Source organism: Lithobates pipiens, unplaced genomic scaffold (genome assembly GCF_037356315.1).
Source record: "Lithobates pipiens isolate NorthernLeopardFrog02 unplaced genomic scaffold, aLitPip1_a1.2 Scaffold_13, whole genome shotgun sequence".
Lineage (NCBI taxonomy): Eukaryota > Metazoa > Chordata > Amphibia > Anura > Ranidae > Lithobates > Lithobates pipiens.
Window position 1 is genome coordinate 103686841 of NW_027507718.1, and position 288358 is coordinate 103975198.

The 288358-nt window shown below is 43.0% G+C and overlaps 5 protein-coding genes across 7 annotated transcripts; 2 read left to right on the forward strand and 3 right to left on the reverse strand.

The window, feature by feature from the left end:
* Window positions 1-14231: 14231 nt before the first annotated feature.
* ZBTB5 (zinc finger and BTB domain containing 5) lies at window positions 14232-35297 on the forward strand. Of its 2 annotated transcripts, none has more exons than XM_077475361.1 (2): window positions 14232-14417; window positions 32838-35297. In XM_077475361.1, the coding sequence occupies exon 2, from the start codon at window positions 32842-32844 to the stop codon at window positions 34873-34875; it is 2034 nt and encodes a 677-aa protein (XP_077331487.1). In that variant the 5' UTR covers window positions 14232-14417; window positions 32838-32841; the 3' UTR covers window positions 34876-35297. The 2 variants fall into 2 exon arrangements, with proteins under 2 accessions (XP_077331487.1, XP_077331486.1); XM_077475360.1 differs by having other exon boundaries at window positions 14233-14485.
* An 8099-nt stretch (window positions 35298-43396) lies between these two features.
* Window positions 43397-125077, reverse strand: GRHPR (glyoxylate and hydroxypyruvate reductase). Of its 2 annotated transcripts, XM_077475363.1 has the most exons (9): window positions 124918-125077; window positions 103632-103762; window positions 94767-94839; window positions 94559-94675; window positions 90650-90738; window positions 65531-65635; window positions 65291-65426; window positions 55889-56019; window positions 43397-43631 (listed from the first exon to the last, which is right to left on the reverse strand). In XM_077475363.1, the coding sequence occupies exons 1-9, from the start codon at window positions 125001-125003 to the stop codon at window positions 43510-43512; spliced, it is 990 nt and encodes a 329-aa protein (XP_077331489.1). In that variant the 5' UTR covers window positions 125004-125077; the 3' UTR covers window positions 43397-43509. The 2 variants fall into 2 exon arrangements, with proteins under 2 accessions (XP_077331489.1, XP_077331490.1); XM_077475364.1 differs by lacking the exon at window positions 65531-65635.
* Window positions 125078-127724: 2647 nt separating this feature from the next.
* LOC143974208 (glyoxylate reductase/hydroxypyruvate reductase-like) lies at window positions 127725-168559 on the reverse strand. Its single transcript, XM_077475362.1, has 9 exons — window positions 168357-168559; window positions 157598-157728; window positions 155271-155343; window positions 153784-153900; window positions 140576-140664; window positions 140311-140415; window positions 135770-135905; window positions 131457-131587; window positions 127725-129970 (listed from the first exon to the last, which is right to left on the reverse strand). Exons 1-9 carry the CDS (start codon window positions 168521-168523, stop codon window positions 129846-129848), a joined length of 1074 nt encoding a protein of 357 aa, XP_077331488.1. The 5' UTR covers window positions 168524-168559; the 3' UTR covers window positions 127725-129845.
* A 17193-nt stretch (window positions 168560-185752) lies between these two features.
* LOC143974210 (THAP domain-containing protein 2-like) lies at window positions 185753-207356 on the reverse strand. The gene is made up of 4 exons (XM_077475365.1): window positions 207207-207356; window positions 202436-202525; window positions 194816-195011; window positions 185753-194296 (listed from the first exon to the last, which is right to left on the reverse strand). The coding sequence occupies exons 2-4, from the start codon at window positions 202501-202503 to the stop codon at window positions 194006-194008; spliced, it is 555 nt and encodes a 184-aa protein (XP_077331491.1). The 5' UTR covers window positions 202504-202525; window positions 207207-207356; the 3' UTR covers window positions 185753-194005.
* A 100-nt stretch (window positions 207357-207456) lies between these two features.
* On the forward strand, window positions 207457-276923 carry LOC143974212 (uncharacterized). Its single transcript, XM_077475366.1, has 6 exons — window positions 207457-207539; window positions 231549-232679; window positions 254900-255069; window positions 262312-262438; window positions 269870-269978; window positions 273844-276923. Exons 2-6 carry the CDS (start codon window positions 231616-231618, stop codon window positions 274183-274185), a joined length of 1812 nt encoding a protein of 603 aa, XP_077331492.1. The 5' UTR covers window positions 207457-207539; window positions 231549-231615; the 3' UTR covers window positions 274186-276923.
* Window positions 276924-288358: the final 11435 nt, after the last annotated feature.

Sequence of the window (288358 nt, forward strand, 5' to 3'; positions counted from 1 at the left end):
ATCTCATGAAAAAATCTCACACATGTGGTATCCCCATGTAGCACTGACCCCTGAAAGAGCACCTGGTTTTATTGGGCTTACCGTTACCTTCTTGACCTCGCGTGAGTCTAGGGGTTTCCCGAGGTAGATGACCCAAAGAATTGCAGAAACTGACACTGGATCCACTTTTGGGATATTTATTTGAAAACAAGTAGACAAAACAGTCTCTCAAATAGGATAGAGGGTCAGGTAGGAAGCTCAGGTACTTTTGGAACTGCAAAAACACAGGAAGTCTCTCACTATAGAAATCCAGAGAATTACCGCTCACAACTGGATTCTCACAGCTACCAGATAGACCTCCTCTCACTAGGCCTAGCAGCCGATAGAGTGTTTAAATAAAGTAAAGTCTCTGCCACAGACTTGGATGTAGAACACTTGAACAAAAGTCTCTGCCACAGACTTGGATGTAACTGAGGGACGTAGGTAAATTTAGAGAGCTTTCATACGGTACCAGTATCTTGCAGCCAGTCCGGTGATACCGTATGAGTGTAGATTCATTTAGTGTCCTTCAACTGAGCCTCCAGGCTCCTTCTGAGAAGCCAGCCTTATGCATGGCCTTCTCCCGAAGAGTGCTCCCCTGGTTGCTTCTCCAGTTTGTGGGCCTCTCCCCAGATGAGACGGCACCGGACCACTTTTGAATCCTCCTCCCAGTTACTTTGCCTCGGGCTAGCCAGCCCAGAGACTTGAAATTGGATGGATCAGCACCCCAGGCCATGAGGATCATGAGGGCTGGTCAGGAGCAGAAAAATCTTCTGGACCGGAACCCAGAAGCATCCCAGTACCTTAAGTACCCTCTCCCAGAATGCAAAGCAAGATGACACTCCCACTGGGCTTGCTCCGAGAAAGAATGGCACTCAATACGCCCAGCTAGACTGCGTTCTCACACTTGCCATCGGTGACAGCGACACCCGTGGCCAAGCAGAACCCAGTGCAATCCAGCTAGACTGGCACTGAAACCATAATTTGGTATAATTAACCCAAAAACCCAACTATGGCTTTAGAAACTCTAAATAGAAAAAAACACATAGCGCATGCTCTTCAGGAGCCGGCGCTACACCCATATTCAGGAGAAGTAGCAGAATGTGTTTTGGGGACAGAATGTATATACCCATGATAACGTATTTGTGATAAATATGTATATAAATATCTTAGTAAAGTGACAACTTTGTGTAAAAACTAAAAAAATTTAATTTTCCAAAAACTTGTGGCAAAAAATACAATTATCCATGGACTCAACATGCCTCTTAGAAAATACCTTGTGGTGTCTACTTTCCAAAAAGGGGTCATATATGTCCGTGCAATTCAGTGCCTCAAAAAATGTGATAGGCAGTAAGAAAGTCAGAGAGAAAGTCAGAGCTGCTTAAAAGCTGCACACATTTCAGTAAATATACCATAGTTTGTGGATGCTTTAACTTCACCCAAACCGATTAATATACACTTATTGAGATTTTTTTTTTTACCAAAGACATCACATGCCTTGAGCACAAGTATATCTTATTCCTATTGACCAAACCCAAACCTGTAGCTCTCCTGCCAGGATAAGACAGTACAGCCAGCCCTCTGTACTAGGCCCAGGACTCATCAGTTCAAAAGTGGGGGCCTTGGCACCTACCAAGCAGGAGGGCCAGCAGTACTGCCTTATTGTTGGCACGTGTGACTCTTGTGCAGTGCTGCCAGCTTCTACTTTTCTTTCTCTGGCTGTACTGCAGCAAGATCAGTTCTAGGATCTGTGCCTTCTTCTCCCTACAGTGCGGGAAACCTTGTTCGACGGGGGTATCATTTCTGCCATGACTGCAAAGCATATCATTGCGGGCATTGCATTTTAACAAAAATATCATTTGATATTTTCGGAGGATGGGGGCTCTGTTAGGTAGGTTGTAGGGGCCCCCATGATTTCTATCAGCAGCTCTGTCTCCTGCAACCAATGCCAGTACCAGCATAAGGCTGCTTAGCTAGCTGCATTAGGGCGCCAGGATGGGAGGGGCAGTAAAAACCCATGCTGGGATTCTGATTTTTAATCGTGCTGGCTGAGCACATGTGTTTTTTAACACTATACCAACCAGAAGTGTGTGTACTTTTGTAAACCTGACTGTCAGCTTTCAATGTGCAAGTGATACAAACACAGAATCACTGAGTTGGAAAAAGGATCACTCCCTTGTGTCAGTATTTTGTTGAACCACCTTTTGCTTTAACTACAGCCTTGAGTTTGTTGGGATATGTCTCTACTAACTTTACACATCTAGACTTTACAATGTCTGCCCACCCTTCTTTGCAGAACTGTTCAAATTCAGTTAAGTATGATGGTGACTGTTTGTGGACTGCAGTCTTCAAGTCATTCCACAGATTTTCAATGGGGTTTAAGTCTGGGCTCTGACTAGGCCATGCAAGGATATTCACCCTTTTCTCCTTCAACCACTGTGTGGTCATTTTTGCTGTGTGCTTTGGGTCGTTGTCAAGTTAGAAGGTAAATCTTCTTCCCATTGACAACTTTCTGGCAGAAGGCAGCAGACCTTTCTCAAGAATCTGATGGTATTTTGCCCCATCCATTTTTCCTTCTATCCTAACAAGTGCTCCAGTCCCTGCTGCTGAGAAACATCCCCATACCAGGATATTACCACCTCCATACTTTACTGTAGGAATGATGTTATTTGAATGGTGAGCTGCATTGTAATTCTCAACAGACATATGGGTTGCTGTTGAGGTCAAATAAGTTATTTTTAGCCTCATCTGACCTTTTTCCATGTGACCTTAGAACCTTCAAGTTGAGTTTAAGGTGGTCAGAGGAGACTAAAATTGAATTATTTGGCATGAACATTATTTTTTTGCATGGATTTTTGTTTACAAATACATAGAACTCTGTGTGCATAGGAACAGTGATCTGACTGTTTCTTCTCCCTGAAAAGCAGAGATTTTGTTTACAAATACATAGAACTCTGTGTGCATAGGAACAGTGATCTGACTGTTTCTTCTCCCTGAAAAGCAGGGAGGAAAAACAGCCAGATCAGAAAGTAAAAGCCGCACACATTACACATTGTTGGGCACATGGTTATCCCCTTGATTGAACCTAGACGTTAACCCCTTCCCAGCCAATATCATTAGAACAGTGTCAATGTAGAGTATAATCACTGATCACTAGGGATGAGCCGATCACCCCCCCAGTTTGGTTAGCAGCAGAACATGTGAACATGCAAAAAGTTTGTTCGAACACGCGAACACCATAAGGCTAAGTTTCCACTAGTGCGACTTTTCATGCGCCTTGGGACTGAAAAGTCGCATGACAAGTCGTACCCCATGATTTCCAATGAGTACCGGTCATATCTGTGCGACTTCAATACGCAGCGACTTCAAAGTAGTCCCTGTCCCACTTTGATGCGACTTGAGGTCCATAGACCTCAAGAATACACAGGCATTGCTTCAAGTCACGGCAAAAAATAGCAGTAAAAAATTGTGGCAAAAAATGAAATATTCCTTTAAATATCGTGCCTGGGGGGTGTCTATAGTATGCCTGTAAAGTGGCGGAGTTTTCCTGTGTTTAGAACAATACCACAGCAAAATGATATTTCTAAAGGAAAAAAAGTCATTTAACACTGCTTGCGGCTGTAATGTATTGTCAGGTCCCAGCAATATAGATGCAAATCATTGAAAAAAACGGCATCGCCCCCCCCCCCCCCATTACCAAGCTCTTTGGGTCTGGTATGGATATTAAGGGAAACCCCGCACCCAAATTTAAAAAAAAATGGTGTGGGGGTCCCTAGCCATTATATACTCTGAACAGAAGTATATATACTGTATGGCCTGCCCTATATAATCTGCAGAAAATTGAACCTTAGGTGTCGGTGTGCCACAACACTGTAACCCCTCACAGTTACTCTTGTTGGGCACAGGAACAGGCCCTGCTGTTAAATAGTATTTCAAAAATTGTGCCTTTGGTGGTGGTGCCACAACATTGTAAGCCCTCATAGTTACTCTTGGTGGGCGCAGGAATGGGCCCTGCTGTGAAATATTTGAACAAAAATTGTAATTACATGCCCCTGTTAAACAGGGGCAGGCAAATTGGCCCTTTGGTGGTGGTGGTGTCACAACACTGTAACCCCTCACAGTTACTCCTGGTGGGCGCAGAAATGGGCCCTGCTGTGAAATATTAGATCAATAATTGTAATTGCATGCCCCTCTTGAACAGGGGCAGAAAAATTAGGCCTTTGGTGGTGGTGCCATAACACTGTAACCCAGGGTAGGGAACCTTGGCTCTCCAGCTGTTTTGAAACTGCAACTTCCATGAGACATTGCAAGACCCTAACAATCACAGGCATGACTCCTAGAGGCAGAGGCATGATGGGATTTGTAGTTTCAAAACAGCTGGAGAGCCGAGGCTCCCTACCCCTGCTGTAACCCCTCACAGTTACTCTTGCTGGGCGCAGGAACGGGCCCTGCATCAGGTGCTTGATAACTGCTGATCCAAGACTGATTCATTTTTATGAATGTGAGCCTAACCACGGAGTCTGTGGACAGGCACACTCTATGATCCGTTACAAACCCTCCAGCAGCACTGAATGTGCCTTCAGAAAGAATGCTGGATGCAGGACAGGGCAGTAGCTCAATTGCATATTGAGCAGGTTCTGGTCAGTGGTCCATCCTCAAGACCCAGTAACCCAGTAGATGGTCTGTTGGAAAGGTCTCCAAGTCTGCTCTTGCCCCTAGATATTCCTGCACCATGTAATGCAGACGCTGGCGATGGTTGCTTGAACCAATCAGACCTTGGCACTGAGGACTGAAAAATTGTCTAACGGCATCGGTCAGCCAGCCACCTTCTCCCCTGCTCCTCCGCTGACTGAACGAAGCAACCCGTTGTCCAGCACCAGCAAATTATAACTTCCAAAGGTCTGGAAATTCATTGCACAAACCTTTCTTCAAGGCCTCCTGAAGATATTTCATCCTCTGCTCCCTCTGTCAAGGCAGGATGAGTTCTGCAACCTTACCCTTATAACGTGGATCAAGAAGGGTTGCCAGCCAGTAATGATCCCTCTCCTTGATACCATAAATCCTAGGGTCCTTTTGCAGGCTTTGGAGAATCAGGGAGGCCATGCAGCGTAAGTTTTCTGAGGCATTTGATTCTGAGTCCTCTGGATCACTAAGGATCACATGATCCATAACAACCTCCTCCCAGCCACGTACAACTGGGTTTCTGGGGACTAAAAACCATCCTTGGAAGGACGGCTGCTGAGTGTTATCCTACACGTCCATGCTGACACAATCCTGCTCCTCCTCTTCCTGTGTGTTTGGCAGGCCCGCAAGAATACTATCTGGATAAAGGGGGCCTTGAGAAGTAAGGAAGTCCTCCTCTTCCTCCTGCTGTTCTGCCTCAAGTGCTCTGTCCATTAGTATCATTGATGCATGCATTGTTGCTGTTCACCATCCTCGTGGCCTCCTCAAATAGTGACAGGACAGTGCATGCATCCTTGATCAGTAGCCACTGGCGTGGCAAAAAGAAGCCAAGATCCCATGACCCTGTCCTGGTGCCATACTCACACAGGTACTCATTCCTGGCCCTCTGCTGCATGTGCAGCCACTGCAGCATTGCCAACGTTGAGTTACACTTGGTGGGCATATCACAAATGCGGCAGTTGGTGGGCAGGTTGCATTCCCTTTGAATTTCAGCCAGCCGAGCACTGGCATTGTATGACTGGCAGAAATGACCACAGACTTTTCTGGCCTGCCTCAGGAGATCCTGTAAGCCTGGGTACCTACTCGAGAACTGTTGCATCACCAAATTCAGGATGTGTGCCAGACATGGGTCAAGTGTCACTATCACAGGGCGGAGAGAAGGTTGGTACCATTGTCGCATACAACCATTCCTGGCTGAAGCTGGCATGGCGTCAACCCCCTCTGAGCCTGCCCCTGCAGAACTGACAGAATCTCTGCCCCAGTGTGGCTCCTGTCTCCTAAGCAGACCAACTCAAGCACTGCATGGCATCTTTATGCCTGAGTGCTTGCGTAGGCCCTTGAAGGTTTTCGGAGCACCGCTGGTTCAGAGGACAAATCTGCAGAAGAAGCCATAGAGGAACAAGAAGAGAAGGGGTGGAGGAGAGAGCTGTGGCAGAATCCCCGCTAGCATTTTGGAGGTGTGGTGGCGGAACAAGCTACAAAAACACTGAACCCTGTCCTGCATCCTTCCCAGCTGCCAGCAGAGTTACCCAGTGCACCGTGAAGGAAAGGTAACGTCCCTGCCAATACCTCCTAGACCATGAGTCAGTGGTAATATGCACCTTACTGCTGACTGCCTGTCCAACGAGGCCAAAACGTTGCCTTCCACATGCCAGTAGAGAGCCGGAATGTCAGGGAATTAGTAGACCAGACTGTGTGGACTGCACAGAGGAAACCAGAAACACATGTAAGTGAATAATAATGATATTTATTTACATAGGTGATATGTAAGTCCTGGAACACAAGTCCAATGTATCTGGCTATAGGAACCCCCAAGAACTAGACGACACCAGTCTTAGGAGGACATCAGGAATCCATTATTTGAGATCTCACACAAAATATATATACAGCGGGGTGACTAAAACCTAACCTAATTAGCATGAGCTAATTATCTAATCAACACTCAGACTAGTTTGACTGAAGAGATAAGACTTTTCGACTCCTAGCTCACAATTCAATAAACGTTACTATAAACATAAACAGAGGGTTAGTTAGCACAAACAACAACGTTTGGAATGTCCTTACAAGCCAGACTAGACTCATTTACACAACAGACAGGTGGCTAGAGTTCATGACATTAGCATCTGACAGTGTGTGTCCCAATAGCATGAGACAACACACATCATATATACATATATACAGCATTGAATCTGACTAGCACAGATTATAGTGGGGTTCTCATTCATCCTGTGCCCCTTAAAATCCAGGGCCCGTAAGCTCAATGGGGGTCTTGGTGTTCCCAATTTTCTCCGTTACTTTCATGCAGCTCAACTTGCTCAGTTGACCCTTTACCACGCGAAAACGGAGATCCCTCTCTGGGTAGCTCTGGAGGCAATAGATCTACACCCCATACATATCACTAATCTTTTATGGCTCCCCCCCACAGCCCGGGGTCCTATTTCTAATCCTATAACCCTACATTCTATGAAAATCTGGGACAAATTACGCAGACCTTTTAAACTGACTTCCCCACACCTACCCCTACTATCTCTTCTTGGCCACCCACTATTCCCTCCCGCATTTTCTCAGCCTGCCTCTTTCCTGGCCTGGTCTCGTGCCGGACTGGAACGCGTGAAGGACTTCCTCTCGAATGGTGTCCTGAAACCCTTTCCGTCTATACAGGCCCATTCACACCTCCCCTCCCGGGAGTGCTTTAGGTACCTCCAAATTTCCCACTTTATCCAAACCCTCTTGGGCTCCCAAAGGGTGATGAACAAATTGTCTCTCTTTGAGAGTATATGTGACTCAGATCCCCATGCCCCGGGCATAATCTCCAGTCTCTACGCGTATCTCACGTCCCCCTCACCCCTGCCTCCCTCGTATGTTTCTGCTTGGTCCAAGGACCTATCCTTGGACCTGGATGATAGCGATTGGTCAATGATATGGGCAACTACTAAGCTTTCCTCACAGAATGTTGTTGCGCTAGAGGCCAGTTATAAAGTCCTCATGAGATGGTACCTGGTTCCTACCAGGATAGCTAAATATCTACCATCGTACTCCCCCAATTGCTTTCGTGGTTGCGACACAGGTGGCACCCACTTGCATATTTGGTGGACATGTCCTGTGGTGCAACGCTTCTGGGCGACGATATTCCATATGGTTTCAACTTTATTTGATGTGACCCTCCCTCCCGACCCGTCTTTGGCCCTACTTAATCTTCCACCCCGAGACTTTACTAAATCACAACTGCGTCTCTTTCTGCAACTCACTACAGCTGGCAAACAGATAATTGCGAAGGCATGGAAGTCCCCATTTCTGCATATTGCGGAAGTTAGGAATAGGGTCACCCAGGCTATGATACACAGCAAAATAGAGGCCACAATAGTGGACAGGATCCCGCAACATCTTAGGGTCTGGCGCCCTTGGCTAGACCATTTTCTTCCCCCTGGATTTGATAGTCAACTTTTGAAACCCTAAGCTTGGCTCATAAGGAGCCGGGGAGGCCCACACCCCTTTGTGACATCCTTGAGCCACCTGGTCAGTGCCACCTTCCCTCTCAACCCCCCTCTTTCCTTAGTTCCTTTTCTTCTTCTGTGTTGTATCCCTAGTTCTGGTTCTTCCCCTTCCTTTCTCTCTTATCTCTTGCTCTGTCTTACCTTTCTCCATTTCCCGATATCCTCTTTTGGTAATGATGCTCAACCTGCATAATATGTGTATGCTCACTGTTGTCACAGTAATCTGGGCAGAGCTCCGCCCTCCTACTTTTTCTAACGTTAATTGGACTCTGTCCTTGTGATACTATTGGTGATGTGAGTTGTAGGCCCAACTTCTAATCCGCGCTTTAGCATGGAGTACATTTCGTATACCTGAATGTAGCCTGACTCTGTATCTATGCTTGATACTTTGATGTAATGTGTTATTTTTTCTCTGGAACATATGCTTGTAACAGTGACTGTTTGTTCTTTAAGCTTGTTATCAATAAACTATTTGAAAGTAAAAAAAATCCAGGGCCCATAATCGATCGGCAAGAGGCTCGCACTCCGTCCCCTCAAAAAGCCTGTGCCCCCCGGCTAGGTCTGTCACAATATGTAAGTGAATATAACAGTGCACAACCAACCCAAACCCACAAACAACAATGGTATATACAAATAATGGGAAATACCGGAATGGTAACAAAAGCCAGGCTGAGGTCATACACAGGGGGGTCAACAGATGGGTAAGGATGGGGAACCAACAGGACATGGCGAGGACGGATGGATGAGCTGCAGAGCAGGGATCCAAGGCAAACAGGAGGGACAGGTGCAGGATGGGGTCAGATGCAGGCTCAAGGTCAGGATAGCAGGCTCAAGGTCAGGGCCCAGGGAGAGAGATACCAAGGCAAGCAGGTGTGGGCTTGCCGGGTATTTATAAGACTGCAGTAATTGTCCTCAAGTAACACCTGAGCGCAGGAAATGTTGCCTGCTCCATACTGCCAGGATCCATCTGCTGGTTGACACCAGTACTGCGGCCCAATGATGACATAACACCAGCAGGGAAAGTACAGCACATTTCACAAATTCATGAAAGAGGGCTATTTTTGAAGCATTTTGGAAGTGTTTCTGAAAAGGTAGATTTCAAGGTCGATATTTTTTCATTTTGAAAATTCTTTTTTCAAATGGCTTTTTTATAGTTGAGATTTTTTGTTTTTTTATCTTATTGAACATTTATTGATTTTGTATACATATACCTTCTGACCTAGATGGATTATTAGATCTTCCCAAACATGATATCCCTCTCTATGATGCTGTCAAATGGTCCTGCCTTGCTTTTCCACAGTTTTGAATGATCATTGATCTTTTTAAGGTTGGTACCAGATCAGAACATGCATTTGGTTTGTTTGTACAGTCCTATATTAAACTATGTATTCAATTTGTTTTTTTGTTGTTTTTTACATGTATTTAATTTGTATAATTGTTTGTTTTGATAGACATCTTTTTTTTTTTATTGTAGTGATAACTCCACACCTACAGTGTTCATTGTAAAAGAAATTCCTGAGGAAGCCTTAACAGGCGACACATGTAGAGATAACAATTTACACGTATAGTGGTATCTGTTACCTGTTAGTGGTATCTATAGTGGCATCTTTGACTGATCAATTTTCCTTATTTATGGATTTTTTCATTGAATAAAATTTATATTTTTATATATATATTTCTCCTTTTGTATATGTATGCACTTAAAAAGTCCCCAAAAAATGTTTTTTCTACTTTAAGAGGGATGTGGCTCTTTCAAATTGAGTTTTTCCTTTAGACTTGCTCTATAACTACATTTCTCCTTTGGGAGCATATGCCATAATTTGTAGACAGGTATTTTCACCTATGTAGACAAAGATCCCTGCCTAGGTCCAGGTTATCTATGACTAGAGTAGAGATGTGCTTGGTTGTCCTCCTAACTCATCTCTAGCTGAGCAAAGAACTCTTGGCTCAATTTTGTATTTCAACGAGCCTGAATCTTTGTTTACATGAGTTTGAATGACCCATCCTACAGCTCATTGGATTAACCACTTGCTGACTGCGCTATAGATAGCTACAGCGTGGCTGTCCAGTTCTGAGAGGGCTTCTATTGATGTCCTCCCAGAACCCTGCCCCCCTGCGTGCCCCTGGGGTATGCATCGGGTGGGCTCTGTAATCGCTGTGTCCTTTAACAACAGCTAATCACAGATTGAGGTAAAGCGCCAATTACAGCCTTCCTTGACCATGTGATCAGCTGTGTCTAATCACAACTGATCCCACGTAAGCAAATGCTGTTTATCGGCATTTCCTTTCCTCAGAGCTTTCACTGTGTGAGGAAAGAAAGGCAGATAACTGGCAATCCTGTGACAGCACACATTTACACCACTGATAATCAGGGTACTGATTATCATTGCCCTGCTAATTAGTGCAGTATATCAGTGTCCATCAGTACCGCCTATCAGTGCCCATCAGTACCACCTTATCAGTGCAACCTCATCAGTGCCCATCAGTGCAGCTTATCAGTGCCTGTCAGTGCAGCCTATCTGTGCCCATTAGTGCAGCCTCATCGGCGCACATCAGTGAGGAAGAAAAATTACTTATTTGCTAAATTTTATAACAGAAATGAAGAAAAATACTTTTCGGTCTTTTTTTGTTTGTTTAACAAAAAAATGTAAAAAAACATTAGTGATTAAATACCACCAAAAGAAAGCTCTATTTGTGCGATAAAAATTATAGAAATTTTATTTGGGTACAGTTTTGCATGAACACGCAATTGTCCTTCAAAATGTGAGAGTGCTGAAAGCTAAACATTGGCCTGGGCATGAAGGGGTGAAAGTGCCCGGTATTGAAGTGGTTAAAAAAGAGTGAGAATTCTTTGCTTGGCTAGAGATAAGTATGGAGTAGGCGCATCACTTAAAACAAAACCAAAGAAAATTCCCAGCTCAACCTACCGACCAGTCTGCAACCAATTTAATTATCCTAAGCCCCCGTACACACGGTCGGAAATTTCGATGGAAAAGGTCCGATCAGATTATATTGTCAGAAAATCCAATCGTGTGTGGGCTCTATCGGACTTTTTTCGTCGGAATTTCCGATGGAAAAAATTTGAGAGCAGGACCTCAAATTTTCCGACAACAAAATCCGGTCAGACTTTTTCCGATCGTTTATAGAGAATTCCGATTGGACAAAATGCCACACATGCTCAGATAAAATTAAGAGACCAAAGCTATTGACTACTAGCCACAACTTAGTCCCGTCATACGCAACGAACGTCACCACGTTCCGAACGATCAGATTTTTGCGACAACTTTGTCCGACCATGTGTATGCAACACCAGTTTCCAACGGATTTTGTTGTCGGAATGTCCGACTGTGTGTATGGGGGCTAACAGTATGCAACCAACCAAGTGAAGTTTTCACACATTTTCAAATACATATGTAAGCTGCAGAGCCACTTCACATCACCACGGTATTACCTGAAGTCCTAACACTATACATTTTCAAGAGCCTCCACAGTGGAAGCACATGCATTCTAATGGATAGGCAGAGGGCAGGTGAGTCTGGAGGGAGACCACTCCCCCCCTTAAAGGCACAGGGGTGCACTGGACACCCAGCATACCAGGACTGCAGATAATACTTGGGTGACGTGAAGTTGCTCTGTAGCTTATGCATGTACTTCCAAATGTGTGCAAACTTAAATCCTGTTTTTAAAGCATACTGTTAGACAGGATAGTTTGGTTGGTTGCAGGTTGGTCGGTAAATTGAGCTGGGAATTTTCTCTGGTTTTGTTTGACATGTGTCACACTTCCATGTGCTCCTCGCTGCAAAGGCCAGTTATAGATGAAAGCAAATCACCTTTGTTTGTACTGTCTGTGTATGCTCATCACTAGCTGTGATCATAGGATTTTACAGAACAGGGTGGCTTGACATACACTTGCAGTGTACAGGTTGGGAGAACGTGGAGTAGGTTCAGTCCTCCTCTGAACTTACTCCTTTTTGAATATCAAAGTTGTGATGCGGATCATTTACTACCTTGTAGCCAGGAGCGGCCGGTCAATAAGGGGGTGCCGTCCCCCTTGGTTTGCATGATGGGTTGCCAGATTCATAGGTTTCTATGAGTTTTTTTTTTCAAGCCACATGATTAGAGCCTGAGGCTCTAATTGGTTTGAAAAAGTTTGGGTTCGGGGGTGCAGAGCACTGCACCCCGAACCCACCCACTTGTGATGCTAGCAAATCAATATTTGCTATCATCTTCCACTTGTGATGCTAGTGAATCAATATTATTATTATTATTATTAACGATTTATATAGTGCCAACAGTTTACGCAGTGCTTTACAATGTATAGGGGAGACAACACAATTACAGTACAATACAAAAGGTATAGGAGGGCCCTGCTCATAGAGCTTACATTCTAAAGGGAGGGGGTGGTGGTACAAAAGGTAATAGCTGCAGAGAATGATTTGATGGTGGTGTCTCAGGGACAGTTAGGTGGGTGTGGGATAGGCTTCCCTGAATAAATGAGTTTTCCAGGAACTCTTAAAGGTGGACAGGGTAGGGGCTGAGCGGACAGACTGGGGCAGGGAGTTCCAGAAGATGGGAGAGGCTCTGGAGAAGTCTTGAAGGCGAGCATGAGAGGAGGTAACAAGGGAGCTAGAAAGCAGGAGGTCGTCGGATAAGCGGAGTAGACGATTTGGGCGATATCTGCAGATGAGGTTGGTGATGTAGATGGGGGCGAGGTTGTGGATTGCTTTGTATGTTATGGTTAGCATTTTGAATTTTACACGGTGGGGTAGGGGAAGCCAGTGAAGGGATTGGCAGAGAGGGGCAGCAGTCATGGAACGATTAGTGAGGTGTATTAGTCTAGCAGCAGCATTCATAATAGACTGAAGGGGGGATAGCCTGCTTAAGGGTAGGCCATTAAGGAGAGAGTTGCAGTAGTCAAGGCGGGAAATAATCAAGGAGTGAACGAGTTGCTTTGTGGTGTCATTAATCAGGAAGGCTATGATCTTACTACTCCTCCTCCTGCCTAATCAGGACAGGAGGTGGATTGGGTTGGCCTGGAGGAGAAGCTGAGGAAGACCATGGAGGGGTGAGTGCAGACCTTTGGGGTTTTTTGCTGCCCCCCGCAAAAACAAAAAAGTCTACCACCAGCAGCCACTGCTTGTAGTACATGTAAACAAAGGCGTGGGTGCTGATGATGTCACTGCCCTTATAATGACACATACTCAATGACTTTGATGTTGGATAGAGGTGAGATTGGAGGACACCTAAGATCATCTCAAATTTGGAATATCCCTGGTCTTCTAATGGTACATTTATTACTATTATACACAATTTATTGATTGATTGCAGGCATTTGTGGATTCCACATAAGCTTACAATTGCAATGAATGGAAAATGCTATATTATTATTATACAGGATTTATATAGCGAAAACAGTTAGCACAGCGCTTTACAATGTAAAAGGGAGACAATACAGTTATATATAATACCATAAAATACAAGAGGATAAAGAGGCTATTGGAAGCATGGCTCCTTATCCTGGTGAAGAAAAACTCCATTGTTCTAGATGAAGCTAGATAAAAATCTCCAGCAGCTCTCCTGCTCCTCTGCAGTGTAGATCAATACCCCTGCCAGCACAGACTAGGATGAGGAGCTCTGTTTTGCTCTGCAGCATGTACAACTAGCCTATGTGACAGGAGTGGGCGGGATCAGCAGACGAAGAGGCGGGGCTAACAGCAGACAAAGAGGCGGGGCATGCCTCTCGGTTTACTCACAATCCCTCCATTGAATGGGGAAGCTCGTGCGTGTGTCATTGCTGCGCGGGCACGAGACTAGAACTTGGGCGGAGAAAGACATTTCTGAGAAGTGAATGGAGGGCCGTGTGTGTGTGTGTGTGTTATTCGCACACACGACTTGTTATCGTCTCACTGGCACAAATAACACGCCACATAAATACGACCGCAGGCAGCCACAGAAAACGACCAATCACAGAACCGGAAGGGGGGGGGGGGGACTGGCCAATCGTAGCGCGGCGCTGGTAGTCAGCGCGGGGACTGTGAGAGGAGGTGACAGCCGTCTGCCAGTGTTCACTCCTCCCCCGCCCCCTCTGTCTGCTGTCTCCTCATCCGCCCCCCGGTCTGCTCGTCACGTCCGGTAGCCGGAGGAGGAGGCCAAGAGCACCAGCACCCCGGGGGAGCCGTCAGACACAAAGAGGCCGCTGTGTGACCGAGGCCTGGGGGCCAGGTGAGGGGAGAAGAGGCCGAGTGACAGCTCCCCCCTGCTCCGTGTGTTTCCAGTACCCCTATGTACATGTATGTAGTGCATGCCTGTTTATGTCTGGGGTATCTTGGCACTGGGAAGGCCCTGAATAGTAAGGGGAGCCTGGGTATCACCACATCTCATTCCAGGAGGCCTGTGTGTGGTGGCAGAGGGTCACGTGTCATCCTGGATGGATGGGATACAATGGACTTCTCCTATCTCTACTTTATATCTGTGGAGAGGAAGAAATGTCCCCCATATGAAAGCATTCTACATAGAAGTTTTCCTACACAGCAGGGGCTCTGGGTTAGCTGGTGGGTAAGCTGTTGCAGAACTACAAGTCCCATCATGCCTCTGCGAGTCATGCTTGTGGCTAGTAACCTTGCAATGCATCATGGGACATGTAGTTCCACAACAGCTAGAGGGCTGCACTTTGCTCACCCCTGTACTAGGTTATGCTTATCCCTGTTCAGAATACTCCTCGCAACCTTTGATGCACTTAAAGCGGAGTTCCACCCTAAAGTGGATCTTCCACTCATTGGCTTCCCCCCTCCGGTGCCACAATTGGAACCTTTCAGGGGGGTGCAGATACTCGTATAATCCAGGTATTTGCACCCACTTCCAGGAATAGCTGCAGATAACCACCCCCCTCCCCGTTGTGTTCTGGGAAACACACAGTTCCCAAAACACAACAGGGACCAGCAAAGACGCGCAGTGCGACTTGCACATGTGAAGTAGGGAGCCGGAATCACTTCCCGATTCCCTGACTGAGGATGGTGGCGGGGACAGCCGAGATACGAGCGATTGCTCATCATCTGCTGCCGACATCGCGGGCACCCTGGACAGGTAAGTGTCCATTTATTAAAAGTCAGCAGCTGCAGTATTTGTAGCTGCTGACTTTTTTAAATTTTTTTTTTTTAAGGTGGCCCTCCTCTTTAACAACTTTAAGGATCCATTTATGGAAATGTGTTTCTTTTTAGGTGCGTTGTTGTGTCAACATACATTTCCAATGTTTTTTAATTTGATAATGTTAAAAGACCTTGCCTGTGGCTTGTTACTAATACCTGTTGGGCTTCAATCACATGGGGGATACTAATGTGAAGGGCTGTGTTTACCCTCTCGGGGATGTACAGGCAGTCCTGCTTGTGGCAGGGCCATAGAACCACACAGATGTCCGATTGGGAGCTGCGTCTGTGCTGCTGTTGAGTCCCAGTCGACATTAAAAAGTTACTAAACCCACAACCGTAAAAACATGCTTGTTATACTCACTGTGGGTTAATCCTCTGCATTGTGTAAAAAGGCTGTTCAATCCTGTCTCTCTGATGCTCCCCTCCTTCCACTTTGCCCTAATAATGTCCTGATAAAACGGGATGTTAGGCTGCACATACCCGGTTTGGTGTGTATTGCTACAGAGGTTGTTTATTTACTTTTATTTTGCGTTGGGAGGATGCCTGTAACCAGCATAGGGCCAATCAGCACTGTCCTGACAGAGGGTCAGGGGTGTTGCAGTCTCATAGGACAGTCAGAAAACTCCTCCTACAAGCTTTAACCAGTGCTTGGCTAGACACTGATAGAAGTCGCAAGACTGCAACATACTGCTGATGAGAAAAGGTCACAAGTAGTTTATATTTACTAAAATAATTAGGTTTCTATGTACTGTGGGAGATAAGATATGGTAAATGCAGGGTCCTGGGTTTAGTATCACTTTGACAGGGGATTGTCTGTATTCATCACGCATGTTCCCAGAACAGGCTCTTGAAGTAATGGGTGCTGCAGCAACAACCAGCTTGGAATATGTGTAGAATAGCATAAATATTTTCCAGCGCGTTTTGGATCTTTAAAGTTCAAAGGTGTGTGGGATTTTTTTATTTTTTTTCTTGAATAAAGATCACATTACAGCAAGGAAGTGTAACATTTCAGAACCGCACAGGACCCCTTTGTGATCACGTGCCTAACAAAGGGGTCCTACACAGCTCAGAAATGTTGCACTTCTTTGCTGTGATGTGATCTTCCTAGCTATGATGTGACCCCCCCCCTCTATCTATCTATATATATATATATATATATATATATATATATATATATATATATATATATATATATATATATATATATATATATATATATATATATATATATATATATATATATGTGTAAAAAAAGTTTTTAGACTTTGTCACATATCTGTGGTGTGCTGACAAGATATTTGCACTGCCTGGATGAAGATGCATGGAACACCTGTACATGCCCCTGTGGGTAATAACAGGTGTACGCGTCATTACCTCCCATGTGAAGGAGGCCTTAGCAATGCATCAAAAAAACCTTTTGATACACTGCCTTTGACCTCCAAGGGCCTATGCACTAAAAGGCACAGTTGTATATTTTTTCAAAACGCACCTGAAATGCAAACAAATGCTGTTCTGACAAACCACAACACAAGTGTTTTAGCATGTCTGAATATGTGTGTTGATATGCAACAGTGTAAATGGGCTAGGGCCAAAACAACTAATCGACAACTAATGGATTATTACAGTAGTTGACATCTATTTTTTATTTATTTTTGTTAATCGGCCAGCCGATTAGTTGGCCTGCATGCAGAATGCATTATTTGTTTACATATCAGGTAAATACAGTGCAGCACACAAACAGCGCAGTACATACTCCATACATGTCTGTCAATAAGTGCCTAAGAACTTGTGAATGTGTGAGGAGCAATGCCTCATGGGACATGTATTCCTGGCCAGGAAGTGAGTGGTTCCAAGGCCCCTTTCACGGTGGGGAGGTGGGTGCGTCGGCGGTAAAGCGGCGCTTTACCGTCAATTTTGCATGAACTATTTGGCCGTTAGCTGGGTGCTTTTACCCCCTGCTAGTGGCCAATATAGGGTTAAAAAACCAGCCGCGAAAGGGTTAAAACCACCGCAAAGCGTTGCTACAGCAGCGCTATGCCAGCAGTATAGCCTTGCTGCCCCATTGATTTCAAAGATGCTGCTAGCAGGACTTTTTTTTTTGCGTCCTGCCAACGCACCGCTCCAGTGTGAAAGCCCTCGGGGCTTTCACATTGTAGAAACAGAGGCTCTTTCAGGGCACTTTGCAGTCATTATTTTTAGCGCTGTAGTGCCTGCAAAGCGTCCCAGTGTGAAAGGGGTCTCGAGGTAGAAGGGTTTTTTTTTTTGTTTTGTTTTTTTAACCTTGCTATTGGGGCACGCTACTATGCAGCTTGCTATAAGGGTACTTTGAAGGCAGGAGGAGCCAGAAGCATTGGTGGGGGACCCCAGAAGAGGGGGATCGGGGCTGCTCTGTGCAAAATCATTACACAGAGCAGGTAAGTATAACATGTTTGTTTAAAAAAAAAAAAAATCGCTTTAACCAGTTTGGGACTGCCCACCACATGGTTTTTGGGTACGTGCGAGTGCCAGTGATTGGACACAGTGGGAGCCAATCAGCAATATACATTTTCTAATATCCATGAAAACTTTATATAAAAGAGGTATATCTCCGCCCTTCATGTCTCACTCCTAGTTAGTGAAGGTGAAAAAAAAAAAAAAATAAATAATATATATATATATATATATATATATATATATATATATATATATATATATATATATATATATATATATATATATATATATATATATTATTACTTCTTTCAGCGTTTCACAGTGGAAATGAACACCTTTTTATAGTAACGATTTATCTGCTCTTTTTGTACTATAAAGGGCTAATTTTCATTTTTTTTTACTTCATGGTGACAGGTGATCCAAAAAATAAAGCATGCTGCTGCTACTAAACTACTTAGGCCTGGTTTGCGTCTGTATTTTTCTGGTGCTTTTTGCAGAAACGCACTACAATTAATTTGCGTGGTTTCATATGGGACATGTTATCTATGCTTTCTTTTCAGCCGTTGTGTATTTGGAAAGGGTCGAGTGCTTTTTTTGTTCAATAGACTCCAATGGAGAAGTTGCAGAAAAGCATGTGGTGTGTTTTTGCCACAATTTGCATTTTTAATCTGCCCAACAACAAATTGGCCAAAAAAAGCATAAAAAAAGCAAATCCCAGAAAAATCGCATGTGCAAATACGTACAGCAAAAAGCACAGCAGAAACGGATCAAAAGCAAAAACCGAGCCTTATGCTTTCCATTCATGTTTCGATTTTCAGACGAGAATATTCATAGGAAAAATCTTTGTACATTCACGGAATGAAAGAATGTCGTTTGAAAATGTCACTTTTAATATTCAGTTTTAAAATGAATGTAATTTCTGTATGAATTCCTGTGACCAAGAAGTTTTCTATTCTGCTCCTTAGAATTTGCCAGTCATTGTGGAGTAAAACGAACATCGATTTGATGCCACTAATGATTAGAAAATCGAACAAATGTTCTTAACATTAACTTTTTTTTTTTTTTAATGAAGGAAGACATTAGGGCTGCACCTAACGATTATTTTCATAATCGATTTGTTGGCCGATTATTGTTTCGATTAATCGGATAATAACCTTAAATTAAAAGTGGGTCAAATTGACGTTCATTTTCAACCACAGTGATAGGAAAATTTGGAAATAATAGAAAACTTCTCGGTCAAAGGATTTTTCAGACAGTGTATGTGGTTTTTGTTCAGAAATTAAGTGAAAATTTCAAACAAAATTCTTTCATTCAGCAAATGTACAAAGATTTTTCATCTGAATATTCTCACCTGAAAATTGATCCGTGTGGCCAGCTAAGGCTCGGTACACACCTATGGAGTTTTAGCTTTTGATCTGTTTCTGCAGTGCTTTTTGCTGTGCATTTTGATTTTTGCGCACATGATTTTACTGCAATTTGCGTTTTTTGGGCAGATTAAAAAACACAAATTGCTGCAAAAACGTATTACATTCTTTTCTGCAGCTTCTCCATTGAAGTATATTGAACCAAAAAAAGTACAGTTTTGCGTTAAAAGTCCCTGACCCTTTCCAAATATGCAGCGGCTGAAAAAAAGCACAGATGTGAACGTGTCCCATAGGAAACCATGTAAACGAACTGTAGGGCGTTTCTGCAAATAGCACCAATAAACCTATAGATGTGAACCAGGCCTAAGACGTGTAGCAACATAATGGAGTTAAAAAGACTAAAATTAGCCCTTTATAGTACAAAAAAAGCAGATAATCACTACTGGAAGGGGTTCAATTTTTCACTGTAGAACAGTGAAAGTAATATTTACAGTAGTGATTATATTTTTGTACTATAAAGGGCTCATTTTAGTTTCTTTTTTTTTTTTAACCCCATTATGTTACTGGCCGATTAATCGATTATGAAAATAGTAATCGATTAATTGTCGATTAATCGATTAGTTGTTTCATCCCTAGAAGACATTGTTATTGTATGACCAGCATAAGTGACAGCAGGCACAGGTAGCTTTTTCTCAAGCCACCTGCCTATGACAAGGGAGTCTGTCATACATAATATATTACAGCTCTGTCTGAAAATCAGTCTTTTAATTTTTATTAAAACCATATAGTTGGCTATTTATATTTACCACTGCATAGATAGAGATATTTTTATTCATAAATATCTCTATCTTAAACTTTACATATTAACTTAATTATACACCACGTTTTTTAAGGTTCTTATCTGATCTAATCGATTAGGAAAATAATCGTTAGTTGCAGCCCTAAAATGGGCACTCAAGGTGTGTGTGTGTGTGTGTGTGTTTTTTTTATTTTTTATAAATGGGTGGGAAGTATCAATGTTTTAGTAACCTATTGTGTAGACGAGACATTTTCAACCAGGTTTCTTCCAGAGATTGCCAAGTAAGGGTTCCTTGAGCTGTGATGGACCTTCTATTTGATGGTGGCTGCATCATTCCAGTATCAGTTGGCAAAGAAGCCCGCATCATGGTCCCATTTTATTTTTTTATTTTTTTATTTTTTTTTTTTTTTTTTTAAAGCTGTCTGTAAGGATGGCACTGTGAACATCACCACAAAAGATTGCTTTATTGGTGCCAATGTAAGAGGCATTTTTACAGTTGACACAGATTCATTGGTTTTTGATGCGCTCAACAACTTTATGGGCCCATTTAGATCTGTGTGCATAGAGGTGCATTTCTCAATAGCTGTTGCACTGATGTACTGTTGTATTCAGAATTTTGAGTGTATAGGGCAGAGCTAGCAGACATTGGCCAAGACTTCATACCTGTTACTAGCGCATCAAAGCATTCTGATGCACTCTCCGTGACCTCAAAGGGCTTCCCAGTGCACTAAAAGGCATGGACATGTATTTTTAAAAATTGTGCTGAGGTGTGAACAAGCACGATTTTGATGAACCACGACACGTGTGTGTTTAGATGCAACATTAAATGGGCCCTTAAGGTGTTTTTTTTTTTTTTTTGTTAACTATAAGGGACACCGTATTTGTCATATTGTGCCTTGCTGGCGCACCATGGGTTTACAGTGATGCACAATCTGACATCTACGGAAGCAGCATGATTTCAAACCAGGGCTAAGTTTCATGATAGGATAGCTGTAATTCTACTTGAAGATAAACCATCACTTTGAGTAGTTTTCTTGGCCAATCTGTCCCAAACTATTTCCATTATGGAAAGATGTGGTTGCTGGGTGTGCTGTAATGGATTGTAATGTCATTAGTTACATAGAGTAAGTGGTGCTGTGTTCCAGCAGGAAACGGACAACTTCCCTTCTGGTCCTAGTTATAAAGATAGTCAGACTTAAGCCCCATTCATACTATCAGATTTTCTGTGGTTTTTATTTCCTTCAGATTTTCCAAAACTATATAATATGAGGTCAAACCTTAGGAGTTTCAATTTGTATGCAATCAGGCAGGCCCTTCTACTACATGGTTTTTCCCTGACTGAGGTGGAGAGGGGGCAGTTGACGGCATTATTTCCACCTCAGCCAATCAGAAGAAGCCTTGTATTCATTGATACAAATACAAGCCATCTTCTTAATGGTGGAGAAGCCAGTACATGTGTCGAAAGTGTTAGTCGGTTACAGACTACCGAGCCATGTATGGGCATGCTGATTGTACCCAAGTTGATCCATCGATTGACTTGAGTACAACCAGCCTGTTGGATTTTTGCCATGCGATTACTGCCAGAATCTATAGCTATAGGCTCCCTGCGCCTTTCCAGCTGGAAGTAGACATGAAGTGGCTTGTGCTGCTGCTGGAAAAACAGGACCATTTGTAGCTACAGCCACAACAATATATTCCAGTGCATGCAGCAGTCACGTCACTGGCCTAAACAAACTTTTTAAAGAGATATTAAAGCTAAATTGAAATTGTATTAAAGGATAAGTTCACCTTTTGTAATGTCCGCTATCCAGGGTGTAACATGTTACTAAATGAGCAGCCCCCTCAACTCCAGTCCCCGTCGGGACAGCAGGCCAGGAATCCTCTCCTCGCACCTGATGTCACAAAAACACGCAACTGTGCGGGGCTCTGCTCACCTGGCCACATCCTTCATTCACAGAGTTCTGTGAGTGCGAGAACTACAACTACCATCAGCCTTTGCGGCTCTCAGTTTGTAGTTCTCAATGAACTACCAGGGAGCTGATGAGCAATCTAGTTGTTCGATTCTTCCTGTTATTCAGCAACTGCCTGCCTGTACAAGGCACGTGCAGACAGCTACACTGACAGTCTGCAGGAGCCTGAGATTGCACCCGTGATCTGCTTATCCTGGGTGCAATGCTTTACAGGCTCATAGTAAAAAAATAAATGCATTTTTTCTTCACCTGTAAAAAGATATGCATTTATTACTTTTTTAGAAGGGCGAACTTAACTTAGAACCTTCAATCAGGCAAAGGCAATGATCCAACAGCACCCCCCTAATTATCAGGTGGATAATTAGGGGGTGCTGGGGGGCTGCTACACACAGGTTTTATCTTAATGCATAGAATGCATTAACCTAAAAAACCCGGCTGCCTTTACAACTCCTTTAAATAACTGCCAATATGGTTCTATTTATAAACCTTATTAAAGGTGATTCTTGAGTCTAAGATCATAATTGGATCCTATGAATAATCATGTTTGCTGTCTTTTGTTAAATTTATTTAGTAGTTTTGTCATACAGCTTTAAAGCGGAGTTCCACCCATATAAAAGTCAGCAGCTACAAAAAGTGTAGCTGCTGACTTTTAATAATCGGACACACACCTGTCCCACGATGCGGCGAACGAAGCCCGCTCCTCTTCCCCCTCCTCGGCGCTGGAATTGTGACTGTGCGCCCGGCTGTGGCTTCACAGCCGGGCACGCGCTGTGATTAGCCGGGCAATCTTCTGGGACCTGTCCCAAAAGATTGCAAGGAGGAAGGGGGGAGAGGTGAACTTCCTTCCAGCTCCGCGGAGCCCCCGGAGGAAGTGGAAGCTGGATGCCCCTAAAGTGGGTATCCACGCCCCCCAAAAAAAAATGATATGCCAAATGTGGCATGTCAGGGGGTAACCTTCACTTAAAGCGGAAGATCCATTTTTGAGTGGAACTCCACTTTAATTGCTTGGCATTTGGATGAGTTAACACAATTGCTTTGTTGAAAAATTTGCATTTTACGACATGTTACTACAACACGTTAATGCACAGCTCGCTTTGTGTTGTGGTGCACTGTGTGTGAGTTGTGGTGGCACCTCAATGGACAGATGTGAAGCCTTCTTCACAATTGCAGTGGCAATGTTTTTTATGTTATTCAGTTCATTTTCATGGCAAAGAAGGACATTGCAATTCATCTGATCACTCTTAATAACATTCTGGAGTATATATATGCAAATTACCATCATAAAAACTGAGGAAGCAGACTTTGTGAAATAGTAATATTTGTGTCCATTCGCAAAATGTTTGGCCATGGCTGCATGTTGGGGATTTCTGTTGGATTAAATGCTAATCCTTTGGTTGATGTGGGATCAGTCATGTTATATTACCTGTTGGAACTCTTAAAGTGGTTGTAAACCCACGGGGGGAAGAGAAACCTGCAAGACAGTCATAATGAGCTAGTATGCATAGCAAAGATTGTCAGTTTTTTTTTTTTTTTTTTTATAGCGCAAAAAATAAAAACCTCAGAGATTATCAAGTACCACCAAAAGAAAGCTTTGTGTGGGGGGGGGAAAAAAGAATGTCAATTTTGTTTGGATACATCGTCGTACGACCGCGCAATTGCCAGTTAAAACAACGCAGTGTCGTATTGAAAAAAAAATGGCCTGGTCATTGAGCAGCCAAATCTTCCAGGGCTGAAGTGGTTAATAATGCTTGAAGTGAAACAATAAAATTAAATGTCTGTAAAGTAGCGCATCTTTCCCGTGTTTATAACCGTGCCACAGCAAAATTACATTTCTAAAGGAAAAAATGTAATTCAAAACTGCTCGTGGCTGTAATGAATTGTCGGATCCAGGCAATATAGATGAAAAAATAAAAAGAATCTTTGGGTCTGGTATGGATATTAAGGGGAACCCCGCACCAAAATAAAAAAATTAAAAATTGCGTAGGCCCCCCCAAAAAAAAAATCGGCCTGATAGGGATTTTAAGGGGAACCCAGAACCAAAATTAACAAAAAAATTACATAGGAGTCCCCCCAAAATCCATACTAGACCCTTATCCGAGCATGCAACCTGCCAGCCTACAGGAAAAGGGTGGGAGGGGAACAAGAGAGCATAACAATGACAGTAGACAGTCCCGCGTTGTCCATTCCTCTTCGATCACAGCATCCAACAACCAGAAGAAAAGAAAAAACTGCCTCCATGGGAGGCTCCCGCTGACTGCAGGCTTGAGGGTGGGGCCACCCGATGATGTAAACTGGTGACCCTGCCCCCTTCTGACATCATGCGACCTCACGTAACATCAGAGGGGGGCGGGTGACCTGTTTACGGCACTCATCAGATGCTGTGATCGAAGATGAATGGTCATCGTGGGGCACTTTTTTTTTTTTTTTTATATATATATATATATATTTTTTTTTTTTTTTGTGAATGGGTGTAGGGGTACAATGTACCCGATACCCATCCACATACAGGATCCTGAATATCTAATCACTGCCTTCAGGACTCCTCACTACCAATCAGTTTCGCAGGCCATGAAATGCCAAGCTGGCACCCCCCCATTTTGGAAAGTAGACACCCCAATCTATTTGCTGAGAGGCATGTTGAGTATTTTGCAGATCTCCCTTTTTGTCACAAAGTTTTGATTAAAAAATTTTTTTTTTTTCTTTCTTAATTTTTCAAAACAAATACCCACATTGTGGCAAAATACCCACAATGGCTCTTAGCAAATACTTTGGGGTGTTTACTTCCTGAAAAGGGGTAATTTTGGGGGGTGTCTTGGCATTTCAGGGCCTCCTAAACTGTGATGGGGAGTGAGGAGTAAAATCAACATTTTACGCCCTTAGAAAGCCTGAAGGCGATGATTGGTTTTTGGAGTCCTGTACGCGGCTAGGCTCCCAAAAAGTCTCAGATGTGGTATCCTTGTACTCGGGAGAAGCGGTAGAATGTATTTTGGGGTGCAATTTCACATATACCTGTGCCATGTGTGAGCAATATATCATTTGGTGACAAATTTGTGTAAAACAATTAATTAAATTTCCCAAAACTTCTGGCAAAATATAAAATATTCAATGGACTCAACATGCCTTTCAGCAAATAGCTTGGGGTGTCTAATTTCCAAAAAGGGGGGGCCTTTGGGGGGGGGGGTTTGAAGAGTTCTGTCATTTCATGCCCAACATTAGAAGCTTTTGCCACACACCACCCTCTCTTCTAACCACTTGAAGACCAAGCCCTTTCTGACACTTTTTGTTACATGAAACATAATTTTTTCTTTGCTAGAAAATTACTTTGAAACCCCCCAAACATGTATATTTTTTTGAAAGCAGGGGCTCTACAGATTAAAATGGTGGCATTTTTTTTTTTTCGCAACATATTTGCGGAGCGATTTTTTTCAAAGGCAATTCTTTGGGGAAATTTTGAATTTGCACAAAAAACACACTTTTTTAAATAATATATTTTGATTATTTTAATTTTTTTCAATCCCAGGCAGTGCAAATATCCCCTATGATAGCAAGAGGTAGTGACAGGTACTCCTTTTTTATTTTTTGAAAATTTTGGGGTCTATTCGACTCTAGATCTTGCCTCTGGCCTTTAACCACCTGCCGCTATCATATAGCAGAATGACGGCGGTAAAGTGGTTTCAATATCCTGACTGGGCATCATATGACATCCTCAGGATATTAAGCTGCTCACAAAAGTGAATACACCCCTCACATATTTTTATTTATATTATTATATTTACAAAAAACACTGAAGAAATGACACTTTGCTAAAGTAGCGAGTGTACAGCTTGTATATCAGTGTAAATTTGCTGTCCCCTCAAAATAACTCAATATACAGCCATTAATGTCTAAACCGCTGGGAACAAAAGTCAATACACCCCGAAGCATTGGGTGCAATTAGCCCATTTCCCTTCCAGTGTCTTGTTTGTGACTTGTTTAGTGTTACAAGGTCTCAGGTGTAAATGTGAAGCCATCGCTCTCATACTGGTCGCTGGAAGTTCGGAAGTTCAACATGTCTTCTTATGGCAAAGAACTCTCTGGATCTGAAAAAAAAAAAAGATTGCTTTACGTAAAAATGGCATAGGCTATAAGAAGATTGCCAAGACCCTGAAACTGAGCTGCAGTACGGTAGCCAAGATCATACAGTCGTTTAACAGGACAGGTTCCGCTCACAACAGGCCTCACCAGGGTCGACCAAAGAAGTTGAGTGCACGTGCTCAGCGTCATATCCAGAGGTTGTCTTTGGGAAATACATATTTGATTGCTGCAGAGGTGTGTGTGTGTGTGTGTGTGTGTGTGTGTGTGGGGGGGGGGGTCAGCCTGTCGGTGCTCAGACCATACACTGCAACCTGCATCAAATGGGTCTGCATGATTGTCATCCCAGAAGGGAGTCTCTTCTAAAGATGATGCACAAGACAGCCCGCAAACTGTTTGCTGAAGACAAGAAGACTTAAGGTCATGGATTGCTGGAACTATAAAGATAAACTTATTTGGTTCAGATGGTGTCACGCTTGTGCGCCGACAACCAGCTGAGGAGTACAAAGACAAATGTGTCTTGCCTACAGTCAAGCATGGTGGTGGGCGTGTCATGGTCTGGGGTGGCATGAGTTCTGCCGGCAATGGGGAGCTACAGTTCATTGAGGGAACCATGAATGCCAACATGTACGGTGACATACTAGAGCAGAGCATGATCCCCTCCCTTCGGAGACTGGGCCGCAGGGAAGTATTTTACCAGATTGACACCAAACACACCTCCAAGAATACCACTGCCTTACTATAGAAGCTAAGGGTAAAAGTAATGGACTGGCCAAGCAAGTCTCCAGACCTAAATCATATTGCGCATCTGTGGGGCATCCTCAAATGGAAGGTGGAGGGGCGCAAGGTCTCTAACCCACCAGCTCATCATGGAGGAGTCAAAGAACTCCAGTGGCAACCTGTGAAGCGTTGGTGAACTCTATGTCCAAGAGGGTTAAGGCAGTGCTGGAAAATGGTGGCCACACAAAATATTGACACTTTAGGCCCAATTTGGACATTTTTACTCTGGGTTGTACTCTTTTGTTGCCAGCAGTTTAGACCTTAATGGCTGCGTGTTGAGTTATTTTGCGGGGACAGCAAATTTACACTTTTATATATAAAAAAAAAAAAAGCAAACAAAGGTTAATTAATCACAGTAAGTAAAACAGTAAGACATACCGGCAAAGTAACAGTAAAACATTACAGTATAGAATAACATACAGTAAAATAGAATAAAACTACTATTCTTGGATTTTTTATTATAATAATTGTGTGTGTGTGTATGTGTATATATGTATGTGTATGTGTATATATATATATATATATATATATATATATATATATATATATATATATATGGGAGATTGCATCACTTCCTGTGCCTATGTTTACATTACACAGGCATAGGAAGTTGGTTCCGACCAATGGACAAATCAACAGGTCCAGGCAATAAATTATTGGTCTGGACCTGATGAGTGATCAGTTTACATGTGCTTCTTAATGTTTTTCCTACATTTCTAAGGAAAAAGATAAACCGCGCTTGGGTGAAAACAGTAAAAAGCAAACTAACAATGTGTAATATAGCAGCAATAAATGTGATACAAACACCCAACAATAATGCAAAAATACAAAAAGCTGCTCCAACCCTCTAACCAATACTAAGAAAGGAATAAAAAAAAAAAAATATAAATAATTAATATGTAAATAATTGATACAATCAAAAACACCTCAAGTGCATAAAAATCAGAAAATGCATAAAAAATAACAATTAAAAAAAATCCGTTCATAGAAAGTTCATGAATGAGTCCATATGATCAGCAATTGTATTCTTAAATGGAGACACCACAGTGATTGAACACACTCAAATGCGCACAAGTGCCCGTCACCATATAGTGAGTGCGCTTACCAGAGGGTATATGAGTTGGAGCGTTATAATTAGATCGTAGATCACACCAAAATAATCCTCCTTATAATGGGTCAGCTCTCCGCATTACAACAGCATTCTTACGAGAATATTCTATTCCATGATCCCAAAAATGGTACTCAGTGGCTCCAAGAGAAAAGAAGGAACCAACATAGCGTAATATTGTTGAGACAATTTATTGTAGATAAAAAGTAGCGCACTTACATGTAAGTCGAATGTATACAACATGTATAAAAAGAGCATAAAAAGCCGGCCGGCAAACAGGAGCCCGTCCTCCTCTCCTACAACGTGGTGGCGTCACTGCGTACCCTTCCCAGACGCGTTTCGTCATACCTGACGTTGTCAATGGGGAACCATATATAACCATAATGGGTTCCCCATTGACAACGTCAGGTATGACGAAACGCGTCTGGGAAGGCACGCAGTGACGCCACCACGTTGTAGGAGAGGAGGACGGGCTCCTGTTTGCCGGCCGGCTTTTTATGCTCTTTTTATACATGCTGTATACATTCGACTTACATGTAAGTGCGCTACTTTTTATCTACAATAAATTTTCCTACATTTCTGCTTGCCAATGTCCTGGTTGATCCTGCCTGTGTCTCCTCCTCCTTATAGTAAACTGACCATGCTAAGCATGGCTGCCAGTCCATGCTACTGTGGTCCGTTTACATCTTGTGTCCTTCCGTTAAAGATAGAGGTGCTCTGCTAGAGTGCAGCATGCCGGTATCTTCCATAGTCAGATGAAAGCCACGCCCCCTCCAGCTGCTCTTCTCAACCACCCACTGCTCTGGGCTGGAGAAAGAGAGGGAAGTTACGTAATGCTGCCAGGACTGATTTCCTTCCATTGCTATGGAAACGCAGAAATGTTGCTTCCGGTTATGGCGTAGGTGCTCCCAACACTGGACATGCACACCAACAGGTCCGTGCACCACTGTGGAAGCTACAGTGATGCACGGACCTTCACTAATGAAGCCGGAGATGGCAGAAAAGAAAGTGAAGAAAGGAAGTTTAAGACCCCTTTCACACCACACCGCCCATAGTGTGGGCGGTAAAACGCCGCTATTTTTAGCAGCGTTTTACCGCCGGATTTGCGGCGCATTTCGACCGCTAGCGGGGTGCTTTTACCCCCCGCTAGTGGCCGAGAAAGGGTTAACACCACCGGCAATATGCCGCAATAGCGGCGTTTTGCCAGCGGTATTACAGCGCTGTCCCTTTGATTTCAATGGGGAGCAGTGGTGGAGGAGCGGTAAACACACCGCTCCAAAGAAGCTGCTGGCAGGACTTTTCCCTGACGTGCTGCCAGCGCACCGCTGTAGTGTGAAAGCCCTCGGGCTTTTACACTACAGACAATGGTGCAGCTTTTTTAGGGTGGATTGCAGGCGCTATTTCTAACGCTATAGCGCCTGCAAAACGCCCTGGTGTGAAAGGGGTCTAAAGACAAAAAAGAAAGCATGTAGTAAATACAAAATCAAAAATGATTTGTAATTAGTAAAGGTTACAACCACTTTTAAGTGATCCTAAACACACACGCTTGTTAATATACGTTATCCAATCTCTTTCTGCATGTGGATGATGGTACTGTAATTATTTTAATAAAAAAAATCATCTAAGTAAGTTTTTCCCTAATCGATACACAGCTGTCATATTTCCCAGCCTGAGTGCAGGGAAACATAAGAAGGAGAAGCTTTTAGTCCTCTACTGCTTCTCAAATGGTCAAAAAACAGCATATATTTATATTATATACACACACACACACACTATTTGAAATTAAATCTTTAATATTTTTTTGGCAATAACATGGTTACAGGCTGTGTCTTAATGAGAGGGAGATGAAGCCTCCATCAATCTACATGTAATCCCCCCTTCCATCCCCATTGTGTTTAACTGTCATTTACCACTGTGGATACGCCTACATGTGTGAGTCATATAGTCGCATGGGCTGCTCAAATGTGATAGGGAGGAAATGCTCGGGGTAGAAAATACACTGAAAACTGGATATGTGTAGAACTGCCAACACTGCTCTGCAATGGGGACTTGGACAGAAAGTGGAAATAGAGAGCAGCAGGATCAACCAGGTTTTTTGCAGAAAATTAATCTCATAGTGACTGAGTATGAACTGCATGTACTACACCATTTATTGATAGTTTTTATTGATGGGGGTTTAATGCACTACCACTTCCCTACCGCACATAGTCAAATGACGTGTGGGGATATCTGAATGATGCCCGCAGCTAGAGGCATCATTCAGATATCATTCTTTCCAGCTGGCGATTCTGTGCACCATAAGAACGCTCATATCGTCCATTCCGCTGCTTGATCGTTCTTATAGGCGACCTCCTCAAACCACACATGTGAGGTATAGCCGAGCGCGTGCAACAATTCTAGCACTATACCTCCTCTGTAACTCTAAACTAATAACCTGTAAAAAAAAAATTCAAAGCGTCGCCTATGGACATTTTTAAGTACCGAAGTTTTGGCGCCATTCCATGAGTGTGCGCAATTTTAAAGCGTGACATGTTAGGGATCTATTTACTCGGCGCAACATCATCTTTCACATTATACAAACAAAAATTGGGCTAACTTTACTGTTTTTGTTATTTAATTCATGAAACCGTTTTTTGTTTTTTTTTTCCCCCAAAAAAGGGCATTTGAAAAATTATTGCGCAAATACTGTGCGAGATAAAAAGTTGTAATGACCACCATTTCATTCCCCAGGGTGTCTGCTCAAAAACATATATAATGTTTGGGGGTTCTGAGTAATTTTCTAGCAAAAAAATTATGATTTTTACATGTAGGAGAGAAGTGCCAGAATAGGCCCGGTGTTGAAGTGGTTAAAGTTCACGCTGCCTGAGTTCTGTATTATCACTTTCTGAACAAGGTAAAATGCATTAAATTATATACAGGATCAGTAGGAGAGCAGCAGAGATGTGTTTCCTGAACCCTGTGTTGTGTAACTTGGCCATATTATGATTTTAATAGAGCTTCAGATTCAAAATATTTGGTGACACCCTAAAATCTGAAATTAAGTTCTGCTCATATAATTTAATGGTCCAATGCAAGCAAATTTATTGGCCACTTGGGATCTTGCGTTGGACTGTTGAGTGTGCTTAGTTCTTAGGGTAAACCAAAGTTGAGGCCTTTGTATAGTGTGCGCCAGGGCTCGACAAAACCCGCGCGCCAGGTCGCATTTGCGACCAGAATTAGCAACCTGGCACCTGGGGCAGCACAGCTGGGGGTATGCTGTCTCCGCGGACCCCCCCCGTCGCGATCACGTCGGGCCGCGCCGCCGGCGGCCGGTAATTGAGCCCCCGGCTTTGAGGCCTTCTACGATCCTATGGTTCCTTCTGGAATCTGGCGCCCTCTTGTGGTGGCCGTTGGAATTACAACCAGCAATGCTAATGGATGCAATGCTAATTCCCCTGCCTGCCAGCCTATCTTCCTCCCCTTTACTCAGAACCCCTAAAAATTATATATATATTTTATTCTAACACCCTAGAGAATAAAATGGTGGTCGTTGCAATACTGTCTGTCACACCGTATTTGCACAGCGGACTTACAAGCGCACTTGTTTGGGGAAAATGTATTTAATAAAAAAAAAAATAAGACAACAGTAAAGTTAGCCCAATTTTTTTTTATATTGTGAAAGATAATGTTACGTCGAGTAAATCGATACCCAACATGTCATGCTTCAAAATTGCACCCGCTCATGGAATGGCGACAAACTTTTACCCTTTAAAATCTCCATAGGCGACGTTTAAAAAATTCTACAGGTTGCACTTTTTAAGTTACAGAGGAGGTCTGGGGCTAGAATTATTGCTCTCACTCTACCGATCGCAGCGATACCTCACATGTGTGGTTTGAACACCACTTTCATATATGCGTTCGCTTCTGCACGCAAGCTTGGCGGGACAGGGCGCGTTTAAAATATTTTTTTTTTATTATTTTAACTTTTATTTTTATTTTTTTCACTGTTCTTTTAAAAAAAAATAAAAAAATTTGTGTCACTTTTATTCCTATTACAAGGAATGTAAAAATCCCTTGTAATAGAAAAAAGCATGACAGGTCCTCTTTTATATATGAGATCTGGGGTCAGAGAGACCTCACATCTCATATTTACACTAAAATGCAATTTAAAAAAAATGTGTCATTTGAAAAAAATAAAGTGTCCCTCTAAGAGCTATGGGCAATGACTTGGAGACAGGTGAGGGGCTTGGGGCTATCTTCCCCTCACTCGTCTCCATGTCAGGCCAGGGACAGGTCCAGATCGCCGTCACGGACCTGGCTCCTAACTTTTTTTAGCTGGCTCCTAGATTCCAAGCAAATTTGTCAACCCCTGGTGTGCGCTTCAGATACTGCTATCATTGGTTTGAATTTTTATGACTAAACAACTCTCCAAGTGTAGCCATGTATTTATCATTCATTTTGGTGATCTTGTTAATAGTTTAACTGAGCTTTTCAAGGTTTTCTGGATTGTCATGTACACTGCTGCTGGTAAGGGGACGTTTAGGAACAGTTGGGCATTTTTTTCAGCTGCCCTTGAACTCTCCTCTGTTATCCTATCTGACCCTGTATACATAGACATTCTAGGCAGTTGAGTTTAGAAGCATTTTTTGGAATGCAAAAAAAGGGTTCAGACGGATGTTCAGATGCATTTGAAATGCCAAATGCCTGTAACAGATTGGAAACTCTGCTAAACGCGTTAACTTGTGTTTAGCAGCGTTTCATTTACAGACGTATTTCATTTTAACAAAACCGCTTCTAGACGCAAACGCAGCTAAACAGCCATTTTTTAGACGCCGGTTTCTAGCTGTCAAGTTAAATCATTCAGGGGAGGTTGAACAATGTCCCATGTACATGAAGCCTAAAATGCATATTATATTTAAAATTACATAAACCTTTTTTATTGTGCTCAGACTGTATATTTACTTTGGTATTTGCCTTTTTATCTTTCTCTTAGGAACATGGATTTCCCTGGGCACTTTGAGCAGACCTTTCAACAGTTAAATTACCAGCGCCTCCAAGGCCAGCTCTGTGACTGTGTCATAGTTGTTGGGAGTCGGCATTTTAAAGCTCACCGCTCTGTACTAGCAGCATGCAGTACTCATTTCCGAGCTCTGTTTACTGTAGCAGAGAGTGACCAGAGCATGAACATGATCCAGCTGGACAGTGAAGTGGTAACATCTGAAGCCTTTGCTGCTCTTATTGACATGATGTATACATCCACTCTTATGCTTGGAGAAAGCAACGTGATGGATGTGCTACTGGCAGCATCTCACCTCCATTTGAATTCTGTTGTGAAAGCGTGTAAGCACTATCTGACTACAAGGACATTGCCTGTGTCTTCCCCCAATGACCGAGTTCAGGAGCAAAGCGCACGAATGCAAAGGTCTTTCATGCTTCAGCAGCTGGGATTAAGCATTGTAAGTTCGGCTTTGAATTCAAGTCAGAGCAATGAAGAACAGGCCCAGCAGCAACAGACTTCAATGGGTTCCTCTGTAAGAAATAGCATAGTGGAGCAAAGGGCCGCATTTCCTATAAGACGACTGCACAAAAGAAAGCAGTCTTCTGAAGAAAGGGCTAGGCAGCGCATGAGGGCCTCTATTGATGAGTGTCTCATTACCGATGTCACCAATGAAAGTGTACAATCCATGGGTAATTCTCGTGAAGAATATTTTTCCCCTGATTCCCTTAAAATTACGGACGCTATGAAAGCTGACTCTGCCCCAGACAACCAAGAGGATAGCACACTTATGTTTGATCAGTCATATGGTAACCAAGAAGACACACAAGTGCCAAGCCAGTCTGACAACAGCGGAGAAAACATTATCTCAATGGCAACTCAGACAACTCGAGTTGAAACGAGTTACAATCAGGAATCTGCTTGTGAGAAAACAGTTTATGCATCAGAGACTCATGATCTTACAGTGGATGAAAAAGATCACATGAGAGTCATTGTAAAATCTGAGCCACTGAGCTCGCCTGAGCCTCAGGATGAGGTGAGTGATGTCACATCCCAAGCAGAAGGAAGTGAGCCAGTTGAAGTTGAAGGTACTGCAGGTGCAGAAAAAATTGAACTGAGTCCAGAAAGCAGTGATCGCAGTTTCTCTGATCCCCAGTCTAGTACAGACAGGGTTGGAGATATTCACATTTTAGATGTGACTCCCAACTTAGAGCACAAATCCTCTTTTAGCATTTCAAATTTTTTAAACAAGAACAGAAACAGCAACCTCAGCCTAAATCAAAACTGTGATGATAACATTCCAAATACAACCAGTGACTGTAGAATGGATGGAGAAGTGTCCTACCTCGTCAGTCCAGAAGTAGGTCCCAGTGGTCATTCTAACAATGTTATGTCTCACTTGGATAATCCTTTCGGTGATGGCCCAGATTCTCATTTTGCTCGTCCTATGCAGGACCATATGGGTATTCCTTGTGTTCAGTCCTCCAATTACCGTGGAAATGACCCGTTTGGAATGGACTACCCAAGGTCTGGATTAGGGCTTCACTCTATGTCCAGGTCTATCATGGGAAGTGCAAGGGGTCGTGCTTTTAACTTTCCAAATTATCGGCGTATTGCCCCCAAAATGCCAATTGTTACGTCTGTACGAAGTACTCAGCTACAGGATAACGCCTCCAGTTCTCAAATGATGATGAATGGGGGAAACTCCTCTTATGACAATGGGAATGCTTCTCAGCAAGGTCCACCACAGTTGACTAGGGCATCTGCAGATGTCCTTTCCAAATGTAAGAAAGCTCTCTCTGAGCATAATGTGCTGGTGGTGGAGGGTGCCCGTAAATATGCCTGTAAAATATGCTGTAAGACTTTCTTGACTTTGACAGACTGTAAAAAGCACATCCGGGTTCATACAGGTGAAAAACCTTATGCCTGTCTGAAATGTGGAAAGCGGTTTAGCCAATCCAGTCACTTATATAAACATTCCAAAACTACTTGCCTTAGGTGGCAAAACAGCAATCTTCCTACGACGTTGCTTTAACTTTATCTCCTCCTCACCAAGACCAGTTACCATCATGTGTGACGTAGCAACATTTCCTTGTACTTAATGAAGTAGGATGATCCAGTGTATTGTGAATGAACAGGCAAATGACTTTTGAAAAACAAAAAAACTGTATGGTCTTGGAGGGGAAACATATCTTCATCAAAATATTTAACCTCTCTCTGTTTTGAGGTGCAAGTACTTCATTTGTTTATGTATGTTTATGTAAAATGAAAAAAACATTACTAACACGCAAGGTTTTAACCAGACATTTCTGTACAATTGTGTAAACATTAATGCAACAAATGCATTTTTATCCATTTTTGGTAAGTATTGTCCCCTTCCTTTGAGTAAATTATTGAAAACTGTACAAGCTTTTCAATTAAAAAAATTAAATCTTGCCAATAAAAGATCTACATTTACATTTTTCTTATCTCTCTTGGGAATTCTGCTGATCTGGTTCCAGGGCTGCCAACATTGTTAGTAAATCTATTGAGAAAAATTAAGCTGCACCCACCGAAAACAAATAATAAAACTGCTGCCTTTTTCTCCCCATATATGTCATATAAATTTAAATATTAGGCATGCAGCAGCACCTAATACCTACCTGAGCCCCATCTCTGTTCACGAGTGTCTTGGCCGTCTGCGACTCTCCCTCCTAATTGGCTGAGACACAGCAGCTGTACCATTGACTCCCGCTGCTGTCAAAGCCAGCCAGCCAATTGGGAGAGGGAGGGAGCGAGGTTGGGCAGCAGCTCCATGTCTGAATGGACACAGTGAGCTGTGTCTGGGCTCGGGTGACCCCATAGCAAGCCGCTTGCTGTGGGGGCACTCAACAGGAGGGAGGGGCCAGGAGCACCAAAGAGGGACCCAAGGAGGAGGATGCAGGCTGCTCTGTGCAAATCCACTGCAACAAAGCAGGTAAGCATAACACATTTTTATTTAAAAAAAAGACATTACAATCACTTTAACCACTTACAGCCGCCATCGTTATACGTTGGTACTTTGAAGAGGGATATCGTTATGGCAGCAGCTAGTTCCCATAACTCCGGTATCCTCTTCAGCAGGTCAGCTTTCTAATAGTGGTATCTGCATTGGATTTTCTGCAAAATCACTCTTATTGACGGCGGGAGAGGAGCTCCCACCACGCCCCAGAGCCCTCTGCCGCTTACCGGAGCCGCCTCCAGCAGCGGAGGTATTCGGGTCCTTCTCCCTGTTAGGCATGGAGACGAGTGAGGGGAAGATGGGCCCCCACCTGTCTCCATACCATTGCAGGGAGGAAGCGACATCAAAATGTCACTTCCGCCCATAGCTCTTAAGGATATATTTTATTTTATTTATTTATTGTTTTTTTTTTAAACAACTTTTTCTTAATTTTTTTTTTATTATTGTGTTTTAGTGTAAATATGAAATCTGAGGTCTTTTTGACCCCAGATCTCATATTCAAGAGGTCCTTTCATGATTTTTTTTTTTTTATTACAAGGTAAAATAAGAAAATGCATATTTATTTTTTTAAACGCTTTCTGTAACCCCCCCACCCCCCCAAGCTCGCGTGCAGAAGCAAACGCATACGTGAGCAGCACCCGCATATGAAAACCGTGTTCAAACCACACATGTGAGGTATCACCGCGATCGTTAGAGCAAAAGTAATAATTTAAGCCCTAGATCTACTCTGTAACTTAAAACATGCAACCTGTAGATTTTTTTTTTTTTTTAAACATTGCGTATGGAGATTTTTAAGGGTAAAAGTTTGTCGCTATTCAACGAGCAGGCGCAATTTTGAAGCATGACATGTTGGGTATCAATTTACTCTGCGTAACATTTATCTTTCACAATATAAAAAAAAACAATTGGGCTAACTTTACTGTTACTGTCTTATTTTTTTAAAGTAGCGTTCCCCCCAAAAGTGGAACTCCCGCTCATTGTACTCCTCTCTTCGGGGGGGGGACAGGATACCTGTCTTTCACAGGTATCCTGTTTCCACTTCTGGGAGCATCAGCCGTGGGTATTGACGTCACCACCGAGGCTCCCTCCTCCTTCCCCGGGCCAGTAGGAGAGAGGAGTAGAGCCTCGTACATGCGCAGTAGGGTTCCCGGGGTGAAGCCGTAAGGCTACACTGCCGGATTCCCTTAAACGCAATGGAGATGGAAAGCACTCGACAGCTGATGGAAACAACAGCTTCGATGCTGACATCGCTGGACTCCAGGATAGGTAAGTGTCCGATTTATTAAAAGCCAGATATTATAATTTTTTTTCTCTCTAAGTAATTTTCGAGCCAAAAACGTTTTTTTTTTTTTTTTTTTTTTTTTTTTTGCATAATGCTTTTATTGAGGAAAAACAAGGAAAAATTAACAATGAACAGATTTGTCCGAGCAAAACAGTAATTACATGTAACCAATGGTGTGATGAGTTTAGATAAGAATGGATCTTAATGGTATTATCCCTGGCTTCTCAGCCAGGGATGAAACCGACTTGGTCTGTTGAGATAAGTTGTGGGATAAGTCGGTTAGATATGATTTTGGCCAGGATTTTGGTATCTAAATTGAGCAGGGAGATTGGACGATAGTTAGCTACTGTGGTGTGGTCTTTTCCTTCTTTTGGTAGAACAGTTATGTGAGCTTCTAAGAGGCGATGTGGAGGGTTCTCCATGAGATAATAGAGTTGAGGAGCGGTTAAAAGAGGGTTATTGAGAGTGTTTTATAGTATACCGTGGTGAAGCCGTCTGGGCCTGGGGTCTTTCCTGTCTTCATTTGTTTGATTGCTTGCGTGAGTTCTTCCCCTGAGATGGGGTTTTCAAGAGTAAGAGCTATGTCTTGAGATATTGGTTTAGGGGCGTCTTGTTTCAGGAAGTCTCTGATGGCGTTCTGGCGTGTTTTGGAGTGAGAAATGTTGTATAATTTGTAGTAGTATTGCTCAAAGCTGGAGGTTATGTCTATGTTACTTGTAGCAATGGAGCCGTAAGCACAGTTTTTAACTTGTAAACAAATCTCAGACAGGGGCTTGGTCCTTAAGTGGTTAATATAATGTGAACACATACAATTCATATATCTACATGAGATATATATATATAACGGAGACAACCCCCTGTGAAAGGGTCCTTAGGTGTATGCAGGATTTCCATCAGGGAGGTTTGATGATTGGGGTGCAGGGTTTATGATGGATCAAAACCTGTGTGTGTAAATATATATATTTAACAAATCTTGAGCCACTGTCTGAAAGTGATTCAAAATATCTAATCCATTTAAGCATTGTCATGCTTGAAATTGTACAGTTGTGTGTTTTGATTTGCATGAAGATGGGAATTTAAAGTAAAATAATTGCATAATATGGCGATCTCATATATATATCTATCTATCTATCAAGGATGAGATCTCCATATTATGCAATTATTTTACTTTAAATTTCCATCTTCATACAAAACAAGCAACTGTACAGTTTCAAAGGATGACAATGCATAAAAGGATTAGTTATTCTGAATCACTTTCAGACAGTGTCTCTCTCTCTCTCTATCATCATCATCAAACCTCCCAGATGGAAATCCTGCATACACCTAAGGACCCTTTCACAGGGGGAGGTCTCCATCGTGCGCACTGAGCAGGCAGATGGCAGTCTGATGGAAACTGACTGCAGTCAAGCCATCGGAAGGATGGGGAATGGATCCCCATCTGTCTGTTTTTGGCAGACAGAATCGGAGTGAGTCTCAGCGGATGCAAGTCTGCTGACCTCCACCGCTCTATAGAGAATAAGCTGGTCTGATCAGGTCCGCCTGAAAAACTGACAGTTGGACCTGATCAAACTGCCCGTGTGAAACCAGCCTAAGGAAATAAGGCAAACGCACAACAGTGAAAGTAGCACTTATAAGGTATATCAAAGGATGCACTTGGCAGACACTTTTGTGTACAAGAATGCCAACAGGCATACAACAAAATAGGTTGTTCATTGTCCACAGATATGGTGACATCATTAAAACTCAAACACCTGTGTGTTTAGCCACTATGTTCAGGAGGTGGTTGGGCAGGGTCTTAGTGATGTCACCATGTCCATGCACATGGAGGGACCCATCTCGCTGTATGCCCATTGACGTTCATGTACACGGAAGTGTCTAATAAGTGCATGTTTTTTTTTAAATCCTCTAATAAACCTTTTAAAACAAAACTTTCACCAGTGTGTCTTATTCCCTTGGGTATATACATGATGGATATCCACCTGGATGAGGAGGGTTTCAGGTAAGGGTAGAACAAGTCTCTTAAACTGGACTATCCTAAAACACAGTCAGACAAGAGGGTGAGCTGCTTTCCTATAGGTGGTTGCACGTTTGGCAGTGTCTTCTTTTTCCTTAACAACTGATTTAGCTGCTCAATGACCAGAGCACTTTTTGCGATACAGCACTGCGTCGCTCTAACTGACAATTGCGCGGTCATGCAATGCTGTACCCAAACAAAATTTATGTCCGTTTTTCCCCACAAATAGAGCTTTCTTTTGGTGGTATTTGATCATCTCTGCAGTTTTTATTTTTTGTACTATAAACAAAAATATATTTTGTACTTTTTGCTATAATAAATAATCGCCAATTTATTTATTTATTTATTTTTTTAAAAAAAAGCAAATTTCTTAGTTTAGGCCGATATGTATTCTTCATATTTTTGATAATAAAAATTGCAATAAACATTGATTGGTTTGCGCAAAAGTTATAGTGTTACAAAATAGGGGATAGATTTATGGCTTTTTTTTTTTTTTTTTTTTACTAGTAATGGTGATTTTTATTTATTTTTTATCGTGACTGCAACATTACGGTGTACACATTTTTGGGACGATTGACAATTATACAGCAATCAGTGCTATAAAAATGCACGGATTACTGTATAAGTGTCACTGGCAGGGAAGGGGGGGGGGTTAACACCCTGGGGTGATAAAGGGTTAACTGTGTTCCCTGTGTGTGCTAATTGTAGGGGGAGGGGATTGGACTATAGGAGATGACAGATTGTGGTTCCTAACTATTAGGAACTCACGATCTGCATCTCTCAGAACAGGACCGGGATTGGTGTGTATATACACATACGTCCCTGTGATCGCTCGTGGTCATCGCGACCACTGGTCGCAAGCATCGGCACCCTGCAGCGCAGCATGCCTGTGCCTGCTATCCCTCTTAAAAGGAGCCGACATACAGCTATGATGGCTTGTGTGATCTTGCCAACCTGTTGCAGTATAATGACAGCGGCTGGTCGGTAAGTGGTTAATACATTTGGATGGTGGATCAAGATCTTTGTATATATGCTGATTGTTTATTTTGAATCACTTTCGGATGATGGATAAAGATTTGTTGTGTATATGGAATATTGTTTTATGTATGAATTCTTTATATTCAGCATAAACAGATGTCAGAAAACCTTTACTTTGCTTTCAGAATAAACATTTTCTGTGGAAGGCTATACTAAAAAATACTGCTATAAATGCAGGCAATTGATTGCAAACAAGATTTGTTAATTTGCACAAACAAAAAGTATTTGTCCTAAAAAATTCAGTCAGGATCATGTCGCAAAAAAATGAATACACTCCAATGAAAGTCTTAGGAGCAAAGCTAAATTTTAGACGACAAAATCCTAATTAACAAGAATTCAACTACAAGCGAGTCTAATTATTCATTAAACAGATGTCCAGCAGACAGCTGATTATAAAAGAGTGTTACTTAAAGAAAACCCTTACCATTTCATGCGGGCAGCAATGGCACCACATGGAAGAGAAATATCACAAGGCCTGAGAAAGAAAAGGCCGTATTTATCGGCGTATAACACACACTTTTTTCCCCCTTAAATTAGGCGGGGAAATCGTGTGTGCACGTTATGCTGTGATATAGGCTGTCACCAAGGGGAAGGAGTGGATGAGCGCTGCCAAAATAGAGCCGGATTTCCTGTGTGCTCGGCTACCAGTTATGCTCGATCCTGCATCCTGGACATTTGGCATTGACGTCCCAGCATTATGTCCATTATAGGATCCGTGCCAAAGAGCGGGACTGGGCATGATGCCGAGTACACAGGAAATCCGGCTCTATTTCAGCAGCGTTAGTCTCCTCCTTCTCCTCGGCAAGGCTGCAGCTGGGCACCAATCAGGCTGCATTGATGCTCACTGACCATTATTTTGCTTCAAATTGGTTTCTTTAAAAAAAAAAAAAAAAAAAAAGTGTTTTTCCTGAACCTTCCCTCTTAAATGGGGGTGTGTGTCAATGCCAATAATTAGGGTAATTTCTTTGCACAAGAAAGGTGAAGGCTAGAGGAAGATCAGCAAATCTTTACTTCTCAGTCGGAATACTGTAGCAAAAGAGATAGTCCAGGCTATCCACACCACACCTGTCAACAGCTTAACAGGAGCATCTTCTGATGAGATTGGTTGAAGAAAATTGCTATGCAAGTTTACTGCAGTTGTCTAAAGAAGTAGAAAGCCAAACTAGGGTGATTGGTTCCTGTGACACAATACGGTGTACACTGGAGAGTAATGGTATGGTCCACACAGGAAGCCTCTCCTAAATCCCACGCACAAAAAAAGCTCGCCTAGAACTTGCCAGGGCCCATGCTGAAAAAGAAGATGATTACTGGGACTCTGGAGTGATGAGACCAAGCTAAATGTTTTTGGAACTGATTGCTTCAAAACTGTATGGCATTGCAAAAGTAGGGAATACAAAGAAAAAAAAAAAAAATGCACGGTGCCTATAGTGAATGGTAGTGGCAGTGTTCTTCTGTGGGGCTGCATTTCATTGATGGCATCATGAATTCACAGATGTGCTACTCTATCTTGAAAGGGAAGATGCTACCATCACTCTGTGCCTTTGGTCATATTGCACTTTTCCAACAGGACGATCCAAAACACACATCTAAGGCCCCTGTTGCATTTTTGAAGAAGGGCGATGAAAGTGAATCAGTGGCCAAGTAGGTCTCCTGATCTGAACCCAATCGAACAGCTATGGGGAATTCTAAAGAGACAAGTTGAGCATCACTCTCCATCCAGCATCCAGGCTCTACAAGAGGTCAATCTTGAAGAATGGAAAAAGATAGCTGTTGCAATATGGCGCTAACTTGTTCATTCCATGCCTAGAAGTCTTTACAAATCACAAAGGTCATACAAAGTAATAGATGTAGCCGTTTTTGCATTAACTAATTTTAGTAAAACTGAAGATTTTGTAATTTAATGTGGATGTAAACATTTTATATACCCAGTGAAGTGAACAGGCTCAGATGATAGACAGGAATGAAACAAATCTCCCTATATAAGTTTTACATGTATATCTGCTGTCTTCATCTGTATATATCCTGTTAAAGTTTTTCTCTTTCTGGTTAACACTGGGAGTGGATTATTGGCATACAGCCAAGAAAGTTGATTAGAGAGGCACGTGCACACACACCCTCCTCATAGGCAAAGGAATGTGCACAGCTCAGCTCTTACAGGGCAAGCTGACTGCTAATTTATTTATAGCGACATACTTCTATCCGCTGTCTTGGAGAATGTGTGAGAAGTTATCAGGCTGATAGAACTACAAAGTGAGAGACAGCCATGGGACAGTGCTTTGGAGAATAAGAAACACTGAAGATATATATGCCCAGCTCAAATTTCATGACTCTGGTTTAGATCCACTTTAAGTTTTATATTATTAACCCTACTTTCATGTATTGAGCTAAAACAAATGTTCAAATTTTCTTTGTTGCTGGCAACTTGAATCTTTCACCTTCTTTTTAAGTGGTGAATTAATAGTTCCCACCTATGGGTGTTCCTAGTCCAGTGATACTGTCCTTAGGTCTCAATAAATTCTGTATTGTTTAACTGCTTGCCGACCAGCCGCTGCTGCCGGCAGCGATAACAGTGATCTCGTGGAGAATTCGCCACAGAGATCACCATTATCTTAAACAGAACCGCTGGCTCTAAAGATGGATACCTCGGTTGCTGTTACCGAGATATCCATCTTCAAAATGCCGACATATATGTACATGAGCTGGTCGGTAAGTGGTTAAGTAAAATGTTATATGTACTGCATTATAGTTGTGCAGTTTGGTCTGGTATTTTTTTTTTTTTTTTGATGAATGCACTAAGTTTACCCAGAACAATTACTGTGCCTTTCACTTTGTTTACAGGCCACTAAAACCTTTAGAAAGGCGATCTCATCACGTGCACACATGATTGTGATCAAGCTGGCATGTTCAGACTGGGTACACAGTCCACTGAAAACAGAGCAATGACAATGTAAGATGCCTATCTATATGGAGTTTCTATGACTTATTATCATAACGAATACATATTTTAATCAAACGTTTAAAGATGTACAAAAGGTGGAGGATTTTCCGAACGTCTGTTAAATCTAATCACACTAAAGAGCCAGTAATGTTATTGAACCCGCAGTGACATAGGCCACAAGTAAAGTTTTGGGGGGGGGGGGGGGGGGGTGTAGCAGGTGGTGTCTAGGTTTCAAATTTAAAATGTAGGTTTTCCTTTTTACTGCACTTATTGTGTATATACCATTTTGGCCAGACAACTGTAGTCGTTTTTTGTTTTTATTATTCAGAACTATAAAACAATAGTTTAACCAAACAATATAACTATGAATTATCTAGCACAAAGTACAGGCATGATGTTCGTATCCAGCTCACGTCTTCAGATCTGAAGTTCACTTGGCATCTCCTGCCCAGCCAAGCCTCTCAGGAGATTATTTACTGCCAGCACAGACATGGTGTTCCTTGTACTATATGTGGCACTTCCAATGTGTGGTAAGATAACTGCAGGAACAAAAACACTGAATGAATTATATAACAAAGAAAATGATATATTTTCAGATGGTTAACCTTGTACACAAAACGATTAATTTACAGACTACACGCATAAACGTGCAAGTGTTTTGTACGCAGCTAAAGTTACTTCCTCTTAAAATGTTACTAAACCCACAACAGTAAAATCAGTGTGTATATGCAGTAAAGCAGGTTTATTATACTCACTGTGGAACCTAAGGGATTAAGCCTCTGCATTGTGTAAAAAGGTTGTTTGATCATGTCTTCTCATCTCCTCCTTCCTCGTCTCATAATCTGAGCATACGCTGCCTGTTCCCTGGCTCTGTAAATATCAGTTTGGTGTGTATAGTTTATGTATTGTTAGAGAGTTTTTTTTTCCTGGGAGAGTGCATGTAATCAGCACAGGGCCAGGGGTTCTGCATTCTCATTGGACAATCATGGGAAAATTAAAACTCCTACAAGCTTTTACCAGAAACTCATAGAAGTCACAAGTTTGCTCTAACTGCTGATGAAAAAAAGGTATTTTACACTTATTCCCCTGTTCTACCTTTAGATGTAAATCTATTAAACACAATTTCATTTTTGAGTGAATTATAAGGGGCACACTCAAACTTTGGGGGCATATGAGGACCCCATTTTCCACACCTGAGATCTGGACAGCTTCCTTTAAAGTAAGTTCAGCCAAGCCATTGATGCAGTAGTCAAGGTTGAAAGCAAAATTTCCAGCAGACTATGGGCAGGGGATGTGTAAGGTTGGAGATGCTCAGTCCAGACAGCAATGAACTGGACCAATATCTGGCCTTGAGCAACATTAAGGGACAAATCTCTGCCTTGGTCATTCTGTTTCAGGGACCTTTGGGCCTCTCACTCTCTAGACAAGGCCTTTGTTTAGGGAGTGCACACATCTCTCTTGCCCCGTTTGCTCCCCCTTTTCCCCTTGAGATCTCAATCTAGTTATTTGACTCTTCAGTAGCTGCCCTCTGAGCCTTTCAGGGATATTGCATTGTTTGACCTCATCTGTAAGGTGGTCTTTCCTGTGGTCATCACCTCTGCAAGGAGAATCTGAGTTGGCAGCCTTATCTGGTAAGGAGCTCTTAAGCCTCGTATACACAATACGAATATTAGGATAATTATCGTCCTTTTGTTTTTGGTGGGTTTTTTTCGCATGAGAGTCTCATGTGGAAAAACAATAGGTTACCAAAGTTACAAAAATTGTCTAACAGACTACAACTTCAGAAGCGATGTAATATGTTGTGTCATTTCCAAGCATGCATGTCTTGGTCACGCAATTTTTTTTGTACAAATAATACAGGCATTACCCAGGGTTACAAACAAGATAGATTCCAAGTAGGTTTTTCTTGGAACGGGTAATTTTCTTAAATGCAACTTGGATAGCATAGGGTAGGGTTAACACCCCTGTAATGTTTGTTTTGCTGTTTGTGCCCCTGTTCGGGAAAGATTTCACCTCACTTTCTCTCCATGTGACAATTGGATTTTGAAAATTTTGGGTTATTGTGTTAACAAGGATTGGTGGTAAAGCTTCAGTGCAGACCCTTTTAACCATGAGATCTCTAATGCCACGTACACACGATCGGAATTTCTGCCAGCAAAAGTCCGATGAGACCTTTTCAGCGGAAAATGTGACCGCATGTATGCTACAGCGGAATTTAGCTGGCCGAATTCCTGCCAGCAAAAAATTTGAGAGCATGTTATCAATTTTCCCGACAGAAAAACGTTCTATCGGAAATTCCAATATATGCAATTCCGACATGCAAAAACTCACGCATGCTCAGATTCAACTACAAGATGGAAGCTATTGGCTACTGGGTATTGAACAGGGATGAGCCGAACACCCCCCGGTTCGGTTTGCACCAGAACTTTCGAACGGACTCCAAATTCGTACAAACGTTAGAACCCCATTGAAGTCTATGGGACTCGAACGTTCGAAATTAAAAGTGCTAATTTTAACGGCTAATATGCAAGATACTATCCTAAAAAGGGTTTGGGGACCTGGCTCCTGCCCCAGGGGACATGGGTCAATGCAAAAAAAAGTTTTAAAAACGGCCGTTTTGGCGGGAGCACTGATTTTAACCACTTCCCACCCGGCCAATGCATATATACGGCCGGGTGGGAGCCGTCTACTCCTGATAGGACGTTCAGGAACGTCATTCAGGAGTAGCGGGATCGCGCGAGCGTGCCCGCGCAGCGGCGCGATCCCGATGTGCTCGTGTCGCCCGGACACGGCACATCTCAGATCGGCAGGAGGGCTCTGTGATTGGCCCTCCTGATCACATGCCAATCACGGCCGTCATGTGATGTAAACAAACAGCCGGTTGCTAGGCAATCGGCTCTCCTCTCCTCACACGGAAGTCACCGCTGAGGAGAGGAGAGCAGAACGCTGCAGCTGGCTGATGATCAGTGAGTATGGGCTGCTTTTTACAGCTTTTTACTCACTGATCATCAGTGTAGTGTAAACACACAACACACCACACAGTACAAACACAGTCCCCACATATGTCCCCAAAACACACATGTCCCCAAAACATACATGTCCCCAAATAATAAAAACACATGTCCCTAATAATAAAAACATGTCCCCCACATATGTCCCACTAAAATCACATGTCCCAATGATTATCTGCACACATATGTACGTGATCACCTGCACACATATGTACATGATCATTTGCGTACATATGTCCGTGATCACACAAACCAATTATTATACACTTAACGGAATTTTTTTTACCAAAAACATGTAGCAGAATACATTTTGGCTTAAATTTATGACAAAATTTGATTTTATTGGATTTCTTTTCAAATAGAAAAAAGAAAATATTGTTTTTTTTCCAAATTTCCGCTTTTTTTTCGCTTATATCGCAAAAAAAAAAAAAACGGAGTCGTGAATAAATACCACCAAAATAAAGCTCTATTTGTGCGAACAAAATGATAACAATTTCATTTGGGTACAGTGTAGCATGACTGCGCAATTGTCACTGAAAGCGCTAGAGCGCTGAAAGCTGAAAATTGGGCTGGGAAGGAAGGGGGTGAAAGTGCCCTGTATTGTAGTGGTTAATGACGATTAAAGTGGGAAAAAAAAAGTGAAATATTCCTTTAAATATGGTGCCTGGGGGGTGTCTGTAGTATGCCTGTGAAGTGCCACGTGTTTCCCGTGTTTAGAACAGTCCCTGCACAAAATGACATTTAACGGAAATAATGTCATTGAAAGCTGCTTGCGGTTTTAATGTTATATCTGGTTCCTGCAATATGGTTGAAAATCATTGAGAAAAATGGCATGGGTAGCCCTCCCTGCCCATTACCAGCCCCTTTGGGTCTTGTACGCATATTAAGGGGAACCCGTACCCATATTAAAAAAAGGAAATGCGTGTGGCCCCCAGGCCCTATATACTCAGAACAGCAGTATACAGGCGGTGCAAACAAGACAGGGACTGTGTAGGTTTGTTGTGTTAAGTTGAATCTGTTTGTAATTTTCAACTGGTACATTTTTAAAGTGTAGATCCAGTCAAAAAAAATTTTTTTAAGCTTTTTGGAAAACATAGGGAAGGGTTATCACCCCAGTATAATTTGTTTTGTCGTCCATCTTTTTTCATCTCACTTGCTGTTGTCTCCTTCCGTTTGCAAGTAGGAGATGTTTGTAAGTTGGATGTTTGAAAGTAGGGGCCTGCCCTATATGCTCTGCAGAAATGGCAGAACAAGGTGTTGGTTTTGCCACAACATTGTAAGCCCTCAAAGTGACTCTTGGTGGGCGCTGGAGCGCCCTGCTGTGAACGATTATATCAAGAATTGTAATTACATGCCATTGTTGAACAGTGGTAGAAAAATTTACCTTTGGTGGTTGTGGTGCTGGTGCCACAACACTATAAGTCCTCACAGTTACTCTGGGTGGGCACAGGAACGGGCCCTCCTGTGAAATATTATATCAAGAATTGTAATTACATGTCCCTGTTAAACAGGGGCAGAAAAATTGGGCTTTAGGCACTGGTGCTGGTGCCACGACCCTGCAACCTCTCCCATATACTCTAGTTTTATTGCAGGAATTAGCCCTGCTGCAAAGCATTGCATCAAAAATTGTAATTAAACGCCCCTGTTAAACAGGGGCAGAAAAATTGGGCTGATGGCATCACCCAGAAACAGAAATGTTCTTCCAACATATCATCGGAGGAGGAAGAGGATAGACAATCAACATAACAGGACCGTCACTCAGCATCAGCATAGGCAGTCTTGAAGGGATGTGATATTTCAAAAAAAAATTATTCGGTTACATCAGCTTCAGGTGCTTGGTAGCTGTGGGTGATCCAAGACTGATTCATCTTGATGAAGGTCAGTCAGTCAATCAACTGATTCGGTAGACAGCCGCACCCTGTGATCGGTAACAAAGCCACCAGCAGCACTGAAGGTGCGTTCCGAAAGAACGCTGGATGCAGGACAGGCCAGTAGCTCAATTGCATACTGTGCAAGCTCTGGCCAGTGATCCATCCTCAAGACCCAGTAAGCCAGAGGATTTTCGGTGGGAAAGGTGTCCAAGTCTGACCTTGCCCCTAGGTATTCCTGCACCATGTAAATCAGATGCTGGCGATGGTTGCTGGAACCGATCATACCTTGGGGCTGCGGGCTAAAAAATTGTCTGAAAGCATCAGTCAGACGGCCACCTTCTCCACCGCTCCTTCTAACCGATGCTTCAGCAACACGTTGTCCAGGACCAGGAGTTTGTAACCTCCCAGTCTCTGGGAACGCGTTGCACAGACCTTTCTGCAAGGCCTCCCGGAGATGTCTCATCCTCTGCTCCCTCTGCGATGGCAAGATAAGGTCGGCAACCTTACCCTTGTACCGTGGATCAAGGAGAGTGGCCAGCCAGTAATGGTCCCTCTCCTTGATCCGAAGAATACGAGGGTCCTTCCGCAGGCTTTGCAGGATCAGGGAGGCCATGCAGCGTAGGTTAGCTGAGGCATTCAGACCGGAGTTCTCTGGGTCACTAAGGACAACATGATCCGCAGCTACCTCCTCCCAGCCACGTACAAGTCCACGTGATTCTTGGGACTGTAAAGCCAGCCTCCACCTCCATGCTGACACAATCATCATCCTCCTCCTCCTCCTCCTCTTCCTCCTCATCCTCCTCATCCTCTTCCTGTGTGATGGGTGGCACAGCAGGAACACTGTCTGGATAAAGGGGGCCTTGAGAGGCAAGGAAGTCCTCCTCTTCCTGCTTCTGTTCTGCCTCAAGTGCCCTGTCCATTATTCCATGCAGCGTATGCTCCAAGAGGTGGACAAGAGGTACAGTGTCACTGATGCATGCACTGTCACTGCTCACCATCCTTGTGGCCTCCTCAAATGGTGACAGGACAGTGCATGCATCCCTGATCATGCCCCACTGGCGTGGTGAGAAAAATCCGAGCTCCCCTGACCCTATCCTGGTGCCGTAGTCGCACAGGTACTCATTGATGGCCCTCTGCTGCGTGTGCAGCCGCTGCAGCATGGCCAACGTTGAGTTCCACCTGGTGGGCATGTCACATATAAGGCGGTTCTTGGGCAGGTTCAACTCCTTTTGGAGCTCAGCCAGCCGAGCACAGGCATTAAATGATCGGCAGAAATGCACACAGACTTTCCTGGCCTGCTTCAGGACATCCTGTAAGCCGGGGGGCCTGCCCAAGAACCGCTGCACCACCAGGTTAAGGACGTGAGCTACACAGGGCACATGGGTCAGTTGTCCCTGTCGGAGGGCGGAGAGGAGGTTGGTGCCATTGTCGCAAACCACCATTCCTGGCTTAAGCTGGCGTGGCGTCAACCACCTCTCGGCCTGCCCCTGCAGAGCTGACAAAACATCCGCCCCAGTGTGGCTCCTGTCCCCCAAACAAACCAGCGCAAGAACGGCATGGCATCGTTTTGCCTGCGTACTTGCGTAGCCCCTGGAACGCCTACGGAGCACCGCTGGTTCTGAGGACAGAGCACTGGAAGAGGCCATGGAGGAAGAAGAAGAGGAGGGGGTGGAGGAGAGAGGTGTGTCACAACCAATAGTAGCATTTTGGAGGCGTGGTGGCGGAACAACCTCCAACACTACTGCACCTTGTCCTGCATCCTTCCCAGCTGCCAGAAGAGTGACCCAATGGGCCGTGAAAGACAGGTAACGTCCCTGTCCATGCCTGCTGGACCATGAGTCAGCGGTAACATGCACCTTACCGCCCTGTCCAGCGAGGCAAGGACATTGCCTTCCACATGCCGGTAGAGAGCTGGAATCGCCTTCCGTGAGAAAAAGTGGCGTTTGGGGACCTGCCACTGAGGAACCGCACATTGTACAAACTCACGGAAGGGGGCCGAGTCTACCAACTGAAAAGGCAGCAGTTGAAGTGCTAGCAATTTAGCCAAGCTAGCATTCAACCGCTGGGCATGTGGATGGCTGGGAGTGAACTTCTTTCGCCGGTCCAGCAGCTGGGGCAGGGACATTTGCCTGCTATAATCGGACGTAGGTGTACTGCTAGCAGAGTGCCCGGAAGCACTTGGCTGTGACACACCTAATTCTACACCTTCATTCCTCTCAGAGCAGGTTTCAGAGAGGACTGAAGGTCTAGTGGGGTTGGAGATGCCAGCTGATGAGGAGCAAGGAGAGGGCCGCTTTGTTCTTTGGTGTGGGTCTTTGAGGTACGCTTGCCAACGAGCTGCATGGCAGGTCAACATATGTCTGGTCAAGCATGTGGTGCCCAAGCAGCTGATGTTTTGGCCACGCGAGATACGCTTGAGACATATGTTGCAAATAGCAGCGGTGCGATCTGATGCACTCGTCTCAAAAAAAGGCCCACACCAAAGAACTTTTAGCATAACGCGCAGAGGCAGCGCCCTGCACAGGCGGAGCTCTGCGGTGCGATTCAGTCAGTGTGCTGCCCCTAAGCTGGCCCCCGGAGGGCATCCCGCCTCGTTGGACATGTGCCTCCTCCTCCTCTCTCCTACCAGGCACCCACGTGGAGTCAGTGCCCTCATCATCCCCTCCCTCTTCATCGCTGTAGCAAACCTGGCAGTATGCTGCAGCTTGTGGAACATGACTGCCAGATTGCTGTCCTTCTTGAGCATCCCCTCTCTCTGCATTCACGCTACTGCCTTCCTCTAGCTGAGTGTCATCAGAGGCTACAAAACACTGGGCATCCTCCTGGAGCATGTACCCAACACTGTGCTCAAAGAGTTCAGGAGACTCCTCAGGAGGACGTGGTGGGTCTAGGGAAGGAGTCACTGATGATGACATTGAGAGGAGGGAAGACGATGCGTTGGCAGCTGCTTTGCTAGTACCCTGAGACTGGGTGAGAGGATGAGGAGGATGAAGAGGGCTTGGTCATCCACTCTACCAAGTCGTTGGCATGTTGCGGCTCAACATGTCCAGCTGCCGAAAAGAAGGACAAGCGTGTCCCATGGCCACGTGCTAATGACAATGCACCGCGTCCACAACCAGCACTGTTGTCTCTAGACACAGAGCCTGCTTGCCCTCTTTTATCGGCTCGCGCCTGTCTGCCTCTCCTTGCTGGCCTTCCAGACATGGTAATGGCCTGAAGGGAGTTGGGTAAAAAAGCAGTTGGGTAGTGTATATTGTGCTAGAGGCACACAACACCCACTAACTCCTGCAGATGCCTTTATTATAGAACACCAGAGATAAAGGGGTATATACAGATGTATACTGTGCTGTGCTGGAGGCACACACAACTTCCAATAACTCCTGCAGATGGCAAGTGGGCTCAAATAGAGAAGAGCTATGTAGGTGGATATAGCGGTATGTACTGAGTACAGAGCACGCAGACAGCACGCACAAGCTCCTAACACTACTGACTGCAAGCTCTATTATAAAAGATAGATCACTAGCTATATAGGTGAGGTGAATATAGCGGTGTATACTGCGGTCAGGGCACACAGACAACAACCACTACACAACAGCAAGATCGAAAATCGTCCGAAAACGATTGGTGTGTACTGAGTTGAAGGTACACAGAACACCCACTGCTTCAGACGCCAACACACTACACAAGGCCGCCGCGCTGGCGGCCTTGTATAGTGTGGAGCGTGCACTACACAGCCTGAGCTACGATTGGCCACAGGCATCCTGCCTGTGGCCAATCATGGCTCTCCTCGCTGCTGGCGCTGCGATTGGCCAAGCATGCGGGGTCACAGTGCATGCTTGGCCAATCATGAGCCAGCAATGCACTGCGTCATCGCAGTGCATTGTGGGCCGTGAGCGCCACACGAATTTGGCCCGAACGGACCAAAACGTTCGGACTTCGCCGAACGGGTGAACAGCCGATGTTCGAGTCGAACGTATGTTTGACTCGAACACGAAGCTCATCCCTAGTATTGAGCTTCCTTTTTCTAATCCCGTCATATGTGTTGTACGTCACCGCGTTCTTGACGGTCAGAATTTGGTGCGACAGTGTGTATGCAAGACAGCTTGAGCGAAATCCTGTCGGAAAAACCATCAGAGCTTTTTCCAAGCAAAAATTCCAATCGTGTGTATGCGGCGTTAGAGGAGTGAATTTCCCTTCCTAGGGGTAGATTTCCTCTCACTTCTTGTTGTCTCCCTCTGCAAGTATGAGTTGGGTGTACAGTGCCTTACAAAAAGTATTCATCCCCCTTGGCATTTTTTGTGTTTTGCTGCTTCACAACCTGGAATATGGATTGTTTGAGGCTTTGCATTATTTAATTTACAGAACATAACGTTGACTTTTTTTTATTATTGTGAAGCAAATAACAAATAGGACAAAATAACAGAAAAAGTCAATGTGCATAACTACTCACCCCCCAAAGTTAATACTTTGTAGAGCCACCTTTTGCGGCTATCACAGCTCAAAGTCACTTTGGATAAGTCTCTATGAGCTTGCCATATCTTACCACTGAGATTTTTGCCCATTCCTCCTTGCAAAACTGCTCCAGCTGCTTCAAGTTGGATGGTTTGTGCTTGTGAACAGCAATCTTTAAGTCTGACCACAGATTTTCGATTGGATTGAGGTCTAGGCTTTGACTAGGTCATTCCAACACATTTACATGTTTCCCCTTAAACCACTCAAGTGTTGCTTTAGCAGTGTGTTTGGGGTCATTGTCCTGTTGGAAGGTGAATCTCTGTCCTAGCCTCAAATCACACACAGACTGGTACAGGTTTTGCTCAAGAATATCCCAGTATTTAGCACCATCCATCTTTCCCTCAACTATAACCAGTTTTCCAGTCTCGACTGCTGAAAAACATCCCCACAGCATGATGCTGCCACCACCATGTTTCACTGTGGGGATGGTGTTCTTTGCGTGATGTGATGTGTTGGGTTTGCTCCAGCCATAGCGTTTTCTTTGTCCAAAAAGTTACATTTTAGTCTCATCAGACCAGAGTACCTTCCTCCATACATTTTGGGAGTCTCCCACATGCCTTTTCGCAAACTCAAAATGTGCCATTTTGTTTTTGTTTTCTATGGAGCGTATGGCTTATTGTCATCCTATATGTACAGAGATACTCCAGTCGCTGCAGCTCCTCCAGGGTTACCTTAGGTCTCTATGCTGCCTCTCTGATTAATCCCCTCCTTGCCCAGTCCATGAGTTTTGGTGTGCGGCCGTCTCTTGGCAGGTTTGCTGTTGTGCAATGTTCTTTCCATTTGGTTATGATAGATTTGATGGTGCTCCTAGGGATCATCAAAAATGTGGATTTTTTTTTTTATAACCTAACCCTGACTTGTACTTAACAATATTGTCCCTTACTTGTTTGGAGCGTTCCTTGGTCTTCATGGCAGTGTTTGGTTAGTGGTGCCTCTTGCTTAGGCGTTGCAGCCTCTGGGGCCTTTCAAAAAGGTGTGTATATGTAATGGCAGATCATATGACACTTAGATTGCACACAGGTGGAAATAATTTCACTAATGATGTGACTTCTGAAGGTAATTGGTTGCACCAGAGCTTTTTATGGGCTTCATAACAAAAGGGGGTGAATATATACGCACATGCCAATTATCAGTTTTTTTATGTTGAAAAATAGTTTTATGTATTTATTTTTCTAATTTTACTTCACTTTACTTCACCAACTTAGACTATTGTGTTCTGATCCATCACATATAATTCAGATTAAAAAAAACATTGAACTAAAGGCTGTAATGTAACAAAATAGGTAAAAAGCCAAGGGGTGAAGACTTTTGCAAGGCACTGTGTGCGTATAATTATATATTACACGCGCACACACCACAGAGATTTGGACAGTGGCACAATTTTGGCTCTGTAATGCCACTAGAATAAAATTAAAACAAAACAATTCAAATGCCTTTGAAGTGCAGACTTTCAGCTTAAATTCACGGGGTTGAACAAATTTTAGAAACTGCATCCATTTTTATACACAGTCACACCACCCCCCCCCCCCCCCATTTTCAGGGGCTCAAATGTAATTGGAGAAATGAATATAATCATAAATAAAATGTTAATTTTTGTTGGGAATCCTTTACTGGCAATGACTGCCTGAAGTCTGGAACCCATGGACTTTACCAAAGACTGGGTTTACTTCTTTCTGATGCTTTGCCAGGCTCTAACTGTCTTCAGTTATTCTTTGTGGGCCTTTCTGCCTTTAGTTTTGTCTTCAGCAAGTGAAATGCATGCTCAATTGGGTTGAAATCAGGCGATTGACTCAGCCAGTGCAGAATATTCCACTTATTTTACTTCAAAGGCTCCTAGGTTGCTTTTGCAGTGTGTTTAGGATCATTGCCCATCTGTACTGTGAAGCGCCGTCCAATCAACTTTGCTGCATTTGGCTGAATCTGGGCTGACAGTATCTTAACACTGCAGAATTCATCCGGCAGCCTCTCTTCTGTTGCATCATCAATAAACATCAATAACCCAGTGCCACTGGAAGCCATGCATGCTCATGCCATCACAGTCTCCAAGTTTTACAGATGACGTTGTGTGCTTTGGATCATGAGCTGTTTCAAGCCTTCTCCGCACTTTTTTCTTCCCATCATTCTGGTACAGATTATTCTTAGTTTAATCCGTCCAAAGAATGCTTTTCCAGAACTGGTCTGGCTTTTTCAGATGTTTTTTGGCAAAGTCTAATCTGGCTTTTCTATTATTCAGGCTTATGAATGGTTTGCACCTTGTGGTGAACCCTCTGTATTCTCTCCTGTGAAGTCTTCTATTGATTGTAGACTTTGACAATGATACGCCCACCTCCTGGAGAGTGTCCTTCACTTGTCTGGATGGTGTGAATGGGTTTTTCTTTACCATAGAGAGGATTCTGAGATCATCCACCACTGTTTTTCATGGACGTCCAGGCCTTTTTATCTGAGCTCACTAGTGCGATCTTCTTTCCTCAGAATGTACCAAACTGTTGATTTGACCACTCCTAATGTTGCTGCTCTCTCTGATGGATTTGTTTTGAAGCCTTACAATGGCCTGTTTCACTTGGACAGCTCCTTTTGAATGCATAATTTAGGTTCACAGCAATAGATTCCAAATGCAAATACCACACTTTGAATTAACTCCAGACCTTTTACCTGCTTAATTGAAGAAATAAAGCAGTACTCCAGACCTGGCCATGAAACAGCTTTTGATTTTTTTCCCAATTACTTTTGGCCCCTTGAAAAAAAGGGGGGCTGGCTATTCTTAAGAGCTGTAATTCTTAAACCCCTGCTTGAATATGTTTTGTAATACCTGAAAAAAATAAAAATTGTGCCTCTGTCCAAATATATATGGCCCCAACTGTACACGTGTATGTATATATATTTAATGTTTGAATTCCAAGTAATTTTTGTAGCAAAAATTACTGAGTGACCAAAAAAGTCAGAGTCTGAGTCTGGAAATGGAAACACAATGCATAAAATACATTACATAATCTTATGGAAATCATTTTGTTCAAATTTAATGGTCTGGCGACAGTTTTTTTTTTTTGCGGGATTAGGGAATCAATCTGCAAATTAGGCATAATTTAATTTGTTTTCATTTTGCCTAAACAATATAGTATTCAGGGAGTATCATAGTTTATTAATCAAGACCATCTGTATTCCTGTTCTCTGCCCATCAGAGAGATCTACATGGATATATTCAGTCATTAGCATTTTGAGGATTTTCCCATATTATTTTCACTATTAGCACATTTTAAAATTAGACTGGCTGTAAGGATTATATATATATATATATATATATATATATATATTATATATTTATATATTTTTTTTACATTTTCAGAGTGAAAATTCAATACATAAATCTCTTTAAAATAATTGGTCGAAGGTTTAAAACAGTACCGCAATTCTTCAGACTCAGCAACGGGTGAGTTGTTGGCAGGGGTTCAGGAGTAGTAACATCTAATCCAGCAGCTGCAATCTGTCCACTGACCAGTGCCTGGTACAAGTCTTCCTGGTTCACTGCAGAGCCTCTGAAAATAACAGATTAGCATATACATCTAGAACTCTATGTAATCTGGAAACTCAAGCAAATTCGCAAACTGTCATTACATTTTTGTAGTTGTAATTTGGCACACATTCATAAATGTAAAATAAATCTACAGATTTAAAAGCGGGACAGGGAAGCTGAAGGCAGCTGACACATATTTCACGTCTGCTGGTGCTATTTTAAAACTGGCACTGCTCATTGATCAATGTCATGCCCTTTGCCATGTCTTTCAAGAACCTGTGATACTGGCTTGCATGAATATATTGTATACTGTATTACCGTCTTTGCAGCAGGCTTTTCTACACTGGTCACAGTTATCTTACAGAATTGCTATGAAAATACTAGGAGCAGATATCTGTAAGTGCCTGTACAGCATTTACCCATTAGGGAACCAGCAGGCTAAAAGCCCACTATGCTGTATCACGTAAATGGTGGCTAGCTCCTATGGTCAAAAGCTATGGCCAACCCCATCTGTACTGTGTATAGGACCTGCTGCAGCAAAACCAACATATGTAAAGGAAAAAAAAAAAAAGAAAAAAAACACATTTAAATTGATTTTCCCTGCAAGCTTTCTTTATTTTGTAAACAACGGCTTGGGGAGTCAGTCTGTATGATGGGGCCACAATTTAGTGCACTCGGAACAAGATTAGAGATTTTTTGTATAAATTCTGGTGTCTCTTTGGCAGCCTTTGGATGGAAAACACATTTTTGCACCACAGTGAGCCAGCCTTATGTGAAGAAGCCAAATTATTAGTACACTCAGGCCAAGATTAACATTTTTTTTTTTTTAGATAAAGTCAGTGACCTCGGCAATAAGCTGTGGCTGGGGGAACAGGACTGCCAATTTGTTGATCATCAGTCTTCTCCCCTCTCTGTAGGCTCATGTTACTCCCTTCCTCAACCTCAGAACCAACATCAGAATCAAGTAATGTCTGCATTGTCAAGGAGAAAGTCGCTAACGCAGTGTTCAAATAATTCAGCTGACTCCTCCATGCACGATAGCTATGGACAAGGAGGCAGACTAAGCCACTTTGGCAGCTGCGGTGGACTGCGCACTAGTCTCAGTTTGGGTGATGGAGGATGAGGATGGTTTAGTAAGCCAGTCCACCACCTCCTCTGCATGCTGTGGCTGGATAGCAAAGGCAACATCACTAAACAGAGACAAATGTGCCCTGCTTGAGGACAGACCATGTCCACCTTTGCCTGTGAACACATACACTGCTGGTCCCCCTCATAGTGGCCTGGGAACTCTCCTTGTTGGCCTCCCAGACATGATGGGGGGCTCATCACCCAACTTTAATAGAAACTGGGAAATGTGCGATTGGATGCCCTTTATTGAATGAAAAGTGGTGTTTGGCGTGCTTTAAATTGAGGACTGACGCTGAAAAACATAAAAGCTATTTAAAAAAAAAAAAAAGGGGGGGGAACACCAGTGTCGCAGTCAAAAACTGTGGCTGGCAATTTAAAAAAAGGGGGCAGCCAGGGACGGACAAAAAAAAAAAAAAAAAAAAAAAAAAAAAAAAAGGGGGGGGGGGGGGGGGTCTACAGCACTAAATGTTATGTAATGCTGTGTTAAACACTGCACTACCCTAACACTTCAATGACACTACACCATACTGACACACTATACTCACACTGTACACACAGAGTCACAATAAGCGAATACACTAACTCGCTAGTAGCATACTGAATCCTACTCTATCTCCACTCCAACAACACTGCAAAAGATTCCTATGGGAAGGAACCTTTTATAGTGTGGGGTGGGGCTATGAGCACTGAGCCTTGATTGGTCAGACATTACTTTGTCCAATAAGGGCTCTGTGCCCTAATTGGCAAAGCCTTGCACCTGCCCAGCGGTCAACTGCAAGGCTTCATCCATTTAGGCAGTTCACCCTTTAAAGGCTGTAAGGACCTCCTCATGCAATATAATTGTGAAAAAATAGGATTTTTTTTGTACGCACCGTAAAATCCTTTTCTCTGTAATTCACAGACTGACACAGCTTTTCTCATAACCATTGGGTTGTTCTACCCTATTACCAGATAATAAAAAAAACTAGGTGTAATACAACACTCAGAACTCTCAGGCGGTCCCTTGGGCAACAACCCTGCACCCTGCCATGCAGCCATCAGTACGTCAACAAGCAGTATAACTTAAAGATAAAAAGGAGGGGCGGGTGCTGTGTCGGTTGGTGAATTACAGAGAAAAGGATTTTACAGTGAGTATAAAAAAAATCCTATTTTCTCTTAGATCCCTTTCACATCACACCGCCCATAGCGAGGGCGGTAAAACGCCGCCATTTTTAGCGGCGTTTTACCGCCGGATTTGCGGCGCATTTCGGCTGCTAGCGGGGCGCTTTTACCCCCTGTTAGCGGCCGAGAAAGGGTTAAAACCGCCAGCAATACGCCACAATAGCACGTTTTGCCGGCGGTATTACAGCGCTACCCCATTGATTTCAATGGGGAGCAGCGGTGGAGGAGGGGTAAACACACTGCTCCAAAGAACCTGCTGGCAGGACTTTTCCCTGACGTCCTGCCAGCACACCGCTGTAGTGTGAAAGCCCTTGGGCTTTAACACTACAAACAATGGTGCAGCTTTTTTAGGGCGGATTGCAAGCGCTACTTCTAACGCTATAGCACCTGCAAAACGCCCTGGTGTGAAAGGTGTCTTATATTCACCAACCGACACAGCTCCTCTCATAACCATTGGGACATCCCCAAGCAGTGCCAAACAAGGGGTGGGGAAAAAAGCATAAAAGCTTCATCCACCGTGGCAAGTGGAAACTAGTGAAACTTTACACACAACAAAACAGTGCATGAAGGAATGTGCCACAAAAGGGCACCCTCAACAGGAGTGACTACCCAGAACCGCACAAAAAACTGTGGAATGTAATGCAACAGCGCATTAACGTAACAGTACTGTTTTTATCGAAAAACCAGGAAAAAAAAAAAGGAAAAATATTGCATATTCAATTGCAACTATACGGCTGCCTGCAAAACTTTGCGGCCAAAACAGGCATCAGCCGATGCACTGACGTCTACCTTGTAGAACTTGGTAAACGTGTGGACAGACGAACCGGTCGCGGCTTTACACACCTGAGCGACAGACACTGGGTGTCGGAAGGCCCAAGACGTTCAGATTGCCCTTGTGGAGTGGGCTGTGACCGGAAAGGGGGGCACCTGCCCCTTCAAGGCGTAGGCTTATACTACAATCTGTCTGATCCACCTGGAAATGGTGGCTGACGAGACAGTCATGCCTTTCTTGGGACCAGCTACCAAAACAAACAGCGAGTCTGACTTCCGAAAGGGAGCAGTGGTAGACAAATAAACCTTCAGAGCCCGAACCACGTCCAGAGCGTGAAAGGCCACCTCTTTAGGATGTTTCGGCTTAGGACACAGATATGGTAATACAATGTCCTCATTAATATGAAAAGCCGAGACCACTTTCGGTAGAAAAGACGGTTGCGGAAGCAACACCACCTTATCCTTGTGGATAACCAGATAGGGCAACTTGCAAGACCAGGCCGCCAGTTCAAAAACCCTCCTGGCCGATATGATGGTCACTAGAAAGACCAAATTCTGGGAAAGAGTCAACAGGGAAATCTCCCTGATATTTTCAAAGGGTGGTTTTTGAAACGCCGATAACAACAGGTTCAAATCCCATGGGGGGTAACGGTGGACGCACCGGAGGGACTACATGTCGTACCCCCTGAACAAAGGTACTCACTGATGAGTGAGAAGCCAAGGGTCGCTATAAAAAATAAAAATAAAAAGACAGCCAAGGCTGAAATTTGCCCCTTAATGGTGCTTAACGCCAATTTCTGGTCTACTCCTTGCTGAAGAAACAGCAGGATCCTGGATATAGAAAATGAGCCCCTTTTCCTCACACATGGAGACATAGGCCTTCCAGGTACGATGGTATATCTTCCGAGAAGAAGATTTGTGCTCTCAACATAGTTGGGATCACCGAGTCCGACAGACCCCGGTTCCTCAACACCTGGCTCTCAATAACCATGCCGTTAAAGCCAGCGATGGTAAAGCAGGATGGAGAATCGGACCTTGAGACAGAAGGTCCTCTCGCAATGGCAGTCGCCAGGGAGCGTCTGCCACCAGATGCACCAGGTCTGCGTACCAAGGACGCTGAGGCCAATCTAGGGCAACCAGTATTACTGGGATTCCAGATGACGTCTTGATGATGAAATGCGTAGGATGTTGCCACAGTAAGTTTCCTCTCTCGTCCAGAGCGGTGAAGCTTGTTTATATTACTGCATACTAAACTCTGCTAAATGTGAGTACAACTTTTTATGCAATAAAATCAGAAGTTTACAACATACTACACTATGGATACTCCTCTTACATGAAATAACTGGGTGACAATAATTGCTGAAGTAAGAAGGTCCCAGGAAATGCACCAAATAGCGACACAGGGGCTTACACTGTGAAGGCGCAACTACCCTTAAATGGGCAGGACATCTGATGAATGCAAAACTATCACCTGCACAGAAAAGCGCACTGGCACCTTCTCTCAGCATAGCAAGAATTGACTACGGCACTAGTCACTTTCACTGAAATAATAGCAATTTGTGCAAAAGTCACTTTTGCACGTTTATGAACTGTATAAGGCAATTTAAATATTTAAATAATTTTCAAAAATTCCTTGCAATTTATACATTTATGCCTAAATTGTTTTTTACACTAATACTTGCTTCAGATATTTAGGTCACTTGTATAAAACACTTTCTGTTTTTTTGTTTTTAGGGTCTAACAGATTTATAGAGTTTATGAAAAAAAAAAATCTTTTACGGCACTTTACACTTTGGGGTGGATTGCATTATTTGCTAATTGACTAAAATTGGTTACATGAAGGTTAATTTGTAGGTTTATATAGCAATAGACGTTGTTTATTAAGGGGTCCTTTTAACCCTTATGCACTATAATTTGCTTGGATAATTCAAAAATAGTGTTTTGCACAGTAACTTTTTACTTTATTTTATTCAATTTATTTATTTATTTCTAGCACAAAGGGTCTAACACATATTCAACACATAAAATTAAGTTGTATATATGAGACACATATATTTAAATAAGTAGTAGATAATTCTTTGAAGTCCACTTATATTGTAAAAGGGGTTGTGGACGGCCCAGTCCACTTGCACCCGCCAGAGGGTCCAACACAGCACCTTGGTGTAAGATAAATGAATTGGTCATATTTATTTATATATTTAATCATTTTTTTACATTTTACATTTCATCTCATTACTAACAAAGCATCTCGATAAGTATAATTTGTCTTAACAAACCAGAGGGTAGCGCCATCCCTACTCCCTTTTCTCCTTTATTACTGGGATCCCCTCGGCTTCCACTCTGCGAAGCAGGCGTGGTAACAGTTTCAGTGGAGGAAAGGCATAGATCAGGTGGTACTGATCCCACGGAACCACCAGCGCGTCTGTCCACGGATCTCTTGACACGAATCTTGGCACCTTCCGATTGAGACGGGAGGCCAGAAGATCCACGTCTGGTGTGCCCCACCTCAGGCACAGTGACCTGAATATCTCCGGATGCAACTCCCATTCTCCTGGTTCCAGCATCTGGCAACTCAGTAAGCCTGCCAGTTCTCCACTCCCAGGATGTAAATGGCCGACAGGGCCGGTATGTGTCGCTCTGCCCACCGAAGTATGTGAGCGACCTCCCGTGCAGCGGCTGAGCTTCTTGTTCCCCCTTGGTGATTGATGTATGCCACCGCAATGGCGTTGTCTGACTGGATCCTGATTGGACGCCCTTGCAGTCTCATAGACCATGTAGAGAGGCACAGATTAATCGGCAGCTTGGATTCTTCTGTCGACCAGAGGCCCTGAGCCGACTGAACCCCCATTACTCCACCCCAGCCGGATAGGCTGGCGTCTGTTGTGATCACTGTCCACTTCAGAGGTAGGAACGATTTCCCGTACTGAATCACCGGGGACCTCAGCCACCAGATCAGCGAGTCTGACTGACTGGCTCACCTGGATCTGTCGATCCAGGGACAACTGAAATTTGTCCCATTTTGTCCAAGTCTCCTTCTGCAGGATTCTGGTGTGGAACTGGGCATAAGGTACTGCCTCGAAGGAGGCTACCATGAGTCCCAGCACTCGCATGCAAAGGCGGAGCGACGACCACTTGTGGTTCATAAGCAGTTTTACAGCAGATCCGGAGTCTGCAGCTTGTCTGAAGGGAGAAACACTCACTTCCATGGAGTCCAGGAGCAAGCCTAGGTATTCCAGATACTGGGTTGGTACAATCACAGACTTCTTTAGGTTCAACAGCCACCCAAATTCTTGCAGGGACTGCATGGTGATAGCCACATCCTCCCCTAATTCTGAGGCAGAAGATGCCCTCAGGAGGAGATCGTCTAGGTATCCGACGATCGTGATCCCACGTTGCTGCAGCAACGCCAAAACTGGAGCAAATACCTTGGTAAAGACTCAGGGGGCTGATGCCAGACCAAAAGGAAGAGCCACAAACTGGTAGTGGGCTTCCCCGACTGCAAACCGCAGAAATTTTTGATGCCCAAGGCACATGGGTATATGCAGGTATGCATCCTAGATGTCCAAGGACGCCAGGGAGTCCCCTTGATGGAGTGCAGCGACTACTGAGCAAACTGATTCCATTCTGAACCTCTGCACTTTTAAAAAGTGATTGAGGGCTTTTAGGTCCAAGATTGGAAGTACCCCTTTCTTCTTGGGAACTACAAACAGATTTGAGTAGAATCCCTGTAAACGTTCCGATTTCGGAACCGATACAACCACCCCGTGACTCAGCAGGTCCCTTACTGCCCCCAAGAGGGCCTCCCGGCGAGCTGGGGATACGGGTATGCTGGTGGGAAAGAATCTGTTTGGCGGCCAAAGAGAGAAACTATCTTGTAGCCTGAGGAAATCAGATCACAGACCCATTGGTCGGATACCCGAGAGGGCCACCGGGCTGCAAACTCCAGAATGCGACCCCCCACCCGAGACATGGGCAGGGGGCAAACCTTCATGCGGTAGCACTTTTAATTCGCAGGCTTGCGGTTCCAGGGACGTTTTTGTCCATCAGTGGTCGTCCTGTCAGGCTGCAGACATTTCGCCGAAGCTCAGGGCGGATGAAGAAGCCGTTTGGAAGCGGAAAAAGAGGGCCCTTGCCTACGGCGTGGCTCCTTAGCCTTCCTGGCCTGTGGAAGTCGTGTGCTCTTACCATCGGTGGCATTTTAAATGTCGTCATCCAAAGAGGCTCCAAATAGCCTGTCGCCAAGGAAGGGAAGATCCATCGGGCTTTTTTGGATGCCTGGTCAGCAGACCAGCATTTTAGCCAAATCTGGCGCCTCAGCACCACAGTTCACACTGAAGCCCTGGATAACAGAGGGAGTGTATCCAGGGCCGCGTCACAGATGTACTTAAGGCCTTGCACTAGTTGGTCTGCAAGTTCAACACAGACAGGAGAAGCACTCTCTCGGGTCTCCCAAATGCCAGCCTAATAGCAGGAAGTCAATGCTAAGGCACCGGGGGGGTGGGGGGTAGGGGGGAGGGAATCAACGGGGACCAGCAGCAATGTAGCGTCCAGGCACCAGTCCACCGGCTAACCAAAAGGAAAACTGACTTTTCTCCCCATGGCCACGAGGGCGGAGAGGATCAACAAAGAAGAAAAAAAGGAACAAAGTAATGAGGATAGGTGTATCAGCCATGGCCTTGCCGGGTCGACTTTTTGGGTGCATCCCGGTTTCTGGGTCGTTGCCGAGAAGGAACCTTCTGCCACAGCGTTGGTGGTGTAAGCGGGGTAGCCACGAGGTCCCAGTCCGGCAGCTGGGGAGGACGGACGCCTAGCTCCTCACAGAAGGCGTGTAGATCTTCTGGATACCGCAGAGAGGCTGACTTGCCTTGATGCTTGGCTGTAAGACTGAATGGGAATCCCCAACGATAGAGAATGTTGGCCTCCTGCAAGGTGCGGAGCAACGGCTGGAGGGGTCTGCGTTTTTGCAGCGTGATCCAGGAGAGGTCCGGGAAAAGTTGCACTGGAGTATCCCGGAAGGTCACCGCCCTGGCCAGGTGGGCCTGCCGCATAATGTCCTCTTTAAGGTGGAACGAGTTAACGCTACAGATAATGTCCCTGGGGCTGGAGTTAGACGGGAGGACGTCATGACGCCACAATAGGTGCGCCGCCTGGCTGTCATTTGACGGCCGGCGGTCAGCATCTAGTTAAAGAATGAATGGCTAGATCGCTCTTCAATCCACAGGTAGTGCCACTACCCTTGTTTTTACATTTTTATTGATTTTGGGGCTCTCATTTGGATGCGTTTTAAGAGGGGCTGCAACCTTTTTTATCATCCTAAGCACGGTTTATTTTACCATTTTCTAAAGATGATTTTCATCCAATTAGGGCCCTAGAATGCACTGTGCAGCACGCAGGGCATCGTGGGATGCTTGGCGGAGAGCGCCCTGAAAATTTGGGTGTTCGCCGAGTGGGCGAACAGGCGATGTTCTGGCCAAACATTTGCTCGGCCCGAACCATTAGCCCAATACTAATAATAATAATAATTCATTTGGTTCTCTCCTGCTGAAAACCTGTCCCGGTCAACAAATTTGCATGCAAAACATCTGATTGCCTCACAATGCTGCTACTCCAAGTCTGAGTTCTGCCTATAGAAGAGATAGCAAGAGGCAAATATCAAGTTAAGTTCTGGTACTTAGAGTAGTTGCAAAAAAATTTTTTTAAATTCTTTATGAACGCATATATAAACTGGATCCATGGATGTCTTTTACATCTAACTGGATTACTGATCTATGTTGCAGCAACAGTATGATCTTTTGTCTTCAACAACTTGCAGAGCCAATGCACCCTAGATTACTTTAAAATGCAGATATATGGTTAAAAACTCACATTGTATGTATGTGGCTAAAGACATGCAATGGCCATAGAAAATAATGGTAGTCCTTCCTGAGCAGGCACCAAAAGGAAGATAAGGCTGCCATTATTGCTTATCGCTGTTCCATGTCTGTAGCCTTTGAGTATGTGCCAGGTTCCTGCTGATCGTGTGCAGTTACAGAAAGAAGGTTCTGCTTGACAGGGCAAGGCCATTGTGAGGGAAGCTGCATTTTACAGTCATTTAAAAACACTTTATTGCATTTATTTTACTGTTGCTGAGGCTGAGGCCAGCAGTTGCTGTGTTTCATATAAGAACATACTTGTTCTTTATTGTCTTAACAGGTGAGCCGAGGAACATGCTGAATATATTACAATTGACCTACCTACTGATGTTAATGAAAACTGATGATTTCTTCATTCTTTGAAAGAAATCCTTGTTACACAGGCCTTCAGTCTCAGGGGTTAAAGAGCAGGACACTATAACAAAATCTGAATCCACTGTAAGCTTTTCACAAGATACTAAATCGCAGAGAAGAGAGAACACATTTGATTATTAATACGTTAACTATTAACATGTCCTTTGTCTTTAGAGGAAGTAGAAATGTAGATGTCATTAATATTACCATATTCAGCATTAACCTCTGCAGCACATTCAGGTCGGGGCTGACGTCCTGTGTATAAAAACGTTTTTACACCAAAAGGTTTAAGACGTTGGGCAATAGCCAGTCCTAAAGTTAGGAAAAAACAAAACAATCATTAGTAATTCCCCATACACGGTCAGACATTCCGACCACAAAATCCATCAGATTTTGGCCAAAACTTGTGTTGCATACACACGGTCGCACAAAACATACGAGGGGACTACGTAGAGGCCAGTTGCAAATAGCTTTTGTCTCCAAATTTTTTCTGAGCATGCGTGGCACTGAGCATGCGTCCGAATTCTCTACACGATCTGAAAAAGTCTGATCGGATTTTGTTGTCGGAAAATTTTAAATCCAGATCTCAAAGTCCGATAGAGCCCACACACGATCGGATTTTCCAACAACGTAATTCAATCTGACTTTTTCTGTCGGAATTTCCGACTGTGTGTATGGGGCATTAGACTTACCAGTAACGATATTTCTATGAGCCTTTCAAGACAGCAACATGAAGAGAGCGTAGCTCCACCTTTTCACAGGAAAACACGTGCCGTGACAACGCCCCTTTAAAAGCAGCCGCTTCCACCATGCCGTCAGTCGTACTCAAGAATTCCTCCAACATGCTGAAAAGGTATAAGCAAAACATCCGAGCACTCAAGATTATATATCCTTATACCAAATATAACCGGGTGGGAAGTAGATGCTGTCCTGAAAGACTCAGACGTACTGGTAACGATATTTCTAAGGTTTTTCTCCCTTTGCCTTTCAGGACAGCACCATGGAAATGATAACCAAGAACTTACTTCAGGGCAGGACTGCAGCTTGTAGGTCCTTTCTGCCAAGACTGATCCAAGGCCGACAGAAGATCCAACCTGTAGTGCCTTATGAATGTGGAAAAGCTGGACCATGTGGCTGCCTTAAGCCGCACACACACAGTTTTTCTGCTGAGTTTTTCCTTCAGATTTACCAAAACCATATAAAGAGGTCAAACCTTAGGCGGCGTACACACGGGCGGACTGTCTGCCCAAACTAAGTTTGTCAGACAGTCCGCTCAAACTTTTGAATGAACGAACTTGCCCACACACGGCACTTTTTGAGCGGACTAATACGGCAGACTAAGTTCGTCGTACTAAGTCCGCGCAACTTTTGAAATGAACGGACTCGCCCACACACGCGGAGGAAAGTCCGCTCATTTCGAGCGCGTGTCAAGGTAGGCGGGGCCCGCCGCCTGGAATGGACTTAAAGGGGAACCCCAACGCCGAAAAAAATCAGCGTGGGGGTCCCCCCAAAGTCCACAACAGACCCTTGTCCGAGCACGCTACCCGGCCGGCCAGGAAAGGGGGGCGAGCGAGCGCGCACCGCCCCATTGTCACTATATAAGTGGCAGCGCAGCTCTGGCATTCCAAGTCGTGTCAAGAGGAAGAGGAAGAGGAAGAGAAGGCGGCGGCGGCGACAGAAGACCGGGCCACCGCCTCTAAAAGAGCTATAAGAAGGCGCGGTGGCCCGGCAGAAGAACCGAAGAGGGGGACAAGACCCCCGAAGTCGGGAGAAGAGGCCGGCGGCGGGGAGGAAGAAAGCCGGACTCCTCCGCTAGCAAAAGAGCTACAAGAAGATAGCGGAGGAGTCCGGCGAGAAGACCCCCGAAGACGGAAGACCCCCGGAGCTGTGCAATAAAATATTTTAACCCTGTGTTGTGTTTTTTTTTGTACTTTTTTTCACAGGTGAATGGGTAGGGGTACATTGTACCCCATACTCATTCACATAGGGTGGGGGGCCGGTATCCGGGGGCCCCCTTATTAAAGGGGGCTCCCGGATTCCGATAAGCCGCCCGCCCGCAGACCCCGACAACCAACGGCCAGGGTTGTCGGGAAGAGGCCCTTGTCCTCATCAACATGGGGACAAGGTGCTTTGGGGTGGGGGGGCCGCGCGGCCCCCCCTTCCCCAAGGCACCCCCCATGTTGAGGGCACGCGGCCTGGTACGGCTCAGGAGGGGGGGCGCGCTCGCTCGCCCCCCTTTCCTGGCCGGCCGGGTAGCGTGCTCGGACAAGGGTCTGTTGTGGACCTTGGGGGGACCCCCACGCCGATTTTTTTCAGCGTTGGGGTTCCCCTTTAAGTCCATACCAGGCGGCGGGGCCCGCGACGTCTCCTTCGCGGGCCCCGCCTACCTGGAGACGCGCTCGAAATGAGCAGACTTTTCTCCGGGCGGGAACAGTTCGCTCATTTCGAAAGTACAGCGGACTGGCACACACACGGGCGGACTGTCCGCTCAAACAAAGTTTCAGCGGACAGTTTTACGGAAATTCCGTAAGACTTTGTTCATCAGACAGTCCGCTGAAACTGTCCGCTGAAGCCCACACACGAGCGGACTGTCCGCTGAAACACTGTTCAGCGGACAAAGTTGGGCGAACAGTCCGCCCGTGTGTACGCGGCCTTAGGGGTATCAATTTGTATGCAATCAGGCAGGCCCTTGCACTACATGGTTTTGGTAAACCTGAAGGAAAAACTAAGCAGAAAAACTGATAGTGTGTATGGGGCTTTACAGATCTCTTCTGGTGATGTCCCAGCTCTCTCTGCCTAGGAAGCCGCCACTGCCAGTGTGGAGTGTGGTAATATCCCCTTCTGGAGGTTCTCTCCCTACCGCAAGGTAGGCTTCTTTGATAACCTGCTTGAGACATCTTCCTAAGGTACCCTTGGATGCTCTTTGCCCTTTATGCGTCCCTAAGTACAAGACAAACAAGGAAGAAGTTTTCCTGAGATCTTTTGTTGCTTCTAGGCATTTCAAGAGGCACCTCCTGACATCCAAGGTGTGAAAAGCTTCTTCTCCCAGGCCTGAGGGCCCAGCACAAAACGTTGGTAGCACAAGATCCTGCATGTGGTGGAACATGGAGGGCACCTTTGGAAGAAAACCTGGATCTGTTTTCAAAACTATCTGGGAGGCATCTGAAAAAGGGCTCAGCATTTGATAGGGCCTGTATCTCACTGATCCTACAGGTGAGGTAACCGCTACTAGGAGAATCGTCTTTAACGCAAGTAGCTTTAAGAAGGCCTCCTCTAACGGTTCAAAAGGAGCCTCTATGAGGCCCTGTAGAATCAAAGACAAATCCCAACTCTGGAAGGTTTTCAAAGGTACTGGCCTAATTCTGCCCATGGCTTTGAAAAAACAAATTATTAGCGGCTCCCTGGATAAAGTTTTCTCCAGAAAAACAGATAATGCTACCACTTACACCTTGAGGGTGCTTGCTGCCAGGCCTTTCTCCATACCCTCGTGGAGAAATTATAGCACAGAAATTAAACTATTTAAAATCAAAATCTTTGCTGGAACACCAGGAGTTAACACTTTATAATAAATTGACCTGGTCACCTTATTTTGACTTGACAGAAGGGTGTTGAGGAGTCTATCAGACAAGCTTCTGTGTCTTAGCAGGTCCTCTTCAGAAACCAAGTCATTAGGTTGAGGTATGCCGGGTCTGGATGATGGAGATAACCCTGACTCAGAAGATCCTACCTGACCGGTAGTTTCCAAGGGGGCTTCACGGATAGGCTCAATAGTGCTGAGAACCAAGGCCTTTTTGGCCAGAAGGGTGCAATGAGAATCAGATCTGTAGATTCTATTCCGAGTTTCACTAGTACCCATGGAATCAACTGGAAGGGGGGGGGGGGGGGGGCCATTTGTGTTCTAAAGCATCCAACTATAACTCTTGATCCTCTTTGGAGTGAAAAGAAGGCAGGCATATTTGCATTCTCTTGGTTCGCAAATAAATCTACCTGAGGTAGCCCCCAACTCCTGGTAATCAGAAATATTTCCTGGTTCAACAACCATTTGGATTCTCTTACTTTGTTTCCGCTGAGGAAGTCTGCTAGTAAGTTATGGGTACCTTCCAGGTGAATTGCCACTAGTGACGCCAGATTGGCTTCTGCCCAAGGTAGTATCTGTAACGCCAACTCCACAAGTGCCCTCCTTGTTCCTCCCAGTTTTGTCAGGCAGAACACATCTGTCATGTTGCCTGACATGATGACCTTTTAAAGGGATGCCGGAAGACGGAGACTCAGGTGAAATTGCTTTCAGCTCCCTCTAGTTCGAAGATCTCCTGGCCTCTGCCTTGGATCATTCACCCTGGGCTGTATGTCCCTCGAGATGGGATCCCCAACCCCATGCACTTTTGTCTGTTAAAAGCTTTGATATTGTAAAGGTCCAGGAAAGATCCCTTGCAAGGTTCCTCTGATCCGCCCCACCACCATAGGGACCTTTTCGCTCTTGCCCCCAGCTTAATCTTTTCCTCTAGCGACTCTTGCTGGGACCATTTTTGAAGTATAACCCACTGAAAATGGCGAGCATAAAGTCTCGCCCACTGCACTGCTGGAATTGCTGCTGTAAATAACCCCAGTACTGACATGGCCTCTGTACAGATACTTCCATGTTGGACTGAACAGATTTTAAAGCCAGCCTATCCCTATTTTCTCTGTTGAAAGAAAGATACTTTGTATTTTGTAATCTATTTCGTACCCTAGAAATCTTACTTGCTGGGCCGGTATTAAATTTGATTTCTGAAGGCCCAGCAGACTACCCAAACTGTAAAGGTGCTTCTAGGTTATTTGCAGGTTGTTTGCTAGTTTCATCTTTGATTCCACAGAGAGTAGCAAGTCGTTGAGGTAGCGTACTATGGCAATCCCTTTTAACCTCAAGGGCTCCAAGGCCTCTGCAAGGATTTTTGTAAACACCCTGGGCGAGTAGGAAAGGCCAAAGAGTAGGGCCCCCGAACTGAAGATGAGAAAACTCCCCTCCCAGGTTGACTACTAGGTGTAAGAACTTTTAATATGTTTCTGCAATTGGGATGTGTAGATATGTGCCCCTTAAGTTGATTGACGCCATAAAGCAATTGAGGGTGAGCAGAGATCTCACCAAAAAGACGGTGTCCATCCGGAATCTCTAGTATCTTATCAATTTGTTCAGGATTTTCAAATTTAAGATCAGGCGGAACTTTCCCAAAGGTTTCTTGACCAGAAATATGTGGGGAATAGAATCCTCCTCCCTCCTGCTCCTTGGGGACCTGGCTGATAACCCCCTACTGCAAAAGTTCCCTTTAGAATGGACGCCATAGCCAGGGTTTTTTCTGGATCTCTTTGGAGATTTGTTATATAGAAACTATGTGGGGGAGTCACGAGAACTCTAGGTTGTAACCCTGTCTTATGATGTCCAATACAAAGACTCGATGTTGCTTCTTTCCAGATTGGAAAGAAAGCCGGAAGCACTCCCCCCCGCCTCTACCTTTCTGGGAATTTCAAGGCCTCTTTTGTCTCTGCTCTTTTTTGGGTCTGTTGAAAAGGACGAAAGTTCTTCCTTGGTGGGATTCCTTTTTTCTTCATCAGAAAGTCTTGTCTGCCGTTCGATCTAGTACGGTTTCTAATACTGGCCCCTGTAAAGGGAATCCCCCAGAGTTTCACCTGAAGTCCCCAGACCAAGTTTTAAGCCACAAGGCCCCTCTGGCCAAATTGATCAGGGCGGAGGATCTTGCCAAAATCCTAATGGACTCTGCTGAGGCGTCACCAATGTACTTAACTGCCTTAAGGAGCGAAGAGAAGGATTATAGTAAATCTTTCCTGGAGGTGCCTGCCTCCACATGCCCCTTCAGCTGTTCCACCCAGCATTCAAGGTTCTTCGCCACTACCATAGATGCCATAGCCGACGTAAGATTGACAGGGAGGAATCCCAGGCCTTCTTTAGGAGAGAACCTGTCCTTTTGTCCACTGAGTCTTTGAAAACTCCCATGTCCTCAAAGGCTAAATTGGTACGCTTTGAGACCTGGGAGAAGGCCACATCAATTTTTTTGTTTTTTTATTCCAGATGAAAGACTCATCCTCTTCAAAAGGGAAATCTTTTTAGAGACCAGGAGAAAAATTGTCCCTTCTCTGGGTCCTATCACTCCTTTTTTCACCATCAGAACTTTATGGACTGGAAAAAGTAGAGGGCAGAGGATTGGAATGGGAGCACTGGCTCTGAGCGGACCCCTGTCCCTGCTTTTTCAAAAGGGAATGCACTGTCCCTAAAGTCTCTGCAAGTTTGTTTCTTACTCTTGCATGGAATCTTCTTTCACAAGTCCTGCAATGCAAGACCTGCAAAGTGGTTTGGACCAGGAGTCTTAGTGGGTTCTTGCAAGAGGGGCACTTTCTCACTGAGGGACCCCTTTCTGATTTGGCAGTGGCTTTCTGAAATACACAACAGTAAAAAGAACCTTACTAGGGGTAAGGACAAGTGCCGCCACCACCACTGCACACTCAAATGAGAGGAATAAGGAGGGGGGGGGGGTGAAAGAACCCCCAAGGAGAACCCAGCCACATAGAACTCCACCATTCCTACTGAACTGAAAAAGGCAAAACACTTTTCTCAAACAGTCAGCCGCATGTAATAAAACACACCAAAAAGAAATCCAGAGTGTAAAGATAAGAGGTACCTCTGTATTTCTCCTACCTGGGTCTAGCTGGGGATCTGGGCACCTGCATCTGCCATCCTCGCTGACGGCTCAGACTCCTCCATTGCAGCGCAGCTTCACTTTTTTTTTTAAATATAGAATAAATAGATAGAGATAGATAGAGAATATATATATATATATATATATATATATATTTATATTAGACAAAACAAAGTAATGTGGCTCAACAAACATTCTTCATGTTGTAAGAATATAAAATCTCAAAGTTACATATAGTATATACGAATATACAGAGCTCCACTATATGTGGCAGCATTTTTTCCACATGGGAGGCAAGGATATCTGTAAAAGGCACAAGTGATGACTTATAACAGGGATATGCAATTAGCAGACCTCCAGCTGCTGCAAAACTACAAGTCCCATCATGCCTCTGCCTCTCATGCTTGTCGCTGTCAGAGAATTGCTATACCTCATGTGAATTGTAGTTCTGCAACAGCTGGAGGTCCACTAATTGCATATCCCTAACATTTCAAACGATCAAACATGAAGGTATTGGGGTCTAACACTGCTCCTCGAAAACAACTCTAAACACTACTGGAAAATAGTAATGTGGACCTGCGGGTTCTAGTCAAAAAACAGTAAGATATAATGGGGTGATCAAACCATTTTCTACACTTCAAAAGAAATTTAGATTTATTCCTCTACATCCGAACTAAAAATTGCATTTCCAACCTCCCATCATGGACCTATAATGTTCCCCAATTGGCTTGGTCCTTCCTTAAGATCCCCATACAACAAAAAGGGATCTTTTCTATAATCTTCTTCAACAAAAAAGTGTTTTTACAAAGACTATCCCTTTAATTAGATGGGAAGAAGACTTAGGATACACCTATACATTTGACCAATGGGAAAAAGCTTGTAACAGCACATATAAAGCCACATGCTGCTCTACATTATGGGAAGTATCCATTAAATTGACTCAACGCTGGCATCTTACTCCTGAGAAAATATCTAAATTCAACGACAAATGTTGGAGATTGTGCAGCAAAAAAGGTGATATGTTATAACATTTTGGACATGCCCTAAACTTGGGAAGTATTGGGAACAAATCTTTCAAGTTATATCTGAAATTACCAAAACAGTCATTCCTCCAAATCCCTCACTGGCTCTATTATCCATTGATCTTGATCGATATCCTATCCAGTTTAGAAATGTGTTTACACATATTTTGCTGTCAGCCAGGATCAGTATAACGAGGAACTGGAAAAATCCTGATCCTCCTTCCATAAAAGAAGTGATAGAATCGACTAAAACTCATTACATTTATGAATCAATTCTAGCTCTTCGGCCTCACAAAAAAGAACATACTCATAAAATATGGCAGCCATGGTTAAAATGGGCTAGTCACCAAAACATTGCACGAGTTCTTTGTTCCTAGATAACGTGAATTAAAAAATTACTTACCCCCCTCTAATATTTTAATCTTTGTTTTGTATTTATTAAATGACAGGTTACTATTACTGTCCCGAACACAGTTTAGCACCCATAGGGGTGTTCGGGAATATATTTAGGTTCATCATCTTTGAATTACTTGAATTGGCAGTATATAAATATATGAAGATAATATTTATATTACTTTTGTGTATTGTCTCCACAATGGATGTATTAATAACCTCCCGGTCGTTATCTTTATTATCCCTATCATAATTGAGATAATTAATATGGTTTTCTTTATATTATATTTTTTATTATTTTTGGATACTATTATCTATGTATCTAAATACTGTAACTGATCTGTTATTTTGTCATAATTTCTGTCATTTGTCTTGATAAAAATCTAAACTTTAATAAAAACGATTAAAAAACAGTAAGATGAAGAAATCAAACTACAGATACCACATCCCAAAATTATAAAATATGACCAAGAAAGAGGGGGACTGAGAGGTAACAAACCTCTGGACTTTTAACGGTATCCAATACATGGGTTACACAAACACAGGTTATAATGTAAAAAAAATTGATTTTATTAATTTTTATATATATATATATATATATATATATATATATATATATATATATATATATATACACACATACATACATACATACATACATACACACACACACACACACACACACACACGCACACACGCACACACGCACACACGCACACACGCACACACGCACACACGCACACACGCACACACGCTACCACTCTCGACATGTTTCACTCGTTAACAGATTCTTCAGGAGACTGCACTACTCATTTTGGGAAGTAACTGTCTGATAGTTGCAAATTTCAAAAATTCAATATAGTCAGTCCTTTTACGTGTTTCAGATCAATATATTTTTGAGTATCCCTCTCTGCAAGCAACTTTTATATACATTGACCTCTATCTGTGAATTTAAACATATGTGGTGAGACCTGTTTTTCCTTTTGCTCGATCACTCTATATCCTGTTTTTTTCTGATTGTGTTATTGTTTTGTGAAACTTTGCCTGATAGAGTTATCAAGCATAATATACAATATTTGTATTTTTGAGTTATTTAAGCTATATGCACTAAAAAGGATGTCCTCTTAATTGTACTTTGTTATTGCAGCATACAAAAGAGCTATGCCACCAGTCTCCTGAAGAAACTAACGAGTGAAACATGTCGAGAGTGGTAGCGAATATTATTATATATATATATATATATATATATATATATATATATATATATATATATATATATATATATATATATATATATATATATATAAAACTAACTCATATCCCCCTTTTGTGTGGATATATTACTGTGTTCCTTTTTTCATGTTTTTATGTAATTTAATAAAATCTATTTTTTTACATTATAACCTTTGTTGGTGTAACCCATGTATTGGATACCGTTAAAAGTCTTTGTTTGTTACCTCTCTGTCCCCCTCTTTTTTTGTCATATTCTGAAGGTTCTATTGCCGGGGGGGGGGGGCGTGTCAAATGATCTCCCCTAGCAAACTGCCAGCACCAGGACCACACGGTCAGGCATTAAAAATGTTGAAACAAGGAAGTAGGATCCTCCCCAGATGAGGTGACCCTACCTACCATTGCAAAACATTAGGTCAGACAGTATACTGTATACGGTCCTAATAATAATAATAATGGAAAATATGAAAGAAAATAAATAAAATGATATAAGAAGCAAAACAAAGGGAAAGGACATACAAAAAAAAACAAAGGGGGGGGGGGGTGGGGTTGAGGGTACATACCGAGATTATTTGCCAGTCAATCCAATCGCTCACACCAGTGCCCATTGATCTGCCAATAAGTTGTTAGCATGAAAAGGTGCCAAAGGGGAGCATCACTCCTCTGCCCAGATAACAGTCCCATTCACTGTTTGGGGGAATCTCTCTCTCTTGTCTGCAGAGATGGCTTAGCCAACTCCAATAGAGCTATATCTAGGCTAGAAACCACATCCTGGTCTAGGACCCGATCTGACCACACTGCCCAGATGCTGGAGAAGCGTTCCTTCCTGCCCCTACAGATTGCAAACCAGTCCTCCGCATCTCTTATCTTATTTACCCCTCGTATATTCTCCTCTTTACTGGGAAATTGTACCCATTTCCAGTATATTGGTAGCAAGCTCCTAGCCGCATTCAAAAGGTGAGGCAATGCGCTTTTCTTATATTGACTGATCAGTTGAGGAGGGACATGTAGAAGGAAATGCAGCGGAGATAGGGAAATGTCTATGCCAAGAATATCATACATCTGTGCTTTAACTTTCTTTCCAGAAAGGTTCTATCACTGGGCATTCCCACCAGAGGTGTACCAACGTGCCTTTGTGGCCACAGCCTCGCCAGCATCCGTCAGGGGTGGAAGGGTAAATACGTGCTAAATCAGCAGGCACTCTATACCTGTGTAATAGAGTCTTATAATTTGTTTCCTGCATTTTGGAATTAAGGGAGCTAGAATGAGTCGGCTTGGGTTCGGGAATGGCAGAACCCGGCAGTTGATATAGTGCCAATATCATGAGGCATAGGTTCATCAGCCACAAAGAGGGAGTAATCGAGGATGCATCCCTAACTGAGGCCGTGTTGTGCAAAAAAAAAAAAATGATGAAGCTGTTGGTATCACCAGAAGTCCATAGGGAAACCACCGCTCTGGGCCTGTAGAGCTTCAAGGGCTAATAGCTTTCCGTTTTCTAAAACATTACCACAACTGGCATTACCATCATCTGTCCATGGTCCAAGAAAATAAATCTTTTTCCCGGGGGGGTGGATGGACCAAAGGAATCCACCAAGCAGGGTCAGTGGGGACACAGAGCCCATAATTGGTTGATACGATCCCAAACTCGAAGAGCATAAAGTAGTCAAAGGGGAAGTGCCCTCTGATAATCCCTTGTGCTCCCGGGCCAACCACAGGGCACAAGACAGATTTCTGCCCGCCATGCATTTCTCCAGGGACACCCACAAATTGGTTTTCGTATGGAAACGCCAGTTAAGGATCCGCTGGAGAACTATAGCCCTATAATACCTCTGGACATCCGGTAGTTCCAGACCGCCTCTACCCTTTCAGCGCTTCAACAGCTGCAGAGCAATACATGGTCTCTGTCCATTCCACACAAACCCAGTCAGCATACTGTTAAGCTGGGTGAAGAAGCCCTTGGGTAGGGGTAATCGGTACCATTTGTATATATAAAAAAAAAAAAAATTCTTGGGAGGATATTAATCTTTATAATATTCACCTGCCCTATCCACGTAAAGGCTATTTTAGTCCAGGAGGCCATGTCCCGTCAAACTGCGGCTAACAGTGTAGGATAATTATTAACAGATAGGGTGTCAAAGTTAGTCGTGAGCTTTATGCCCAAGTGCTTCAAAGAAGTTTTAGCCCAGGCAAAAGGGAAAGCATCTTGTAGGCTACCTGCTAAGGAGGAGGGTAGTTGGATGGGTAAAATCTCAGATTTTTGGTAGTTGATTTTAAAATTGGAGAGCATTCCAAAAAGTTGAAGGTTAGGCGCCCCAACAGGTCATGTTTTCAGGCTTTCCATTATTTTGCACAGGTGATTTGATCAATTTCACTGCCTTAGTAATTACCACAGCCATTTCATCTGAGGGAAATCCTGAAAACATGACCTGCTGGGGCGCCTTGAGGACTGGAGTTGGGTAACACTGGGTTAGGCAACGAGACAAGGGGGTGTGTGAGGTGGAAGTGGAGTACATCATCATAAGCGGACAGCTTGTGTTCAGTATTACCCACCGTCAAGCTGGAGATATCCCAGATTTGCCTGCACAGTGAAGAGGTTTGAGAGCCAGAGTAAAGAGGAGGGGTGAGAGGGGACACCCTTGTCTTGTGCCATTCCTGATGGGGAATCCAGAAGAGAATTTTTTTTTACCTTAACCTTAGCACTAGGTGTCAAATACAAAGTCATTATCCAGGTCAACATGTTCGGTCCCACCCCGAGGGGCTCTAAGACTAAGGCCGCGTACACACGCGTGGACTGTTCGCCCAACTTTGTCCGCTGAACAGTGTTTGGGCGGACAGTCCGCTCGTGTGTGGGCTTTCAGCGGACAGTTTCAGCGGACAGTTTGACGAACAAGGTTTTTCGGAAATTCCGTAAAAAACTGTCCGCTGATACCTTGTTTGAGCGAACAGTCCGCCCGTGTGTAGGCTTGTTCGTCAAACTAAGTTCCGCGCATGCTCAGAAAGGATTTACACGCCGAAAGTTATAATGCAGTGTATAGGACGTCGTATTTTTCGTCCCGTCGTACGTGCCGTTCACGTTATCGCGCACGGTTTCAGCAAACTGTTCGTTCGTCGTGTGTGGCCATGTCCGTCCATGCTAATTTTGAGCGGACTGTTTGCCGAAACTGTTTGACGGACAAAGTTGGGCGAACAGTCCCCGCGTGTGTACGCGGCCTAAGACTATCTTAATGTAGGCCCAATCCACGCGATCGAATGCTTTTTCTGCGTCCCTCAATAGGATCAGGTATGGCATGGGGTCTAGGCATCCATGAGCCAGTGAATGAGTTGGATAGCCCTAATAGAATTATCCCTTGCCTCTCTGCCTACAATAAATCCTGTCTGGTCCGAATGGACAACAATGGGCACAAGAGGTTTCATGCAGTTCGCCAACATTTTTGAAAGGATTTTTCGATCTGTGTTCAGCAGTGAAATGGGGCGGTAGCTTTGTGGCAACATGGAGTCCTTACCGTCCTTCGGGAGCACTGTAATATGGGCTAGAAGGACATCCGAAGGAATTTGGCTACCTTCTGCTATGGAATTTAAAAATTTACACATTGGACATATTAAAAGCGGCAAGAAGGTAGCATACTATGTCTTGGTGTAGCTATCTGGACCAGGACTCTTACCCCCTGGCAGGGACTTCACGACCAACTCAATTTCAGAAGGGGTAGTAGGAGATTCCAGTGTGGATCGCTGGTCATTACTAAAAGGAGGGAGGCCTGCCGAGGTTAAACAGGTATGTATATTAGACAACTCAGCTGCCTGGGCATCAGGAGCTAGTTGCATGCCCAGGTTGTAAAGGTCAGCATAGTAGTCACGGAACACTGATGCTATTTTGGAGGAGTGAGTCTGAGTGGGTGTATCTCCACCAGGGGAGCAGAGCTTGTGGATATGGCCCTGCACCCATTTTTTCCCCACAGGGCCCTAGCCAGCATCCGACCACACATGTTCCCGTGTTCATAAAATTTGTGAGACAGGTAACTTTGGTGTTTTCTGATCTTGTGTTCCAGTAGGCGAGCAAAGAGCTCTCTAAGTTCCGTTAGTTTGTTTAGTGCCTCAGGGTCTCTATGACTCCTATGCCGGACCTCCTCCTCTTGGAGGGCACCAAGGACCCTCAGAAAGTCCACCTGGCGGGCCTTCTTAAGCTTTGCATCCTGGGAAATCAATTCTCCTCTCAGCACAGCTTTGTGACTTTCCCAGACTATCCCCTTACTAAGGTCGTCACGACGTGTTTTTTTTTTTTTTTAAATAGTGGGTGAGGACTTCCATGACACTCCGAGACTACTGCAGCATCATCCAGTAAGTTCTCATTCAGCCACCAGGACCAAGTCCTACGGGTACCTTCCGGCAGGTTAAGGGTAACAGCAGTCGATGTGTGGTCTGAGATGGTAGTGTTCTCAATAGATGCCAACTGCATTGACTCGAGGGTAAAGTGGTTGACACATAAGAGGCCGATACAAGTATATGCATCGTGGACCTTTTGAGTAATAGCTAAAGTCTCATCCAGAAGGGTGGAGAATTCTCCAACTATCCACTAGAAGGTAGTCCTGGAGGGTTTGACAGAAGTATTTAATGAAGGCATGAGAATTAGTCGGTAGACTATGACGGGTCTAGGAGGGGGACCAGGACCATAATTAAAGTCACTGCCTATTATCAAGGAGCCCTCCCGGAATTCTCCCAATTTTTCCAACACTGCATCTATGAACGCAAGTTGGCCTGAGTTGGAGGCATATACAGAAGCAAAACGTATACTTCCTCCCATGGAGTGTCCCCTTCACAAACACATAGCGGCCCTGAGGGTCTGACTCTCCCCCCCCCCCCCCCCGGGTTGAAAGGGGCAGGATCTATGGATTGCTATAGCTGTGCCCTTGGACTTAGCCAGGGGGAGTCGTACTAAGAAACCATTAGTTAAATAATTTATGAGGTAGCTTGGGTACTGGCTGGGTGGTAAAATGTGTCTCCTGCAAGAAAACTACCTGGGTTTTCAGCCTCTTTAGCTCCCACCATAGCTTGCTTCTTTTATGTGGAGAATAGAGACCCCGAACATTATATGAGATAACCTTGAGCAATGCCATAGACAACTATGAGGGATGGCGCTCCTTGGAGAACACCGACGGGCACGGCGAGAGCGAAGGTATAGAAGGCATGTCATAAGAGCACAGGGATAAAAAAGAAAAGAGAATGAAAAGCAATAAAAAAGAAAAAACACATGTAAAATTAAAAAAATTAAAACATTGGAGTATGACATAAAACACATAAATGGACTGGGGGTAGCCAGCCCCTTAGTTGGGATAACTGTAGATACAGTAGGAGGGGTCTTCCCATAGTAAAGGAATCACCCAGCTGCCGTCCGTGATCCATTCCAGGATCTACACCTATTAAAGTGCGGCCTACAGGGGGTATGTGAGCCGGCAATATAGGGTCTGAGAGGCTCCTCCTCGGACCACCACAGCTGATTAGGTGCTATGGAGGTAAGGGAAGCAAACTTATTGGGCCTAAAAGTTCCAAACCTAGACATGGGCCCCAGGTCCAGGGTGTACACAGTCTGGGAAAACGCCACAGCTTTGCTGGAAAAGTTCAAGCCTTGGACCCGGACCCAAGTTGGCCTTGTCCAGCAGAAAAAAGAAATAAAAAAGGGGGTAGGGGGATCAAGTGTGACCAGCAATAGCATACAACAGGGCGAGTCTGCCAGAGCATAGTCAGGTCTTCACTCCTGTGAAGTAGAAGGACCAGGGGAAGAACACGGGGCATTACATTGACGGTTTCGTATGCAGCTTCTGCTTTTAGTAGGTATCCAGGGTTGAGGGAGTTGAATGACAGGTAAGTCCACTGCCCCTCTCCAGTCTGGAGAAAAAAAAAATAAAAAAAAAAAAATCGACCGGGTCTAGCCCTAAGTCAGCCAGAAAGCGTGGTAGGCCATCCTTGGTATGCAGCGTGGTTTGGCGGCCCTCCTTGATGACCTGCAGGTTAAATGGAAATCCCCAGCGGTAGGCAAGGCCTGCTTCCTGAATGGCAGCCAGCAGAGGGTGAAGTGCTCTACGTTGCATGAGAGTACGCCTGGAGAGATCTTGGTAAAGGAAAATTTGGGCCCCAAATTCAAAATATGGTTTCCTGTGCATTCTCTGCAGGATGCGATCTTTAAGGGTATATTTGTGTAGTCTGCAGATAATGTCCCGAGGGTTGTTGACATCCGGAGACGGGGGCCTGAGTGCCCTATGGCTCAGTCGATCTCAATGGGGACAGTGTTAGGTAGTTCCAGAATTTCCTTGAACACCCCAATCAGAGTGCGTACAATATCTTTAGGGCCTGTGGCTTCGAGTAGGCCTCGGATACGTATATTCGTTTGTCTTCTGCGGTTTTCAAAATTGTCCATCTGGCATAGCAGGGACTCAATCTTCTGATCCTGTGTAGCACATCAATCAGTTAGCAGAGCTATAGTAGGGAGAGCTTCATCAAATCACTGCTCCAATATCCCCAATCTGTTCCCTAGCTGGGTGGTATCAGACTGGACCTGTGATATGCCCTGCTTAAGAGCCTTCGACACTCTGTCAGCAAAGCATTCTAGATCAATCCCTCGTGGGGAAAGACCAGGATATGGTGCTTCAGGTCTCCATCCCCCATAAGCTCTGCCATGTCCGATTCTCTATCATGAGAGGGAGAGGAGCCCAGGGAAGCTGGAGTGGCAGAGTCGCTTACCGCCCTTGCCAATGGGAAAGGAGAGGCTGCAGCCAGAGACATCCCAGCCGCATTGTGTGGTAAGGCCTCCTGAGCAAGCGCCATCTTGAAACCCCTCGTCTCTGGCCAGTGGGACTCCGGGAAGAAGGATTCCAACTGTCCGCGGCAGGATCGGTCAGTTTGCAGTGGCTGGGAGAAGGTCTGGCGGCGTTGGGACATGTTCAGGGTCTCCTGTGAGTGCAATCTCCCCCATTTGAGGCTTCAGTAGTTGCGACGGTCACAGAGCTGAGCAGACACACATCTTCACTCCTCCATCATCAGGACACACCCCTGCCACTTCTGAGCCTTTTAAAACGTCAACTTCTTCTGGCGTCCCCACACTCGAGGGTCGGAAGGAAACCCCAGCCAGACAACCCGCCTCTTCCTCCTGCATTTCAACGGCCAGAACCACTTGCCGTCCTGCCCCCTGGAAGCAACGTCACCAGTCGTACGGGACTAATAACCAACATGCCGAGAGCTTCAGCTTCTCTCGGCATGCACACACAGCACAACCGCGGCCTCCGAGCACTTGGAGCGGGATCTCCCAACTGGCCATCACTTCTATGAGCCAGACGGGAAAGAAGAAACCGAAGTACCCCTCTCCTGTGCTTGGGGGGGGGGGGGTGCGCTGGGCTGGGCTGCACAGTGACGGAAAAGCCAAGCAGATACTGCCACCTTCTCAATCATGGAGAGAATGCAGCCCTTCCCCATTAGTTCCCCAGCAGCGCTTCCACCATGGCGGAGCAAACACCAGGACTGATGGCAAGGTGGAAGCAGCCGCTTTTAAAGCGGCATTGTCATGGCAGTATTTACCATGAAGAGGTGAAGCTACGCATTCCCCATGGTGCTGTCCTGAAAGGCAAGGGGAGAAAAAAAAAACAAGGTGAATGGTTTCAAAGCACACTGAGGTACACATATGTGAATTGCTGTCAGTATAGTAATAGTAAATAGAATTACATGACCGAGGTAAAGCATCCAAAACCTTCAAGAGTAAAAGTGTCAAGCAATGCTTTATTTATTCTATAATAATAATAAGAATAGTATGCGGTCAAAAAAGCATTGCGAATGTAAAAATCACATCCTATCCATAAATTACTTTCAGTATCGAATATCTACTACTATGTGAACTTACACACTATATGGTGCAAACAATGTGCAAAAATTACATAATAAATATTTCATATAAAGTAAATGCAAAAAAAAAAAATCCACAAAATGAATAAAATAATCCAATTATTCATACAAAAAAATTAAAGTATAAATAATGTCCACTCAAATGAAAAGAACATTTCACTGTGCTGGAAGTTAGAACCCTTTCACACTGGGGTGTTTTTCAGGCACTTTAGCATTAAAAAATAAAAAAAAAATAAAAAAATAATAAAAAAAATAAAATAAAAAAAAGCACCTGTAAAGCGCTTGAAAGAAGCCGCAACTGCAATCCCAATGTGAAAGCTCGAGTGCGGAGCTGGCAGGGCGTCAAAAAAAGTCCTGCAAGCAGCTTCTTTGCAGCACTTTTGGAGCGGTGAATACACCGCTCCTAAAAGCGCCCCTTCCCATTGAAATCAATGGGAAGCGCCTGCAAAGTGCCTTTGGCAGCAGCGCTTTCTGGACGCTTTTAACCCTTTATTTGCCCACTAGCAGGGGTTAACAGCGCCCCAATAGCGATTGAAAAATGCTAGTAAAGCGCTGCTAGTTTAAGCCGTGCTTTACGAGCGTTTTTTGGGCCCTGACATTGTGAAAGGGCTCTTAAAGCACTTGGGATTTCACATTGGGATTGCAGATTAGGCTTCTTTCAAGCACTTTACAGGCGCTTTTTTTAACGCTAAAGCACCTGAAAAACGCTCCAGTGTGAAAGGGGTTTTAATATATTTGTGTTTTACTTTAAAACAGACAGCAGTTTTTTTTTGTTTTTTTTTAATGATAATTTCACATTAAAGTGGAACTGAAAACTTGTAATTCTAATGAAAAAAAATAAATAAAAATTTAATAAAAATTCAAAAATATGTACTAGCATGTAGGTATTTATGGCAGAAGAGACTATGGGGTTGATTTACTAAAGGAAAATCCACTTTGTGCTACAATGCACTTCAAGTGCACTTGGAAGTGCAGTCGCTATAGATCTGAGGGGAAAATCTGAAATGAGGGAAAGCCGATTATTTTATCACCCAATCATGTGCAAGCTAAAATGCTGTTTCCTGACGCATCATGGCAGCACACACAGTGGGTTGTGACTCCGCCTCCACAACCTGATAGGACTGGTTAGCTATAAGGTTTGAAGAGGAGTCCACCGTTGCATTCTCCTTTTTTTCCTCACCTGTATGGGACATTACGTTCGAGTTCGGTTAGCAAGGAACCCCTTACCGCACCACCCCAGCTAGGTTCAGACTCTCCTACTTGGAAGTCCCTGTCCGTACGGTCTCTAAATGAGCCATAACGCAGGGAGCCCCACTCTGGTGGTCTCAGGGGCAAAAAATTACTAAGCAGCAAGCCTTTTTAAGAAAAAACAACAACAACCTTAAAAAGGTTGTAATAACTGCAGCGGTCTCCCCCCTTTTCCTATCTGTTGAGCTCCCCAACATGTCTCCGTTCTCTGCCTACCTTCTGTTTCAGTCCTCAGTTTCCTTCCTTCTTTTTTCCTTTTTTTTTTTTTTTTCCTTCCTTTTCCCACTCTGGGCATGCTGAGCCCTGTAGTCCCACGGCGCTGTGTCCCTTCCATCATGGCGGTTCCGTCTGGATGTTCGGCGCTCAGGAAGTGACACTCTCCCTTGCCCTCTGCGTTTGCCAGCATCCAAGATGGCGCAGGGCGGCGCAGGCGGCCAGTGCGCATGCGCGGCGGTGACGTCATTCCTCCAGCGACGGCGGGCTATTTAAAAAATGTCATTTTCGTTTTGAAGTGCTGCTTGTGCCTTACACGCCATCTACCAGCCTGATCTCTGCACACAGCCTGCTGCCTTGCAAGACAAGTCCTCCTGAACTCTGGTAAGCTGCTTTTCTTTCATCCTTATGCACTTTGCCATTCATTTATTTGCTGCACCTTCTGCCCATACTCTGCATTGGCTCTTATACTGAAAACCTCTGGTCACAGGTGTACTCTATTCTTCCTCATGGAGACCGCTGCCTTAGTAGACCATCCTAGAACCATAAGGTAAGGGGGCGTATGGATTGGTAAGTAGCGAAGAGGAGAAAAAGAGAGCTCTGCCACTAATACCTTTCATTTTGGTAGCTCTGGCAGGTCTTCGGGGTCATCCCATTCTAAAAGAAAGGAACGTTCCCCCTCAAGACACTCTCACTCTCGGCGAAGTCGGTCAAGGTCTTCCCGTCATCGCAGAGAATCGCCATCCTCACATCGAGAGGAACACCATACCCGTCCTGCGGTTAATACCTGCTGGGTCTGCGGAGCGCAAGCATTACCTAGTAAGCTTGTCTGCCAAGTCTGTCTGGAGGAAGCAACCCGGGACAAGGAAGCGGACGCTAGAGAAGCCTCCAATATTATAAGAGACTCAGTTAAGGAAACGATCCTGCAGGTGACAGCTTATGACCCAATCAGGTCATCTAACTCAGCCTCAACCTCTCATTCTCCTCAGGATCCAGATGACTCCCCAGAGGATGAGGACCCTCTGACTCCTACAGTTTTTGACTTTGCGTTAATAAACCCCTTTGCGAAATCGGTTAAGGAGGCGATCGGTTGGGAGGAAGAGAGAGACGTTCCGCCTAAGTTAAGGAAATACTTCCCTAACCTAAAAAAAGACCCTGAGGTCTTCCCCTTTATCGAAGAGCTAGAGGAGCTCATAAGAGATGAATGGCAAAAACCAGAAAAGAAATCCGGCTTAAATAACAGATTAGCGAAGCTCTATCCCCTAAAAGAGCCAGCAGTGAATCCTCTTATCTCTGCTCCCGTGGTAGACTCATCACTGATGCGCTTAGCGCGCCATGTAACCCTACCAATAGAGGACGCCGTAACCTTTAGAGATGTGATGGATCGCAAAATCGATCTCGACCTTAAGAAAGCCTACTCAGCAGCGGGGGGGGCCTGTAGGCCCGCAATCGCCCTAGCAGCGGTCGGTAGAGCCATCACCTCCTGGACATCTGGAGTTGAAAAATTAATCGCAGAAGCGGCGGACCAAGACAAAATTATTTCAGCTCTGCAGGAACTTAGCCTTGCGGGTGATTTCGTAGCGGAGGCGGCAGTGGACGTTATTCGGTCATCAGCAAGAGCAATGCTGGCCTCAGTAACTTCCAGAAGGGCTCTCTGGCTAAAACCTTGGGTTGCTGATGCGACTTCCAAATCCAGCTGGTGCAAGATCCCTTATGATGGCACTAACCTTTTTGGCTCAAAATTAGATTCCGCAATATCAAAGGTCACGGGGGGAAAATCGGGTCTAATACCATCGGACAGAAGATCCAAGCAGCAGAAAAATCCGCCTTTCAGACGTCACCTTCCGGAAAGGTACCGGGACGTAAGGTCCTATAGACCCGGCAAAGAATTCAAACGGAATTGGCGAAGCACACAACCCTCTTTTGTAAGAGTCCAAAAATCGAAGACAACCGCGCCGGGAGACCAACAAAAATCTTTTTGATGCCACGCATGCCCAGCCCGCAATAGTTGGTGCGAGGCTGAGGCTATTTGCCCAAACTTGGGTAGACAAAATAGAAGAACCCTGGGCGATATCCACCATTCAGCAAGGTCACAGGTGGAAATTCAAGCAAAAACCGCCAAAAAACCACTACAAATCTACCAAGCTACCCTTTTCGCGCCTGAAGCGAAAGCTTTTAGTCAGATACATTATGGAGTTGCTCCAGAAGCAAGCAATTATAGAAGTTCCACAGGAGCAGAGAGGAGAGGGGTTCTACTCCCCCCTTTTCTTGGTGTCAAAGAAAACAGGCGACCTGAGGCCCGTGTTGGATTTAAAGAAGTTAAACCAAATGATTCTAGTCGAATCATTCAAGATGGAGAGTCTCCAATCAATATTACTAGCAATAGGGGAGAAAGATTGGATGCTCTCGGTCGATTTATCCGACGCTTATCTACACATTCCAGTGCATCAAACCTTTCAAAAGTATCTACGCTTTGCGATAGGCAAACAACACTTTCAATTCAAAAGCCTCCCATTTGGGATATCAACGGCACCCAGGACCTTCACAAAGGTGTTACTTCCGGTTATAGCACTACTGAGAGAAAGAGGTCTAAGAGTCCTACACTACCTCGACGATATTCTTCTTCTAGCAGACAGCCGAGAAATACTTCTACGACATCGTTCAATTCTGATTTCCACACTCCAGCAATTCGGGTGGATAGTGAATTGGAGGAAGAGCAACCTGGTCCCAGTGCAGAAGATGGTCTTCCTAGGAGCCGAATTGGACACCAGATCCAACACGGTAGGGCTTCCCCAGGAGAAAATTCGTCCTCTTATCCGCAAAGTGAGAAAGCTACTATCAGTAGAACACCTATCTGCAAGAAAATGCTTAAGTATTCTGGGCTCAATGTCATCAACCTTTCTAATGGTTCACTGGTCTCAATGGAACTCCAGGGTATTTCAGAATTCGTTCCTAAAACAATGGAACGGGGTGTCCATGTCACAACAAATAACAATCACCAGAGCAGTCAAGGAGTCAGTACGTTGGTGGACTCAAACCAACAATCTAACTCGCCGTCGTCCTATCGTTCATCCACTCCCAGAAATAGTAACGTCAGATGCCAGTTACCTTGGTTGGGGTGCGTATCATCTAGATCGGGGAGCACAGGGCCGCTGGCCCTTCTGTCCACAGGGGATAGTCTCGAATGTTCTGGAACTCAGGGCTGCATGGCAAGCACTTCTAACTTTCAGTCCTCTCCTTTCAGGGAAGAATGTCCTCCTGCGTATGGACAACACAGTGGCTGTGAATTATGTCCACAGGCAAGGGGGCACAAGAAGCAAAGTCCTAATGCGGGAAGTACGACCTATAATCGAGTGGGCCCAAGTCTACCTGACGGATCTGAAGGCAGTATACGTACCTGCAATTCACAACCAACTCGCGGACGATCTAAGTCGAATATTTATTTCAAACAACGAGTGGTCTCTCAGTCACAAGGCCTTTACTCTTCTGACACACAAATGGGGTGTTCCCGACATAGATCTGGCAGCGACTCCAGCGAATCGCAAATGCACTCGCTTCTTAGCAAGGACCGCCTATCCAGCAGCAACAGGGATCGACTGTCTCCACCATCCTTGGGAGTTTTGCCTTGGTTACATATTCCCTCCGGTGCCCTTGATAGCCAGGTTTCTGGCCAGACTGAGGACTTCGTCTTCCACGGTAATAGCAGTGTTGCCCTTCTGGCCCAGAAGACCGTGGTTTCCGGCCATCCTGCAATTGAGCACAGAAGAGCCTCTCCCACTTCCACTGTTCCCAGACTTGCTCTCACAGGGGAAATTTCTACACCCGTCACCAGAACGACTACACCTGACGGCTTGGAAACTGAAAGGGAAAGGTTACTAGATCAGGGTTGTTCATTAAGAGTAATATCCACCTTACAACAAGCAAGGAAGAAGTCGACAAACGACATATATAATAAGATTTGGAAAAGATTTTCTGCAATAGCCCAGCTACAGTCCTGGAATCCCCTTTCTCCTTCAGTCTCTCAGGTGTTAGAATTCCTACAACTAGGCCTAGAGAAAGGCTTAAGATCAAGCACTTTAAAAGTTCATGTCTCTGCCATATCCGCAATGACAGGAATCAAGTGGGCCTTAAATCCCCTCATCATCCAATTTCAGAAAGCATGCCTAAAAATAAGGCCTCCTAGAAAACCAATTTTTCCGACCTGGGACCTATCGATTGTCCTGGAAGCTTTAACCAAAGAACCTTTCTCGACGGGGGGATCAATATCCCTATGGGACTTGACACTAAAGCTATCGTTTCTAGTTGCAATCACATCGGCCAAGAGGGTCTCTGAGCTGCAAGCTCTACTAATCAAAGAACCACACCTAGTTTTCTTCCCAGACAGGGTCGTACTCAGACCTTCGGAACGGTTTGTGCCAAAGGTAGCTTCTAGCTTCCACTTTAATCCGGAGATCAATCTTCCCGTATTTCTCAACACAGATGGAAACCCACACCCTCTGGACGTGAAGTCTGCAATATCCGCCCACCTGGAGGCTACCGCTCCATTCAGGAAGTCAGAAAACCTCCTCGTCATTCCGCATGGCGCCAAAAAAGGTCAAGCGGCTTCCTCAAGAACAATATCCTCATGGTTGATTAAAGCCATCAAAAAAGCATATCTAGTTCAACATCTTCCAATACCGGAAAGCCTGAAAGCGCATTCGACGAGAGCGATGGCGACCTCATGGGCAGCATACAGCAGAGTATCACCAGAGACTATTTGCAAGGCAGCAACTTGGTCATCAAAAACCACATTCATGTCTCACTATAGAATAGATCCGGCTCAATTAACCACGGTTGAGTTCGGGAGATCAATTATTCAATCAAGCTCATCTATATCCTGTACTTGAGTAAATAAAGAAAACTTCTAAAACGCACCCTCCCATGTAGCGAGTTATTTCCCACTGTGTGTGCTGCCATGATGCGTCAGGAAAACGGAAAATTGTATACTCACCTTTCCGTAATTTTCCTTTCCTGACGCATCCCATGGCAGCACACAGGATCCCACCCCTCTAAGGTGATAGTTACTGAGAATGCAACGGTGGACTCCTCTTCAAACCTTATAGCTAACCAGTCCTATCAGGTTGTGGAGGCGGAGTCACAACCCACTGTGTGTGCTGCCATGGGATGCGTCAGGAAAGGAAAATTACGGAAAGGTGAGTATACAATTTTCCGTTTTTTTTTTCCTTGCATGTCCCCCTCAGATCTACAGTGACTGCACTTCCAAGTGCACTTGCAGTGCAAAGTGGATTTGACTTTAGTAAATAACCCCCTATGTCTCTTCTGCCATTAAATCTCTTCATCTGCCTGCTAGCAATTTTTACTAATTTTACAGACAACTGTGCATGTGTGCAGTGTCGGGTGCTGAGACACTTACTCCAAGTAACTCTTGTGAGTATGCGTAGAAGGTATGTCACCCCAGCCAATCACCCCAGTCAATCAAGTTTAGGACCCAAAAGAAGACAAATATGCTGTGCATATCAGCACATTATGGCTAAAGCCTACCCACCATGATGCTGACTTTAGTTCAGTTTTTCAGAGCAGTAACACAGAGCAACCAATTAGAATTCATCTTGTACTGCTACTTTAAGTTTTAATTAATCCTATACTTCCATTTAGTACTTAACTCTGTATAATTCTGACTAAGGCTGATTAAAGTGGTTCTAAATGCTCAGCTTTTATTTAGTTAATTTGCTGCTTTTAAGCAGTGTAACATGCCCCAAATATTTTTAAATGCACCAGTGAGGCCAAACACTTTCACTCCCCTGCCTCAGAACCCAGTTTCCCTGAGCTTCTGAGTAAGGGATGGCATTCACTGGATTACAAAGTGAGGACAGGAGAAGCATGCACACTGGGAGGACAGAGGAGAGAGAAGGAGGAGCAGCTTGCTGCTCTAGACAATTTCTGGGAATGGCTGCATGCCGGGAGTGTGTATGCAATGGTGATAACCATGGGAGGCTGTAGATCAGGGGTGTAAAACTAAATTTGATTGCTGGCCACATCAGCATTATGGTTGCCCTCTAAGGGCCAGTTGAATCTGTTAGACTTGATGTCCAGAGCAACACCCCCTCCTATAGCAGATATCAAAAGTCTCCCCCCGCCCCCACTATTAGAAGTCAAGAGCACCCCACACCTTTACCTTGTGCTGCTGCCAGGAAGAAGCTGGGGCAGAGCTGGGAAGCAAAAAAGTGCAGGGTCTGGAGGAGGATCAGAGGAGGGCTGCCATGTCTGCTGAATGCTGAGACTAGGGGAGGTGTAGACAAGGGTATACTGTGGCTGCAGAGAGGTGCAGAATCACAGGACCACAAGAAAAGGCCTGGTGTGCTGGATTCGGTCCTTGTGTTTGACACGTGCTGTAGAAGGAGACCCTGAAGTAGTGGACAGCAGTGCCAGCACTGAAAGGATGACATGATTCGGATGAAAGGAAGAAGTTGTACACACCAGGAAGTAGCACATGGAGATGTTTTTTTCCACCAGTATTAGACTAAAAAAATTGAAGCTTTAGTGTAACTTTAAATTATACTTTTTCCGAGAAACCTCAATAAATAAATGCAGAATTGTGAAAAGAAAGCTGATAAACTGCACTTAGAGCAACATTTTACATTCATTACCTATTCTTCCCAAGCCAATGATTCCAACAGTGCTGTTAGACAATCCATACCCACACATCCACGTAGGAGACCATGATTTCCATCCTCCACTTTAAGACAAAAAAAATGTTAGCATAGGTTTTTAACATTTTTTTTTTTTTTTCAAATAACGTTTTTATTTTAGTTTAGAAAAATAAAACAGCAGAACAAAAAAAGGTACAAATATAGATAATGGACATAAGCAGAAATGAAGTTAAGAACACGCCTAGTGAACAGCAATAAATTTGTGGAGGAGGAACCCTCCTCCGGTCTTTGGCATTGCACATTTCAACAGTAATAACAGTGCCTCAAGTAGAGTATATAGCGTACAGTACCTTGAGACCGATGCCTCACTTAACTTTACATAATTAGCAGCCAGATAAAGAAAAGGAAAATAAATAAAATGTATTTTTATTGTGCAACTTGGTTATAATAGGACAGAGAATTACAGAAGTACATAATGAAGGCCATAATACTGAATTACAAAATATAATGATATAAAAGGGTACATATAACCTGTGCATTGAGCCTTTAATAAGTAGAACATATACTTGATTATATTTGGCAAACAGTACCGATGTAGGTCATGGATTAAGTTTAACCCTGGTAAGGTCTTTGAATCACGAATATGACTCCATTGTAACTATACACCATTGCTCTCAGGGCAACTATAGGGTTATTCTTGACTCCCCCCACCCCACATATGGTTTCCTCCAGGATTTGACCAGTCTCAAGAGGAACATGGCTGCTCTTTTGGACAATAATATGCATGCATTTACATAAATAGAATATTTACAATATGAATATAAGGCTTCCTAAAAAAAAAAAAAAGAGAAAATAAAGGGCTTTAAAAGTACCAAGTAAAAAAAATGAACTACAGAAAAGAACCGCCCCTCTTTAAAATAATCACATTTTGTTTACAGCCTGAACTGAAGACAGACACAGATTTTGTTTTATCCAGCTGTATTTACTCTTCTGCAACTTATAACATCCAAGTGAAAGATACTGTACAACACCAACATACCAGAAAAAAGTCAAAAACAGAATTACTGAGTAGGAAAAAAAAAGGATAACCCAGATAACTCTTGTGACAGTATTTTGTTGAACCACATTTTACTTTAATTACATCATTTAGTCTGTTGGGATATGTCTCTCTACTAACATTGCACATCTACTCTTTGCAATATTTGCCCACTCTTTTTTGCAGAACTGCTTAAGTTCAGTTAAATTTCATGATGACTGTATGTGGGCTGCAGTCTAAGTCATTCCACAGATTTTCAATGAGGTTTAAGTCTGGGCTATGAATAGGACATGTAAGGACATTCACCTTTTTCTCCTTCAACCACGGTGTGTTCCGTTTTGCTGTGTGCTTTGGGTCATTATGTTAGAAGGTAAATCTTCTTCCTATTGACAACTTTCTGGTAGAGAGCAGCAGAAATTTGGTCAAGAATTTGATGGTATTTTGCCCCATTCATTTTTCCTTCTATCCTGACAAGTGATCCAGTCCCTGCTGCCTCATGACAGGACATTACCACCTCCATACTTTAATGTAGGAATGGTGTTATTTGGATGGTGGGCTGTATTAGATTTCCAGATATATTGATTGGTGTTGAGGCCAAATCATTAAATTCTAGTCTAATCTCACCATAACACCTTTTTCCATGTGGTCTCAGAATCTTCAAGGTGCATTGCCTTTCTTGAGACGTGACTTTTTTCTTTTTAAATGGAAAAAAAATGTTGGATTTTATATATAGTTAGTTTGGACTTGGTACCTTTAAAGTCCTTTTGGTTTTTTTTCCCATTAGGGATAGAGATTTTTATATACGAGTATGTGTATACATACACACAATTGTGCTCATAAGTTTACATACCCTGGCCGAATTTATGACTTCTTGGCCATTTTTCAGAGAATATGAATGATAACACAAAAACTTTTCTTTCACTCATGGTTAGCGTTTGGCTAAAATTTATTATCAATCAACCGCGTTTACTCTTTTTAAATCATAATAGCAACAGAAACTACCCAAATGACCCTGATCAACAGATTACATACCCTGGAATGTTTGGCCTTGGTACAGACACAGAAGGTGGCACACACAAGTTAAAATGGCAATTAAAAAGGTAAATTTCCCACATTTGTGGCTTTAAAAATTACAATTAGTGTCTGTGTAATAGTCAATGAGTTTGTTGTTAGCACTCACATGCATGCACCAAGTAGGCTAGACACTAAGCCACAAGGAGGTAGAAAAGAACAGTCATCTTTTTGGAGAGCAGCCTGCATTTCTCCTGTGGTTACCTGTGGGTTTTTCCTTTTATCCTGGGAAATTTGTCCTCTATTTGTGGCTGCAGTCTTTCTTGATCTACCTGACCTTGGCTTGGTATCAAAAGAGCCCCTAATTTTCTACTTCTTAATAGGCGATTGAACAGTACTGACTGCCATATTCAAGGCTTTGGATATCTTTTTATATCCTTTTCCATCTTTGTAAAGTTTCATTACCTTGTTACGCAGGTCTTTTATTGTTCTTTTCTACCTCCTCATGGCTCAGTGTCTAGCCTGCTAAGTGCATCCATGTGAGAGCTAACAAACTCATTGACTATTTATACACAGACACTAATTGTGACTTAAAAAGTCACAAATGTGGGAAATTAAACTTTAATTGCCATTTTAACCTGTGTGTGCCACCTTCTGTGTCTGCACTAAGGCCAAACATTACAGGGAATGTCAATTTTTGATCAGGGTCATTTGGGTAGTTTCTGTTGTCATTATAATTTAAAAAGAGTAAACACAGTTGATTGATAATAAATGGCTTCAGCCAAACACTAACCATGAATGAAAGAAATGTTTTTGTGTTATTCATATTCTCTAAAAAAACGGCCAAGAAATCATAAGTTCTGCCAGGGTATGTAAACATATGAGCACAACTGTGTATATATTTTCATTGTTTAGGATGTGGTACCTCTAATTAGGATTTAAGGTGTACGGTGCCTCCCCTTTTTATGTTGGATTTGGTGACCCATTCTGCATTTTCTGTGTAATAATTGCATATTCAATTGCATGAGCACTAAATTTACAGTTATAGTATACATAGCAAATATTTCTAATTCATACATGGCTGCTTTTTTATATTTACCATAATAGCAAGAGGCTAAAACCAGACATTAAAGCAAAACTCTACCCAAAAGGGGAAGCTCCGTTTGGTGAGAGCCCTAGGTTACTGCTGCTGTCAAATGCCTGTGGGGAAGGAGCTGGGGCATGGCTTACCAGAAATGTGTGTGCTTGGGAGTGTGCTCACACGGATGCCCCCATAGCATGCGGCTTGCTAAGGAGGCACCAAGAGCACAAAGAAGCTGAAAGTGCCAGCAGGAGGCTTCCAAAAGAGGAGGGATCTGAGGGGTAAGGGAGTGCTCTCTGCAATATTGTTGAACAGGCAGGAAAGTATAACCTTTTTTTTATTTTAATTTAAAAAAAGTAGCCTTTATTTATCGCTTTGAAGCATGTCTTAACCCAAGAACAAGAATGTAATATATAGAAGTTTACCAGTCCTTAGATGTGGTGGGTGCATGCTTTTTCTTTTTGTCAGCCTTTTTTCTTTCGCCTAGTGATCCTGTCAGTAACACACTTATTGTCCTGAGGTGACAAAGCTCACTCGCTGTACTTCGGAGGAGGAGTGTTGTCATCCTAGGCTGCTCTCCTGAATTTGGAATACAAATATCTCCCCCTCACCACATCTGTATAAAATAGGGGGAGGTATTGAGTAGTTTACAGATGGGAACTGGGGATTGTTTTCTTAATATACTTCTAGTAACCTAATCATAGCTCAGACCATGATTACACTGTAAACTAAAGAGTTATCAAATGACATTATGCTGCATTCTTTCTTAACTGCTTACCTTTTTACCTCTTGTATAGCTTCTGGCAGGCGTCGACACGTGGCTAGCAGTAAGGCTACACTTAGCTCTGCTGTGGCCTCAGTCAACACATCTGGTGTGTAGCCCACTCTGATTCCACTGTACAAAACACAGTCAAAAGTGAATAAAATCGTTATGTCATTAACATATAAAATGTAACTCATAAATCTTTATGGAACAAATTACATACCGCTTTTTTATCTCATTGATTGTTAGGTGGTCAAAGCCCACAGACAATGTACTGATAACCTTGAGATTTGGCCCTGTAAATTGTAACAAGAATATAACAAAATTAGAATGTTCATATGTTAAAGTATAATTTTGTTAGTGTTTTCTCCACAATTGCATCTAAAAGGATGCAGAACTTTACTCGCATTCAATTTTTTTCACTAACAAAGAGCTGTATACAGTACCAGTTACTTACCGGTAGCTGTCTTTCTGGGAAAGCTTCCAGGACGGCACACCTGAGAGATGAGAGGCTCCTCCCTACAGGAAACACAATCGACAGCTGTTTTAAGTACCCACCCTTCCCCTTGATCCTCCGTTTGTAGAGAAGTAACTCCTGAACCCGGTTCACAAGGGAAATCATTCCTCATAGGCACTCACCTTCTAGTGTTCTAGAATTTTCCCTCCTCCAACGGGCGGGAAGTAGGCCTGCCGTCCTGGAAGATTTCCCAGAAAGACAGCTACCGGTAAGTAACTGGTACCTTTCTCAAGTCATCTTCCAGGACGGCACACCTGAGAGGATAAACAAGTACCTCAGGCCTACCTTAGGGTGGGGCCACTGCAAGACCCTCTTGGCGAACCTTGGTTCTGCAGTGAGCTTTACCTCCACTCCATATGCTCATATGCTTGATGAAGGTATCTTAGCTGGATTATACGGCTGATCTGCAGGTCTGCTCCACAGATGTTCCTGCCTTTTCCGCTTCGGATGCAGTATCTAGGCGAAATGGGCTCTTAAAGATGGAATCAGAAAACATGTTAAACTTGTAGGTTAGCAATGTTGCCTATCTAACAACCATGGCCTTTTGTGCCTGTAGGTGCTACTTAGAACCACTAAAAAAGATAAATCAGAGACCTGTGTAAGACAAGGACACTACATTAATCAATAAGAGGGCCTGTCTTAACACTACCCTAAAACTGCAAAAAAAAAAAAAAAGGGGGGGGGGGGAGGGCAGGCCCTGACAGACAACCTTTTTTGTTCCTTTTTATCTTTATGTCAGCAAAGGCTAAAGGGAAGCCTACTTAAGGGTAATAGATTAACAGAAGCTTGATCCCTGGGTTTAAGGCATGCCCAATCTATAGCTTTACTTATGCCTGAGAGCTTACTTCAGGAGCTTAAAGTCCCTAGCAGGAGTAGACTACCCATATTGCTACGTCTAGTTTTGCTAAAGGGGCGAAATGAAGGCCATGCACCGAGCCGAAACCTATTCGATCGGGTATACATCTTTATACTTCAGCCTCAGGCCCTAATACTCCTCTGAACAGAACTCTCTAAGTTCTTACTAAACATGGCGATTCATTATCCCTCCTCCAGTGTCCCATAACCCTACAGGGCTTCAACCCTAGGAAATGGTTATGGCATCCCTGAATGTAAGGGGTCGAGGTTTTCTGACATGTGGCATCTGCAGCCCAAACTCCTGGCCCCTCCATGGAAAAGAAGGCTGAGTGTGACTAGCTAAACCCATATATCAAATATAGGAAGAGACTCAAATCTGAACCTCAATGTAGACAAACAGTCCTCACAGTCTGGTTTTCTGATGTGCTGCCAAGATGTAAAAACATTAAGACACAAGCAAACCCTAAATGCTGCGTATTTCTGAAGTGCAGCTAGCTAGGTCATAACTGATATATAAATACAGAAAGGACAGGAACCCCCTTTACTCTTGCGTTTGACTGATGTACAGCAAAACAAGGCTATAAATATAAAGGACAGAAAGACCCAAACTTCTATGTTGCATATTTCTGGCAAACTACCCAATACAATTATAAGATCAATATGAACACTAGGGCTGCAACTAACAATTATTTTCATAATCGATTAATCGGCCGATTATTTTTTCAAATAATCAGATAAAAGCACAAAAAAAAAAAATGTAACGTTCAATTTTTTAGTTTATTTAAAAGTAATAATGAAAAAACTGAGTGTAACACTCAAACTGCAGAATAAAAAAAGTTTAACATTACACAACTTTGCAACAGTACAAAAACAAACATTCTGAAAAGAGGTGAACTATAATTTTTTTTGCAACTAGAAGTAAAAAAAAAAAAAAAAGTGCGGAGACCTGGTGTAATATGTATGTATTGTACAGTTTTATAAAAATAAGTGATTCTTCAATATTTCTATGCACTGTTATTCAACACCAATGACGGGGGGGGGGGGGGGGGGGCGCTATTCCTCCCGGGGACAGCAATGACGGGGGGGGCGCTATTCCTCCCGGGGACACCAATGACGGGGGGGGGGGGGGGGCGCTATTCCTCCCGGGGACAACAATGACGGGGGGGGGGCGCTATTCCTCCCGGGGACACCAATGACGGGGGGGGGGGGCGCTATTCCTCCCGGGGACACCAATGACGGGGGGGCGCTATTCCTCCCGGGGACACCAATGACGGGGGAGGGGGGCGCTATTCCTCCCGGGGACACCAATGACGGGGGAGGGGGGCGCTATTCCTCCCGGGGACACCAATGACGGGGGGGGGGGGGGGGGGGGGCGCGCTATTCCTCCCGGGGACACCAATGACGGGGGGGGGCGCTATTCCTCCCGGGGACACCAATGACGGGGGGGGGGGCGCTATTCCTCCCGGGGACACCAATGACGGGGGGGGGGGGCGCTATTCCTCCCGGGGACACCAATGACGGGGGGGCGCTATTCCTCCCACTGACACCAATGACGGGGGGCGCTATTCCTCCCACTGACACCAATGACGGGGGGCGCTATTCCTCCCACTGACACCAATGACGGGGGGCGCTATTCCTCCCACTGACACCAATGACGGGGGGCGCTATTCCTCCCACTGACACCAATGACGGGGGGCGCTATTCCTCCCACTGACACCAATGACGGGGGGCGCTATTCCTCCCACTGACACCAATGACGGGGGGCGCTATTCCTCCCACTGACACCAATGACGGGGGGCGCTATTCCTCCCACTGACACCAATGACGGGGCGCTATTCCCCCTCACTGACACCAATGACGGGGCGCTATTCCCCCTCACTGACACCAATGACGGGGCGCTATTCCCCCTCACTGACACCAATGATGGGGCGCTATTCCCCCTCACTGACACCAATGATGGGGCACTATTCCCCCCCACTGACACCAGTGATGGGGCACTATTGAAGATTGGAACGATTTGTGGTCCCAACCCTTTAAACACCCGATATCTGCCAGGGATAGGCTGATCCAATTTAAGTTTCTCCACAGGAGCTACTACACGCCAGCAAGACTGGCGAAGATCTACGGCCATGATCAAGCAGAATGCTGGAGATGTTCGGTCACCCCAGCTGATGCCAGGCACATCTTTTGGCTATGCTCACACATACAGGATTTTTGGAAGGAGGTTACGACATGTATCTCAGATCTCTTGATGGTGCACATTCCGCTAACTGTGAAGGTTTGCCTACTGGGGTTGGTAGAGGAGGTAGTGCCTATGAGGGCCTTGCAAACCCTACTCACTATTCTTTTATATTATGGGAAAAAGGCAATATTACTTAAATGGAAAAATGCCAGTGCTCCTGATCTTAACTTTTGGAAGAGCTTGGTTAATGGTATGCTGCCATACTACAAGGCTACATATATAGCCAGGGGGTGTCTTAAGAAATTTGATAGGGTGTGGTATGAGGCTGAAGACACTGTGGGGTAGATGGTCTCCTGGGGATGAGGATACCGGACTATTGAGTGCACGATGACCCTTGAAATACAACTGGACACGGAATGATGTAAGGAAGGGGGAGAAATTCTGTTATAGGTATGTGAGTGGAGGGCCCTAGAGCGGCTGGGGACATGTATGTGAATGGCAACAAAGGAAGGAATTCATTGGGGACATTCTGACTTTAAATTAGGTCTATACGATCTACTGTGAGCTGTGACAAAATGAGAGGGGTGATATGGGTAGTAGATAGGAGCTATCAATGTTAGTCAGGAATGACTGGGCCCTGCGAGGCCTTTTTTTTTTGGTTTATTGTTTTTCCTTTTTTTGTTTTGGGCCATGTCACGCTGATATGGCCTGGATTTATGCGTGTTTAAAATGTAATCTTCAATAAAAAGAATTTTATAAAAAAAAAAAAATAATAATTATGGGGCACTATTCCCCCCCACTGACACCAATGATGGGGCACTATTCCTCCCACATTGGTGTTTCTGGGGGGGGGGGGGGAATAATAGAGCCACATTGGTGTTTCAGCCGGGGGGGGGGGGAATAATAGTGCCCCATTGGGGGGGATAGTACCACATCATTGGTGTCCCCGGGAGGCGCTACTCCTCCCAGGGACACCAATGATGGGGCACTATCCCCCCCAGAAACACCAATGGGGCACTATTATTACCCCCCCTGCAGAAATACCAATGTGGCTCTATTTCCTCTCCTCTCTCTCCCAGGAAAGCAAATGATGATGGGGCACTGAATGTTGTGTGTGTGTGTGTGCTTTTACTGGGTACAACTTTTAGCCGATAGCGCTACCTTTTTTCACACTGTGTGCAGCTCGGCTCAGTGTCCTCCTCACAGATTCTCGCCCTCGCCTCTCTGTTCAAGGCAGCAGCGGGCGGGGCTGAGATCTGTGTGAATGATCATGTGACATCAGTGAGGAGGAGAGGCGCGCCGCGGACGTGCAGCGGCGAGTGCGTGCCTGGTCAGAGAGCAGCGCCGAGGACACAGGTCGGATGACATAAGAGGAGAGGATTTTAGTTTTTTTTCAACTGACAGGCTGAATCGTTGACAACGATTTTCATTATCGATAATATCAATTAATCGTTGCAGCCCTAATAAACACCAACTCCCGTGTTGTGCATTTCTGCTATGCCACAGGGTAAAATATGGAACACAAGACAATCCTTTTTGTCATGCACTTCTGTAGTGTAGTTCAGATAGAACCAACACTGAGAAAGGACACAAGCAACCTGCAGCATTGTGTTTTTCTGAAACAGAAAGCACCAACAAGCTTCAATCTTGAGTATTTCTGCTGTGCAACAACATAAAAGCAGACACTGAGGAAAAAGACAGACAGCCTTTACAGCTGCAATCTTTCGGGTCTGCTGCAAAATAAGACAATAACGCCATGATGAGTATTCCTGCTGTGTAGAAAAACCTCAACCAGAAGGGACAGATAAGCTTAGGGCTCCCACACCTGTGCGACCCAACCTGTGACTTAGGACTGCAAGACACATGATAAGTCATACACTATGGCTTCCAATGGGTACCATTAGTGTCTGTGCGACTCCAGCAGTCCCAGATTCCTGGATCCACAGACCTCAAGATTACACAGGTCGCAGGGAAAAAAAATTGCAATTTTCAGGTCGAACAAGCAAGGGGTCCCCAATGCTGTGATTCCCTGGAGGATTGCAGCCAACAACCCCCTGCTGTGTTTTCCTAAGATGCAGAGAGGTAGATCAATGAGAAACACTGCTCACTGCTGTGCCTGATATACAAACGATAAGGCAGTAAATATAGGACATACAGGACACAAACATTCAATCTTTGTGTATGTCTAATGTGTAGCAATATACCAATACTGAGCAGAGATGCCACCATCCTCAATCTGTCTCTCAGCTGAGCAGCAAAAACATTGTGTCTTATGTGCAACAATATAACAATTCTGAATAGCACATCCATATTGAAGCGTTTTGGCCTTGCGACTCAACATGTCAAATCGCATGGCTAAAATCGGCACACCACTTTGGATTACCAAAGGCAGTATATGTACTACACTTGGCAGGGGTTCAATTTATATTTCTGCTATGTAGCCCAACAAATTCGAACCATCAATTTTCACTGCTGCCTTTCTGATAAGGCAGTAATACAGGACACAAAACCCCACAGACCTTAATCCTGTATATGTCTCATGTGCAACAATAAAAAACACTCTGAATAGAGATAGCACATCCTTATTGAAATGATTTGTCATGCAACTCAACATGTCAAATCGCATGTTTAAACTCGGCAGCCATTGCCGTTAATAGCACTGTCTGAATCAGCACAACGCCACTCAAATCAGGACCATCAGACTTCACTGCTGCCTTTCTGATAAGTAACCACCACCAAGACAGTAATACAGGACACAAAGCCCCACAGACAGACCTCAATCTTGTGTATGTCTGATGTGCAGCAATCTAACCATTATGAGCAGAGATGTCACCAGACTCAATGATGTGCATTTCTGCTGTGCAGCACAAAACCAGAAAGTAAAGACCACCTTCACTGTTGTATTTTTCTGATCTGTAGCCAAACAAAGCAGTACCTTTCGTATATAAAGGACAGCAAACAAGCTTCAGTGCAGTACATTTCTGATGTACAGCAATATAGCCCTTATGAGCAGAGATGTCACAAATCTGAATGTGTATTTCTGCTGTGCCACAAAAACATCCCAGCAAGGACAAACCTTCACTACTGAGGTCTACTGGTGTGTAGCCAATGAGGAGTAATGGTCTATACTTTTATGAAATAACCAACAGGCAATTTATTTCATAGGCATAGCCTGGGCTGTAGATACTAAACCTTCACCACCAGTGAAGGAACAAATCCTAAAATGGTTGGACACCCTACTATAGTAGTAGTTGTCCTACCTTACCTCCATAGACTGAGCAAACACTAGCCAGCTCATACCCAGGTGGGGCTGATTAGCAACTAAAGTCTCAATGAGCCCAACCCTAGAGACCAATTTAAGACAGCCTCTATAAGCGGTGGTTACCAATTTAGCCTGGGGGTAAATAGCTACTTGCAGGCTTCAAACAAGCAATTATGTAGCTCTTGCATAGGTTTGCACAGAAAATCCTCAATTAAAAAGGATGTAGGAAGTGATCTATGGTGAATCGCCTTTAGATCTGCCACTGAGTGGATTGTAGCCCAAACCAAAAAAATTTTTTTTGTTTTTTTTCTTACCTCTTACACTATAATATAACCACAGTGTAAAGGTGGAGTGGGAGGTTGGAGCTTATGAAAGTTACCTATAGCAAGCAACCCCCAAAAGGAGGATCTGTCACAAGGGAACCCCTACTGTGCCACACAGAAGCTTGGTCCCTGCCCATCCTTGAATGGTAGGTCAGCTTTTAAGCATCATGAAGCAACTTCAGATTCCTAGCAGCTGGGCCAATAGGGCCAGTAACCTAGCACCTGCTGACCAGGTGAGCTTCTGAATCCACCAACCACTGCACAATTAATAACTTGTTCAGTGGTATACCTGGCCTGTAATTAACTTTGTATCTACCAGGTCCCCTCTGTATGCTATATTCATCCCTACTAATGTACCACAACTGGGCATGTAGGGAGAGGCTGGCAACCTACTGCTGCGATAACCACAGTGTCTCTGCTATAAGAGGGAGCTGTGGCTGGTGGTTTTAGCAGTGGCGTTTGGGCTATTTGTATCCCCGAACCCCAGGTTCTGCACTGCACCAGTCAGTATATACACGGGGAAGGGGGGGAGCAATGGCCTACCTACCTCTTTCCCATCTGAGGTGGTTTAGGCACACTCGTTCCTCTGCACCACCTGTCCACCATACAGCGTCTCTGATGCAAGAGGAGCTGCAGCTAGTGTTTTTAGCAGAAGCTTCAGGGCTATTTGAACCCAGTCCCCAGGGGAGATTATCTCAAATGCCCAGAAATCCTCTGGCTGGAATTGGGGATTTTGCAGCTAAATTCCCAAGGCAAAGGAAAGTACTCACCGTTGTCGTCTTCCCCTTTTTGCCACAGCCAGCAGGCTTGCTTTTCCATCCTTATGGTCCACACGCAAGGAGGATAGCCACCAAAGTGCCCCCCCCAACTGCTGTCCCCATAGGGAGGTGCAAGGTTAGGCTGTGTCCTGCACTGTACCAGTCAGTATATACACATGGGGGGGGGGGCCCAATGCCTTCCGTTCCTCATTCCCATCTGAGGTGGTTAAGGCAGACATCCACCGTAGTGAACTGGTGCCTCCTCGCTCTAGCGAAAGGAGGATGTGGGCGCCTGCTCCTACTGACTCCCAGCCTTCCCTCCTGGGTAAGAACGCCGCCGCCATTTTCCCAAAGTTTGAAAATGACGCGGGTGCTTGTTGCCCAGCTACCGGGGACCTAGGAGTCGGGGACACGATCCCCCTGGAAAGAACAGATGACCAGCACCCCCGTCTGAACAGCCACCTGGACAGGTAAGGAGGGGAGACAGGATAATGGCCCCTGAAGTTCTGGGTACACCACTGTACCCAGGGTCCTTCAGCTCTCAGGGGGCTCTTCCAAATTCTGCTGCCCCCCCTGAGGAAAAGATAGGGGAACCCCCCAGGAAGGACAAGAATATTCTACCAGACCCAGAGGCTTCCCAAGATTGTGGTCCGGCTCCCAGGGGGAGACCACCAGCCCCAGGCTTCGGGTCATTTGGAAAAAAACAAACAGTTTCGCTGTGTAGGGAGTAACACAATCAAAAACTGAGGATCAAGGGGAAGGGTGGGGACTTAAAACAGCTGTCGATTGATTGTGTTACCTGTAGGGAGGAGCCTCTCATCTCTCAGGTGTGCCGTCCTGGAAGATGACTTGAGAAAAAAGTATATTTTTTACTTTCAGCTATATAAAGTATTAGGCTTGGCATATAATGTGCAAATTCATGATGAACCAGTTAAAATTTGTTTTGTAGGCAGTTCCCATCAGCTCCCTGCCACCCGACATCCTTTGATTGAGTGGTTTAAATATTTTACTGATACAATATTGTGCCTTTAACTTCATCCTTATTTTATCCAAGTCTATAAAATTACATAGAACTAGAAGACTAAATACATTCAGATGAACACACCAAATAGTTATAATTAATGTGATTTTTAATCTTTGTCCAAATATTCCAAGCACATTATTCTGCTACAAAAAACAGACATTGCTTACCAGCTGTGTCCAGAACCTCCTGATCTATCTTCTCTGACAAGAGGCAGAGCAGACCATGAGCTCCAGCTACCCCTTTCAGCAACTCAGCCCTTGGCACAGGATCATCTGAATCCCACTGTTGGACAGTGTAGCTGGAAAGAAAAAAGAAATAAATGTCAAGTTCATTGCTCATTCAATAAGCCCATATTTCACCAGGGACTTAGCGATTACTAAGCCCCTGCATCCATGGTAAACAACTGCACAAACTGGGCAGCCTAAAACTGGTCAACTGTATCAAGGTAAAGACAACGAGGGGTTAATGCTTTACTAAGTCATGGTAAGTGGATGGCAAATCAATGACTGATTTTTTTTTTTTTTGGCAGGAATCCTGTGAACAGCAGTCAGTTTTAATTAAAGCTGAACTCCAGGCAGATAATAAATGCCATTTAATCCAGTTATATATTCATTAACAAATAATTAATTGTATTCTACATATATTCAACCTAAGTATCTGAATCTCTGTGGATATTAGCTTTCTGTAGTCTACTGCATAGCAACACTTGCACTGGGAGTTGGCATGTCTGCACTCAAAGCCAATCTGAGTTCTAACAGCCAATTGTTTGAACTGTTACAAGAGGGCAAAGTGATGACCTCAGAGAGCTGCAGCTCCTTCAGCATCTAGTCACAGGCTGGGGTAGGTTTGCTTAATCACTTCAGCTCCAGAAGATTTACCCCCTTCATGACGAGGCCATTTTTTTTTTTTGCGAAACGGCACTGCATTACTTTAAAAAAATAAAAATAAAAATCTGTATTGTGATATAGGTCTCCTAGATTGTAGGCCCTAACGAACAGGGCTCTCTGATTCCCCCTGTATTGAATTGTATTGTAATTGTACGGTCTGCCCTAATGTTGTAAAGCGCTGCGTAAAACTGTCGGCGCTATACATAAATCCTATATAATAATAATATATGTCACAAACATACAATGATGGGTACAATCACTGATCTCCCTGTATAGATTTCAATAAAGCAGCTGACAGCCGCTTCTCTCAGATCAGGGATTGTAACTCCTCCCCCACTGCCACATAGATTGCCCCCCCCCCCTGACCGTCCCCCATAGCCTCTTCCAGTCCCCCTCCATGGTTGATCTGTCAGGATGGAGAGCCGAGGAAGGAACCAGTAAATATGTAATTTATGGGCTACTTCCTTTTCCGAATGCACGCTGACTCTGTTCATTCATAAACTGTCATAACGGTCACTGAGCAAAAAACTAATATTTTTTTTATATAATAATAATAATAATAATAATAATAATAATAATAATTATTGAAAAAGGTTAAATTGTAAAATAAAACATGTAATATATACATTTTTATTAATTTGTAAAAAATAAAAAAAATAGAAATAAAAACTACTGACACGCGTCATCAGTGCTGCATTTTTATTTTATTTTTTTATTTAAGATATTTGGTGAGACCCAGGGTGGGTGTGGGTGGGGAGATGGGCCAGAGGGGATATTACTTGGTAACCGTGTATACGGTGAAATGTTTATTTTCTGATGCCCATGGGCAAACCCGCCCCCCCCCCTCCCCACACTCAGTGGATATATTTTGTTTTTTGCTACGATGATGTGGACATGGGTTGAGACTAAGATGAACGTAAGAGTTGATTTAAGTCGCCCAAATGAAATCACTGAAGTGGCAGAAGAATAAAAAAAGAGCTCTAGAAAGTCCTTTACCAAAATATTAGTGGAAGCCCGGAACAAACCTCTCAGAGGAAGTGAGTACATTTACTGTAAAGGAATGTATACATGCTTGGGATAAACATAGTCTGATCAAAAGATTAAAATAAAGTTTATTGCTGACCATAAATCATTGTTTTAGGTTTGGAACATCTTTTGTGGTGTGAAGGCAGATGGGGGTGACTAACTCGCCTCCTAAAGATCCAGAATGTAAAGCAGTACAGCTTGTTAACAGCATAACCTAGCAGTCTGTTACAGAACAAATCTAGTTTATAAGCATAAGAAGTGTAGAAAATGTAAGTCACTACATAAGAGCTCCCTAAAAATCACTACTGGGTATCGAAAATGTTAGAGGGAGGAGGGGACCATGCTTCCTAATTGATAGCATTACCGCATAATACAGCCCTACTGGACGAACATCCACTGTATAATTGTGAATTTATATAACTATACACTAGACCAGTGGTCTCCAAACTGCGGTCGGGGGGGCCAGATGCTGCCCTTTGCTTCCTTTTATCCGGCTCTTGGGGCACTATTTTGTCTGCTGACACCAATGATGGACAATTCCTCCCGAGGACACCAATGATCAGGTTTGCGCCGATACCACTTTTTAAGACAGAGTACAAGTACCACTACTTTTTTTTTCCAAGTACTTGCCGATACCGATTACATAATAATATATTAAAAATTTTTTTTTTTTATGTCATGTGATAGTGGCACTAATAAAAACACCCACACTTTCTCTTTCGGCCCTGGGTCCTGTTATGCAACTGCCATCCTTTCAGCATATCTCGATGATCGCTTACATTTTTCCCAATCTTTCCATCTTGTTACGAACCCCACTTCCCCGATTTCGCCACTAAACTTTACATACTCTAAGTTGTCAATTTTATTTATATTACAAAACCAACTTTTCAGCGAAGGACTTTTTGGGTTTTTCTACATCTGGGGAATTAAACTCTTTGCTGCGTTTAAAAAACAAGGAATAAGTGTTTTCTTGTATTGATTGATGGGCAACGTACCTCCACGTAGCAAACATACCCTTGGCTCTTCTGGTATTTTTAAGCCAGTTATTTCCTCAGTTGTTACTATTACCTCTTTCTAAAATTCTCTAATTTTGGGGCATGTCCACCATATGTGGATCATGGATCCTATTTCTGAGCATCCTCGCAAACATAAATTAGAGGCCTCTCTTTGAAAATGGTATGTTTTATCTGGGGTTAAATACCACCAAGCCATACATTTATAATTCATTTCCTGAACTCTGCAATCTGGTGAATTTCCTTAATATTTTATGTACTTGTCCCAATCTCTTCATCCCATTTTTTTATATATGGGGGGGGGGGTCCAATATTTTAAATCCCATCAATATTTTATATATCTTCGAAATCCCTCTTCTTCAGTCCGCTCCAATGGACGCAGACTGTCTGCCGATCTGATCAGAGAGGGGAGAGATTCCACAAAGTGTTTCAGCTGTGCATACCTCCACCAATTTATGTCTAGCACCTCTTTTTTCCTCCTGAGCTCCTGAAAAGTGCATATTTTACCATTACTTATAATGTCTTAATTGGCCACCCTTTTTCCTGATCCACCCCCCCGAAGACTTTCTTTCTCCAGGGCAAAGTAATCCGTGTCACATAATGGTACAGTGGGGAATTATACTCCCAATTTAGTTTTTTTTATGGACCTTATCCCATATTGTGATTGCTGTCCGAGTGATCGGGTGTATGTGTCCATTTAATTCTCTGAAATGTGGTGGGATCCATATCATTTTACCCAAAGAGGCTTTACTGATCCCATTTTCTAACTTAACCCATCTTTTTTCTTTATTATTTTTTACCCATTCCACCACCCGTGCCAATAATATTGAATGATAGTAAGATCTAATATCGGGCACCCCCAAGCCACCTTGCGTCTTATCTCTTGTAGGGCTGCAACTAACGATTATTTTCATAATCGATTAGTTGGCCTATTATTGTTTCGATTAATCGATTAACCACCTAATAACCGGCCTATAGCCAAATGACGGCTACAGGCCGGTTTGTTATCTGTGGGAGGCCGTCATATGACGTCCTCCCGGAGAATCGTTCGTGCGCGCCCCCTCGGGCGCGCACACCGGAACATCCGTGCTCGCCGGGTTCACGGGACCCGGCGCAACACGGATCGCGGTAAAGGACCAATAGCAGCGGTCCTTTACCACGTGATCGCTCCGTCCAATGACGGAGCGATCACAAAATGTAAACAAAAAACGTCATGGGTCATGCAAAGTTCACTTCTCTCCTCTCACCGATGCAGCGTGAGAGGAGAGGAGAGCTACATAGTTAACCGTGAGTGGGAAAAACAGTGCCCAGCAGTGCCCCAGCAGTGCCCTAGCAGTGCCCCAACAGTGCCCAGCAGTGCCACAACAGTGATCAGCAGTGCCACAACAGTGCCATCTGTCACCTCTGTGCCACCTGTGCCACCCCTGTGCCACCAGATCCACACCAGTGCCACTACAGTGCACACCAGTGCCACCTGTGCCCATCAGTGCCACATCAGTGCCACCTGTGCCCCACCAGTGCCCCGCCAGTGCCGCCTGTGCCCCGCCAGTGCCGCCTGTGCCCCGCCAGTGCCCGCCAGTGCCCCGCCAGTGCCCGCCAGTGCCCCGCCAGTGCCGCCTGTGTGCTAGTCAGTGCCACCAGAGCCACACCAGTGCAACCAAAGCCACTATAGTGACATCAGTGCCGCCTGTGCCCACCAGTGCCGCCTGTGCCGCCTGTGCCCACCAGTGCCATCTGTGTGCCCACCAGTGCCATCTGTGTGCTAATCAGTGCAACCAAAGCCACTATAGTGCCCAGTGCCGCCTGTGTCCACCAGTGCCACCTGTGCCCACCAGTGCAGCCTCACCAGCCACCAGTATGGCAAAAAAATATTTTTTACTAGCGAGGAGGCCTACCAGCTTCTAAGTATAACCGATGAGAGCAGCGCGGAGCTCTCTGATTCTCTGTCCAATTCGGATTCTGCCTATGAACCCGTTACAAGCAGCGGGTCTGATACTGAATCAGAAGAGGAATATGTGCCCGTGAAAAGAATGCGTTCTGGCGTGGAGCAGCAGCCTACTACCAGCAGCGCAGTGCCGTCCACCCCGAGAGCAGTGCCGTCCACCCCGAGAGCAGTGCCGAGAGCAGTGCCGTCCACCTCGAATAGGGGCCATGCCAGCCTTCCCTATGCCCTTCAACACCCCCTGTGGCTGCCCTCTAATTCCGGAGAAGCAAATATCCCCCCCTTCACCGCCCAGCCAGGTGTCCAGGTGAACACCGATGATTTTTCAATGCTAGATTTTTTTCATTTGGCTTTCACCGAAGACTTACTATCATCCATTGTGGCCCAGTGCAACCTCTACGCACAGCAGCACATAGTAAGCAACCCTGGCTCTAGTTATGCCCGTCCCTTTCAGTGGAGAGAACTAACTGTAGAGGAATTCAAAATTTTCTTAGGCCTAACATTTTCTATGGGACTTTCAAAAAAAAAAAACAATTGTACTCCTATTGGTCTACCAAACCTGTCCACCACATGCCACTCTTCTCATCCCTTATGCCAAGATCACGATACGTAATGATTATGCGGTTCCTCCACTACAATGACAACACCCAGTGCCTTCCCCGAAATGACCCAGCTTTTGACAAACTATTTAAAATTCGGCCACTCCTAAATTATTTCTCTGAAAAATGTCCCCAATTATATACCCCCGAACAGAATATTTCCGTGGATGAGTCCCTTGTAAAATTCTCAGGCAGGCTTGGCATCAAACAGTTTATCCCCAGCAAAAGGGCCCGATATGGGGTTAAAATGTACAAACTTTGTGACCGAGCCACGGGATACATCTACTCCTTCCTTGTGTACGAAGGAAAGGACTCCCAACTGCACCCCCCTGAATGCCCAAAGTACATTGGAGCCAGCGGAAGAGTGGTCTGGCATCTTGTCTATCCACTCCTTGGAAAGGGATACCATCTTTATGTGGATAATTTTTATACGAGCTTGCCCCTCTTCCGCAATCTTCACCGGAGAGACACCCCAGCATGTGGTACAGTGAGAGCCAATAGAAAGGGCTTCCCGCAAAAACTCGTCAATGAAAAGCTACAATGAGGGGAAGACGGCATCTTTGCGGAACCAGGAGCTATTGGCTGTCAAGTGGAGGGACAAACGAAACGTCCACATGCTGATGACAATACATAATGACACCTACATAGAAGTCTCCAGAAGAAACGGCCCAATCCAGAAACCAGCCTGCATCTATGATTACAATTTGTTTATGGGAGGAGTGGACTTTAACGATCAGATGATTGAACCATACCTTCCCACAAGAAAATCCCGCCACTGGTATAAAAAAGTGTCCATTTATCTTTTCAGTTTGGCCATGTATAACACTTATGTCCTTTACCAAAAATCTACAGAGAACCCCGTATCCTATTTGTACTACCAAGAAGAAGTTATTTCCGCCCTTTTGTACCCTGAAGGCCCACCAGAAACTATTCGCTCTGATTGTGTGAGCAGACTCCACGAACGCCACTTTCCTGACAAAATCCCCCCCCAGTGAAACAGGCTGCAGACGTCAGAAAAAATGCCGGGTGTGCTCCAGAGGAGGAATTAGAAGAGACACCACATTTTATTGTCCCGATTGTCCTTCCCAACCAGGCCTCTGTATAGGTGAATGCTTCCGCCGTTACCATACTTCTCTACATTATTAGGGAAGTATGGTAAACGTAATTCTCATTTCCTGTCATTTTCCTCCACACCCCTTATGCCACTGCACTGAACTGTACATACCTCTGCCTTCTCCGACACCGACCCTGGCCTGTTATACGACCAAGCTTTTGCCTAACGCTAAACATACCTCTGCCTTCTCCGGAACTGACCCTGGCCTGTTATACGACCACGCTTCTGCCTAACGCTAAACTGTACCTGCCTCTGCCTTCTCTGGAACTGACCATGGACTGTTTGACCACGTTTTTTGCCTGCCTCTTGGATTGATCTTTTACCCTGCTATGCTAGTGGGAACAAAAGGGGTCTCACATATGTGAGGGGCTCCAGAATAGTTTTTCTGGATGAAGAAAACTAATTTTTTAGTTTTCTTATTCCCGAATTAGGGACTGGAGACTCAGAGGCTTCAAAGAGATTTGGGCGGGAGAAGCCTCTACCCCTTTCTCCATTATTTCATAGCCTGCTACTTGGACCATGTTCCTGCTTACTACCAGGATGGACAATATTCCTGCCTGCTGCCTGGACAATTCCATTCACTGTCGCTAACCACGTCCCTGCCTGCTGCCTGGATCAGGGCTCTCCTGCGGACAATTGGACTACTAAAACCACAGGTAATTTTTTGTTTACCCCTTACTTGGTATGTATGTGCTATGTTAGAAATATGAAGGGCCTTCAAAAATGTGATAGATTGTAAGGAAATTGGATGCGCAAGTTATGTTCCTAGAACACCTGATGATGCTTCTAAGATGTTGGGCCTCTATGTGGCCAGGCTGTGTAAAAGTCTCACACATGTGGTATCGCCATACTCAGGAGGAGTAGCAAAATATATTTTGGGGTGTCATTTTTGCTATGTACATGCTATGTGTTGGAAATATCTTATAAATGGACAACTTTTTGTAAAAAAAAAATGCATTTTCATTTTTTTTCCACATTTTTCAAAAACTTTGGGAAAAAAATGAACCATTCAAAGGACTCATTATGCCTCATAGATTATACGTTGGGGTGTTTGCTTTCCAAAATGGGGTCACTTTGTGGGCGTTTCCATTGTCCTGGTGCTCCAGGGCCTTCAAAAGTGTAATAGGTGGTTGAGAGATTAGATGGGTAATTTATGCTCCTCGAACGCCTGAAGTTGCTACTTCAATGTTGGGTGTGTGTATGTGGCCAGGCTGTGTAAAAGTCTCACACATGTGGTATTGCCGTACTCAGGAGGAGCAGCAGAATTTATTTTGGGGTTTCATTTGTTGAATGTACATGCTGTGTGAGAGAAATAACCTGTTATAATGACAATTTGGTGTGAAAAAAAATTAAATTTAAAAAAAAATCTTCATTTTGCAAAGAATTGTGGGAAAAAATGACAAGTTCAAAAAACTAACGGTGCCATGTACCAAATACCTTGGAATGTCTACTTTCCAAAATGGGGTCATTTGGGGGGTTTTTGTACTTTACTGGCTTGTTAGGGGCTCAAGAAATGAGATAGGCTGTCAGTACATCAGGTGTGATCAAATTGATACATTTTCAGCGATTGGCACCATAGCTTGTACACCCTATAACTTTCACAGAGAATAAAAAATTTCCACTAATTTGGATTATTTTTACTAAAGATATTTAGCAGTATACATTTTTGGCCAAAATTATGAAGAAAAATTACTTATTTACAAAAAAAATTAATTATAGAAATGAAGAAAAAAGCATTTTTTTTACAAAATTTTCGGTATTTTTTCATTTATAGCACAAAAAATAAAAAACCCAGAGGTGATCAAATACCACCAAAAGAAAGCTCTATTTGTGTGAAAAAAAGGACGAAAATTTCATATGGGTACAGTGTTGCATGACTGAGTAACTGTCATTCAAATTGTGAGAGCACTGAAAGCTGAAAATTGGTCTGGTTATTAAGGGTGTTTAAGTGCCCAGTTGTCAAGTGGTTAATAACCTTTAAAAAAAAAAAAAAAAAAAAAAAGTGGGTCAAATTGACGTTCATTTTCAACCACAGTGACGGGAAAATTTGGAAATAGAAAACTTCTTAGTCAAAGGAATTTTCAGACAGTGTATGTGGTTTTCGTTCAGAAATTACATTAATTTTAAAAACAGGATGTTAAAAACAAGTGAAAATTTCAAACAAAATTCTTTCATTCAGTGAACGTACAAAGATTTTTCGTCTGAATATTCTCATCTGAAAATTGAGCCAGCATAAGGCTCGATACCTATGCAGTTTGCTTTTGATCTGTTTCTGCAGAGCTTTTTGCTGTACGTTTTGATTTTTGCGCACATTTTACTGCAATTTGCATTTTTGCTTTTTTTTTGGGCAGATTAAAAAACACAAATTGCTGCAAAAACGCATTACATGCTTTTCTGCAGCTTCTCCATTGAAGTATATTGAACCAATAAAGAACCATTTTGCGTTAAAAGACCCTGACCCTTTCAGTTGTGAACGTGTCCCATAGGAAACCATGTAAATGAGCTGTAAATAAACACATAGATGTGAACCAGGTCTAAGACGTTTAGTAACATAATGAGGATAATGAGGATAAAAAAAAAAAAACTAAAAATTAGCCCTTTTTTTTTTTTTTTTATTTTAGAAAAAAGCAGATAATCACTACTGTAAGGGACTCATTTTTTTTACTGTAGAACTGTGAAAGTAATATTTACAGTAGCGATTATTTGCTCTTTTTGTAGTATAAAGTGCCCATTTTAGTTTTTTAACCCATTAGGTTACTGGCCGATTAATCGATTATGAAAATAGTAAATCGATTAATTTCATAATCGATTAGTTGTTTCAGCCCTAATCTCTTCCCAGACTTATTCGTGGCTTTCTATGTATCCAGATTAAAAAACGAAATCTGCCATTTTGTAGATTTAAGTATAAATTCAGGGATCAGGATTGGCATCATTTGTATTTTATATAATATTTTAGGTAGTATTATTATCTTCAGACAATTTATCCCGTTAATCCAGGATCTTTGTCTGGAGGCGACAACATTTAACTCAGTTTTTTTAGATCATTCATTAATGGAATAAAATTATGTTGGTACATCAGTTCATGTGTAGGTGTTAATTTAACCCTTAATACTTAAATTTCCTTCTCCCTCCAGATAAATGGGAAAACTTGTTTAAGCCTACTTACTTCCTTTGGAGCAACATTTATATTTAGAATTTCTGATTTTGAGGGGTTCATCTTAAAGTTTGAAACTTCGCCATACATTTTTAAGATATGCATTAAATTGGAGAGGGTTATCATAGGTCTAGAAACTTAACACAAAATATCATCGGCATATGACGCTACTTTGTGTACATCATCGTCGATTTGCACTCCCGTAATATCAGGATTTGATCTTATCCTGGCCAACAAAGGTTCCAATGTTAAAATAAATAGTAGAGGGGACAAGGGACAACCCTGTCGCGTCCCATTGAACATTTCGAAGGGGGCGCGATAGAGACCCATTTATTTTAACCCTCGCAGTGGGATGTTTATATAGTGCGAATATCCACTAACATCTTAGGACCTACCCCCATTACCTCCAGAGAGTTTTGCATGAATCCCCAGTCTACTCTGTTGAACGCTTCCTGGGAGTCTATCCACAGTAGTAGCCCCAGGGATCCACTCGCTTTTAATTTGTGTATAGCCAAAAGAGTTCTAATACCATTATCCTTACTCTCCCTACCAGGGACAAATCCCACTTGGTTCGTATGGACCAGGTCATTCATTACCGACTTCATTCGGTTCGCTAATATCTTTGCGAGCAATTTTACATCAGGGTTCAGTAGGGAGATAGGCCGGTAGCTAGAACACAAAGAGGTGTCTTTTCCTTCCTTGGGGATAATTGTAATCTCGGCCTCAAGCGCTTCCCTTCAGATTTCCCAATCTGTGCCTATTCCATTCATATATGATACCATTTTAGGCACCAAGATGTCATAATTTTTTTTTATAATAAAGCAATAGAAAACCCGTGTGGGTCGGGACTTTTACCATTCGCAGACTCTTGGAGCATATTAAGCATTTCTTTTTCTGTTATGGGGTCTTCCAGGGGGGTCAGTTTTGTCTTGAGGTATTTTTTTCAGGTCACAACGATTTAAAAAGGCTCTGTTTTTTTCTGATCTCTTGTTGACAATATACAAGGGGTCTTTTTGGGTTATTGAATTTAAGTTCTCATAATATTCTTGAAAAGCCAGAACAATCTCTGGTGTAGAAAAGACCCTTCCCCCTTTCCCTGTTTGTATACTTTCAATAAAGTTAGTACTATTTAGAACTTTCTAGAGATTTCATGACCAGCAGCGAGGCCATATTTAGATTAGTACTATTCATTTTGTTAATGCATTTTCACTCTGGTTGCATTTTTAGATGGTGCCAGATAGAACAAAAATTGTTTTTTGTAATAAGCATCAAAGCAACTGCCACCATTCCTGTGAATCACCATTGATTCAAATAGTCAATATTAATCGTAATATGCTGTGAAAGTACAACTAAACTCCAGGTAATAATGAAGCTTTGCTGCATTGCTTCAGCGCCTGCCCAAATATGATGGAACAATGTACATGTTGAGGGGGCGTGGCTTGACAACAGCAGCAGGAGTAAGTGCTACTCAGAGCTCTGCATGGGTTGAGGACGAGAAACTGCCGCAGACGTAATCAGGCAAGCCTCTCCTTCATCCTGGGGGACCGTAAATACCCGCTGAGCATTGGGGAACCACGGGGACCCGGGATCACACAGTACTTTTTTGCGGCAGCACGCCATATCCCCTCCCAAGGCTCAATCCAAGATAGCACCGCCGCAAGTCACTCCGACGACGTCCACGTGGTGTGGACAGGCAGCCACCCTGTGGGAGCCCTCTGGGACATTGTCACAGGCCTGCCCACCAAACAGGATCTACAAGCCATGGCCACATCAATTGTAAATGCTCTCACGCAGGAGCTTCATGATCTCTGCCAGCAGGTAGACACTGGAGGAGCGGGTGACTGACTTAGAATTGTCCTCAAATGCTACGGATGCCTGCATTACCACCCTGGAAATGGCAGCAGAAGTCTTGCTGCTCTATCTTGTTGAGGTTCAACTGTGGCTAGATGACGAGGAAAATCGCAGCAGGCACAATAACCTGTGACTTTGCGCCATTCCGGAGGCAACCATGGGACCAGACTTACGCGCCACAGTGGTAGGCATTTTGAATCATGTCTCAAGAATCAAGCAAATCCCCTACTTGGAGTTGGAGCTGTACAGGATCCAGAGAGTTCCGTGCCCCAGGGCACCCCTTCCCTCCTCTCAGGGCCGTGCTTATCTGGACCTAATGCAGGATGTGCTCTGCAGGATCCACTTTTTCACCATTAAAGAGAAGAGCCTAAGTTTAGCATGGTCCAAGGGCACCATTGACTTTGACGAAGCCATGATTCAGATCTTCCCTGATGTCTCCAGGCAAATACAGGCCCTACGAGGCCTTATGGAACCCCTGCTGGATGCAATTCATGAAGCGGAGGCCACTTACCGCTGGGGTCAACCTTTCCATCTAATTGTGCGGAAGCAGGGATCTGATTTCTACCTCCAATCCCCCAGCTACCTGACTTGTTCAGCTTCATTGATAAACCTACCATCAGTGTTCCCAAATGGTTTGACTTTCTGCTTACCCAAGATGCTTTGACTTGCCAAGATCCTGGTCTCGTGCTTCTAGTCGTGAGGCTCCATGGTCCCACCCGACTTCATCTGAGGCCTGATCTCTTCCCCCACAGAGTTGGGTTGGTAAGACTGTGCAGTCTGTGACTTTATGCTACATCCCAGATATCTGGCAGCTTGATGTGAACTTCGGGACTAGGTCTATGGTACCTCTGATGTACCTTATGTTCTTGGGTTGCATGGTTTTGTTAGTTTACCTACCTATACTGTGCCTAGGTTATGTAACCTTACAGCTTTAAGCATGAGTCACTGGGATTGAGGCTTGGATACCCTGTTTCAGTTGAGTCAGGCCGCTGGGCTCTCACCACCCAATTTCATATGTTTTGTCTTCCTGCTGTAGTCTGTTCACTCTCCCTTGTCCGCCACCCTCTAGGGGTGGTGGGCAGGGAGACTAGCCTACAGGCGACGGGGATTATGGACAGGCCCCATAACCCGGCATTTATACTTAACACGAGCCAGTCTCTGTTATTAGGCTGCTAGCCCCATGTGGCAATGCCTAGTGGGGACACGCATCCCGTCTGCTCATTATCCGCCCGGTCCCCTCCCCCCACTGAACCTCCCCAGTTTTAGGTCTTTATTTTGTCTGGAAGGGGAGCGGGGCCTGTCCAGTGTCATGTAGATGTATTTTTAGTATGCAGATGGTAATCTGGCGGGTTACATGACCTGCTCTGATACTGTTTCTTATGGTTTCTGTGTGTCCATGTTTGGGACCTCTGGGTTGGTGTCCCAGAGTCAGGTGATTAGATTGTGCAGATCTATCCTTAGTACAAGCTGCGTGCCTAACTATGGTGCTACTCTGGTTGATCAACCCCCCCCCCCCCCCCCCCATGTTTCTCAATGTCCTTATCCAGTGCATCTCCAACTGTGTTATTTCCCTTACCGACCTATAGCTGCCCGCTCTTGGCTCCTTACATCGCCCTTACCACCCCCAATTAGGGTGGACTCTCTCTTGGGCACTTTCTGTGCTGAACAGGGGGGGGGGGGGGGTCTCTAGTTCTTACATACTATTTCTTCTATTCCCTTTTACTCTTTCTTCTAGTTCTACTCTGCCTCTCGTCTAGGGGAGGTGCTCCAGCCGGGGTGGCTCTCCGCACACTGTTGTGCCCAAATTCTGGCCAGGTGGAACCACAGATCTCCTCAAGGTCACCTCCCTCAAAGTGTGTGGCCTTAATACTCCAGAAAAACATTCCCAGCTTCTAGCTGGACTGCAGAAAGTTAGACTCAAGTTGCTTTTTTACAAGAAACACATTTTTGCGGTGACTGAATCCCTAGACTGACTAATGGGAGTTTCCCCACAGTATACCAGTATCTTTCACATCTCCAAGTCCAGGGGTTTAGCATTCTATTGGCCAAATCTGTTCCCTGGACCTTCGAGCAGACCGATGAGCTGGGCAGTTTCCTTCTCCTAAAAGGGAGGGTGTTTGATAAGCAGGCAATTTCTGCAGAAGCTTCTTCCTGAAATTTGCTGATGGTCTTTTTTTTTGGGGGGGGGACCTCAACTTTGCCATGGACCCCTTACTTGATGTATCACGCAGCTCCTCCCATCTCCCCTAGTCTCACCTCAAATGCCTGAAGGCAGATTTGCATACTCTATCTGGTTGACCCCTAGAGATTGTTACATCCTCAAGACCATGCCTAAACCTTTTTTTCCCGGTCCACCAAACCTACTCACGGCTGGATTATCTTCTGCTTCCGCATAAGGATCTGTCCAGGGTAGTCTCTACTGACATTGACATCTCTTTCAGACCATGCCTCAGTTCATCTGACTATTGGGTCCAGTGTCTCAGACCCTGCCGTCCTAGAGACTGGATGAGTCCTTGCTCCAAATCGGAAGAGATTTGTTCCCGAGCTCCTGGCCACCTTACAAGAGTACTTTGCCATTAGTGCGGCATCGGTCGCTAATCCTTTGGTCGTCTGAGAGGCTCACAAGACAGTGGTCTGAGGTGAGCTGATGAGAACAGGAGCCTGTCTTAAGAGGGAGAGATCTCGGCGCAGGGAGGAACTTTTTGTCTGGCTGCGTAGTCTGCAGTGTTCCCATAAGGCTAACCTCGCTTGTACCACATATCAAAATCTCCTTAGTGCTTGTGAGGAGTTCCGTACGCTCCTATTCCACAAAACAGAGCAAAAGCTGGGCACAACGTGCAATGTACAACTTCTCTAACAAACCCGGTACATTGCTGGCACGGGCGCTGCGAGGTCCACATACAAAACCCAATATCTCCCATATCATGGGCTCCTCGGGGCAGAAACTTCATATTTCCTCAGACATGGTGGCGGAGTTCAAATCCTTCTGTGAAGTTCTCTATAATTTGGACTGTTCCCGTCCTACGGACCCCTCCTCTAGTGGTGGTACTGCCTCTAAGTCCTATCTTGCTTCTTCAGGCATGCCATTTCCTTCAAGAGGAATTGGAGGAGCCTATCACAGTTGCGGAGCTGGGAGTGGCTCTGGCTCACTCAAAGCCAAGTTACTGCAAGTTTTTTTTTTTTTGTTTGTTTTTTTTGAGACCTTGTCTCAACCACTGGTCTCTGCCCTAAATTCAATCAGGGACAGAGAGTCCTTTCCGAAAAGACACATTGAGAGCCTATATCTCCTTTATTCCAAAAGGAGGGGGAAGGACCCATTTGCATTGTGGGAATTATTGCCCGATAGCACTCCTAAATACGGATTTGAAATAATTTGCCAAGATTCTGGCCAATAGGTTACTCCCGCATATCCCAAGTCTCATTATAGAGACCAAGTAGGTTTTGTGCCTCTTCGCGAGCCACGCAATAGTACCATTCGGGGGGGTGAACTTGATCCAAGTAGCCAAGGTTATCGAATCTGCCTCTTGTCTTGTCGTCTATGGACACAGAGAAAGCCTTTGGGTAAATTGGACCTTCATGCGAACCACCCTAGAACACATTAGTCTCTGGTCATCCATGCTGAATTGGATACTCTCTCTCTCTCTATTCTAACCCCAGGGCTACGGTTAAGGTCAATGAGACGAGATCTGATTTCTTTAACATTCGTAATGGTACGACAGGGCTGCCCCCTGTCCCCTTTGATATTTATTCTCACCCTGGAGCCTCTCTTATGTATGGTTCAGGCAGATCCTAGCGTGGCCAGCTTTCAAAAAGCTTTGAGGAAGCACAAGGTGGCTGCATTTGCGGATGACTTCATTTTTTTTTCCTAACGGAACCACTTACCTCCCTCCTGTAATTGCCCCAGTCTTTACAGGAATATAGTGATCTCTCCTTTTTTCAAATAAACTTATCGAAATTGTCTATTCTTAATATCATGGGGGACAGGGATATGATTCAATTACTACGCCCAGTGTTCTCTCGCTGACTGACTTGATTCGTTACTTGGGTGTCGACATTACTCCCGATCCATCCAATCTATACCTGGCAAACTTCGCTCCACTTCTTACCCATCTTAAAGTGGATCTCCTCCATTGCCACTCACTCACGTTAATGTGGTTCAGCTGTTGTAATGCCCTCAAGATGACCTTATTGCCCAAGGTATTGTACCTTATGCAAGCACCCATTCGCCTCCCTCCCGGGTTTTTTAATGGGCTGAACTCAATGTTCAGAGGTTTAGTTTGGTTCCATCGCAAACCCTGTATCAAACTGCAACTTCTTCACCTCGCAAAGCATAGAAGAGGGGTGGGCCTCCAGACGTGAAAGTCTATTACAGAGCAGCACATCTTACCAGGCTAGTGGATTGGCACTGCCATGCAGAGGCAAAACATTGGGTGGCCATGGAAATGGAGGGCTCTAATGGCACAGCCAAGAATTGGCCATTGATCACATCACCTTTACCAAAAGCCATCATTCATCATCCTACACTAGGAATTACACTACTGGTAGCTTGGGACGCCTTTAGGCATTCCTCAGGGTCACCACTACCTTCCCCTATGGTACCAGTACTAGGCCACTCAGAATTCCCACCCAGACTTTAGAACCCCCATATTCAGCATTTGGTCACCAGTGGATGACTTCGGCTTTGTGGATTCTGACGGTCGTCTTTCCCCCTCTGCCAGGGTATCTTCCGCAGACCATCCACTTGATTTCTGGAGTGGCATTCAGCTGCGCAACTTTCTGTGTAGGTGCCTATGGACTGCGGGCACAACCCACCAGCTCACGGAATTGGAACACATTTGTCATCAGAGGAGCCGATCCGTCGCAGCCTTTCAATAATCCCTCCATTTTGCCCAATGGTCCTCTATAGGTACCAGGATCCAGGTTACTAGATCTGGACCAGATGGTACAGCGTCCCTACCACCTTGCATCGTTTCTTCCCTTAGGTCCCCAGTGTATGCTGACGGTGCGGAAATGCTGAAGGAACGATGCTTCATATATTTTGCAATTGTCCTAAACTTAGGCCCTTCTGGCGTGAGGTGATCTTCACTGACAAACACCCGACAAATGTTGACCTGAAAGGGGACCCTGTGGCCTGTTTACTTCACCTCTCAGAGAGGTCGATCAAGAAGTATAAGGCCTCCCTTACAATCCAGCTGCTGAATGCAGTCAAGGCATGCATCCCCTTCTGTTGTAGATCGGAAAACCCCCATCAAAATCTCTGTGGTTCTCTAAAGTGAACGAATTGAGAGACATGGAGGACCTCAACGCTACCTTTCACAGCCGAGAGGAGACCTTCCGAAAGACCTGGCGTCCTTGGAATCATTTTATGTACACTGACACCTATCTTCAAGAGATGGCACAAACGTACTGACCTCTTGGATTCCACTTCACTCACTGGACGAATTTCCCTCACTGCATGCCCTCTTTATCTACTCTCTTTTTCCCCCTTTCCTACCCTCTTTGGAGATACTCAATCCCATTATCTCTTTCCCTTCTGGCTGTCTTCCATCCTTCATCTTCCCGACTCAATAATGGGTTCTGTTGTTCTATCATGATGTATATCCCTGTCTACATTTCGACTTTTACGTTATTCCATTACTGGGCAAGATGGGCCCTAGGGAAGCATTATTTCCTGTTATGTTTCCCGTTATGTTAAAAAGATTCTAACCCAAGTTACCCAACTCCATTGTATCTGTAACATTCAAATATATAGGTTTTGGGTCCGTTATACAATTGTTTGTTGGGCTCCCCAGTGTGATGCACTAACCACTATCCATACATCCGTAATAGCATTATATGACCATCCATAATGTGCTACACTGGGCATGATGTACCATTTGTCTTCTGATGTGACCCTACCTGTGTGTTTTTTTTTTTTCAATTGATTGTGATTGCATACTTTGACCTTGGACTGTAACTTTAAATTGGTAATAAAGGAATTACAAATAAAAAAATAAGAAAGCATGTTACTAAAGCAGTGACAGGCTGCCGCTGCACGCTGATAACAGCGCATCAAAGTGTTTACAATAATTCAGGGACAGACTTGCACCCCTGGATGCAACCATTTATCTGTCCCTGTATCGAAGTATGATGTGTAGTTAACATTGTACAGCCGCAGCCTGTCATTGATTTGAGCAGCTAGCTGTATGAAACACTTGACTGCAGAAATAAGATTTTGTACAGACCATGTAAATGCCTCTTATCTGTTTCAAAACATGTATTAACTGAACATTAATTAGCTGCCTTAATGCAAGGCGTAACATAACACGTTTTAAACACACACATGCATGCATTTAGGCCCCAAACTGTCACTGCCAACACTGGGCCCTGCACCTCTCCATTCTGCAATACCATGCGCCCTCATCATAACATACAGAGTCTGGACCTGCAGTCTGATTTTGAGGGGAACAGGGAGTGTGGAAAACTGTAAACTTGCGACATGAATTAATAAAGCTGGAGAGAAGAGCTTTCATTTACATAAACACAAGCTGACAACAGCACACCCCAGCTACTACACTTGTCAAAGAGAGTCTAGCATTGTACCTCACCTGTGTTGTCAGCTTGTGTAGCCAAGATTACATACAGTTAATACAGTTAGCACACCCAGCAAGCAAACCAGACAAATGTTTACTGCCATTAGGGTAAAACCCTTCCCTACTTTATTCAAAATGAAAAAACAAGCTATGGCTTCAGTTCTACTTTACTGGTTACACACCTAGGTTCATCACAACTATGGTCTGTGCCCACAAGTCTTGCCATGACATATGGGGTTGCCACTGGTGACCACCTTCTGAAATTGCTAGCTGCTTGGCTACTGAGCCACTGGATTCAATACTTTATGACAGGTGTGGCCAACCTCTGCCCTATAGCTGTTTTGAAACTACAAGTCCCATGAGACATTGCAAGACCCTGACAATCACAAGCATGACTCCTAGAGGCAGAGGCATGATGGCATTTGTCATTTCACCATAGCTGGAAGGCTGAGGTTGCCTACACCTGCTTTATGACTTACTGAACTGAAACAAATATGTAAATTAGGAAATTTGTGCACTTGTTTCAGGCCACTGACCTATTTAATCCAGAGGAGCTGTATACAAGACACCTGGAATTTTCAGAAGAGTGGTCAACGATAGAAGTCTCCATATTCTTCTCAGCACAGTTGCTGAACTAGCTGATGTTCAGCAAGCCATACGTTCAGTTTTGGGCTGTCTTTGCTTATACGGGATGCACAAGTGTTCTGTGCATCCCCATGCAGGCAGTTCTATTCATGTCAAGTGGGACGCAGTGACTCCACAGACACAGCTGTTGTACCCAATTCAACATCTGTGTAGATGCGTGTCCCTGAACTCACGCTGTCTGTGTTCAGGGACATGCAACCACATACATGTCCGATTGGAAGCAGAGGCTGTGTCTGTGCAGTTGCTGCGTCCCAATTTACATGAATGAGACTGCCTGCATGGGGATGCCTATGTGTATGAGACCTAATGGTTAGCCATTTATCATATCCACAAGATGTCTTTATTAAAATCCACATTTATAGTAGAACTTTTACGAGGAATCGTTAAGAATCATTATTGCGATTTTTTCCCCCTTGCGTATCACAACATTCTTCAGCCCCAGGAACTAAATATAAACATTGTAACGATTTCTCCTTTAGATCAAAGGAATACACTTTGGTGTGTAAATGAGGGAAGTTTAACCACTTGCCCACTGGGCACTTAAACCCCCCTTCCCAACCAGACCAATTTTCAGCTTTCGGTGCTCTCACATTTTGAATGACAAATTACTCAATCATGCAACATTGATATGATTTTTTTTGTTCTTTTTTTTCCCCCACAAATAGAGCTTTCTTTTGTTGGCATTTGATTATTTTTTTTTTTTTTTTTAAATATAACACCAAAAATAAAAACTACAGAGAGACAATTTTGAAAAAAATAAATAAATAAATAAAAATAAATAAATATTTTTTTACTTTCTGCTATAAAACGCATTTAGTAAAAATCTAATTTTTTCATCAATTTAGGGCCAGTATATATTCTGCTACATATTTTTGGTAAGAAAAAAAACAAGCGTATATTAATTGGTTTGTGCAAAAGTTATAAACTCTACAAACTATGAGATATATTTATGGAATTTTTATTTATTTATTTTACTAGTAATGGCGGTGGTTAATGACTTATAGCAGGACTGCAACATTGGGGACCAGTGATACTAATAGACTGATCAGTGCTAAAAATACACTGTCACTGTACTAATGACACTGGTAGGGAAGGGGTTAACGGGCGATCAATGGGTTAAAAGTGTTCCTATGCTTTGTAACTATGTGGGTGGTGCTTGTATTGTGGGAAGGCCATGTTCCTGCTTAGCAGAAACACAGGATCACTACTGTCCCTTCTCACAGAACGGCAATCTGCCTCGTTTACCTAGTCAGAATGATCGGCTCGTCCCAGCGGATGTAGAGTCTGCTGGACCCGCTGATTGGCCGGCAGCATGCTCCAGGCCTAGAAGTGCAGGATCACGTACAGGTATGCAATTCTGCTCAGGGGAGCCGCCTTGCCGCCGTATATGGTTGGCAAGCAGTTAAATATGCTTGGTTACTGTGGGGAAGGTGCTTGTACTATGGGAAGGCAGAAACACAGGATCAATACCTTCCCTACTGACAGAATGGCAGTCTGCCTTGTTTACATAGGCAGACCGCTGTTCTGCTTGTGTCCCGATCGGCGTGTTCTGGTGGACATCAACTCCTGCTGATTGGTTCCCTCTGTGTCCAATCACAGTAGGAATGGGTTGATGGTGGGGGTGCCTGCGTGCCTCAGACCCGAAAATGCAGGATCGTGTACTTGGAGCTGCTATCTATCTATATATCTATATATATATATATATATATATATATATATATATATCTATATATCTATATCTATCTATATATATATATATATATACACACACACACACACACACAAGCAGTTAAAAAGTGTCCTGTGCATTTTCCGAGCACTGTGGTGCGATTCAGATGTGAATTCCTGGCTCATTGCCTTTTATGGGAACGCATCTGAATCCCAATAATTGGAAAAAAAAAAAAACACTGCGTGGGGTCCCTCTCCAATCCATACCAGGTCCTTCGGGTATGGATTGGGGAGAGGGAACACCACGCCATTATTTTTTTTTCTTAAATTTTTTTTTTTTTTTTTACGTTCCCTGCTGGCTCAAAAAAAATGTTGCCTCTAAACCATATCTGGAAATGGCAGCTGAACCATTGATCGCATGGGATGTCTAAACCTATCCTTAACACCCTGCCTCAGATCACTTGTGCTGCCAGGTCTCGTACAGATCATAAAAGATCTGATATGGCCTGTTATACTTCAACAAGCCAGCCAAAATACTGCATGGTGCATGTACAAGATCATGTGACAGTCCACTGCAACATTGGTAACGTGGTCTTCCGAGGTAGCGGCTGTGAGGTCCTGGCTATGTTCCCAGTGCCTCGGGAAACCAGGAAGTGGAAGAAGAAACATAAGCTTATTAAAAATTATTAATAATAATATTTAATTTTTACATTAATTCTTATGACAATTTCTGATGGGCTTCCACTGTTCATAAAACGCAGAACCCCTGGCAACTGTTATTTCCAAGAATGGAGCATAGTAACCAATCCGCTTCCTTCTTTTATTCTCTGAACAGGCTGAAGATAATTGATTGGTTGCACAGCTGTGCTCCAGTTTTATTAAACTCCCTCTATATACCATTTCCCCCTGAACCTGGTTGGGTGTAATAAATGAACACCGACTGCATGCAGTAAATAGTAAAGCAGCTTCGAAGGACACTCACTTTTCAGCTTGGGATAAAAGTTTCTGCCCCTCCGGGGGTAGCCTTCTAGTCACAAACACCTTCATGAGCTGCTGCGCTGCTTTCATTGCCTGCTACAAATAGGAAGGAGAAAGCCGGAGAGGAGGAGGAGCTCTTGTGACTGCAAACAGGTCAAATGCATTTCTTCCCCGAGCCTCAAGATCAGGGCTGCTCCATCCACTCTACGTGAGACCACAGCGCCATCTAGTGTAAGCGAGCGCTACTTCATGAAAACCTCAGCAAACATTTCTGACTAACCCTTGAACTGCACATATCTGTGCCATACACAATGGATTGGACACCCAATAACCTCCCATACACACATTAAGATCCCCTTCACACCGAGGCAGTTTTCAGGCTTTTAAACGCTAAAAATAATGTCTGAAAAGCATCTGACAACTGCCTCCCATTCATTTGTGCTTTCACACTGGGGGGTGGTAGAAAAAGTCCTACAAGCAGCATCTTTGGGGTGTGTTTGGAGCACTGTAAAAAGCACATGACCTTAAAAAAGCGACCCGCTAGCACCCAAAAAGCACAGCTAAGTGCAAAAAAGAGCGCTTCAGTGTGAAAGGGGTCTTAGATCCCTAAGGCCCCTTTCACACTGGGGTGGGGGCAGCGTCGGCGGTAAAGCACTGCTATTTTTAGCGACGCTTTGGCGTTGTATTTGCAGAGGTATTCGGCCGCTAGCTGAGCACTTTTAATCCCCGCTAGTGGCCGAAAAAGGGTTAAAACCACCCGCAAAGTGCTGGTGCAGCAGCACTTTGCCAGTGGTATAGCGCACTGCCCCCGTTGATTTCAATGAGCAGGATACAGGATGATTTCAGGGCGCTTTACAGGCGCTATTTTTAGCGATGTAGTGCCTGCAAAGTGCCCCAGTGTGAAAGGGGTCTAAATAAAACAACAAAAAGCAGCAAATAGCCGTAGAAATCAGTTTCAAATGATACCACTTTATAACCTTTGACTTTAAGCGCAACTCGACTTTCGTAGGAAAAAAAATACAAAAATAAAAAAAATATTTATCATACACTAAAACTGGATAGGTGTGAATCCAGCCTAACAGGTCATATTTTCAGGCTTTCCATTATTTTGCACAGGTGATTTGATCAGTTTCACTGCCTTAGTAATTACCACAGCCATTTTATCTGAATCCTGAAAACATGACCTGTTGAGGCGGCTTGAGGACTGGAGTTGAGAAACACTGGCATATAAAACTGCGACACAAGCCATATTGTATTATAACAATATTTAAAAAACGATCTTTCCTTCTCAATCTGTAATGCTGTAAAATGTAATCCAATATGCAAATCTGGAGGCATTCTGTACACAGTTTGTATACAGAATGCCCCTCAGAAATGTAATTTCCTGCTTGTGGGATTGGTTCACTCATTTTCCCAAAAGTCTGTACTAAGATACATATCAGATTTTGGCATCCTCTGCAACAAACGTTTCAGTTTTGGTGAGATACTCCCAAATGGTTAATCACGGCTAAAGGGATGCAGACCCTGCCACTTTCCTCAGAGACGGGTGCAGCAGCTGATTGATAAATCATAAAGTCACTCCCAATCACATTTACTCTGCACATGGAAAGAGATAAACAAACAGCTATTACTTCAGTATAACAACAGGTAGGAATCTACATTGTTAAACTCCTTGCAATGTACATAGATCACCCAAAGCAGAATGTTTTTTCTTCTCAACAAAAGTGGAGTTAATCTTTAGACCCCTTTCACACTGCCAGCGTTTTTCGGGTGATACAGCACTAAAAATAGCGCCTGTATAGCGCCTGAAAAATGTCTCCTTTCACTCCAGTGTGAAAGCCCGGGGGCTTTCACACTGGATCGGTGCGCTGGCAGGGCATCACAAAAAGTCCTGCCAGCAGCTTCTTTGGTGCGGGGGAAGGAGCGATGAACTCACCGCTCCTCCACCGCTGCTCCCCATTGAATTCAATGGGGCAGCGCTGCACTACCACCGACAAAACGCCATTCCGGCGGCATAAAACGACGATAAAGCGGTTCTAAAAATAGCACCGATTTACCGCCGACGCCACCCATGGCTCGGTGTGAAAGGGCTCTTAAGTATGTTGCCCATAAATGAAACAAGGGTATAAGGGGTGACAATCCCATGGGACCACTTTTCTATTTTTTTTCTGTGGCCCTGAGATTTTATTAATCTAAATAAAGTACTATTGATTTTCTGAAGCACCATAACCAATATCTTGTAAAACACATTTTTGAATAGAAGTATGTCAGAGTTTTTTGGCCATACTTCTCTCCTGGGTTACAGGAGTGCACATATTTCAGGACTCCTGTGACCCAAATTCAGCATTGAGCCGGTCTAGGCTCTCCAGGGATCCTGACGGACAGTTGGCTCAGCCTCCCAGCAAGCTACTGAAAGCCTGAGCCAGCTGCTCTCACCCTCTTTACAGCACATCGCTCCAGTGAGTACCGGAGGGGCAGAACACAGAGCAATGGCTGATAATCATCACTCTCTGCTCAGAGCAGACCCAAGAACTGAGCGATCAGCGGTCATGTGATTGCTCAGTTCTCAGGTCTTAGAGGTGGCGGGGGCAGCTGGAGCATGCTACAGCATAGAGGTGAGTATGTGTGTTTATTTTTTTTTGCTATCCCACACATTTCCTCTAATGTTTCACAAAGTTATGAAGGAGCTATCACTGGAGTACATACAGTATAAATGTAGTTCTATGCACACATACTTTCTTTCCCTTTTACATTATTATTAGTATATACTGTATTGTATATATGCATAATTATCAAAAACACAGAACAAACTTAAGATGAATTCATTGTTTTATTGCATGAAATAAAATGTAATATATGAAAAAAGCAGCAAGACGATCGATATACATGCACAGGAAAGGCTTTTGAGTGTTATGCGCAATAGTGCATGGTGGAAGAATAGGAGGATTTGGTGCTGTTAATTTTAGTGCTGGCAAATCCCCAGGGTTAGATTCAGCAGGGGCATATGAAGCAGGACTGGGAGCATTCAGCCCTGATACTTTATTAATGAGCTTATGTTTGGGTTAATAGAATTTAGTTTTAATTTAGGGTTTAAGGAGCTAAATTCCAGGTTCATCTTCAGGCTGGGTTCACACTATCTTCGCATGTGGCTCACATCAGGGGTCCGATGCGTCCCTGTTTACCGTTTCAAGTCTGATTTCAGCTTGAATTTTTGGCTGAATTTGGATCTGAAAATGGACCAAAAGACGCACAGGGAAGCCTGTGCAAAAGCCGGTGTGTGGCTGAAGCCTGCCTTTAAGTTACAAGAAGCCACAGGTTTTCATTGTGCACCATTACAACCTTCTAGCTGCCGGTGTCCTAAAGACCAATGGCTTCATCAATTGTTGGGAGGATGTCAGTTGCCTGCATATCATCCTTGTTTGACCCTCCCCTGCCCCTTTCCATCAGCACTGGGGTCTCATTAGATGAGTGATGAAGAAACATTGGCATATTAGTCAGTACCAGTTTGCAAAAGTCTATTCGCTTTGGAAGAATAAATCACCTCTATAACTTCGGGTGTCCTATATGTGTGGATGTTGCTAAATTATCTAAAACTATTAGAATAGTTTTTCTATTTTAGAATGGAATGCCTCGAGACTGTCCATAATTTTTAAATGGTGTCTTGAGATTGTCTATAATTTTTTAAAGGGTGTCTTGCCTGAAAAAAAGGTTTAGAAACACTGGGTTAGGAGATCAGTGTAAATAGTTAGGGTTGGGTTACAGCTGAAGTTTAGGTCTATAATGATCCAGCTTGGCACAATGCAAATATGCATATCTCATACCTGTGAAAGGTGAAAATGGGGGTTATTTATGAAAGGCAAATCCACTTTACACTGAAAGTGCACTTAGAAGTGCAGTCGCTGTAAATCTAAGGGGTAGATCTGAAATGAGGGGAAGCTCTGGTGATTTTATCATACAATCATATGCAAGCTAAAATACTGTTTATTTTCCTTGCATGTCCCCCTCAGATTTAGGGTGAGTGTACTTGCTGTGCAAAGTGGATTTGACATTCGTAAATAACCCCCAATCACTGCTAATAAAGTGATTACAAGAACCTTTTGGGGCCTGTGAGGCTTCCCTTCTGCATAGCGACCACAGGGAGTTGTACATTTGGCACTGCCGCTATTTTCCAAATGCCCTGTATTTTTTTTAATACAGTGTGCTATCTGACTGTGGCTCTTTTGGGAGATTTTCCCTCACTTCCTGTCCCGAAGACAAGAAGTTAGGCCCCTTTCACACTACCGCAACACCAAAGTTGCTGAATTTAGTGGCCGTGATGTGATTTCAGGGAATGCCCGCGTAACTCGCATCAAAGTCAGACCAAAGTAGTACAGGGACTATTTTGAAGTCGCACAGATATGAATGGTACTCATTGAAAATCATGGGGTAAGACTTGTCATGCAACTTTGCAGTCCCAAATCGCAGGACAAGTATGAAAAGAGGCCCAAGGGAAATCTCCTCTTATACAATTGTTGAGGAAACTTCACAATTGAAGAATTTCCCGCTAGTCCTGTTCTGGTGACAAATATAAGATTTTTAATTTCCCATCCCCTTTCCACAAATAGAGCGGGTGAACCTCAACAGCTATTACATAACTTGGATTTTAAATATGTAATTCCAATACATGTATATAAATTTCTAGTGTTCCACCTTAGCCAAGTAACCAACATGTTTTAAGAACTACATTAGGTTAGAAAATAATTAGTAATATACTGTAACCCACATAGAGGGAAGGCTATAAGAATGACTTCCTAAATATTTTCCTTTTAGTCTATAGAAAACCTGTGAGCAGCATTCAATTTGTGGCAGTTACAGGCTACATCACCAGTCAGCCTCATTGCTGCTGTTAATTATTAACTGGTAAATATAGTGGATGTAATGTTCCAGTTTCTACTAGCTCAGTGGCACTTCTTTGGGCATTGGATCACCTTTCAATCCTGCTAAAAGATTATTTGCTGCAAGTGCAGCCATGGCATTCCGGGTTTCCATAGTGGCACTGGCAATGTGGGGAAGAATGACTGCAATAAATAAAAAAAATAATACAATTTATTATTTTATTACTGATTCTAAAATATATTATATAATAAAATAAACGTGTAATATATTTTATACTTGCGTAATTTAAAATAGCATATTTATTAAACTATATAAAAAAATATGACTTCCTCCTCAGTGATTTGATTCCAGTCCTCTCCAAATTGGCTAATAAGTATACATGAGTCCAGGGAAAACTAAAAATATTAAGAAAAAAAAAAGGGGAGGCTTCCCCCCCCCCTAAAATTTCCCTGTGGTGTATGCCCTCTTATTGGCTGCCGGGACAAGGTTTCTCATGTTAAAGATGGCTGGTAACATCTTTTAAAAGACGCAAGACTTTTTTTTCAAATACAACATAAAGTCAGAAAATTTGAACCGGGGTGACTAAAGCTAGCCATATAATGATAGATTTTTATTCGCCAGTCTGCAGTCAACAGATTCCTCCATCCAGGCTAACAGCGTGGATGGACAAATCTCCCCTGCTAGGCTATTGTATTCTGACAGCCAACACTAGTGACTGTAAAGCCCCGTATACACGATCAGAAATTCTGCCAGCAAAAGTCCGATGTGAGCTTTTGGTCAGAAATTCGGACCGCGTGTATGCTCCAACTGACTTTTACTGCCAGAAATTTAGCCAGAAAAAAAGACAGAGCAGGTTCTCTATTTTTCGGTTGGAAAAAGTTCCGATCGGAAATTCCAATCATCTGTACAAATTCTGACACGCAAAATTCCTACGCATGCTCGGAAACAATTCGACTCATGCTCAGAAGCATTGAACTTCATTTTCTTGGCTCGTCGTAGTGTTGTATGTCACTGCGTTCTTGGCGGTTGAAAGTTCAGAGAACTTTTGTGTGACCGTGTGTATGCAAGCCAAGCTTGAGCGGAATTCCATCAGAAAAACCATCCAAGTTTTTTCTGACGGAAAATCCGACCGTGTGTGCGGGGCATTAGAATACTCGATCAGCAACTGCATCTCATTGGATTCAGCACTGTTTATCTGATAGTTTTCAGCTTGGCCCATTCCTTTTTTTAGTTGAAGGATGTCGGATGGGGACGGTCAGGGACACCTACTTAGCAAATTTTTGCTTCAAAGAAATTTGAACATTGTACAGTGGTTGTAAACCCTTGGGTTCCGGCGTGTTCACACAGCCCACGTGCAGAACCCGCCAGGAAGTTGGCGCTGCGCTGATCACAGGCAGTGAGACATTTTCCGGATGTGCGGCTGCAGAGATCGGGAAATGTTTCACTGCCTGTGATTAGCGCAGCACCGTGCCGACTTCCTGGCGGGCTCTGCACGTGGAGTGTGTAAACATGCCCGAGCCCATCCCTAGTGCTGAGGTAAGAATTGTATTATAGTTTACTGGGAATGCTTATTTTATTGTTCATTGTTATTCAAATGAAAAATGCTGAGGGTTTAATACTACTGAGATTTGAAAAGGCTCACAAATATTTAGGTACAGCAACACTTACCGCAATTTTTCAACTTGAAAAGTGGATGATCTGTAGGAAGGGGTTCTGGCACTGTAACATCAAGACCAGCAGCTGCAATCTGTTTAGTTACCAGAGCCTGGTAAAGATCTTCCTGGTTTACCACAGCTCCCCTGTGTGGTAAAGATACATATTAAAACCCAAAGACACACTTCAGTTCAGAGAGATGATGATCTTTAGCCATCAATTCGGGAAAATCAAGTCTTAAAGTGGTTGTAAACCCTTACAAACCACTTTGACCTACAGGTAAGCCTAGATTAAGGCTTACCTGTAGGTCCAAGAAATATCTCCTAAACCTATACGGTTTAGGAGATATTTACCTGAAGACAGCCACCGCTGTCTACGGTGCATGCGCCGTAGACAGCGGCGTGCAGGCGCACTGGGCAAGCCGCAGATCGCGGCGATATGCCACGAGTGCCGGCTCCCGTGCGCATGCACGGGAGTGACGTCATCGCTGCTCCGGCGAATCACAGCGCCGGAGCAGCGAGACCTACCAAGAAGATGGACGCTCGGAACTACAGGGGACAGCGGTGACTTCGCTGGCTCCTGTGTCAAGTAAGTGACACATAATGGACTACTATGCGATGCATAGTAGTCCATTATGCTTTACCTTTGCAGGGAGACAAAGAAAAAGTAAACCCATCAGGGTTTACTTCCTCTTTAAGCTCCATACACATGATGAGATTATCGGATGAATGATCGTCTGCTTTTTTTTGTTTTGTTTTTTGCATGCTGGTCTCTATATCGAAAAGGAATAGGTTACTAAAGTATGTAAATTCTCATACATAAATTCTCGTAAATAAAAATTAGGAAGTGATGTAATGTATTTGTATTGTATTTTCAGACAAAAACTGTACTGATAAACCAAAATTGTATGATCTGGTATCGTATGAGAAAAAATTTAGTCTTTGACCATTTTGAAAAAATAAATAAATTAATAGGACGAAAGCTGTGTACTAACGACCAGATTATCGTATGATTGTGTCGAAAACAGAATCTTTTCTTCAACTACAGTACCTTGCAAAAGTATTCATACCCCCTTGCCATTTTTCGTGTTTTGTTGCCTCACAACTAAGGATGAGCTCCGGGCATGTTCGCATACTCCACGTGCAGAGCCCGCCAGGAAATCAGCGCAGCGCTGCGCTAATCACAGGCAGTGAGACATTGCCCCGATGCGTGGCAGCAGAGATCGGGCAATGTCTCACTGCCCGTGCTTAGCGCAGCGCTGCGCTGACTTCCTGGCAGGCTCTGCAAGTGGAGTGTGCGAACACGTCGGAGCTCACCCCTACTCACAACCTGGAATTAACATGGATTATTTGAGGATTTGCATAATTTACTGTACAGAACATGCCCACAAATTTGAAGATTTTTTTTTTTTTATTGTGAAGCAAACAACAAATAGGACAAAATAATGGAAAAAGTCAATGTGCATAACTATTCATCCCCCCCTAAAGTCAATACTTTGTAGAGCCACCTTTTGCCGCTATCGTAGCTCCAAGTCGCTTTGGATAAGTCTCTGTGAGCTTGCCACATCTTACCACTAGGATATTTGCCCATTCCTCCTTGTAAAACTGCTCCAGCTCCTTCAAGTTGGATGGTTTACGCTTGTGAACAGCAATCTTTAAGTCTGACCACAGATTTTCTACTGGATTGAGGTCTTCACTTTGACTAGGCCATTCCAACACATTTACATGTTTCCCCTTAAACCACTCAAGTGCTTTAGCAGTGTGTGTTGGGGTCATTGTCCTGCAGGAAGGTGAACCTCTGTCCTAGCCTCAAATCACACACAGAGTGGTACAGGTTTTGCTCAAGAATATTCCTGTTGGGTAGGCTGCTAGATATGAATGCTGGGTGAGAAAAACACTGGATCAGGGAACCTGGGTAAAGCAATGATCCAATGCCACCATCATGTTTCACTGTGGGGATGGTGTTCTTTGGGTGATGTGATGTGTTATGTTTGCACCAGACATTGCGTTTTCTTTGATGGCTAAAAAGTTACATTTTAGTCTCGTCAGACCGGAGCACCTTCCTCAATACATTTTGGAAGTCTTCTACATGCCTTTTTCACAAACTCAAAACATGCCATTTTGTTTTTTGCTGAAAGTAATGGCTTTCTTCTGGCCACTCTGCCTTAACCACTTTCAGACCGGACCATTTTGCTGGCTTAAGACCAGACCACTTTTTGCGATTCGGCACTGTGTCGCTTTAACTGACAATTGCGCGGTCATGCGACGTGGCTCCCAAAAAAAAATTTATGTCCTTTTTTTCCCACCAATAGAGCTTTCTTTTGGTGGTATTTGATCACCCCTGCAGTTTTTATTTTTTGCGCTATAAACAAAAATAGAGTGCCAATTTTGAAAAAAACGCATTATTTTTTACTTTTTGTTATAATAAATATCCCCCAAAAATATATAAAAAAACGTTTTTTCCCTCAGTTTAGGCCGATACCTATTCTTCTACATATTTTTGGTAAAAAAAATCTCAATAAGTGATTATTGATTGGTTTGCGCAAAAGTTATAGCTTTTTTTATGTTTTATGGCATTTTTATTAATAATTTTTTTTTTACTAGTAATGGCGGCGATCAGCGGTTTTTATTGTGACTGCGACATTATGGCGGCCACATCGGACATTTTTGGGAACATTGTCATTTATACAGCAATCGATGCTATACAAATGTGTAAATGACACTGGCAGTGAAGGGGTTAACCAGGGGTTGGCAGTGTAGGGGTTAAGTGTTCCTAGGGACGTGTTACTAACTGTGGGGGGCTGGGCTTTGTGTTAGTGAACACTGATCTCTGCTCCAATCACATGGAGCAGAGATTAGCGTCACTTGTTGCTAGGCAGAACGGGGAAATGCTGTTTACAACAGCATCTCTCCGTTCAGCCGCCCCGTGAGACGATCGCGGGTTTCCCTGCGGTGATCGAGTCCGCAGGACCCGCAACCGGACTCACGGGGGCCCCGACCGGCATGCAAGTGTGCCGTTAGCGGTGCAAACGCGATGGCAGGGCGGCATATTAAAATGGACGTACCTGTACACCAATATGCCTGCCCGTGCGGCGGTCGGGAAGTGGTTAAAGCCCAACTCTACGGAGCGTATGGCTTATTGTCATCCTATGTACAAATACTCCAGTCTCTGCTGTGGAACTCTGAAGCTCCTCCAGGGTTACCTTAGGTCTATGTGCTGCCTCTCTGATTAATTCCTTCCTTGTCCGGTCCATGAGTTTTGGTGCGCGGCCGTCCTTTGGCAGGTTTGCTGTTGTGCCATGTTCTTTCTATTTGGTTATGATAGACTTGATGGTGCTTCTAGGAATCATCAAAGATTTGGATATTTTTTTATAACCTAACCCTGACTTGTAGTTCTCAACAACATTGTCCCTTACTTGTTTGGATAGTTCCTTGGTCTTCGTGGCAGTGTTTGGTTAGTGGTGCCTCTTGCTTAGGTGTTGCAGCCTCTGGGGCCTTTCAAAAACGTGTGTATATGTAATGACAGATCATGTGACAGTTAGATTGCACACAGGTGGACATCATTTCACTAATTATGTGACTTCTGAAGGTAATTGGTTGCACCAGAGCTTTTAATGGGCTTTATAACAAAGAGGGTACATACATACGCACATGCCAATTATAATTTTTTTTATTTCTGAAAAATAGGTTTATGTATATATTTTTCAAATTTTACTTCACTAACTTAGACTATTGTGTTCTGATCCATCACATATAATTCAGATTAAAAAAAAATTAACTAAAGGCTGTAATGTAATAAAATAGGTAAAAAATGCAAGGGGGGTCAATACGTTTGCAAGACACTGTAGATGTTTATTTTTGTATTTTATTTTTAATTTTAAAATCGGGTAAAGTTTGCTTTAAGTAAAAGATCTGTTGCCCAATAGCCACAAATCCAAAGTCAAACTTGCAGTGGAAAATGGCAGCTTGACGATGCAAGTTTAACTGTTACTGTAAAAATTTCAATTTTTGCATAACACAATTGTCAAATGAGGCTGCACTGTGCCTTATTTTGATTACAACTCATTAAATGACATTTTTTTTCTGGGCTAGCATGTAGTTCAGTTTACAGAGCATGACCTCAGTTATGTTTTGGTGTTTGTTTGAAATGCTGGAACTCTTGTCAATCAAAATTCATCACTGATCTAAAATAGTTAACCACACCTCACTGCTTGCTATGAGTACCTACATTTTGTACATCATTAATGCCTTACTGAATAAGTCAGTGTGTGATAACGTTCCAGTTCCTTACAATGTCTATGTACAAAATGATACATTCAGATTTCTTACCTGCTGGTGTTGATGAACACAGCATTGCTTTTCATGTTGGAGAATAACTGTTTGTTGCAAATGCCCTGTGTATCAGGTGTTAGTGCACAGCAGACAAGAAGAACATCAGACCGATTAGCCAGTTCCAGTAAAGACACTGTAAAACAGCATTAGAGGCAATTGAAGAGCTAAAAAAGAGCCATGTAGAGGTTGTTTTCCAAGCTGCGAGGGAAAATCTCAAAGGTTGGAAGTTCTCATAATTAGACATTTTCTAGCTTTAAAGATGTTTGTGGTCAGGGGGCAAATGGTAAGGACAGAAGTGTGAATGTCGAGTACCTGCTGAAGCCGAGAAAATATTTAATTCTAGAACACTCTGACGCCTCCTTCTCTGCTCAACATGGTTCACAGGGGTAGAATTGCCTCCTGTTACCCACCCAGCACGACTAAAAGTGACTCTTCAGAAGGGCATTTCTCTGTTTTTTGGTGCAGGAGAACAAGCCAGAGAATCATGTGCTATATACAAGTTTGTCACATATAGATTCATATGGGCTCGCATTCACCGATGCCCAACCATGCTCTTCCTGTTGAAGATGCTATCCAGGACCCACAGGTTTCCTTCCTTCTCCCTTTAACTACTTAAGGACCGGAAGAATTTGCCTCCTTAATGACCAGGCCATTTTTTGTGATACGGCACTGCATCGCTTTAACTGCCATTCGCACGGTTTTGCGATGCTGTACCCAAATAAAATTGTCCCTGCCCCTCCCTGCTGGCTGTGAAATAATAGATATCGTTCTGCACAGCACAGCGCACCGCTGCCAGCCTGCCTCCCCTGTGTATCCATCACTCTCAGTGCCACCATGGGGCCCTCAATTTTGGGGCAGCATGGGCTCAAGGACCAGCTGCTTTGGGGAAAGTGAAGGTGCCTCCCATGCAGCTGGGGCCCCTGGGCAGTGCCCAGCTGTGCCCACTCATTAAGACAGCCCTGTCTACATGACCCTGTGTCTTAAACATTCTGACTCTGCCAGATCATGGAATGTTATCTCCCGGGTCCACTTCTTCAGAACAAGAGAGGAAATTATGCAAACAGCCAGAGTTCAGATTCTTTAGCTTTGATTGTACCTCAATTATTCTGACCTCTCCGAGCATACTTTTGACTAACGGAGAGCCCTGAAGCCCCTTATTATTGAATGTGTCCTGTATATGACCTATACAAAATCAGACTACTACAGCCAAACACTACCTTTAAGTCTTACATGAGCTCTTGGAAGGCACTATTTTGGTTGGATGTAACTTTATTTCACTCTTAAACCTTACCTCCTCCGACACAACTTCTGTTCCATATACTCAAATAAACCCTTTTTAAGAAAAAAACTTCTCCCACCAACTAATAGTTATGTAGTGGATCCTACATCCACAGGACACAAACTATACCTTCTACTTCACTACTGATCCTATAGTTGTATATTTCTTCACTAGCCACTATGTTCTTGAGGGGAGTCCTACTGTTGACATTGGCTCTCTTATATGATCAGTCCGCTTCCGATTCTTGCGCTCCCTAGATGTGCTCATGGCCGTGTAGTCTGAATGAATGTGGTATCTCAATGTCACCCTTCTCACTGAACTTACCAGCAACCAAACAGTAATTGACACTATAAATAACTTTATCATCGGTCTATGATGAAATCCATTACAGACGTAATGCGTAAGGCAGGGTTTTCTTCCATAACATCATCAGGCCAATACACTATGTCTATCTAAAGGGAAGAAGAACGTCAAGAGGCATACAAGCACTGGACAAGACACTAGTGATGGGGGAGTTTTTTAAAGGAAAGGATTGCTTTGCTGTAACCTTACAGATGAGAGCTGTCATGAGCTGGCTGCTACTAGTTTTGAGCTGATTAAAATGTCCTCAGACCTTAGAGGTTCAACACTGTGAAGTATACAGCATTGTCAGATAGTTTAACTTCCTATCATAACTAGTACCACAGGGAACCTGAAAAGTGGTTTCATTATGTAGCACCCTCTAGGTAGGTAGGTGCTAGAGGTAGGATTCTTTGTTAGGATAGGTACATTTAAGCAGGCCTGGCTGGTTGCTAGGCCTCTTTTCTTTTAATTCTAGGCTGGGAGTGGCTCAGGATAGCAGCTGGTGACTCACAGGCAGGATCACTGAGACCTCCTCTCTCTTCTTTCCAGAGTTTGCTGGAATGTTCTGTAAAGAGAGAAGAGAGTGGAAGGGTGGAGCTGTCTGGGGTGTTTTAGGGGGCCCTGACCAATCCCCAACCTGGATTGGCAGGGGGCATGTCTCCTTAAATACCTAGGGTTAGCCCAGCTGGGGAGGAGTAGTTGGGTAGAAAAGCTGGAGTGAGAGAATGGGGAAGCTGCCCAGGGCCTTTGAGGGAGATCCCTAGTCTGGGGAATGTGACCTTGGGCCTGGGCTTGGGTGCAGTCAAGACCACCTTCAGGAACGCATGAAGAGGTCCTGGACCATAGGCACAAGAGAGAGCAAAGAGAGGACAGCAGGGGAGAGCACTGCAAAGAGACTCCTGGGAGGACAACTGGTCGCAGCCAGGAGGGCTGGGGAGTGAGGCACAGAGTGAGGCATAGGCTGAGATGGGTGCAGAATCAGAAGAGTGGACTGTGGTGAAAGTGGCCTGAAGATGGCTTACTGAGCTCAGTAGCTCGTGTAGGACAGCTAGCACCAGAGACTTTCTATTTTGCTACACTATAGGGGCCCGCGGTCCCTGCCTGCAAAGGGCAATTGCTAAAGGCCTGGCTGAGCCAGTGTCAGGCCTAACCACTTTGAGCTAGCTGTGCCTGAAGATTAGAGAGGAAGCGATACGCTGGAGGAGAAAGACCTGAAGATTAGAGAGGAAGTGATATGCAGGAGGAGAAATGGAGTGTATATACTGGATTGTATATAGTTGTCCCAAGCAAGTGCTACCAATTCTACTGGGCATCCCATATTTTCCTTAACTCATCCAAGTTCAATCCCCTCAATAAAACAAAAAAACCAAAGCATATGGACTGTGCTGTGTCTCTGAGTGTCTGATAGGTGAATGCCGGGCTGGGCAGGGCGACAGACAATCCAACATTTCAGCAGCCGCTACAGGGGTACCGCTACAATTAGGAAAGGTAATTTAGCCTTTTGGATCTCTGCACAATTATTTATTTTGTGATTTAATTTGTAACTATTATAAGCATGGCACTATGCGCTATGATTTATAACTTCATATCTGATCATGAAAACTGAAAACAATGCTGTTTTTCTCTCTCTCCCTCTCTCTTTCCAGCGGAAGGCTCTTAAGACTGTGTTCAGAGGGGCATACATACAATGGGGAAGGGTCAAAATTAAAAAAGAGCACACAAGGGCTATTTCAAATACTTTGCACAAACTTCATACTTGCTGGGAAGAAAAAAAACACATGCTGGAGCAATACAGGCCTGAAGGGTTCAAGTTCCAATGATGAACTCTTTTGACTGATGCAAACTCTCCCCCTGTCCCCCTTTCCATTCCCTTTCCCACTAGTCTACTCTATAGGAAGTCCTCCATTGTCATACCCTTTACGTTATGTCTTCTTGATTGGTGACAAAAATGTGTGGCAGATCTCAGTTGTGCAGCGATCCACAAGCCTTAAATACCTTCCTTACGGAAATCACTGTTTCAGTTTCCCTGTGGCACTGGTCAAGATAGGAAGTTAAACTACCTGACTATTCTGTATACTTCTTAGTGAGATCTCTGTGCTTGAGTTCCCTGGTATGTACACCTAATGCGAGGGTTCCCACTGTATTTGTTAGTATTTTTATTTATTTTATGATAAGGAGAGTGTAATAAGAGGTGCCAAAAATTCCAACAGACCCTGTAACTCGGCACTAACTGTAATTAGCCCTCACTTACATGAGTCAATCCCAAATTGCCCTCTATCTGTAGCCCGCCGCTGATTAATTTAGTGATTTTCAGCCATATACACACTGAGTTGCTTCTCAATACTTTATTGTCTTATTGTTGTTACTTGAGTTTTTTTTAAAGTGGGCTGTGCCCCTACTGTTTCATCAGAATGCGGTGTAACTTCCATACCTTTCTGTACACGGAGGACGGCCTCCCTCCTTTGCTTCTGTACCATGTACCCCTTGTTCTTTATTCAATATTCTTTAATAAAATATTTGAATGAGGAAGAGGTGGCAAAACATGCAAAGGAGGATGAGAACACTTAAACCCTAAACGTGGACAAGAGTTAGAAATTTCAGCAGGGAGATCTAACAGTTTAAGCACCCAAGACATGTCCAATAAGCCAAAGACTGACTTGACCCACCAGGTTCTACCTAAAACTAGCCTTTTAAGCATATGAAAGAGCCTGGAGAAATACTTTCAGACCATAAAATATTTAACACAGAACCATTACGGAAATAAAAATTTCAAAGATGTAAAACAACCAAAACACCCACATATACATTGATAAGACTTTTTAAAACTACTTCAAATAATTATCATACCAAGTATTGCAGAAGTTTATATTCATTTACTGTTTCTCCAAACAGGAAATATAATAGAATCATATTTTACCAAATTCAGCTGAAATCTTTGCTGCTAATTCATGCCTTGGTGCTATATCATTGTACAGGATCTTCTTGATACCAAATGGTTTCAGACGGTTAATAATAGCTTCACCTTTAATGAAATGGACATTGGTTTTAGAATCATATTACTTTTAAAGACACCATACATTTTTTAGTTGTTACCTAATTTGAAACAAGTACAATAGGTTACATGTCATATTGTATGCTGGTTCAATTAATCACCAATTATCCTTTTTGCTTTGGTTACTTACCTATCCTTCCCAAACCGAGGACTCCAACAGTACTACCAGTCAATCCACTTCCACACATCCACAAAGGTTTCCATGTTCCCCATCCTCCACTAACAAAGGCAAAAAAGATCCACAGAACAGGATTAAAAAAAAGAAAAAGAAAAGTAAAAAATAGAAAGTACAAAGTAAAACTGATCTCTATGGCAACCAATCAGATTTTCTAGATCAACCCAAAAATATTAAATCTGATCAGTTGCTATAGGCAATTGGCTAGTATATACTTCTGTTTCCTCTACTTGAGGTTTGTAAATCAGCCCTACAGTCTACCTAACAACTTACATTAATAAAAAAATAAAATAAAAAGACGGCCAACATAAAGTAATTTATGTTTCCACAACTCTATGTAAAGCAACTTCATGATAAGTACATCTTTATGAACTTGGTTTTGTGCTTGTGCCTCAGCAGGTTTAATAAAAGTCATCATATCTAGCTATTGACAATGTTTTTTTCAGATTTGCCAGTGCTAAAAGATGCAAACGTGGTAGATTTATCTTACAGATGGGTCTCAACTTAAGAGCAACAAATCAGAGCCATCTGCCGGAATACAAATGTTACAAGGTAAATTTAGTTCATTATTTTATAATGTGTGATTTTGGCTTTCTCATTGAAACCTTGAAAAAATTTCTTCTAAATGGAAGTTTCAACAGTGTAACAAACCGGCAGTCTGTTTAATTTGGACGATATGCTTGACATACTACAAGCACACAACTTGCCAACCCATCTGAGGTCCCACTTGCACTGTTCTTGCCCCGATGAATTCATTCATGACAGGGATGAGCCGAACACCCCCCAGTTCAGTTTTCACCAGAACATGCGAACAGACAAAAAATTTGTGAGAACATGCGAACACCGTTAAAGCCTATGGGACATGAACGTAAAAAATCAAGTTTTCCTTTTAAAGGCTTATATGCAAGTTATTGCCATAAAAAATGTTTGGGGATCTGGGTACTGCCCCACGGGGACAAAAGTTTTTAAAACTGAAGTTTTTTCAGGAGCGGTGGTTTTAATAATGTTTAAAATGAAACAATACAAATGAAATATTCCTTTAACCACTTAAGGACCGTCGCATGCCAATGTACGTCATCACAATGGCATGTACAGGCACAAGCACGTACATGTACCGATCGGACCCCCTCCCGCTGGATGTGGCGGTCCGTTTTGCTTCAGGAGTGATCCGGGATGAGGGGATGGCCGTCCCCTCACGATCGCTCCTGGCGAATGAGAAGCTTCCCCCGCTGTGTATAGTAAATACAGGCAGAGAGGAAGTGATGTCATTCTCCTCGGGGCGGTCTTTTTGACCGGACTACGAGGAGAAGAGTGAAAGTAAGTGTGCACCAACACTACACTAACATGTAGGCACACATAGGCACACAAACCCCACCCGATCACCCCCCCGATCGCCCCCCTCCCCCTCCCAGTCACAGTGTCACTGATTGCAGTGATCATTTATTTTCTGATCACTGCATTCAGTGTCAGTTGTAAAAGTAAAAACTGTCAGGGCAGTTAGTGTTAGGTCCAGAGTAGCCCCCTACCACTCCCCAATAAAGGTTTAACCCCCTGATTGCCCCTAGAGTTAACCCTTTCAGTGGGGGCATGACCGGATGGTGATGGTGATGGCGGCGGCGGTGCTGCGCGAGGAGTGAGAGGAGATGTGTGCTCTCACTGCACGCTGATGTGAGGCTGTAATAGCTGTGTTCGCGGCACCCCCCACCCGATTTCCCCTGCGGAGAAAACAGTGACTGCGTTTGTGTACCTGTGGAGGATCTGTGGAGTCCAACAGAACCCGGTGTTGGGCGCCTGGTGAGAGAGGTGGCGTGTACCAGCAGAGTGCGGCGGAGCGGTGGGGTCCCTCGAATCCTCCATTGACAGCGTGCGGAGGGCGGAGGAGAGGACTCTCAGCTCTCGGAGGTGAAATCTCGTGAGATCCGTTCGAGAGGAGCTGCAGCACTGAGACTGGAAAAAGTGTCACAGCCACAGCCAGGTACAACGTACACATAGGAAATTAAAGGCACAGTTACAGTACTAAGCGGGGACTGTGGAGAGACATTTTATTCTATTTTTTAAGTCAGATCCCTTACCACTGCTCTTTGAATTAAATTGAATTGAATTAAAGGAGAAGTAAATGGGGAGATGTTGTGGACGCTGCACTATCTTTGGGAAAAGTGCAATAATAAGAAATTATATATATATATATATATATATTACTTGGAAATCTAGCGGCTGCTATCTCTCATAATTGTTGAAAAAGGGGGTGAAGAGGAGTAAAGGAAGGAATTGGTCCGTTCTTAAACTGTGGAGTAGCTGTGGAGTAGCTGAAATTTGGGGAAATTTTTTAATTTTTTTTGCCCTGGCCCAGGAAAAATTACCCCCCCTTCCCCTTCCTTTTTTTTTTTCTCTCCTTTTTTTTAAAGAGAGTAGGTAGAGCGTAGGATAAAGGGGGAAGGGGAGTCCCTGCGGGATACTTGCGGATCTGAATTATGTCTGCAAGGAGGAGAGGGGAGGAGCATGCCAGGCAGGAAAATATTGGGGCACAATCACTGAGATCGGCCAAGGACTAAGATAAGGAAAAAGACCCCCAGTCCACTGCAACAACAGCTGGGATATTAGCAGCAGCCAAGTTGGAAAAATATGCTCATGCTCATACTCCCGATAACACGCCAACTAAGGGGGGACAGGGGAGTCAAGTGAAACCTCCAACGGACAGAAAGAGTCAAGGGCAGTTGACACAAGCAGGCGTAAAACACACAAATAACAAAAGCACGGGTGCAATTGGAAGATCTGATATAAACCCCATGCAGGTGCCCTTAATAGTTGGTGAAGAAGAACCAATGCTGAAGGAGGTCTTGGGGGCAGTTAACGTTTGTAAACAGTCATTGTTAGAGCTATGTGACCAAACAAGAAGTATTAAAGAAGAGCTGGCCCTTATGCGGCAGGAACTTCAGATAACGGTTGACAGAATAACAGCAGCAGAAGGTAGAATCTCTCAGATTGAAGATTAGGTGTACCCACTAAACCAAGAGGTTAAAGATCTAAAAATACAGATGGGTAAATATGAAGGGAAACTGGACGAAATGGAAAACAGACTCCGAAGGGACAATATAAGATTGGTAGGCCTCCCGGAGAAGTGTGAAGGCTCTGACACAACTGAGTTTTTGGAAAGATGGCTCATTGAAGTGTTTGGTAGAGAGACCTTTTCCCAACAATTTGCCATAGAAAGGGCACATAGAGTCCCGCTCAGAATTCCGCATCGGGGGGGGGTCAGCCCAGATCTGTGCTACTGAAATTTTTGAATTTTCGAGATAAAGTTGTTCTGCTTCGCAGGGCCAGGGAGATGGGGAGTATCATTTATAAAGGCATAAAAATTTCGTTTTATTCTGATTTTTCCCCAGATCTGCAAAAGCGCAGAGCAGAATTTATAGAGATCAAGCGCAGACTTCAGAAACTGGACGTTACATATGCTTTGCTCTATCCGTCTAGGTTACGGGTAGTAGCATTGGGAGAGACTTTATTTTTTGACACCCCGGCAAGTGTAGAAGCTTGGGTGCAGGAGAAGGGAGATCAGTTACTGAAGAAGTGATGTGTTTTTCTTTTTTTTTTTTTTGTGTTGTGTTTTTTTTTCTTTTTTTATATATATATATATATATATATATATATATATATATATATATATATATATATGGTTCCCTTCCCTTTCATCCCTCTTTTTCTTCTCCTTTTTTTTTTTTTTTCTCTCCCCCTCCTTTTTCTTGGGGGAGGGGAATATTTGCATGGGGGGGGGGGGGGGTGTATTGGGTGCACTGTACATGAAGAAAGGGAAGAAATAAAAGGAAAATTTTGTATGGTATACCTAAGTCAGGGTGCAGTGAGTGGCACATAGTATAATAGGAATTTATGAATGAGAAATGGGAGGGTCAAAAGGGGAGGTTGTTGAGTAGGGGGGGGAGTGGGGTGGGGATAGGGAGGGGGGCGGGGATGAAACCATGAGAGAAAGAGGGGAGTGGAGGGAGCAAGAGGGTGTGTGTGGGAGTGTAGTGGTCACGGAAAAAGTCCCTAGGGGTAACCTGGATAGGTATGTAGGGGGGAGGGGAGAGGGTTTAGGGAATATGGAAGTATATAAAACACAAGAAAATGGTAATATTTTCACAGTTATAGATGTTAAATTAAAAGTAATGAGTAAACACGGGGTAAGAGTATGTATAAATGTAAAGTTTATATCTTGTTCTCACAAGGGAAGATTGAGAAGGGACGACACTATGAAGTATAAAGGATTGTATAAATATATTATGGTGCTTATTGAGTGGGGTCTCACTTTCTTTCTTACACCTCCATCTTGCGCCCCCTTCCTCGCCATGGACTATTGGGGGAGATGCAGGGATCATTTCTATTCAGTGCCAGGGAATTTTAATTTTAAGCCTCAATTTTTTTTCTTCTTCTCTCAGTTTTTTTCTCTTTTTTTCTCTTTTTTGCACCTCTTAGAGTTATGCAGTCCAGAGTTTTGAATATTGGCTCTTGGAATGTCCGAGGGCTGGGAGCCTCTGTAAAAAGAGCAGTGGTGTTTGATACCCTGGAAAGGTGCGATGTAGGGTTGATCTGCCTACAGGAGACACACCTAACTGAAGAAACTAAATCAAAAAGTCAGAGTAGGAAATTCCAAGCTCAGTTCCACTCAGTCCACACCTCATATTCGAGGGGGGTGGCTGTGTTGGTAAGGAGAGAGGTGGCGTTTTCCTGCCGGCAGATCAACATAGACAAAGAAGGGCGGTTTATTTTTCTACACTGTGTAATTGAAAATCAGGAGTATGTTTTAGCAAATATTTATATTCCTCCTCCATTTAAACTGGAAGTTTTATATTGTTTAATGGAATTTATAGCGGATAAGTCTGGGATACCAGTTATAGTAATGGGAGACTTTAATGAGGTTATTAATAAAAGTCAGGATAGGTTTCCACCAGGAATATATATGCAGACGGAAGTTGAGACCCGGTTGTCTCGATTTTTGCAGGAGGGGGGATTGTTTGATATATGGAGAATGCGTAACCCAGATCGGTTGCAATACTCATGTTTCTCAAGCTCATACTCCTCACTCTCAAGAATAGATTTAGTTCTTGGGAATGAGGAGGCAAGTCGTGTAGTAAGGGAAATAGTTTATCAACCCAGAGGGGTGTCAGATCACTCGCTAGTGACAGTATAGGTAAACTTAGGGGGGATAAAACCCCCAAGAGTATGGAATATGAATCCAGTATGGTTTGAGTTAATTGGAGATTCGGATAAGGTGCTATTTAAAGTAGCAGAGTTTATAGAGTTTAATAATGAGTCTGCAGAAAGAGGAGTAATATGGGACGCATTAAAGGCCTACCTCAGGGGTATTCTTATTCAACATGTAGTGAATGTTAAGAAAACATCTAATGAATGGGAGAATAGTGTTAAAAGGGATCTAGTAGTAGCAGAGAGAGCGTATATAGAAAACCCCACCCCAGAGAAACAAAAAATATGGTTAGAGAAACAACAGGAACACAAGGTAGTGATCACCAGGAAAACAGAGAATAAAAGATTGTTCTAGAAACAAGTGGAGTATGGGGAAGGGGAAAAAGTAGGAAAGATGTTGGCACAGATTGTAAGAAGTAACTCCTCGCCATCCACCGTCCCAGTGATTAGGACAGAGAAGGGAGAAATCTCAGCGCAGAGATCAGTGATTACAGATACCTTCAGGGCATTTTATGCCAAACTGTACACCTCACAGGGGGCGGGGGAAGACGAGGACATGGACAGGTTCTTTGCGAATATTAAAATACCGTCCCTTACTAAGGAGGAGAGTGAGATAATGGAAGCCCCATTAACAATAGAGGAAATTCAATGCGCAGTGTCAGAAATGGCCAATAAGAAATCCCCAGGACCAGACGGCCTTCCTGTGGAAACCTATAAATATTATGGTAAAATATTGCTTCCAGAGCTTCTTAAAGTATTTAATTGGGCGAAAGAGGTGGGGAGACTGCCTACCTCAATGACTGAAGCAACGATAATAGTCTTGCACAAGGAGGGGAAGGACCCATTGGAAACTCAATCCTACCGACCCATTTCCCTCCTTTGTGCCGACGCCAAAATATTAGCCAAAGTATTAGCCATCAGGCTGAATAAAATTATCTCCAGGTTGATACATCCCGATCAAACAGGATTTATCCCGGGCAGATCTACAAGTACGAACATAAGAAGATTATATCTTAACCTGCAGGTACCAACAGAAAACTAAGGTAATAAGGCAATAATGGCTTTGGATGTAATCAAAGCCTTCGATAGTCTAGAATGGAGATATATCTGGCGGGTACTGAGGGAATTTGGGTTTGGCCCCAACCTTATTGCATGGGTAAAAACCCTGTATAACGGCCCTAGTGCCAGAATCAGGGTTAATAATGAATATTCAGATAGGATTCTCTTAGAGAGGGGGACAAGACAGGGGTGCCCTTTGTCACCCTTGATCTTCGCCCTGGCAATAGAACCATTAGCTATTGCAATTAGATCTAATATGAATATGGTTGGTTTTCAAAGGAGGATGAGGGAAGAGAGGACTGCACTATATGCGGACAATATTCTCCTCTTCCTGGGGGACACGGAGCAGTCCCTCAGGCAAGGGATGAAACTTATTATAGACTTTGGGAGGTTCTCAGGTCTGGTTATAAATTGGGAAAAATCAGCTCTTATGCCAGTGGATAAAAGGAGGAGCCAAAGCCCAGTGATAGGTCTGCAGCTGGAAGTAGTGGAACGCATGAAATATCTGGGGATATACATACAAAGAGATCCTAATAAATATATAAGTGATAATGTTGTTCCATTAATAGCTAAATTCAAAAATAAAATTGAAATTTGGAAAAGACTCCCATTATCGACTGCAGGGAGATGTAATTTGATTAAAATGGTATGGATGCCGCAGTTATTATATGTGTTACACAACTCCCCGATATTGGTAGATATAAAATGGTTTAGGAAAATGGAGGTATTATTTCGAGAACTTATATGGAGAGGGGGAGTATCAAGGATTGCTTTACAAACTTTGCAATCACCAACAAGAAAAGGAGGAATGGCAGTTCCACATCCAAGGAGCTACTTTTCAGCTGCTCAACTGCAACATTTGGGAATGAGTGAGGAGATAGGCGGCGGAACAAACAGGGCCCTAATGCTAATCGAGATACCTCATAAGAATATGGTAGAAGCTCTGGAGGCAAATTCATTTCCCCAAAAAAAAATACCTACAATAAAATTAGTAGTAAAAGTGTGGAAGGCAGTTAAGGCGATTAAAGGTCTGGGAGGCTTAACCCAATATACCCCTTTGTGGGATAACCGGAACCTGCAGGAAATGGAAGAAATAGGGGGATATAAAGAATGGGAAGTAAAGGGGATAGATAAGCTGGCCCAGTTATATACAGGAAAAATATTAAAAACATTTAATGCTTTAAGATCAGAGTTTGATATACCAAAACAATCATTTTATAAATACCTTCAAATTAGACAAGCTCTAGGGAAACAATTTAATAAGAAAGGTCCAGTGTGGAATAACTCCCCTATTTTTAGCAGATTAAATTCTCAAGAAAGGACAAAAGGATTTATAGCGGATGTATATCCAGCCATATGTGAAGGAAGTATAGGAAGTCCAGAAAGGTTTACATAGAGCCTATTATACACCAAAAAGACTGTTTAGCTTTGGATGCAGAGTAGATGACAAATGCCCTAGATGTCAAGAGTCTGGAGACCTGGCACACATGTTCTGGCGATGCCCAAAATTGTTTCGCTACTGGTCAGAGATTGTTACTACTTTGAATGAAACATTTAGAGTGGCGATCAAGGGGGATCCCAGGATATGTGTGCTGGGCCTGGGAGAAGCAATAGGAAGATCTCGATGTACAAATAAAGCAATACTGAGGTGTTTGTTTCAGGCAAGAAAATTGTTAGCTCAAAGGTGGCAAGCAAAAAATGCCCCTTCAGTAGCGGACTGGCAGCTAGTAATTACGGAAACAATATGGAAAGAGAGGGTGATATATTTAAGGAGAGGAAATTTTAGAGAATTTAAAAAGATGTGGCAACCCTGGTTGGATAGAATGAGATATCCAGTATGAGGTAGGGGAGAGGAGGAAGATGGGTAGAGAGAGAGGAGGGAAAAGGGGAAGGAAGAATATCTGAGCAGTGAGTGAAAAGGGGGGCTAGATAGAAGAATCATTGACACATTATGGATAGGAACGATTTTTAAAGGTTTTACTCTGATTTATAGAATTACTGTATCTGTGAGGGTGAAATAAGTGTTATACTTGTTATAGAGAATGTTTCTCTTGCTTTTATTATGTAAAATATTGATGAAAAAAAATAAAGATTATGAAAAAAAAAAAAAAAAAAGAGTTAACCCTTTCACTCCCTTTTGCCAGTGTCACTAAGCGATCGTTTTTCTGATCGCTGCATTAGTGTCACTGGTGTCGCTAGGTAGCTAGTTATTTTTTTAGGTTCACCGCCAGGTTTTTATAGCGCTAGGTACCCCGATATACTACCCAATAATGGTTTTAACCCCCTGATTGCTCCTAGTTAACCCTTTCACCCCCTTTTGCCAGTGTCACTAAGCGATCATTTTTCTGATCGCTGCATTAGTGTCACTGGTGCCGCTAAGTAGCTAGTTAATTTTTTAGGCTCACCGCCAGGTTTTTATAGCGCTAGGTACCCCGATATACTACCCAATAATGGTTTTAACCCCCTGATTGCCCATAGTTAACCCTTTCACCCCCTTTTGCCAGTGTCACTAAGCGTTTATTTTTCTGATCGCTGCATTAGTGTCACTGGTGCCGCTAAGTAGCTAGTTATTTTTTTAGGTTCACCGCCAGGTTTTTATAGCGCTAGGTACCCCCATATACTACCCAATAATGGTTTTAACTCCCCGATTGCCCCTAGTTAACCCTTTCACCAGCGATCACCGTATAAGTGCCACTGGTGGCGCTGGTTAGCCAGTTAGTTATTTAGGTTCCCCGTCAGGTTTTTATATAGCGCCAGGGACCCCCATTCACTACCTAATAAAGATTTTAACCCCCTGATTTCCCCTAGTTAACCCTTTTACCAGTGATCACCGTATAAGTGTTACGGGTGACTCTGGTTAGTTTGCTTTTTATAGCATCAGGGCACCCACCATTTATTACCCAATAAAGGTTTAACCCCCTGATCACCCGGCGGGTGATATCAATTAGGTTTTAGGGTCAGGGTCTGCGTTGCCCCAGGCAGCCCTAGGTTAGTGCCAGTACCGCTAACACCCACGCGCAAAGCATACAGCTCCCGTAGTGGTATAGAATCTGAACAGATCAATATCTGATCTGATCAGATCTATACTAGCGTCCCCAGCAGTTTAGGGTTACAAAAAAATGCATTGTTAGCGGGATCAGCCCAGATACCTGCTGGCACCTGCGTTTTGCCCCTCCGTCCAGCCCACCCAAGTGCAGTATCGATCGATCACTGTCACTTACAAAACACTAAACACATAACTGCAGCCATCGCAGAGTCAGGCCTGATCCCTGCGATCGCCAACAGTTTTTTTTGTAGCATTTTATATTTAAATCCGGAAGGCAGTGCTTGGTTTTCGGGGTCCCGTACGTGGCTAGACTCCCAAAAAGTCCCCCACATGTGGTATGTGGGAGAAGCAGCAGAATTTATTTTGGGGTGTAATTTCACTTATGCCCATAGCATGTGTGAGCAATATATCATTTAGTGACAACTTTGTGCAAAAAACAAAAAAAAATATTTTTTTAATATTACTGCAACTTGTGGCAAAATATAAAATATTTCATGGACTCAACATGCCTCTCAGTAAATAGCTTGGGGTGTCTACTTTCCAAAATGGGGTCATTTGGGGGGGTTTTGTGCTATTTTGGCATTTTATGGCCTTCGAAACTGTGATAGGTAGTGAGGAGTGAAATCAAAAATTTGCACCCTTAGAAATCCTGAAGGCAGTGATTGGTTTTCGGGGTGCCGTACGCGGCTAGACTCCCAAAAAGTCCCACATATGTGGTATCCCCGTACTCAGGAGAAGCAGCAGAATATATTTTGGGGGTGCAAATCCACATATAACTATGGCATGTGTGAGTAATATATCATTTAGTGACAACTTTTTGTAAACTTTTTTTTTTTTTTTTTTTGTGTCATTATTCAATCACTTGGGACAAAAAAAAATATTCAATGGGCTCAACATGCCCCTCAGCAATTTCCTTGGGGTGTCTAATTTACAAAATGGGGTCATTTGGGGGGGGGGGGTTTGTACTGCCCTGCCATTTGAGCACCTCAAGAAATGAGATAGGCAGTCATAAATTAAAAGCTGTGTAAATTCCAGAAAATGTACTCTAGTTTGTAGACGCTATAACTTTTGCGCAAACCAATAAATATACGCTTATTGACATTTTTTTTACTAAAGACATGTGGCTGAATAAATTTTGCCCTAAATGTATGACTAAAATTGAGTTTATTCGATTTTTCTTTCAACAAAAAGTAGAAAATATTTTTTTTTCTCGAAATTTTTGGTCTTTTTCCATATATATATATATCGCAAAAAGTAAAAATCGCAGAGGCAATCAAATACCATCAAAAGAAAGCTCTATTTGTGGGAAGAAAAGGACGCAAATTTCGTTTGGATACAACATTGCATGACCGCGCAATTACCAGTTAAAGCAGTGCAGTGCGAAATTGTAAAAAGACCTCTGGTCCTTAGGCTGTTAATTGGTCCGGGGCTGAAGTGGTTAAATATCATGCCGGGGGGTCCCCTTAGTCTGCCTGTAGCCCCTCTTTCCCATTTGTATAACGGTACTGCCGTAAAATGGCATTTCTAAAGAAAAAAAATGTAATTTAAAATTGCTTATGGCAACAAGGGGGCCCCCAGATCCAAGCCCACCACCCCATGTGAATTGGTATGGGGTACACTGTAACCCTACCCATTCCCCAAAAGGGTATCAAAAAAGTAAAAACGAAAGAAATTCCCTTATTAAAAAAAAAAAAAAAGAAAAAAAAGTTTCTCGCAATGTAAATCCATCGTCAATCACGGCGTGGACGGCTTTGACATCTGGTAAATAGTCAAGGGCGGGCCACCCAGTTATGTAAACGGGAGACCCTGTCCCATCCGACATCAGAAGGGGCAGGATCAACTGGTTATGTGACCGGGTGGCTCCGCCCTTGGCTATATAACAGCTGTCACTGCGCAAAGGCTGCAGTTGGTGGAACGCCTCCTATGGAGGCAGAGTTTTTCGATTTATTTTTCTCGGGACCACCAGCGCCGTGATTGAAGATGGATGGACATCGCGGGCCACTTTTTTTTTTTATAAAGCAATTGTCCAAAACTGTCTGCTGTTGTCAAATGTGAGCCTGAATAGCCTTATATTAAATAAAGCAATAAATATGTAGTCTGACAATGTAAAAGATACATTTTCAAGCCATTGATATTTGCGCAGTTCCAACTTAGTAGCTGATCCTAACACCCAGAGCGTAAGACAATAAAAAAGCATTATCAATGAGTGAGATGTTTTCTTTGGTGGCATCCATGACTCCAAAAAAGTTTATATTCTTTTGTAATACTTTGTGATTCTGATTAAATTGGTTCCCATCAGGGGTCAAGTCCTGGAGAAAAAAGTGTGGGAACTCCCACCCAAGAGCCACTCCCCCGCCAATAAACAAAAAATAATGATACGCTCATATGCACAAACGTTTCAAAAGTGGTATTTTTCATCCAATCTTTGTATTGTGTGTATGAAGCTTAACTGTTAGGATATAAAAAAAAAACAATCCTCAATAAACATAAATACGGTAATGCTCTGAATAATCAGCATTCATTCAATTGTGCTTCCATGCAAATGCGATCATGTTCTGATCTTTATTGGGGAATGTTATTTTGTATATAGAGTGTTTATGTGGTGAGTTTACACTTTTCATTGAACAGAGTTTGGATAACACAGAGTTAAATGGAAAGGTCATAAATTAACTGCACATTATCTGGACAGAATGCTTGGGGAGATAGCGATGTGTTCCTGCTTAGGAGATGTATGTTAGCTTGGGGGGCTGCAAACTCTGAAGGGATCCAACACACACTCGCTGCTATTCCAACCCTTCACATATTTCCACATAAACTTTGCCAGGTATTGTGCTCAGCTTATCACCCCAAACTGATGTTCCTCCCTCAGCTCACCTCTCTCCCTGCATGTCCTGTGAGCAGAATAGCTGTGCTCCTTCTCTGGGTTCTCTCATGGCACTGAAGATAGAGGAGGGGGAATTCAGCAGGACACACAGAGCAAGTATGCAGGAGACTGGGGGGGGGGGGGGCTGAAAAGACAGAAAATCCGGAGGGGCCGGTGGGGAGGAGCGCTTTACGAGAGGTCTGACTAAATACAATCTCTTAGCAGCAGGGACCTGATCTACCCGTCAGCTAGCTGTGATTGACAGGTAGATTGAAGTGGAAGCTGTCATGGGGCCCCCTACTGGCAATGCCTGAATGGTCAGGTGTGCAGCACTTACTATTGGGAGCTGTGTCAACAGCTGCTGGTGTAGCACCTTCCACACAGCTCACATACTTCAAAGTCTTGCAGGACACGGCAGCTAACGGGAACTGAGTTCCTGTTGTGGAAAAAGTACAGGAACTCCGTTTCCATGCATTCCCGCAGGACTTGAGCCCTGGTTCCCATCTTTTAGCCACTAAAACTTCACTATCATCCCCAGACCCAGACTTGATATAAGCAGTATTCGTAGAGAAAATAACAGAAATATAGCTTTAAGTGGTTCTTGTATATTTTCTCCTTTTACATTAAAAAATATGTTAGGGATGCCACAACCACCTCAATGCCACATACACATTTGATTTTCAACTCTCTTCTAGCTCCCACATCACAAATCTCCATCACGTTGCGAGCAGATTTTTCCCACTCCTGCACTGCCAGAACCACTTTCATTTATAACAGTTACTGTATAAACACTGCTCATTCAATTCTGCTAAAGTTTTTCCTGTGACTTTATCTTCGTCTGGTTACTCATTACTACTTATATTTTAATGCCTATGCCACATTGACATCTCTAGAAATACTTAAGCAGCTGCACTGCAAGTGAACATCATTTCGTGCATATCCAGCTTTAGTTGAATACCTCCTGGTTGGACCAGGCTTTCACTGTTTTCCCATTACCTTCTTGCTTCATCCACAGCCTCAATAAGTCGTCGAGATGTTGCCAGCAACAATGCCACTGTGAGCTCAGCCACAGCCTCTGTTAATACATCGGGCGTAAATCCAACTCTAATGCCGCTAATGAATAAAATAATTAAGGTTACTAATATTTCAATAAAATTATTTTAAGATAAAGCAATTTTATAGTGGACCTATGCTAAAAGTGCATTGTTTATTTGGTTTGCCAAATTTGCTTCATTTAACTTAATAAATGTTAACAGAAGGACTTTAATACTAACTTTTCCTGCTAAAAAACACTGCTTCTGGCTCCCTCTTGTGCTTGTGAGGTGGCCAATTGCCAAAGCTGGTGCGGTAGGTTACTTGCTTGGCAGAGACACTAATTGGCCAGCTATTCCTAAACATCAGATCCTCATAACCCTTTGGCATAGATCACTTGACTGATTCCTTGGCATAAGTCACATGACCATTAGCAGAGTCAGATGCAGTGTTTTCCACAGGAGATTTAAGCAGCTGAGCTCCTCATTTAACAGTAATTAGTTTAACATACCAAGTGAAATTGAAAAGATGAACCTCATAATATAGTATAGTCTGCTTTAATGTGTCAGCCATTGCACCTCGATTTTTAATAGTGTCTTATGCCGCGTACACATGACCGGTTTTTCCATCAGAATAAACTCTGGCGATGTTTCCGACGGAGTTCCGCTGAAATGGACTTGCCTACACACGATCACACCAAAGTCCGTTTGTTTAGAACGTGGTGATGTACAACACGTACGATGGAACTAGAAAAATGTTTAATAACCAGTATCCAATAGCTGCCCTTGCATCGTTTTTGGTCCGTCGGAATAGCATACAGAAAAATGATTTTCCCGTTAGGAATTGATTCCGTCGGAAAGATTTAAAACATGTTCTATTTCTAGGTCCATCAAAATTTTTGAAAAAAAAAATCAGCTGAAGCCCACACACGATCGAAATATCCAATGAAATTATTCCTTCTGACGTTTTCTGCCGGAAAGTCCGACCGTGTGTACACAGCATTAGGGATGAATTGTCTCTGTCTGTGTTTCAAAGCACTAATGAATTATTGGTTATTGTGGCTAGCACAGGCATTCTTAGACAATTTTTCTCCTTCCTTCATTTTTATTGAAGTCCAATGTCCTGTTCTGAGACTCCAGGCTTATTAAACCCAGGACCCGTTCTGAATTTAATATCTGTAGACCGTTTTATATACTTTATATTAGGGGCATAAAGAATGTAGTTCTAAACAAAACATGTTGTATAGTTCACTTAATCCTCTTAAAAAATAACCACAGATATCACCAAATGGTCTCATTGTAAAAAAAAAAAAAAAAAAATATTGCATTGAATAGAAGCAAGATACATTATTATCATATATTATTAATTAACATTAATTCAGGATAGGAAGTAGTAAATTCATTTCAAAGATAGAAACTTGTTTAAACTGTTACATGGTGTTTATATCTTACCGTTTTTTTATTTCATCCAGTGACAAATGGTCATACCCAACAGACATCGTGCTGACTACCTTAAGGCTGGGACCTGTGTAGACATTACAACAAATAGTATTTTTCTATACTGTAGGGAGTTCATGAAATTGGTATTTCCCTCTGCCTGTTTTATTTTTTTTATTTTTTTGTAATATATTGGTCAATGGGACAGTTTTCCATATGAACCAATCACATTGTCCCTTTGTTGTGTAGAAGATGGTTGGTTGCAATTATGTCCAGCAGTTAATTGCTAGCGGCCAACTGTACTAGCGAATGACCAAACAAATTTGGAATATTGTGCTATCAATTGCAACTAATTACTACTACAGGATAGTACCCTATGTATAGCAATCAATCACAGGCAGTTTTAGTAGCATGATTAAAAATAGCTGGGTGCACTCACCTTACTGCTGGATCATTACTGAATGTAACAAGTAAAAACACCATTGGGTAATGTATACTAAGTTTAAGAACAGCAATGGGGTATAAACTAAGTGATTAATATGTTTTAGGAGCCAGTGCAACTTCATTCAACTATTTTCTGTTGTATAAATTAGATTTTATATGAAATTGTTTCATACTCAGATTATCCCACCATAACAATGAAACTAGTAGATCTTGATTAAATTTCTGCTCAAATTATCAGTAACTCCAGGGTCTCAAATCATTTTACAATATGGCAGCAGTAATACCTGACAGGTCATGACTAGAATGAAGGTACAAAGCAATATCTCCCCAGAGATATGTAACTTACATTTCTGCACTGGATTTATTATACCCCACACAATCTCTCCACTATCTATCCAACCTCTGGTGCAATGTGTTACAGATACCAATCTGAGATATGCATATGGTATTGACCTACCCTTGGATTCAGGTTTTATTCCAAGACGTGGTAGCTGATATTAACACTGTGGCTCTCACTGGATGTATGCTTTTGTAAATCACTGACATTACAAGGTCTTGTTCACATGTGTATTTATGCCTACAACCATGCAAAGGGCTGTCTTTGCCCAAACAGGATGCACAAGTGTACTTTGCATCCATGTTCAGGCAGTCCCATTCATCTCTGCTGAAGCGCAGCAGTTGGTCCCAATTTAACAGCCATGCAGGTATGGGTGCATGTCCCTGAACACTGATATTTTGCATTTAGGAATATCCACCTGCACCTGCATGGCTTTCAGATTTGAACCAGCAGCTGTTACTGTGCAGCCACTGTGACATGATTGGCACTGCCTGCATGCAGATGCATGGAAAACCTGTGCATCCTCTGTGGGTAAAGAAGGCACATCCACGGGTGTACCTATAAATGCACCCATGTTAACAAGGCCTCAATACTACTTATAAGTAGCTAGCTATTTTTTTATGCTGCGTTCTAAACTAGGCAGATGATTCCTCTTAGATGGAAAATCCTTACCCCACCTACCATCCACATGTGGAAGTCTGCAATTAACTAAAAAATTCTACCTTTTTTACAAATGTATCTACCTAGGTCAAAATTGTCCCCAAAAATCTATAAAATCTAGGTAGACTGGGTTAATGCACATAAGCTAATGGTGTAGGGTTTCTTATCCTAATATGTTCTTGATCTGTCTGGCCCCCCAGTGTCATTGACGATATCTTTACATACCTTTTAAGATTCTTATGCCCTTCTTGGGATAGGTAGTGGTAGCAGCTTTGGAAGACTTGAACAGTTAGAGACAGCAGCTCTGTATACAGGTGCTGTGTGAAGCCTGCAGTGAATCTCCTACTATTTCCCTCCTCGCACTGGAACCTCTCCCCAACATTACTCATCTGTCCCTGTCAGATGGGGGTTCCTCTTCCTACACTAGCCACTCTAAAATGTATGCCAAACTTATCAGGGCACTGCTATTTAATAAGCACTACCCAACCAAGTTGGCTGAAGTGGGTCAATGAGGGTTGCAACATCCAGTCAGACAGCTGCTCCCCAGGTGACACCTATAGAGGCTACAAAGGAACATCATCCCCCCTAAGACTCCACTCCATCCCTGAGACAGTAAAGTGCCACCTGATGGGTGGAGTAGAAACTGCACCCATCACCAGAATTGCTAATGGTTTCTGCTATGCAATTAAATTGAAGCATTTCACAAGATAATGAATTGCTCAGTCATGCTACTGAAAACCTCCTATATAGCAACTCACATTAGAAGTAATATAATACAAACAAAAAGATCAAACTCATATTTTAGCAGCAAGATTAAGTAACTAAAATTTGCCCTTGTAGCCCTGGAGTGAACAGTATTAACATGTAGGAGTGAAAGAGGTAAAACACTTAAAAATCCCACCTGCAGCATCCAGCAATTCCTTGTCAATCTTCTCTGTTAAAAGGCAATAAAGGCCCTGAATTCCAGCAACCTTCTTAAGAAGTTCAGAACGTGGAACTGGATCATCAGAATCCCACTGTTCAATTTCACAACTGAAATGATAAATCATAAGGTTAGTCAGTTAGTTTTCTCAGCATAAGCACACTAGTATTTTTTATACCCATAGCAGTTCACGCACTTGCTGTTGATACCTAGTTATTAAAAAAATAGGATACAACATATGTACAGATAAATCATCCCCCAAATTCAGGTATAAATTTACAGTTTAATGAAATATACATTGTTGATCCAAGATATCCAAGATACTAACCCTTAAATAACATGTATTATAATTGATATAACAATATGCATAGGCTTATCGTATTCCTGATGCAGCACCCTATTCTCGAGACAGGCTAAATTTAGTTTTTACATCTGGAACAGCAATCTATTTTCTAGGCCTGGCCAGGTTTTCCTGAGCTTGGTGGTTGATTGCTCCTGTCTGCCTCTGGAAGATGTTTCCACAAATAGAGTAGGAGGGTCAGTCACTAATGTCTATCTGACCTACTGAGATATGAATATCTATGTGACCTCAACCAATCCCTGGGGTGGGTACCCAGAAGGTGGCTGGGGAGAAGACAAATGTTTCAGAGGCCTGTTCAGCAGTGTCATTCTCCTGGGGCTGCTGCCTCTGGGAAGCAGCTGATGTATTAAAGAGCTATTGCTAGGCCTTAGCATGTGTTTGGCTGAGGGCTTGAAAGAATTTAGATGAAAAGACATTTTCCTGGAGGGCATCACCTGAGGAAGCTGGGCTAGAGAAGAACCTCCTCTCTTAAAAGTGTCACATGGCAGCTGCACGGATGACAGCTGTCCTTGGACATTGTGAGTAAAATCTTGGCCTAGAACTCCAGGTCTGCATATGCTTTGGGGATTAATGCCAGAGGATGCTGTAAGGGCTGGGACTGTTCACAGAGTGCTACACTGGATATATACCTTTCTTTAAAGCTCATATACCAAGTTATATGAGCTTTAAAGAAATCCGTTGTAAATTACTTGTTAACATTTTTAATCTCATTACATTGGAAGAACAGTTGCCCTCCAAATGCCAAAAGCCTGGAAAGTGTGTGTCTGTGCCCATAACATAGAATAACATGGATAATCTCCTATGTTGTCATGGAACCTGACCTTTGTTTGTGGATCCTGGTTCGGACATCTTTGGTTTTGGTGTGCTAAGAGAGAAGAAGTGACCTTGCATGGGTCCTAGTTTTAACATTTCTCCACATGTGCCTGATGACATGGAGAACCCTGATAAGCAGTATTCTTTCAGAGATTAATATTTTTTTTCAGTGCATATGGCAGAGTTGCTCAACATTTTGAAGAGCAAGGGCCACTTAAGTGATTTGGTAACCAGTCGCAGGCTACAATGAAATTAAATGGTGCAGAATTTCATTTTTTTTATTTTGAATAGCATAATTAACATTTTCTCCTGTGGTCACTGAATACCGGCAGGAGGGAGTGGAGGAGAAGCTGTCTTTCAGCTGTTGCAGGAGGAAAATGGAGAGGGTCAGTTCCTGTATATGGCACCCCCCATAGTCCCTCTTATCCAAATATAAAACAAAATGTGATAGGGAGGACGCACGGGCCCCCTGGAGCATGGGGCAGAATCGGCAGTGCAAAACCTGATGCTTCACCAGTGGTTGGTCTTAACTGTGGGGTTTTACTGTCCCCCAAATTGCAACTAACAACAAGCCCTTACTGTCCTGAGCCCCCTATAAGGCTCTTTTCACACAGATGCGCTGGGGATTTACCCCTGTGTGGTGCAATTTGTGAAAATGCACCAAAACCGAATGCAGGCGTTTGGGTTTACTTTCACACAGTGCACCACATCCCCAATATATAATAGAAGTCTATGGCAAAGCACAGCTAACTTTCAGAAAAGCCACAAGTGCACTGCGCTGTACCTTCAGGACAGTGTGAAAGCAGCCTGATAGTTGTTAACTCTTTTATAGGTGCCAATATGCCCATTGCAAAAGCGCATAGTACGTGTTGTTTAATACACTGACCCGTTGAAATGCTGCAACATGTAGCCTTGCTGGAGCATGTGTCTCCCTTCTGGGTCACCCTGCTGGGATTTTTCCCTGGACTAGGAACCTACCATTACTGAACTTTTGATGAATGGACTTTGTTTCTCTGGAAAGTATGAATCTGGCCAGCTTACATTAGTTAGTTAGGTCTGGACTCTGTTTCATGTGTCCTGTGCTGTTGAACTGTGTTGCTAAATCTTCAGTAAAGCTGTTAACTGTTTTAAGCCTGGTCTGAAGTAATTCAAAGGAGTGTATGGTGGTAATTGTGTATCAGAAGAACAGGGTCAGTAAGGTACATGTGGGGTATGAAGCAAGGCCGCTACCAAAGGGTTAACTCAGCAAGCCAAGTGGAGGAGGAATGCAGTTGCTATGAGTAACTAGGACTAGTGCTAGGTGCCCAGCAGCTGGTCATGAAGCGTAGTACCTGACATGGCAGAGGGTTTTCTGATAGTGAGCAGGTTGGTGATTTGACTTACTCCCCACCTGTCAGTTCCTTGAAGGTGTCTAGACCAAACGTGTGTTACAAAGACCCATAGCTTAAAAAGTGAAAGAGTTAAATAAGTATACACATGAGGTCTGCGATAGGTACTTGGTGGGGCCCCATTCTGTCACCTGGAGTGAGGTAAGGTAAACTGGTGGAGAGGGCAAAAGCTCAGCGTTTTCCCTCTTAAACGCAGCAGGCATCGAGGAAGGTGTGTAGTAACATGGGACAGCACATCTTACAGGGGGACTCTATAATTAACCTCTGCACACAGTGTATGGCTCATCTCTAAGCTGGAGAACCACCATAATGTCCGATTTCTACAGGAACATGGCCTCACCTGGTTTTGGGCATTGATGACCATGTATATGAGGAAAGGTACCCACACGTGCAGGGCGAGAAGGCCCACCCCACATGCAGATACACATCATTTTAAGAAACTAAGCACTTTTACAGAATGCTTTATTACATCTTATTAAAAGATCAGTCATTCCACTGCCTTAAATTTAAGGCACATTTAATGAAATCTCTTTAAAGTCATTAGAAACCACTATTTCATGTCTTTGTTACTCTGTGATTTTAACTAAAATGGCATAACATTTTGATCACTCCACCAAATTGGCATTTGCGTGGTTATCATAAAAGCTCCAGCACTATAAAATGACTCATTGTGTTATCAGTACAGAAAAAATGGCCTTCTAAAAACATGAGATTATGCAAAATTAACCACTTCAGCTCCGGACCAATAAACACCTTAAGGACCAGAGGTCTTTTTGCAATTTCGCACTGCGCTGCTTTAACTGGTAATTGCGTGGTCATGCAATATTGCACCCAAACGAAATTTGCGTCCTTTTCTTCCCACAAATAGAGCTTTCTTTTGATGGTATTTGATTGCCTCTGCGATTTTTTTTTTTTGCGATATAAATGGAAAAAGAGCGAAAATTTTGAAAAAAAAAGATATTTTCTTCTTTTTGTTATAAGAAAAATCGAATAAACTAAATTTTAGTCATACATTGAGGGCAAAATTTATTTAGCCACATGTCTTTAGTAAAAAAAATGTCAATAAGCGTATATTTTTTGGTTTGCGCAAAAGTTATAGCGTCTACAAACTAGAGTACATTTTCTGGAATTTACACAGCTTTTAATTTATGACTGCCGATCTCATTTCTTGAGGTGCTAAAATGGCAGGGCAGTACAAATCCCCCCCAAATGACCCCATTTTGGAAAGTAGACACCCCAAGGAAATTGCTGATGGGTATGTTGAGCCCATTGAATATTTATTTTTTTTGTCCTAAGGGATTGAATAATGACAAAGAAAAAAAAAAAAAATTTTTTTTACAAAAAGTTGTCACTAAATGATATATTGCTCACACATGCCATGGTTATATGTGGAATTGCACCCCAAAATATATTCCGCTACTTCTCCCGAGTATGGCGATACCACGTGTGTGGGACTTTTTGGGAGTCTAGTCGCGCAGGGCACCCCGAAAACCAATCACCACCTTCAGGATTTCTAAGGGTGCAAATTTTTGATTTAACTCCTCACTACCTATCACAGTTTCGAAGACCATAAAATGCCAAAATAGCACAAAACCCCCCAAAATGACCCCATTTTGGAAAGTAGACACCCCAAGCTATTTACTGAGAGGCATGTTGAGTCCATGGAATATTTTATATTTTGCCACAAGTTGCGGGAATATTACAAACTTTTTTTTTTTTGCACCAAGTTGTCACTAAATGATATATTACTCACACATGCTATGGGCATATGTGAAATGACACCCCAAAATACATTCTGCTGCTTCTCCCGAGTACGGGGATACCACATGTGTGGGACTTTTTGGGAGTCTAGTCGCGCATGGCACCCCGAAAACCAATCACCACCTTCAGGATTTCTAAGGGTGCAAATTTTTGATTTAACTCCTCACTACCTATCACAGTTTCGAAGGCCATAAAATGCCAAAATAGCACAAAACCCCCCCAAATGACCCCATTTTGGAAAGTAGACACCCCAAGCTATTTACTGAGAGGCATGTTGAGTCCATGGAATATTTTATATTTTGCCAAAAGTTGCGGGAACATTACAAACTTTTTTTTTTTTTGCACAAAGTTGTCACTAAATGATATATTGCTCACACATGCTATGTGCAGAAGTCAAATTACACCCCAAAATAAATTCTGCTGCTTCTCCCGAGTACGGGGATACCACATGTGGGGGACTTTTTGGGAGCCTAGCCACGTACGGGACCCCGAAAACCAAGCACTGCCTTCCGGATTTGAATATAAAATGCTATAAAAAACAAACTAACCAGAGTCACCCGTAACACTTATACGGTGATCAGTGGTGAAAGGGTTAACTAGGGGCAATCAGGGGGTTCAAATTTTTATTAGGTAGTATATGGGGGTCCCTGGCGCTATATAAAAACCTGACGGGGAACCTAAATAACTAACTGGCTAACCAGCGTCACCAGTGACACTTATACTGTGATCGCTGGTGAAAGGGGGTGAAAGGGTTAACTAGCAGCAATCAGGGGGTTAAAACCATTATTGGGTAGTATATCGGGGTACCTAGCGCTATAAAAACCTGGCGGTGAACCTAAAAAAATAACTAGCTACCTAGCGACACTAGCGACACTGATGCAGCGTTCAGAAAAATTATCGCTTAGTGACACTGGCAAAAGGGGGTGAAAGGGTTAACTAGCGGAAATCAGGGGGTTAAAACCATTATTGGGTAGTATATCGGGGTACCTAGCGCTATAAAAACCTGGCGGTGAACCTAAAAAAATAACTAGCTACCTAGCGACTGTAGCGACACTAATGCAGCGATCAGAAAAACGATCGCTTAGTGACACTGGCAAAAGGGGGTGAAAGGGTTAACTAGCAGCAATCAGGGGGTTAAAACCATTATTGGGTAGTATATCGGGGTACCTAGCGATATAAAAACCTGGCGGTGAACCTAAAAAAATAACTAGCTACCTAGCGACACATGCAGCGATCAGAAAAATGATCGCTTAGTGACACTGGCAAAAGGGGGTGAAAGGGTTAACTAGCGGCAATCAGGGGGTTAAAAACATTATTGGGTAGTATATCGGGGTACCTAGCGCTATAAAAACCTGGCGGTGAACCTAAAAAAATAACTAGCTACCTAGCGACTGTAGCGACACTAATGCAGCGATCAGAAAAACGATCGCTTAGTGACACTGGCAAAAGGGGGTGAAAGGGTTAACTAGCGGCAATCAGGGGGTTAAAAACATTATTGGGTAGTATATCGGGGTACCTAGTGCTATAAAAACCTGGCGGTGAACCTAAAAAAATAACTAGCTACCTAGCGACACTAGCGACACATGCAGCGATCAGAAAAATGATCGCTTAGTGACACTGGCAAAAGGGGGTGAAAGGGTTAACTCTAGGGGCAATCAGGGGGTTAAATCTTTATTGGGGGTGATAGGGGGCTATCCTGGACCAAACACTAACTGTCCTGCAATGCAATCAGTGACACTGTGACTGGGGGGGGAGGGGGGGCGGGGGGGGATCGGGGGGCGATCGGGGGGGGGATCGGGGGGGGTTTGTGTGCCTGTGTGTACCTACATGTCAGTGTAGTGTTGGTGCACACTTACTTTTACTGTTCTCCTCGTAGTCCGGTCAAAAAGACCGCCCCGAGGAGAATGACATCACTTCCTCCTTCCTGTGTAAACAATACACAGGGGAGGAAGCTTCTCATTGGCCAGGAGCGATCCAGAGGGGGTGGCCGAAAACCAACAGCCATCCCCTCATCACGGAGCGCTCCTGGACCGAATCGGACCGCCGTAACCAGCGGGAGGGGGTCCGATCGGACCCCCCACCCGCTGGAAGGCAATCACGTTGATGTACGTGATTATGCCTGCCTGTGCCATTGTGCTGACGTACAATGGCAATACGGCGGTCCTCAAGTGGTTAAAATAAATACCAAGACCAGCTATTTCAAATAGCTATTGCGTAGGCAGCCCAAGCCCCTCAGACAAAAAAATAAATAAACGGTAAATAATTAACCATACAGTTCTTCAAAATAATGCTGTTCAGACAAACCTATGTCCTCATCTTTGCTATGGTCATGAAACTGTAGTTGACAGTGACACACAAATTGCCAGAAACAGCTTTGTAAGTAAAACAGAATCCAGCAGAGCAGCATTTAAAAATGTGTCTCTCTGTTTCAACATTGTTTTGTGTTGGCCACAATACAGATTTAACAACATATCCATTTGTAAAAAATATTACAGTCAGCATGCTACAGCATGGTCCTCAGGGACTAGAAGTGCGGTGGGATTGTGAGTGAAGGGGGAAAGCTGAACTGCCCAAGCTGTTTAATGCAGTAAGGGAGCTAGTTAGATGTTTCTTCTTATACTTATGTCCCATAAATAATAAAAAAAAAAACATCATGTATGGTTGCCACCTGTCCGGGATTCACCTGGACAGTCCGGGTTTTGAATCATGAGTCCAGGTTTCAGGCAGACTGAAACCCGGACACATTCAGACTGGGCTGTGGCTCCCCAAGTAACCAAGATAGTCACCCACAAATCTACTGCTGTCCGGGAGCTTTCGGTGCCTGTCTGGGGCAGGTTCAACATCACTGGGGGGGGGGCAGATCGATGATGTCAGCAAGAGCAATTTAGCCACACCTACTGTTTGCTGTGGCACGCTATGCGCACCACATTTGTACTACTACTCTCCCTGGGGCACCCAAAGGTGTCCTAGGCCGCTAAAGTGTTCGGGTTTGGCTTGAAGAAAAGGTGGCAACCCCACCCTCATGAGAGAAACATGGGGCCATTGCTGACTTCTCTTTCTAAAAGCAATAGTTATTTGGCAGTCATGCTGACCTTGTTGGAGAAGTACTAAAGTGGAAGCTATACCCAAAAAATGCAAGCATAGGGTAAGTGACTATTTACCAGAATTGCCTGTGCGCTCGCTGCAGTTGATCTTTTCTCCATACCTGACTTACAGTGTGAGACGGTTATCTTCACAAAGGAGCAGGGCTTTGTACCTGCCCCCCTAAAGACTGTTATTCGAATGGCTGGAGGCAGTACCACCTTAAAACGGAAGTAAACCCATCCATTTACCAGTTTCATTTGCGGTATGTGCCAGAAATATAACGCTCCCATTGGTTGTGCTCCCAACCAAACTGTCAAACCATCCAATGTCTGGTGTCATAACTTATCACATGTGCAGCATCATGGCAGTTGTAGATTAAACAGAGGCAAAGATGGCAGCTTCCTTGGCTGAAAATGATAGAGGGGTTTACTTACACTTTAAGAGCATCATAGGCCCCTGGGCAAAGTAATGCACTGGGGCCCCTAGCAGGGAGATAGTGACATGCATTGTGTGTAGCGTGCCACGACACACAGTGGGTGTTCCTAAATTTTTGCACATAATGGGCGTGGCATTTTAGTCAGATTTTTGTAATTCTTTTTTTTTATTTTAATTTGTAATTCATTTTATTTTTATTTTCAGATTTCTTTTTACAATCTTTCACAAAGCTGTTGGGGGGGGGGGGGGGGGGGCTTTGATGAGATATCAGGGTCCTAAACACACCCCTGAAGTCTCACTTTTGAGACAGAGAAAGAGACTTAGCAAACATGTCAGTCCCTTTCTTGGTAGCCTCAGCTCCACTGCAGATGATTAAACAGGGGACAGACTCTTCTGTCCATTCGCAGACTGAAGCATAGTAAACTCTGTTAACATGCTTCAGTTATAAATGAATACAGCGAGTGATCATTGTGAAAATTACATATTTACCGCCCCCCTTCTCCCAGCTCACCATCCTGAAGACCCCCCTGTGTGCCTGCAGCTGCTTCCAGCAGGAGAGGGGCCCTGGCTGGAGGGGGATAGTCAAGTAGAAGGAAGTAGCAGGAGAGGCACAGAAAGCAAAGATTCACAGAATGAATGAAGCATAAGCAGGGAAATATCTTCTCAGGAACAGATTCACCAAATCTGACATCACCAAATCTTGCTCCAAATCTCGTATTACAGATATTTAATGATGAGGATGTAGGCTCACTTACATACTACTAAGGAAGCTATTGTTTACCCCTAAACCAACCTCTCCCATGTTAGAACGCATTTCAGCCAAATTTTTGTTTTATCTTCTTGTAGTGAGATATAGTTTATATTACTCTCTATGACATCATTACCAGGTTTGTATATTTCTTTCAGAGACAGCTTTAGGGAGCTCTGTTCCTATTGAAGAGAGAACAAACCCCAAAACTACATCTCCCAAAAGCATTTTTTTTCTACAGTGTGTGGGAGGGTTCTTTGAAGTCAAAACCGCAGATTTATTTTGCTGCATATCAATATACAGTAAAACCTTGGTTTGAGAGCAACTTGGTTTGAGAGCGTTTTGAAATAGATTTTGACTGGATATACAAGTAGCGTCATGTCACAAATTAATATAAAAGAGAAGAGAGGTGCCTCTAAGTGTAGCAATATGGTTACATTTAATAAAGGTACAACATTTAGCAACATATTGCTACACTTAGCCCTTGTACACACGGTCCGAAACTTGTGTTGCATACACACGGTCAGACAAAGTTGTCTGAAAATCCGATCATTCAGAACATGGTGACGTTATTTCGTTACGACGGGACTACGTTCAGGCTAGTAGCCAATAGCTTTGGTCTAGGAATTTGATCTGAGCATGCATGGCACTTTGTCCGATCGGAATTCTCTACAAACGATCGGCCAAAGTCCGATCGGATCATGTTGTCGGAAAATTTTATAGCCCAGCTCTAAAACTTTGTCGGTCGTATATTCCGACGGAAACAGTCCAATGGAGCCCACACACTGTCGGATTATCCGACAACGCGGTCCGATCAGACATTTTCCATCGGAATATCCGACCGTGTGTACAAGGGCTTAGACGTGCCTCTCTTCTCTTTTATACTCTGTAGCTCCTGCTGGATTTTGCTTCTAATCCCCCTGTGGAGGCTTCCATTTGGTAATGGACATTTTCTGATTACACAACCTGATCACATTGCTATAATATTTTTATATGGACTATAAACTGAAGGACTTATGAATAAATGTTTGTTGAACAAATTATTTGAGTTTCCATTATTTTTTCTGGGGGAATTTGCTTTGATATACAAGTGCTTTAGATTACAAGCATGTTTCCGGAAGAAATTATGCTCGCCATCCAAGGTTTTACTGTATTCAAATAGAGACAGAGAGTGGTAGGGGATACATGGAGTTCTGTGGCTTCAGCTGTACTTCCAACCTGCTCTGGATATGAGAGCTACGGGTCTTATAGACTGCAGCGCTGGTACCATTAGAATTGGTTTACTACTAGCAGTTAGACTGTGCACTTTGCAAATGTAGTTGCCCTCTGCAAGGGCATTTCCTCTAGAGCTTAGTGAGGGCAAGCTCTGCTGACTTCCATCATCCAATCACGTGCAAGCAAAAATCCTGTTTTTTATTTTCCTTGCATGTGATTGGATATTCTTTACAAAGTGAAGCTTCACTTCTTTTACTAAGCTCTGAATCAAACGCCCTTGCAGAATGCAACTGCACCTGCACCTGCAAAGTGCGCAGTGTATTTGTCTTTGGTAAATCAATCCCATTGTCTCCCCTTCCCCCTTGGTCATTCACCTACCATTGTGTATTCTGTAAATAGCCAAGTGGGAAAGAGGGCGAAAAAAAGAAGCCAGTACTGCAGTCTATAAAACTTGCAGCTCTCGTGTAAATAGCAGCCTGAAAGTACAGCTGTACTATACCGCATAAAGAAAAGTATTGTTTTTAAAGTATAATGCAATGATTCAGACTGCGGGGGTTATTTACGAAAGGCAAATCCACTTTGCACTACAAGTACACTTGAAAGTGCAGTCGCTCTAAATCTAATGGGTAGATCTGAAATGAGTGGAAGCTTAGCTGATTTTATCATCCAATCATGTGCAAGCTTAAATGCTGTTTTTTGTTTTCCTTGCATGTCCCCCTCGGATTTATAGCGACTGCACGTCCAAGTGCATTTTCAAGTGCACTTGCAGTGCAAAGTGGATTTGCCTTTAGTAAATAACCCCCTATATATTGCACTTGGGCAGAGGTAATATTTGTTAACACACCAAAGCCTCTGTGCCCAGAGATGGCCTTTAAGCACAAACAAACTGGTTAATTTAAAATGTTAAATATTATATGCTCAGTGCTCCCTCACCTTCCAGATTGTCGGAGAATCTTGATTCCATCTGGGGGGATTCTTCTAGTTACATAAATCTTTGGTAATTGTTTCCCAGCAGCCTTCATAGCTTGAGTTCTGCAGCAGATGTGAGGACCTCCAACTAGTGTTCTGAACAGAACTTTCAAATGGCAAGAAGTCCGCATGCTAAGGTGACATATACCACAATTTCTGAAGGACTTTGGATATAACTTGTGCCAGATGAGCAAGTCTGGAATTTTGTGCAAACAGTAACAGTGGGAGGACATTAAAACTTATAGCCAATGGATAAGCAACATGTCCTACTTACACCCATGACCTCTTTTTAGCACTGGTAGATTATTAATAAACTTGTTGTACACAAGTCAATAGTGTTAGTTTACTAGTCTGCTCTGCTCAATTGGTCCAAAAACTTTAAATGGTGAAAAAAGTGTCCTAATATTCAAAGCTGATAGAGTGTACTCTGGAATGGTGATTCCATGTCCCATGTCAATAAAATATAACAAATGTCCAAGGGGGTAAACATTTTTTCAATGGGAAGGTACAGTATATATACAGTTAAGCTCATGTATTTTCATAACCCTTAGAGAATTTGTAAAAGGTGGAACATTTATTATTAAAATATGAGAGATTAAACCAAACATATTTTCTTTTTTTATTGTGATTTAAATTAAACCATTAGCATCAACGAATAGAACAATAAATAAACAAGTCATAGCAATTAAAGGAAAGTTATACAATGATTATGTTCAAAAGTTTGCATACCTTGCATATCTTTTTATTTTTTTCCTCAATACTTTATTTAAGGAAAGCACACGGAAATACAGGTACCACATTCATGTTACATAACACAAGGAAACTTGACAACAATAATAGGTCTGCAATACAAAAACACCTCTTCGCACAAAAATGGAAACACTGAAATGAGATGTTAGAAGGACAGAAAGGCCAATCTTTAACAAAGACCTGAAGCGCCAAACAGTATGTTGTCTAGCGGGCGCTCGGGTTCAGCACATCATGGATCTGGTGGACAGATTACTGGGAGGGGCTGAGGAAGACCCAGCTGTCATGGTGCACGTTGGCATCAATGACAAACTCAGAGGCAGATTGAGTGTCCTAAAGACCGATTTTAGGGACTTGGGAGCTAAATTGAGGAAAAGGACCTCCAAGGTAGTATTCTCAGGAATACTACCGGTACATCGAGCCACACTAGAAAGGCAGAGGAAGATTAGGAAGTACACTAGTGGCTAAAGAGCATGTGTAGTAAGGAGGGGTTTGGTTTTCTGGAGGACTGGGCTGACTTCTCAGTCAATAACCAGTACTATAAAAGGCATGGACTACACCTAAATGAGGAGGGGTGCAGATCAGCTCGGAATGAAGATGGCCAAAAAGTTAGATGGGTTTTTAAACTAGGCGATGGGGGGAAGGGTCCAGAGCTAGAGATAGGCAGCGTAGAACATATTCCAGATGGTAGTATTAGGGGCATTAGTAGTAGGTTGACCAAAGCACATAAACCCAAGGTAAGTATAGTAGCAAGTCCTAGCTGCAATATTGGAACACCCAATCAAGAGGATAATATGCGACCGGTCTAAACTACGTGGCATGTTCACCAATCCCAGGAGCCTTGCGCACAAGATGGGTGAACTAGAGATACTGTTGTACGAGGAGGATTTGGATTTTGTGGGAATTTCAGAGACCTGGTTCAACAGCTCTCATGATTGGCTGGCAAACATTCAAGGGTATACCTTTATCGCAAGGATAGAGAGGGTAAAAAAGAGGAAGGGGTATGCATATTTATCAAGAATAGTATTACATAGTTAGTAAGGTTGAATAAAGACACCAGTCCATCCTGAGTGAGTGTCTACAATTGTCCCTATCCCTGTACATTGCACACTCACATTGGTCTCAAGAAGCCCATAATCCAAGGTTCCCATTCATATACTAGGGCCAATTTTGGACAGAAGCCAATTAACCTACCTGCATGTCTTTGGAGTGTGGGAGGAAGCGGGATTGCCCAGAGGAAACCCACACAGGCACAGGGAGAACATGCAAACTCCAGACAGGTAGTGTCGTGGTTGGGATTTGAACCAGCGACCCTTTTTACTGCTAGGTGAGAGTGCTAACCACTATACCACTGTGCCCATGTACAAGTTAATGTGAGAGATGACATCACTAAGGGATCTAGGGAGGAGGTGGAATCCTTATAGGTAGAGCTCCAAAGGGATGAAGCTAAGGGGAAAAAATAATACTGGGAGTATGCTATAGGCCCCCTAACCTGAGTGAGGAAGAGGAGACAGATCTCCTACCCTGTTTCCCCTAAAATAAGACCTAGCGTGAGTGTCGGTGATGGCTGCAATATAAGCCCTACCCCCCAAATAAGCCCCACCCTCTTTCCCCGAAAATAAGCCCTACCCTGAGAATAAGACATAGAAGGACTTTAACTAGGGCTTATTTGGGGGGTAGGGCTTATATTGCAGCCATCGTCGACAATCACGCTAGGTCTTATTTTAGGGGAAACAGGGTATCACAATTAGGAATAGCAGCAAGGATGGGAAGTGTTATCATAATGGGGGATTTTACTTATCCAGACATAGACTGGGTGGGGGGAACTACGCATTCATCTAAGGCTCACCAGTTCCTAAATGTCTTGCAGGACAATTTTATGGGTCAGATGGTAGATGCACCAACTAGAAATAAAGCGTTACTGGATCTACTGATTACCAACAATACAGACCTGATCCTGGATGTGAAAATATGGGGCAATTTAAGTAACAGCAATCACAGGTCAATTGGCTTCAGTATAAGTCACACAAATAGGAAACATAAGGGGAATACAATACTGAATACTGAATTTCAAAAGTGCTAAAATCTTAGGAGCAAAGAACACGGAGGAGAGATGGATTTGCTTTAAGAGCATATTAAATAAGGGCATTAGCCAATGAATCCCACTGGGTAATAGGGATGGCCAGACTGTTCGCCCGGCGGTCGGTTCTCGGCGAATTTTGCGTGTTTGCGATTCGCCCGTTTGGCGGACTATTGCCGCTGTTCGCCCGGCGGACTTATGTGTTTACAGTGTGAAAGAACTTTGACCCATGATGACACATCCATCATGGGGTACAGGACAGCCAATGGAGAAATTTCAGCACATAGACAATTGGACATTCCCCCTAACTTATAAATAGACCTGATATGATGGCCATTTTACATTCTTTCTTGTGTCATTATAGGGAGAGGTTGCTGTGTGGAGCAGGGAGAGACTGCAGTAACACAAATCGCTAGCTATTAGGTCCACAGGATATAGGGTTGAGTGCACTGCTGTGCTGGTGATTGTTGCAGCAGCCTGTCTTTTGTCAGTGCAGAGAGGGACAGGATGCTGTGTGCAGCAGGGACAGTCAGTTTAATCACTAGCTGTTACTATTAGGTCCACAAAGGTCCTTTTTAGGACTGGTATTGGTGTACAGTATATAGGGTTCAGTGCACTGCTGTGCTTGTGATTGGAGCAGCCTGTCTTTTGTCAGTGCAGCAGGGAGAGTCAGTTTAATCACTAGCTGTTACTATTAGGTCTACAAAGGTCCTTTTAAGGACTGGTATGGTATAGGTGTAGTACAGTATATAGGGTTGTACACGTATAATATACTTTCTTCCAAATATAGAAAGAATATTATACTTGACTGCTGCCCTATTCTGCAGCAGTCCTTTATCAGTGTAGGGACTGAGGTACAGTCTGCACATCACTAGCTACTCGGTTCACAAAGGTCCTTGTAAGGACTGGTATAGCTGTACAATATATAGGGTGCTGTGCACTACTGCTGACCTATTCTGCAGCAGTCCTTTATCAGTGTAGGGACTGAGGTACAGTCTGCACATCACTAGCTACTCGGTTCACAAAGGTCCTTGTAAGGACTGGTATAGCTGTACAATATATAGGGTGCTGGTGCACTACTGCTGCCCTATTCTGCAGCAGTCCTTTATCAGTGTAGGGACTGAGGTACAGTCTGCACATCACTAGCTACACGGTTCACAAAGGTCCTTGTAAGGACTGGTATAGCTGTACAATATATAGGGTACTGGTGCACTACTGCTGCCTCCTTTCTGCACAAAAACTAAAAACAAAAATACAGGCACATATAGACCAGAGGCCAAGTGAAAAGCCAAAAAGAAAAATGAAATGCAGCGCTGATCAGCAGACATAAATAGGACCCTCAGAAGCAAAGTAAAAACTTTTCATTATTGTTAAAAAAATAATAAAATGTTCACCAAGGCATACAGCAGTCAATTGATTGTCATGCAGAGACTTGGATTAAAAAACTGACAGTACCTGGAGGCTGGAGCCGCATGCATGACACAGGGGCTTAGGGAAACGCAGCAAAAAGCCATTGGACAAAGAACACAGGAGCACCACTGTTGGGGGACCCATCCAGGACCATAAGGCCAGGGGTCCGATGAAGGGGGAACCAAACTGCAGGCACAGGAACTGTTGGGGCCAGTATAAAGCGGCCGCTCGTACTGTGTACGAAACCTGGAAATTATGTCACAGCCTGGCGGAAGTCAGCCAAAGGAATCCAAATAGTATGGGCAAACCCAGCTGCTGGGGACAATTAGGAACCGCCGATGCCAAGAGAGCAAAGAGAGTCACACATCGGCGACTGGAGACACTACATGTTTCGGGGACACGGCCCTTCTTCAGGTTATCTGATTAGTCGGCTGAGTGTGAAGATTAAATAGGGAAGTGGATAGTAACAACAGTGCTAGTAGTAGTAGTAGTAGCTAGTAGTGCTAGTGATAGTAATAACAGTGCACAATACTTTATCAACAATTGCATATCTTAAAAATGCACCGTTGAAAAGTAATAGTATTAATATTAATTAAAAAAAATATAAAAAAAAATAAAACTAAAAACAACAATAATAATAATCATAATGATTAGGATTATTATTATTGTTGTTTTTATTTTTTTTTATTATTATTACTTTTCAACAGTATATTTTTTTAAGATATGCAATTGTTGATAAATTGTTCACTGGGTATTGTTACTATCCACTCGGGTCCCACTCCCAGTGGTCTACATATTTTTACCTTTCTGACCATTATACTGCCCATGATTATTTTGAAATTAGTCATGGCACGCTTGACCATAGAACACGTGTCCAAAAAATATTGTCTAATTGGCCAACAATGCAAAGAACTGTGTTATTAAAGTGGTTGTAAACACTCCAATACAACTTGTACTTTTTCATATCTAGATAGCACAGGCAGCTGATCGCTGCCTCTGAAAGCGTACTCACTGTTGTAGTTTCTATAGCAATCACCCTGCAAGCGTGGGTGACGTCAGGCATGATTGTGCACTAGGTTTATTCTTTAACGGCACACTGTGTGTGCCGTTTCTGTCCCCCTCTGCATGCCGGTCATTATCATTTATTAACTTCCTCTCTGAACGGCACAGAGGGAAGTCTCACGATACCGCCTTGCAAGTTATGTAGCTTCAGCTATGGTTTAGCTCGGTTGCCGTAGTAACGGAAATTGTGATAGTGGCATGGTTTAGGCAATACGGCGCATGCGCGAGATTTGTATAGGGAAACCTTGTAAGGGCGGAAATTATGTCAATACTAGATCCAGGAAACAGCAGTAAACATGGCACGGCTCATACCCAGAAGTGAAGAGATACGAAATATGATAAAAAATGTGTTTTCCTGACTTGTTTTTTGCCAATTTTGCTGTATTTAAAGTTGCAATAATATATAGTATATACAACTGTAAAAAGAATAGGAAAATCGTCGGGGGTTTACTTCCTCTTTAAAGTGTTACTAAAGGAGAATTTTTTTTTTTCATTTTGGATAGCGTAAAAGAGGATTATAACCCCCGTCAGTTTTGTTGCCATCTGTGTCCTAAAGGGAAGATTGCCTTTCACGTCCTGTCCCAAAGCCAAAAAAGGAAGCGAGAAGAAATTTCTCCCAAGTGAGAGCATCCCCCAGGGTCACTAGAACTAGTGCCCCTATTGGAATATTATGTCAGTTTTTTAGGTGGGCTTGATTAGACCTTCCAGTCACCTCTGTGGAGCAGCGGGAGTAAACGGACATGTGTCCATTGACACTTGATCTGATCCTAACGGCTAAAAACAGATGGCTGGGAATCAATTCCCCATCTGTCTGGCAGATCGGATGGCAGTCAGGTTTAAACAGACAGGAGGTCCATTTATATCTGACCGCTCATAGTGGAGAGCTGTGTCTGTGTCCACTGCATAAGCAAAGCTGATACGGACCTGTTATCCACCTGCTCAGCAGGGATCTGTGTCTGCTCTGAAGGGAGCCTGCCCCATGTGTAAGACTGGGTTCACACCTATAGATGCGGGAGAATGTGACCGGCTCCCTATGGAGCCGGTTCATATACCTCTGTTGCAGCTGAAGAGCGCACTGCACAGAAACGCTGAAACGGGGAACAGGGATGCACAGCGCTCCTGTGCGATCCGCAGCCGGTTCCAGTGTGATCCCGGCCTCAGGGGCCTTAGAGGCCAGAAACCATTCAGCCTGAATAAATCAGAGTTCATGAACAGGCACACGTTTTCTAGTTTTCACCTATTTGTTAAATATACAGTAGAGGTGATGATTATTCCTAAATTACCTGACTCATGCATAGGCAGACATTTCTAGTTGTCGTTTATATGCCATCTACAGATGATGTAATAATTGTTGTTATGGGGCGTGGCTTGGAGTGCAGCTCAGATGGCAGCACTTTAGAGGAGCTCCGATAGACACATGGCCTAACTGCCTGAAACCCTTCCACTGAGCCTTCAATGCCGGGCAGAAAGCTGTACACTGCTCTGCCGACCCGTTCCCGTCGTGGATATTCATCCACCGCTTCGAGAAACATCACGATCTGTTTAAACAGAGACTCCCAGCGAGAGACAGCGCTCGGCCAGTCCTAAGATGGCGCCGACACAGCACCACGAGGAGGACCCCAGCGGGGACTCTGACTCAGCCACAGAGGTCACAAGTAGGGGAAAATCAAACGCTAGCAAACCCCTAACCTACGCTGACATGTCCTGCTTCACAGCAGACATTAAGTCCACATTCTCGGCCGCTATCACTGACTTAAAAATGAACCTTGTGGTTCTTACTGAAAAGCTGGAAGCAACTGAACATGCAGGGAGGCAGAGGGACAAGGAACTACATAGACTGGACAAGGTCGCGGCTTCCCACGCACAACATTTCATTGAAATGAATAGGCATCTGGAGGACCTCGACAACAGAGGCAGGAGGAACAACATCAGGGTGAGAGGTATACCTGAGTAAGTAGACACGGACCAAATAATCCCTGCCCTCCAGAGAGTATTCAACAGTCTCCTAGATAGACAGGAGGATATGGAGATAGAGTTTGTTCGGGCTCACAGGGCTCTTAGACCAAGGGGACCAGACACAGCACCGCCTAGGGATGTGATATGCTGCCTTCAAAACTTTCAGCTAAAAGAGGACATGCGTAAGGCAAGAAGAAATGACAGGATCATTTTCAATGGCGAAAACATTATGCTGTTCTAAGATCTGTCGCAAATAACTCCCAGGAATCGCAGGTCCTTACGTCCCTTACTTGAGAAGCTGAGAGAAAGGGATCTAAAATACACATGGCGTTTCCCCTTTGCGCTCATTGTATCAACTAACGGTCATCAGCATGTTCTATGCACTCCAGCGGAACTTCCTAATTTTTGCACAGGCTTAGGACTAGATATAGTGGAGCTACCTGACTGTTACGCTGATTTTGCACTACCACCCCAGGACAGGAGTCTAACCCGTTCCCCATTCTCTACACCCGAGAAGAGATTTACTAAAAAAACCGAAGCATGGAAAGTCGGGGGGATCTAAAGCTGGCACCCGAACCCGAGACTTGCACATGATCGAGACCAAGCAGAGGACTAGGGGTTATGCGGACTCCTTTCACACTGCTACTGTGTAATGAAAACCTGCACAGGGCTCGGATAGCTATGTGAATGCACGTTACCTCTGCTACCAATACATTCATTATTTTCTTCATTTTGTACAGTTTTTTTTTTTGAGACTCCTCGTGCTCTGTGTTGTTTTTCCTCCTTCAGACTCTGCCACCTTTTTGCTTTTCTCACAGGACAACATCCCTTCTTCCCAACCTCAGTTGAGGTATACGTCTCCCTACCCCCTTATTGCATTGGATATACCTACAGGATTGGGTATCGACCATCATATGCTGACCATTGTGGCATTCTCGAGATGGAATGCGTACCATCCACTAATAGATGGTTGTTTCAGCTTGGACTTCTGACAATCCTGGCATTAGACAAAAACTGCCTAATTTTTACAAAGCTAGAAAACCATACTAAAGAGAACTTTGAGGGGGAGGGATTCCTGGTTGTCATGACGCTTTGAAGGCGGTGACCACATTGGGGGCTAAGTTGGTAACGCCAACAAATTCTGTTAAATAATATAGTGGAAGCCAAGAACTCATAGCCTACTGCTGTGGGCCGCGGGTTCTTAGGCTTATAGGGTAGATTAATAACAATTTCTCATACAATTTAGTTTTTTAGGCTGTGTGTCATTTGGGGACTTGTTTAGTCAGTTACACACCTCATAATATTGAGTTGAATTTTTACTGCATATATTTGTCCACTCACCAAGTGGCCGCCTTCCTCTTTCCCCACAAAGTGTACTGGGATTCACCAGAGTCACTACAGTTTTCCTAGATAGGGCTCTATCTGATGGAACTCTCCACGAGTTCCATCTATTTCGGATTGGCTTCATAGAGTGACAGAAATTTATGAAATGGAAGACACTCTGGCACAATCCACTGAACAGGTGGAGAAATTCCATGAAACTTGGCAACCTTGGGGGCGTGGCCAAGATGGCAACCAGCTAGGACGTGTTGGAAGAGAGCTCCGCACCTGGCAGGCTATTTATCCGGCAAGTAGGGACATATATCTATCGTGTTGGGCCGGTGAAGCGTTGGTGAGGATCGGGGATGCGCAGAGGCAGCTCCGGTTCCCATAGGAAGAAACACACAGCACCGGGAACCCCGCCGGGAACCCCGCTACAGACCCGCGCTGCACGCGGGAAGGCCCACACCAACATGGCGTCTCAGACGGACCAAGCTGACACGCCACCGCTGGGTGCTGAACAATTCCAGGCTCTTATGCAAGCGATTACGGGCTGCCAGACTACCCTAACCACTAAGATAGAGCAGATACAGCTTGACATGGGGCTTATCCGGCGTGATATGGATAAACACCGGGAGCGGCTTACTGAGGCAGAGCGGAGGGTGGGGGACGTGGAAGATGTCACCCGCGACCATGATGCCTCCCTCCGCACCCTACAAGTGAGGATGAAGGCGCTGGAATCCAGGGCAGAGGACCAGGAGAACAGGAACAGGAGGAATAATTTGCGGTTGGTAGGCCTGCCAGAAGGTTCGGAGGGCCGAGACACTGAGGCTTTTACTGAAAATCTGCTGCGCACACTTCTCCCGCTAGCTGTGTTCTCCCCTCAATTTGTGGTGGAGCGGGCACATAGAATGCCGTCTGTTCGAGGCCCGCCAGGAGCCCCGCCGCGCACATTTATTTTCCGCCTTTTGAACTTTAGAGACAGAGACCTGGTTCTCCGGGAGGCGAGGAAGGTGGGCGAACTGCGCTTTGAAAACGTTAAATTAATGCTCTTTCCTGACTATTCAATGGAGACGCAACGGCAACGCAGGACATTCGACCATGTCAAGGCCCAGCTGCGCACCAAAGGTTTCAAGTACAACATGATGTTCCCCGCGAAACTCAGAGTGATTGATGGAGAATCCGTCCATTTCTTTACCTCACCGAGTGAGGCCTCCAGATGGATTGATTCCCTCCCCCGACAAGGATGATCCTGGATGGAGAATCCCTGACTGAGGTCCACACGCATCACCAGCTTTGCCCGGTGGTAAGCAGATCAGTCCCCCCCCCCAATTCTGACCCTCCGTATCTGAACTTGGGGATCCGGTTAGACTGCCCCCCTCCTTCCCATTAGTTGTTTTGGGCAGGGGGCGAGGAGATGACCTGAAGTGGTTGCTTATGTTCTGATGCTCCGCGGGGGGGGGTCCATATTATTGTCTTGCGGGCCTTATGGCCTCACCTCTCCCCTAGGTTTATGCCTGAGGGGGTTTTGTGTGGTTACCTCTGGACATCGACATACTGTACCGGGGATGCTGGACCTGGACACCCTGACAGCCCTGGCTCCCAGAGCTGTACCTTTTTCTCCCCCCTTGTTTTGTCTTATTCTCTTATTTTTTGGGCCCTTGGAACACTCCAAGCGAACAATGTACTTCAGTCTGAGGCGTCACCTATACTCCTGTTTGTTCCCCTTTAACATGTTTTGCCTCCAGGAAGCGGCTGCGCTGGAGTCTGTTTACTCTGTGCAGGAGACTCTGTCCTAGGTGTGCTGGTTGGTTCGCACCGCCCCCACAGGAGATTTCTCCTTTAAATGAGTTCAATTAAGTTTGGTTTGGGTTCTCAAACACCCTGGGGCTGTTTTTCTGGGGTGTGGGGTGGGAAGGGAAGGGAGTTCTGTTTGTTTTTTTAGTTGTTTTTTTGTTACATGCTTATATGTTTTCTACTGTGGACAGCTCTACTATAACAAATGTACTGTGTATGTCATTGCATTACTTAGGATGAGATATTTGTGCCTTAAACCCTGGTCAGGCGATCATATCCGTTGGTCCCCCCTGCCCTTCCAGGTTATGGCTCCGTTGAAGATCCTCTCCTGGAATGTTAGGGGGCTTAACCAGAAGATTAAACGCTCTCTTGTTTTCGACTACATGAAAAAATATGCTCCGCATATTTTGTATTCTTCAGGAGACGGATCTAGTAGGGGGAAGGATTATGGGCTTGAAAAGGCCCTGGGGGTGGGATACCACTATCATGCCACGTATTCCGGCTATGCCCGGGGGGTTAGCATCCTGGTCCATAAGTCCCTTAATTTTGAGCCTCTTGATATTGTTACAGATAAGGACGGGATATACGCGCTGGTGCACGCCAGAATAGACATGATGGAGATGGTGCTGGTGGGTCTCTATATGCCACCTCCAGCGAACCTGTCTTTGCTACATAAATTGACTGCCCTGATCGCCCAATTTCATACTGACAATGTAGTTCTAGCGGGGGACTTTAATATCCCTCCCAATCCTTCCCTAGATAGGTTAGCGCCTGACCGGGCTACGGACTCTCCAATTTCTCGCTGGGCACAGGTGTTTGGGCTGGAGGATGTCTGGAGGTGGAAACACCCATCAGATCGAAGGTTTACGTGCCACTCCTCCTCCCACAACACACTCTCCCGTATTGACCTTGTTTACGCTGGTGCCCCCATGCTTCCCAGGGTTCTTGGAATAGAGTTACTCCCTTGGGGCATCTCTGACCACTCCCCACTATTGTGTACACTGCAGACCTCTACCCCCCAGCGGGATAGACTCTGGCGATTGTCAAGGTACTGGATTGAGCACCCCACTATTGCCATTGAGATGGGTGGTGAAATACAGGGATTCTGGGCCTCCAACGTAGGCACGGCTGCGAGGGGGATGGTCTGGGATGCCTTCAAGGCCTACATGAGGGGGTGTTATCTTTCTTCCATTGGCCGGGAGCGTAAGAATGATAGGATCACGGTAGAGGAGGCAGAAGCCAGGGCCCAAGACCTTGAAACCCGATTCACCCTCACGGCCAACCCGCTCACGGCACAAGATATGAAAGTAGCTTACCGGGAGGTGGTGTTGCTTAGGGTGGCTAAGACCAGCAAACGTCACCTGGCTCAGACACAGAGGATTTTTGAACAGGGCGAAAAGACGGGGAGGCTGTTGGCCTGGATCTCTAGGGAGCAGGCCCCAATCTCCACTATACCTCGAATACAGAATAGTGCTGGGACATTGGTGACGGATCCCCTTGCCATCAACGCTTGTTTTGCAGAGTTTTACTCCACCCTCTACTCATCTAGGGCAAGGTACTCTCCGCAGGCGTTGCATGCTTTTTTAGAGGGGGTGACACTCCCTGCCCTCACCTCTGAGGCCAGGGATGGCCTGGACTCCCCGATTACACTGGCGGAGGTCCGACTTGCACTGGGGTCCATGCAGCTGGGGAAGACCCCTGGGGAGGATGGGATACCCCCGGAATTCTATAAACACTACCTGGAGGAGGTGGCAGTTAGAATGCATGACATGCTTACCGCGTCCCTCCAGGACGAAGATCTCCCTCCATCTATAGCACAAGCCATTATAGTGGTGATCCCTAAACCTGGGAAGGACCCCCAGCTGTGCTCGTCATACCGACCTATTTCCCTGCTCAACTCAGACGCAAAAGTGCTGACCAAAATCCTTGCCAGGCGACTGAATGATGTTATACTTACCCTGATCCATGAGGATCAGTCTGGCTTTATGCCAGGGAAGGGGACAGACATTAATATTCGCAGGCTCTTCACTATCTTGGCCTCAGGGGATACAGAAGGCGGGGAGGAGGTAGTGGCCTCCCTAGACGCGGAGAAGGCCTTTGACTCCGTGGAGTGGGACTATTTGTGGGAAGTCCTCCGTAAGTTTGGATTTGGTCCAGCCTTTATCTCCTGGGTTAGGGCAGTGTACAGGGCTCCCACAGCTAGGGTGCGCACGGGCACGGTCCTCTCCCCGCTTTTTCCCCTCCACAGGGGAACCAGGCAGGGGTGCCCCCTGTCACCGGGGCTTTTTGCCCTGGCAATTGAACCTATGGTGGCTCTCCTCCGCTCCTCCCCTGAGGTTCCGGGCATTGTCAGGGGTCCTTTGCAGGAAAAGGTTTTGTTATATGCTGATGATACTCTGTTGTATCTCAGAGATGACGGAGCCTCCCTAAAAGCAGCATTGTCGCTTATCGACAAGTTTGGACAGTTCTCGGGTATACGAATAAATTGGGCGAAATCGACTTTATTTCCACTACATGATGGTGCTGGCGATTCCCGGGTGGATGGGCAATTGCAGAGGGTTTCTCAATTTAGATATCTGGGTGTGGAAATACACAGAGACTTGAAACAGTTTATTACCCTTAACCTGAGTCCAGTGGACACCCAGCTAGCCCAGAAGTGTAATGTGTGGAGGTACCTGCCGCTTTCACCAGTGGGACGGGTCAATTTAATTAAAATGTCGGTTCTTCCTAAGTTTACCTACCTCTTCCACCAGACCCCAGTTCATATCCCACTTAGATTCTTTAAGAAACTGGATGGCATTATCTCGTCCTTCGTTTGGAATGGTAAGCCCCCTAGAATAGCTAGAACAACCCTCCAACGGCCCCTTGTGCGCGGAGGTTTGGCATTACCCTGTTTCCTGAAGTATTACTGGGCGGCAGTCCTAGTGACTATTAAATGGTGGCTCTCCGAGGGCCCGGCCAACCCTGCATCCTCGTTGGAGGCGGCGTTGTTGGGCTCCTATGCGGAACTAAGGAACCTAATCCATAGGGGACCCCGATCTAACCCCGGGATAACTCTTCCGATGCGCACGACCCTTAAGGTATGGGAACTGGTAAACAAACAGCTGGTGGGCACAGGAGTGTGGGCCCCAAGGACTCCCCTCTGGGGGAACCCCCGCCTGCCCCATTTTCAGTCCATCCCTGATCCGATTGTCTGGGCCAGGCATGGAGTTACATCACTAGGGGACATAGTATCTCAGGGGCAACTACTCTCCTTTGACGCTCTTAAACAAGCTAGAGACCTGCCGAATCATATGTTTTTCAGATTTCTGCAGCTGCGACACGCCTTCCGATCTCAATTCCCATCCAGAGTGACTCTAGGGGTGTCTGCAGTGGAGGATGTGCTTGGTTCTGCGGGGGGGGGGGGGGGCGCGCACAATGTCCACGATCTATACCGCGCTGGCCATACAGGACGAGACTAGAATCTCCAGTTTGTTTGAGCTCTGGCACAGTGACATTCCGGAACTTACTGAAGAGGATTGGGAGGAGGGTATACAGCAATACCTGACCCTGGCGATTTCTGCAAGGGACAGGTATATACAATTGAAGTTCCTCCACTGGGTATACTTTTCGCCGGCACGCCTGGCAAGGATTTACCCTGACCGACTGACTACCTGCCCTAGATGCAACGAAGACGATGCTGACTTTTTTCACATGGTGTGGTCCTGCCCCGGGGTACTGGGATTCTGGAAAGGCGTCCTGGCCGACATTAATGCTGTGGGGGAGCTTACGATCCCACTTAGCCCAATACCTCTCCTGCTGGGTATCTGTGACTTTTTGGAAATATGCTGGGGGAAGAAACTGTTTATTTTCTACACTACCCTATACGCGAGGAAAGCAATACTACTGCAATGGAATCAACCTCTCCCTCCTACTAAAAAATTGTGGCAGTCCCTGGTAAACGCGGCTTTGCCGCTATACAAACTCATGTATCTGGGCAGGAACTGCCCCAGGAAATTTGGGAAGATCTGGGCGGCATGGGTTGAGGCAAAGCATTTGACCATTGACTAAGCTAGGGGGGTGGTGGGGGTTGGGTTCCTTTCTTGTTATCTTCTGTGGTTTTTGTATTGCGGAGGGAGGTCTCGGGTAGTGTCTGTAATCTGTACTGCAATGACTAATGACTCTACACATTGCTAGGAAATGACTGTGATCCATATATGCTGCAATTTGGTTATGTGTCTGCACATGATATGTATGTACCCTGTTGATGCATGTTTGTTTTCTATTTTCTTTTTGAAATATAAAAAAAAAAAAAACTTGGCAACCTTGGACCATTTTCAAGTACTCAGAGGCTTTTTCAGACATTACTGAGGAACAATCTGACACGCTAGGTCTGGCCTGAGACACTCCCCAGTACTGATGAAACTGGATTACTGTAGAATCTTCAAATCTGACGGTTGACCCTTTTACCTACTTTCCCTCTGCTCTCCCATCTTTTAACCTCACCTGTCTGCCTTCGCTTCTCTTAGTTTTTGCTCACAATACTGATCAACAATTCAGATATTTGCATTAGTCCGACTACTATAGTTGTCTCTTAAATCAGATGGGAAGAGTCACTATCGAGTTAAAGCTCTGCAACATTTGGGAGACAATAGCTTGCTTATTGATTACAAATCAGCAAATTATCTTATCTCCTTTTGTATCAAACTGATTTAGTAGGATACTGCTGACTAAATTATATTTTCATGTTATCTGTGTTCGAACATTAGATCGCATTGTTGCTCTTTTGACTTGCATTGTCTTTTTTACTTCAATAAACTCTTTAATGGAAAATAAGTAATTGTTGTTATAATTAACATGGCAATCACCATATTATTTAAAGAATTGGTTTATGCAAGCCGTGCACTATGCTTATGTCAAATAAATTAAGTTAGTTCTTAAAGTTTGCCATGCATATTTATTCATAACATTAACAGCTTCCTTGGCATAAGCCAGTTGGCCCTTTATATTAACAACAGAAATACATTATGCAGCTACAATAATACAGCAGCTGTCAAGTCTTTTTCAGTGTGGGAATCACAGAACAGATAGAAAATAGCTGTAGATTGCAAGCATACATAAACCACTGCATTGTGCAGAGATGCATTGCACAGAATCCCATTTCAGATGGTAAAATGATTTTTTAGTTCAAGTAAATTTGTAATATTTACTTTAAAATATGCATTTTTGTATCTGGAATTACATAAAGACAGGTGTATAGCAAAATATAAGAACCACATTGGTACTTTAGTTACATAACAGATATTTGTTGGTGCTGTACCACTTGTTGCCTCTCTGTTTTAATTACATGTCTGCTATGTGTCTAGGCAGATTAGATTATACACAATGAGGGCTTTGTGATTAGTACAGTGGCAAGAGTTCATGTAAAAACAGAATAAACACAATGATGTAAGTGCCGTTATGGGCATTTGTTAATAGCCAAAACAAGGACAATTACATTTGTAATATGCAACTGTTCAACAAGTCCCTTGGTGAACTGAATTGAATTGGGTAGCCCTGAAGCTATGATTATTACAACAGCCTCTTTAAAAAACACTGGCAGAAATGCCCATGAACCAGAAAGCACTGTTTTTTTTTTCCCCTCGTCTCTCCTGGTTCTTCCCTACTCCCCGATCAACATAAAAAAAAAAAAAACAAACAAAAAAAAAACTATTTCCATCACTTGTAGTGGGCTGGCTTTTTGGAGGAGTTCTTTAAATATAAAAATGCCTTAATGGGTGGATGCCAGTCAGGAGGAGTTGGCATTATTAGGGAGGCTGTATTTGCATGCAGCCTGCCCTAAGCAATGCCAGCATTTGTTGCTCAACCTCTTTGGCTAAAGAATAAGTTCACCTTCGTGAACATGTTATGTGTTCCACCCGTTTGTAGGGTAACATGTTCACGATCTTGCAGCCTGTGATCTTCTCCCAATACCCGCTGTCACTATTTGAAAATAGCGTCACTGTGCGGGACTCCACCCACTTGGCCACTTCATTGACTCACAGATTCCTGTAAATCAATGAGCTACAAGTACCAACGGCCTTTACGTTTGTCAGCTTGTAGTTCTCAATGAACTACTGTGGTGCTGTTTAACTCTCAAGTAGTAGTTCATTGATTTTTCCTGTCTTTGTGAAACTGCCTGCCTGTATGAGTTACGACAGACAGCTTACACTGGCAGTCTGTAGGAGTCCTGCATGGGAATGCATTCCAGGCACCTACAAAAAATAAAAATGAAATAGTAATTTTCTTTTTTTTTTTTTTATGTGAATTTATTCTTTAAAATGTAATGAATGAAAGTGGTGGGCCAGGTACAGTAAGGCTGGGGGCAAGAAAGCTAGATGATGCTGGACATACTTCAGTCAGACAATTATGCAAAATTTGTCTTGCTGCAGCTTCAAATGCAATCCAATGGGTTGATTTACTAAAACTAGAGAGTGCAAAATCTGGTGCAGTGCTGCAAATAATCAGCTTCCAGTTTTTTCTTCTTGTCAAAGCTTAATTGAACAAGCCGAAGATAGAAGCTGATTGGCTACCATGCACAGCATCACCAAGTTTTGCACTCTCCAGTTTTAGTAAGTCAACCCCATTATGACAAGCTCACAGTGGTTGCTGTTTTTTACTCTGTTAAGGATGGTAAAAATACATAAATAAAAACTCACTCTTCTATTTAATACACAGCGTTGTTGGGAAGGCCCTGACAACTTAGCCCCTCCTTCCGTTACTTTTGGGAGCAAAGAGCTGTAACTTAAAAAATCCAATTTTTTTAAATTGGCATAGCAATTATAAATGAATGCCCTTCCTACCCACATCATTCCTACTGGAATTTGTGCTTAGAATGCAGTCTTACATGATATATGAATACATGTAAACAAATGTCCCTTCCCGTCCTGCTGTCCACTACTCCCTGTAGGAAGAACCAGCATGGAGGGTTAGCAATCACGTGACCCCAGAGAAAAACAAGGAATAAAGATATTTGAAGAGTGTTTTTTATTGATTAAACATCAGAGATTGATAATGAGAGAGAAATAACTGAACACGATCCAGTTTGTGTTGATTTACCATCTGGTCAATGCAACATACATGGGCTATGATGTATTTTCCTTTTGACCCAATCTTAACTTTTCTTATGGTAAAATAAAGCATAAAACCCCTGAAGTGCGAACATGTAAAATGCAAGTGTAAAATGTACAAATAAATATCTTACTAGGCAAAAATCACAGTTCTGATTATTCTTACTTGCACTATAGCATTGTCCAATAAACATTTTTTAAATATTACAGACAGAGAAATGAAAATTCAACTCTATAATACAATGTGATATTTCAAATGTCATGAGTTTACAGGTATTTCTATACAACATGGCACAAATAGTATACAGAGTCTATGCAGATATACAGTCAAAAAATAAATTAAATTAGCTGTTGGGCAAGCTTCCAAAATTTTCATTAGAAATCTAACTTTCTGTGTCACTAGCAGGGAAGTATCCTCACTGATATGTTGGTTAGCTCCACTGCATGCCTATGAAAAGACCCATCTTGGCATTACTTTGAGCAGTCATCTTCTTCTTGCTGGCAATACTAAATAATACAACAGAGCAAACTACTTAGGGGAAAGGATGACATTGATACGACGAGTGAGGGATCTGACAATGTCACAGTGATGGTTGGGAGGGACCATAAACTATGGGATTTATAGTTTTAAATTAACTTTAAAGTGAAAATAAGTTAGGCAGTACTCATCCTTGCAAGGTTCCTCCCCACCACGGACATCTTTTCCCAGTCTTGTGGGTTCACTGTCTTTGGTGATCTTTATTGGCTGGCTCAGAATGACTAAACTTCCGATGCATGCTCACTGGAGTTAATTCATCCTGGTATCAAGGCATACACCATACACAAGATAGTTCTAAAGACGTTTCCTAGCAGGCAGGTAAGAAGCATTTATTGCAGAAGAGACAAAAGGCTCCCAATTTGCAGAGCTAACATGCCAACAAAAGGTAAAATGTATTTTCAAGTGGCAGTTATTTTCTGTTTAGTTCAGTGAGATTTGCAACTTACAGTCAAATGGCTAAAATGAAGATACACGTCCTTGTAAAGTTTTGCAAAATTTGCCTATAGTATGTTTCTTATGTAATTAAAAGCCATCCTGCTAGCATGCTAGCAATTTTTTACCAAGTTAGTTTAGGCCCAAATACAGATAAAAACTTTTTTAGGCAGCCACAGTTTTTTCAGAAAAAAAGTTTACAATATAAAATTAAGAACCCCTGGCGCTAGACACTTATAACGGTTTCCAGGAGCCCTTCAGGACAGCGCTTAAGAGAGCGTAGCTCCACCCATAATTTACAGGAAACACTACAGCTCATTTCTTTAAAAGGTGGTTCCTTTCCGACAGGTCTTACATTTTGTAGAATATCTCTGGCTATGCTAAATAAATAATGAATGGCATAGAAAAAGAATTAATAGGGTGGGAGGTAGTTACAGTCCATATAGACTCATGGAAACAAAGTTACCAGTAAGCCTAATTTAGATTTTTCTAAATTGTCTTTCAGAACAGCACCTGATAGGATAACAGAGAACTTATCAATTGGGGGAGGGGCGACTGCATGAAGGACCTTACTGCCAAAAGACTGCTCCCTGACCGATTAATTGTCCAGTCGGTAAAGGTTGTAAGGCTTGTCCATGTAGCTGCTCATATTTGCTCTGGACTCTCTGTCCAGGTGGTTGCCAAAGCTTGTCTAGTGCATGGATGCACAACCTGTGGCCCTCCAGCTGTTGCGAAATCAATATGCCTCTGCCTTTAGGAGCAATGCTTGTAACTGTCTTGCAATGCCTAATGGGACTTGTAGTTCCCCAACAGCTGGAGGGCCACAGGATTAGCACCCATGCTCCAGTGGATTAGAAAGAGATCCTCAGAGGAGAATCCAAATTCATGACCACATATGCTTGTTATAGCTATATTTAGTAATCTGGCTTTAAATGTCTTTAATGCAGTATGACCTACTTGATACCTGCAAACAGGACAAATAAGATGTCTGACCGTCGAAACTTCTCAGTTACGTCAAGGTAATGCAGCATACATATTTTACATCATTTGTGATAAAATTCCTCTTTACTGCAAATCGCATTATGACAAAATGTACCAAGGTCCTCAGTGCTATGGTAAACAGTAAGGCAAAAAAAAAATAAAGTTAAATCTGGAAAGATAGACAAAAAAAGATTCCATGATGGACAAAGCTTGCAGCTCAGAAGACGCTGGTTAAAGGCTAAAAAACGTCTAAGAGGTCCTATATTGGAAATCTGCTCAAAGACCCTGTCCTAGCTCTGGCTAATGTTCTATAGCAATGGTCTCCAAACTGTGGCCTGGAGGCTGAAAGTGGCCCCTTTCTTGCCTTTATAAGGCCCTTGGGGCACTATTCCTCCCACTGATGTGAGACATTTTTCTGCCAACTGTTATCAACTATGGGGCACTATTCCTCTCAATGATACTAACGATGGAGAACGAATACCAAATGTGGCAATATTTACTCCCACCGATGCCAGGAAAATTTCCACTCCTGCTAACCAGTGTCCGGCCCTCCTAGAGCTTGAAGGATATGTAACTGCCCCTTTGTTTAGAAAGCTTGGAGACCCCTGCTCTATAGAATGTAAAAATACACTCAGAGCCTCCACTGGCATCTAAAGAATGTTGATGGCCAATCCCTTATTAGCACCATTCTGTACAAATTACAAAAAATACTGTGACCTCTGATCTGCATTTATTTGTGCTTTTTTACACCAATAGGTCAAAATTGTCCACACGTTGGCAGATTTACCTCCAGTTACTTTCTTGCGACTTGATAAAGTGGACAAAAGAAGTCCGAAAGTCTTTTTCCTTTTTAATAAACTGCTGCCCAAAAAGAGGGCTGTAGACACTGTCTTGCAATATATTGCCTTAGGGGAAAATATGCTAACCTAAATTACAGCCATTTACTCCCATCCCACAGCTCAAGTAAAAGTTGATGGTATCTTTTGAGACTATTTTTGGATCGCTAATGGCACACACCGAAGATGTCCATTTACTCCCAAGCTGACCTTTCCAACCTTTAAGATAGCTCTTCACACAGCGGAGGGAAAGGCACAGCACAGCTGGATTTCACTTGAATGGGCTAAGACAGAAATCACTGAGGTGTCATCCATCCTTTTATGTGAGAAGTCTGTGGGAAATGTAGCATTTTCCTAGTTAACAAGCAGATCAGCCCATGGCAAACTTCATTTTCCTGAGAACATGGCAAATACTTCTTATTTCAAGAACCATTTGGATTCTAGTACAGGGTGCCTGCGTAGGAAATTGGCCACAAGCTTGAGAGCTTCCTTTGGGTTTATTGCTGTCAAGGATGCCAAATTAATCTCTGGCTAATTTAGAATCTCCTCTGACAGACACAGGAGAACTCTGCTCCTGGTGATTCGCTGTTTGGTGATGTATGTCTGTCTGTCTGACAATACTTGCACGTGCTGATCCTGACCATCCTGTTGAAATGAGACTGGAGTTAGACCAATCTCCTTCAACTCCCTCCAACTGTAGTATTGTGTCATGTCTGTCCCATGAACATACTCCCTTGCCTTCTTTTGTCCCCCTTCCCAGATGTGTAGACTATTTTGCTGTAGAGGGAGCAGGTGAAATCTTGCCCACTGTACTGCCGAGATTGGGGCAGTCAAAAGACATTGCTGACTTCAACAAGCTCAAAGACAGATCCCAATTGCACTGAAGAAACTGCATAGCTAACAATAGCTTTGCAACCTTCAAACCTGGAAGAACATTTTTTTGCTGAATGGAGTCAGTGGTGTAGTTCAGAAACTGTACTACCTGAGAGGAAGAGAGATTAACTTTTGAATATTTAGGAGCCAGGCTAGATTTTCCAGATGTCCTCAAGCCAGCTGTAGGTCCACTGTCAGTAGTTTTTTAGAAGTGGCAAAAATAGCATATTGTCCAGAGACAGAATCATTGACATGCTTTTCAATCATAGTTGGACCAAGGCTCTGCCATCACCTTGGCAAATATCTTTGTCACAGAAGGGAAGCTGGATGGAAAAGCTGAACTGAAGGTGGGAGATCCACTTCCCCATGCTTGCCATAAAACTAAGATGCTTCTGAGAATCCTGAGTAATTGGTATGTGCATATATACATCCCTAAAATCTATGGAGGCTACTAAACTATTTGGTGTAGGAATATTCACAACTGAGAAAATATGTCCATATCCATGAGGAATTGTTTTTTACATTTTTGTGCAATTTTGAATGGACTTGTTCAGAGAATTCAGATTTAGAATCAGACAATTTTTTTCAGAGGCTTCTTTACAAGGAAAACATGGGGGAGTAAAACCGTTTAATCATCCACAAATGGTACTGGAAAAAAACACCCTTTGTTGCATCAGTATTTCTAGGAGGGATATCATAGCCAAAGATTTTTCCAGAGTCTTTGGAAGCTGCATTAGAAGGGCCTCCTTGAAAACGGGGGACCTATAAACCTGCCTGCAATCCCATGTGATGAGCCCCTGGATAAAGGAATTAGGGGGCACTGGAGATGGGGGGGGGTTTACCTATTGTGGAAAAGAGGCATCCAAAATTTCCCCCACTGGTGGAAAACTGTGTTTGGGTCTTTGAGGGCTGTTCAATTTTACAAAACAGCACCCCCAATTTCCCTTATATATTTAGACCTATGCCAAGGTTATTTATAACATAACTTGGAAACAGGTCCAAACAACCCAAAAGAGGGGTGGGCGCTCTCTCGAAGTACTTAAGGGAAAGGAATTTTATGGCAAGTACAAAAAAAAAGTCTATTTTCTCTTACGTTCATTAAAAGATCAGTCAGAACCAGTGGGACTTCAACAAGCAGTACCCAACAAAAAGGGGCAGGCAATACACCAACAAGAAACTAAAAATATGGGAAGCCCTCACCCACAAAGATAAACGAAACTACACTGCTGTCCATAAAACTTTGGGACTGAGTTAGCATTGGCTAATGCACCCACCTCCACCTTATAAAAACCATACTAAAAAAAGGTAAAAACAGAGAACCAGCTCACCGCCTTCACCGAAAGGCTGAAGAAGTGCTGAATGACCTACTAGAATGAATGGTTAAAGGAAAGGTGGTTCTTTATACCCTGAGATATTTTGTCAAATCTATCAAGAGATGGTAGCAAGAGAAGTAACAAATCGCTTACAAGGACCATCAACTACAACAAACAAGGAACAGAAGGATGCAGTAGCCTGAAGGTAAACCATTACACCCCTGACAACATCTAAGGTGTGCAAAAAGAAAAGCAAAAACCAACTCAGGTAGAAAGATATGATAAGGTCTCAAAATGACCTTGTCCCTTTGCAAAATCAAAAAGGGGGGATCCACAGGACAAACTAGCTAACTCAGAAATGCGTGTGACCGAAGTTATGGCCACCAAAAAAAAAAAATTCAATATTCTTTAAAAGGAGGTCTTTGTAAGACCGAAAGAACCAAGTTAAGGTCCTAAAAAAGAGGCAAGGTCTATTTAGGAGGAACAACATGGGTAACTCCCTGTATAAAAGTATCACCCTTAATAATTGAGAGTTAATAATTGACCCACACCTTGATGCAGAAATGAAAGAATCCTACTCATTAATAAAGCCAAAATAGGAAAGCCCAAGTGCGATGGTAGATAGTACAAAGAGTAGATTAAAGAGTCTGCAGCATGGTCCCTGTCTTTCAGTACCTGGGAATTCTACAGCCATGGCATATAAGCCAGTGACTGAGAAGTAGGAAGGAAGACTGGGGTTTGATACAGGAGATCTAGATTATCTAAAAGGTTCAAAAGGTTTGTCTACTAGCAAGTGAACCAAATCTGCATAACCAGCCCTTCACGGCCAATCTACAGCCCCAAGAATGACCAGAATTCCTGCCAACTCAATCTTGCAAAGGCACCTGGATGGAAGACATACGAGGAGGATATGCGTAGATCATATTGAATCTGTCTCATGGCACAATGAAGGTGTACGTCACTACAGTCTGGGGATCCCCTGGTCTTAAGATGCACTTGCTCAATTTAATGTTGAGTTGAGAGGCTAGTAGAGGTGACAAATCGTACACACAGAAGAGTCCTGTGAGGAAGGGTCAGATAGATCAGGACACCCATACCGCTTTTTTAGTGTCAGCTGTGTCACCTGAAAGGAGACCTTCAAGCTCCAACACAAATAATATTGGCACTAACAGACCCTATGACCAGAGAGGGGTAGTTGTCCAGACAGCCACATACTGTAAGTGTGGAAGTGGTACTGGGAGGAAAGGCTGCTGTCCAAAAGAAAATCCCGGTCAACATAAAAAAAAAAAAAAAAAAAAAAAAGGGAAGAGCACTAGGCTCAATGGCTCCATCACTCATTTAAAAGTGGTGGGCTACCAGAAGGCTCACACACACTTAGGGTAGACTAAGAGGGTAAACTGTGCAGTCAAGATAGTTAAAATTAGTTAAAACAAAATAAAAGCAAAGAAGAAATGTGGGGCCAAGAACTAAGGTGTGCCACTGTCCAAGGGACAACAGTGCTTGCTCAGCGAGTCTTGATCCATGTTAGCTGGACTGGTGAGACTGAGAGGATCATATTCCAACTTGTCTACCAGCCAGCTGCTTGATAGGAGAAATAGTCTCCTAAATAACTATACTCCAAAAGCTAAAGAAAGCTATTCCTTACTCCTCAACACTAGTTGAAAAACTGATAATCTCCTACAGAGGTGTCCTCCTTGCTGCCTGTTTGGTTGTTTTGCACCTAGCGTACTTCTCCTGGAAAGGGGCATCTTCAATCAGCACGGTGGGGAGATTTACTAAACCCGGTACACTCATAATCTAGTGCATCTATGGTAGCCAATCAACTTCTATCTTCAGCTTGTTCAATTAAGCTTTGGCAGTAACACCTGGAAACTGGTTCCAATGCAGAGCTGCACCAGATTTTGGACACTTTCATTTTAGTAAATAACCCCTGTGTCTCTCAATGAATGCACGAGAAAATAAAAGGGTAAGAAGAGCAACACTACTGCAACCACCTGAGAAAATGTAGCTTCCCACAGTTCTTATGCAGAGCTTCTGCCATGATGGAGGAAACACTAAAACTGATGATTTATGGGGAGGAACCTCTTCTTAAAGAATTGAGCTGCAGTATTTCCTGTAAATTGTGGAAGGATTTTCCTATAAATAAGTGCTGCCCTGACAGACGGTTTGTGAAAATATAAATAAAAGGCATGTGGAATATAAAAAAAAAAAAAAAAAAAAAAAAAGGAAATTTTATACTAAAATAATATAATTACAGATATTAACCACATACATTTCCCAGAATACATTTTTTTTTTTTTTTTTTTTACTATAGAGGGCCTTGGGAATGCATCAGGGAGAAACTATGGGATTTACTAAAAGTATGGGCGCTGCCATTGTCAAGGAAATCAGACAGATGCTGTCCTGGCAACTTCCTGACCTCCTACACTTTCAGTGTGTGACCTCAGGTAGTTGAAAGGCAGCAACTATGAGATTTTAGGCGACTTTTGTCCCCTTGCCACTCCAGTTAAAATGTCAAGCTCAGACAACATAAACAAAGCTACATAAAAAGGTAGAAATATAATCCAACAAAGTTCTAAAAGTCAAGCAGGAATACTTGTGTAAGCTAATTTGAGAAAGCTTCTCTTAACACAATAGCAACTTTTATCTTTCAAAGTCTCTCTCCTGAACTGTATAAAACAAATTAGTTGTAAAACTTCTCTTGCAGAGATCCCCATGTTAATTTTTGTATGCTATGGGATATGCAAAGCCACCCATACACAAGCTGAAGCCCCACATTTGACAGGTCAGGCCACTGCTATAGAGGGCCTGACCTGTTTGCAGTTTGGACTGTCAGCAAATGAAAAGTGTTGGGTGTCGCAATGTGCCCATGTATGGGCAGGTTTATTTTGTTAAGCATATGGAAACACTGGAATGTAGGTCTTTCAGTTAGTTACCATGTGGATGCTTGGGTGGGGCCACGCTAAGCCCATCTATGTCAATGCAATAACACTCACTTACTGTAGTTATACACTGAAATTATTTTACTTATTTTCCATTTTAGAACTTCATAAATCTCACACTTACACAAATAAGGCTTCTAAGTATAAAACTCTGTATGTACATTGTCTGACTATAGAATACATATGGATAAAGCCGTATCAAAGCACTTTTATAAAGTCACTTTAAGTCCACTATCCCTTACACAGGATCATCAGAAAGATCAAGAGACTGAACCTTGAATTTTAGTCTCCTGAACTTTTGTTGGGTGATCTTCAGTCTCCTTTTTACATTGTGAAGGGTGCTTAAGGCTTCATCAAGCCGTTTTTTCAGAGCTTTTGGGCTGTCCATAATGCAATAGTCGTGTTCCAGAGTAACCCGTTTTTCAACTACGTTTTGAATAGGCATCTGTTCTGGGAGTAATGGAGGTGGGAAAGAAAACTGCTCATCGCCATACTCAAGCATTGGAGTTGAGTTCTGTAATTTTCTGTCCTAAAAGGGATAAGCACATAAACATTAAAATGTATGTACACCAACAGTGAACATCTCCTATTTGAACCCTTTTGGTTTGTTAAATAATTGAAAGCTTTTCGCTATATTTGTTTAGGAAGTGAAGAAATTACCCACTGGTCTCCCAGTAGCCTAGTTACTTCCTGTGCTCTTTCAAATGGGGGTTCTGTAGTCCTAACACAATTCCTGTCCTAGGATGACAATACTGCGCTATTATGGTTAAAAGAATAAGGAAAGAACCCTGAAAAAATAAACCAAAAATACAAGCACCACATCTAAGAACTGGTAAGCTGTATTATATCAGTTTTCCCTTTGTTTAGATACACTTTACATTAGCATTACCAGTTTACATTAGCATTACCAGTTATGAGAGCATTCTGAAGCTGTGGACATTGTTTTCATCCAAAATATTTATAACCTTTCCTTATATAATTGTCTTTTTCTAGCAGAAGTGTAATACATTTTACATATTTATTAAGAACATGCAAGTACAGTAATTACCTTTCTTGATTTCCCAGGAAAAGAAAAGACTGTTGGCACGGCATCTACCCTCAGTCGAATTGTCTGGCCAGTTCGATCAAAACAGTACTCTTCAAAGTGATCTGAGCACAGCACTGCCTTGGAGGAAGGTTTAAATGTATTGCGCCTCATGTTCATAACCCATTTTTTCAGAATCTCTGGTCGTCCATGTGGAAATCTGCAAAGATAGCCATCTTTTAAAATCAGTGTCTTCATTTTCATGTCACTGATAGCAGAACTATCGAATAAGATTTTATCTTCGAGATTCATAATGGTACATATAACATATTAGAGGTAGATTTAGATGTTGGGCTTTTGTAAGTGTCAGCCTAGACAGACCATGACCTAGAGTTGCTGTATTAGATTTAACCGATTTCTGACTGGCTCACGCAGATATACTGCAGCAGAAGGGCACGTACAGGCAGATTAACGTACCTGTACGTTGCCTTTTAAGAGGCGGTTTGCGGGCATACCCACGGTTGTCTCACGGTAAGGAAGAATGGGGAGATGCTAATATAAACAAGCATCTCTCCGTTCTGCCTAATGACACTGTCACTGATCAGCGCGCCCTGTAAATCGGAAGCAGAGATCAGTGACACGTCACACACAGCCCCTCCCCCCCACAGTTAGAATCACTCCCCAGGACACACTTAACCTCTACAGCGCCACCTAGCGGTTAACTCCTTCACTGCCAGTGACATTTTTACAGTAATCAATGCAATTTTTTAGCATTGATCACTGTATTAATGCCAATGGTCCCAAAAATGTGTCAAAATTGTCCGATGTGTCCGCCATAATAAAAATCGCGGATCGCCACCATTACTAGTAAAAAAAAATATAATATATATATATATATATATATATAGCGCCATCAAACTTTCCCCTATTTTGTAGACGCTATAACGTTTGCACAAACCAATCAAAACGCTTATTATTAGTTTTATTGCCTTAAAATTCTGGACTTTGAACAGATGTAGAGAAAAGAAGACTGCAGATAAACAGGTAAAAGTGATATAGGAAGATTTGTTTAATCTCTGCAAATCACCTGAGGCCAGTCACTTCACTGGGTATATGTAAGAATTTACAACCACTTTAAATCCTGAAGGGATTTCCAGTAGTGATCCAAGACACACCATTTTCAAGAGTAAATAACACTTGGACATCAGTTTGTTTATACTTTGTAGTTACAACCAATGCTTCTTCACACGTTTAACATGCATTTGATAATAAGTGTTTATTGCAGAAAGCACAGTTAAGCTCTGCCAAGTCCCTTCTTTGCCACACTGCATGGTCCTTCTAAATGGCACGTACAGGCCATCCTCCAAAACTTGGGTCCTATGAGATTTATCATCAGACAAAAGAACTGCCAGTCAGTAATAATAAAACACAAAAAATGATTGTACTACCATGGTGACAGCTGTAAAATTTTGGATTTCTCACAAAATTCTGTCCAAGTGACAGATCACCAGGACAAACAGGGAATGTTGCTGGCAGGGACAAAGACGGTAATAAAAACTGATGGGGTTTTAACACTTCACTCAAAAAATAAAACATTTGGCTACAGATTTATTTTGATTGTCTTCCATCAAAGTACAGTGCATCCAGGAAAGTATTCACAGAGCTTCACTTTTTTCACATTTTGTTATGTTACTGCCTTATTCTAAAACTGATTAAATTCATTAAAATTTTCCCTTAAAATTCTACAATACCCCAAAATGACAACGTGAAAGAAGTTTGTTTGAAATCTTTGCAAATTTATAAAAAAAGAAAAAAAAATATCACACGAACAAGCATTTACAGCCTTTGCTCAATACTTTGTTGATGCACCTTTGGCACCAATTACAGCCTCCAGTCTTTTTGAGTATGATGCTACAAGCTTGGCACACCTATTTTTGGAACATTGCTCCCATTCTTCTTTGCAGAACCTCTCAAGATCCATCAGGTTGGATGGGGAGTGTCGATGCACAGCCAATTTCAGATCTCTCTAGAGATGTTCAATGGTGTTCAGGTTTGGGCTCTGGCTGGGCCACTCAAGGACATTCACAGGAGTTGTCCCGTAGCCACGCCTTTGTTATTTTGGCTGTGTGCTTAGGGTCCTTGTCCTGTTGGAAGATAAACCTTCACCCCAGTCTGAGGTCCAGAGTGCTCTGAAGCAGGTTTTCATCAAGGGTGTCTCTGTACATTGCTGCATCTTTCCCTCAATCCTGACTAGTCTCCCAGTTCCTGCTGCTGAAAAACATCCCCACAGAATGATGTTGCCATAAACATGCTTCACTGTAGGGATGGTATTTGCTAGCTGATGAGCAGTGCCCGGTTTCTTTCAGACATGACACTTGTTATTCAGACCTAAGAGTTCAATCTTTGTTTCATCAGACCATAGAATTTTGTTTCTCCTGGTCCGAGAGTCCTTCAGGTGCCTTTTGGCAAACTCCAGGCGGGCTGTCATGTGTCTATTACTGAGGAATGGCTTCCATCTGGCCACTCTACCATACAGGCCTGATTGGTGGACTATATGGTAACCGGGGCAATTGGCGCTACCTACAAATAAAACTCCTTACATGTATGTATGTAAATATATAATCCCGAATATATCATGTATTCATCCTAAAGAATATACGGTATATATAATAAAAAGGGGTATAACCCAAAAAATCCTGCTATTCTGCAATTTTTAATTTGCAAGCTACTCAGATGTCCCAAAAAACAGCAAAATTCCTACTGTAGATTAATTCCTGAGATTGACAAATAGTTCCAGTAAACAAAGGGAAAGGAAAGAACCAAAAACCAAACAACAACAAACAAAAAAACCAAAAGATTTGTATCTGTATCGCTAAAAAGCAATATTCCCTAAAATCGCATTATCGCCAAAATATGGTTAAATAAGCAAATTCCCAGTAGGAGGCGTGTGTAAATGTGCTAGTGAAAATATAATCCCAAATATACAAACTATAAGTGCAAAACGCTAATATAGACATATATATAAAAAATTATTGCCTAAAATCGCATTATCGCCAAGATATGCAAAATCCCAGTAGGAGGTGTATATAAATGTGCTTAATGAAATTAAAATTCAAACCCTAAATATACAACCTATGAATGCAAAATGCTAATATAAGCATATATATGAAATAACAAAATATTAATAGTATATAAAAATTATATCAAAATTATATCAAAAAAGTGCGAGTGAAAAAACAAAAAACAAAAATATAAAAAACAAAAAAGCAAAAAATCAATTAACCCCCAAATTAAATAAACAATCCATAATAACCAAAAGTGCAAAAATAGTGTCCAATTTTCCAAAAAAATCTTCAATGGTGCAATTACAGAAAGTTCAAATGTGACTATAGTGCTTCCTGTGCAATCTTCAACGTGACTTCTGTGTTCCCCCACAAGGTACCCCACTCACCAGAAGAATACACCCCTGCAGGGGTAATTCGCCTTGAAATCAAAGTCTGCCGATATCCAGCTCTTCATTCGCATCCAGAGAGAGTTTTCTCAATCCCTGCTGATGTCCAGCTCCTCAATCGCAACCAAGGGGAGATTTCATATATCCTCATAAGAAAAAAATTGTAGCCTCCATAGTGTGATTTGTATAAAAAATCAATTTATTGCCACAAAAATATAAACCAATAAAAACATAAAAAATGATAAAAAAACGAAAAAAACAAATCTCATATATTGAGACAAAATGTGGAACCACAGTCCATAAAAAAAATCACTCAGCCTCCATATATAAATAAATGGTAACGTTCCAGGAAAACAGATAGAAAATCCTAGAACAAAGCTGAGAGAAAGATAATAACCATACGCTAATGGCACTTTATCCCAAAAAACACAAAGGACTAAGAATACAAAAACCACTTAAAAACAATGTCCCAGGATATAACCTGTTGTATATGGTCACTCCAGTGTTTTGCGGCGGAAGACGGAAGGCCGCTGAAGACGTCAATGACGAAACGCGTTCGGAGTTACGCTTATTACGTCAGTTCCGTTCGTTGGATTGCAGTTGGAGTGCAAGCCGTAGCTGCGTATCCACCGAGCGGCTTCCACGTTCGGATTAATTTTCGCGCTAGAAGGGCTCTATCCCTGGGGGACTTACAAACACTGGAGTGACCATATACAACAGGTTATATCCTGGGACATTGTTTTTAAGTGGTTTTTGTATTCTTAGTCCTTTGTGTTTTTTGGGATAAAGTGCCATTAGCGTATAGTTATTATCTTTCTCTCAGCTTTGTTCTAGGATCTTCTATCTGTTTTCCTGGAACGTTACCATTTATTTATATATGGAGGCTGAGTGATTTTTTTATGGACTGTGGTTCCACATTTTGTCTCAATATATGAGATTAGTTTTTTTCGTTTTTATCATTTTTTATGTTTTTATTGGTTTATATTTTTGTGGCAATAAATTGATTTTTTATACAAATCACACTATGGAGGCTACAATTTTTTTCTTATGAGGATATATGAAATCTCCCCTTGGTTGCGATTGAGGAGCTGGACATCAGCAGGGATTGAGAAAACTCTCTCTGGATGCGAATGAAGAGCTGGATATCGGCAGACTTTGATTTCAAGGCGAATTACCCCTGCAGGGGTGTATTCTTCTGGTGAGTGGGGTACCTTGTGGGGGAACACAGAAGTCACGTTGAAGATTGCACAGGAAGCACTATAGTCACATTTGAACTTTCTGTAATTGCACCATTGAAGATTTTTTTGGAAAATTGGACACTATTTTTGCACTTTTGGTTATTATGGATTGTTTATTTAATTTGGGGGTTAATTGATTTTTTGCTTTTTTGTTTTTTATATTTTTGTTTTTTGTTTTTTCACTCGCACTTTTTTGATATAATTTTGATATAATTTTTATATACTATTAATATTTTGTTATTTCATATATATGCTTATATTAGCATTTTGCATTCATAGGTTGTATATTTAGGGTTTGAATTTTAATTTCATTAAGCACATTTATATACACCTCCTACTGGGATTTTGCATATCTTGGCGATAATGCGATTTTAGGCAATAATTTTTTATATATATGTCTATATTAGCGTTTTGCACTTATAGTTTGTATATTTGGGATTATATTTTCACTAGCACATTTACACACGCCTCCTACTGGGAATTTGCTTATTTAACCATATTTTGGCGATAATGCGATTTTAGGGAATATTGCTTTTTAGCGATACAGATACAAATCTTTTGGTTTTTTTGTTTGTTGTTGTTTGGTTTTTGGTTCTTTCCTTTCCCTTTGTTTACTGGAACTATTTGTCAATCTCAGGAATTAATCTACAGTAGGAATTTTGCTGTTTTTTGGGACATCTGAGTAGCTTGCAAATTAAAAATCGCAGAATAGCAGCATTTTTTGGGTTATACCCCTTTTTATTATATATATATTCTTTAGGATGAATACATGATATATTCGGGATTATATATTTACATACATACATGTAAGGAGTTTTATTTGTAGGTAGCGCCAATTGCCCCGGTTACCATATTGTTCTATTTTTTGGAGGAAACACCTATTGGAGTTTCTTTCCTTGTGGGTGGCAGCAACCTAATGATATAACTAGTATTTGGCTGTAGCCACTGTTATTGCTATCCTTTCTTACTTCCCACCGTTGTTGAGCGCGGTTTTCCTTAATTTTATACTGATTGGTGGACTGCTGAAGAGATGGTTGTTCTACTGGAAGGTTCTCCTCTCTCAACAGAGAAATGCTAGAACTCTGTCAGAGTGACCATCAGGTTTTTGGTCACAACCCTAAGGCCCTTCTCTCCTGATCGCTCAGTCTGACTGGGTGGCCCACTCTAGGAAGAGTCCTGGTGGTTCCAATCTCCTTCCATTTACAGATGATGGAGGGCACTGTGCTCATTGGGATCTCTAACGCTGCAGAAATTTTTCTGTGCCTCGATACAATCCTGTCTTGGACGTCTACGGATTCCTTTGACATCATGACTATGGGACCTTATATAGACAGGTGTGTGCCTTTCCAAGTCATGTCCAATCCACTGAATTTACCACAGGTGGACAAGTTGTATAAACATTGCAAGGATGATCAGGGGAAACAGGATGCATCTGGGCTCAATTTTGAATGTCATGCCAAAGGCTATGAATACTTATGCACGTGATTTATTTTTATTTTTAATCAATTTGCAAAGATTTCACACAAACTTTTTACACTTTGTCATTATGGGGCATTGTTTGTAGGATTTTGAGGAAAATAATGAATTTAATCCCATTTTAGAATAAGGCTGTAACACAGGGGTAGGCAAACTTAAAGGTGTGTGAGGGGTTAGCTCGGCAGCGGGTGTGTGTGACCCCCTGGATGGGTTCACAACACAAAATCAGGCACAGCAGACAGCGTTGTAGGTGCAAAAAAACAAAAGATGCGGTTTATTTATGCTACATGCAGTGGTACATATAACAGCCAAACAAAAATAAAACATGAAAATAAATTCTGGTCAGCTTGACCTCTAACTACACACTTAGATTCCCTGTCTAACAACTGAGTGCAGCCTTGTGCTGCACCAATCCCTGTCTCTGTTGTAGAGGTTTGCCACACAAGCGTTAACTCACCGCACAGAACAGATATCACACTCCCCAGTCTATACAACACAAAACTGGTTCCAGGATGGAGCATCTCCCTAAGCATGCTGTTTTTTTTTGTAGAGGTCTTAATGAGCCCACTTACTTCAGCTGGGCTCATTAACTCTTCCCCTCTAATTGTAAAAGTCTGCATAAAGCCTGAATCTAGGGCACACATATTTCCCATTCTGGATACAACCAGGTGACTTTACCTGCGTACTGCCACAGGTGGATATCTACCTGAAAAACACAGGAGAAGTCAAAGCTCACCAGCCATAGTGTTGCCCAGTGTTGCTGCCTCACACCTGATTCAAACCTCTAAATTTCCCTACTACCAGGTCACAATCATGGGTTTTGATCAGGTGGTGGGGAGGCACCATATCGCCTTCTCACCACCTGTCAACGCACACTCAGTTCACTTTTCAGAGGAGCAGCAGTGGCTGCTGCACTTATGAATGAGCCCTGAGTGCTTGTTTACACGTAAAGTTGGGGGGGGGGGGGGTGGTAAAACATCCCTATACTTTTATGCCCAGTGTATTGCTGCACACTGTCCTGAAGATCTCTTCTTGCTGCTGGCACCATTCTGGAGACCGCTAGCCGGGATAAGAGGTGGAGTGCAGTTGCTATCACTTTGCATGGGACAGGAACCAGCACTACAGAGGAGGCATCCACTTATGCGGCTCGTGTTCCCTACTACAGCTCCAACTTTACAAGTAGTCCCTCTGCATTGCACTCCATTTTATGCTCTGGAATGGCAGATCAGCAAGCCCAGACTTGCGATCTGCGGGTTGCTAACCCCCACTCTAACATAACAAAATGTGGAAAAAGTGAAGAGCTTTGATTACTTTCCGTATGGACTGTATGTGGCCATAAGAGTAAGAACATCAGACTACGAATTTAGCTACAGTTACTTTTAGTCCCTATGGAGTGTCTAGCACACTTTTTTTTCCCCAACACAATCTAGGCAAATCCCATAAACAACTACATGCACTTTGAAATTCTCTCATTCTTACCGGTGAAAAGACTTTCCACATCCACGTGTTTGTCGGCTTGTGCAGTTAATGGCAGCACATGCGGGCATTGTTAGATGCCATACAAAAACCCTGAAATGGTATTTAGAAATAAAAAAATATTATCAGATGTATGCAACACAGATCTGCATCTAGAAAATAACTGCACGGAAAAAGATCAATGCCATGCTCTAGCAAAGAAAACAACTCAGTCCACAGGATAAAATGGAAGCCATTAGGAAAATAAAGAGACTAATCTGAAGACTAAAAATGGTATCAGATAATTTAAAACAACAGTCTTTATTTCACACAACAGTGGAACCCTGACAAAACAATGTAAAAAGGAAAACCATCTTTCTCAAACTCTCAGTGGAAAGAAATCTACAATCATATTTTCTTTTACTGTACCCAGATATAGGTATACTTAATACCTTGTGAAGTAAATACTATAAATCCTTTTCAACATTCTACTTGGGTTTTACGCAAAACTAAAAAACTGAGAAAAAGTTTCTCTTTGCATAAAATAGTTGAACCACTTACCACCATGCACAAGGGTTATGGCTGCAGCCGTCAGCCATATTTTCAGCCGGAAATTCCCTATCCGATAAAAGTGATCTGAGTGGCTGGTTAGCCGCTGGGTCACTTTTACAAACAAAGAGTCGGGTCACCCCTTCCTCCCTCCGACCACTCATCGGTGACCATACATTGTTTTCCGGGAACACTGGGGAGTCCAGGATTCGATCAGGCAGTTGCGGCCAACCATTATTTATTTTAACTTTTTTTTAGTCTCATGCTTTCAAGTGTAAGGCCTGGTTCACACTGGAGTGTTTTGACATGTTAAATTGCATGTCAAATTGGCAGCAATTGCCGTCAATGGCACCGTCCTAATTGGTGAGACGTTGCATCTGCGGCGCTGCACCGATTTCAAAAAGTCGTTTTTGTACTACTTTTTACGATTTCAAGCTGCTATTTACATTGACATCTGAGCAGAAACCTCCACAGATGTCTCTGAAATCATGGCCAAAATCGGGACTGACATGCGGGAGTGAAATCGTGCGAGTTCAACTGAACTCGCATGGCTTCATTCCCGCAGCTCAGTATGAACCTGGGCTAAAGGAGAGATCTTCTAGACCAGGGGTCTCAAACTGGTGGTCCTCCAGCTGTTGCGAAACTACAAGCACCATTATGCCTCTGCCTGTGGGAGTCATGCTTGTAGCCGTCAGCCTTTCAATGCCTCATGGGACTTGTAGTTTTGCAACAGCTGGAGGGCCGCCAGTTTGAGACCCCTGTTCTGGACCCCAAATGTCTCCATAAAGAGGACCTTTCATGCTTTACTGCTATCACAAGTGATGTTTACATTTCTTGTGATAGCAATGAAAGTAAAACAAAAAAAAAAAAACATTTAAAAAAAAGGGACAGTGTAAAAATATTTAAAAAAAAAAAAAAAAAAAATAATAAAAACATGTTTTTTTCAAGCACCCCCATCCCCCTGTGCTCATGCACAGAGGCAAACGCATACCTAGATTGCGCACGCATATGTTATTCGTGTTCACACCACACATAACATATTTTTATAGAGAGAGAGCGCAATAATACTAGCTCTAGACCTCCTCTGTAACTTTAAATTGGTAACCTGTAAAAATAAATCATAAAAATTATAAATCATCGCCTATGGAGATTATTATGTATCATAGTTTGCCCAGGTGAAGACACGTGACGTGTTGCAACACGTAGGGAGTGGCCGGAGTCAGACGTACACCAGGAGGAAACGTGAGAGGGCGCTGAGAACGCCGTAGACGCATCGTTTTTCTGTTTTTCCTGTTTTAATTGCAACATTGAAAGAGTCCACTCATAAGGCATTTAATAAATATACCTGAGCCTTTTTAAACTTAGTGCACTAGTGGAGGCATTTTCTCCCTCTTCCTTTGCCTGTATATGCTGTGGTGATACCAGAGGGATCCAGGATATATTTGTGGAGGATTTTAAAAAGGGAGAAATATCTATGGCGCTACCTGCAGTATATATCAACCTAATAGGACCCTGATAGAAGAATGTGGATAATACCTATTATTTGTTGATGCGAAAAAATACATAATTATAAGAGGAGAGTCCTGTGAGACCATAGTCTAGGAGAGAATTTATGGAATTCTATAAGGACAATACTATTCATCAATTCTATCAACAACACCAAGTCACATATTTGGAATTCCCTTCAAATATATTATTTTGATTTGGAGGACTTTTTTTTTTTTATGCACTTTTTATAGACTATGAATCCATCACATCTAAATATTTGGACTATTTCAGAACTTGATTTTTTATTGTTATTTTTTTCTTCAATATTTGCTTTTAAATTTATTTTTTCTCCACTTTTTGATGGAGACACTTTTATGATATATTTTTATATCATTGTTTGCATTGTCACTTTATTTACTGGTACTTCATCCATTTTATGCATTGTGACACTTTCATCACTTTAATATCATTGCACAAGATATTGTTGCACCATTATTTTTATCACCTTTATTTATCAGAGGATTATATTTCATGTTTTTAGGTGATTGTTCTTACATTGCGCAAGATCACTTTTTGCTTTCATTATCATAGTTTGTCGCCATGCCACGGGTGTACGCAATTGTAAAGCATGATGTTGGGTATCTATTTACTTGGCGTAACATCATCTTTTATATTTTACCAAAAGTTGAGTTACATATTGTTTTTCATTCCTTGCATTAAAATTCATTAAAGTGTACTTTGCCCCCCCCCCCCCCCCCCAAAAAAAACACCATTCTCTCCATGGCTTGTGATGGAAAATAAATAAATAAATGAGAAATAGATTTTATATATATCAGGACGTTAAAAAAAATGTCCTGTAATTTTTTTTGGAAGAAAGTTACTTAGAACCTGCAAACAAAATATATTTTATACACACACACACACACATATATATAATAATGTTTGCAGGTTCTAAGTAACTTTCTTTTAAAACAAAAATACAGATTTTTACATGTAAACAAAAAGTGTCAGAATAGGCCTGGTCTTCAGGTGGTTAAAGGAAAAGCTTAGCGTGCCATATTTTAATTTGTATTGAAGTATTACCATAAAGTAATCCTTATGTGACTTTCGCATTTACATATTTGTTCTTCAACATCATTATTGTATTCAAGATAGAGTTTTGTACACTTGCCACTAGCCAGAACAAACATTAACGTTACAACAACTCTGCCTACCTTCAATTCCAGAAAGCCTAAAATCCTGCTCCCCCCCACTGCAAGGGTTGACTGCCCGTTTATTACTAGAGGACTTTTACTTACCTGATGCTTCACTCCTGCAGGCTCCTTCTGCATGGCTTACTGGATCCTGCACCCTTATCCCCCCTTTTCTGACCCTTAGGCATAAATAAGGAGTTGACCCTTGCAGTACAGATGCAGCCCCTTGGCAAGGGAGGATTTTAGGTTTCCTGGAGTAAAGCCCCATACACACTATCAGATTTTCTGCTGATTTTTGTCTTCAGATTTACCAAAACCATATAATATGAGGTCAAACCTTAGGAGTTTCAATGTGTCTGCAATCAGGCAGGCCCTTGCACTTTGGTAAATCTGAAGACAAAAATCAGCAGAAAATCTGAATGTGTGTATGGGGCTTTAGACTTTAAAGTGTATCTCACTCTAAAGCTTTTTTTTTATGTTTAGATGGGATAGGTAAGGGTTAGCCCCCTTGTGATTGAAAAAGAGTTAAAAATAAATTTAAAAAATATAGGAAAATAAATAAAACAATTTAAGAGACCCCCTTCCTCATACGCTTTACCAGGCAGTATACTCATTAGAGGTGTGGGGGAGTAAATTACAGTAGGACTGCTTTCACACTGGGGCGGGGCGTTGATGGTAAAACGCCACTAGTTTGAGCGGCACTATTCGGCCGCTTTTAACCCCTGCTAGCGGCTGAATAAAGGGTTAAATGCGCCCATGTAGTGCCACTGCTGAAGTGCTTTGCAGGTGCTTTGGCAGCGGTGCCCATTCATTCTAATATATACACCGCTCCTTCACCGCCCCAAAGATGCTGCTTGCAGGACATTTTTTAACGTCCTGCCAGCACCCTTAAGTGTTGTGCGTCACCCGGCACACCCCCGAGTGTTGTGCGTCACCCGGCACACCCCCGAGTGTTGTGCGTCACCCGGCACACCCCCGAGTGTTGTGCGTCACCCGACACCCCCCCCCCCCCCCAAGTGTTGTGCGTTACCCAACACACCCGGAAGTTTCAGGGCGTCATACAACAGGCAGATAGTTGTGGCCCTTGTAGCTCTTCAAGACCATGAAGATTTTACTTTTCGCTTATCAAAATGATAACTGCTGAACATATCCTTAAACAAGTGCTACTGATTTATTTATTTATTTTTTTTATGTAAAATTGCAGCAAATTAGTAACTTTAAAAATGGTGGCTGTCTAAAGTTTGGTTTCCACAGACAACACCATGTTCCCTTCCCACACCAAGCTATTCCAAATGAAGGATTTATACAGCAGATTCCAGGCTGCCATCCTTCCTTCGCAGTAACCTTAGCTTGGACATGTAGTAGCATTGCTCTGATTTGTGCAGGATGACGGATCACTTTACACACAGACCAGTACACATCAACCCAAATGACCCCCGCACATATATCACTATGGTTACGGTGCTGACACCGCTATGTGGACCCTGGACCCACACACATTTATGTAGAAAATTATTTTTGACGATATTTACATTTTTCCCATACGGCGTGCAATACATCCCTACCTTTATTCCGAAATTGTGTCACACGGCACTGTACAGTCCCTAAAACTGGGGGGACCCCTCAGCAGGGTCAGGGTGTACCAAAATGGCGCCCGAGCCCGATTACAACTGTGCAAGTGAAACAACGGCAACAGCCTCATCACGTCGCACTGCCGCTACAGCCAATCAGCTTTTAGTAAACCTTCTACGTCAACTGAGCGACATTTTTTTTCTTCACTCATCTTTATTTGTGTTACAACAGAGAAGCAAAGTCTGTGTTTTTTTTTTTTTTTTTTCTGAATGACATCATTTTTTTTTCTGGGGCGAAAGCGAGGCTGCAATGAACGGCGAGCAGAGGTAAGTTTATTACCTGTGGTGTGTGTGGCTTTAGAGAGGAGAAGGTGGATGTGTGCATTTAGAGGAGGCATCGGAAACCCGAACTGAATGACATGTGGATTGCTCATGCATTGTATATCAGCAATTGCTTCTTTTTTTTTTTTCTCCCTTTGAAATGCTGTTCATTATTTTTCTGTATTTGCATCTCAGTGCTGCTGATCTCCTGCAGCCCAATTGTAGACATTTCTTGTCTACATACACTCTGTCCAGATTGGCTGCACATCCTTGCTCTAAACACGATTTGTTTTCATAGCGACAGCAATGGACCTTGCCTGTGTGTGTCAGCATGGCTGCTTGGAGTGTATGATGAGCATAAACCAGGAGACAGTTGTCACCTTGTAACAGGAAGTGCCTGCAAAAAGACCTTTATGGCAGGATCACCAGGTATACTTTTTTAAAGCCTTTACAACTTTTAAAGTAAAAAAAATATATATACACACTCGCCACTTTATTAGGTACACCTTGCTAGATTGGACCCCCCCTTTACCTTCAGAACTGCCTTAATTCTTCATGGAATAGATTCAACGAGGTGTTGAAAGCATTCTTCCGAGATTTTGGTCCATAGTGACATGCTGCAGATTTGTTGGCTGCACATCCATGATGCAAATCTTCCACCACATCCCTAAGGTGCGCTATTGGATTGAGATCTGATGACTGTGGAGGATTGGAGTACAGTGATCTCATTGTCATGTTCAAGAAACCATGGGGAGATGATTTGATCTTTGTGACATGGTGCATTATCCTGCTGGAAGTAGCCATCAGAAGATGATACACTGTAGTCCTAAAGGGATGGACATGGTCAGCAATAAGGACGAGCTCCGGCGTGTTTGCACAGCCCATGTGCAGAACCCGCCAGGAAGTTGGTGCTGCGCTAATCACAGGCAGTGAGACATTGTCCCGATGTGTGGCTGCAGAGATCGGGAAATGTCTCACTGCCTGGGATTAGCGCAGCACTGCACCAACTTCCTGGTGCGCTCTGCACGCGGAGCGTGCAAACACGCCGGAGCTCATCCCTACCTGTGATTAGTGCAGCACAGTGCCGACTTCCTGGTGGGCTCTGCAAGTGGGCTGTGCAAACACACCTGAGCTCATCCTTTGTCAGCAACAATACTAGGGTTGTCACCTCATCCCTTTAAACCCCGAACACATATTAAAGCGGGATTCCACTGTCTTGATCGTTTTTTTTTGCATACTGACAATCATTATTATAATTAAATCTAACACTTACTTTTTCGTTTTTTCCATCCAGCAGCATGCTGTTTTGTCATTAAAAAAGATTTTATAAAACCGTCTCCTGACGGTTGTCATTTTGCCTGTGGGCATGTGAAGCCCACAGGCATCCTCTTCCGGGAGAGTGCGCTGATAAAAGACCAGCATGCACCACCCGTTCGATTAGATCTCGCGCATGCGCAGTCAGCGCTATATCGAGCGCCGTTGTAGTGTCATATTTTGCTGCCTGTTGGAACACACGGCGCGAGTGTTTGGAACGCATCGCGCATGCGCAGTACGCAATTTCTGGCGGCAACGTCACTTCCGCAGCATCCTGTGATAGGCAGCAAAATATGACACTACACCCTCGGTGATGCCCAAGGCATCCTGGGAAATGGTGACATACTTCTCCCAGGAGCCTTAGCGAGCCGGGCTGCCGAGGGAAGTGACGTTTTTAGCCCGGGCAATGGAAGAGGCAGATTTCGTGGGACCACCTAGCAACCGCAAGAAATAGGTAAGTAAAAAAATTTTTATTATCCAATTAATTTTATTAAGACCCTTTGCTGCACATACAAGTTAGGTTATATTTTTGATGGCAACACCACTTTAATTGCACAGGTTCTGTGTAGAGCTGCACGATTTTGACTAAAATGAGAATCACAATTTTTTTGCTTGGTATAAAGATCACAATCTCTCATGATTCTCGCGGTGTAACATCTCCTTTCACATTATCCAAAAAATTTATGTGGGCTAACTTTACTGATTCGTTTTATTTTTTAAATTAATTAAAGTGTATTTTTTTTTTTTTAATTGCATTTGAAAAAACGCTGCACAAATACAGTGTGACATAAAATATTGCAACAACCACTATTTTATTCTCTAGGGTCTCTGCTAAAAAAAAAAAAATACATAATGTTTGGGTGATCCAAGTAATTTTCTAGCAGAAAATAGTGATTTTTAAATTGTAGGCAACAAATGTCAGAAAAGATTTGGTCTTTAACTGGTTAAACTTCCCTTCTCTACAGGAAGTTCTTTCCTTTGATAAAAGAATGAAAAGATACTTTGTTTCTACTTATTCACTGTTGTAATAAAACTTGTCATGCTGCCTGGATTTCTTTTTTTCCAGCTGTGAGAACTCTCTGCACTTGTTAGAAAGATGGTGACAAGCTGTTTTGAAGAACGGGAAGGGAAAAATATTGCAATTTCGATGATTAATCGTGCAGCTCTAGTTCTGTGGCTGATTAAGGTGGAAGCTAAACTCGCTTAGTTTCTTACCTGCATTCAATTCGCCTCAGAACCTGTGTAATTCATATGTGTTTAGGTTTAAAGGGATGTGGTGGCAACTCTAAACAATACTCAGGTAGGCCATGGTGTTTAAACAATGCTCAATTGGTACTAAGGGGCCCAAAGTGTGCCAAGAAAATATCCCCCACACCATTACACCACCACCAGCCTGAACCATCGATACAAGGTAGGATGGATCCATGCTTTCATGTTGTTTACGCCAAATTCTGACCCTACCATCTGAATGTTGCAGCTGAAATTGACTTATCAGACCAGGCAACTTTTTTCAATCTTCTATTGTCCAATTTTGGTGAGCCTGTGCGAATTTTAGCTTCAGTTAACTGTTCTTAGCTGACAGGAGTGGCACCCGGAGTGATCCTCTGCTGCTGTAGCCCATCTTTTTCAAGGTTCGATGTGTTGTGGGTTCCGAGATGGTATTCTGCATACCTCGGTTGTAACGAAGGGTAATTTGAGTTACTGTAGCCTTTCTATTGTCTTGAACCAGTCTACCCCTTCTTCTCTGACATCAACACAACTGCTGCTCACTGGATATTTTCTCTTTTTCAGGGCATTCTCTGTAAACCCTAGAGATGGTTGTGCATGAAAATCAGCAGTTTTTGAAATGCTCAGACCAGCCCATCTGGCACCAACAACCATGCCACGTTCAAAGTGACCTAAAGCGTTCCTCCAACCCCCCACCAAAAAATGAAGTCAGCCTTTACAAATACTGCAGCTGCTGACTTTTAATATTAGGACATTTATCTGTGCAGGGATCCCACGATATCGGCACTCCATCCGATTTTTCAATCAACTCTCGGGTGCTTCCACCACCATTCCTCATAAGGGAAACTGGCGGTGAAGCCTTGCGCCTCCGTAGCCAGTTACTTACTTCACATGCATGAAGCGCACTGGGCTTTCTGAATGGCCCGATGGCGGTGGGAGGAGGGGGGCTGAACCTGCAGGGACCTCACTGGGGCCCTGTCCCCCGGAAGTGGCGATGAGTACCTGTCAAAAACAGGTACCTGCCCCCCCCCCCCCCCCCAAAGGTGCCAATTGTGGTAGTAATGGCGGGGAGGGCGCCAATAAGCAGAGCTTGCCCTTTTGGGTGGAGCTCTGCTTTTAAATCCCCTTTCTTCCCCTTTCTGGTGCTTGGTTACATTGAGTTACTGCCATGTGATTGGGTGATTAGGAATTGGTGTTACCAAGCAATTGTACAGGTGTACCTACTAAAGTGGCCAGTGTGTGTATATTGTACATTTACATCAGTCCCTGCCCTCAAGTAGCTTACAATCTAAGGTCCCCTACGCACATGCATACTTGAATATGCTGGGGCCAATTTAGACAGGAATAATTTAATAATTATGGTGCTATATATCATGTACACTTTTATGCTGCAGTATGTTTTACTGTTTTTTGGTATGTGTATGATACTTTTTGTATTACAGTTTTGTATGGAAATGTTTTTCAATAAACTTAGATTAAAAGGAGAAAAAAAAATTGCTGCCCGCTGCTACACCAATTTTATACAGTGAGATCAAAATGATGTCCCGAATACAAAAGTATAAACTAAAATATAAATCTGCAGTCCAAATATAAAAAAAAAGTGACTGTGAACTCTTTATAGTCTTGTTATCAATGAATTGTGTAACCACAACTTCAGGGTTTACACATCAACACGTAAAGATGATCACACGTGCTCCACCACTAAGTGAATTGAGCCATCACCTCCAGATTATGACCCCCATAGACATGGGTCTTAATGCTCTTAGGGCACTCCTCTCCAGGGGTATCCAATGGGTCTGCTGTCACTCCTGATGAAGTCATGTATGTGACACAACACTAACTATGTGTGGATGGCTGCATCTTTTAGTTACAACTCTTGGTGTCATTTATCCCTCGCATTACGGTAAGCTTCAAACTTCCAGCGCTGACACTTTACAGTTCCTGTACCGTGCCTTGAAAAAGTATTCATACCCCTTGACATTTTCCACATTTTGTCATGTTACAACTTACAACTGTAAATGGATTTTATTGGGATTTTATGTGATAGACCAACACAATGTGGCACATAATTGTGAAGTGGAAAGAAAATGATAAATGGTTTGCAATTTTTTTTTTTTTTTTTTACAAATATCTTACAAGTGTGGCATGCAATTGTATTCAACCCCTTTACTCTGATACCGCTAACTAAAATCTAGTGGGATCAGTTGCCTTCCGAAGTCACCCAATAAGTGAATGAATGAAATAATGTGTATAGCGCACAACGCGAACTGAATCGCCTCAAGGCGAGAGTCCAACTGTGTGTAATTTTTAATCTCAGTATAAATACAGCTGTTATGTGAAGCCCTCAGAGATTTTTTAGAGAACCTCAGTGAACAAACAGCATCATGGAGGCCAAGGGCCACACCAGACAGGTCAGGGATAAAGTTGTGGAGAAGTTTAATCCCTTGCTGCACAGCGTACGCAGATGTGCGTACTTTGCTTCCGGAGGTTATACCGGGATGATGCCCGCACTTGCAGGCATCATCCTGGTACTGATTTTTAGAGTGGGCGATTGGCTTTCCAGCCATAACAACTGATGCGGCTAAAAGCCGCTCAGCTGTTATGCCGGAGGAGCGGGACCCCTCCCGCCGCTCTTACCGGGGCTCCCGTACAATCGGGAGCACCGATGTAGAATCCGATGCCTCCAGCGGCTGGGGAGGGACTGGAATGAAGCTGTAAGCGGCTTCATTCCAGTCTCCTAATGGTAAACATGGAAGCGACATCATGTCCCGTTTACTCGGCAGCCAATGGCGTCGGATTAAAAAATATATACACTATTCAGAATTGCCAAAAATGGCGATCTGAATACTTTGAAGTGTCTTTTAGACCCCCGATCCCTCCATAAAGAGTACCTGCCACCACCTATTACTGTCACAAGGGATGTTTAGATTCCTTGTGACAGCAATAAAAGTGATCAATTTAATTTTAAAGTAAATAAGAAAAAATTATAATTTTTAAAGCGCCCGCCTTTCCCACGAGCTCGCGAAGCAAAGAAAACGCATACGGAAGTCGCGATCGCCAGAGCGAGAGCAATAATTCTAGCACTAGACCTCTTCTGTAACTCTAACCTCGTAACCGGAAAAACATTTTTAAGTGTCGCCTATTGAGATTTTTAGGTACCGTAGTTTGTCATCATTCCACGAGTGCGTGCAATTATAAAGTGTGACATGTTTGGTATCTATTTACTCAGCGTAACATTATCTTTCACATTATGCAAAAAATTGGGCTAATTTTACTGTTTGTTTTTTTTTTTTTTTTTTTATTCATGAAAGTGTCCCTTTTCCCAAAAAGTTGCGTTTAAAACACCGCTGCGCAAATACCGTGTGACATAAAATATTGCAACAATCGCCATTTTATTCTCTAGAGTCTCTGCTAAAAAAATATATAATGTGTATATATAATGTTTGGGGGTTCCAAGTAACTTTCTAGCAAAAAATATGGATTTTAACTTGTAAACACCAAATGTCAAAAATAGGCTTAGTCATGAAAGGGTTAAAGAAATAAAAAAATATACCAAGGGTTGAACATCTCACGGAGCACTGTTGAATGCATCATTGAAAAATGGAAAGAGTATCACACAATTGCAAATATACCAAGACATGGCCGTCCACATAAACAGACAGGCCGGGCAAGGAGAGCATTAAAGTGGATGTAAACCCCCGAAAATGTTTTTTTTTTTTTTTTTGTCATAATGTAGAGTATACGACATCCTATAACTTGAGCCCAGTCTTGCCACAAAGAGTTAATCCAGCTCTGAGCAATCCTTTTATTTTATTACATTTCTCGTGCACTAGCCTAAGAGACATGCATTATTTTTTAATTCCCTTCTGCTGCTCTGTAAGGATTGGATGTTCCACACCTCAGCATGATTTGGCATGCTGAAGTCATGTGGGGACTTTTCTGGGTTTTGACTGTATGTTACTGATCATAGCAGAAGTTCAGTGTAAGAAATACACAGAAGAAAATGCATGTTCATAAGGGAAGTATAGAGGTGGGCGGGGAGTCTACTGACATCACAACTCCACCCACTGAGCCCTGGAAAACAGAAAAACAGACCCACCCACAAAATCTGAAGTTTTTCGGGTCTCATAGCAGACAGAGGGGAGACATTTGACAGATAAGTATACATGCAGGAGGCATGCATATCCTTCTAGATAACCAATATTGCAGTAGTTTAGAAAGGATGAGAGTGGGTTTATATCCACTTTAATCAAAGAAGCAGCCGAGAGGCCCTTGGTAACTCTGGAGGAGCTGCAGTGGTTAATATTTTTTTTTATTTAGCAGCATATTTGTTGCTTTTACTAGCTTTTCCTACCACCAAAGAACAACCCAAAATGAATGACTATCGCAGTGATACCACATAAAGTGGATATAAAAAGTTTACACACCTCTGTTAAAATGACAGGTTTCTGTAATGTAAAAAAAAAGAGACAAAGAGCATTTCAGGACTTTTTCCACCTTTTTAATGTGACCTATAAACTGTACAACTCAGTTGAACATCAAACTGAAATATTTTAGGTGGAGGGAAGTAAAAATAAAATAATATGGTCGCATACGTGTGCACACCCTTAAACTTATACTTTTTTGAGTTGATCACCATGGCACCATCTTGACTTGGTAATATTTGGCCACTCTTCTTTGCAAAAAAAACACTCCAAATCTGTCAGATTGCGAGGGCGTCTCCTGTGCACAACCCTCTTCAGATCACCTTACAGATTTTCAATCAGATTCAGGTCTGGGCTCTGGCTGGGCCGTTCCAAAACTTTAATCTTCTTCTAGGAAAGCTATTCCTTTGTTGATTTTTATGCTTTGGGTAGTTGTCATGCTGAAAGATGAAATTCATCTTCATGTTCAGCTTTCTAGCAGAAGCCTGAAGGTTTTGTGCCAATATTGACTGGTATTTGGAACTGTTCATAATTCCCTTTACCTTGACTAAGGCCCCTGTTCCAGCTGAAGAAAACACAGCCCCAAAGCATGATGTTGGCACCGCCATGCTTCACAGTGGGTATGGTGATCTTTTGGTGATATGCAGTGCTGTTTTTGCAGCAAACATATCTTTTGGAATTATGGCCAAAAAGTTCAATTTTGGTTTCATCAGACCATAACACATTTTCCCACATGCTTTTGGGAGACTTCAGATGTGTTTTTGCAAACTTTAGCTGTGTTTTGGATGTTTTTCCTCGTAACAAAAGGCTTCCGTTTTGCTACTCTACCACATAGCCCAGGCATACAGTATGAAGAATACGAGAGATTATTGTCACATATACCACACAGCCAGTACTTGCCAGATATTCCTGCAGGTCCTTTAATGTTGCTGTAGGCCTATTGGCAGCCTCCCTGATCAGTTTTATTCTCGTCTTTTCATCAATTTTGGAGGAACATCCGGTTCTTGGTAATGTCACCATTCTGCCATATTTTCTCCACTTGATCTGTCTTCACTGGGCTCCATGGTATATCTAATGCCTTGGAAATTCTTTTGTACCAATCTCCTGACTGATACCTTTTAATAATGAGATCCCTCTGATCATTTGGAAGCTGTCTGCGGACCATAGCTTTTGCTGTAGGATGCGACTAAGAAAATGTCAGGAAAGACCTATTAGAACAGCTGAATTTATTTGGGGTTAAGCAGTGGCACTTTAACTACTTCCTGACTACCCACCACAGTTTTACTGTGGCAGGTTGGCACGGCTGTGCGAATCGCCGTCATTGTACGTCAGCTCCTTGGATTAGCTGTAGCAGGTGTGCACACACCGCTGGAGGTGCGTGGCCCGTGATATCCACTGGCCACCCACAATCGCTCCTCAGAGACAGAACAGAGATCTGTCAATGTAAACAGACAGATCCCCGTTCCCCTCAGGGAAGTAGAGAGAGATCTGCTGTTCCTAGTTACCAGGAACAGCTTTCTCTCTCTACTCCCTGTCAGTCCCATCCCCCCACAGTTAGAAACGCCTCCCTAAGACACACTTAACCCCTTGATTGCTCCCCAGTGTTAACCCCTTCCCTGCCAGTGACATTTATACAGTAATCAGTGGCTGTTTTGATTGCTGTATAAATGTCAATGGCACCAGAAAAGTGTCAGAAGTAACCAATCTGTCTGCCGCAATGTTGCAGTCACGCTAAAAATTGCAGATCACCACCATTAGTAGTAAAAAAATAATAATAAAAATGTCATAAATCTATCCACTATTTTGTAGACACTATAACTTTTGTGCAAACCAATCAATATATGCTTTTATGCTTTTATTATTTTTTTATTTTTAACTCTCCCAAAGATTTCAGTTTGTTTTTCAATTGAGCTGTACAGTTTATTGATCACGTTAAAGGTGAAAAAAGTTCTGAAATTATTTATCTTTATCAAATTTCTTTACATCACAGAAACTTGACATTTCAACAGGGACGTTTTATATCCATTGTATGTGTTTTTGTTATTTGTTGTTTGTACCCATAGTAGAGCCCAAAAACAATAGTGTATTTTGTTTTCCTGGTGCCTCCATGGCAGCATTCATGTGTTAGAACTCCACCTTGACTCCTCCTTTAGTACTAGTGATTAGCATAAATTAAAGGCATAGCCCCTCCCCCAACATTCTCCCTTATTTTTTTTTTCCTCATACCTCCTGTAACTGGTGAAGAGTATCACTATGTCCATACCTCTGCCTTTGGCAGCGTCCGCCATGTTCAGCCACTCCCATGCGCATTCCCTGTTCTTGGGCCACCTATTAGCGCTGATAATACTGGGGACCTTTCTGTGGATCTTTTGGGGTCTCCTGAGTTTCCTCACAGGAACGCAGTCTGCTGATTTTTCGAGAGTAAAACGAATGCTGGTGGGGGAGGATCATCTTTCCTTTCTTCCTCGGTCAGGTCAGGTTTTTTTCGTCTTCTGTATGTTCTGGAATAAACAAAGTTTTGGTGTATAACTTTAAATATTAGGAAACTTGCCCCCTTTAAGGCTTTTTTTATTCCTGATCCGTGTATGCACGGACTGGGTTCTCCACTCATTTCCTTTATTCCCAGCCAGAATTGCGGGATAGGCCTTTGGAAATAGTTTTTTTTTCTTCCCCCTTCGGCACACTCCTGTGGCCATCGGGTTCTGGTTCCTGCTCCCTGCTTGCTGCACTGGCGGTGGGGAGAGGAGGTGGTAGTGTTGGGCAGCGGGGGGGAGTAGCATCCTCCCTTGTGACTCGTCGTGTATCTGAGACTCAGTGCACATGCGCGGCCCAGCATAGCAAGACTGAAAGCAATATCTATCAAAAGACTTCTCTGGCCAGTAGTGCACATGCGTGCGCATGTATTGGGCAGTGAGGCCTCGGCTGCCATCTTGCCTCAGGGAAAACTACTCAAAATCAATTACTGTTGCCAGTAAGGGGTAGGTCTTACTAATTAAGCTTCCCCCCACCCGTTTTCCATTTAAAAGACAGCTCCAATTTGGGCTGAGGGCTGTTCTGCATAACCAGTGTGTACCCTGCAGTCCAAAACACTTTAGCAAAACAGGTATGTGACATTCTTTGCTTCCACTCTTGAATCTGTAGTTCTGTTGTTTTTTTTTTTTTTTTTTTCTCTTCGTCTTCCTGCAGCTGATCCTCCTGCCCATTTTTTGCCATGAGCCCTTCGCCACGAAGTCAAGATCCTCTCATATCCAATAGGAATGCGACCATCTGTATGTGAGTATACAAAAAAAAAAAAGTGTGACACTTACAAACAAACCCTGTTTGTTCCAGCCCTGCTCCCGCAAAGCTGTCCAGAAAGTCTTCAAGACGCTATGACAATGACAGTCCTGAGCGAGGGTCACACTCTTCATGTCATAAGTCATCCAGGAGATCTGGGTCTCAAAGACGTTGTTGCTCTTCACCCCCATCTCGAGGGTCAAGCAAGATGTGTTGGGCATGTGGCGTTGTACCACTCCCTGATAAATTGGTATGTAAGGACTGTCTCAGAGACTACGCAGCCAACCAAGAACTAGAGAGTCGTCTGTTGGTTGATCTGCTCAAACAGACCATGAAAGATTCTTTCTCAGAACTGACAGCCATAATTCCCGCCCATCCAGCTTCTCAGGCTGTTCAGGCACAAGACCTAGACCCCGACACTCCAGGTCCTTCGGGCAGTAACCCGCTACCTACATCAGGAAGCACAGCCAGGCACTCTTCCCCTGAGGACCTGTCTGGAGAGTTTTCAGAGAAAACGGCCATCGGCTTTCAGTTTTTCCTTGTTCCAGCCATTTGTTGAGGAGGTGAAAAATGCTATTGGTTGGGAGGACCCGGAATCTAGTTGCAGGAGCGGCTTGCAGGCCTGCCATTGCACTAATATAATTTTCCAACGCTATTAGGTCATGGATGGAAAACATAGAAGCAGCCCTCCGCCAAGATGTCCCCAAGGACAATATATTTAAAGCTCTGGAGGGGCTTAAGTAGGCGGCGGATTTTGTGGGTGAAGCAGCCATTGACACGGTCCACTTTTCGGACTCAATGCTACATTTGGTCATGGCAAAACAAGCCCTATGGCTAAAACCATGGACTGCTGATCTTGCATCAAAACAAAATTGGTGCAAGATTCCTTTTGATGACCCCCGAAGTCGGAAAAAGAGGGCGGCGACGAAGAAGAAAGCCGGGCTCCTCCGCTAGTAAAAGAGCTAGCAAAAGAGCAGAAGATAGCGGAGTCTGGTGAGAAGACCCCTGAAGACGGAAGAAGACCCTTGGAGCTGTGCAATAAACTATTTTCAACCCTTATGTGTTGTGTTTTTTTTTAACATTTTTTTTTTCACAGGTGAATGGGTAGGTGTACATTGTACCCCATGCTCATTCACATAGGGTAGGGGGCCGAGATCCGGGGACCCCCTTAATAAAGAGGGCTCATGGATTCTGATAAGCCCCCCGCCCGCAGACCCCGACAACCAACGGCCAGGGTTGTCAGGAAGAGGCCCTTGTCCTCATCAACATGGGGACAAGGTGCTTTGGGGTGGGGGGGCTGCGCGGCCCCCCTTTCCCCAAAGCACCCCCCCATGTTGAGGGCACGTGGCCTGGTACGGCTCAGGAGGGGGAGGGCACTTGCTCATCCCCACCCCCTTTCCTGACCGGCCGGGTTGCGTGCTCGGATAAAGGTCTGATATGGACCGGGGGGGGCCGCACCGTTTTTTCGGGGTAGAGCTTCCCCTTTAAGTCCATACCAGGTGACGGGGCCAGCAATGCATCATTCGCTGGTCCTGGCTACCTGGAGCCACGTTCAAAATGAACAGACTTTCCTCTGTGTGTGTGTGGGCAAGTCCGTTCATTTCAAAAGTATGGCGGATAGTCTGGCGGACAAGTCACGTTTGTGGGCAGGTTTGCTCGTTCGGAGAGTCCTGCGGACTTTACGGCGGTTTGTCCGCCAGACTAAGTCCGCCGGTTAGTCTGATCGTGTGTACGCGGCATAAGAATTACTTGGGGATTTAATAAACTAGATGGGGTTTTTTTTTTTTTTCACTATTATTAACGGTTTCGTTTTTTGGGTCTTTGGCACATCACCAAGGAGTAATATTTAGTTTCTTAGGCACATTATGAAGGAGAAACACAATATTGGTGGCGAATCGCGATTCCCACCTCTTTATAACTATAATGGTGTTTTTATTTTTATTTTATTTTTTTTATCTCTCTTTCCTCTTCTTTTTTTCTGAAGATGAAGTCACTATATCACATTGAAGGTAAAAAAACACACTAGATGGGCTTACACAAACACGATTAGGGGAACAATGATGGGGAAATGACTGGGGGTAACTCAGTTATTTAAAAGGGGGGGGGGAGGAGAGAGGGAGGGGAAGAATAAATAAAATATTGTTAAAATAAGTGAGTAGGTGTAATGAATTGCACCAGGAAGAGGAGGGGAGATGGTGGAGAATTTCTGACTTCTTTGAAAAGCATATCAAGATTGATTCATGTGTTGTGTTGACTGTGGTCTTTTTGTGTTTTTTTTTTTTTTCTTTTTTTAATTGTTTCTTTTGTTGTTTATTTGTTATATATATATATATATATGTATTGTATATGGATGTCTATATATAAGAATTTGTAATAATGTGGAATGTTTTTTATATATGTGGAAAAAATTCATTAATAAAAAAAATATTAAACAATTTGTTAAACAAAATAAACACAAATTCGGGCAAAAACCCACTACATGCTTTGCTGCAGCTTCTCCATCAAAGTCTATTGAACCAAAAAAAGTAGGGCTGTTTAGTAGCAGTAGCATGCTTTTTTTTTTTTTTTTTTTTTTTTTCTTTTCTTTTTTTTTTTTTGTATCGCCTGTCATCATTGGGTTAAAGAAACTAAAATTAGCCCTTTTTATAGTACAAAAAGAGCAGATAATCGCTACTATGGGTTCATTTATACGGTGAAACGGTGAAAATAATATACATTACACAATATAAATATATACACCCAGAAGTAGGATATATGGGTATTATAACTAGGAGTCAGACCTGAAGCTATATATGAAGGGTGGAAGGGAAATAAATATAAGTTTTTATATTAATGTAGTAGTAAAGGTTGAGACTTTATTTTTATTTTTTTTATTTTTTTCATGGCTACAGTCTATTAATTTTAAATATAATGCACAATACTGGTAAAAGTTTACTTTAAATATAATTGTAATGCCTTATATTACCTCCAGTCTCCACCTTCTGGGTTCAGATGCTGATTTTCCCTGCACACAGTCTTTAAAGTGATTTAAACATGTTATACTTACCTGCTCTGTGGAATGGTTTTGCACAGACCAGTCCTGATTCTCCTCTTCTGGGGTCCCCTACCGATGCTTCTGGCTCCTCCTGCCTTCAGATAGCAAGTGCCTCAATATTATAATATAGAGCACCCCTATAAAAAAGAAAAAAAAGTCTCACTCACTTCCTGCCCAGGACTATATGTCCCATGAGGCATTGCTTCTCACACATTCACAAGTTCTCAGGCACTTATTGACATGTATGGATGGTGTACTGAGCTGCATGTGTGCTTCACTGTATTTTCGAAGATGTAAATAAATAATGCATTCTGTATGCAGTCCAACTAATCGGCTGACCGTTTATTCAATTACGAAAAATAGTTGACAACTATTTTCATAATCGTTTAGTTGTCGATCAGTTGTTTCGGCCATAGTGAGCACAATTCCAATTTAAGGTGGAGTTGTAACACTTGGTCATTAAATCTTGAGTTGCACAGAAGGGATTTTATTTGGAAAGGCGTTTTGCATTGACGAAATCTGGGATTTTGAAAAGTTCATATTATTGAAGAACTTTCTTTACATGTAATAAAATATTTGAAGGACTTGTGGAACACTTTTAGCACATACAATTTTTTAATTTATATAAGATTTAGCACATCTATAAGATTTGGCACATTTTTAATTTATATATGTTTTTTTTTGTTTTGTTACGGTAGTACAATATGGCGCAAAAATATTTTTCTCTTATATTCACCGGTTGACACAGCTCCTCTCTGTAACAAATGGGTTGTTAGCCCTATCACTAGGAGAATACTAGGCATAGTTGTATTACAACACTCAGAACTCCAAGTTCCGCCCAGGGGGGCGGTCCCTCAGGCTACAAACCCCCACCCTGCAAAGCAGCCTCAGTTTTATTTTGCCTAGCAAAGGAGAAAGACCTAGGAACCCTGCGGGCTCATCGGCCCATGCTTTTTTTTACACAGACGCTTGGGTTTTTGCACAAGATGAATGATCTTGTGATCTACTATCAACAGCCGGCTGGATACCTTTATCCTTGTAGTCTCCCCAGTCTGGCAATTGAGCGCGTGCATGTCGCAGCTACGGCTCGGCAGGCCATGATATACCTCAGCTGCAGAGGTGGTCGGTGAGCTTTTATGCTCCAGAGCGTACATATGACCGGGCTACTGATGTTTGCGTCACAGTATGCCTAGGCTAGTAGCCTTCCCTGTACTGATCAGGAGTAGGTCTACAATGGAATGTTTCCTAGCTCTTCAGGACTGGTAAGTACAGCTCTCCCTGTTCTGGCAGGGCTGAGCAGCTGGGCATTCCCTGGGAGGTCGATTCGGGGGTCCCTCACCTCCCTTTCTTCTCTCCTCTGTCCCTATCTTCCCTCCCCCCCCTCACGGGAGGGGGGCTGCTGCATGTGGTACTGAGCGGTGTGTGTTTCCCCCTGAGGGCTCTCACTTGGGATAGGGGACTGGCTGGCTAGTGGTGCCTGAATCCTGTGTGTTTAACTCCCGGGAGTGCCTTTGAGGTCTGCCTGTGTTTTCGGCACAGAGCTGTGTCTCTGCCACGTTTTTGTTTCTGTCCCTCATGGCTGGTGGCTATTTTAGGTGTGGGTGAGGGCAGCATGTCTTCTGGGCTTCAAGCGGCCATTTTCCCAGTGCTTTCCTATTCAGGACACTGGCGGCCATTTTCTAGAAGCCTGAGCACGTTTCAGTGTTCTAGAAGCAGCTACATATGCTCTCAGCTTCCGGTTTGTCATTACTGGACGCTGGGCGGCCCTTCTATGTAGTCTGAGCACGTGTTTCAGATCATTCATCGATCGTTCTGATGGACTGCCACCGACACAGTTTTGGTTTCCTCTGCACATGGGAGAACTAGGGGTCTACAAGCACTGCTGTGAACAGAGCGGAACTCCTCAGGGCGGGGAGTCTGGCGGGTTAGACCCCTCAGTCAGCGGCAGCATGGAGGGTGGGACTGTCACGGTCCTAAGTCCCCTTCGGGTGGCAGACAAGGTAGGGTCAGCATGGCTTCAGAAACTGGTTTCTCCCCCCGAAATCCAGGCAATTGCAACCGAGTCACCTGCGTACTGCGCAGTTCCCATCGTCACCCTGACGGCAGTCCTCAATTCGTTCCTTGCCAAGGTGGAAGCGGTGCGTGGGGAAAAAAAGGTGCTAAAAAGCGGCACCTGCCCCCGTCCTCTGGGGAGAGCTCTGACGCAGACTCAGGTCCTGCTGAGGCTGGTGACCCCTGCTCTGTTTTGTCAGACAATGCTGACCAGGACCAGGGTCCGGGCACGACAAAGCGCTTGTTGGAGCACTTATCACAGCTGTGCGTTATACCCTGAAGATTCAGGAGCCAGCGGATCCATCTGCTGATGTACCGGTCCCTTTTGGGTCCCCCAAGCTAGCACGTTCACCTAAGGTGATCCCGTATCTGACTTATTTTGACAAGTTCATTTACAAGGAATGGGGTCGCCTGCAACGGTCCTTTTCGGTCCCCAAATACATGGCGGTGCGTCACCCCTTTGAGGAAAGCCTTCTCAAGAAGTGGTTGGCTCCTCCGGTCGTGGACCCCCAGTATCCCCAGTATCCAGGTTAAATAAAGTAACCACGATCCCGTTTTGAGGGGACTCCTGCATTCAAGGATCCCACGGACAGGAAGGCTGAGGCGGTGGCTCGTTCCTTGTTTACGGTTGTGGGGTCTGCCATGCGAGCTGTACTGGCATCCGCACTTGTGTCGCCGACACTGAATGAGTGGGCAAAACTTTTGCACCATGAATAGGGAGAGAAACAGGCTTCCCCTGTCTGCATGGAACTAGCAGACCAACTAGTGCAAGGCCTTAAGTACGTCTGTGACGTGGCCCTGGATACTCTCCCTCTGTTATCCAGGGCTTCAGTGTCAGCTGTGGTGATGAGGTGCTGAGGTGCCTAATTTGGCTAAAATGCTGGTCTACTGACCAGGCATCCAAAAAAGCCCTGACGGATCTTCCTTTCCTTGGTTACCGGCTCTTTGGAGCCTCATTAGATGACATTATTAAAAATGCCATCGGTGGTAAGAGTACCCTACTCCCACAGGCCAGGAAAAGCTAAGGAGCCACGCCGTAGGCAAGGGCCCTCTTTTTCCGCTCACAAACAGCTTTTTCGTCTGCCCGGAGCTTCGACTAAACGTCCCCAGCCCGTCAGGATGCCCACGGACGGTCAAAAACGTCTCTGGAACAGCAAGCCTAACAAGCCTGTGAATAAAAGTGCTACAGCATGAAGGTTTGCCCCCATCCATGTCTTGGGTGGGGGGTCGACTTCGGGAGTTTGCAGCCCGGAGGTCCTCCTGGCTATCCGACCAATGGGTCTGCGATCTGATTTCCACAGGCTACAAGATAGAGTTTCTCTCTTGGCGGCCAAACAGATTCTTCCCCTCCAGCATACCCGTATCCCCGGTTCGCCGGGAGGCCCTGTTGGGGGCGGAAAGGGATTCGCTGAATCGCGGGGTGATTGTACCGGTTCCGGACTTGGAACGCTTCCAGGGATTCTACTTGAATCTGTTTGTGATTCCCAAGAAGGAAATCTTGGACCTAAAAGCCCTCAATCACTTTGTGAAAATGCAGAGGTTCAGAATGCAATAAATTCGCTCAGTAGTCGCTGCACTCCATCAAGGGGACTCCCTGGAGTCCTTAGACATCCAGGATGCGTACCTGCACATACCTATATGCCTTCGGCATCAAAAGTTTCTGCGATTTGCAGTCGGGGAAGCCCATTACCAGTTTGCGGCTCTTCCTTTTAGTCTGGTATCAGCCCCCTGAGTCTTTACCAAGGTATTGGCTCCAGTTTTGGCATTGCTGTGACAACGTAGGATCGCGATCGTGGGATACCTAGATGATCTCCTCCTGAGAGCATCTTCCGCCTCAGAATTAGAGGAGGATGTGGTGATCACCATGCAGACCCTGCAAGAATTTGGGTGGCTGTCGAACCTCAAAAAGTCAGTGATTGTGCCGGCCCAGCATCTGGAGTACCTAGGCTTGCTATTGGACTCCAGGGAAGCGAGAGTTTTTCTCCCTTCAGACAAATTGCAGACTCTCAGATCCGCAGAAAAACTGCTGATGAACCGCAAGTGGTCGTTGCTCCGTTTTTGCATGTGAGTACTGGAACTCATGGTAGCCTCCTTCGAGGCAGTACCTTATGCCCGGTTTCACACCAGAGTCCTGCAGAAAGAGATTTTGACAAAATGGGACAAATTTCAGTTGTCCTTGGATCGACAGATCCAGGTAAGCCACTCAGTCAGAGACTCACTGATCTGGTATTTGAGGTCCCCGGTGATTCAGTCCGAAAAATTGTTCCTTCCTCTGAAGTGGACAGTGATCACAACGGACGCCAGTCTATCCGGCTGGGGTGGAATGATGGGGGTTCAGTCGGCTCAGGGCCTCTGGTCGACAGAAGAATCCGAGTTGCCGATCAATCTGTTCGAATGTAGAGCGATCAGGCTGTGCCTCTACACATGGTCGATGAGACTTCAAGTGCGTCCGATCAGGATACAGTCAGACGACGCCACAGCTATGGGGTACATCAATCACCAAGGGGTAACAAGAAGCTCGGCCGCTGCACAGGAGGTCGCTCACATACTTTGGTGGGCACAGCAACACATATCGGCCCTGCCATTTACATCCCGGGAGTAGAGAATTGGCAGGCGGACTATCTGAGTCGACAGATGGTGGACCCAGGAGAATGGACATTGCATCCAGAGATATTCAGGTTGCTGTGCCTGAAGTGGGGCACTCTACTGGCCTCCCATCTCAATCGGAAAGTGCCAAGATTCGTGTCCAGGACAAGAGATCCGTGGGCTGACGCATCGGACGCGCTGGTGGCTACATGGGATCAGTACCAGCTGACCTATGCCTTTTCTTCCACTGAAACTGTTGCCACGTCTGATTCGCAGAGTGGAAGCCGAGGGGATCCCAGTAATACTGGTTGCCCCAGATTGACCTCAGCGTCCTTGGTACGCAGGCCTGGTGCGTCTGGTGGCACGCTCCCTGGCGACTACCGGTGCGAGAGGACTTCCTGTCTCAAGGTCCAATTCTCCATCCTGCTTTACCATCACTGGCTTTAACAGCATGGCTATTGAGAGCCAGGTGTTGAGGAACTGGGTTCTGTCATACTCAGTGATTCCAACTATGTTGAGAGCATGGAAATCTTCTTCTCGGAAGATATACCATCGTACCTGAAAGGCCTACATCTCCTCCATGTGCGAGGAGAAAGGATGGCATCTGCGCTCCTTTTCTATATCCAGGATCCTCTTTCTCCAGCAAGGAGTTGACCAGAGATTGGCATTAAGCACCATCAAAGGGCAAATCTCAGCCTTTAGCTGTCTTTTTTTTTTTTTTTTCTTTTTTCTTTTTTCAACGTCCCCTGGAATCGTACTCCTTAGTGAGTACCTTTGTTCAGGGGGTACGATGCATAGTCCCTCCAGTGCGTCCACCGATGCCCCCATGGGATTTGAACCTGGTGTTGGTGCTTCAAAAAACGCTGTTTGAAAATATCAGGGAGATTACCCTCTTGACTCTTTCCCAGAAAGTGGTCTTTCTAGTGGCCATCACATCAGCCAGGAGGGTTTCGGAACTGGTGGCCTTGTCCTGCAAGTCGCCCTATCTGGTTACCCACAGGGATAAGGTGGTGTTGTGTCCGCAACCGTCTTTTCTACCTAAAGTGTTCTCAGCTTTTCATATCAATGAGGACATTGTATTATCAACTCTGTGTCCTAAGCCGAAGCACCCTAAGGAGGTGGCCCTTCACACTCTGGACGTGTTTAGGGGTCTGAAGGTGTATTTGTCTGCCACAGCTCCCTTTCAGAAGTCAGACTCACTGTTTGTTTCAGTGGCTGGTCCAAAGAAGGGTATGGCGGTCTCGTCGGCCACCATTTCCGGGTGGATCAGACAGATTGTAGTACAAGCCTACGCCTTGAAGGGGCAGGTGCCCTCCTTTCCGGTCACAGTCCACTCCACAAGGGCAATTGGAACGTCTTGGGCTTTCCGACACCAAGCGTTGGTCACTCAGGCGTGTAAGGCGGCGACCTGGTCGTCTGTCCATACGTTTACCAAGTTCTACAAGGTAGACGTAAGTGCATTGGCTGATGCCTGTTTTGGCCGCAAAGTTTTGCAGGTGGCCATGTATTTGCAATTGAATATGCAATAGATATTTTTTTCCTGGTGTTCGATAAAAACGCAGTACTGTTATGTTAATGCACTGTTGCATTACTTTCGCAGTTTGCTGTTGTCTTGGGGATCACTCCTGTTGAGGATACCCTGTTGTTTTGTGGTGGTTTTCCACGCACTGCTGTTTTTTTGTGGGTTTAGTTTCACTAGTTCCCACTTGCCATGGTGGATGAAGTTTTTATGCTGTTTTTCCCACCCCTCATTTTGGCACTGCTTGGGGACGTCCCATTTGTTAAAGAGAGGAGTTGTGACGGTCGGTGAATGTAAGAGAAAATTGTATTTTTTAGTACTCACCGTAAAATCCTTTTCACCTGTAATTCACCGACCGACACAGCACCCACCCCTCCTTTTTCTACTGCTTGTTGACGTACTGAGGCTGCTTTGCAGGGTGGGGGTTTGTAGCCTGAGGGACCGCCCCCCTGGGCAGAACTAAGAGTTCTGAGTGTTGTATTACAACTATGCCTAGTATTCTACTAGTGATAGGGCTAACAACCCATTTGTTACAGAGAGGAGCTGTGTCGGTCAGTGAATTACAGAGAAAAGGATTTTACGGTGAGTACAAAAAATCCTATTTTTATGATTGATATTTTGTTTATCATATGTTCATATGATATTTATTTGTGATGTTTATTTATGATTGCTGCACGATATAGCTTCATACTCCGTAAACATTTTATTTGTATAATTGTAAATTAACCACTTCAATACCAGGCACTTAGACACTTTCCTGCCCAAGCCAATTTTCAGCATTCAGTGCTGCAGCAATTTGAATGACAATTGCGCGGTCATACAACACATACAATAGTATCATTTTGTTCCCACAAATAGAGCTTTCTTGTGGTAGTATTTGATCACCTCTGCAATTTATATTTTTTGTGCAACAAATAAAAAAAGACCAAAAATTTTGTAAAAAAAAAAAAAAAAAAAAAAAAAAAGTTTTTCTTTGTTTCTGTTAAAATTTTTTGTAAATAAGTACCGTAAGTTTTCTTCAATGATGGGCACTGATAGGTGGCACTGGTAAGCAGCACTGATGGGCACTCATAGGCAGCACTGGGTACTTATGGGTGGCACTGATGGGTAGCATGGATGGGCAGCGATGGGTGGCACTGATGGGTGGCATTGCTGGGCATCACTGATTTTGTTTGGTAGATGATGGTGTCAGTCAGTGCCCATTTGTTGGCACTGATTGGCACAGATTGGTCTGTTATTTGCACATGTGGATGGCCATGGGTTACATACCTGGCCATCCACATGTTGCCCACTTCCCTGGTGGTCCAGTGTGGGAATCCGAGGGGGGGTTTCGCGGATAAACAACATGCGAGGGAAGAAAAGCCGATCACCGGCTTTTCCAGTTTACATCGTGATCAGCCTTGATTGGGCACGGCTGATCATGTGGTAAAGAGCCTCTGCCGAAGACTCTTTACTGAGATCGATGTAGCTGTGTGTCAGAATGACACACTGCACCACCGTTCACCGCTATACGCGCCCCCATGGGCGAGCGGTGGCATGTAATCCTGAAGGACGCCCTATGACGCCCAGTCAGGATAATGGAACCACTTCCCGGATGTCAATCTGCTATTGACCAGGCGGGAAGTGGTTAAGGAGATAAGTCCAGGAGGTGGCGCCTTGTTGGACTTGAACCCATAGTAAGCCAGCACAATTTTTAAATAAATCTATATCAAATGTCCCTGCAATAGAAAAGTGTTTTATGTTTGCCTCTCTGGTGGCTTGTATGTCAAACCTTCGTTCTGCTATAGTGCAGCTGCCTCTGTAAGCCCTTTTGGCTTTCATCACTTTTGGTTTTATCTCCTGACCCCTTTTTGTCACTACAGGACTTCACATTGGCGTAGTGGACAGAGGATGCACCACAGGTATAAAACTATCCTAAAATTGTCAAGCGCCAGAGAGAATTGCAGAGGCTGCAGGACTGAAGTGAAGGGAAAGTAGGAGAGCTGGAGCACCAAAGAGATGAATATTAACCGATTACCATCTGCGCCATTGTAAAATGATTCCTGGGAGCCTTATTGTTCTGGGTAGACTTCATATAACATTCTTCCTAGAACGCTCCTCCCACGGGCCATGCTCACACAGCGGAGGACTGATCAGTGTACCGGCCAGCTGCCTGTACCCTGTAATCACTGTGACCAATCACAGATCACATGACAATTGAATCAAAGCCATTCATTGTGTACAATTGTGTTGCTAGCTGCGATTGGTCACAGTGATCACATGGTACAGACAGGGCTAATCACAGCCTATCTGTACCATAAGATTAGCTGTGGCTAGTCAGTAAAAATTCACTCCTATAAGCAATCATAGTGTGTTTAAAAAAAAAAAAAGTATGGTGCTACTATGGCAACACCGTATTGCTCACAGTATGCAAACAAAATTGTAAAAAAAAAAATACAATTTAAAAACTTTTTTTTTTTTTTTTTTTTTTTTTACATACGGTCACCAGTCAGTGTCCCTGATCACTGCCACACCAGTTATGTGATGATGCTATACTGTACTGGTGACAGTATGTAAGAAAGCAAACATTTAAAAAATAAAAACCGCAGGGGTGATCAAATACCACCAAAAGAAAGCTCTATTTGTGGGAAAAAAAGGACATTAATTTTGTTTGGGAGCCACGTCACACGACCGCGCAATTGACAGTTAAAGCACCGCAGTGCCGAATCGCAAAAAGTGCTCTGGTCTTTGGCCAGCAGAATGGTCTGGGCTTAAGTGGTTAAAAGAAAACTATAAAAATAAAAAGTTAAATAAATAAGAAAACATTTTTTTTTTTTTAACACGCCCTGTCTCACCGAGCTCGCGCACAGAAGCGAATGCATATGTGAGTAGCGCACGGTAGAGCTGCACAATTAATCGTCAAGAATCGTTATTGCAATCTTGACTAAAGTGTTTCACAAATCTTTCTATGCAAATAATTCTCTCTGCTCTTCTGAAGCCACAGCCATCAAAACAAAGGAAGAGAAAAACTGGGTAGTCTGCCAAGAATCAAAACATTCTTTATCCGTTGAACTTAAGTATAAACATTGTAACAATTTGTCAATGGAATAGACTGTGTGTGTGTAAGTGAAAAAAGTTTAAACACTAAACCTTTTTCTGACATTTGTTGGTTTCAAGTTTAAAATATTTTTTTTTTGCTAGAAAATTACTTAGAACCCCCAAACATATTTTTTATATGTTAATATATAATAATATATAATATTTTAATAGACACCCTAGAGAATAAAATGGTGGTTGTGTTGCAATATTTTATGTCACACTGTTTGCGCAGAGGTCTTTCAAATTTTTGGGGAAAAAATTACATTAATGAATAAAAAAAAAATAACTAAGCAGTAAAGTTAGCCTATTTTCTTTTGTATAATGTGAAAGATTTTACGTTGCAAGAATCATGAAAGAATCATGATCTTTTTATTCTAAGCAAATAAATTGCGGCGACGCTGGCCATTGATTTTGAATGGGCAGGGGCGCTTTAGGAGCGGTGTATACACTGCTCCTACAGCGCTGCAAAGAAGCTGCTTGCAGGACTTTTTTTTTACCATTCTGCAAGCGCACCATTGCAGGCACTTTTTTTCCTGCGCTATAGCGCTTGTAAAGCACCTCAGTGTGAAAGCACCCTAAATTACTTTTGTTTGAATTGCCCTGTCTCCAGAGAATCATGGGAGGTTAATATGATTATTCTAATACAGTATGTATATAGCTCCAACAGTTTGTGCAGTGCTTTACAATATAAAGGGAGACCGTACAATTACAATACAATAAAATACAAGAAGGTAAAGAGGGCCCTTACAATCTAATAGAGTGGGGCAAATGGTACAAAAGGTTATAACTGGGGAATGAGTGGATGGAAGTGATAAAAGTTCAGTTAGTTGGAGGCAGGATAGGCTTCCCTGAAGAGATGAGTTTTAGGTTACTTTCACACTGGGGACACCCGAGCGTTAGCACTAAAGCGCAGCTCGTTTTAGTGGTACTTTAGCGTTGTTTAAGCGGCACATTTCAGCATATAGCGGGGCGCTTTTAACCCCCGCTAGCGGCCGAAGAAGGGGTTAAAAGTGCCCCTGTTGTGCCGCTTCTGAAGCGCTGCCCCAAAGATGTTGCTTGCATGACTTTTTCTAACGTCCTGCAAGCGTACCACCCCAGGGTGAAAGCGCTCAGGCTTTCACATTTGGGCAGCATGGGAGGCAGTTTTCCAGCACTTTACTGGTGCCATTTCTAGCTCTAAAATGCCTGAAAACTGCCTCAGTGTGAAATGGGTCTTAAGGGATCGCCTAAAGGCAGCCAGAGTAGGAGATAGCTGGGCAGACTGAGGTAGAGAGTTCCAGAGGATGGGAGAGGCTCTGGCGAAGCCCTGGAGACCAGCATTGAAGGAGGAGACAGGGGATCTTGAGAGCAGAAGGTCTTGAGAGGTGATATTTGGAGACAAGATTGGTGATGTAGCTTGGTGCAGAGTTGTGAATAGCTTTGTATGTTGTTGTTGGAATTTTGAATTTAATTCACTGGGCAATCGGATTAATTAATATTTCTTGTTATGTTCTTTTCTATCCTAGGATTATTGTTTTCAGTTTGATGAATGCCTCAGTAAGCTGTTTGCATTACTGCTAAATAGAAATCAAGATGGATTCAATGTCTCCAGAAGCCCATGGTTGGTCTGTCCTCCAAAAACTGAATGAGCAAAAATCAATGGGTCTTTTCTGTGATGTCTCCTTGATGGTGGAGGGTAAAATATTCTTGGCTCACAAAAATGTCCTATCAGCTTGCAGTGAATACTTCTACACAGCTTTAAAAAGAAATGAACAACAACAGTTTTTGGTACTTGACAATGTTAGCTTGGAGGGCTTTAGTCACCTTCTTGATTTTATATACACGTATAAGATTCCAACTTGTCATGTACAAGACTTTATGCAGGCTGGCCATCAACTACAAGTTAGTCTTCCACTGACTAGTCAGGTGGTCTCAGTTTCCAGCAGCTCACCAAACAATAATACTAAGGAGGAAATCTGTATTCCTGATGATGATTATGAGGCACACGATCAGGAGTCAGAGCTGACAGAGGTGGACAGCCCATCTTTAAGAAGCCATCATGATAATCCCCCAAACATCAACATCTTTAGTGAGGACAGAAGAAGGTTTGAGCCAGTGGGCCAGCTTAAAGAGAAAGCAAGGATGCACAAAAGACCATCATTTTATAAGGAAACATTTGCAATGCAAAACCCTGGGTTTTTCAAAAACAAACAATCTGCTAAAAGTGGAAGGCTGAATAGAGAAAGTCCTGTGGATGAACCTCGAGATAACTCATTTCTCATTCCTGGTTTTACCAGGCAAATGCCTATTACAATTCACAACGATGGTTCTTCAGAAGAAGCAGATGATGACACTGCAGAAATCTGCATTAATCTGTGTGATGAGCCAGACACTCCAGATAGTTTAGAGCCCATTGCGCTCAATGACTTGAGATTACATAAAGAGTCCATTAAGCCTAAAATTTACACCACCATTGTTGGCTTACAAGGGGGTGGAGTGGTGGAGAGAGTGGATGGTGACGAAAACGCTGCTGATGTTGTACACAGGTGTGATAGGTGTGAGCTGCTGTTGCCATATCCAGAGTTTCTTAATCACCAAGATGATCCAGGAATACACCTTCTTCACTGCAGCTTGTGTGATAAACAATTCAACTACAGGTAAGAGCCGCATGTGGAGGATCTCTTTCTTTGGCTTTTTCTCCTCACTTTGCCTACAGCAGAATGAAAATATGGTGGAGTTTGTACTTTCTACAGATCAACTCCATGGCCATTTCTGAGTCCTCAATTGACACATCTAGCCCCTACTGATTGTAGGGGTCAAAAATTACCTCTGCTTCTTTCACAGTGGAGAGATGCAAGATATCTCTAGTTGAGCTAAACTTTAGTCCTCTATGTTGTCACCTAAACAGAGGGAAACTGTTTATTTTATGATGGGGCAGTTTGTTCCACTTTCAGGTTGGAGGACAACACTTCTTTGTTCTCTAGCATGGTATTTTATCTTAGCTCCCATAAACCAAAACCCTTCACAAAAGTGTTACCTGATTATGTTTGAGTGGTCTACCCACAATGTGGATTCATCGGTGTCCCACCTAAAAACAGAACTTTACTCAAAACGTGAAGCCCCCTGGTTTGCTCCCTCCAGCCTGTAACTACAGTTACAGGTTTTTCTGGGGTGGAAGCGAGTACCGATTATTATTTTTTTATTTTTTTTTAATATATACACACACACACAGTGCCTTGAAAAAGTATTCATGCCCCTTTAAATTTTCCACATTTTTGTCGTGTTAAAACCAAAAACGTAAATTTATTTTATTGGGATTTTATGCTATAGACCAGCACAAAGTGGCGCATAATTGCGAAGTGGAAGGAAAATGATAAATGGTTTTTACATTTTTTACATATAAATATGTGAAAAGCGTGGCGTGCATTTGTATTCAGCTCTCCTGAGTCAATACTTTGTAGAACTATCTTTCAACGCAAGCCTTTTTGGGAATGTCTCTACCAGCTTTGCACATTTAGAGAGTGACATTTTCGCCAACTCTTTGCAAAATAGCCCAAGCTCTGTCAGATTGCATGAAGAGTGTCTGTGAACAGCAATGTTCAAGTTCTAATTACAACTTACAGTGATCTTGTGACTCATCAATAGTGGCAAATTTAATGCAATAATGTGAAATAAAATGATATAATATATTCGATGTTCATCCAATCAATAGTGACAAAATGAATTAAATATGTGCAGTGAAGTCCATAAATAAAAATAGTCCAATTGCAAGTAGTGAAGATGGAGAACCAGTAATGAATAACTTGGCAATTTCTCCAATAAGTGAAAATCGCTGACACCACACCACTATGCTCACCGAACTCTCACATCATAGGCATAAGTCATATGCCTTGGATCATGATCCAATAGAAAACAATACATTCCCATTCCAGGATCAAGGTTCAACAATGTGCCTTTTTATAGAGATTCCACCCCACATATACGATGTTCCATTCCTCATGTAAGGTAATACATAAGGCACGGAACATTGGAGGTAATGTATATGTAAGGTAATACATAAGGCACGGAACACATGTAAGGTAATACATAAGGCACGGAACTTTTTAATGGTAATACACTATTGGAGGCAATAAGCCTCCAATAGTGTATTACCATTAACCACTTGGGATCCGCGCTATTGCCTAATGACGGCATTAGCGCGGACCTAGATTGCCGGGACTACGTCTATTGACGTAGTCCCGGTTACGAGCGGCCTGCGCGCCCCCTGAGGGGCGCGCGCGGCGCGCTCTGTGATCGGCGAGTCCGTGAGACTCGCCTGATCACCGATCCGTGTAAGGGGTCGATCCCGACCCCTTATCACGTGATCAGCTGTCAGCCAATGACAGCTGATCATGTGATAAAACGGAGCCGGTAATCGGCTAGTATTCCTCCTCGCGCTGACAGCGCGAGGAGAAAAAAAAAAAGCCGATCGCCGGCGGCCGTGTTCGGGACATCAGTCCCGATCACGGCCAGCAATTCAAGCGGACACCTGCCCCCTGCCAGTGCCCACCTGCCACCCGCAGTGCCATCCTGAAATAAAGTAAGTGCCCCCCTGTCAGTGCCACCCAGCAGTGCCCATAGTGCCCACAGTGCCACCCAGCAGTGCCCACAGTGCCACCCAGCAGTGCCCACAGTGCCACCCAAAATCTGCCTCAAAGGTGCTGCACCCCAGTGCCGCCCATCAGTGCCCAGCAGTGCCGCCCATCAGTGCCCAGCAGTGCCGCCCATCAGTGCCCAGCAGTGCCACCTATCAGAGCCACCTATCAGTGCCACCTATCAGTGCCCATCAGTCCCATCTATCTGTGGTACCTATCAGTGCCCATCCGTGCCACTTATCTGTGCCACCCATCCGTGCCATCTTATCTGTGCCCATCAGTGCCGCCTTATCTGTGCCCATCGGTGCCGCCTTATCTGTGCCTATTAGTGCCGCCTTAACTATGCCTATCAGTGCCCACCAGTGCAGCCTATCAGTGCCCACCAATGCAGCCCATCAGTGCCCACCAATGCAGCCCATCAGTGCCCACCAATGCAGCCTATCAGTGCCGCCTAATCAGCGCACTTCAATGAAGGAGAAAAATGACCCGTTTGCAAAATTTTATAACAAACTATTAAAACATGATTTTTTTTTATTTTTTTTTTGCATCTTTTTTTGTTTGTTTAGCAAAAAATAAAACTCCGAGCTGTAACTAAATACCACCAAAAGAAAGCTCTATTTGTGGGAAAAAAATGATAAAAATTTCATTTGGGTACAGTGTTGTATGACCGCGTAATTGTCACTCAAAGTGCATCAGCGCTGAAAGCTGAAAATTGGTCTGGGACTGAGGGGGGTTTAAGTGCCCAGTAAGCAAGTGGTTAAAAAGGAATTTATTACACTTAAAAATGCCTGCTTACATGAATGAAGCAAAAATTGCACAAGAAAAAAAAAAAGAAAGGCAAACATTTGGTGTTCACGGCACCTCACACGTCACTTCGGGTCTGTGGTATACTCCGGTCACGCCCTACACGTTACATCACCCGATTTCTTCAGGGGTTGGAGTATACCGCGGACTGGAATTGACGTGCGAGGTGGCGTGAACGCCGAATGTTTGCCTTTCTTTGGTGCAATTTTTGCTTCATTCATGTAAGCAGGCATTTTTAAGTGTAATAAATTCCTTTTTAATGTTAATACACTATTGGAGGCTTATTTACCTTACGTGTGGAACAGAACATTGTATATGTGGGGTGGAATTCTCTTCTATAAAAAGGCACACTGTTGATCCTGGATCCTGGAACCGGAATTTATGGTTTTCTATTGGATCATGATCCAAGGCATATGACATATGCCTATGGGGTGAGAGTTCTGTGAGCACAGTGGTGTGGTGTCAGTGGTTTTCACTTATTGGAGAAATTACCAAGTTATTCATTATTGGTTCTCCATCTTCACTACTTTGAGCAACTGGACTTTTTTTATTTATGGACTTCACTGCACACATTTAATTAATTTTGTCACTATTGATTGCATGAACATTGGATGTATTATATCATTTTATTTCACATTATTGCATTAATTTGTCACTATTGATTCACTTTGTATATGGAAGACTGTAGGATATGCACAAGATCACTGTAAATTGTAATTTTGTTTATGTGTGTAGTTGTAAACACTGTGAACACGGTTTTGCTGCATTTCCATTTTATTTTTATTTATTTAATTTACTAGTAGTAGCGTAGAGGACCACTATACACAATGTTCAAGTCTTGGCACAGATTCTCAGTTGGGTCTGGAATTTGAGTGGGCCATTCTAACACATGAATGTTCTTTGATCTAAACCATTCTATTGTAGCTCTGGCTGTATGTTTAGAGTCGTCGTCCTGCTGGAAACTCCACCCCAGTCTCAAATCTTTTGCAGACTCGAACGGGTTTTATTCTAGGATTGCCCTGTATATGACTCCATCCATCTTCCCATCAACTCTGACCAGCTTCCCTGTCCCTGCTAAAGTAAAGCATCCCCACAAAATGATGCTGCCACCACCATGTTTCACGGTGGAGATGTTTTCTTCAGGGCGATGTGCAGTGATCGTTTTCTGCCACACATAGTGTTTTGCTTTTAGGCCAAAAAGTTTAATTTTTTGTCTTATCTGACCAGAACACCTTCTTCCACATTTGCTGTTTCCCCCACATGGCTTCTCACAAACTGCAAATGAGACTTCTCATGGCTTTCTTTCAACAATGGCTTTCTGCTTGCCACACTTCCATAAAGGCCAGATTTATGGAGTGCAAGACTAATAGTTATCCTGTGGACAGATTCTCCCACCTCTTGGCTGCTTCTTTGATTAATGCTGTCCTTGCCTGTCAGTTTAGGTGGATGGCCATGTCTTGGTAGGTTTGCAGTTGTGCCATACTCAGTGAGATATAAGCTTGGGATATTTGTTTATAACCTAACCCTGGTTTAAACCACAACTTTATACCTGACCCGTCTGGTGTGTTCCTTGGCCTTCATAATGTGGTTTGTTCACTAAGGTTCTCTAACAAACCTCTGAGGGCTTCACATAACTATTTATACTGAGATTAAATTAGACACAGGTGGACTCTATTTACCAATTAGGTGACTTCTGAAGGCAAGATGTTAGTTAGAGGTATCAGAGTAAAGGGGGCTGAATACAAATGCACATCACACTTTTCAGATATTTTATTGTAAAAAAAATTGAAAACCGTTTATCACTTTTCTTCCACTTCACAATTATGTGCCACTTTGTGTGAGTCTATCACATAAAATCCCAATAAAATATTTACATTTTTGGTTGTGGTTGTAACATGACATGCGTGTGGACGTTTAAAGGGGTATAAATACTTTTTCAAGGCACTGTGTGTGTGTGTGTGTGTGTATGTATATGTATATATATATATATATATATATAGTTATAATTATTTATTTTTATTGGTATCTGCTTCTAGTTTCACAATCTCCATCTAGCACATGTCCCAGGAGGCTGCAGGACCAAAAAATGTTTTTAGAAATAGAAGTGTTAATAGTTTATTTTTTATCAATTAGCAAAATGGAAAATAAAGAGAACATCATCAATTCTATGTACACATATTGCCAGTTTTTGAGGGAACTCTGAAGTTAGGCTGTTCCAAACATCTTGAACTAACCATAGATCTTCGGTAGATGTAGGCTCCTGTAAATCCTTCTGTCTCTTCGTGTAATCCCAGATAGACTCAATGTTGAGATAAGGGCTCTGCAGGAGCCAAACCATCACTTCCAGGACTTCTTGTTCTTCTTTACACTGAAGATAGTTCTTAATGACGTTGGCTGTATGTTTTTTTTTTTTTTCCTGTTGCAGAATAAACTTGGGGCCAATCACGTGCCTCCCTGATGGTATGGTATGATAGATAAGTATCACACAAGCACTGTGTGTACCTGAAAGAATTGATGCTGGTTTAGCCAAAGGGTAGTCACACCAAATTATTTTGTTGAAATTTTTCTTGTGTTTTGCCTACTTTACATTTGTAAGTTGATAAATATAAACAAATAAAATATACATTTTGGACCGCATTCCCACTTTACAGCATGTCTTCACCCCTGCCTAAAACATTTGCACAGTATTCTGTATACAGTTGTGCTCAAAAATTTACATACCCTGGCAGAATTTATGATTTCTTGGCCATTTTTCAGAGAATATGAATGTTAACACAAAAACTTTTCTTTCACTCATGGTTGGTGTTTGGCTGAAGCCATTTATTATCAATAAACTGTGTTTACTCTTTTTAAAGAGGAAGTAAACCCTGATGAGTTTACTTCCTCTTTCATTCCCTGCAAAGGTAAAACATAATGGACTACTATGCATCGCTGTCACCGCTGTCCCCTGTAGTGCGGCGCATCCATCTTCTCGGTGGGTCTCGCTGCTCCGCCGCTGTCATTCGGCAAAGCCGCAATGACGTCACTCCCGTGCATGCGCACGGGAGCCGCCACGCGTGGCATATCGCCGTTGATGGGTGCCGCGCTCAGTGCCGTAGACAGCGGTTCCTGTCTTTCGGCAAATATCTCCTAAACCGTGTAGGTTTAGGAGATATTTCTTGGACCTACAGATAAGCCTTAATCTAGGCTTACCTGTAGGTCAAAGTGTGTTGTAAGGGTTTACAACCACTTTAAATCATAATGACAACAGAAACTACCCAAATGACCCTGATCAAAAGTTTACATATGCCAGTTTTTAATACCGTGTATTGCCCCCTTTAACGTCAATGACAGCTTTAAGTCTTTCGTGGTATTTGTGGATGAGGCTCTTAATCTTCTGAGATGGTAAAACTGCCCATTCCTCTTGGCAAAAAGCCTAAAGGTCCTGTAAATTCTTGGGCTGTCTTGCATGAACTGCACATTTGTGATCTCCCCAGAGTGGCTCAAAGATATTAAGGTCAGGAGACTGAGATGGCCACTCCAGAACCTTCACTTTATTCTGCTGTAGCCAATGACAGGTCAACTTGGCCTTGTGTTTTGGATCATTGAAATGTTGGAATGTCCAAGTACGTCCCATGAGCAGCTTCCAGGCTGATGAATGCAAATGTTCCTCCAGTATTTTTTGATAGCCTACTGCATTCATTTTTGACCAAATTTCCTATGCCATTGTAGCTACCATATCCCCAAAACATAAGCTATCCACCTCCATGTTTCACAGTAGGAGTGTACCTTTCATCATGGGCCTTCTTGACTGCTCTCCAAATATGGTTGTGGCCAAAAAGCTAAATTTTGGTCTCATCACTCCAAATGACTTTATGCTAGAAGGTTTGAGGCTTGTCTCTGTGTTGTTTGGCGTATTGTAAGTGGGATACTTTGTGGCATTTGCGTAGTAATGGCTTTTTTTCTGGCGACAGTGCCTCCTTATTGTACATCTTGAAACAGCCACACCACATGATTTCAGAGAGTCCTGTATTTCACCTGAAGTTATTTGTGGGTTTTTCTTTGCATCCAGAACAATTTTCCTGGCAGTTGTGGCTAAAAGTTTAGTTGGTCTACCTGACCATGGTTTGGTTTCAACAGAACCCCTCATTTTCCACTTCTTGATTAGAGTTTGAACACTGCTGATTGGCATTCTCAATTCCTTGGATATCTTTTTATAGCCCTTTCCTGTTTTTCTTTTTTATATTCCTTGCCTACCTTTTCCCGCAGATCCTTTGACAATTTTTTTGCTTTCCCCATGACTCAGAATCCAGAAACGTCAGTGCAGCACTGGATGAAAGATGCAAGGGTCTGTCAGGAGTCCAGAAACTCAATGACCTTTTATACACACTAATTACAAGCAAACAAATCACAGGTGAGGATGGTTACCTGTCAACTTGTGTGCATGTTATCAGGCCAAAATCACCAGGGTATGTAAACTTTTGATCAGGGTCATTTGGGTAGTTCCTGTTGCCATTAAGATTTAAAAAGAATAAACACAGTTGATTGATAATAAATGGCTTCAGTTTTTGCTTTATCATTTATATTCTCTAAAAAATGGCCAAGAAATCATAAATTCTGCCAGGGTATGTTAACTTATGAGCACAACTGTATATGTACGTCTGTATATGTGCATTTACAGTTGTGCCCAAAGGTTTACATACCCTGACAGAAATTATGAAATGTTGGCATTGATATTAAAAATATGACTGATCATGCCAAAAAAATGTTTTTTAGTTAAGGATAGTGGTCATATGAAGTCATGTATTATCACATATTTGCTTGGCTCCTTTTTAAATCATAAAACAGCACCAAAATGTCTTTGATCAAATGTTTACATACCCTGGAATGTTTGTATACACAAACACACAGGTCAAAATGGCAATTAACGGTTAATTTATGACATCTGTGGCTTTTTAAATTGCGATTAGTGTCTGTGTATAAATAGTCAATGAGTTTGTTAGCTCTCACGTGGATGCGCTGAGCCATGGGAAGCGGAAAAGAACTGTCAAAAGACCTGCATAACAAGGTAATGGAACTTTATTAAGATGGAAAAGAATATAAAAATATATCCAAAGCCTTGAATTCTCCAGTCATTACTGTTTAATTACTTATTAAGAAGTAGAAAATTTTGACGATCTCTTGATACCAAGCGAAGGTGAGGTAGACCAAGAAAGATTGCAGCCACAACTGCCAAAAGAATTATTCATGATACAAAGAAAAATACACAGGTAACAGGAAAAATACAGGCTGCTCTGGAAAAAGACCGCGTGGTTGTTTAAAAGAGGCATAATATAATACTTGAACGAAAATTAGCTGCATGGTCGAGTTTCCAGAAAGAAGCCTTTACTGCCCCTCATTCCACAAAAAAAGCTTGGTTACAATATCACATTGACACGCCTCACCAGGCTTTTTGTGGTATTGGCACAGTAAAAAGGACTACAGGGGTCCTTGCTAATTTATTTAGGGACTACAGATGACATAGTGTTTTCATATACTACCAAGAGGTTGGCCTCTGAAATCAATGTTTCCTGACGCATCATGGCAGCACACACATTGGGTTGTGACTCCGCCTCCACAACCTGATAGGACTGGTTCACTATAAGATTTGAATAGGAGTCCACCGTTGCATTCTCCTTTTTTTCCTCACCTGAATGGGTTATCGTTAATTCGATCGGTTAGCAGATGGAACTCCTTACCGCATCATCCCAGCTAGGTTCAGCCTCTCCTACCTGGAAGCCCCTGATAGCACAGTCCCTAAATGAGCTATAATGCAGAGGGCCCCACTCTGATGGTCTCAGGCGCAAGGAAATTTCTACACCTGATACAAGCCTTAAAAAGGTTTTTTATACTTTGCAGCGGTCACCATCCTATTTACGTTCTCTTTTTCACCTCTCTTTGTCTAATACAATGATTCTCCTCTTTTCCTAGGTTATTAGCATACCTCTTTTCTTTCTACTTTCCCTTTTTCTCCCATTCCGTTTTTCTTTTTCTTGCCTTTGCTTCCTCCGAGCATGCTGAGACCTGTAGTCCTACGGCAGGATGCCCTCTCCATCATGGCGGCCGTGTTAGGACGCTCGGTGCTCACGAAGTGACACTGGCTCTACCCTCTCCATTTGCCAGTATCCAAGATGGTGTAGGGCGGCGCAGGCGGCCAGAGCGCATACGCGGCGGTGACGTCATCCCCTCAGCGACGGCGGTCTATTTAAAAACTGCTGTTTTCCACTTCTGCTGCTGGTTGTGATTTCTACACCACTCTTCATCTTGGTTTGTTCACACAGCCTGCTGCCTTGTAAGACAATTCCGCCCTAGCCTCTGGTAAGTCAGTTTTTCTATTTAGTCTATGCCAGTACCTGCTGCTCATACTCTCTGGTCATAGGTATACTCTATTCTGCCCTATAGAGACCGCTGCCACAGTAGACCATCCAAGAACTACAAGGTAAGGGGCGTATGGATTGGTAAGTAGTGAAGAGGAGAAAAGAGAGCACTGCCATTAATGCCTCTCATTTTGGTAGTTCTGGCAGGTCATCGGGGTCATCCCATTCTAAGCAAAAGGAACATTCCCCTCGAGACACTCCCACTCTCTCACCGTAGTCGGTCAAGATCTTCCCGCCACCACAGAGAGTCATCGTCCTCTCGCCAGCATCGAGAGGAGCACCATACCCGACCTGCGGTTAATACCTGATGGCTTTGCGGAGAATAAACTTGTATGCCAATTCTGTCTGGAGGAAGCAACTCGAGACAAGGAATCTGATGCAAGTGAAGCAGCCAACATAATAAGAGAATCAGTTAAAGAGTCAATTTTGCAGGTGGCGGCATATGAACCAATTAGATCATCGAATTCAGCCTCAACTTCACACACCCCTCAAGATCCAGATGACTCCCCAGAGGAAAATGAGCCCCTGGCCCCTACAGTATTCGATTTTGCATTGATAAACCCCTTTGCTAAATCAGTTAAGGAGGTGATCGGTTGAGAGGAGGAGAAGGACACCCCACTTAAATTACGGAAATATTTCCCTAACCTAAAAAAAGACCCGGAAGTTTTTCCTTTTTATCGAAGAACTCAAAGAGCTTATAAAAGATGAGTGGCAAAGGTCAGAGAAAAAATCTGGACTAAATAATAGATTAGCCAAACTTTATCCCCTAAAAGAGCCAACAGTAAACCCTCTTATCTCTGCTCCTGTGGTAGACTCCTCACTGATGCGACTAGCGTGACATGTAACCTTACCAATAGAAGACGCCGTAACATTTAAGGATGTGGTGGACCGTAAGATCGATCTCGATCTTAAAAAAGCCTATTCAGCAGCGGGTGGGGCTTGCAGGCCAGTGATCACTCTAGCAACAGTCATTAGAGCCATCACCTGCTGGACATCCAATGTGGAAAAGTTAATACTAGAAGCAGCGGACCAAGAGAAAATTATCTCGGCTCTGCAAGAACTCAGCCTAGCGGGAGATTTCATAGCAGAAGCGGCTGTGGACATCATAAGGTCTTCAGCAAGAGGGATGTTGGCTTCAGTAACCACCAGGAGAACGCTCTGGCTGAAACCTTGGGTCGCTGGCGCAACTTCTAAATCCAGTTGGTGCAAGATCCCTTATGATGGTACTAATCTTTTTAGTCCAGTTAGATTCCACAATATCAAAAGTCACGGGGGGGGGGGGGAAATCAGGTCTAATACCGTCGGACAGAAGATCTAAACCGCAAAAAAATACACCTTTCAGACGTCATTTGCCCGAGAGGTATCGGGACGCAAGATCTTATAGACCCGGGAAGGAATTCAAACAAAATTGGCGAAACACACAGCCCTATTTCGTGAGCGTTCAAAAGTCAGACAGCCATTCCAGGAGACCAACAGAAATCTTTTTGATGCCACGCATGCCCAGCCCGCAATAGTAGGAGTGAGGCTGAGGCTATTTGCCCAAGTATGGATAGACCGAATAAAAGATCCCTGGACAATATCCACTATTCAAGAAGGTCACAGATGGAGGTTCAAACAAAAACCACCAAAAAAAAAACACTACAAACCCACCAGACTACCATCTTCACGTCTGAAACGGAAGCTGCTAGTCAAATACATCATGGAATTACTTCAGAAGCAAGCAATCATAGAGGTCCCACTGGAGCAGAGAGGAGAGGGTTTTTACTCTCCTCTCTTCTTAGTTACAAAGAAGACAGGAGACCTGAGGCCGGTGTTAGATTTAAAAAACCTCAACCAAATGATTCTAGTCGAATCCTTCAAGATGGAGAGTCTCCAATCAATATTACTAACAGTAGAAGAGAAAGTTTGGATGCTCTCGGTCGATTTGTCCGATGTTTACTTACACATTCCCGTGCATAAAGCCTTTGAAAAGTACCTACGCTTTGCGATAGGTCAACAACATTTTCAATTCAAAAGTCTCCCGTTTGTGATATCAACGGCACCCAAGACCTTCACAAAAGTTTTACTTCCAGTTATAGCACTCCTTAGAGACGATATTCTTCTTCTAGCCGACAGTCAGGAAACACTTTTACGACATCGATAAGTACTAAATTCCACACTTCGGCAGTTCGGGTGGATAATAAATTGGAGGAAGAGCAGCCTGGTCCCAGTACAGAAAATGGTCTTTTTAGGAGCCGAATTAGACACCAATACCAACACAGTCTGTCTCCCCCAAGAGAAACGATATCCACTCGTCCGCAAAATAAAAAGGCTCCTGTCGGCAGACCACCTGTCCACAAGAACATGCCTGAGTATCTTGGGCTCAATGTCCTCAACCTTTCTAATGGTTCAGTGGTCCCAGTGGAATTTGAGGGTACTCCAGAATTCATTCCTAACACAGTGGAACGGGTCTTCAATGACACAACACCAGGTCAGTGAATAAATCTGTACGATGGTGGACTCAAATCAGCAACTTAGCACGCCATCGTCCTATTGTACATCCACTACCAGTAATAGTAACGTCAGACGCCAGTCGTCATGGGTGGGGAGCACACCATCTAGACCAGGGAGCACAGGGCCGTTGGTCCTTCTGCCCACAAGTAGTAGTCTCAAACGTCCTGGAGCTCAGGGCCGCATGGCAAGCACTCCTAACCTTTGGTTCCCTTCTCTCAGGAAAAAATGTGTCCTGCGCATGGACAATACGGTGGCTGTAAACTATGTCCAAAGGCAAGGGGGCACCAGAAGCAAAATTCTAATGCAAGAAGTTCGACCCATAATCGAGTGGGCACAGGTCCACTTGACGACGGATTTAAAGGCAGTATACATACCAGCGATACATAACCAGCTTGCAAACAATCTGAGTCGAGTATTTATATCGAACAACGAATGGTGTCTCAGTCACCAGGCCTTTGCTCTTCTCACACGCAGGTGGGGAGCGCCAGATATAGATTTAGCGGCAATACCAGCGAACTGCAAATGTACCCGCTTCCTAGCAAGGACCGCCTATCCAACAGCGATGGTAATCGACTGTCTTCACCACCCTTAGAGATTTCGTCTAGGGTACATATTCCCTCCGGTGCCCCTGATAGCAAGGTGTTTCTGGCCAGACTGAGGAGTTCATCATCCACAGTGGTGGTGGTATTACCCTTTTGGCCCAGGAGGCCATGGTTTGCGACCATCCTGCAACTAAACACAACTAAACACAGAGCAGCCGCTTCCACTCCCACCGTCTCTGGACTTGCTCTCGCAAGGACAATTCCTACACCCGTCACCAGAGCGGTTACATCTGACGGCTTGGAAATTGAAAGGGAGAGGTTGTTAGATCAGGGATGTTCGCTAAGAGTAGTATCTACACTGCAGCAAGCAAGGAAAAAATCAACAAACAACATATATAATAAGGTTTGGGAAAAATTCTCCATACTAGCTCAACAGCAGTCCTGGGATCCCCTCTTTCCATCAGTCTCTCAAGTGCTAGAGTTTCTTCAACTAGGTCTAGAAAAGGGGTTAAGTTCAAGCACCCTAAAAGTCCATGTCTCTGCCCTATCTGCAATGACAGGAGTCAAATGGGCATCGAACCCCCTCATCGTACAGTTCCAGAAAGCGTGCCTGAAAATAAGGCCTCCCAGGGAAAAATTGGTCAATCTGTCAATTGTTTTGGAAGCTTTAGCAAAAGAACCCTTTTCTCCACTAGGATCAATATCCTTATGGGACTTGACACTCAAGCTATCATTTCTAATTGCAATCACGTCGGCCAAGAGAGTTTCCAAACTGCAAGCTCTACTAATTAAAGAACCACACCTAGTTTTTTACCCAGACAGAGTCATCATCAGACCCTCGGACCAGTTTGTACCCAAGGTAGCATCTAGCTTCCACTTCAATCCGGAGATTAATCTCCCTGTCTTTCTCAATACAGACGGGAATCCTCATCCTCTGGACGTGAAGTCCATCATCTCCACCTACCTGAAAGTTACCAGTCCATTTAGAAAGACGGAAAACCTTCTGGTCATCACACATTGCGCCAAGAAGGGCCAGGCGGCCTCCTCAAGAATAATAGCTTCCTGGTTGATTAAGGCTATCAAGAAAGCATATTTAATCCAGCATCTTCCAATACCAGAAAGTCTGAAAGTGCACGCAACGAGGACGGTAGCGGCTTCTTGGGCAGCGTACTGTAGAGTATCCCCAGAGACTATATGCAAGGCAGCAACTTGGACTTCAAAAACCACATTCATGTCACACTACAGAATGGACCCGGCTCAATTAACTATGGTTGAGTTCAGGAGATCAATCATTCAAACAAATTCATCCATACCTTGTACCTGAGTAAATAAAACCTTCTAAAAAGCACCCACCCATGTAGCGAGTTATTTCCCAATGTGTGTGCTGCCATGATGCGTCAGGAAAAACGGAAAATTGTATACTCACCTTTCCGTAATTTTCCTTTCCTGACGCATCCCATGGCAGCACACAGAAGCCTGCCGCTCTAAGGTGATAGTTACTGAGAATGCAACGGTGGACTCCTCTTCAAATCTTATAGCTAACCAGTCCTATCAGGTTGTGGAGGCGGAGTCACAACCCAATGTGTGTGCTGCCATGGGATGTGTCAGAAAAGGAAAATGACAATTTTCTGTTTTTTTGATATGTAAACCAATAGTATGGATACATAATAACATTGCCTCCTTCTATATACCTCCTGAAAAAGTACATATTGGTTTCACAAAATGTGCCTCACTGCAAAAAAATCCAGCCTTGATACTAGTTACTGTTTTATACAAATGGAAGGCAACAATGTCTATTTGATCATTGACCAAAATGTGTACATTTTGTTTGACGATCTAAATTTACCTTTCTGCGAGGCAGGATCTTGTTTGAGGCAATTGGTTTTCTCTTCCGTTCATTGATGAATACAGCCTCTTCATATTCTTGACCCTAGGATTTATAGCACCACCCATATGAGTTGGACACTAGGCAAAAAAAGAAACTCAGCACCAGCTATAAGCAGTCCTGGCTCTCTTTGAATGAATGAATGAATGAATGAATTACTTGTATAGCGCACAATGCGAACTGAATCGCCTCTAGGCTCTTTGCTATAGTCAAACCAGTTATGTCTCCCTAGTGTTTCAGGAGTAGGCACCCTGGGTACCCTAAAGGGTATCAAAGATACCCCGTGAGTCTGCGCACAATGTGATTGGGCTAGCTAGTGATTTAGGCTACAGCTTTGTGGCCTAGTGGAGCAAGTGGCAGTGCCCGCCATTTTGCTTTAAAGGCATTGTTTGGGCTCACCGCCTCTTCTGCCTGGGGACTGGGTGCCCTGGTGGGAGGGGTTGTGGTAGATTGTTACGGAGCAGCCTATGGGGCAGGCCCTTGGGGCACATGCTTTCTCTTGTGATCACTGCTTGATGGCCCGGTGCCTCCATTGGGATGAGCGGAGCTATGGTGGCAGTTGAATATTGTGGGCCCGCCATCTTGCCTTTGGGACATCTACCCTCACATGCTGTCCCTGCCACGTGGGCAGGACTATGGTGCACAAGTGTTGGGCTGTGACGCTGCCATTTTGGTTCTAGGGTGTTTGCCCTGCAGAACTCGGTAACCTCTGCAAATTGATTTCTAATGCTCCCTGTACAGAACTAAGGGACAGCTCTACTGTGCCCGCTGTCCTCTTCAGCTGTAAACTGTGGGGTGGGCAAGCACTGGTTGATGGCGTCATGCCCGACGATTGCCTGCTGCTCCTGTGCTAAAGTCTGATCTGGTGACTTTGAGGTTGGCCGCCCGTTTGGTGATGGGTAGGATCTGCCTGCTCCTTATGGAGGCACCCTGCCAGTGATTTCTGCTGGTTGTCTGACTTATGCCACGTACACACAATCGGACTACCATGTGTGGGCTCCGGCGGACTTTTTCTTCCCAAAAGTCCGGCAGACTTTGAAAGAAGTCTTGATGAAACAGACTTGCCCACACACTGCTCTTCGGTTCTTCTGCCGGGCTCCTCCGCTATCTTCTTCCAGCTGTGTAGTGTGTTTTTTTATTGACCAGGGTTGTCGGGAAGAGGCACCCCCTGCAGCGCCCCCCTTCCCCAAAGCACCCACCCCCCATGTTGAGGGCACGGAGGGGGTTCAGGAGGGGCTCGCTCGTCCCCCACCCCCTTTCCTGACTGGCCAGGCTGCATGCTCGGATAAGGGTCTGGTATGGACTTTGGGGGGACCCCCATGCTGTTTTTTTTCGGCGTAGAGGTTCCCCTTAAAATCCATACCAGGCAACAGGGCTAGCAAGGTGTCAATCTCACCGATGGAGGTGGCGGCGACATTGACTTCCTTCTCTAGTGCCGTCGTACCTGAAGTCACGTTCAAAATGAACTGACTTTACTCCGTATGTGGGCAAGTCCGTTCATTTGGAAACTCCTCTGCCAAAAGTCCGGCGGATTGTCCGCCGGAAAAGTCAGTTTGTGTGTGGGCAAGTCCGCTCATTTGGAAAGTCAGTCGGACCTCCGCTGGAAAGTCTGGCGGATTGTCCGCCGGATAGTCTGATCACGTGTACACGGCATAAGGGTTTCCCAGTGATATCAGCAGCCTCTTTTGCTCTATTAAGGAGGATGCTGTCATTGCTGCACGAAAAAAAATAAAAGGGGAGCTGGGTGGATGCACTCATTATTTTTGTGAGTGAAACCTTTTTGAGCTTACTTTGAGGATACTTCAGGGGTTGCTGAGGCTGCAGCTGTTCCCCTTTGAACGCATTATCCAGCTTATCCCACTATATATTTGGTTTCCTTACCCTGCCTGTATGATATGATCAATGGGACTTGAACTTGGGCCTTATGGTTATTCAGAAGTCCCCATATGAGAACATTATCTTACCTCGTTTTTGTTCTTTTTGGTGACTATCACTTCTATATGCAGAGTGTCAGTGCTAGTGTCCTTGCCGTGTAGGTCTCTTTATTTGGTTTTACACAAGGATAAGGTGGGTCTCCATCCATGTCTTTCCTTCCCTTGGAAGGTGGTGTCTGTTTTTCTTCGACCTTCGCATCCTAAGGAGATTGCTTTGTTTTCCTTGGCTGTGCACTGGGCAATCCTGCTATGTCTGGCTGCTACAGCTTACTTTGGAGATTGGATTCTCTCTGTGGTCACGAACGGGCTGGAAAAAGGGCCTGGCGGTCTCCTCTGTTACCCTCTCTAGGTGGGGCAGGCAGTTGGTGGTTTAGGTTTACAACTTTGAGCGTAAAATGCCTCCCTTCTCGTTTATGGCACATTCTGCCAGGGCGATTAGTGCCTCCTGGGCCCTACAACATCAGGCATCAGGGTCTCAAGTTTGTTAGGCAGCTACCTGGTTGTCTGCATATACCTTTACCAAGTTTTATGATGTGGTTGTTTTGTGCATCTTCACATGCTTCCTTTGGCCGAAAAGTTTTGCAAGAGGTTGTTTGAATTTTTCTGTCCCTCTTGCAGTCTGTCCCTTTTTGGGGTGATGTTTCCTGTTTACCAGTTTGGGAGCATGTTGGTTGTTTTGAATCCTGTTTCCCACCCTTCTGTGTTTGTTGGCAATGATATGGGATGTTCCTATGGTTCATTGAGTATATGAAGTGGCTGTGTCCTGTAACCACTTCAGCCCCGGAAGGTTTTACCCCCTTCCTGACCAGAGCACTTTTTGTGATTCGGCACTGCGTCACTGTAACTGACAATTGCATAGCCATGCAACGTTTCACCAATACAAAATTTACGTCCTTTTTCCCCCCACAAATAGAGCTTCATTTTGGTGGTATTTGATCACCTCTGTGGTTTTTATTTTTTAAACAAAAAAAGAGTGACAATTTTGAAAAAAAAAATAACTTTTATTTTTTTTTTTTACTTTTTGATATAAGAAATACCCAAAAATATATAAAAAAACAAATGTTTTCCTCAGTTTAGACCGATATGCAGTCTTCTACATATTTTTGGTAAAAAAACAAAACGCAATAAGCATATATTGATCGGTTTGCGCAAAATTTTATAGTGTGATAGATTTATGGCATTTTTATTATTAAATTTTTTTTAATTAGTAATGGCAACGATCTGGAATTTTTATCATGACTGCGACATTGCGGCAGACACATTGGACACTTTTGACACCATTTTGGGACCATTATCATTTTATACAGTGATCAGTGCTATAAAAATGCAGAGCGACAAATTAGAAAAAAAACTCATTATTTTTTACTTTTTGTTATAATAAATATCCCCCAAAAATATATAAAAAAAATAAAAAAAATTTCCCTCAGTTTAGGCCGATATGTATTTTTCTACATATTTTTGGTAAAAAAAATCGCAATAAGCGATTATTGATTGGTTTGCGCTAAAGTTATAGCGTTTACAAAATAGGGGATAGTTTTATGGCATTTAAATTTTTTTTTATTAATTTTTTTTTTTACTAGTAATGGTGGTGATCAGCGATTTTATTTTTTTATTTTTTTATTTTTTTTTATATTGTGACTGCGACATTATGGCGGACACATCGGACATTTTTGACACATATTTGGGACCATTGTCATTTATACAGCAATCACTGCTATATAAATGTAGTGATTCATGTGTAAATGACACTGGCAGGGAAGGGGTTAAACACTAGGGGGCAATCAAGGGGTTAACTGTATCCTAGGGAGTGATTCTAACTGTGGGCGAATGGGCTGACTACAATAAGACAGAGATCACTGCTCCCGCTGCCATTGTGCCAAATAGCCGTATATTGGCATGCGGCAGTCGGCAAGTGGTTAATAAACAAAAGAGAATAAAATCCCTTTCTCTGACTCCATTGACGTACACAGCACCCACCCATCTTGTTTTTTTTGTGGGTCTTGCTTGTTACTAACTGGTTTGCCTATAGTAGAGAGGGGGTTTATACCAGCCAGGACTTGCCCATAGGAAGTGGCGAGTTTATTTTCTGCTTAACCACTTCAGCCCCGGACCAATAAACACCTTAAGGACCAGAGGTCTTTTTACAATTTCGCACTGCGCTGCTTTAACTGGTAATTGCACGGTCATGCAATATTGCACCCAAACGAAATTTGCGTCCTTTTCTTCCCACATATAGAGCTTTCTTTTGATGGTATTTGATTGCCTCTGCGATTTTTATTTTTTGCGATATAAATGGAAAAAGACCGAAAATTTTGAGAAAAAATGATATTTTCTACTTTTTGTTATAAGAAAAATCGAATAAACTCAATTTTAGTCATACATTTAGGGTAAAATGTATTCAGCCACATGTCTTTAGTAAAAAAAAATGTCAATAAGCGTATATTGGTTTGCGCAAAAGTTATAGCGTCTACAAACTAGAGTAAATTTTCTGGAATTTACACAGCTTTTAATTTACGACTGCCTATCTCATTTCTTGAGGTGCTAAAATGGCAGGGCAGTACAAACCCCCCCAAATGACCCCATTTTGGAAAGTAGACACCCCAAGGAAGTTGTGGAGAGGCATATTGAGCCCATTGAATATTTTTTATTTTTTTGTCCCAAGTGATTGAATAATGACACAAAAATAAAAATAAAAGTTTACATAAAGTTGTCTTTAAATGATATATTGCTCACACATGCCATAGTTATATGTGGAATTGCACCCTAAAATATATTCTGCAGCTTCTCCTGAGTACGGGGATACCACATATGTGGGACTTTTTGGGAGTCTAGCTGCGTACGGCACCCCGAAAACCAATCACTGCCTTCAGGATTTCTAAGGGTGCAAATTTTTGATTTCACTCCTCACTACCTATCACAGTTTCGAAGGCCATAAAATGCCAAAATAACACAAAACCCCCCCAAATGACCCCATTTTGGAAAGAAGACACCCCAAGGAAGTTGTGGAGAGGCATGTTGAGCCCATTGAATATTTTTTTTTTTGTCCCAAGTGATTGAATAATGACACAAAAAAAAAAAAGTTTACAAAAAGTTGTCACTAAATGATATATTGCTCACACATGCCATAGTTATATGTGGAATTGCACCCCAAAATATATTCTGCTGCTTCTCTTGAGTACGAGGATACCACATATGTGGGACTTTTTGGAAATCTAGCTGCGTACGGCACCCCGAAAACCAATCACTGCCTTCAGGGTTTCTAAGGGTGCAAATTTTTGATTTCACTCCTCACTACCTATCACAGTTTTGAAGGCCATAAAATGCCAAAAAAGCACAACCCCCCCCCCCCCAAATGACCCCATTTTGGAAAGTAGACACCCCAAGCTATTTACTGAGGGGCATGTTGAGTCCATGAAATATTTTATATTTTGCCACAAGTTGCAGGAATTTTACCATTTTTTTTTTTTGCACAAAGTTGTCACTAAATGATATATTGCTCACACATGCTATGGGCATAAGTCAAATTACACCCCAAAATAATTTCTGCTGCTTCTCCCGAGTATGGGGATACCACATGTGGGGGACTTTTTGGGAGCCTAGCTATGTACGGGACCCCGAAAACCAAGCACTGCCTTCCGGATTTAAATATAAAATGCTACCAAAAAAAACTGTTAGCGATCGCAGGGATCAGGCCTGACTCTGCGATCGCTGCAGTTATGTGTTTAGTGTTTTGTAAGTGACAGTGATCGATCGATACTGCACTTGGGTGGGCTGGGCAGAGGGGCAAAACGCAGGTGCCAGCAGGTATCTGGGCTGATCCCGCTAACAATGCGTTTTTTTGGAACCCTAAACTGCTGGGGATGCTAGTATAGATCTGATCAGATCAGATATTGATCTGTTCAGATTCTATACCACTACGGGAGGTTTATGCTTTGCGTGTGGGTGTTAGCGGTACTGACACTAACCTAGCGCTGCCTGGGGCGCGCAGACCCTGACCCTAAAACCTAACTGATATCACCCGCCGGGTGATCAGGGGGTTAAACCTTTATTGGGTAATAAATGGTGGGTGCCCTGATGCTATAAAAAGCAAACTAACCAGAGTCACCCGTAACACTTATACGGTGATCACTGGTGAAAGGGTTAACTAGGGGCAATCAGGGGGTTCACATTTTTATTAGGTAGTATATGGGGGTCCCTGGCGCTATATAAAAACCTGACGGGGAACCTAAATAACTAACTGGCTAACCAGCGTCACCAGTGACACTTATACTGTGATCGCTTGTGAAAGGGTTAACTAGGGGCAATCAGGGGGTTAAAACCATTATTGGGTAGTATATCGGGGTACCTAGCGCTATAAAAACCTGGCAGTGAACCTAAAAAAATAACTAGCTACCTAGCGGCACTAGTGACACTAATGCAGCGATCAGAAAAACGATCGCTTAGTGACACTGGCAAAAGGGGGTGAAAGGGTTAACTAGGGGCAATCAGGGGGTTAAAACCATTATTGAGTAGTATATCGGGGTACCTAGCGCTATAAAAACCTGGCGGTGAACCTAAAAAAATAACTAGCTACTTAGCGACACTAATGCAGCGATCAGAAAAATGATCGCTTAGTGACACTGGCAAAAGGGGGTGAAAGGGTTAACTCTAGGGGTAATCAGGGGGTTAAATCTTTATTGGGGGGTGATAGGGGGCTACCCTGGACCTAACACTAACTGCCCTGACAGTTTTTACTTTTACAACTGACATTGAATGCAGTGATCAGTATGACTGCAATCATTGACACTGTGATGGGGGGGAGGGGGGGCGGGGGGCGATCGGGGGGGTTTGTGTGCCTACATGTCAGTGTAGTGTTGGTGCACACTTACTTTGTGTCTTCTCCTCGTAGTCCGGTCAAAAAGACCACCCCGAGGAGAATGACATCACTTCCTCCTTCCTGTGTATACAATACACAGTGGGAGGAAGCTTCTCCTTGGCCAGGAGCGATTGAGAGGGGTTGGCCAGAAACCAACGGCCATCCCCTCATCACGGATCGCTCCTGCAGCGAACCGGACCGCCGTATCCAGCGGGAGGGGGTCCGATCGGACCCCCCACCCGCTGGAAGGCAGGCACGTACATGTACGTGCTTGTGCCTGCCTGTGCCATTGTAATGACGTACATTGGCAATACGGCGGTCCTTAAGTGGTTAATGTCCTACTCTTTTATAGGTGGCGCTATAAACCCTATGGTCGAGAATATGAAGAGGCTTGGTCCATCAATGAACTCACAGAAAAGGATTTCATGTTAACAAAAAATACCTCAATATTATTTTCATACTACTTGATTATTGATCGGATGTATGATACACATACATTTTTAACAGTATATTTGGGTTTATACTATTGTAGTATCATAAAGAGCAACAGCTGTCCATATACAACCGATTGCCATCCGATCCGGCCAGATGGAGGGGAACAGATCCCCCTTCTGTTTTGTTTTTGCTGGATCAGATTGTAGGTAGCCAAGTCCATTTAGGACATGAGTCCATTTCCATTTGGCTACCCATAGAGGAGAATGGAGGGTCCCAGTTGGGTCTGTCTGAAAAACTGAAATGCAGATCAGACCGGACTGCCTGTGTGAAAGGGTCCTTAGCCTCTGTTTGATTTGCAGTTGCCATGGTGCTCCACATGTGATCAGTTATGACATCAGTCATTTTAAGTTTCGACTGAGAGCACAAACAAAAGTGACAGTTATCATTTATGGCATGCCTTGAATGTAAATGTTCGGGAAGCCGTTAAGTTGATAGTTTTAGTTCCTCTTTAATATTGTTTTGACTTGAACGAACACCTACTTCTGCATTGCTTCATCATATACACTTGTTTAAATTTCTCAGGTTTGTGACGGATTTACTTAAAAGTGGTTGTGAATCTCTGAAGTGAAAAATGAACAAAGCGTATCTTTCTATAGTGGGTTTACAACCACTTCAAATCCAATCTGTATTGGGGAAGTATGGAGAATGTCATTGTTGACAGTTTCTGTACTACAGAAAAATGATCTCCCTGGCTGTCATGCTGAACCATGTATTTTTGTGTCACATACTTGGAACAGGTGTCCTTTGGTGAAATCTGATGTAATAATATAAAAAGCGGTTAAGTGATATTGTGTATAGTTTTTTTTATTTATTTTTTTCCCATTCTCTAATACATTTCAGTTGTCAACTGGCTTTACACCAGTCAACCCAGCATGAAAAGAAGTTTTACCAGTGCAGTCAGTGTGGGAAAGAACTGAGTACAGTGAAAAAGCTACACGATCACATTGCATACCATTCTGAAGCCAGGCCTCACAAATGCCATCTGTGTGACAAAGCCTATAAAGTGAAAAGTATGTATAAAACAATGCTTCTTGAACTTTTTATGTTGTACATATGTTTTTCTGCAGAGTAGAAAAGTACACGTTGTACAAATATTGCCACTAACTATAGTTAGGTTTTTTGTTTTTTTTTCTTGGTTGTGAAATTGTCGAATTGTGGTTTATATTCCTGGATGGACATTGCTGCTGCCTAGGCTTTGTTCTAATACTGAGGGGCATATACGTGGAGTTTGTGTATTTACTGGGCTAGTCTCTTACTAGAGATTAAAACATTCTGGGGCTTTTCAGCACAAAACATTTCAGAGGTGACCCCTGCTGCTATTGAATAAACAAAGAACGTTGATGCAGACCACTGATTTGCAGGATTGGAACTAGCCTGACCAACGGCTGGGAATTTTGCATTGGAGCCTGTGATGAGCAAATCACCATTAACCTTTAAGCCTAGTACACATGGGCCGAAGGAATGACATCGGCTGTTTTTTATTGAACTGTGTGTATGGCAGCCGGTCCAACAGAAGCTGGCCATTTGGTTGGCTTCTGTCTGACGAGCATGCTGGAAAACCAGTAGCCAACCGACTCCCAATCAGCCATTGGCTGAGAGTGCCGACCAGAGTGTATGGGCGAGAGGGGGGCATGCGCGTCTTCCGGGGCGCCCCCCCTGTCAGAACAGAAAAGTACAACAGGAGAGAGCATTGCACTAACGTCGGATTGTTGGTACAGCAGGTACAATTTGTAAACTGATGTGTTGCGTTGGGCAGCCCATTTAAAGGAGTAGGCTGCCTTAATGCAACACCCAATAATGGGTGTGATTTAATTACACAACTGATCACCCTGGTGTGAATGGGCCCTGAATGGTATACATGCCTGCATATACAGTTTATTGATAGATGCCTAACTTGCATACATAATGCAAGTAAATAAATAGAGAGTGAGTACTAGGACCACATTTTTCACAAATATAAATATTACACAAAAAACTTTAAAAGGAAAAGTTCACCTTTTGGGAACATGTTACATGTTCTACCTGTTTTTAGGAACATGTAACATGCACCCGCTGCCTCTCTCTGATTACTCCCCCCCCCCCCCCGATCTTCTCCCCACACTTGCTGTCACAATAGTATAACAGCACAGTTGTGTGGGGTTTCACCATTCATTTACAGAGCTTTGTTAATACCTACACGTTTTGTCAGCGGCTGACAGCTTGTATTTCTCAATTAACTGTGAGGGCGCTGGTGAGCACTCCCGTAGTCCATTCCATTGAGCTTCCTGTCTTTCAGTAACTACCTGCCTGTATGAGGCAGGGCCAGACAGCAGCACCTACAGTCTGCAAAGCCGAACATTGGACCCACGATCTGCTGGTCATGGGTGCAATGTTTTACAGGCTCTTAAGAAAAAAAAATGCACATTTTTTTTTTCTTGCAAATTTCTTAAAAAAAAAAAAAAGAGTGAACTTTATTTTTAAATAGAAAATGTTTCTCCACTATAAAGCAGCACTGTCCCTTATACAAATGGTTTCGTGTAGCGGAATACAGGTAACCTGCACAGAGCCCAACCCTACTTAAATACCTTTGGCATGAATTGTAACACTGTAGCAAGAGAAAAACTCACCCAAGCTCTACCGCTATATAGTACAGTTGGTGTGTAGAGTAGTCGGTCTCTGGCTGATTAAGCTCACAAAAGATCCATAGAAAGTACAGGCCGGCAACTCGACAGCTTTTCCATAGAAAATATTTATTTAAGAATTACAGCAATAACATCATCCCAAAATCTGACGCATTTCGGCCTTAGGCCTTCATCAAAAGCTTTTGATAAAGGCCTAAAGCTGAAACGTGTCAGTTTTGGATGATTTTATTGCTGTAATTCTTAAATAAGTATTTTCTATGGAGAAGCTGTTGAGTTGCCGGCCTGGACTTTCTATGAATTGTAACACTGGTTGTATTCCAATTTATCATATCCAGTATCCGTCCCCACAAATTCTCTTTTGGTTGAAGGGGCATAATAGAATTAGTGTTTTTATGTTGGAGGGAAGAATTTTCTATTGTTATTAGTTTGTCAGAAAGCCTGTATAATGGTTCCATGCCCTAGCCACAGCAATCAGTTCTGTAAGTGCTTTCAATTAAGAAATCTGAGTAATGTGCTTGCAGTAAGATGTCATCTCATAATCCATATCATGTTGGAAGTGGGACCAGCACAGCTGCATCAAAATGAACAAAATGCATCTTTTATGTTGGTACTTATTGTCTTTTAATTAAATATTTAAAGATCAACTTGTGTAATTTTCCCTGAAAATATTGATTCTAAATTTGTGGCAAGATTTTTGGTAATTTAATGCTGCCTTTATTTTGACCACTTGGCTACATTTTTCATTCCACCTAGCTGAAAAGAAATTCTAGCCAGAACACTGCATATTTTTTATATACGCTTACAATTATGTACATGATCTACAGAAAATGATGTTCTCATAGTTGAGGTATACCTATGATGACAATTACAGGCCTCTCTCATGTTTTAAGTGGGAAAACTTGCACAGTTGGTGGCTGAGTAAATACTTTTTTGCTCCACTGTATACAGAGGAGGCATCAAAGGCCTAATAGACCTTCCATAAAGAGAACCTTTTACCACAATAAATGAAAACCATAATAAAAACTAGCAAACGAGTGCCCTGTCTGTACGTTGTATACGCTAATATAGCTTTTGGCATTGTTTTGTAATAACCTAAACGTTGCTCATTCTGGAATGAACATACTTTTGCTCGATAATATATGCTGTAATGTTTATCATGTTTTAAGTTCATTAATTGGGTCTTTTTAGGTAGTTCTGTACCAGATTTACTCACTCTTCTAGGTGGATTTGCTCCAGGGGATTTTGCTAAGTGACACTTGTACAGACAATTTTTAATTATATCCTCTGTTAAAATGGAAATCTGCAATAAGGTAGAAATACACAAATTAGAAAGGGGTTACAGACGACATCCAACAGTGCATATTAGGTGTGTGTGTGTGTGTGTGTGTGTGTATGTGTATGTGTATATGTATATGTGTATATATATATATATATATATATATATATATGTATGTATGTGTGTGTATATATATATATATATATATATATATATATATATATATATATATATATATATATATATATATAAAATATAGCTGGAATGTGGAATAATTATGTCAGAGGAAATTTTCATTTTTATTTCCCAGATATGACTTGACAGAAAATGAATAAACATTTGTGGTAATGTGTTACGACTTCCTCTAGAACTCCCTATGATATTTTGAATTAATGCGTTCGCATTTGTTCTCTTCTCCCAGGATGCAGAATTGTAATAGATTCACACACAAAAAAGTCTTTCACTTTGCTCAGGAAATGCAGCCCAGCTTTACATGGCAAAGGGCAATTAGATACAGTCAAATATTGTCCAGGTTAAAGACTATTTATTTTCCCACATCTGTCATAGTATAATCTATTTTTTCCTTGCCTATTTAAACAATAATTCATTGTTATATGCAGCCTGCTTTTTGATATTTAGGAATTAAATTTGCTTTGGTAATGAACTGAGAAGTTAATAATCGTTTTGCTTTGCAAAAAAAGGCAATTACAGCCTGTCAAGATGTTTAGTGTCGGAGTTCATCTGAGTACTGCAGATGTCTTAGAAGAACATTTGGTAGGTGAAAGGGTGAATTCTAATTAGAAATAAAAAAAAAAAAAAGGTTTTGTCACAGACATTATTTAGTCACAAACACAAAGGAAGCACCTACCCCTCCCCTATCCATTTGTCAATTCCGTGGGATACTCTCTTGTCATGAATGCTAGTTTTTTTAACCTGGAATCTTGTTTGGCATAGTATAGAATCTTCTTCCTCTGTGAAATTCAGTGTGAATTGTAAAAAGGACGAAGAATTTACATGAGTTCCCCTCTCTCTACCCTTACTTTGGCCTCCCATGGGACCTATGTGACAACCTCTTCCCATATTAGAAATCAAGGCTATTGTTTACATTTTCTGAAATAAGAAAAAAAAAAAATCCCAACCTACTACCGGATAAAATGCCAAGTGCTTGTTTATCTTCTGCCTTGAATACATTGGAAATGCTAAAATAACACTTGGAAAGCTGCCTACTCATTGACCCACAAATATTGGGCAGCTGCCACCAAAAACTCCTGTATGTGTTTTTTTTTTTTTTTTAAACTGTCTTAGTTTGGCTACCAACATGGTTGAGACTAATTTGAACATGACTTCTAATGAATTTTCCAATTAAAAAGAATGTGCATGATACTAAATGTAAAGTCCACCCAAAGCCTCTTTTTTTTTTTTTTTTTTTTTTGGTGGTGTGTGTGTGTGTGTGTCTGTCTAAATAAAAGGTTGGGTGCCAGTAATAATATTTTAGGGGCACTGTCTATCTGGCACTTTGGATTTGGATTTCCAGAAACGCAGTATTTACCCTAAGGGCTCGTTTACACTGGCTTTGACTTTAACACACATTAAAGTGCCTACCGTTTCAACATACTTTTTGGATGTGTTTTTGATGCTTTGGTGATTCTTTTTTGAAGCTTAGCAAATGCCCTGTATGTATTGATTTTTTTTTTATTTGTTTTAAAGGGGCCCATTAGTACCCCTGTTCAGCAGATTCCCAGATCATTAGGACCTCTATTCTGCAGATCTTGCGGCTCATTAGTATCCCTGTTCAGCAGATACCCAGCTTATTAGTACCCCCACCTCTGCCGATTCCCCCAGTCAGTAGTAACTTCCAGGCCTGCTGACCTCCCATTCATTAACCACTTCAGCCCCGGACCATTTTGCTGATCAAAGACCAGAACACTTTTTGCGATTCGGCACTGTGTCGCTTTAACTGACAATTGCGTGGTTGTGCGACGTGGCTCCCAAACAAAATTGACGTCTTTTTTTTCTCCCACAAATAGAGCTTTCTTTTGGTGGTATTTGATCACCACTGCAGTTTTTTTATTTTTTGCGCTATAAACAAAAATAGAGCGACAATTTTGAAAAAAACGCATTATTTTTTACTTTTTGTTATAATAAATATCCCCCAAAAATATATATTAAAAAAAAATTTTTTCCCTCAGTTAAGGCTGATACGTATTTGTCTACATATTTTTGGTAAAAAAAATCGCAATAAGTGATTATTGATTGGTTTGCGCTAAAGTTATAGCGTTTACAAAATAGGGGATAGTTTTATGGCATTTTTATTAATTTTTTTTTTTTTTTTTTACTAGTAATGGTGGCAATCAGCGATTTTTTTTATTTATTTTTTTTTTTTAATTGTGACTGCGACATTATGGTGGACACATCGGACATTTTTGACACATTTTTGGGACCATTGTCATTTATACAGCAATCACTGCTATATAAATGCAGTGATTCCTGTGTAAATGACACTGGCAGTGAAGGGGTTAACCAGTGGGTGACAGTGTAGGGGTTAAGTGTTCCTAGGGGTGTGTTACTAACTGTTGGGGGCTGGGCTTTAATTTAGTGAACACTGATCTCTGCTCCAATCACATGGATCAGAGATCAGCATCACTAGTTGCTAGGCAGAAGGGGGAAATGCTGTTTACGACGCCATTTCCTCATTCAGCCGCCCCGTGAGACGATCAGAACTCACAGGGGTCCCGATCGGCGCGCTCGCGATGGCAAGGCGGCATTAAAGATTGGGCGTACCTGTATGCCAATATGCCTGCCAGTGCCATTCTGCCGACGTACATTGGCATGCGCTGGTCGGGAACCGGTTAAAGCGCCTACTGCTTCAACATATTTTTATTTATTTTTTTTATGTGCTTTTGTAATGCTTTAATGAAGCTTGGCAAATGTCCTGTGTGTGTTTATTTTCTGTTTTTTTTAAAGCGGCCCAGTAGAACCCTAGCTCATTAATACCCCTGTTTAGCAGATCATCCAGCTCATTAGTATCCCCATTCAGCAGATCCCCCAGTGCATTAGTATGCCTGTTCAGCAGCTCCCCAGCTTATTAGCACAACCAGCTCTGCTGATGCCCTACTTACTAGTACCCTCAGCTTTGCTGATACCCCGCACAGTAGTAACCTCCAGCTCTGCTGATCCCCCGCTCATTAATAACCCCAAACTCTGCTGATCCTCTGGTTTTCTGATCCTTCTCTCGCTCCGGTCCCTGCTCCCATGCTGCGCACCACATGTGGCATCTGCTGGTTTCTTCTGCTCTGGTCCCCCAGCTCTGCTGATCCTCCACCGCTCAGTCCTTACTCTCCAGTCTCGTTCACCCTCCACTATAGCGTTCCCATGTTGCACACCACATGTGCCATGTACTAGTTGCTCTGCTCCAATATGGACCCTGTTTACCTTCCTGCTGCTGCTCCACGCTACACACCAGATGTGACATCTACACCAGACATTCCTATAATATATAGACCCAAACCAGAAGTGACTGCCGGTGATGTCTTTCTAGTTTACTTGTTGGTTTCCTAGTACATCCTGGGATATCTCATACCTGCAACAACTCAATAGCAAAGTGAACTCCAAATAAAAGCCTCCCAATAGCTGCGGGTGTTGTTAGCAAGCTTTGTCATAAACATCTGTGTGGGCTTTGAAGATATTTTGAAGCATCAAGAAAGTGGCATGGGGTATAATTTTTGAAGCAAACAACATGTAAGCTAACCATTTTTATTTAGTGACCGGTGCTTTCAGAGTACTTTAAACAAAAAAAAAAAAGCATGTCCAATGCCGCAATTTGAAGCAAGTGTAAATGAGCCCTAAAATAATCAAAACATTTTTGACCGATGCTTTTAAAAAAAATAAAGAATAACGTGTCTTCATGGAGCTGTTCTACTGTGAACGTCTTCTATGCTGTCAACAGAGCTGTAGAAGCTGATGTCATTTAGAGTATAGACCTGATGGGGATATGTATCCAAGCAAAATATTTTCTCCTGCCTGTGGACAGGCGCAACAAAGGAGTCAGCGAGCCAGGTTTCAGTTACTGTGCCAAGACTAATTAAAGGGCAAACAGTAATTAACCACTATGTTGCTTATAATGAATGTCTTAATAGTATATCTGCTGTTTTAGCCATTGGTTAGTAAAAGTGACTTCAGGTAACATTTGGAGACCGCTGATGAAACTGAAATGATGTACAAAGCACATCATTTTATTAATAATAATTTTTCTCCAGAGCAACCATGTGATAACACTACACAATCGTATATAAGAATGCATGAATATAAGCGAAAGACATGATACAATTTTATTATTATGCATTTGTTTGTTACAGGTGATCTTACCCAGCATGTCAGAGTAAAACATATAGAAGCCGCTACAGGAAAACCGCCTTTACTCCAGTTGTGCGAATTTTGTGGCCAAGCAGTAAAGCACTATAAAAGCCATAAAATATTTTGCAGGTACAAATAACATTGTTTGAATGTCTTTGACCCATGCAGCTTGGTGTAGGTACACTTTTTTTTTTATTTTCTGTCCCAACCCCAGTCTTATCCTCACTTGTCCCTCATCCAGCAATATATTGTCAGTGAGGTTACAGAGCAACTTGACAAAATCTTCCCAGGTAGGTCGGGACGTGTACTCCTATTCATTCCAATGTAGAGTTAAGCTAGAGAACAAACTCTCTATTGGATTGAATGAGAGTGCAAAGCACTTTCATGGACCTGACCAGAAAAGTTTAGACAAGCCGGTATCATTGGTGATATGTCGCTGAATTTGGGACAGGTAAGTATAAAACTGCAGCAAATTCAGTTTTTTGCAAGCAATGTGATTCATTTCAATTTTATTATTCATAAGTGGACAGTGACAATGTTAATGCATGAACACCAATAGTATTTTTTATGTATTCAATAGACAAGAAAAAATCTATTTTGGTCAATGTTGGTTAAAAAAAAAGTAATTTTACTGCAGAAAAAAAGGTAATTAGGGCTAGTTAGAAGTTAAATAGGTTGTCGGTGGACACATCTCCGAGCGGGCCGATTGTGTGAATGGACGTTAAAATAATGTTATAAAAACGTCAGTAGCTTTACAGTGAGTTTTTCAACGTTTTTACAATAGCGGTTTTTAGCGTTTATTAGTGTTAGCCTTTTAGCATTTTATTTTTTTGAAGAAAATGTATTTATTTCAATGGATCAAAACAGTTAAATGCTGGTGAGCAAAGTTTTGGAGCGTTTATCAGCATTAGAGCGTTTTTACAGCTGAAAAATGTCTCTCGGAATCCACTAGGTTTGGAGTTTTTTTTTACTGCTCAAAAACGCCACTGCCCAAAACTGTTGATAACGGCCTATGTGTGCATGGACATATAGGATCACATGATGGAAATGTTAATGACTGTAGAAAAAGACATCTACAGCCAAAAACAACTGCTGTAAAAACATCAAAAAATGTCCAGTGTGCATGAGGCCTAAAGGGTTTACATTCGGTGCCTTGAAAAAGTTTTCATACCTCTTGAAATTATCCACATTTTGTCAAATTACAACCAAAAACGTAACCACTTGCCTACCAGCCACCGTCATTGTACTGCGGCAGGTTGGCACGTTCCCGGCGAGCCATCGTAGCTATACGTCGGCTCCTCTAAGTCGGATAGCTGACACGCGTGCCCGCTGCACTGCGGGAGTGCCGATGCTTGTGGCTGGCGGTCGCAATGACCGCCAGCCACGAGCAATTGCGGGCATGAGAGGGAGAACAAGGACGTGTGTGTGTAAACAGTCTGCTCTGAGAGGAGATGCAGATTGTAAGTTTCTAATGGCTAGAAACCACGATCTGTCATCTCCTATAGTCAGTCCCCTCCCCTACAGTTAGAACACACAGTCAGGGAACACAATTAACACCTTCCCTGCCAGTGACATTTATACAGTAATCAGTGCATTTTTATAGCCCTGATCGCTGTATAATTGTCAGTCTTCACAAAAATGTGTCAAAAGTGTCCAATGTGTCCTCCATAATGTCGCAGTCACGATAAAAATCGCAGATCGCCGCCATTACTAGTAAAAAAATAATAATAAAAATTCTATAATCTATTGTAGACGCTATAACTTTTGCGCAAACCAATCAATATACACTTATTGTGATTTTTATTACCAAAAATATGTAGAAGAATACATATCGGCCTAAACTGAGGAAGAGCATATGCTTTTTTTTTAAATAAAATTGTGGATATTTATTATAGCAAAAAGTACAAAATATTGTTTTTTTTTTGTTTTGTTTTTTTAAATTGTCGCTATTTTTTTGTTTATAGCACAAAAAATAAAAACCACAGAGATAATCAAATAGCACCAAAAGAAAGCTCTATATGTGGGAAAAGAAAGTATGCCAATTTTGTTTGAGTACAGCGTCACACGACCGCGTAATTGTCAGTTAAAGCAACGCAGTGCGTATCGCAAAAAATGCTCTGGTCATTGAGCAGCCAAATCTTCCAGGGCTAAAGTGGTTAAATATATTTTATTGGGATTTTATGTGATAGACCAACTCAAAGTGGCACATAATTGTGAAGTGGAAGGAAAATGATAAATGGTTTTCAAATTTTTTTTTTTCAAATAAATATCTGAAAAGTGTGGCGTGCAATTGTATTCAGCCCTCTTTACTCTGATACTCCTAACTAAAATCTAGTGGGACCAGTTGCCTTCAGAAGTCACCCAATTACTAAATGGAGTCCACCTGTGTGTAATTTAATCTCAGTATAAAAATACAGCTGTTATGTGAAGCCCTCAGAGGTTTGTTAGAGAACTTTACTGAACAAACAGCATCATGAAGGCCAATGAACACACCAGACAGGTCAGGGATAACTTTGTGGAGAAGTTTAATGCACGGTTAGGTTATAAAAAAATATACCAACGGGTGAACATTGAGCACTGTTGAATCCATCATCCAAAAATGGAAATTGAAAACTATGCCTGCAAAAATACCACAACATAGCCATCCACCTAAACAGACAGGCTGGGCAAGGAGACCATTAATCAGAGAAGCAGCCAAGAGGCCCATGGTAACTCTGGAGGAGCTGCAAAGATCCACAGTTCAGGCGGGAGAATCCCCACCGTGAGACATGTTGGTGGCAGCATCATGTTGTGGGGAGGTTTTTCTTCAACAGGGACAGGGAAGCTGGTCAGAGTTGATGGGAAGATGGATGGAGCCAAATAACGGGCAAACTTAAAAGAAAACCTGTTAGTGTCTGCAAACGACTTGAGACTGGGTGGGAGGTTCATGTTCCAGCAGAACGACGACTCTAAACATACAGCCAGAGCTACAATGGAATGGTTTGGATCAAAGCATATTCATGTGTTAGAACGGCCCAGTTAAAGTCCAGACCTGAATCCAATTGAGAATCTGTGGCAAGACTTGAAAATTGCTGCTCACAGACGCTCTCCATCCAATGTGACAGATCTTGAGCTATTTTGCAAAGATTGGGCAAAAATGTCACTCTCTAGATGTGCAAAGCTGGTAGAGACATAACCAAAAAGACTTGCAGCTGTAATTGCAGCGAAAGGTGATTCTACAAAGTGACACAGGGGGGCTGAACACAAATGTATTGCCACACTATTCACATATTTATTTGTAAAAAAAATGTAAATCATTTATAATTTTCCTTCCACTTCACAATTATGTGCCACTTTGTGTTGGTCTATCACATAAAATATATTTACGTTTTTGGTTGTAACATGACAAAATGTAGAAAAGTTAAAAGGGTATGAATACTTTTTCAAGTCACAGTAAATAAAAGCTGATCATTGTAAGCACCCCTGTCAGTGTTAAATGGTTTGTCTTGACCCTTTAACTGCTACATCAGCAGGCCTGTTTGTTCTGTTGAAAAACATCAGACTTACTGTCTAGATCACCAGGTAAAAATAAAATAGAGCCTAAAAAGGAAACATACAGCCATCATCTAAGAATAAGTAAGCTGTAATATAATAAATGTTTACTTTTGGGTTTATTACTGCTTTAACTTATGTTAATGTGCAAATGAAAGGTCAAACGTTTGCAGTTACTATTTCATTTACAAGTAGCTCAATGTACCAATACTTATTACACTGTATTCATTCGATGACACATGCAGATTATCTGCAAGTGTCACTTTACACAGGCGTGGCTGCATTTTGACTAACGCTATGTAATACACAGCAAATACTGGCTGTTATTTTGAGAATTGGTAATTATTGGTAATAGCTGTGAGGGGAGCTGAACAAAGAAAGCACATCGGTTGAACATTGTTAATGTTTTCTAGGATGTATCTTCTACATATAAAATCATGAAGTAGTTAAGGATATTAGTGCAATGGTTTATCAAGTACAAGTATGCATTTATGTTTGTTAAAATCTTTGATATATATGTGTATGTGTGTATATGTATATATGTATATATGTGTTTATATATATATATATATATATATATATATATATATATATATATATATATATATATATATATATATATATATATATATATATACACACATACACACACACACACATTATATATATATATATATATATACACACACACATTCACTCACTCTTACCTGGTTTCTTTTTCATCTCAACAAAAGTGGAGTTTCACTTTAAATAATTTTTAAAAGACATTTGACTGACTTTGAAAAAAACAATTTTGTAGGGGTTTTAGGATATGTGGGAGTAATGATGGCTTGGGTGTGTTATTAGGCTTGGTTCAGACTGGGATGACCTGTTAGGCGACTTACCTGCCTAACAAGTCACGCTCATTCAGTCGCTCTGGCCTATAAAAAGGTTCCTGTACTACTTGGGGGCAACTTTGGAGTGGCTTGCATTGACTTCTATCACAGAAGTCATTTGCAGGCCCTGCTGAACTCGCGCTGTGTGGGGCGGCTTCAGAGTTAGACGACTTTGAAGCTGCCCCAGTGTGAACTAAGACTTGCGGTGCAGAATTATGCAACTAAATTAAGAACAAACATTTTCCCATCTCACTGTTTATTTTCATCTGTTAAAGTGAGAATAATAAACAAACCACCCATTAGAGCCGGTTCACACTGCGGGCGAGGCGACACGACTCGCCTCGCCGCGCTCTCGCAAGTCGCCCCCGTTCTGTACAATGGAACCGTTCTGAGAGGAGCGACTCGAGTCGCTACGACTCAGAAAAAAGGTTCCTGTACTACTTCTGGGCGACCTGGGGGCGACTTGCATTGACTTCTATACAGAAGTCATCTGCAAGTTGCCGCTGAGGTCGCGGCAGGTCGCGGCGAGGCAAGTCGGTGTCGCCTCGCATCGCCTGCAGTGTGAACCGGCCCTTATTGTTTTCCTTCACGTAAATCTCCTGTTTAAGAAGGGCCCACAAGTTCTCAATAGGGGTTAGGTCAGGTGATGAAGTGAGTCATTAATCTTTCACCTTTAAGGCAGTGGAGTACTTTTTACTCTCCCACTGGTTGAAGAAAGTGTCTTCTAAAAACTGGCAGTAGGTTTGGGAGTTGATTTTGAGTCCATCTTCAACCTGAAAAGATCCAACTAGCTCATCTTTAATAATACCAGCCCATAACGCTACCCTACCTCTGCCTTGCTGGTGTCAAAGTGGAGCTCTGTGTCCATTACTGATCCATCCACAGGCCCATCTATTTGGTCCATCAAGAGTCACTCATTTCATCAGTCCCTAAAACCTATCTTCAGATATTTCTTGGAAAAGGCTTGACGTTTCAATGTGCCTTGTTCAGTAGTGGTCGGGTTTCGGCCTACCTTACTTTGGCCATGGCTCTAAGCACTGAACACCTTGTACTTCTGTGCACTCCAGGTAGGTTGCAGTTCTGCCATATGACAGCACTGGAGGATAATGGGTTACTGGTAGCTTCACATTTTTGATTATTTTCAAATCTTTGGCAGTTAACTTGCATATTTTTTTTTAATCAATGTCTTTCTTGTGACCCCGTTGACTATTTGCAACACAACATTTGATGGGTCTGTGATCAAGAGTGCTGCATCCCTCTGAAAGACCTTTTTTTTTTTTTTCTTTTTTTTTTACAATTTTTGATTTTTCAGAGTCAGTTAACCTCCTTAGCGATAATCCCGTGTGTGGCTTGGGGTGAATTTTCAGTACCAAAAGCAGTAACCCCGAGCCACACTCGGGATCGCATCGCATGATCCAGGCAAAGTTACATAATTGGTAACACCAGTCCATCCAGTTCAACCTGAGTAAGTGTCTACAATTGTCCCTATCCCTGTACATTGTACACTCACATTGGTCCCTACCCTCAAGGAGCCCACAACCCAAGGTCCCCATTCATATACTAGGGCCAATTTTGGACAGAAGCCAATTAACCTACCAGCACGTCTTTGGAATATGGGAGGAAACCTGAGTACCCGGAGGAAACCCACGCAGGCACAGGGAGAACATGAAAACTCCAGGCAGGTAGTGTCGTGGTTGGGATTCGAACCAGCGACCCTTTTTACTGCTAGGTGAGAGTGCTAACCTGCGCTGTCTCCCTGCTGTGTGTGCGAGCCGGATCTATCACAGTGCAAAGCTCCATTCCCCGCAAGCGATGCAACACACGGGGACGGAGAACAGCGCCAAATTCAAAAAGTAAAAAACACACTACACATACAGTACACTGTAATCTTACAGATTACATTACTGTATCAAATTATTGCACATCCCTTTTGTCCCTAGTGGTTTGTCCAGTGCACTGCATGCAGTTTTATATTATAAAAACTGTTTTTTCTGCCTGTAAACTGGAGATTGTCCATAGCAACCAAAAAGTGTCCCTTTACATCAAAAGCAGTTTTAGACCAGCTAGAAAACAGCGATAATAAATTAGAATCACTTGCAGAATTGAGCGATAGCGATTTGTGGGGAAATCCATCATTAAACACTGAAAGTAATGACAGCGACAATTCTGCAACTGAGCAAATTTCAGTGTTTTTGATTTGATTACATTGCTGAATATTTTTTATTAGTATTTGTTATAATTATTTATTATATTATAATTTTGTGTTTCAAACTTTATCATACCCGGGATGTCTACTAGACTCTGGTTTGGACAGATTTAAGTGTGTTATTCCTAAGAATTACAGGCCTACAAATATAAAACGCCAAATTTTCATGCAAAACATTGTACCGCTTTGAGCATCAAAAATCCAAAATAATCATTCCGCCAGTGAGGTTAAAACGCTTTTTTGGCCCATTTTGCTAGAGGAAAAGAAACTGCCTATTATTATGCTAACCTTGATATAGGGTGTTGATCTCCTTAGGTCACATCTTCCCTCATTACACAAATGCACATCACCTGATATGCTTAAACCCAATAAGCATTCAAGTTTATACAGCTTGGAGTTAAACAATCTGCATAAAAATTATAATTTGATCAAAATACTCACTTGCCTAATAATTGGGCACACAGTGTATCACAGCCCAGTCTCTCCTTTGCTAGCTGTGTCTCCATAAAGCCTTGTTTTAGACCTTCTTTGAGAATAATGATGTTTGTGGGTCGTTTCCAACTTTTAAGGCAAAGACATATCCACTTGGATATCAAATGACAGAATAGAAGATGTAGTATAAAGGCTTTAACATCTTTAATATACAGTAACTCCAATACACCCCAGATATGGACAATCGGCACTTGCCTAGACTACCTCCTCTTTTTTCAAGGTTGGCCAATAATGGGTATAGCAAAATCTGCTGCAGATTGGACAACATGTACAGTACTTCATGTGTGTGGGTAGTTTAGGTGCATTGAGCCAACAAATGAAATGTAGATAGGTGTATTGACCCACAAATCTTTGCTTTTATGTATTAGTGTTACTAAATTAGCAAAGTTGATTTTCCAATCTGAACATGTTTTATGTGACCATTTATGTTTTTCTATATCTTATTGTGTTGGCCAGTGGAGTGAAGAAGTTTAAGTGTGACTTCTGTGTTCAGTCTTTCCACCGCATTTCAGAACTCAAGAGGCATACGTGGACTCATACTGGAGAACTTCCATATCGTTGCAAAGTAAGTACTACCAACTGTGCCAGCTTGTTCAATTGTTATGTCCAGTTTTAGGCTAAAATACTGGCCAGCAAGATGATACCGTTCTTACAGAAAGTCAACCAATTAAATCATTGTTGGCTTTGTGACAGTGAAAGAGGCATGAGACCTTACAGCGGAACTAAACCCACCGATGTAACCATTTAAAAAAAAAAAAAAAGTTATTACCGTCATGCCAGGAATTCTAACTTACATTTGCTTGTGCCCTCAATCAAGCTGTAAAACCATTAAATGGCTGGTGCAATAACTGATCACATGTGCACCACCATGAAAAGGTAAACATCAAACAGAGGTCAAGGTGGCAGCTTCCTGGGCTGAAAAGAAGAGCAGGGTTCAATTCCCGTTTTAAACCTGGCTCTTATATCCAGTCAGGGGCCTCTCCAGTTCTTCTGCCTTCTGTGAATATGGAGAAGGCCTTTGGCTCACCCTTTTATATAATGACCTGCCACCACACATGCGTTCCTGAATCAGAGCACTCTGTTGTACACTTATGTAGGTAATCAAGAATATGGCAAAATATCCAAAACACTTTTTAAATTACAAATGGCAGCAGACAGGGCTTTCTCCATGTCACGATTAATTTTTTCTTTGTAGAACACCTCCTTAGGAAGATCAGACTCGGAAGGTCTGATTAGGTCAATGGGTAGGTAACGCATTTCACACAAATTATTTACTATGTTATGTGTTCTAACCCCTGACTTCCCTCCTATATTATCCCTATACTACTCAAATAGTTACAAAATTATAACTTTCTAACTTCAAAATTTTTGTACAGACATCTGGGGTCTTGAGCTATAAATAGATGGTTAGAATCTTGGCAGGTTTAGCAGGGACCGTCCGAGATTCAAACCATCTATGGGCAGGCTGAATGTACCCAAGTCGATCCATGAATCAACTTGGGTACAACCATCGTGTCGGATTTTTGGCATGCCCTTTATTGCCAGCGGGTATAGGTGCTAGCAAAAATGACTGTGTTGATGGGGGAATCTAACGATTTTCTTTTCTGCAACTCGTCGATCCAGGAAAGAAAATGGCACCATCTATGGCTTGCTTTAGGTGTATCATTAACAACCCCCAAGGGAAAGCAAATGTTTTGAATGTGCTTACCAGCAATAAAATCTCATTGATCCCAGGTTGCTGCTGACCTTTTCCAAGCATTCCAAATAAACCTTACTCCTTGCTGGACCTATGATTTGAGATCTGACCAAATGGCAAGGAATCTATTTTACTTAGTTTGGCAGATACAAGGTTTTAAGGATGTTTTAATGCCATTTGGAGGATACTGTAACTCCTTACTTCTTTAATAAAAAAAAGTAAAGTAACTCGGCCATTTCAAAGTCCATTATAAAGTAGCTAAATGATTGACAACACTGTAAAAATGTTACTATCTGTACTTCCCAGTTTTATTTGTTCAGCTAGAATAAGGGTTTTCTCTGAAATTACCTCACAGCTGCTACATTGGCAATCCCAATTCACTGATGGTCTCAATCTCTCTCCAGTAAAGCAGTGTGTAGAGACTGATGGATGACAGTGACGGACAAGGAAACTTTATTAACATTTTGGCATATTGGATTATCTCTTCTAACTTCAGCTGTTATTTATAACACTTGGTCCCTTTTAGTTTACTTCCTTCCCTTGCCACTATGGAAATATAATATTTGGGGGCAGGTACCTTTTTTATCTATTCCAGATCATTCCAGCCACCTCGCCACCTTTTTTCCATCCTTTCTCATCACCATTCTCTGTCGTTCTGATACACTGAGGTTCCAAATTGCTTTATCCACAACACAAGCTTACTTCCCCTCAGAGCCACATGGGATCATTTTAACTACAACGGCTCCTATATGTGCTGCCTTTCCCTACAAGACCAAATGTATACACTCTCTAACTCTTTTGGAGGCAGACTTCAAATTATTATGCATATATTCGTACATACCAGTCGCTTTTGGTAAGAGCATTTGTTTCCTATTGATTGAGTAATGATAGCTATTTTTTGTTAACTCAAGTCTGACCAACTTTTTTTGCACACTCTTACCAAATGTCTTACTGTTCTTTATAAAAATAGTTTTATGATTATATGAAAGTTCTATCTAGAAGCAGACAACACTGGATTACTAAAAATAAACACGAAATCACACTGAAAAGCGTAAAAGCAGCTTGCACAAGTTCTCATATAAATTGTAAACCCAAAGTGCCATGCTAAAAGTAAGACCTAAATGAGGTATTATAAATAACCATATACATCAAATAAAGCTAGTGCTAGTACACACCAAAATAAAAACAAAATATATAGCCCCACAGAGAAATACCAGTTATGTGAAAAGTAAATCAGAGAAGGGAATCTTGATCCACATTTGATCAGTTGATATTCTGGATACTACAACACCCTTGAGTGCAACACCACCTTAGTGTACAAAAAAACACTCTCACCAGAGTTAGTAAACTCTTTAACCAAGAGTCAAAATGGCATATGAATCTCAATGGTCACTGGTATGGATGATAAACATCCTCCAGGTCACTACTGTATCCTTTTAGACGACACATTGGCAATCGAAGCTACCCCATGTCAACATGGAAAAAGAGTCGAGACCACATCGCATTAAATGAACTACTTCCTGGTTTCAGAGAGCTTGATGACGTCACGAGCGATAGCTTTGGTGGAGTGTCTTCGTGGGTCAAGATTACCTTCACTGATTCACTTTTCACTTTGGGACAACTCACATCACCGATATTTCTCTATGGGACTATATATAGATTTTTTTAAATTTAATGTGCACTATCACTGGCTTTATTTAATGTATATTGTTATTTATAATACCATGGTACTTTGGGTTTACAATTAATTTATACACTGGATTCTTGCACTAGGCAGAAACCGCTCTTGCTAAGCTCCTCTAAATCAAGTTTTTCTTTGTCACCCGACATTTATGCCTTCAACGCTGAGTCACAACTTTTCCCACCTCACTAAATATTAGGGCTTAGTCCTGAAATTAGGCTCCTCCACCCACGTTTTGGTGCGCCACCTTAAAACAACCCTAAAAGAAGAGGATACATACCGCTACATCCGCCTGTGCCACCAAATGCTTCACTGGTAAAAAATAAATAAAAATCCTCAGTAACCTGGGAGTGTGTCTCTGTACTAAGGGACACGGTAGTGACTTGGCTGACAGAAGGAACAACCTGAGTGCAGTGAATACATATGAGATCAACACCCTGGAAGTGTTAGTTTCTGAGAAGGTTAAAAAGGAAGATTTCTAATCAACAGGGCGATGTTCTAGCAATCATTTTTTAACCTGGCCATGGTTGGTCTTTTAATCATTCAATGAAATCTCTGGCTTGATCCCTTGTTGATAATTTATTTCCTCCTTTTACAGGGTATTTTTTTGAATAGAGTAGAGAAGGGTTACAATCCCTGATTTTTTATTTTTTTTTGCTGCTTGTGTACCATTGTTCAAATTTCACTTTACATTCTGTCCCAAAGACACAACAGGAAGGGAGGAAAGCTCCCATAGTGAAGGGAATATCCTCATAGACTTGCCCTGTTAGAAGATTGCCTCTTTTTCTAGGAATTTCCTATCACTTTCTTTTTTGGTGACTGTCATCAGTACAAATAGAAGTAAAAAATGCCACAACTAAAACCAGATACACTAGAAAGTCTGTAAATTCCACAAATGTAAGGAGTATACCAGTTTTGGTTCCCTTCTGCAATACTGAGGGATTTTTACAAGCATATTTTTTTTTCTTTCGTAAAATAAAGATAGAATGTATTTCTGGATTTTTTTTTTTTTTTTTGCCAAATCTCTGAACGTTCTTTTTTTTTTTTTTGCAGATCTGTGGGAAAGGCTGCAGACATCCGAGTAACATGAAGAAACATATTCGTACAGTTCACAAAGCAGACATGCGAGTGCAGATTAATAGAGAACATGCATCTCCCAGATTCTGCAAGAACAGGAGGCCAGCTTCTAAATTTTCAAGTCAAGTGCAAATGCTGCCTCCTGACCACTCCATTCCAGTATCCAGTATAACTGGAGATCAAGTGATCCAAACGGACTCTGTGTCACCGTTATCTCTTTCCTACATCTCCATCTTTACTGGTGATGAACAATCAGCCAATGATTTCCCCCCATATGACTCACAGAGTGCATCATCCGATACTGTCAGATCATTGTAACAAAGACTTTCATTTTAAATTAAATGTGATTTATCATTGTGGTACATGGTAATAAGACTAATGTTAATGAAAGTGGTTCTAAAGTCAAAGCCATTTTTTTTTTTTTTTACCTTAAAGTGATTTTAAACATATATTTTTTAAAATAATAATCATGTCATACTTGCCTGCTCTGCAATGGTTTTGCACAGAGCAGCCTTGATCCTCGTTTTCCGAGTCTCCTGCTGCCTCTCCTAGCTTCTCCCCCTGTTGAGGGTCATACAGGCCTAACCCCAAGTTGCACTGTGTGTGTCTATTGACACACAGCGTGTCTTGGCCCCTGCTCTCTTCTCACTGGCTTTGATTGACAGCAGCAAGATCCAGTGGCTCCCGCTGCTGTCTCCATGTCCAAGTATAAGGGGAGCCAGGGGTTGAACTGCACACAGGTTTTTTACCTTAATATAGGGAATGCATTAATATAAAAAAAAACAAAAAAAAAAACGTTACAACTTTATTGCATTAACCACTTGACCTTCGGAAGGTTTACCCCCCTAATGACCAGGTCATTTTTTGTGATACGGCACTGTTACTTTAACTGTTAATTGCGTGGTCATGCAACATTGTACACAAATAAAATGTATGTCCTTTTTTTTCCCAACAAATAGAGCTTTCTTTTGTTGGTATTTGATCACCTCTGAGTTTATAGCGCAAAAAATAAACAAAAAAACCCGACAATTTTGAAAAAAAAATATATTTTTTACTGCTATATTACACATCCAATAATTTTTCTTTTTTTTTTAAATCTAATTTCTTTATAAATTTAGACCAATATGTATTCTGCTATATATTTTTGGTAAAAAAAAAAAAAATCCCAATAAGCGTATATTGATTGGTTTGCACAAAAGTTATAGCGTCTACAAACTATGGGATATATACTGGAATTTTTTTTTTTTAAACTAGTAATGGCAGCAATCAGCGACTTATAGCAGGACTGCGATATTGTGGTGGACAATTGGACACTGATGCTTTTTTGGGAACCAGTGACACCAATACAGTGATCAGTGATAAAAATATGCACTGTCACTGTACTAATGACACTGGCTGGGAAGGGGTTACACATCTAGAGTGATCAAAGGGTTAAATGTGTGACTAAGCAGTGTTTTCATGTACTGTGTGCGGTGCTTTTACTACTAGAAGTAATGTATTTTATTCCCTGCTTTGGTGAGAAAGACAATCCTTTACTCCCCCGCTGACAGAACAGAGCAGAGCTCTGCCATGTTTACATAGGCAGGGCTCTGTCCTGTTTGTGTTCCTGACGATCAGCGTGTGCCACCGGTCGTCCACTGGCGTCACCCTCTGACACCCTACCTGGAAGTGCCAGACTATGTACATAGTAATCTGGCAGGAGATAGCTTCCTTGCCACCATATAGGCAAGTTATACGTTTATAAAAATCCCTAAATACGTGCTCTTCCGATCCAGTGGTGTTATCCCATCTGCAGCGCCATAGGCTCCCACTGCTGTCAGTCAAATCCTGTGAGGAGGGAAGGGGGGGGTGGTAGAGCCATGCTGTGTGTGCCTATGGATGCACATAACCCGACCTGGTAGGATAGTCACACGGGTGCCCCCTCATCACACAGTTTGCACAGAGCAGGTAAATATAACATCTTTTTTTATTTTAAGTAAAAAATGCCTTCACTTTAAGTTCATCCTTGCATCTTTAGTTTACTGGAAGACATAACAGGAGGAAAAAAAAAATCCTTGCTGATCCCCAAGATAAGTGATATCAGTTAGGAATAGACGGCAAAAAAGGGTCTTGTACTATTTTACCCTCAGCTTACAGGACAAGTCTGTGTTTTGAATTGAATATTTCAATTTTGAATTTGCATTTTCTACTCCAACCAAATTTGTTCAAAAACAAAGTAGGTCTATAAACATATTAGAAATTTAAAATTGGTATGATCTATTGTAAGTGGTCACATGAAGGAACAAGGTGACCAATGACACAAGGATGCTTACTAGCACAGTATAAGGCACTTTTCGCACACTCTCTCTTCCAACAGGTTTCATTGCAGTTCTATACAGATGCATTAGTCACCAGCTTGTGTCAATGGCACAGGAGACACGCAATTCCTCTTCATCAGTACCTAGCTATGTCTTAGCAGTGCCTGAGATGTGCCTCATGTTGACTTGGAGCAGATCTTGCTGGAGCCCAAGAAGAACTGTAAGAGCTTTGTCCTATATTTCCCATCTGAGAAATAACCAAGGAACAAAGCACCAGAGAGAAACCATGCTTCGAGACAAGTAAACACTACAGATATATATGTTCAGATTTCACAACTGAGGTTTACAACCACTTTAAGGTGAACAGATTTGTTTTACTTTAGGAGAGCTTTAATCTCTTTTTGACACTACATTGCGATGTACACAAGAAAAAAAGGCTTGTGTAACTTCACAGAATAACATTATAGTGGCTATAAAGGCAGAGGTATTTTTTTTTTTTTTTTTAACTTGATGCATTCTCTGCAAAAAAATCACCTGTGTTAAGCTCTCCCACTTAAATAGTTACCTGAGGCAATCTTGATTCAGCACTGATTGTGGTTGTAGTGGGTATGTTTGTCGTGCTAGTGTCCTGTTTTACAGCAAATGCTTTTATATGGCAAATAAGTTTACCCACCCTTTTTTATATGTTGATACATTCAGATTATGAAAAACTACCTTGCTGTGGGCTTAGGCCATTAATATACAGTTGTGGACATATGAGATCTGTGTGTTTTTACTGTCTGGTACATTATTGGTATTTTCATAAGTGAAGGATTTTAATCCTGTGTCAGGGATAATTATAACTATTGGAGACAGTAGTTAGAATTTCAATAAGTACCCTTAACTGTCCTATGCATTAAGGTGAAAAAACTTCTGGCAGTCACGACTCCCCGTTTTACCTACCCGAGCCCTGTATTTCACTCGGTAGAGAGTCGCTGTCCCTCTCTGCATGGGGTCCTGGCTCTTGATTGGATAGATTGATGGCAGTGCAGGCATTGGCTCTCCCGCTCTCAATCAAATCCAATGAAGCGGGCAGCAAGGCTGAGTCCAGCATTCATGTCTATGGATGCCAAATGCTGCCCACAAGGTAACCCCCCCTGGGAGAGCGCTTCTCCTAGGGTGTTATCTGATGCGGGGAGGAGCTGCCGAGGGACCCCAGAAGTCGAGGATCAGAACGAGCCGCACAGTGAAAGTAAGTATATGTTTGTTATTTTACATTTTAAAAAAATTAGCCTTTACAACCACTTTAAACGCTAAATTCACCTTTATGAAAAAAAAGAATAAATGCACACATTTTCCCTGGAAATAACAGGTGTAATGTTAGGCTTCTTTATACACTCTGTGTAACACTGTGCCTGTACCGTTGTATGGATTGTACGCTTTAGAGCAGTAGGAAGTGTCAGTGGACTACAAGGGCACTGATCAGCACTCACTTAGAACTACAGTCCAAATGTTTTGGTGGAAGATGGAACTTGTAGTCTATTCATTCACAGATTTCTGATTTAAAATGAGTCAGTGGCTGCGGGGGAGAGGATCCCATGCCCACTGTCACTGGGAGGGGGCTCTGGCCATAGGAGGCAGGTGATTCGAAGCAAGATGCACTCTATCAGCGTAACATGTTCCTACAGGTGAACCTATCCTCTAAATGCTCATTTAAGTCTAGAGGACTAGTGGTTGTAGGTCCTCTGACATAATCAAATACAGTGACAAGCCCATAGCCATGCACTGGTTGTGAGGACACAGAGGGACAGTGTAAAGGGGAGCACAGGATCGGGTGTGTAAAATTGCCCCCTAGACCTTAACTAGAATTTAACCCTTGCAGCGAAGGCGCTGCCCCACTGCAAAGGAGAATCTTTCCTTTTTCCAGCTTTTAATTTTAACTGCACCATAAAACATAAACATTAAGGGTACAAAGGGGCTATTCAAAAGTCACACTAATCTCACACTTTTCATAATTATCCCCTTTACCCAAAGATGGGCTTGAAGAAAAAATGCATTTGTTATTGGTTTTGTTAATACCATCTTGCCCCTTTGAAAAGGCTTTCCTAAATGTCTCCAATAATAGATTTTGCTAAAAAAAAAAAAAAGACTACAGTACTACAAGCTAGTTTTGAGTTATACTTTTGCATAAACAGTAACTGCTTTGTACAATAATAAACTTTTGTCTAATATACAACATAACTACTGTATGACACCAAACTATACTGTTGTTTTGTCTAATTAAGTGGCATAATGCCAAGCTGCTGTGTTCCAATTCATTTAATCTTATTTTATATAGACATAGAAGTGTTTTGACAGGCCAGTCTTTTAATTAGCTGCTTGTTTCATTTTGCTTGTACATGGTCAAATTCATGGGTAATTTAACAGTGTCCAAATTTAATGCAGTAGAATTGTCAGGAGGTGATCATTTGAAACACCTTATTTAGGGCCTATGCACGGGGACATATGTATTTCCTTATGTCGGAAGAGGTACGAGTCTTGTCAGAATGACTACATATAGATTGTTCTGAATAAAAAGAAGAAAAAAAGACAATCAAATTTTAAAAGAGATACAAATTACATTAAATATAATACATTGTGCTAATGTAGCCATATTAGCTCATTGATATCATGAGCATCCTTACCTCTTGCTTACTTGAAGCTGTAGAGCGGGGCCTTTCCCACCCGTAGCTCATGGGCTGGCGGGGATGCGATCCCGGACAGCTTTCTGTGTGTGTTGAACCGAGTTCAGATATGAATCCATTTCATCCCTACTAAGGATTTGTAAGCTGCAATAATTACTTTTGTTGTTGAGTTTAGATATACTTTAACTTACAGTACAGACATTCCTGCACCACACATACTGTGGAATCATAGTAGATACTGGTTGGTGAATCCAGTCCAACTGTTTGTTTCCCTAAGTTTGCTTTGCTAGGCAGGGAGGCTGATTAGTATTCAACATTTTTACACAAAAATGGCATTAAGATTCACTTTAATTATCCAACCATGTGAAAAGAAAATCTTTAAAAAATTTTTTTAATTACCTGTAAAATCTGTTCATTGGAATACAGTACAGGACACAGGATTTTTAGCCTTTGACCACAGGTTATATGCAGCTACCTTCAGGCGACTGGACACTTGACAAAAAAAGAACGCTGTAGGCATATCGCCTATATAACCCCTCCCATTCCCAGCTAGCCTATGTTTTTTAGCAAGCAATAGGGAGATTATGATCAGATGGGGAGGGACCTGTATCATGTACTATCTTCCAAGAAATAGATATTAGGCCCCATTCACATTGCCAACATCCCAGCATGACTTTGGCACGACTTGCATATGGCTTCTTTAACAGAAGTCAATGCAAGTCTTGCTGAAGTTGCACCAAAAGTAATGCAGGAACCTTTTTCTAAGTTGGAGCGAGTCAAGTTGCTCCTATTAGTACAGTTCCATTGCACTTGTGACTTGTCATGTGACTGGTGCTCTCAAAGTCAGAGCGCATGTCAAATCAGTGTGAACTGGGCCTAACTGGTAAATCAAAATCCTATTTTCTTTGTTGTACAGTATAGGACACAGTCTCCTTAGTATTTAACCATGAAACATCCAAATGAAGGGTGGGCAACAGAGCAAACAAATGCCAACAGGTCCATAACAAATGAGTGAAGAAGGGTCTGGCATCAGTGAAGGAGTAATTAACCTATGATTGAGGAAGGGAGAATATAATGAGGCAGAGAAGACAGACAAGGTTCAGATACTAATGGAGGGGGAATGTGGGGAAGATGGAAGGAGGGCTATAGTAGGTGAAAAGGAGTTTCTCATGTTACAAAAAATTATTGGCAATGATGGTACAGTTTGTACTACACAAAAAAAAAACACATATGCAACAGTGGATTAGCCACTTCAACACTGGGCACTTTCACCCCCTTGCCGGCAAGGCCTATTTTCAGATCATCCAGATTATTTTCTTTATAATGTAAGCAGCTTGGCACCATATTGTATTGTTATTTAAGGCTGACTGTTATAGTTTAATGGAGGTGTTTGTCTCTGCTGGTTTTCGTATATGGTCACTTTTACTTAAGTATATTCCTCCTAAGATATTAGGGAAAGCAGTATACTCTGCAAGTTTTTTATCAATACAATTTTGGACCTATTATTGTCATAGTCCAATGTTCTGTGTTGCTATTACCATTTTTCAGGTGCATATTAGTCCCTTATAACCTCCCTTTCTTGGGTTCATTAGTGTTGGTGACAGTGAGCATGTATCCACAATTATTGGATGGCTGTCTTTGATCCCGTTTTTCCCCTGGGGTAAACAAGTGCAATATTATTGTGTGTTACTCCTGTAAGTATAAGAAGATTGTAGATTGATTTTGTCTAAAATACCATAGACTCTATTTACAGTAAGTCTGTTTCCTACTTTTTGATTTTTTTTATTTATCTTCCTCCCCATTCCTTTGGTCTTGACTTCAACGGTATATGCAGAGAAGAGCGCTAATGATCTTTTGACCAATGTTAACCTGACCACTTGTAATGTCTATGGCCTTGAATTAGTCATACCACTTGAAATTTTCAACATTTGGTTATGTTACAACCAAAAATGTAAGTGTATTTTATGTAATAGACCAACACAAAGTGGCACATAATTGTGAAGTGGGAAAAAAAATTATAAATGATTTTAAATTTTTTTCTACAAATAAATATCTGAAAAGTGTGGTGTGTATTTGTAATCAGCCCCCTCTACTCTGATTCCCTTAACTAAAATCTCGTGGAACCAACTGCATTCAGAAGTCACCTAATTACTAATTAGAGTCAACCTGTCTCTAATTTAATCTCAGTATAAATATAGCTGTTCTCTGAAGTCCTCAGAGGTTTGTTAGAGAACCTTAGTGAATTAACAGCATCATGAAAGCCAAGAAAAACACGAGACAAGACAGCGATAAAGTTGTGGAGAAGTTTAAAACAGGGTTGGGTTATAAAAAAAATATCACAAACTTTGAACATCTCACAGAGCACTGTTCAATCCAACACCCGAAAATGGAAAGAGTATGGCACAATTGCAAATATTCCAAGACATGACCATCCACCTAAACTGACAGGCTGGGGAGGGAGAGTATTAATCAGAGAAGCAGCCAAAAGGCCGATGGTAACTCTGGAGGAGCTGCAGAGATCCATAGCTCAGGTGGGAGAGTCTGTCCACAGGACAACTATTAGTCATGCACTCCACAAATCTGGCCTTTATGGAAGAGTGGCAAAAAGAAAGCCATAAGAAGTCCCATTTGCAAGAAGCCATGTGGGGGACACAGCAAACGTGGAAGAAGTGGCTCTGGTCAGATGAGACTAAAATTTTACTTTTTGGCCTAAATAAAATGGCTGTGTGTGTGTGTGTGGTGTGGTGGAAAACTAACACTGTACCTCACCCTGAACACACCATCCCCACCATGAAATATGATGGTGGCACCATCATGTTGTGGGGATGCTTTTCCCCGACAGGGAAGCTGGTCAGAGTTGGTGAGAAGATGGACAGAGCCAAAATACAGGGCAACCTTAGAAGAAAACCAGTTAGGGTCTGCAAAAGACTTGAGACTGGGGCTGAGGTTCACCTTCCAGCAGGACAACGACCCTAAACATACAGCCAGAGCTACAATGGAATGGTTTCGATCAAAGAATAATTATGTGTTAGAATGGCCCAGTGAATGTCCAGACCTAAATCCACTTGAGAATCTGTGGCAAGACTTGAAAATTGCTGTTCACAGACACTCTCCATTCAATCTGACATATCTTGAGCTTTTTTTTTGTTGCAAAAAATGGGCAAAAATTTTACTCTCTAGATGTGCAAAGTTGGAAGAGACATCCCCAAAAAGACCTGCATCTGTAATTGCAGTGAAAGGAGGTTTTACAAAGTATTGACTCGGAGGCTGAATACAAATGAACGCCACACTTTTCAGATATTTGTAAAAAAAAAAATTGAAAAACCTTTTATCATTTTCCTTGAACTTCCCAATTATGTGCCACTTTGTGTTGGTCTTTCACATAAAATCCCAATAAAATACATTTACATTTATGTTTGTAACAAACATTTTTCAAGGAACTGTATATAAAGAATTAAAATGGCTTCAGTGTCGCATTGCTTTCCTGCTTGTACCTATAATAGTTCACAATCTCCAACATAACCCACTTGGTATTCTGTCCGATACTAACAAATCAAAAATGTTCGCAACAGGGTTTCCATAAGAGTATTCCCTTTTAACTATCTGACATGGATGCTAATATTCACGGGAGATACTTGTTCCTAAAAAGCACCTTTGGTAACACACACTGTGCTCTGGTTAACAACTACAGCCCTAATTATAATCAAACCTCTTATTGTTTAAACCTTATCTAAATGATCTGAAATTTGCTTCAAGTTTATTCATAGTAGCGGGAGACCTTAAAGGGTTACTCCACTTTCATGGGAAACAAGTAGAAAATTAAAAAATAATAATACAGCATATAAAACTGCGACACAAATCATATTGTAAATTGAATGTTATTAAAAAATTACCTTTCCTTTTCAATCTGCAACTCTGTTAATTTCTGTAAAATGCAAAATGGCTACCTGGAGGTGTTCTGCGATTGGCTCAATAATTTTCCCAGAAGTCTGCACTTCCAAGCCAGATTGTTGGCTTCCCCTGCAGCAAAAATGTCCTTTTTGGTAAGATACTACCAATAGGAGATCACATTTTAAGGGATGCAGACCCTGCAATGTTCTTCATTCGAGCCCTGCAGGTACAGCAGCTGTTTGGGAATTATGAAACCACTCAAATTAAACTCACTGAGCACATGGGCACAGAGAAACAAAGAGGGATTTCTTCAGAATAACAAAAGGTAGGAATCTACAACAAAGTTTGTTAAAATCCTTGCAATGTACATACAGTGATCATCAGAGGTCAAGTGCCCCCCCCCCCACTGGAATCAGATCAGCACTGTTAAATTGTTAAACAGTGACATCGTTATGGTGGTGCAGGCATCCTGCACTCAAGTGCCACCTGCCACTGGGGCGACACCATCAAGGTGCTGTCAAGCCCCCCTCCCCCCATTAGCGTAGTGTGACTGTGGGCTCTTTTCCCCGCTCAGTCCAGCAGTAAACTCGGTGGCGCTGTCACAGGAGAAAGGCGAGCTGCGGGCTGTCAGAGGTTTCCCCTTCTCGCGGCTCTCACTAGGTTCCCCGTCCAGCTTCCTGCCCACTCTGTTCCTTCCCCATTGGCCATAACTGAGGGCCAATCAAAGAAGACTAGTAAAGGAGAGCATCATGGGACATGTAGTCCTGAAGACTGGCGGCCCCATTTTCCACAACAAGGAGACTACAGCTCGATTAAGAGAGCTTGAGAGAATGCAGCCTGCAAAAAAGCTGAGGGAGAGCGTGCTACAGGACAAACGAGGAGTGTGCTGGGCAGAAGCCAGAGAGAGAGTCACACTGCCCAGTGTCACCAGCGAGAGAGCTTTGTTGCTCAGCGCCACCAGAGAGAGCGCCATGCTACCCGGTGCCACCAGAGAGCCATGCTGCCCAGCACCACCAAAGTGGGAGCCACCCTGCCGAGAGCCATGCTGCCCAGCGCCACCAGAGAGAGAGAGCCCCGCTGCCCAGCACCACCAGAGAAAGAAAGACTGAGAAACTGCCAGGGTACAGACATGCTACACTACTGACCAGAATTGCCCCCGGGGAACACAGGGTGAGCGATCGACCAGCCTGAGGCATCACTGCTGTAGTTTCGCTGGGTCTGGTAAGAGAGCCTGTCGGCCATTATCCATTACTTATCCTAGGGACTGTACTATGTCTGCAGTCTCTGACCATGATAATGTGCTAATTACTCTTTGATATAGCTCAGGACACTATTATCAATACCTCTCAAGGCTCCTCCTCAATCCCCAGCAAAAGTCTTAAACATCTCAGAAAATGTTTATACAATTCAGTTAATCCATTCCTGGAGAATATTGCATGCTCAAAGCCGAGATTACTCAATTACACACAATCTTTACTCCAGGGTTGATGATATCTTCCCATATTATCACCATTTGGAATATCTTTTAAAAGCTGATATTGGTGTATCTACATTTTCTGATCATGCTCCTGCTGTAGCACAGATCTGTGTCACCAGCTTGCTCCCTCACATTACGAACTTGAAGCTCAATGACTCTCTTCTTTCTGACCCTAACAATATGATAGCTTTAAAAAAAAAAATTAATTTTGGCTTGACACAGAGGGTATCTCTGTGAGCCTCTTATGGAAAGCCCAAATATTCATAATTAGGGGGTAAGCTTACTGTGCTTGGAGCTAATAGAAAAAGAATAAACTTACTCAAAAGATTTCCTCATTAATACACCAAATTGGTAAACTGGAACAATTCTACAAACACTCCACGCAGCAAGCTCTTTTTTTTATCAGCTAGCCTTAAAGAGGAATGAGCTGAAATCACTTTAGCTAAAATCTAAGCAGTTTTCTAATTTCCCCAAAAAATATATGAATGAAGCAATAAGCCTGGAAAAACCATTGCAAATATCTTATAACAGCCTCAGAAACAGGTTGCCACGTACCTTTTCCTAATGTTGTGCTGTGGAAAAACCTGTGTTGTGTGCAGTGAGAGTGATTGTGGATGCCACCAACAGTTACCATTCTTGGCGAGTCATGTACTTCACCTTGACTTACCTATTACAGTGTATCCAGCTGGCCATAATTACATCCTGTCTCTCTGCACTATGAGCTTCACACAGTTTACCCCTTTGTAAGTGATGCTATGTTATGTTAATAAACTTACCATTTTCTTAATCCCTGCTCCTTACAACTTTGTTTCTCTTTCATCTTACTGATTGGATCTCTCACTGAAGAGCTGCAGGATTGTGTTTTACTTTGAAGTTTACATCTGCTATTAACAGACTCATGAACGTGCCATATTTTTTAATGGACAATATATTAGCCTTGGTCTTATTAATTGAGTACTGGATGTACCATTGGTGTTACATAGTCTGGTGGAAAAAAAAAGTCCATCTAGTTCAACCAATAAAAGTGGAGAAAACAAAATTACAATCCTATATACACAATCCTATACCCACAGTTGATCCAGAGGAAGACAAAACCCCAGCAAAGCATTGAACCAATGTGCTCCACTAGGGGGGGAAAAAAAGTCCTTCCTGATCCCACAGGAGGCGATTTCATTTTCTGTTAAATTATGTACATTTAGAAAGGAATCCAGGCCTTTTTTAACCACTTCCCGACTGGCGCACGCCGATGTACTTCGGCAGAATGGCACGGACAGGCAAATGGGCGTATCTGTACATTCCTTTAAATTTACCGCCTTGCCATCGCGTGCACCGGTCGGGACCTCCATCATTCAGATCGCCGCGGGGATACCCACGATCGTCTCATGGGAGGAAGAACGGGGAGATGCTAATGTAAACAAGCATCTCCCCGTTCTGCTTAGTGACAGTGTCACTGATCTCTGCTCCCCGTCATCGGGAGCAGAGATCAGTGACGTGTCACACACAGCCACACCCCCCCACAGTTAGAAACACGCCCCAGGACACACTTAACCCCTACACTGCCACCTAGCGGTTAACCCCTTCACTGCCAGTGTCATTTACATAGGAATCAGTGCATTTGTATAGCACTGATTGCTGTATAAATGACAATGGTCCCAAAAATGTCCGATGTGTCCGCCATAATGTTGCAGTCACGATAAAAATCACTGATTGCCGCCATTACTAGTAATAAAAAAAAAATATTAATAAAAATGCCATAAAACTATCCCCTTTTTTGCAACGCTATAACTTTTGCGCAAACCAATCAATAAATGCTTATTGCGTTTTTTGGGGTTTTTTAAACAAAAATATGTAGAAGAATATGTATCAACCTGAGAACTGAGGAAAAACATTTTTTTTTATATATTTTTGGGGGATATTTATTATAGCAAAATGTAAAAAATTGTCACTCTTTTTTTGTTTATAGTGCAATAAAATAAAAACCACAGAGGCGATCAAATACCACCAAAAGAAAGCTCTATTTGTGGGAGGAAAAAGGACATCAATTTTGTTTGGGAGCCATGTCGCACGACCATGCAATTGTCAGTTAAAGTGTCGCAGTACCAAATCGCAAAAAGTGGTCTGGTGTTTGGCCAGCAAAATGGTCCAGGGCTTAAGTGGTCAAAGCAATCTACTGAGCTGGCCAGAACCAGCTCTTGAGGGAGTCTGTTCTACATTTTCACAGCTCTTAGCCCCTGTACACACGGTCGGAGATTCTGCCAACCAAATCCGTTGGATTTTGTCCATCAGATTTAGTCCGACGGATTGTGTCCGAAACTGTTGCATACACACGGTCGGACTAAGTTGTCGAAAAATCCGATCTTTGAGAACGTGATGACGTAATTTCGTTACGATGGGACTACATTCAGGCTAGTAGCCAATAGCTTTGATGTAGGAATTTGATCTGAGCATGCGTGGCACTTGGTACGATCAAAATTCGCTACACATGATCGGAGTATGTCCGATCGAACCAGTTGGTCGGGAAATATTTCCAACATGTTGGAAAATTGGGTCCGACGGATATTCGGACGGAATCAGTCCGATGCATACCACACACAGTCGGATAGGACACATTCCGACGGATTCTCCGACCGTGTGTACAAGGGATTACTGTGAAGAAACCTTTCTGGATTTGGAGATTAAATATCTTTTCCTCTAGATGTAAAAAGTGTGTTTTTTTTGCACATAGATAAAAAATTTAATTGTTTATACTGTACATAGACAAGATTAAAACACCCTAAACCTCATACCTTTAAATAATTTTTCAGAACTTATATAATGTGTCCTCAGATCAACCTTGTTCTACCCCCTGTAATAGACAAAAAAACATTGTCAACTATCTAGCTAGCTAAGGTGCACTTCCTCACTCTTTTGGCAGCTCTAGAAAAATTGGAGGCGGATTTAACAGAGGAGGTATTTATCTGGGCCCTTAAATCATCAACTAAAAGCAAAGCCCCAGGTCCAGACAGCCTTGCGGTGGCATATTATAAGGCCTTCAAAGACATTTTGACCCCACAATCATTAGTAACACTAACGTGAGTCTTCTAACATGGATCCCCATGCTCTTACTCTCAATGATATCCTTGATTTACGTATACAAAGAGGGACAAAACAGGCATTCTACCTGACGTTTAAGGCAGACGTTTAAGGTGTTTCTTGCATGGGAGTTCTGCTAACCAGCATTTAAGCCAAAGAATCCTCTGCATATTCACAGCAAGGAGGCTCATTCTGGAGACCTGGTGAAATGCAGTAGTGTAAGGCCGCCACAGGTTAAAGCTTAGTTGGTGGTGAACAGAAGGATCTGTTAAGATGGAGCTGGGGTTGTGGGCCATGCACCTTGTCTAGACAGCAAGGGCTGGCAGACTGCCATAGAAGCAACACTAGGTTGCATAGCAAGGTCCACAAAGGAAAGGGGGCCTTACAGAGGGGCTCAACCTTTCGTCCACTGGTTCCTTAAATATGGGAAAATGCTCCTTAGAAGCCTTTAGCATCTTAAGAAAAGAGATGGCAGTGTCCACGACAGGGACCATTAATTTTTGCATGAAGCTCTCTTCAATATAACATTTCTGAGCAAAAGTCTTTGGAGGAGTAAATAGCTCTTAAGCATGAGGCCAGGCTTTAAGAAAGTGTGGGCTGGGAGGGACTTAGCAGGTTTGGGCATGTGTAGGGACTCCATTCCTCACAAGAGAGGGGGGATCTTCCGCTTCAGACAGGGTGTCTGCAGCAAAGGCAAAGTCAGATACTGACTCGGTAGGGGAGAATGAAAAGACTCATCTGTGACCCATTATCTATGGATTTTAAAAGGACACATTTTGCCCATGAAATCAGACATTGCAGCATAAAAATCTCCCCTAGATAAGAGAGAGGCTTTGCATTTGCTGGGCCAACTAAGTGCCCAGAGGAAGGCAGGGGGTCAGACTTGGCGCAACTGTCCAAAAAGAGGGTACTAGGACCTCCCTTTGAAGTAATATGCCAAGGCTGGACTAATGAGGCCAACTAATCCTGACCACTTGTCATTGGTGCAAAATATGGCCCCAAAGGGATACTCGTGATCTTCGTAGCTGTGGAGAAGGAAGAGTGAAGCCTTCTGTGCTAGGCACTATCGTATACAAAAGAATATAAGAAAA

Bases quoted from the DNA above. Each gene is read 5' to 3' on its own strand.
- LOC143974212 (XM_077475366.1), top strand. From the start codon at position 231,616: ATGGATTCAATGTCTCCAGAAGCCCATGGTTGGTCTGTCCTCCAAAAA. The intron at 232,680-254,899 runs GTAAGAGCCGCA...AATACATTTCAG, and splicing joins GATAAACAATTCAACTACAG to TTGTCAACTGGCTTTACACC. The intron at 255,070-262,311 runs GTATGTATAAAA...TGTTTGTTACAG, and splicing joins CAAAGCCTATAAAGTGAAAA to GTGATCTTACCCAGCATGTC.
- LOC143974208 (XM_077475362.1), bottom strand. From the start codon at position 168,523: ATGCGGACTTCTTGCCATTTGAAAGTTCTGTTCAGAACACTAGTTGGA. The intron at 140,665-153,783 runs GTAATGGGAAAA...TGCCTTTGTTAG, and splicing joins GCTGTGGATGAAGCAAGAAG to TGGAGGATGGGGAACATGGA. The intron at 140,416-140,575 runs GTAAGTAACCAA...ATTTCATTAAAG, and splicing joins CCTCGGTTTGGGAAGGATAG to GTGAAGCTATTATTAACCGT.
- LOC143974210 (XM_077475365.1), bottom strand. From the start codon at position 202,503: ATGCCCGCATGTGCTGCCATTAACTGCACAAGCCGACAAACACGTGGA. The intron at 195,012-202,435 runs GTAAGAATGAGA...CTATCTTTGCAG, and splicing joins TGTGGAAAGTCTTTTCACCG to ATTTCCACATGGACGACCAG. The intron at 194,297-194,815 runs GTAATTACTGTA...TATCCCTTTTAG, and splicing joins TTCCTGGGAAATCAAGAAAG to GACAGAAAATTACAGAACTC.
- GRHPR (XM_077475363.1), bottom strand. From the start codon at position 125,003: ATGAAAGCAGCGCAGCAGCTCATGAAGGTGTTTGTGACTAGAAGGCTA. The intron at 65,636-90,649 runs GTAATGAATGTA...TCCTAACTTTAG, and splicing joins CATTGGCTTGGGAAGAATAG to GACTGGCTATTGCCCAACGT. The intron at 43,632-55,888 runs GTACTGTTTTAA...TTGTTCCTGCAG, and splicing joins GCTGAGTCTGAAGAATTGCG to TTATCTTACCACACATTGGA.